At 39.6% G+C, this 249,661-nt stretch overlaps 9 protein-coding genes and 1 pseudogene across 22 annotated transcripts; 6 read left to right on the forward strand and 4 right to left on the reverse strand.

The window, feature by feature from the left end:
* The first annotated feature begins 3,102 nt into the window (after positions 1-3,102).
* ogdhb (oxoglutarate dehydrogenase b) lies at positions 3,103-44,969 on the forward strand. Of its 4 annotated transcripts, none has more exons than XM_088355578.1 (23): positions 3,103-3,167; positions 7,498-7,767; positions 14,626-14,772; positions 14,838-14,931; positions 18,855-18,970; positions 19,045-19,199; positions 28,208-28,354; positions 29,089-29,179; positions 29,258-29,437; positions 29,498-29,626; positions 31,362-31,541; positions 31,611-31,763; positions 31,831-31,933; positions 33,513-33,641; positions 34,204-34,354; positions 34,426-34,553; positions 35,120-35,298; positions 37,784-37,855; positions 37,930-38,055; positions 38,209-38,281; positions 39,362-39,525; positions 39,597-39,751; positions 41,975-44,969. In XM_088355578.1, exons 2-23 carry the CDS (start codon positions 7,567-7,569, stop codon positions 42,096-42,098), a joined length of 2,997 nt encoding a protein of 998 aa, XP_088211704.1. In that variant the 5' UTR covers positions 3,103-3,167; positions 7,498-7,566; the 3' UTR covers positions 42,099-44,969. The 4 variants fall into 4 exon arrangements, with proteins under 4 accessions (XP_088211704.1, XP_088211706.1, XP_088211703.1 ...); XM_088355580.1 differs by lacking the exon at positions 3,103-3,167 and adding an exon at positions 3,471-3,571; XM_088355577.1 differs by lacking the exon at positions 3,103-3,167 and adding an exon at positions 3,492-3,614.
* A 6,232-nt stretch (positions 44,970-51,201) lies between these two features.
* zmiz2 (zinc finger, MIZ-type containing 2) lies at positions 51,202-84,260 on the forward strand. 3 transcript variants are annotated; one of them, XM_088355829.1, is made up of 19 exons: positions 51,202-51,546; positions 58,434-58,518; positions 61,869-61,986; positions 65,085-65,299; positions 65,459-65,615; positions 66,356-66,586; positions 66,775-66,981; positions 67,154-67,237; positions 68,421-68,598; positions 69,268-69,409; positions 73,891-74,101; positions 74,182-74,287; positions 74,395-74,552; positions 74,623-74,690; positions 75,567-75,635; positions 77,041-77,297; positions 79,421-79,536; positions 80,509-80,679; positions 82,709-84,260. In XM_088355829.1, the coding sequence occupies exons 2-19, from the start codon at positions 58,469-58,471 to the stop codon at positions 82,814-82,816; spliced, it is 2,646 nt and encodes an 881-aa protein (XP_088211955.1). In that variant the 5' UTR covers positions 51,202-51,546; positions 58,434-58,468; the 3' UTR covers positions 82,817-84,260. The 3 variants fall into 3 exon arrangements, with proteins under 3 accessions (XP_088211955.1, XP_088211957.1, XP_088211956.1); XM_088355831.1 differs by having other exon boundaries at positions 80,545-80,679; XM_088355830.1 differs by lacking the exon at positions 51,202-51,546 and adding an exon at positions 51,599-51,878.
* Positions 84,261-89,257: 4,997 nt separating this feature from the next.
* ppiab (peptidylprolyl isomerase Ab (cyclophilin A)) lies at positions 89,258-98,238 on the forward strand. Its single transcript, XM_088355646.1, has 5 exons — positions 89,258-89,433; positions 89,743-89,773; positions 90,702-90,790; positions 93,758-93,930; positions 97,945-98,238. Exons 1-5 carry the CDS (start codon positions 89,365-89,367, stop codon positions 98,075-98,077), a joined length of 495 nt encoding a protein of 164 aa, XP_088211772.1. The 5' UTR covers positions 89,258-89,364; the 3' UTR covers positions 98,078-98,238.
* Positions 98,239-101,336: 3,098 nt separating this feature from the next.
* On the reverse strand, positions 101,337-110,225 carry dusp26 (dual specificity phosphatase 26). The gene is made up of 4 exons (XM_088355582.1): positions 110,002-110,225; positions 107,830-108,004; positions 105,249-105,460; positions 101,337-103,560 (listed from the first exon to the last, which is right to left on the reverse strand). Exons 1-4 carry the CDS (start codon positions 110,006-110,008, stop codon positions 103,346-103,348), a joined length of 609 nt encoding a protein of 202 aa, XP_088211708.1. The 5' UTR covers positions 110,009-110,225; the 3' UTR covers positions 101,337-103,345.
* Positions 110,226-110,950: 725 nt separating this feature from the next.
* On the forward strand, positions 110,951-120,397 carry acads (acyl-CoA dehydrogenase short chain). Its single transcript, XM_088355581.1, has 10 exons — positions 110,951-111,038; positions 114,250-114,410; positions 114,475-114,624; positions 114,699-114,810; positions 115,800-115,951; positions 116,020-116,190; positions 117,462-117,599; positions 118,870-118,965; positions 119,031-119,087; positions 119,811-120,397. Exons 1-10 carry the CDS (start codon positions 111,008-111,010, stop codon positions 119,961-119,963), a joined length of 1,221 nt encoding a protein of 406 aa, XP_088211707.1. The 5' UTR covers positions 110,951-111,007; the 3' UTR covers positions 119,964-120,397.
* Positions 120,398-125,214: 4,817 nt separating this feature from the next.
* Positions 125,215-138,048, forward strand: LOC148350870 (arrestin domain-containing protein 3-like). Its single transcript, XM_088356127.1, has 8 exons — positions 125,215-125,799; positions 130,287-130,368; positions 131,264-131,411; positions 134,090-134,192; positions 134,268-134,524; positions 135,465-135,618; positions 136,180-136,331; positions 137,256-138,048. The coding sequence occupies exons 1-8, from the start codon at positions 125,520-125,522 to the stop codon at positions 137,313-137,315; spliced, it is 1,236 nt and encodes a 411-aa protein (XP_088212253.1). The 5' UTR covers positions 125,215-125,519; the 3' UTR covers positions 137,316-138,048.
* A 1,448-nt stretch (positions 138,049-139,496) lies between these two features.
* Positions 139,497-188,382, reverse strand: LOC148350871 (myocyte-specific enhancer factor 2C-like). Of its 4 annotated transcripts, none has more exons than XM_088355656.1 (11): positions 188,274-188,382; positions 176,272-176,402; positions 172,896-173,099; positions 160,698-160,841; positions 157,474-157,642; positions 156,798-156,839; positions 156,550-156,713; positions 156,420-156,443; positions 154,622-154,751; positions 154,421-154,550; positions 139,497-143,994 (listed from the first exon to the last, which is right to left on the reverse strand). In XM_088355656.1, exons 2-11 carry the CDS (start codon positions 176,323-176,325, stop codon positions 143,709-143,711), a joined length of 1,347 nt encoding a protein of 448 aa, XP_088211782.1. In that variant the 5' UTR covers positions 176,326-176,402; positions 188,274-188,382; the 3' UTR covers positions 139,497-143,708. The 4 variants fall into 4 exon arrangements, with proteins under 4 accessions (XP_088211782.1, XP_088211781.1, XP_088211779.1 ...); XM_088355655.1 differs by lacking the exon at positions 188,274-188,382 and adding an exon at positions 183,837-184,163; XM_088355653.1 differs by lacking the exon at positions 188,274-188,382 and adding an exon at positions 176,473-176,614.
* Positions 188,383-200,775: 12,393 nt separating this feature from the next.
* On the reverse strand, positions 200,776-209,151 carry cetn3 (centrin 3). Of its 2 annotated transcripts, none has more exons than XM_088355557.1 (5): positions 208,983-209,151; positions 206,616-206,754; positions 206,417-206,531; positions 205,099-205,290; positions 200,776-201,016 (listed from the first exon to the last, which is right to left on the reverse strand). In XM_088355557.1, exons 1-5 carry the CDS (start codon positions 208,994-208,996, stop codon positions 200,973-200,975), a joined length of 504 nt encoding a protein of 167 aa, XP_088211683.1. In that variant the 5' UTR covers positions 208,997-209,151; the 3' UTR covers positions 200,776-200,972. The 2 variants fall into 2 exon arrangements, with proteins under 2 accessions (XP_088211683.1, XP_088211682.1); XM_088355556.1 differs by lacking the exon at positions 208,983-209,151 and adding an exon at positions 208,681-208,863.
* LOC148350873 (hyaluronan and proteoglycan link protein 1-like) lies at positions 209,073-247,781 on the forward strand. Of its 5 annotated transcripts, none has more exons than XM_088355551.1 (7): positions 209,073-209,141; positions 222,260-222,430; positions 236,940-237,078; positions 239,865-240,028; positions 241,458-241,656; positions 243,469-243,771; positions 245,182-247,781. In XM_088355551.1, exons 3-7 carry the CDS (start codon positions 236,973-236,975, stop codon positions 245,469-245,471), a joined length of 1,062 nt encoding a protein of 353 aa, XP_088211677.1. In that variant the 5' UTR covers positions 209,073-209,141; positions 222,260-222,430; positions 236,940-236,972; the 3' UTR covers positions 245,472-247,781. The 5 variants fall into 5 exon arrangements, with proteins under 5 accessions (XP_088211677.1, XP_088211676.1, XP_088211681.1 ...); XM_088355550.1 differs by having other exon boundaries at positions 209,086-209,207; XM_088355552.1 differs by having other exon boundaries at positions 209,087-209,207; positions 222,350-222,430.
* On the reverse strand, positions 212,191-212,350 carry LOC148350874 (U2 spliceosomal RNA; annotated as a pseudogene).
* Positions 247,782-249,661: the final 1,880 nt, after the last annotated feature.

The raw sequence follows: 249,661 nt of genomic DNA on the forward strand, positions 1-249,661 counted from the left end.
TCCCTTTTTTATACCCAGTAACAACTCTCACCTGTTGCTAATTCATCTGTTCACCTGCAAATAGTTGGTTGATTTCCATTCATCCACTTTCTGAGTAGTTATTGACACCTGTCCCAACTATTTTGGCACGTGTTGCTGTCATCAAATTACAGAGTTGATGATTTTCTCCCAAAACAATAAAGTTTATGAGTGAAGACAATAAATATGTTGTCTTTGCTGTGCATTCATTTAAATATGGGTTGAAAAGAATTTGCAATTTACTTGGATCAATTTTTATTTGCAATTAACACACTTTCCCAACTTCATTGGAATTGAGTTTTGTAAATCTTCCATTACCAATCTTACGATTAGACGATATTTCAAATAATACAACTTCAGAATATCATGATAATCTAACGCTAAGAACACAACTCTGCTTTAACAAGCAGAGCAATGAAATGCAACAATAAAACACTGGAATACAATTATTATCAATTACGGTATTGCTAATTTCATTCACACTAATTAAACAACTCAATACATTAAAACATTTATCACTACTTGCTTTATGGGTTACTGAACGCTCTGACATAATAAGCATTGGTTGGTTGGTTGGATCCCTTTTCCACTAGGGTCGTAGGGGCAGCATTTCATGTGGTGTGTCTTGGGTGAGTACAGCCTGGTGGCATCCATCCCTCTCCAAGCCAACATATGTTTCCACCTGGTCTTGAACAGGCGACCTTTTAGACATTAGGCAACCTGCAAACCACTGCACTATGGAAACACTATTGGCATGAAAGTTAACAGCATTAGCATAAGAGAAAACCATGTTATACCAATCTAGGAATTGCTAGAAAACAGGCAATTAATTTTAGTACATAATTAATTTATAATTAGTCTATTATTAGTATATTCATTTAGTACGTAATAGTCAGTGAAAGCTGTCAACCTCAGCCAATTGTTCCTCTTATTAACGATTGCAAATTCCCTTATTTAGCAATAACAAACATTATAAACACAATGCGGTTCCTATTTACTCGTGGCAAGACAGGCTATATAGGATAAAAAGAAAGATAATTTGTGTAAACACATTTACATTCATGCCAACCTTTTGAAATTAAAAATCAGATGGCCAGCGGACTGAATCAGGCCCGCCAACCAATTTTAATCCGCCCCTCCAGAGAATTCTGAGAGAAACTCTGGAGAAAAATGAGCTAGAACACATCAATGTTCTTAAATATTTAATATTTTGACTGGATGTCGCCAAAGCCAGGAGCTATTCCCAAAGAAAACCACCCACTGTAGCTGATTACTACTATTTATCAACCAGAGAACATTTGATGAAATACACATCCCAATGTTAATCTACTTTACACAGAAAACACAAACACGCTGTTCCAGGCTATACGATTGTACTAATATGTGGTTGTCCTTTTTAACCGCAACATTTGCTACTAAACTAAGCTTTTTATCCCCAGTGATTCCTAAATATCGGTTAAAACCTGGATTAAAAAATACAAAATAAATAAATCACCTAAGTGTTTTTGTAGATGGAAGCTTTAGCTACTTTACATGAAAGATATGAAATCTAAAGGCCCGGTCACACAGCCTTTTGCGTCTGTATCGCGGGTAAAATTTAGCGTTTTTTTTTTTGCCCCTGGTTGCCCGCGGTGGAAAATGTGCAAAATTGGCCGGCGACTGTTCCGCGTCCTTATCGCTGGTAACCGCGGCTGCATCGCTGTGCCGCCCGCGGTTACCCGTGGTCTAAAGTTTTGAGCAGCGCAAAACTTTTTCGCGCGGCCAACCGCGTGAGAATTTCTTACCGCGTGAGAATTTCTTACCGCGGGTAAGCACGGGGAAAACATGCAAACTCCGCACAGGAAGGTTGGTAACTGGATTTGAACCCATGACGTCAGAACTGGACCACAGCGCCGCCGTGCTTCTCATCATCATCATCATTTGCAATTAAATTTGTGTCTGTGCGCTAGTTTCCAGTGTGCATGAGTTTCCCCGATTTAAATAAACTGTAGTGGAAATTAATACAAATGTTTTACTTTTTTCTTTGCTGTTGATTTTGCCTGCAAAAAGGCAGTTGATAAACACTAAAAAAGATTAAATTTTAGTGAGGAATAATATTTTGAGGAAACACAGACCTCAATAATAATGTTATAATAAAGTGTTACAACCCTTCTTCACAATGGTAATTTAATTGAGACTCCAAAAGATTCCAGCCCTATAACTAAAGCACTTTTAATGCCATTAATGTACTAGCTTGTTACCTCCTGTCTCGATTACCGTACTTCACTACTCTCCGGTCTCCCGAAGTCCAAAATGAAGAGCCTTCAGCTGGTACAAAATGCTGCAGCGAGGCTTTTAACAAAGACAAGAAAGTTTGATCACATTACCGCAATTTTAGCTAACCTGCTGTTAGCTTAAGATGTGATTTTAAGGTTTTATTGGTAGTATACAAAATCATGCATGGACTGGCTCCCTCATATCTTTCAGATTTAATTTCCCCCTACGTTCCGGTCCGGAGCCTTCGCTCTGAAAATGCTGGTCTACTAGTGATCCCAAGAGCCAAGAAGAGATCCGCAGGTTCGAGAGCGTTCTCCATTCGGGCCACGGTGCTGTGGAATGCTCTTCCCCCTGAGATTCGATCTGCAACCTCAGTGCAAATGTTTAAATCTAAGCTTAAAACACACTTCTATTCTACAGCATATGAATAACCTATATTTTATATTGACAATAGCTGTGTATTATTTGCCCTCATGTAGGTTTTAGATCAGGGGATGGTGTCATAATAGTATGTAGTTTGCAATAATATGTGGTCTGTGCAGCCCTTTGAGACCCTTTGTGATTAAGGGCTCTACCAATAAACATGACTTGACTTGACTTGACTAGTTTCTCCCCGTGAGAGGGGTTTTCCTGTGTGTGGCCCCTGAGCTAAATGAATTCAGATGAGTCAACTTTTTACCTTTATTTTCAAAATTTTTACAATAGGGAATAGATAATAAATCTAAAAATGATCCAGCCTGACTCTTTGAAAGTTTCGACGTGACTTTCGTTTGTAGTGACATAAAACAAAACGACTCTTGTAGACGTCACAACCGGCATGCGTTTCCACGCCCCTCCTGAGAGCGCTCACATTTATAGACTGCTGGAATCACACACTAAACAAACACACCCAGGTAAGTACACAAAAGTTTTGTTCATCCGTCTAGTATTTACATTTTGAGCATTTAGCTTGTTGCTAATATGTTTTGGTGACGTATTTTTACGCGCGCGTCGTAGTTTTGTTTTTATAGTGAATCGCTGACGTGTGGGCGCTTTTTCTTTAAGGACGTCTTCATGTTGTCACTCGTCGTAGTGATCGTTGAATGAAAGCTTAATTCACATTGACTTTGGTGATTTAATATCAAAGTCATTCAGAGTTTATGATTCCGCGCGCGTGCTGTCAATCATTTATAGGCGCAGTCCTTTTTTGAATTTGAGTGGATGTCAAGTGACGTCACGGGGGCTAGATTGGAGGAGTGAGGGAGTAGTGGGTTTAATGTTAGTCAAAATTGAATCGGATGATTTTGTGACAAACCAGGCAAGACTGCAATGTCCAGGATTACATCACGAAAGAGCATCACGTATCTGATTTCGATGTATTTCTTTCGGGCATGAAAATCTCTCACCTTTTGGCAAAATTGGCCGTTTTGAAGTCAAAAAGGGTGACCCGTGTGAATTGTGTAGATCCGAGGAGAAAACATTTAGAGCAGGGGAGGGTGTCATCGTGAGATTTCCCCCCCAGAGTGAGTCGGGCGTTTGAAGAAATGCGCTTGAATTGAAATCATTGTAGTATGCGCGGGCAGGGGTACCGTTTTTATTTCTGTGTAACGTGCATTTTATCAACCTAAACTCAATTCGGGTGCATGTTTATACACGAGGTTTCACAGTATATTCCTATTTTTGTGTCATGATAATGGAACCGGGGTTGCGGCGGGGAAAGCGCCAAATTCTAAACACGAGACCTCCTCTTTGTGATTAAGGGCTATACAAAAAATAAATACAATGACTTGTTGTAGATGACAGGGAGAGGTATTAGATTTGATTGCATTATCACAGTATTTTTACTCATGGTACCAGAGACGAGTGTTAGAGAATGCAGAAAACAGTAAGTCGCCCTAAAAGATATAAATAAACCCAAAAAAGCACAACAAGGGAAACAACTGTTTAGTGTATCTGGCAATGAATTCGACTTTAATGGACATTAAATAAATAAATGTACATTTTATGTTGAAATTGTGATCGTAGTTCCCGATGTTGCTAAATGATTGAAATTATGGCGGAATTTGACTACGGTTGTCACTTAGATGATTAGTTTGAGCAGATAAGGAGTAAAACTGATTTTGAATGAAAAAAAAATAGGAGGCCGCGTTTTACACAGGTGCGCGTCGTACATGAAAAACTACAGTATTTTCGCCACATCTTTTTAACCCGTGACCCATTTTATGGCTGCTCCTTATTTTATTTTTCATGAAATATTGTCTTTTGAATGAAACAAGATAAAATTGGCGTGGAACTCATTCTGGCAAATACTTTAATGAAAATGCACATGACGGTACTTGTTAAAAAAGTTTTTTTTGAACCTATATGTCACCTTAAAAGATTTCCTAACAAGATTTTGTATGGGACACGACTAGTCCAAACATAACATTATCATTATTATAATTGTGTCAGTAAAATACAAGTTAAGAAGATAAATCCCCCTGTTTTTGTCCATCTCTTGAGCGGCCATTTTGAAAATTGGTGTCAAGGAAGGATTACCGTATTTTACGGACTATAAAGCACACCTAAAAACCCCAAATTGGCCAGAATTCTGAAAGTGTGAATTTTACTTATATAGACCAGAAAATGTGGATAAAATTGGAAGTAGATGTTTACAAATCAATTTATAATCATTTATAAATTAAGTAGTTCATTTTAGTGTTGAAACTAGATTACATTATGTTGTATTATGTTTTTAAAATTTAAATGTATTTTCTATGCAACCCTGGCCTTTACTATAGTTTTAATTAAATGAGCCTTATAGTCAAGTGTGCCTTATATGAGAAAAATGTTTAACAAAAGACCATTTTGTGTGGGTGCGCCTTATAATTCGGTGCGCCTTGTAATCTGGTGCGCTTATAGTGTTAAAAAGACGGCACTGTACATCGATGTTGCTCAGGTTTCAGTTAACAACAAATTACTTTTATCTTTATTAATTAATTTTACTTTTTTTTCTGTAAATTTATTTCATTTCAGATTAATATTTTTCCCTTTAAAAGGTCAGATATTTGGTAATTTTAATTTAAACAAAACCTCATGAAAAGTTCCATTGATAAACTGTATTACTATTCAGACAAAAAGCATTTTAAAGGGACTGTGTATTATTTGACCACTAGTTGTTGGGGTATAGTTTAGTGAAGGGGTGTCAAACTCTATTTCACAGAAGGCCACATTAGCATGATAGCCATATATAAAGAGCCTGATGAAACGTTTAAAGGTATGCAAACTAAATAAACTACTGCTTGATATAAAAACTCTTAATATATTACTTTTTCAAGTCACAAAAGTTACAGTTGCATTGAAAAAAATGTTTTTACACATGAATAGATTATAAACTAAACATAGAAAAATGATAATTAAAAAAATGGACGCTTATGGATTATTTCTCAATTCCTGTTGTTGCCATTGACATGGAAACACTGGCGTGTGGTGGCACTACTTTGTAGGTATCGTAGTCAGCAGGCATTGTGGGAAATGTAGTCTTTTGTCAAAACACTCTTGATACATTTGTTTTTAGACGCACAGACACTTTAAGCTATTCCGGGCCACATAAAATGGTATGGTGTGCCACACTTGGCCATGATGTTGACTTTGTGTAAAATAGCTCAAGGAAAAATACAAACAATACAAATATGCAAAGTGACCAAATCGCACTGGTATACTTCTTTTTTTTCCAGCCTTTTTAAGTTTCTTGGGGTACACGTAGCAGCAAGATGGTGGACAATTATGACAGCTCACTTTAGGAGGCTCATGCTATGTGGAATAAATGCTCATTTCTCGGCGTAGGTGGATTTTTAAAAAAATGCATGTTTATATGAGATTTCATATATTTTTTTTCTTATTATTTAAATAAATGTTGGTTTTTATTTAGTGAATACATTTTTTTACCTCAAGGAGGTGCCAAATAATATGCTCTGTCCCTTTAAGATACCAAAGTTACTGCTCCATCACGTTTGTCTTTGATTCAACTTCTTTGCACTTTTAAGTATGTTACATTAAGGATGCAAACAATTCCAAAGCAGGTTTTTTGGGGGCCAGCTCTCAAGGGGAAACAACTTCTGTCGTGATATTTTTCTACTGCTGGTGTGTCATATGATGGTTTCAGTTGCCCAAAACAAAATCGGTTCCTCGATAAGTACAATGCGCCAGCAAATTTTGATTGGGTGCCAGGTACAACAAATAAATACTACTTGCAGTAGAAAATACATACCACCGCTCTTCGAAACTAGACCCAGGTGACATAGCAACAAAATCAACTTTCAAATTTTATCAAACAATTTCGAAGTGTTACCGTTTTCATCTGGTTTAAAATAAATCTCATCCAACACACGTTTATTAAAAAAAAATTCATCTTTAAAAAAGGTATCCCGAAATTTGATTTCCAATAATTTCCATCATTTACCAAAGTTGGCATGGAAAACCCTTCCCGGCCAAACAACACACGGTGTCCCTTCGTCTATACCCAGCAGGCTTCGCGTTTATTGTGGTATCCATTGTAACTTTTCGTTGTTGGTTCCAGGTTAGCAGGTTATAGGCATTACCCACAAAAACAACCAAAACTTCTCTTGAAACACTAACCTCTTCGACTAATTAAAACATAATACAATGTGGCGGCACGGCGGCGCAGTGGTTAGTGCATGTGCGGCACAGTTCTGAGGTCATGGGAACCTCCTGCGTGGGTTCAAATCCAACTACCGGCCTTACTATACGGAGTTTGTATGTTCTCTCTTTCCTCCGGGCACTCCGGTTTCCTCCCACATTCCAAAGACATGCATTTCAGGTGAATTGGCCGGTCCAAATTGTCTCTAGGTGTGACTGAGCGAGTGAGTTGTCTGTCCCGGTGTGCCCTGCGATTGGTTGGCAACCAGTTCAGGGTGTCCCCTGCCCACTGCCCGGAGATGGCTGGGATGGGCTCTAGCCCCCCCGCGACCCTAATAAGGATAAGTGGTACAACTAATGAGATGAGATGAGACAATATGGCGGATGGCTTGCTAGTGTGCTGGTTTCCTCTGATGATATCACAGCTCAGGATGACAGAAAGACACACTGTCATCAAACTATATTATCTCTGAAAATAATAGTAATATAATGATGTAATACATGTCAATTTTATGCTAAAACCATGTATTATTTCCTCACATTTTGCATGTTTAAGAATTTCGGATTACCTTTTGAATCTGAGACAGTTGTGTCTGTGGCACGCAGCATTGCTGGGGTGATCCAAGCTACTGGTGGTTGACCCCGGATTCTTAGTGCCAGTGCGAAGGAGCCAGGATGCACCGCTTGATGGGCTCTGCAGCGGCCAGGCTGCGGCCCCTGACGACATCCCCGTTTACATCCCACCCGGGTACTGTTCGGAAAGGATGCAGAACAAAGACGGCAACAGATACAGATACGTTGACCAACACCACCACCGGAAACTACATGGAGGAAATGTACCTTTCGTGGCTAAAGGAGCCTGCCAGTGTGCACCAGGTAAACAAAGGTCTTCGGCTTTGAGAACCTGGTCCTAAAAAGAAATTTCATATATCAAGTGTTTCTTTAACATCTGATTTCATAGAAGCGCGTTACTGAAAAAAGTAATTACTTACTATTAAAAAATGATTCCATTACCCCTAGATAACTGATACCCAAAAGTAGGGCGTTACTCTAAAACAGGGGTCATGAACCTCTTGACTCAAAGAGCCATAAAGGCAAAATATTTTGATTTTTTTGGGGGGAAAGAGCCGCACCAAATATTTCAAGACCAAGTTCAACAAAACCACTATACCCTCTCCCCAAACAAAAGCTTATTCTTCAGCGCATTTTTTTACTCTGGCGTTTGAGAATTTGATATAATCTTTGAAATAATACAGTAACAATAATACCAAAGCCTGTGTCCCATATAAATACACAACTTAAAACTTGTCTCCCTGTTGCTCTTACTTAAGAGTGTTATGACACATTTTGACCGTCATTTTTGTCATAAATAATGATTTCAAAGTGCGTGCAAAGTTCTTTTGAAAAACGGTCACAAAATTCTGCATAGGCGGATCCCGACGTATGGCAGAGAGACAGAAGGGAGTGCTTGCGCTCTGTGCATAGCTTCACCCATCCCTAACACCCACTCAAATTGCTCTTGTCTGTTCCGTGGATTTTCATCATAAAGAGTCTTAACAGTGAACACGGAATATTTAATGAACTTCCATGTAAAGGATTATTTAGCGATGTACAGTCAAAATGATGTTTTTAGGTGTGACACCTTGACAGTAAAATGTGCTCTTTATATACTGGAAAATTCCATCAACATTCCCAAAGTTGTTTCGGTTTTGCATACACTACAATATGTTCGCTCGCGCAAATTTCTAAAGACATGGAGAAAATTGTCATGCTATCAATTTAGTCTCGAGAGCCATAGGTTCCTGACCCTTGCTCTGAAATATCAATCTAGTTAGAAATAACTATATTAACTAGCATTGAAGCAGACTTCATACAACTGCTTAAAAATAGCAAAGTAATAAAATAAATAGAATAAAATGTGTACACCCACTTGTGGATCCTGTGACCCCTTCATATTTTTGGCATGTGCAATCATAAGAGCTTGCAAACGAACACTTAGCTGAAACACTCCATATCCCTTTTGTCTCTGGGCTTCATACCACTCGAATATTCCTCCATTGCTGAATAGTGTCTTAAGATGTTTTTTTTTAATTTTTCCAAGCATGGTGTATTGCGAAAATAATTTTACAAAAAAAAAATAATTCTGCACTCTTTCACTGTAAATTCCGTGCTCACATTTTCCCCATTGATTTTGTTGTTCCCATAGAAACCACGCCCCCTTCACACGCGCTGCCTATCATTCGCTAATGAATATGCATATGTAAACTGACCCACTGATTTCAATATTGCTTAAATGCAATAATATACGGTAGGGAGAATATCATTAGTGCCAAATTCTCTAACTCAGGGCTTGAAACGGGGCCGCCGTTACTGTATTTAGTTTAATTTTGTAGGGCTCTCTAAACACGCCCACTGTTCTTTTACAACATGTTCAGTGTTGTACTTCTGGCGGATTGAAAATGAGATAAAGAAAAATAAGGTAAAAAGAATGTCAAGATAAATAAGCAAAATATTTACAAGGTGGTGCTTCTAGACTGACCTAAATTGTAAGTCCATCATTAATGAGAGGTTTGAATGCGGAAGTTGATGTTTAGCGTCACGTTTGATGGCTTTTGTGTCTTGTTGATTGTGCTGCCCGTCGACATGCCACACTTGTTGGGCAAGTGATAGGTGAAAGATTAGGAAACGTTTTCATGGATCAAAGACCAGAAACAATTGCCCTGAAAATGCATTATTTAAACAAACAGTGATGTGTGGACATGTACTGTCTAAAATTCGCTCATATAATGCAGCACGAAGGGAAGTTTTAGTTCAGTCAGTTAGCCTGCAGTTACCTATTTACTTTTAAAATGTAACTTAATTACTCTGCTGATGACCGACAATCCAGCCACTATTTGGCTTTGGTTACAAATGCTTCTAGTAAACCCGTATGTTTTTCACCCTGTTTTCAGCCACATCATTTTTTTTTCTTTAAAAAAAATCTTGAAGCACGCCGTCTGCCCACACCAGTTTATGTGTTATTTTCTAAGCTTAAATTGAAGTTTTTTATTAAACGTTGCTGTCCCCGTGGAAAAGGAGGTTATTCATTTTGGTTAATAATTTTGCTGCAATTTGGGATTTGATTACACTTGTATCCAGTTTTTCAAGTTTTACTGTATTTGTTTCTTGTTTTTGAAAATAGATAACCAATATTTAAAATAAGCAAAAATGATCTGAGGTGTTATTTTAGCAGAAACATGAATTAAGAATTCTTTCCAATTTTAAGAACAAAAATTGTGCTACGTTGTAACTTCTTTTTTATGTAATCAGAAAAAAAATACAACTATGCGCAGATTTTTACTCTGTTCCATTTATTTTATTATCCTTTGCCGAGGAATCTTAAACAGATTCATGGAAAAAAGGTTGTTAAATATAACTTACTATCTCATGAGCAAATAATTAGTTTATGAAAAGAAAAAAAGTAACGTGCTGCCACCTACTGACATGGATAAATATTATAGTTACTTGACTGATCACTGGAAAAAAGAAAGCATGTTTTATTTCCCGCGGCACACTAGACAAGGTCTCACGGTATACTCGCGTGCTGGCACACTGGTTGAAAAACACTTAACTAAGGGCCCGGTCACACAGCCTTTCACGGGCGTATCGAGGCTGAATCACGGCCAGAAATTTCTGCCTGTGAAGCAGACGCTGTTGGACGCTTTGAGATCGCCATACAGACGTGATACAGCAGTGCTTTACACGCGGTCTGAAATTCACACGCGGTTGGCCGTGTGAAAAAGTTTTGCGCTGCTCAAAACTTTAGACCACGTGTAACCGCGGGCGGCACACGTGGTACACACGAGGTAATGACGTGGTACAGACACGGAACGACGTGCTACGTCCGCGGCCAGGGCGTGGTTACACGCGGATAGGACGCGAAATTTTAGCGGGTAATCGTGGGTGGAGCACGGTCATAGCACGTTTGTTCTGCGCCTGTATCGCGGTGTTATCACGTGAATTAGCGTGTGTAACGCGTGTGACGGTCAAACGCCTTTCTCCGCGTATATGGCGGCGCCCTCTGTTGGCTGCGGCTGCATCGGCTCGCTACAACGGGTCAGGTGTATCGACATTTCGTTCTTACAAAGAATGACAATACAAAGGAAATTATTATTATTATTATTATATACAGCGCGATTTGCCGAGCACACGTCAGTTGTGCTCGAGACGTCAAGGGGTGAACATGGATCCCCGTCACCGTAGTGACCTCGTCTTAATACATTTTTATTTCTTGACATTTCTTTTCATTTCATAACAAGATAATAAAATAAAAATGAAAAACTATTACAATAATAACATATTGGCTTCTTCGGTGCCATAGCTTGAAATCTTGATCTTCACGGGACTGTGTTTTGAGCGGTTATGATTTCTACAGCCCGACTCGGCAGCTTTTATACCCGTGGTCCACACGCGGAAATGACGGGATGAGGAAGCGGAACAGTCGCCGGCGTCTGTTTTGCGGGCATACCACCGATGAACAGCGGGTTGGCCAATTTTGCGCATTTTCCATCGCGGGCAACCACGGGCAAAAAAAAAAACGCAAAATTTTACCCGCGATACAGACGCAAATGGCTGTGTGACCGGGCCCTAAGCTAGCCATCCAATCTAAGACTGATGTTGCATTACATATGAAACATGAAACAAAATTCTACCAAGTTGAAGTGTACATTGCTTAACATTAGCGACACTGCAACAACTAAACTATTGGTATACATTTTGCCCTTTGAGTATATTTTCACAGTGTTTTTTTTATATTTGTTTCTACATTTTTGACTTGTTTTCTAGTACTGTATTATACTTGTTCCCTAACTTTTATCCCTGCTAAAATAAGAAACAATACAAAATATTGAACATTATCTGATATGGCTAAAGGGAAATAATTTAGGTTGTTTTAAAGTATTATTATTATTATGAAATAAGAAACATAATCAATACATGTATGAATACTGAACATAGTTTTATGTACAATTACAATGAGCAAAATTATTTGGTACCAGAATGGTGTAGCAGTATAAATGCACAGTGTTTTGTTTGTATTGTAGAAATTGCACAAAAAAAAGTTTTTGTTCTGTCTGTAGATAATTCATTTTAGTTTAAGTATCATTTTTTTCCATTTGGTTTGAAGCTATTTTTAAATATTTTTTTGCAATTCTTTACCTGGACTCTACTCTGTGGCGCAAAACAATGAAGGAAAAAATATAGTAAATTATATAATAATGATAAAACCAAAAACATAGTTAGCAAATTGTTACAATTAAAATTAGCTTGTATATTTTTCCTATCTTGCAGTTTTTCCCAACGATAATGATATTCTATTATGACATATTTACCTCAGAAAGAACATTGAATTTGGAATTAATGAACAGCTGTGTTATTTTAGCAGAAACATGTTTGAAATATAATAAATATCTTATGAACCTAAAAATAATTTATATAAGTATTGTCAATTCTGGCACTGGTATTTATTTACAAAAGATCTAAAAAAAAAAAAAAAGAAGAAACTAGCCACTGTGTTTGTTGTTGGCCACATTTTTCATGTCATTCTCCGACACCATTGAATGCTAGAGATGCTTTCACTTTCCTTTCCAACCCGTTTTCTCAGAAAGCGGAATAATGCAACCAGATATTATGTAAATAAAAAACGTGTTTCGTCGCACAATAAGTAGTTCCCGTCATAAACAAAAGGATTTCAGTGTGTAGACGTGTGATTCAGACACATGAGTGAAGCTATATTTTGGTTGACTAATGGTTACATAAAGTGAATATGCCTTTTTATATTATAGCTAACTGTGGTGCACTGATACCCTGCTGATAGTAGAGGGGGGTCCTGATACAGCATCATACATAAATTATAAATCAACCAAAATATGTGACATTTATTCCTTTTCCTCATTTAAAGGATTTTTTTCTAAATGTCCTGGGAAAATCTCTACATCAGCAATGTCAACCTCAGTTTGGCTCTAGGGCCGGATCCAGCCTTTCTGCTCTGAGGCGGGCCAGAACAGTAAAAGGATGTAATTTTTCAGTATTAAGCTTTATCATTCAGTTTACCCTAAATATTACAATCATGGACGACAAGGGATCTTTTCCAAATACAACACATTCACTTAATAAACAATAGAGACATTTTTTTTCGTGTTTGGCATTGCATGTGTTAACTGGTTTATTTTTACAGTTGAGTGAATGCAGGTTTACGCTTAAACTAACTCCCCATGCTATACAAACGCAACAATTCCTTCTAGCGGCTGGAGAGTGGATTTTGTTTGCATTCATTTAAGAAAATATATAACTTTTGAAACGACCAAGAGACTTGCTTCTTTTTTCGACATACTCAGAAATTAATGGCAGGTCAGATTAAATCCTCCACTGGGCCAGATTCGGCTTTGGGGCCGTTGTTTGACAATTATGCTCTACAGAAAAGTACGTAAATACACAAATTTTAACTAATAATAAAATGACTTTTTTTTAAAATAATAATTATTGATTCCCATTGAAATGTAAAAAAAAAGAAATTTCAGGGGAAAATGTACTAAAATAAGAATTATAGTAATCTGCTTCTTAAAATGAACAAAATTATTAAAATTTATGGACACGACTCTCTAAAGCATATAAATTATAATATGAAATGTAATTAAATGATCTGCATTTATATAGCGCTTTTCAAGTCAATGACTTCCTAAAGCGCTTTACAGTGTGCTTCACATTTCCCAATAGCGGCCTTGTATTGCAGCCATGTAAGACGCTAACCTGCTTATTGGGGGTATTAGGGGTTCAGTGTCTTACCCAAGGACATGTAACACGGACAAGCCGGGATTCGAAATGGGATCCCTTGATCCCAAGACGAGCGCTCTACCTCCTGAGCTACTGCCGCCCCATAATACAGTGGACCCTTTATGTACGAGTTTAGTTCGTTACCGGATCAAGCTCATATCTGGAATCTTGCGTATCTCCAACGATTTTTCCTCATTAGAAATAATTTAAAAAATCATTACTCCTTTATCGACTTCCCAAAATCATCCAGGTTAACCCTATATATCAATGAAACACATCTTCCTGATCACTAAAATCAAATTCAAAAAGCAATTGAACAAAAAAACACAGTAATATGAGGTTATTAATGAAATAAAATGTCAGTTCACTATGAGCACTTACCTGAAAGGAAGTCGGCGTCCGCTTCCTTTAGGAGTCTTAAATGCATGTGGGCTTTCTGCATGATACACCGGCTGCGGCTTCACTTTGTAATCACCAATAGTTTTAGCACACAATGCTGAGGTTAGAAAATCTATCATGGGCTTGTGACCAAGTGCCTTTTTCTCCTCAGTGTTGATGAATGTCCTGCGTGGAATTCTTTCCAAAAAAGGTCCATCTCATCGCAGTTAACACCTGCTGCTGGATATAACCTTCAGAAATTAGTGAAGCAAAGCGCTGCGTAAACTATTCCGCGGCTAGGTTATCTGCACTCGCTGTTTACCCATGCTGTACCACACTGTGTATCCTTGCCCATTTTGAGCACTCGGCCCTTTAGTGGTAGCGTCTTAAAATTCTTGTTACCTGGAGCTTCTCTCGTACGTCGGGCAAAATTTTTTATCGACAGACATATCGTATCTCGAATTTTTTGTAACTATATTAGCTCATATGTAGACGGGCCACTGTAATATATTTCACAAAAATGCTTTTTGTTTTCTTTCATTGCAGTCGTGGGATGTGTTTTTTCGTAACATGCGCTGTAGCCCGAAAAGCCAATCAACTGTCCCGGCAACGCTTTCGCTTAGCCCTGATCCGGCAGTGGAGAAGTTAGTTGCAGATCATCTAGCAGTCCACACGCTCATACGCACCTACCAGGTACATTGTCATATTTTCAGAATTTCAGGGACAGCTTGAAGCATGTGACCTTGCTGTGGTTGCAGGTGCGAGGTCATCACATCGCTAAACTTGACCCCCTAGAAATAAGCTGTGTGGACCTTGACGATACTCCCTTTAGTATGGGCTCCCAAAAAGTAGGTGAGGAATCTTGAATTATGTGCATTGTTTTCTATTGCACTCATCTGGTTAGCAATTTAGCATGTTTTCTACTTTCTGCCGTGCAACATCGCATTACTGTTACCATGCACTATTCTTTCATGGCACTATAATTATAACTTAGGACAGTCTCTAAGCACTACTTTGTAAATATTTGTGCCTATTTATCCAGACAGTCTTTTATCTTACTTTTCTCTTTAAAGCCTTTAGTTGGTGCCATGTCTAGTCTTGTTGCATGCAATGTTTCACAACATTGATATCAATGACAATTCAGAAAATTCAATTCAACATATGTTTCAATCTTTATTAACAAAATATAAACATGCTGATAGCTTTCTGCTTTTCAGTAACTTCATCACTGAGTCATTGGCCTTTCTAGCAGCTAGCCTAACAATTAGTAGCATTATGTAACTAATCGGTGCCTGATTGCAGCCAATAATAACTAGACACGTGCAGGTTGAGTTATTCTATAAATGAAATACGGGTGACTTCCTCACTCTTTCCATTGTGTGCAAAACGTTATTTTGACCATTGACACGAAGCGATTTCCACCACTAAAGGTGGGCCCCTTTTTAGTACACACAATAATAACACAATAAGGCGATTAGCTAGGAATGTTTGCATGGTGTCTCTTGTGGCAACAATCGACTCTTTATGCCCATTTTAAAGACTGAAAGGGTTATTTTTCCATAAAAAAGAGACAATATTATCTGATTTGGCAGGCGTTTGATTATTTTAATAATTTTACAGTTTCCTGTTTAATGAAATGCGATTTTATAACTGTTATTAAACAGTTTTATAATTTGTTTATATTTTACCCCTCAAAAATCCCTAGATAAGCAGTACTGAGTTTGAAACTTTTTACCCCTCTGCTGCCATCTCCTGAATGAAAGTCATGATTGTAGCCAAATACAGCTCATTTATAATGCAAGTGCAAGTGCGTGCATTTCTTTGACACACTTCAATAAACTTTTTTTTGGGTTGGGAATGGACTCTACATGAAACAGGCCTCTTCTTACTTCACAAAAAGAAATTGAAAAAAAATGGGGGGATGAGCATGAAGTTACCCTCAACACTTCTCCCCTCATGTTCTGCGGCCCAAACAGCTCTGCTAAAAGATTAAAGCAGATAGGCGTAGTAATAAATAAAGCATAAAGGCGCTTTGAACTCGGTTGGGAATTGTTAACACATAATAGAGAAAATATTTTACTTTCCAGTTTTTGAGGAGACATCAAATGACGCACTCCACCTTAAAAAAATAGTACAACTGTTTGAATATTTTTTAAATAGTTTTAGTCTGTGAAAAGTAATTCTTAAAATAAATCGTAAAATTGGAAAAATAACATACATTTATGCCTCTGGGAGTAAATATAAATATTTATTCTATTTTCGTAAGTTTACCTTAGCTAGAAAAATAAGACAAACTGACCCTCGGAACGAGTAAATCTTAATTATTTATTTTAAAATATTTTTTTCTTGTTATGTTACTTTGTTTTTGTTATCATGGTTTCTTTCTTTCTTACTGTATTTTTTTTTTTAATGTTTGTCTTAATTTTTGTTTTTTTTGTAATGTGAAGTGGCAACCAGAAAGCAAGAAGTTGGCTGTGCCAGAAGTTCTTTCTTGGAAGTAAATATTTTTAATTTTTCGAAATTCATGACTTAATGACCGTAACTGTGTACTGTATGTATTTGGGAACTGGTGTAACCTATGTTGCCTCGTCAGCATCAGGTTCAAAGGTCGCTTATCTGCGTCTCCTTGGACGGAATGTAATCAAATTGTTTCTGTGATGTCGGGTTGGGATGAGTGAGGGTCAAAGTACTGCGTTTTCTTGAATAACACAACTTGACACTGCCCTATTGTACTCCCCCTCTCTGCTCTTCATCCTCCTCTCCAGCTAGCGGTGCAAATTTCTTATCTGAGGTGAACGCACAACTTTGTGATAAAACCAAGTGGGCGTTGTACAAGAAAGAGAACAGAACATTGCTTCTACTTATGGTTTTTAATAGTGAGGCTTGACTTTAGAGCACTTGCCGTCAAAATGTTAGAATCTCAGGTGGTGTAGATCAGTGGTCAGCAACCTTTTCTGCACCACAGACGGGTCCATTCTCTGACAATATTTTCGAGGCCTGATCCAATAATAACATTAGTAATGATAAAAATAACAATTGTTATAATAGCAATAAGTCTAAATCTGCTGTGTGATCACTATACCACTAGTGATGTAAATGACATAGGAAAAGGCTTTGGAGTTTATCTCCTCACACCTTTTTATCCACGGTACCAAAGACATATATTATAGAATAGATTGAGGACAACAGATAGTCATCCTGACAAATTTAAATAAATGTAAAAAAGCACAACTAGGGAAACAACTCTTTGGTGTATCTGATGATCAATTGGACTTTGAAGGACATTAACTAAGACATTGTAAATTTGATTTTGGTATCGAGATCGGGTGGGAACATATGTTGGCCTTGAGAGGACGGGCGCCACCAGGCTGTACTTGCCAAAGACACACCACAGGATATGATGCCCCTACAACCCTAGTGGTTAAGGGAGCCAACCAAAACAACCAACCAATGCTTTATTAAACAAAAGCACACACACTTCCATACAAAAATTGGATGGCGACATTTTGTAACATAACCAAGCGTACAATGAAACAAATACAGAGAAAAATAAATAAAGATTTCAGGGGAGAAAACGCAAGTTACATAAAAATACAAAACTGTTTACAAATATTACAGTAGTTTTAATGGCCTTTTGGTTGGGGGAAAGCTTGATGGACAAAATGTATTTTATTTCACATTGAAATGTGATCAAATATTTTTTTTCTGCACATGAATTTGCACTTATAAAAGTAAAATTTATCTAAAATGATAATAAGATTAAAAACAAAATTTGTTTTGGCTATGATTTAAATTTCTCAGGGTTTCATAGTTTGCGTTGTCAATACATTATTTTAATCATTGAGCCAAGTTTTCAACAACATGGTACCATTAGTAAAAATAGCGTGAGGGTAAGATCAAATCTAATGCCTTTTCCTACATCATTTACATCCCAAGTGGTCCAGCAGTAAGATTCAGCACTTTCACCGTTTTGATTGGAGTTCGATTCCTGTTGCATCCAATGTTGTATAAATGTGGTCAGCAATATTTTTCAGCTAATCAATCTTTGCTCAAATACGATAGTATACTACCGTAAAACCTTGTGTATAATGCGCACCCAATTGTTGAGTTCTTTTATGGGTAAAAGAAAAAAAATGCGCGAGATATGGAGTAAAATAAAGCAACTTTCATTTATTTCTGTGTGGCCCAGTACCGATTTGCGGTGGTTTCTGACCATCGAGAGAAAATCCAATTTGGAAGCCATGCAATAAGGAACAGTAGTGGAGTTGAGAAACCGATTTATGACTGCTTCATAAGTGAGAGAAGGAGAGCCCTGTTGGTCTACATCCTTAAATTCAACAATGATGCATAACCTTCATTCATAGAATGAATGTCGCAGCAGAGTATGGGCCAAATGACCTATTTACAGCCCATCTCAGTGCTAATCAGGCCCCACCCTGCCTAGCTTCCTGATATTGTGTGTTCTCAGGGAGGTATGGCTGTAAACATTATATGATACTCGCATCTTGAGAAGTCTTTTATATTTACATTGGATACCAAAACATCTAGTACGAGAAATTCCCTTCCCTTATAAAAACACTTATAAATTATAATTTTCTAAAATTACCTTTGAATGTCTGGACCTCGCTCAGAAAACAATGAGATAAGTAAAGGCACCTTCGTGGATAGCAATAATGACCACTTCAGAAGGGAAAGAGTGCATACTAGCTGTCCTTCAGAGCTTTTTGCCACCTGAAAATGGATGCCGTCTTTTTTACCCTTCCTTATTACCACAGATTCTTATGGCCTTAATCAGTCCGACTTGGACAAGATCTTTCGCCTTCCTAAGACTACTTTCATTGGTGGCAACCAGGATGCCTTGACCCTCAGGGAGATCATTCGACGCCTGGAGGTGATAGCACCAGTTGTGAGGCTCTCTCTGCAATGTAATGTCAGGGTTTACCTTCAAACCTTTTTTGTGTGCAGGAAGCGTACTGTCAGCACATTGGTGTGGAGTACATGTTCATAAACGACGTGCAGCAGCGCCAGTGGATCCGACAGATGTTCGAGACCCCAGGAATCCTGCAGTTCAGCACTGAAGAGAAGCGCACCATGCTAACCCGGATGATCCAATCCACCAGGTGCGTTAGCGGAAACTACATGTAAATGTTTCAACAGTATGATTGTACTATAAAGCCTATGTAATGCATGATGCATTATGCTGTATAAATAATATGTTCTACTGATAATCAGTCTGTCACATTTCTGCAGAGATTTAATTGAACAACACTGAAGAAACATCGCTTTGACATAATAAAAGGTAGTCTCTGTATAGCATTATCAATTTAGTTTTCCCCCTCCAAAAACTCACAATGTAGCCAGCAGAAGCTAAACCCCTGGTAACAAAAATAAATAACCTCCTAAGTAAAAGTTCCTGAAGTTCAATATTTTGTGTGGCCACAATGATTTTGAAGAACCATTTTAATCCTTCTGGCTATGGATTTCAAGAGAGCCTCACAAATTGCATCTGGAATGCTCCTCCACTGACAACTTGACTGAGATGGGGGATATTCAAGATTTTGTGCTTCTCCACTTTCCGCTTGAGGATGCCCCAAAGATGTTCTATTGGATTTAGATCCAGAGACATGCTTGGCCAGTCCATCCCCTTTACCTTTAGCCCCTTTAGAAAAGCCTTGGGAATCTTACAGATGTATTTGGGGTAATTGTCAGGCTGGAACATTGCCCTGCGACCCAATTTCTGGAGAGAGGGGATTATTCCTTGCTCTGGTATTTCACAGCACATGTTTGAGGTCATGTTTCCCTTAATGAAATACAACTCCCCAATTTCAGTTGCACTGATGCAGCCCCAAACCATGACATTCCCAGCAATATGCTTGACTTTAGGCAAGGCGCAAACATGTTTGTACTCATCACCTCGTTGCTGCCACACATGCTTCACACCATCTGAGCCAAAAAAATTAATCTTTGTTTCATCAAACCATAGGATATCTTTCCAGTAAGCCATGGCTTTTGTTCGCATACTTCTTTTGATTGTGTCAAAGCGAAATTTTTGCATAAATATATGTATAAATATCTATATCTATCTATATATATATATATATATATATATATATATATATATATATATATATATATATATATATATATATATATATATATATATATATATATATATATATATATTTCACACTAAGGGCAGACACTTTTGTCCATTTTAGTTATTAGTAAAACAACATAGTTTTCTAATAAAATGAGTAAAATATTACCAGATGGTAAATAAATATAAAACACATTTTTACATAACAAAAAGACCTGAAAGTTTGCATGTATGTTCACGAGCTTTTAGCATATTTCCGTAATAGTGCAATGATTAATCAGTTGAAAAATATCGCTGACATCAATAGCAAAAAAATTGGAGCAATAGGAATTAAACCCGGGTTGTGGCAGTGAGAGTCCCGATAGCCACTAGACCATATAAATGACTTATGATAAGGCAAGATTTTACCTCATTGTCACACTATTTTCACTTACGTTAGACGAATGTTAGAGAATGGATATGAATTAACGCAAATCCAAATTTTGTACTAATCAAAAACTCGAGGTTCACCTTAAACAGGATTGCGAGTTATACACAAATGAATACACATAAACACACACACACACACACACACACACATACATATATATATATATATATATATATGTATATATATGTATATATGTATGTATATATATATATATATATATATATATATATATATATATATATATATGTATATATATGTATATATGTATGTATATATGTATATATATATATATGTATATATATGTATATATGTATGTACATATATATATATATGTATATATATATATATACTGGACTGTCTCAGAAAATTAGAATATTGTGATAAAGTTCTTTATTTTCTGTAATGCAATTAAAAAAACAAAAATGTTATACATTCTGGATTCATTACACATCAACTGAACTATTTCAAGCCTTTTATTATTTGAATATTGCTGATTTTGGCTTACAGCTGAAAAAAACTCAAAAATCCTATCTCAAAATATTAGAATACTTCCTCAGACCAAGTAAAAAAATAATTTTATAACAGCAAAACTAAATCAAACATTTGAAAATGTCCATTGATGCACTCAGTACTTGGTTGGGAATCCTTTTGCACGGATTACTGCATCAATCCGGCGTGGCATGGAGGCAATCAGCCTGTGGCATTGCTGAGGTGTTATTGATGCCCAGGATGCTTCGATAGCGGCCTTCAGCTCATTTGCATTTGTAGGTCTGGTGTCTTTCATCTTCTTCTTAACTATACCCCACAAATTCTCGATGGGGTTCAGGTCAGGGGAATTAGCAGGCCAATCAAGGACAGTGATGCCATGGTCAGTGCACCAGTTACTGGTGGTTTTGGCACTGTGGGCAGGTGCCAGATCATGCTGGAAAATGAAATCCTCATCTCCATAGAGCTTTTCAGCAGATGGAAGCATGTAGTGCTCTAATATCTCTTGGTACACAGTTGCATTTACTCTGGACTTGATGAAACACAGTGGACCAACACCAGCAGCTGACATGGCTCCCCAAACCATTGCTGACTGTGGGAACTTCACACTGGATTTCAAGCAACTTGGATTTTGCTCCTCTCCAGCCTTTCTCCAGACTCTGGCGCCTTGACTTCCAAATGAAATGCAAAACTTGCTTTCGTCTGAAAAGAGGACTTTGGACCACTCTGCAACTGTCCAGTGCTTCTTCTCCATAGCCCAAGTCAGACGCTTCTTCCGTTGTCTTGAATTCAGAAGTGGCTTGACCATGGGAATACGGCTATTGTAGCCCATTTCCCGGACACGTCTGTGAACTGTGGCTTTTGTTACCTGGACTCCAGCTTCAGCCCACTGTCTTTGAAGCTCCCCCAAATTCTGGAAGCGGCTCTTCTTCACAATTTTGTTAAGGCTGCGGTCATCTCTCTTGGTTGTGCAGCGTTTCCGGCCACATTTTTCCCTTCCAACAGACTTTTTGTGGATATGCTTTGAAACTGCACTCTGTGAACAGCCTGCTCTTTGAGAAATTTCTTTTTGTGTCTTACCCTCCTGATGGAGGGTATCAATGATGGTCCTCTGGACAGCAGTCGGATCAGCAGTCTTCCCCATACTTGTGATTTAGTTTACTGAACCAAGCTGAGTGTTTTTAAGGCTCAGGAAACCCTCGCAAGGTGTTTAGAGTTAATCAGGTGATTCAGGTGATTAGTTGAATAGCCTACTTGTATACTTTTTCATGATATTCTAATATTTTGAGATAGGATTTTTGAGTTTTCTTAAGCTGTAAGCCAAATTCAGCAATATTAAAATAATAAAAGGCTTGAAATAGTTCAGTTGATGTGTAATGAATCCAGAATGTATGACATTTTTGTTTTTTTAATTGCATTACAGAAAATAAAGAACTTTATCACAATATTCTAATTTTCTGAGACAGTCCAGTATATATGTATATATGTATATATATAATATGTATATATGTATATATATATTATGTATATATGTATATATATAATATGTATATATGTATATAATATGTATATATGTATATATATATATATGATATGTATACAGGGAGTGCAGAATTATTAGGCAAATTAGTATTTTGACCACATCATCCTCTTTATGCATGTTGTCTTACTCCAAGCTGTATAGGCTCGAAAGCCTACTACCAATTAAGCATATCAGGTGATGTGCATCTCTGTAATGAGAAGGGGTGTGGTCTAATGACATCAACACCCTATATCAGGTGTGCATAATTATTAGGCAACTTCCTTTCCTATGGCAAAATGGGTCAGAAGAGGGACTTGACAGGCTCTGAAAAGTCAAAAATAGTGAGATATCTTGCAGAGGGATGCAGCACTCTTAAAATTGCCAAGCTTCTGAAGCGTGATCATCGAACAATCAAGCGTTACATTCAAAATAGTCAACAGGGTCGCAAGAAGCGTGTAGAAAAACCAAGGCGCAAAATAACTGCCCATGAACTGAGAAAAGTCAAGCGTACAGCTGCCAAGATGCCACTTGCCACCAGTTTTGCCATATTTCAGAGCTGCAACATCACTGGAGTGCCCAAAAGCACAAGGTGTGCAATACTCAGAGACATGGCCAAGGTAAGAAAGGCTGAAAAACGACCACCACTGAACAAGACACACAAGCTGAAACGTCAAGACTGGGCCAAGAAAAATCTCAAGACGGATTTTTCTAAGGTTTTATGGACTGATGAAATGAGAGTGAGTCTTGATGGGCCAGATGGATGGGCCCGTGGCTGGATCGGTAAAGGGCAGAGAGCTCCAGTCCGCCTCAGACGCCAGCAAGGTGGAGGTGGGGTACTGGTATGGGCTGGTATCATCAAAGATGAGCTTGTGGGGCCTTTTCGGGTTGAGGATGGACTCAAGCTCAACTCCCAGTCCTACTGCCAGTTTCTGGAAGACACCTTCTTCAAGCAGTGGTACAGGAAGAAGTCCGCATCCTTCAAGAAAAACATGATTTTTATGCAGGACAACGCTCCATCACACGCATCCAAGTACTCCACAGCGTGGCTGGCAAGAAAGGGTCTAAAAGAAGAAAAACTAATGACATGGCCTCCTTGTTCACCTGATCTGAACCCCATAGAGAACCTGTGGTCCCTCATCAAATGGGAGATTTACAAGGAGGGAAAACAGTACACCTCTCTGAACAGTGTCTGGGAGGCTGTGGTTGCTGCTGCACGCAGCCTTGGTACAGTGGTCCAGATGGTACCAGGTTGAGCTGCCCTCGACCTGGACTGCGGTCGGTGTTGCCCTCACGACGGTGTACGGTCCCTTACGCCTCGGTTGGTTCCACTCTCGTCGAAACTTTGATGTAGACGAGATCCCCTGGGACCACCTTCTTCCCCAATGGTTGTTCGACCTTGGACCCTCGTCTCTTAACCAGTCGGTAGATGACAGCCGTCAATTGTCTCATACAGTCTCTCAGTTCAGTTTGTAGTTGCTCAAGCGGTAGGGACCTCCCAGATGCGGCACTGGTCTGCCTGTTAACATTTCATGCGGTGTTAAATGCGTGATCCAATGAGTTTGCATGCGATAACTCATCAGCGCTAACTGTAGCGCATCCCTTCAGTTGAGCCTAGTACTCACACAGATCTTGTTTATCTTTGATTTTAATATTCCATTTACTCTTTCCACGACCTTTTGAACTAATGCTTATTACGACCATCTGAGCTTATTTCAGACGGTATACCAAATCGCGGAATAACTTCTCTGATCAAAAACTTTATTACTGTTTCCGCACCTAGATCTTTTGATGGAACTGCTCCTGATATTGTTCTCTGCACAGATTTCATATACTGGTTGAGCACTTCGTCTACCGTGGCCTGTAAATACGGAGACCTGTAACCTTATTTCTCCAGCTATTTTACAAAGGTATTCCCCTGTTACCTATTCTCCTTAATAATCCTCCTGATGCTCCTGCATCACCGTTTTCCTGGAAAGCAGATTCAAAATACAATTTTAGCAGTATTCCTGTGTTAAAAATAAAATAATTTACAATCCAAACGTATCAATATTCCTCAGATTTGTAAACACCACGTCAATCAACAAGATCCTAACGTGATTCAATGCAGACTCGTGTTGTTCGTTATCACCGCCTCGGCCTTGGACGTCTGGCTCAGTCCATTGTGACGTTCCAGCGCAATCTGCTGCAGGAATGTGTCCATGAGCCTTATCAGTGCAACACTGACCTTGGTCGTGCCCAGTTTTCCTCCTCTTTCTCCTCGAAACTGGCTGCAATCAGTTCAGATTGCCCCCTGCTCACTGTTTGAGGAAAGCCTGGATGTGCTCCAGTGTCCCCACGACCCTGCTGTAGACAAGCGGCGCAGACAACGGATGAGTGAACGTCTTTGTTTGTTCTTTGCTTGTTTTTCTGTCCATCTTCAGCCCTTTTCAACAGTCCGTTTGACTTCAGAATCCTGTTAAATCGGTCATGTTTACAAACTCGGATGTTTAGTCCAGGTTAAATGACCATGAAGACATCACCTTAGCAATTAAATTCTTAAATTTTTCATGGTCTTCCTCAAGATCGAGTAATCTGCTCCTTATTGTCTTTTGAAAATGCTTGACAAATCGTTTTCTTAATTTACCCAAACTATACATATCACGTTTAATGGAACAAGATCTCACAAATCAAAAGGCCACACGCAGACGAAGCGCTGGACGAATCATTCATCCCAATGTATTCCCCAGTAACGTAAGTATCTTACACTTATCTCACACACCAATCGCGCAATATTTTCTCATCCCGGTTTCACTGCTTCCCAAAACCCCTCATGCCGTTAAACCACTCTCTACTACCACTGTGTCCTCGCCCGCGAGAATAAGCAGTCACTCCATCTTTCATCCAGACGTCCTTAACTCCCCTCCCAACGCCAAACAAAACGAAAAACAAAACAGACAAAAAGAAACAATGGTTCTCCTCCGCACAGCGTCGTCCCAGCCCTTACACAGTTAAGAAATCATCCGCACACACTCACTCAGGCGGGCGGGGTCTGGCGGAGGAGAAACCGAACCGAACAGAACACACATCCACATACAGAGAGACACACGCACAATTATCGCCAGCTGGCACACACCCCCACACACAAAGTTCGATTACAACTGTCTCAAACACACTCCCATCCCTAACACGCATTCAGACGCGCGAAAGATACACACAAGACCGCAAAAGGCAAAGACGCACACCAAACAACTCACGCACACACCAACAGCCAACATTCCCGAGCGAGATAACGCTCAGAGCGAAATTACGTCACCAATTCTCATACACAGCTCCTCCAACGCTGTCTATCCGCGAAGTCATCTCAATAATACAACATCTAAACATCTGCTCATTAACCTCTGCTGGTATAACTCTTCACATAAAAAAACACATCTCCGTAGGACCATTAATAGATCGTCTACTTTCCGTCACTGAAAACATCAGCAACCGATGACGTGTTACCATCGCCTGCTAGACTGATCTCCCTTAACATCGCCACGGAGCGGCAGATTATCACAAGAAAATTCCCGAGCGAGATATCGCTCAGAACGAAAAAAAAACGTCAGTACACACACAGCTCCTCAGACGCTGTTTATACGCGAAGTCATCTCAACATCACAACATCTGAACATCTGCTCATTAACCTTTGCCGGTATAACTCTCCACATAAAAAACACATCCCCGTAGGACCATTAATAGATCGTCTACTTTCCGTCACCGAAAATATCAGCAACTGATGACGTGTTATCATTGCCTTCTAGACTGATCTTCTTTAACATCGCCACGGAGCGTTTAGAACGTCACAAGAAATCCCCGAGCGAGATATCGCTCATAACGAAAACACGTTAGTACACACACAGCTCCTCCGACGCTGTCTATAAGTCATCTCAATAATACAACATCTGAACATCTGCTCATTAACCTCTGCCGGTATAACTCTTCACATAAAAAAAAAACACACACCCCCGTATGACCATTAACAGATCGTCTACTCTCTGTCACCGAAAATATCAGCAACCGATGACTCCTCATCATCGCCTTCTAGACCGATCTCCTTCAACATCACCACGGAGAACCGAACCGTCACCAAATGCACAAACACCGACACTTAGTTCACTGTTACTTCATCTAGACTCCCCGGAGCCCGACCAAAAAACATCACAACAGTCCCTGAGCACAAGATTGTCTCCGGACATAAATCTCATATCAACTCATACAATCCGTCCAACTTGTTGCCGGACTACAGACGGATTACCCACGTGCACGCATTTTCATAACTTAGCCCTCACGTCACAGGCCCCAATGCACTTCACTTACCCCGACAAGCAAACCGAAATAAGGAAAGAGAAACCTTGTCCTTACCTCAACCGCTCGTCGGGGCAGCATTCACGACAAGAAGTCAATTTGAGCCAAAAACCACGTTGGGGCGCCATTTAATGTAGGAGAAAATGTAGGTTCGATAATCTTTTAAGTCTTCTTTCGTGATTGAATTAAGTACATCGGGAACCAGCCATGAGGGGGAGCCTTTTATTTCCTCATCCCAAAAGAACTCAGAGAACTCCAGACATAACAATGCTTTTATAGCTTCAGCCCAAAAGGCGGCCCTAGTCCTCAGTAATCAACACGGACATGTTGTTCGTACCCTTATTAGGACATGTTGCCTCAGTTTGCTCAGAGTCCTTGAAGAAAGGCCTTGCAGGTCTGATGCCCTTTTTGGAAAACTCGACTATCTTTTCAAGGATCTTCTCGAATGATGTCAACATTCCCTCACTACTGTAAGCAACGTAAGCAGGTTTTTCTACATTTCTAAATGTGTGCAACTCTATTCTACAAATGCGAGTCTATTTTCCACAACATGTTGAGCGTGAACAGATCAAAGCACTGACAGAATCCATGGATGGCAGGCTTTTGAGTGTCCTTGCAAAGAAAGGTGGCTATATTGGTCACTGATTTGTTTTTGTTTTGTTTTTGAATGTCAGAAATGTATATTTGTGAATGTTGAGCTGTTATATTGGTTTCCCTGATGAAAATAAATAATTGAAATGGGTATACATTTGTTTTTTGTTAAGTTGCCTAATAATTATGCACAGTAATAGTCACCTGCACACACAGATATCCTCCTAAAATAGCTAAAACTAAAAAAGCCCCACTCCAACTTCCAAAATATTCAGCTTTGATATTAATGAGACTTTTGGGTTCATTAAGAACATGGTTGTTGTTCAATAATAAAATTAATCCTCAAAAATACAACTTGCCTAATAATTCTGCACTCCCTGTATATGTATATTTCACACTAAGGGCAGACATTTTTGTCCATTTTAGTTATTAGTAAAACAACATAGTTTTCTAATAAAATGAGTAAAATATTACCAGATGGTAAATGATTATATATTTAATATCTTTCTAACTGATACTTTCATAAAGACCTGATCCTTAAAATGACATCCATCTACCATATTTTACCACAGAAATGAATACAACATGTTGCAATCATACCTATTTATCAGACAGGTAACAGTGACCTCGTTTTTATTTGTGATTGGTTTTGTAATTCACTTGCATCCATGCTCGGCAGGTTTGAGGAGTTTCTCCAAAGGAAGTGGTCCTCTGAGAAGCGTTTCGGTTTGGAAGGCTGCGAGTCGCTCATCCCAGCTCTCAAGACCATTATCGACGATTCCAGTGCTAGGGGCGTGGAAAGTGTCATCATGGGAATGCCACACAGGTCCTAAAAAAAGTTCTAAAATTTCGCCTTCCAGGATTGTGCTCGTTGCTCGAATTTCTCGTGTAATGATGAGATTTGTCCCGATGTGAAATAACTAAAAATTAATTTGTCTGCTCCTGATCTCCTAAAATCAGCCAATATAACTCTAAAAAGCTATAAAACACATCTTCCTAATCAGTGAAAACACATTCAAATAGTAATCAAACATGAATATACAGTATTAACAGAAATTAGATGACTTAAACGAAATTAAATGTAAGTTTAGTATGAGCAGTTACAATGTCACTGTAGCAGAGGTGTGCGTGTGGTGTGGGAGGACTGAGGGGGTTATGTGGGGGTGGAGTGATGGAGATGGAGAGACTGTTGATGATACACAATTACTAAGTTTGTATTTAAAATTAAAGTTAGTTTATCTTTCAATAAAGGTACACAGCATTGGTTTTTTTTCGTCTGAGTTTATTTTTATCTTTTTTTTTACCCTTTTAGCTGGACTCGCAACACTTACACTCTCTAAAGAGCTTTTGACGATAAACTTATACAAGGAGATTTGTCTCTGTCTCCCCTTCAAAATATTACAGTAAAGGGTAGTGCAAGTGTCATTAAAAGGTGTCCGATGGTGCAAAACATGTGCTTAACTGGACAAGGTGATACTGGCGGTGAGCTGTGTCGACTGGTGTCTAGTGGTAATCTCTATAAATCCTTGCAACTTGTTTGACGCTTCTCTATCTGTTCAGAGGGAGACTCAATGTTCTTGCCAATGTCATTCGCAAGGAGCTGGACCAGATTTTCTGCCAGTTTGATCCCAAACTAGAGTCAGCGGACGAGGTTTAGTACCCAAGCATTTTCTTCACACTGCAAAAGTGCTCTCTCCAAACTCATTGCAGTGTCTGACTTTGCTCCCAGGGTTCTGGCGACGTCAAGTACCACTTAGGGATGTTCCACAGGAGGGTAAACCGCCTCAGCGGCAAGTTGGTCACGCTGTCGCTTATGGCAAACCCATCCCACCTGGAGGCAGTAGATCCTGTGGTCCAGGGCAAGACCAAAGCCGAGCAGTTCTACGGCGGGGACACAGAGGGCAAGAAGGTAGGATGGGCATCACGCCATCTGCTTAGCCGTGTTTATATTCTCTCGACGGTTCCTTAGGCGATGTCCATCCTTATCCATGGTGATGCTGCGTTTGCCGGACAGGGTGTCGTCTATGAGACCTTCCACTTGTCAGACCTACCGTCCTACACCACGCATGGCACCGTGCACGTGGTGGTCAACAACCAGGTGTCCAGAGTCACACCTCGCCGCCCACATTTCACATTGACTCAGGGAGACTTTGTATAGCTCAGGGATGTCAGAACCATCTGTCTCGATTTTTTTTACAGAAAGGGTCTTCAGTTCATTTCACAGTAACTATTTGTAACGTTGTGATCATTAGGCTACCAATGATAAAAGCAAGAAAAGCTAGCCTGACTTTGGCGGGCCAGAAACTGAAACTAACACAAGATAAAACGGAATGTTTACTAAAGACTTAGTAGAATACGAAAAATAATAGTCAATCGAAGTAAACGAGTGTTGCTCTATCAGCAAATATTTTCCCCTTTTTTCTTGTTTTCAAATATTTTTATTAATATTTTCCCCCTAATGCTATTCTCTTGGGAATTAAGACAAAACCAAAAGAACAAAGACGTATTAGTTGGATATCCTACTTTTTGTTTGTTTTTGTTTTTGCAGTATGAATGCAGAATGAGTGTAAAGGATTTTGACCACCAACAAATTACTGGATTTGCTTAACACTGGAAGTACAAATGTACTTCTCAATTAAGATTGTTGTGAGAAACGAAAAAGACTATTGATAACCTGAAGCATGATGCTTAAATTGACTGTTTGATTTAATCCCTGCTAATGGTTAAAAGAAACTTAATTAGAAAATCAGTGTTGATTCAAATAATATGCCAAAACATAAACATGCATTTTACTCCTAGGACTATAAATTTGCATTTATTTTTCATAACATAAGCTCAGACTCATTTTGCAAACACTAGAACACTTTGGGTGTAGATGCAATAGGAAAGGGCATTGGATTTGATCTCATTCTCACACTATTTTTACTCACAGTACCACGCTGAACAACATAACTTTGAATTAACTCTTTCCCATGATGCCCCAATAGGTAATTGAACCGTAATTCTCGAGAGCTTGTGGCTAGAGCTGTGTTCTCTCACCACCAGTTCCAAACAAATTAATCCAGCAATATTTGTCGACTGAGGCAGCACGGTGATGTGGTGGTTAGCGCGTGTGCGGCACAGTTCTGAGGTCATGGGTTCAAATCTAGCTACCAACCTTCCTGTGCGGAGTTTGCATGTTCTCCTCGTGTTTGCGTAGGTTTCCTCCGGGCATTCCGGTTTCCTCCCACATTCCAAAAACATGCATGTCAGGTTAATTGGCCAGTCAAAATTGTCCCTTGGTGTGAATGAGCGAGCGTATTATCTGTCCCTGTGTGCCCTGCGACAGTCTGGCAACCGGTTCAGGGTGTCCCCTGCCCACTGCCCGAAGATGGCTGGGATGGGCTCCATCACCCCCGCGACCTTACTGAGGATAAGAGGTGCAGATAGTGGATGGATAAATATTTGTCGACTGATCAATCACTGCTTAATTATGATGCTGTGCGTGTAATGCAAACTCTGGTTTCATTTTTGGCTGTAAAAGAATAAGTGTATGCACGGATAAATTCGGTATAAGTGAAAACTAAGGCCTTTTTTCTGTGCGGCCTGTTACGAAAAGACAAATAGCCAGGTACCGGTCTGTGGCCCAGTGGTTACCAACCACTGCTTTATAACACTTTTTTGTGTACTCTACCATACAGCGACATCTAATGGTCAAATAATACGCAATGTCCCTTTAAACTGAGACTATATTTTAGGGACTTTTGAATTCCATTTAAAGAAGAAGTCACATAAAATTAGGGAATGTTCCATTTCTGGCTGTTTGTTAGTCTCCCGTTCTGTTGGCGGCACAGATCGGCTTCACCACAGATCCCAGGATGGCCCGTTCGTCGGCGTACCCCACAGACGTGGCCCGCGTGGTCAACGCACCCATCTTTCACGTCAACGCCGACAACCCTGAAGCCGTCGCGTATGTCTGCAAAGTGGCGTCCGAGTGGAGGAACACCTTCCACAAAGACGTAGTGGTGGACCTGGTAAGTTGAGCGAACACTCCTGGATCCAGATTTCAAAAGCTGCATTTCAAAAGCAAAGCGCACGCTCAGGTTTGCTACAGACGCAACGGTCACAACGAGATGGACGAGCCCATGTTCACGCAGCCGCTGATGTACAAGCGCATCCAAAATCAGAAGAGCATCCTGCACACGTTTGCGCAGAAGATCCTGGATGAGGGTGTGGTCACCGCTCAGGAGTACGAGGTGACCCTCTTTCTTGTTTTACTGTGATCTCTTCGGTTGCTCTTTATAATCATGTTTTGTGTCTTAGGAGGAAGTGGCCAAGTACGACAACATGTGCGAGAAAGCTTACACTCGCTCAAAAGATGAGAAGACCATGCACATCAAACAATGGTTAGACTCACCTTGGCCTGGTAAGACCAACATTTAAAAAAATAAATGAAATCAAGAATCGTAGTTATTATTATTGAGTGAAATGCCTGTTTAATTTAAAAAATAGGAGTAATAAATATGTTCTTAAGAATTACTAAAGTTAACATGATGCAGAGGGGTATAGTTATTGGATGAAAAAAACATTGCAATAAGACAATGAGTGAACCATTCTCAATATTTGCATTGGAACCAACTTTCTTATTTATTTGAAACTATCAAAATAATATAAAAAACTTACTGAAGCAGCTAAGCAAATAAAAGTTAACTTTTGTCAAGGCCTTCCATTTTATTTATATCTTTGTTGTATCTGCTCTGCTCTCTCCATACATATATATATATACAGTATATATATGTGTATATATATATATATATATATATATATATATATATATATATATATATATATATATATATATATATATATATATATATATATATATATATATGTATATATATGTATATATATGTATGTATGTATGTATGCATCCATCCATTATCTGCACCGCTTATCCTCGGTAGGGTCGCGGGGGTGCTGGAGCCCATCCCACCTATCTTCGGGCAGTGGGCAGGGGTCACCCTGAACTGGTTGCCAGCCAGTCGCAGGGCACACAGAGACAGAAAACTCACTCGCTCATTCACACCTAGGGACAATTTAGACCGTCCAATTAACCTGACATGCATGTGGGAGAAAACGGAGTGCCGGAGGAAACCCACGCAAGCACGGGGAGAACATGTAAACTCCACACAGGAAGGTTCGATTCTCATGACCTCAGAATTGTGCTGCATGGGGTAATCCACCTTCCAGGATAACCAGGCTGTAATGGATCTTGCGATACACAGACATCATCAACACAAAACATACTGTAGGTCATTCTTAAGTTATAGAATATAAGTGTTCTAATTTAGGCCTAGATTTAAGCAGTTCCACTGAGGTTACTGATCGAATCCTAGAGGTTAGAGCATTCCACTTACTTGTTTTTATATATTCAGAAATGTAAAACGGGCAGGGGAAGAAAAAAAAATAATTCAATGGGCCAGATACCGCCCACGGGCCATATGTTTTACACTACTAGCTTAGCGACTGGCCGAAGTTATAATGAGTGCAATGGAAAAATAATGCATTGTAGCATTAGTGCAATAACGATAACAATTAGCATAAACAAAAAATCCCAAATAAATGGCAGATGGCCCTGGGGGGAAACTGTCTTCGAGCCTTTTTGTCCTTGTTTTAAGGGACACGTAGCACCTCCCAGCAGGCAACAGGTCAAATAGGTGGCGGCAGAGGTGGGAAGAGTCATTTATAATGTTGATGGCTCTGCTGTGACATTGCAACCCAGCAATGTCTTCCAGACTGGGCAAAGAGCAGCCAATGATCTTCTGGACTGTGATGATTACTGTCTTTGTTTTTTCCGTCCGCTCTTTCGGAATAACCACAATCAAACTAATGCTGTTTTTCTTCATGTTGCCAAATGCCTGGAGAAAATTTAACCCAGGTTATTATTGATCTAGTTTTATTTCAATATTACATTTATTGGAAAGAGATTGTCCATGTCTCGACAGATTTCTTCGGTGAGGACGGCCGCCCCAAAACTATGAGCTGCCCGTCCACCGGCCTTTCTGAAGCGGAGCTTGATCACATTGGGAAGGTGGCCACCTCTGTGCCTGTGCAAGACTTCAGTATTCATCCAGGTGCTTTTTCTTTACCTTTGGCACCTTTTTTTTTCTGTCTACATCTCAAAGTGGATTCCGGTTGCATTTTCGGGACATTTTTGATGTTGAAGATTGTGTAATCTTTCTGGTTTGATTCTTACGAGTTTTTGTTTTTAGTCTTGTCGTTTTTCAGGGTCCGTCGTGCGTCTCAAAATTAAACTGTAGCGCTTGCGCTGAGGACTAATTTCAAGACATGGTGTTGATACTCAACTATATTTCGTCATTATTTTCGTTTTCAGTATTGCCGTTATTAGGTTTTGAAATGAAAGAAGAGTTTACCTATTTCAAATACTGTATTATACCATGTCTCACTGCAGCACACAAAATTGCTCATCTTAGTTATTATTGTTCTTGTTTCTGCTATATTTAGAGTGTATTTGTTTACTAAAAATAAGAACAATACATATTACCCTTTTTTTCCCAATATACGTTTGTGTCTTGAATCATTTCAGGTTTGAGTTGGGAAATGTTCCAGCTTTGTACATGTCAACTATGGTGTGGATCAGCTTGTACATCCGGTTTCACTGGGCTTGTGTTTCAGGTTTGAGTCGCGTCCTGAAGGGCCGGGCGGACATGGTAAAGCAGCGTGTGTGCGACTGGTCGCTGGGCGAGTACATGGCCTTCGGCTCTTTGCTCAAGCAAGGCGTGCACGTCCGTCTCAGTGGCCAGGACGTGGAGAGGGGCACCTTCAGGTCAAGCTGAGTACAAAATTCTCAAAATGTTTGGTGCTGTTGGCGTCTTACTCGTTGCGTTTACTACACAGCCATCGCCATCACGTCCTTCATGACCAAAATGTGGACAAAAAGATTTGCATCCCCATGAACCATATCTCCAGTGATCAGGCCACGTATACCGTCTGCAATAGCTCGTTGTCAGAGTACGGAGTCCTGGGTGAGGAAAACACATAGCTGAACACCTAAACCTTCCTAATTCCAATCTTTACACTGTAACTACTCCCGTATTTAATTTTGCATAATTCGCACCCCACATTTTCTTTTATAACAGTTTGTTTCACTTTTTTCTCAGCCCAAACTAAGCATTGTAATTGACAGTGTTGAATACGAGAGGCCATGATTAAAATAATTTATTGACAACGTAAACTATGATCCAACATAAAATATATAAAGTATTTATTTAATGTCCTTAATAGTCAGATTCATCCATAGATACAAGAAATAGTTTTTTCCTTTGTCGTCCTTTTTTGTGTAAATTTATATCTTGAAAGACCACTTTCAGTTTTCTCCATTCTTTAACATTTGTATCTGGTACCATAACTAAAAATAGTGTGATCATGACAAACTCGTATAACTGTATAACTTGACGTACATCATACATATCGCTGGTAGTTTATTGGTTAGCAATTGGCGCTCTCATTGCCTATCTGGGTTTATCAACTCAATTATTGTAACCTTAACCCCTGTGGTATCCTTGTTCCCTTTCTACATGTGTGAGGCCAGGTTTCGAATTAGGCTTTGCCATGGCAAACCCCTACGCGCTGGTTCTTTGGGAAGCACAGTTTGGAGACTTCCACAATACAGCTCAGTGCATCATCGACCAGTTCATCAGTTCAGGTCAGGCCAAGTGGTTCCGTCAAAATGGCATCGTGTTGCTGCTCCCCCATGGCATGGAGGGCATGGTACGTTACAACAGCTCATGGCTTGTGTTTATAACAAAATGCTCTATTCATACCTGTCAACCAGTCTTGGGAATAATGCCGTTATAATAAATGCCATTATGTAACGCCGTTATTTTTTAAAAAATTGATGTATATCTTTTCCAATCATTCATAAAAGCGACTGCCACATAGTTAGATAGTAATTGCAAATATAGCAGTTAATAATGTGCTGAAAGGAAAGGCAAATGAGAGCTGATTTGGCAAAAATTTGAGCACCCGGACTCATGTCGAAAGGTGTCTATGAGACGGCTCTTGGAATTGGGAGCCGGCTACCCAACGATTTGGGAACTGGTTCCATTCGAGACGCAATTTTCTTCTTGCGACTGCTCAAAATTCACCATTTTAAATTATTTTTTAAAAAGTGTGTAAAATACACGGAAAATGACAAGTTGACACGTATGTCTATTGCAGAATGTACTGTAGTTTGTATCGCCACTCATTTGAAAGATTGTTTACACCAAGCTTGCTCCTACAATACACAGATAAATACAAAGATTTTCAGACTTGTATTAGCGACCCTTCAATTCAGATTGGAACATTTCACTGTTGTTTGACACAGAAACCGCAGATGCACTGTAAGGCAGAAGTAGCAGTCACAAATAATGAAAATGGACAGTTCTTTAGAATAGTGGCAGTGCATTAATTCCACCTTTTTCAGGGGGTTGCGTTCCAATAAGGTTCCATCCATCCATTATCTGCACCGCTTATCCTCAGTAGGGTCGCGGGGGTGCTGGAGCCCATCCCACCTATCTTCGGGCAGTGGGCAGGTGACATCCTGAACTGGTTGGCAGGTGACATCCTGAACTGGTTGCCAGCCAGTCGCAGGGCACACAGGGACAGACAATTCGTTCGCTCATTCACACCTAGGGACAATTTGGACCGTCCGACTAACCTCACATGCATGTTTTTGGAATGTGGGAGGAAACCGGGGTGCCCGGAGGAAACCCGCAAGCACGGGGAGAACATGCAAACGCCACACAAGAAGGTTCGATCTCATGACCTCAGAACTGTGCCGCACACGCGCTAACCACTGCGCCGCCGTGCTGCCAATAAGGTTCCGTGATAGTCAAAACCCGCCAATAGAAACCTTTACTTATTTATTAAATACTTCATTCTACATTGAAAAGAAGGAAAAAAAACTTACTTCCCGGATCAAGCATTTGTTTAACAAATAAAAGTACTGTACTTTTTAATTTTTTTTTACAAATAATGTCTGTACCGTCAAATTATAATTTTAAAAATAATCCTGTCTGTCAAGATTACTCATTGCCCTCACCTGTGGCAACTTGTTTGGCGCCAGCTGCTGCTCGTTGCCTAATTGATTCCCCTCCTATTTATACCCAATATGCCAGTCACTCCTTGTCAGTCCGTCAGTGAACCTCTGCATACGCAATGCAAGCACTTTGACTCTGGCTCCCGTCGGTCCTGTCTTCATTCGTATCCTACTCGTCTGTTCCTGCTTTCCCGTTTGTCTCCGGCTATTGACCCGTTTTTGACCACCGACCACGCTCGGATCTTCCGTTCCGGCTATCGACCCGTTTTGCCTATTTTGACCACGCTCCCGCTCCGGCAAATCCACTTCCGCATTCCAATCATGCTCCGATCCCGTGAGCTGCTTGCTCCCCCTGTCCAGCGAGCACTGGATCGCTGGCGTTTGTTTCCTCGATATCCCAATAAACTTTGGAGTGGAATGTTACCCGTTTGGGTCTACGATTTGTTCTGGTTCTGACATTGTCTTCTCACTTGTGGTCACCTTGGCTCAACATATTTATTTAAATAATTTACTGTAAACTATTAAACTTTGCTAAAATGATTTTTATTTTCAGAAAGTTACATTCCCAAAACAGAGGAGAGAAAAAATAAATCAACCTTCAAAAAGGTTATTTTGAATGACATCCAAAATATAGGGTTGTTCAGGGCGGCATTAGCTCAGGAGGTAGAGCGCTCGTCTCGGGATTAAGAGATCAATTTTTTTTTTTTGTTGTATGTCGAAGTGTCCTTGGGCAAGATACTGAATCCCTAATGCCCCCAATAAGCAGCTTCGCACCTTGCATGCATGGCTGCACGGCCGCTATGTGTGTGAGTGTGTGTGTGAATGGGTAAGGCACATTGTAAAGCGCTTTGGGAAGTCTTCATTGACTTGAAAAGCAAATGCAGACCATTTACCATTTCAAAACAATATTTTTTCCAGACCCCAAAAATAGCAAAACAGTAAAACAAAAAATTGTGTGTCAAGTAGTAGATTGGTCATTTCTTTAGCCAAAATGTTTTTTCACAATAGCACTCATTGATTGGTTGAATCAATATTTACTGATTTTATTTAGATACTTGGCTGATAAACTATTTCACATTTAATTACTTAGAAAAAATGCTTTTCAAACGATAAAGTGTTCTGTAGTTGCAAATGGAGTTTGTCTGCTTACAATGTTATTTGATGGCGGCTCAGGGTCCCGAGCACTCGTCAGCCCGCCCCGAAAGATTTCTCCAGATGTGTAACGACGACCCAGATGTTTTCCCCGTGAGTTTTGAATCTCCTTTTTGTGCCCGTCTCCTCGACCAAACCTTAACCCGTCGTCTGTTTGGAACGTTCAGAAGCAGCACGGCGACTTTGACGTGAGGCAGCTATACGACTGCAACTGGATTGTTGTCAACTGCTCCACTCCTGCCAACTATTTTCACGTTCTGCGCCGACAGATTCTGCTCCCCTTCAGGAAGCCGGTAAATTGATCAATGCTAAACACGTAAACTGGAGTTCCATCTTTCTGTGCAAGAGCCTGGACATTATCCCATAAACCATAATCCTTAAACTAGCACCATTTTGAAAAATATGCATAATGCCTTTAGAACTAAACAGTCTTTCTCTCACGACAGCTGATCGTGTTCACACCGAAATCACTGCTGCGGCACCCGGATGCTCGGTCCAGTTTTGACCTAATGCACTCGGGTGAGAACAAGTGCAATGTTTTCAGAGAGACTACCTTGCCAATGTTTGCTGTTCTTTTGTTTTGTGCAGGAACATTTTTGACTGAAAGAGCAATGAAAGAAAAATATGTGTGTGCATATATACAGTTGTGATCAAAAGTTTACATACACTTGTGAGGAACATAATGTCATGGATCTCTTGAGTTTCCAGTTATTTCTTCAACTCTGATTTTTCTCTGATAGAGTGATTGGAACAGATAGTACTTTGTCACAAAAAATGTATGAGGTTTGGTTCTTTTATGACTTTATTATGGGTTAACAGAAAAAGTGATCAAATCTGCTGGGTCAAAAATATTCATACAGCTGAGCTAATATTTAGTCACATGTCCCTCGGCCAAATTTACTCCAATTAGGCGCTTTTGGTAGCCATCCAAAAGCTTCTGGCACGCTTCTGGTTGAATCTTTGACCACTCCTCTTAACAGAATTGGTGCTGTCCAGTTAAATTTGATGGCTTCCTGACATGAACCTGTTTCTTCAGCATTGTCCACAAGTTCTCAATGGGGTTTGGTCAGGGCTTTGGAAAGGTCAGTCTATAACCTTAATTCTAGCCTGATTTAGCCTTTTGAAGGTAATCCTTCTTCATTATCCCATTTACTCTCTGTAAAGCACCAGTTCCATTGGCAGCAAAACAGCCCCACAACCTAATACTACCACCACCGTGCTTGACAGTAGGCGTGGTGTACTTGGGGTTAAAGGACTCACCTTTTCTCCTCAATCTTTGTTTCCTCTGATCTTTGTATCGCCTTAAGGTGCCGCTTTTGAAGCAAGGGTTTTATATAAATATGTATATGTATATATATATATATATATATATATATATATATATGTCCACTGCTGTTGAACACTTTTTATTGGGTGACCTGGCACAATTCAAGTGCAGAGTCTGTTCATATAAAAAAATGTGGGGCACAGGTTCACTCATTCACAGCTATTGATGGCCAAACACAAGATTCAAGACTCCATTTTACTGTAATTGAGCTGATAGTGATTGAGTTAGAAGAAACACAGAGAGTAAGGGAAAACTAATGAGCCTTCCAACAGGAACACACTTTCAGCGTGTGATCCTTGACGATGGTCCGGCATCCACCCATCCCGCCGGTGTCAAGCGAATTGTATTCTGCAGTGGAAAGATTTACTATGACCTGCACCGCGAGCGCAACAAGCGAAACATGGACGCCACAGTGGCGTTGGTCCGTTTGGAGCAGGTACGATCGCACCCTACCTACCCACCAGATCATCTGGCTACAAGATTCTAACATGTGACAGTCTACCGTAGCTTTCACCATTTCCTTATGACCTCCTGCGAACCGAGACCGAGCGCTATAGCCTGGCGGACGTGGTCTGGTGCCAGGAAGAGCACAAGAATCAGGGATACTACGACTACGTCAAGCCCCGCCTCCAGACCACTGTCGGCTACGCCAGGCCTATTTGGTGAGCGGGGGATTCAAACCTAAACTTGATCAAAACTGACCTAAACCCAGGGGTGGGAAATCCTAATAGAGTCCCATGTATTTGAGACCAGTGTTTCTCAATGTATTTTCTTAATATACTGTATAGCTACCACTTGTAAAATGATTTTTCGGGCCTAAAATTATTTTGAAGTTTGTTGGTGGCGAGAAACATCTTAATCACATCACAACAATTAAAAACGCCCTAACACTAACCCCTAATCCTGAACCCTCTAACTCTAACCTTGACCCTCTAACCCTAAACTCTGACCCTATGGGTGGCCAACCTGGTCCTCGAGAGCCGCATGTCCTGCATGTGTTTGGAGTTTGCTCCAATACAAGTGATTCCAATCACCTGGATCATTATCAAGCTCTCACAAAGCTTGCTAACAAGCTGAAAATTGGCATCACCTGTGTTGGAGCAGAGAAACCTCCCAAACATGCAGGACATGAGGCTCCCAAGTACCTAGTTGGCCACCCCTGCTCTAACCCTATACAGGTTTTAGACCAGGGGATGGTGTAATAATAGTCTGTGATTTGCAATAATCTGTGGTCTGTGCAGCCCTCTGAGACTCCTTCTGAGTAAGGGCTATACAAAAAAAAAGTGACTCGACCTGACTATTCCATAGCCCTAGACCCAAACCCTACCATTAACCCTTACACTATAACCCTTACCTCTACCCTCTAACCCTAACCATCTAACCATAACCTTTACCCTCCTACTGTAATCCTTTACCATAACCCTAAACTCTGACCCTAAACCCTACCCTAAAACCTAATCCTGACCTTTACCCTCTCTACCTTATACTACAACCCAAACCCTTAACCCTCTAACCTTGTAGCCCTAACATTTAGCCTCGAACAATAACCTTTATCCTCTAACACACGGGTGTCAAACAGGCGGCCCGCGGGCTTGATTAGGCCCGCTAAGGGATTGAATCCGGCCCGCGAGACATCGCTCAGAGAAGCGCAAGAGAAAAACGAGCTGCAGGTTAAAATATGTCCACTTGATGTTGCCAAAGCCAGGTGCCTCTCACAAAGACGCTGTACTTGTATTTCTTTCTCTCTTGCTCCCTCCCCGTTTCTTTCACTATCTCTCCCTCTTTTTCTCTTTCTTTGTCTTTCGCTCTGTGTCTTTTTACCTTCTTTTACTCTCTCTTGCCTTTCCCATCTCTCTTTCTATTTCTCTTAGGATTTCTTTCTCTCTCTCCCTCTCTCACTATTTATATTTGTATGTCTTTCTCTTTGGATTTCTTTCTTTCTCTTTCCCCCTCTTTCACTATCTCTATTTTTATGTCTTTCTCTTTGGATTTATTTCTCTTTCCCGCTCTCTCACTATTTCTATTTTTTTCTCTTTCCCCCTCTCTCACCATTTTTATCTATTTTTATTTCTCTTTGGATTTCTATTGTTGTCTCTCTCTTTTTCTCTTATTTCTTTCTCTCTTTTTTTCTTTCTTTCTAATCTACTTGTCCAGCCCCTGAGAGAATGTTTGTTCTATCGTGTGGCCCCCGAGTTAAAACGAGTTTGACACCCCTGCTCCAACCCTAACCATAAACCAGGGAGCAGCAACCCACACTGCCCTAGTGGCTCCCCAGAAATCTTTCAGAATTGTTTGAAAATGAAAAAGATGGGGGGGAGGGAAATACATTATATATGTATTTTATGTGATGGTTTTCTTTAGAAGTATTTAATATCATGTATGATTCACCTTGTCTTTCAATTATAAAATATAATAATAATAATAATAATAATTTCCTTGTATTGTCATTCTGTGTAACAATGTACACAGAACGAAATGTCGATTGCACCTGACCCGTTGTAGCGAGCCGATGCAGCCGCAGCCAACAGAGGGCGCCGCCGACCACTTTTTAAGTCTTAGGAATGACTCGGCCGGGGCGCGAATCACCGACCTCCCAGTCTCAAAGCGGGCGCCTTACCATCTAGGCTACTATGATGGCAAACATATTTTGTTTTTTTTGTTTTTGTTTTGTTTTTCGTTCTGATCCAGTAAGGCTCTTTCGAAACCCTATGCCATTATTCTTAACCCTTTACCCTAACCCTCTAACACTAACCAGTGTGTTGTAAGGGACAGTGTACATGATTTAGCGCCTCCTTGTACCCTCATTCGTAATGCCCACCTAAAATCCCTAATCTAGCCCAAATGCAATCCTCAGCCTCACTGCTTGTTTATACATATTTCTCCAGGTACGCCGGCCGCGGGCCAGCAGCCGCTCCTGCGACAGGAAACAAACAAACACACCTCACAGAGCTGCAGCGGCTCCTTGACCAAACCTTCGACCTTGACTCCTTCTCAGTAATCCAGCGCTGACCACCTCAGAGGACCGTGAGGTTATCCTACTCTATCGCACACTGGAGACTTCATAAAAAAAAATTTAAGGAGAAATTTTTATCATAGTTATAATGTAATTTTATTTTTCTCCAAATTAAATAATGTTCACAATCATACCTCGCAATCAAAGCATATGGAAATAAATGCTCTAACATCCAGTAACTTTTACCAATTAGTGCTAGTATACATCATTATACGAAGTACAGTTCTTAAAGGGACAGAGTGTATTATTTAGGGCCTCATACTGTTCCCAAAAAAATAAGACAATTGTAAAAAAAGAAAAAAGAAAAAAAGATATTGATTAAATAATAAGCATTCATTCTTTTTTTCTACTTCTTTTAATTTGACAAATGTCTAAGAACCACTTTCTACTTAAAAATGGTGCTGCTAAAGGGACATTGTGTATTATTTATCGCCTCCTAGTTGTAAAAATATGAGCTTCACTTAGAGCAGTGATTCTCAGTTATTTTTTGTTGCTTCCCCCTCGGAAGAAGTAATCCTCTTGTGTCTTGGTTAACTTTGAGAGAATTAAAAAAGAAAGAAATATGGATGAACTTACAACAAAGAATAGCTTTATTAACTGTAAGAATTTTTTTTTAAAGTGCATCTGAAATTCATCCATCCATTTTCTGCACCGCCTATCCGCTCTAATGTCGCGGAGGTGCTAGAGCCCGTCCTAGCTATTTTCGGCCTGTGGGCAGGAAACACCCTGAACTGGTGGCCAGCCAGTCGCAGGGCACATGGAGACATACAACCCTTTACACGCTCATTCATATCTAGGGACAAATTGGATTCGACAATCAACCTACTAAGCATGTTTCGGGAATGTGGGGGTATCTGGAGTGGCCGGACAAATCCCACCCAGGCACCGGAAGAACATTCAAACTTCTGCATAGCTGGAATTGGACCTCTGCACTGTGCTGCCCCGCATCTGAAAAAAATAAACTACAAATCCTTAAAGTATAAACATTTTTGACTGACCATGTCAAATCATGCACTGAAAATTCAACCACTGGTCAGTGGTTCTCAAATAGTGGGGGCACAAGGCTCCATCTCGGGGGGCACGGGCGCGTTTGTCATAGGGGAACTTTTTTCTTTTAATTACTCAGAATTAAGCGCATTTGCACTTTCACTCGCAGTTTAAAGCTGTGTATTGCAAAACGTGCTGATTCAGCCATATCTGTCATGATTACTCATTGCCCTCACCTGTGCCCGCTCGTTTGGCGCCAGCTACTGCTTGTTACCTGAGTGATTCCCCTTCTATTTATACCCAGTACGCCAGTTACTCCTTGTCAGTCCATCAGCGAACCTCTGGATACGCAAGGCAAGCACTTTGACTCTGGCTCCCGTCGGTCCCGTTTTCATCCGTTTCCTACTCGTCTGTTCCTGATTTTCCCGTTTGTCTCTGGCTATCAACCCGTTTTGTCCATTTGACTATGCTCTGATCTCCCGCTCCGGCTATCGACCCATTTTTGCCCCTGACCACGCTCCGATCTTCCGTCCCGGCGAATCACTTCCGCATTCCGATCACGCTCCGATCCTGTGACCTGCTTGCTCCTCCTGTCCAGCGATCATCGGATCGCTGCCGTTTGTTTCCTCGAGATCCCAGTAAACTTTTGTGTGAAACATTATGCGATTGGGTCTACCATTTGTTCTGGTACTGACAATATCACCTTTGATTAAAAAAACAAAATAACAAAAATAGAGTAATTATTTTATGTAAGTTTGTTTTGCGATTTTTTTTTAATATTGTGCCCTTGGCTTAATAATTTTGGTGATCTTTTTGAACACATAAATATTCATTGAATTTGTTTTTTCATTTTTCAAAAATACGACTTGACATGGTCAATAAAAATTTTTTTATAGTTTAAGGATTTTTGAATTTCAGATACACTTTAAATCTTTTCTGTTTCTGACAGAAATTGAGTATTTTTCCCACATCTTGCTGCCACAGTTTCCCAAAAACCTTGCAAAATAATTGGCAAAAAAATGAGAAAAAAATTGTGCAGTTTGGTCACTTTAAGTCTCTTTATGCTATTAAGCACTCATTTTTCTTAGCAAGACACAATATGGCGGCATCTAGTGGTCAAATAATACACACTGTCTCTTAGATGTTTTTCTGAATATCAGGGGGTGCATTCCAGAGCCATTAGTGAATGTGAAAATATATCTCTTAACATACTGTCTAATAACACTTAAAGGGAATGAGAATTACTTCTAAATAGTAGGCAACACTTGAATAAAGTTGTTCATATTTGTTAATGATGTTTATCAAAGTCAATATACAAAGTCAATATACAAAGTATATTAGAAGTGTATTTATCACTTGAAAAGATATAAATGGTAGAAATTTGACAGGAAATCTTTGGTTGATAAAAGGCTACGAGCTTCATGCTGCTCTAGGTTTACAGAAATTAGCTTTGATAATGCTAAATTCATGCGTGATATGAAAGCCGGGAATACCTGTCAACCTCAGCCAATTTCTCTCTTATTAAAGGTTGCAATTCCCCTTATTAAGCGATAAAACCCTCACAAACACAACAGGGCACCTATTTACTCAGAGTAGCATACCACAACAATATTAGCAATCCACAATGACGTTTTTGCCTGCTACCAGTGAGACGATCCAGATTCGAGCTGAAACGGGCAAGACGAGGATGAAAATATTGCTTTATGCCGTCCTCGGGACATTTCTCAGGGATTCAAAGCTTTCTTAGTTATGTGAAGAATGAAGCAAAATGTTAGCTCAGGTGATGGACTTATTTGGATGGACTTTGATGGCAAACAATGTTATCTATTTATTTGGAATGTTTTTGACGCCACAAATTAAAGATGATTGATGCATATAGCTTATTAGTGTGAACGTTTTTATTGCTGCAATTGCTTTATTTGTATTCATGATTTCATGACCGGCAGCACGGCGGCGCAGTGGTAAGCGCATGTGCGGCACAGTTCATGGCTTGGGAACCTCCTGCATGGGTTCAAATCCAGCTCCAGACTTCCTGTGCGGAGTTTGTATGTTCTCCCCGTGCTTGCGTGGGTTTCCTCCAGGCACTCCGGTTTCCTCCCACATTCCAAAAACATGCATTTCAGGTGAATTGGCCGGTCCAAATTGTCCATAGGTGTGAATGAGCGTGTGAGTTGTCTGTCCCTGTGTGCCCTGCGATTGGCTGGCAACCAGTTTAGGGTGTCCCCTGCCCACTGCCCAATGATTGCTGGGATGGGCTCCAGCACCCCCGCGGTGTAGCTAATGATATGAGACGAGATTTCATGACCGTATTGTGCGAATGCGTGTTGGGTGCTAAAACGGATTGTACCTTCTACACTCCAGCAACTGTTTTGAGTTTAAGAATGATGTAATATATAGCCAAAGAACAGGCAGGAGGAAAGGAGCACCACAGAAAAGGTTTTGAATCAGCTCATCCAATGCACGAAGTTTCAACAACACCAGAGAAACCCCTATCATGTCTTTGTGGATCTTAAAAAGGCGTTTGACAGAGTATGGCAAGCCGCCTTGTGGGCCACTATGCGGATGTACAACATGGGGCAGAAACTAGTTCAGACCATTGCCAACAAGACTGGCCAAGATCATTCTCCAGGCCACAATCCAAGGGGGCAGGAGGAGAGGAAGACCAAAAAAGAACTGGGCCGTCAACATAAGGTGCCAACTTTGCTACGACCCAACAACAGGCCAGGGACTGTCAGTGAAAAAAAACTGTCCAGAGTTGCGTCCTAAATGGAGCCTTGAAGACCTATGCCACATATGTCAGACCTTTGGCCTGCAGGACAAATTTTGTCTGCCACAATATTTTATGTGGCCTGTGAGAGCTTAAAATGTCTTAAAAAAAAAAACTATATCACCCAAAATGCCTGTCGACTAAGATATGTCGCCGCTACACAGAAGTCTTTACACTTCAGTGCCAAATAATGGAATTGAGGAATTAAATTTCCCCAAATTGTCCAGTTTTTAATGTTTTTGCATAAATACAGCTATTTTCTATTGACTTATTATAAAAAAAAAAATCTTTATGATTTAATTTTTTGGGGTTTGTTTATCCCTTGACCTGTAGGGTCGTGGCAGCACCATTTCCTGCGGTGTGTCTAGGGCAAGTACAACCCATCCCTGGGAGAAATAGCAAAATAGCAGGGTGTTCAAATACCTATTTTCTTCACTGTACATTATATATATATATATAAATATATATATATATATATATATATATATATATATATATATATATATATATATATATATATATATGTGTGTGTGTGTGTATCCTTTTATTTTTTAGATTAATTAACTTTTGACTGACTTATTTTATTATTTTTTCAAAGTTGTATATATAGTGATTTAGGATCTAATACAGTATCATTATTGTCAGATGTCGCTGCCCGTCAGTGTTGAGGTCCGGCTCATCTCTTAATAGCTTACAAAGCTTTACTCCGAAAAACACTAGTGACCAGATGATGAAGGCGCTGTATCTGAGTAACCATGGAAACCAGTACTACATGCGGGGGAGTAAACCCTTACCTAAAAAAACGGCCTGGAGAGGGATGGGCCTCACCATGCTGTACTAGCCCAAGACACACTACAGAAAGCGGTGCACTGATGTCCATGGCGGTCAAGGGATCCGTGAATGAATGAATAATATATATTTACTGCACATTTTATTTATTTTACAAAATTCTTGTAAGATTTCGTTATATTTGTTTAACATATATGTGTAGCTACATCTTTTCAGTATAACTAAGGTTTGACTTGAATAAGTTATTATTCAGAGTTATTTTATATGAAGGAGTAGTTATTTATTTTTCACGACATTCAATGGCATTTATCGGTGAAACCATGCCATTTGACGGCAATTTAATATTACCCTGTGGTGGATTCAGTGAAAATGAGTTTTTGACAACTCTTACCTAGGCGGTGAAGGGATCCGTGAGTATATTGCTTGACCGCTAGAGGGCGGCACGTGTCCAGGGAAGGTTCATCCATTGGGTGAGTTAAAAACCAAGACACAAAGGCCACGGTCCTTTTTTTTAAAGCCGAGATTTGAATGCAGTGAGGCTACAAATGTGCCAAATCTGAAGCTCACACTCTTGGTTACGCGCCTTGAAGGCACAACCAAATGATGATGTACATTTTTTTTCTTTAATTAGAAATAATATTGTGATTTATCTAATCACTAATGTAAAAAATGGATTTAATATACAAGTATGAAAACACAGCTTGATGTCTGAGTAAACTCGAGTCCTCCAACGACTAAGAACCGATGATGTGATGTCACTGAAGGTCGTTGCTGTTTAGTTAACTCTCTTCATTTCTCCTTGGCGCTATCCCTTCCAAGTCTCCTGTCTTGATTCCTCGCACCCCTCTTTGGCCCCCTTGTAATCTCCTCCAATTCCCCGAGTCCCCTCCCCCATCCTTTTGCCCCCAAACCAAACCTTACACCCCCTCCCTCTCCTTTCCCAGTCAGTCGTGTTGTGTGTTATTCTAGGTCATGAGCAGCAGCCATTTCCCTGGAATGTTCCAGCGCTTGCCAAAACCTCCACAATGGAATGCACGCGCACGACGAAGACCAGGAAGCAGGCGTGTGCGCTGCTCACCATGGCAACCGCCTACTAAAGGCCTGCGCGCAGATGTTTTCGTGCGTGCGTCGATGTGACAAAATACTTCCAAAATCAAAACGCGATTGTTTCACCTTCTTCGTCCCCTCTCCCTAGTGGAGGTAATGGGAAGTTGGGAACCCAGCCCCGTGCCCCCCACTCCTTAACATCCCCCTTTTTCTGCGCTGCTCTATTGTAAGTGACATTGTGTAATGACTGCAGTAGGTCGCCACTATGCGGCAGGTCGTAAGGGGGAGGGGGTGATGAAGAGGAGGGGGTTGATATGATAGTGTGGAGAGGAAAATGAAGAAATGGGAAATCTCTGCACCTGTTTCCACGGCAACCCGGCTCTGAAGAAAAAAAAACACCAATGGGTTGCGACATTGCGCGCGCGTGAGCGTGCACTAAAAACGCGCGCGCACTTTCAGTACATGGACACGCCTCAAAAGCGAGACACACTTGTAAGGAATCAAAAGAGCTGCGCAAAAAACGAATTTGTAAGACCCTATGATGATGCAATTAAAGCAGATGTTCTCAAGCGGGCCGACTTCGGGACCCATCCAACCATCCCTACGAGCTGTGAACAAAAATATCATTTCCACATCTTGAGTTTATCCAACGATGGGAGTGTGCATTTTAAGCAGTGATAGTATAATATATTCACCTTTTTTTTAGAAAATAAAACAAAATGAACGGCAAAATCAAAAGAACTTCAAGTACTCGCATAAAAACCTACATAACATATAAGCAACCCTCTAAAAAATTATAGGCACATTCGAAAATAAATTCAAAATATTAATCAACCGTATACCTAGATATCAATTACTATTTAACTATGCTTTTCCAGAAAATTATAATGGTAAAAAGCTAAGAATATGACATTTTAAAACAATTTACTGTACCTTCTAGTAGCGCTTTTAATGGCAGACAAATGTACACCATATTTGTATTTCGCGTTTGTTTCTATGTTTGACTTGATTGTTGTTGGCATGGTTTTCTAGTTTTCCTTCCCCTTATGGCAAGCCCCCTTGGGACCCATTGATATGGGCAGAAAGGGGAAATAAAACCAACAATATCACAATAAAATGAGATGCGGTCCCTCTCAAACACGCCCATTGACTGAATAAGTAGGAGATATCCAGCGGGGAATTATTGCCACCTACTGTTAAAGGGTGTAATCAACCATCTGTGTTTTTTTTTGTTCTTAAAGGGACAATGTTTCATTCAGAAAAACATATTAAACATCGATTTGAATACTACCTTATCTCATCTCATCAGCTGCACCGCTCATCCTCCGTAGGGTTGCGGGGGTGCTGGAGCCCATCCCAGCAATCATCGGGCAGTGAGCAGGGGACACCCTGAACTGGTTGCCAGCCAATCGCAGGGCTGAATACTACCTAATACTAATAATACCGCCATATTTGTCTGCCGTCTTGTTGCATACTGTGACACTGGTTTTTGTTTGTGTTGGACACCAGGGTCATCTAATGGTTAAATATTACATACTGGTGGACTTTCAAGTATTAGTGTGGATTCTGGTGTATATTAACCGCAAAGAACAGATTACAGTATCCGAGTTTTGCTATGCTCGACATGGAGCCTTTTTGTGGTGTAAAATAGCAGGCGTCAACTCAGTTTTACCGGGCATTATCGCCATTTACTGTTAAGAAGTGTAATTGACTCTCAGATAGGCCCGCGACCCACCATTCGAGAAACACTGCGTTAGCTTACCGCTTTTCACCCCTTAAAAATGCCTACTGTAAGGTTTCAACATTTATTAAACTGAAATCAGGAAATAGTATATAACTTCACTACCTTAAAGGATGTATGTATAAACTGGCTTTTCAAATTTAAACAACAACAAAAATCTTGTCTTTGACTAGTATATTAGCCTGCAGCTGCCTTATTTTGAAGCGGGAAAGTCTTTGTGCATTAATAAACCCGCTCCAACTATTAGATTTCAGTTTTGGTAAATATGTGCCATTTTCGGTTTTAAACAAGCAAAAGTTATTGTATTATTTATATCTCGCATACGGATTGTTTTTTGTGTGTAAAAATGGAGTGCAATTAAATCTACGGCTTTTGAATGTCAAATAGTTGGCATGTACGCAATACACTGAAATACTTGTAAGGTAAAACATACTGAAACATACTGCTTACAAAGCACACACATTAAATGGGTAAATAAGGGGTACAAATGATTATTCGCTTGGATTTTAAACATTGTCCTCTAAAAAAACTGCGAGTACTTTCCCAAGATGGCGGCAAAAAAAGACGCACCGCGAGCTTACTAACGTTTCCTGTTGACGTCTTGCAAATGACGATCGGTGATAGGTCGTTCTTGAACGAAACGGCTTAATGACTCTTTGAAGTGAATCTCTCCCTCTCTAACTCTTCCTTTCTTTTTCTCTCTTATTTTGTCTCTGTTGCTTTTTGTTTATTTTCTTCTTTCTCTTGCTTTTCTTTTTCTCATTTTAACTTGTTTCTATCACTTTATCTTTCTTGTTTCCCCTCTCTCCTTTTCTCTTACCATTTCTCTCTCTCCTGGTCAGTCTCTCTCCCTTTTCTTTCTCCTTTTTTCTTGTTTGATTTTTCTCTTTCTCACTCTTTTCTCTTTTTCTCACCTTTTCTTTCTCATTTTCTCTCTTTTGCTTTCCTCTTTCTCATTTCCTCCCTTTATTTTTTTTTCTCTTAGGTTTCTTTTCTCTCTCTCAGCCTTCTCTCTTTTATCTTCCTTTTCTCCATCTTATTATCTTTACGTGTTCTCTCTTTTTGCTGTTTCTATCTTTTTCTCTGACTCACTTTTTTCAGTTAATCTTTCCCTCCTTTTTTCCTCTTTCTCCATTTCTCTCTTGCTCTCTCTCTCTTTAGCTCTCTCATTTTCTTGGTCTATTTTCCTTTGTTTTCTCTTCCTCTCTTTCTTGAATGCACTCATGACTAGTCAATGGGAGTGGTGTTATTCGCTTAATAAAAACAATATGAGAGTTTAGATTAGGTGTAAATTCACTGTATATTGACAACAAAGGCTAAGGTAGCACAATACAGTTCTAAAAGTCATTATCTAGTGCATAAAGTTTCATTATTACTGGTATCACTAAGGGGCAGTGCAGAAGTTCAGGGTTCAAATCCTCGTGTGGAGTTTGCGTGTTCTTTCCGTGCTTGAATAGGTTTCCTCCGGGCACTCGGGTTTCCTCCCATATTCCTAAAACATGCATGGGATGTGCTCCAGCACCATTGCTACCCTCCTGTGGATAAGCAGTGCAGATAATGGATGGATGTTATCACTAAAAAACATAAGAAATCTGAAGAAACGTTAGGGAGCCGAACGAGGCGACTCTTTGAAGTGAGCCGGGCCGAACAAGCCGGTCCTCGAAAAAGAGTCAAAATTCTCATCACTACTTCCTCTGCAAAAGGAGAGGGAGGGGCGAATGGCCGTCGGTGACGTCACGAATATATTACAGCTTGTCATTGTGCAATGTTCTGTTTTTACTAAGTGAGCTTCGTGTCCTCTTCAAGCTAGCTCTAATTGGCTCGTCGAGTTAGCGTAATTAAATGTGACGCCGACCGGAAGTGTTAGCTTGCCCCGATTTAAAACACTCGGACTGCGTCGCCTGGCTCCTCCTTGTGGACACCATGAGCCTCCAAAGAAAAGACTTTACGCTCAAATTTGACAGCTAGTCGAGCGTTAGCCGACTGCGACACCCCACGAGCTAGCTAGTTAGCTACCTAGCCTGCTATGCCGAGCTAAGGGAAGCTAAGCTAACTTGCTCTCCAGATCGCCGACGCGTCTGGATCCGGGACGTGGACGCGCGCGGATAGACAGGTAAGCTCCGCGTCACGAAGCGAGCACGGCGGTGTAATTTTCTCCTTGCGCCCCCGAGTCCGATTTCGTCCAGACGTCGCTATCACCTTTAGCTAGTGCCGCGAACACGCGCACGTTTGCGCACGCCGCTACGGCGATCGCGAGCACGCACTAAGGCACGCTCGCGCCAGGTAGGTAGGCGGTACCGATCGCGTTTTTTATATGCCGCGTGCACGCTGCTTTGTTTCGGTTTGCCACCAAATCACCTATCACCCGTGGCGGGAAAGCGAGGAACCGTGCGCGTGCACTGTGTGCACGTAGAAGGCGATCGCGACCCTCAGGCGCAAGAACAGGTAACAGGCTCGTGCGCGTGCTCATTGTCTGATGAATCCTTGTGTGACCGGCTCATGCGCGTGCAGGATAAGCATGTTTGTGCACACGCTTGATTAGCATTGTTTTTTGTTTACTGTAATCGTGTTCTTTGTTGTGTGCCCGACTGCACTGGCATGCGGCACCTGTAGCACTTTCCACGCGCGATGATGTGCGTGTAAAGAAGTGTTCACCACTAATATAGACTTGACTACTTGATAAAACCGGATTCCATAATGCTGATGTGAAATGTAATTTTTGAGTTATTACCGAACGCTCTGCATTAGAGGGTGCACACCCCAAAAATAGTATTTTGTGATATTTATTTTCATATATAAGGCGCACTGAAATTGAACAAAAGTAAGGGCTCGGGTTCTACAAAAAAATAAAAAGTACCTTACCTGTGCATTGATCGATCAATCAGAATACATCAATGATCACAATTGCATCACATTGAATGCAACGGAAATCAAACCTGGATTGCAGCTGACCTTATCCACTAGACCAGTGTTTCTCAACTGGTGGGTCAGGCCTAAAAGTGTGTCGCGGGCTTTTGCCCTGGCAAAGTAATGCTAAGAGGAGAAACACTGTGGGTCATTTAAACTCCTTAGATAATTCCTTACAAATGCGAGATGACACTCTCTATTTCACACCACAGAAAAAAACGGATAGAGTTTGCTTACACGTGGACCGCAGGGCTAAACACAGATACAGCGGATAATATGAGAAATGTATTTTATCATTTTGAAGACAAAGCCTCTAGACTGAAGCTCTTTCATTAAAAATTCTGCTGATTGAGCATTGTGACTTAAAGTCGTTTTCGATATGCTGGTCATTTTTTGTGCTAATATTGAGTTTCCGTAGTGCTGTGGTTAGCACATTCACCTAACATGTGAAAGGTCACAGGTTCGAGACAGGGTGGAAACATTCGTTGGCCCTGGAGAGGGACGGGTGCCACCAGGCTATACTTGCCCAAGACACATCACAGGAAAAGGTGCACCTACCACCTTAGTGGTTAAGGGAGACCTACTGTACTGTAAATCTGGTTGACCTCAATTTAATGACTATCTTTGTGCTTATAACTTATATGGAAATGTGAAATAAAGTCACTCGTTTTTTTTCTACTGCCGGTACCAATCTAGTCGTAACATTTAAAGTATTATGAAATCTAATTTAGTGGATTTTATTTCTGGGATTTTAACAACACAGAGGCGGGTTATTTTGACCCAGAGACAACAGTAGAGTTAGACTGCACAACCCTTAGATTCAAAACACTTGAAGTGGAATCTTTTTCTTGATTTTGGTCAGGGCGGCAGTAGCTCAGGAGGTAGAGCGATCGTTTTAGGATCAAGGGATCCCAGTTCAAATCCCGGCTTGTCCGTGTTACATGTCGAAGTGTCCTTGGGTAAGACATTGAACCCCTAATTACCCCCAATAAGCAGGTTAGCGCCTTACATGGCTGCACAGATCACGGCCGCTATTGGAAAATGTGAAGCACAATGTAAAGCGCTTTGGGAAGTCATTGACTTGAAAAGCGCTATATAAATGCAGATCATTTCATTTCATTTCATGGCTTGTGATTTGGGTGTGGTCATGGCTTGTGATTTGGGTGTGATGGTGGTTCCTAAAGTCAGACGAGTTGAGGACTACTGCAGCAAACCACTAGGAATTCAATAACTAATGAAAAGGCATGGCTTTATCTCATCATCACACTCTTTTTAATGAAGGTACAAATATGTTGATGTTAATATTGGGCCAGGCCATGAGACTATTGTCGGACAACTGGTCCGCGGGCCAGAAAAGGCCGGGGACCACTGAAGTACAAGTACAAGTATTATATCGCAGACTAGCAAAGTCTTTACGAAGCGCATGAAATTCCGATCAAAATGAAAAGAAAGGCATTGTGGAAGGTAATTCGGTCGTTCCGAACTGAATGTAGTGAAATGCATTATGGGAAAATATTTGGGCCGCCTGAAAGATATAAATAAACGCATGGCCACAGGTATATAAATCATTTGTCACTTACAATTCTTAATTTGAGGTAAAAAAAATTGAAACAACATCTTTATACCGATGTTTAAGTACTTTGTTTTCTCATTTCTCTGACATATCTGTTAGTGTGACGAAAACAGTGTGATATTGAGATATGACCTAATGCATTTTCATGTATCGTGTGTATCCCTAGTGGTCTAGTGTATAGGATCAGACATGCTCCCAAGTGCAATCTAGGTTCGATTCCCGTTGCATCCAATGCTATGCAATTGTGAACAACAATCTATGTCCCTAACAATCTGCAGGTTAGGATTTGTAGCTCTTACCATTGCTATCCAGTTTGCCACAATTGTTATGAAATTGTGGTCGGCGATATAATTTATCAACTGATAGTAAAAAGTTTCCAGTTTTCTCTTTAGATAAGGCGCACGAGATTATAAGGCGCACACTCAAATTTAAGTCCATTTGTTTGTTTGTTTGTTTTTTGGGTGCGCCTTATAGTCCGGAAAAATACAGTTATTGCACTATATTCTGTAGAAAGCAGATCGCCACCTGCTGGTTTGGATGGTTAGTATCTTGTGTAATAGTTAGCATTCTTGACTGTAATCATAACCTGCTTAGAACCCCAACCTTGTCTTAAGCAAAGTGGCCTAATTTGTGTATGTTCGAAAATTTCCTGCTGTGCTTATGGCTGGCAGCGATTTCTGATTGGGTAAGCGTTAAGTAGAATTTGACTGTAAAACTGAGTAATGGACTAAAAAGAGGTTCTTTATTTTTTGCAAAAGGCCTTTGTAGTCTGCAAAATTAATATTAACATATAATATTAGACCTGCTGGCAATATTCAGCATCAAATTCGTTTTAAACCGCTTTGCAGCAACATGAAAAGTACACAACTGCCACAAACATTTTTTTTCCTTATGTTTAGTATCTCTACTCCCTCTTTTCTTGCTCTGGATCTCGCTTGATAGCGTTCAGTCCTGCCTAGAAAATTGTGTTAGCACCCTGAAGAACTGCTGCTCTGAATTCTGGCTCGCCTGTGCATCATATAAGCCCAAATAAGATGGATTTCTTCAAAGTCTCCAGTCACAGCACTGAGAAAGATGTAGAAAAAAAAAAAAGGATCAGGGGTCTTCTCATTTGTTTTGTCATGACCTGAGGCCATGCTGACCCCTCCCCAAGGGATATAACAGTTTTTCAGCTCAAATACCAGTACTGGTACTTATCTTTGATAACTTGTAGTCCTTGAAGAGCTGCTAAAGAAAAAAGAGGTTTTGTGTATGTGATGGAAATATGTTTTCATTTTAATCAAAACACAATGATGATTGCTGGGATGGGCTCCAGCACCCCCGCGACCCTACTGAGGATAAGCGGTGCAGCTAATGAGATGAGATGAGACAATGAGTAGAGATATCTGAATCTGACATCAGATTTAATCAGATCTAAACTAAAATCTTCAAAATTGGCTCAAATCCTTGCACTTTTATACAAGCAGTCCATTCCAGTTTCCATGCCTGCTCTGTTTTCTCAGCAGCTTCTGGGTGTAGCATCCAGAGACTACTTGATCCAAACGACTGTTTATCTCCGGGATCGAGAACTTTTTTGACCCAAAGAGCCATTAAAGCAAAAAAAAAAAAATCTTTTTTTTTTAAGCCATACCATATATTTGAACACAAAATTAAACAAAAATGCCAAACCCTTTCTACAGACGAAAGCTAATTCTTCAGCACATTGTATTTCACTGTTTGATGATTTAATAAAATCTATAAATTAGAATTGGCTGTTGCGATTGGCTTGCAACCAGTTCACTGTGTCCCCTGCCCACTGCCCGAAGCCCCCGCAACCCTACTGAGGATAAGTGGTGCAGATAATGGATGGATAATGGATAGATAAAATAATAATAATGCCAGAGACAGTGTCCAATATGAATATAAATATGCTGCTTAAAATTCGTCTCCCTCCGGCAGTAACCTAAGAGTGTTGGAGCTTATTTTTACGGTCATTTTTGTCCTAAAAATGGTTTCAAAACAATGTGTGAGCAAAGTTCTTTTGTATAATGTCACGAAAAATGGAAACGAGGACACTGATGTATTTACCTTCGGTACAGACTGAGCGAGGAGGAGTATGCGCGTCCTGTCTTGTGTATGGTTCCGCCCATTCCTACCGCTCACCCAATTTAAAGCTCTAGGTGCTTTTGCAAGGGCCTCTTGGTGTTTAAACATGTATTTGTGGCCTTACATCATAAAGTGTCTCATCAATTAACATAAATTGTTTAATGAGCTTTGACATAGGGTTAGGGTCATTATTAGGATCATTTAAAGCGTTATTTAACGATTTCCAGCCGAAACGGGGTCTGTTGGTCTGACACCTTGACTGTAAAATGTGGTTAAAATAGTGTCCTATATAACTAGACTGAACCCTGAGACAGTCAGAGTTGTTCTGGCTTTGCACTTTGACAAACTTCTCTGAAAGTAACAATTTGTTAAGAATTTGTGCAGGTCCTATTTTATCTCTGAGCCATATGTACTCATGACAAGAGCCGTATATGGCTCGCAAGCCACAGGTTCCCGACACCTGGTTTATCTGATAGAATTTGATTTTAGCGTTCGTTATGAATAACCCGAATTCGAGTGGAACGGGAGTTATATTTCCATATTTATTCATGTGTAACCTGTAATTGTGTATCACGCGCACCCTCATATAATGCGCATCCCTATTTTTTTTTTAAAAATCGGTTTAAAATTTAGTTTAACTTTTTCTCTGCTCAAACTAAGAATTGTAAACGACAAACACAGTTGAATATGTGCGGCCATGATTGTCATAATTTATTGACAACATAAACTATGAATATAATACCTACATAACATTCAAAATGTAGTTATTAATGTCCTTAAAAGTCCAATTCATCATCAGATACACCAAAGAGGTTTTTCCCTCATCGTGCTTCTTGTGTTTATAAATTCAGGGTGACTTAGTCTTCTCCATTCTCTAACATCTGTCTCTGTAAATTTAAAATGGTGTGATAATGAGATGAAATTGAATGCATATTCATTTGTCATGTATATCACTAGTAGCGCTTTAACTGCCACGTCCTGGGTTTGATTCCAGTTGGATCCAACATTTTGCGATTGTGGTCCCCTGTATTTTTCGACTAATTGATCATTGCACAAATACTGTAAAACCTTATGTATAACGCGCATCCAAACTTTTAGTTCTTTTTTAGGTTAAAAAAAGTGTTTGTTATACACAAATGAATACAGTATATACAAGCAGTCCATTCCAGTTTCCACGTCTGCTCTTTTATCTAGCAGCTTCTGGTTGTAGCTCGCAGAGTCTACTTGGTCAAAACAGCTGTTCATCTGATAAAATTAGCTTTGAACATTGGTTATGAATAACTCTCTTTTGAGTGGAGCAGGACTAATATCAGTTTGTGTAATGCTTAATAGAATTGATTTCAGGAAGCGGAATGCTCCAAATTCAAACTACTTTGTGTCAAATTCAGATTTAAAAAACAATGAATTAAACTTAAATGAATAATTCCTGCTGATATCAAGTTGGGTAATGTCTGTATCGAACAAACCTCTGTCTCAATGATGGTATTGTATCAGAAGTGAAAATGTTTCATCGGGCACCCGTAACCATGACCATTTAACATCCACAACAGGTTTTTAAATGCCCTGCCAAATGTTAAATTTTTTTCACTGTTTGCGCTTCCTGTCACAAGCCGTAGTTTGACATTTTTACCATCTATGCTGAGGAATTGAAATGTCTTTTTAGCCATTTGAGATATATCCTATCTTAGTTTATGCACTGGGGGCACGATGAAAAAGGTGTGTTAAGATGAATGGCGATGCAGAATTGAGTGCCTCTTTGTGTTTCTGTTTTTGGCCAATAAATGAATGAATGGCCTTTATTGTCGTACAAGTTTAACCAAATTGGAGGGCTTCTCCTTTCAGTGCAAATAAAACAAATTAAAAAGGCAAGAGTGTGCAAAAAGAAAAAATATATAAAAAAAATATACAGTAAAGATGTGCATATTCCCAGGAGCAGTTGTACAGTACATTGTACTCATGGACGCTGTAGATGGAAGTTTAGGGTGGTTATAGCTCTTGGGAAGAATGGTTATTCTGCGGCAAGTGGTTCATGAAGTTATTGTATGGTTTTTGTTTTTTCTTTTCGTGTGAGTACAGTATTGGATACTGATTTTAGTTTTGATGTCGGTCCACCTCAACATTTTCCGAAATACATTTTTGCATGACATTATAAAGTATTGATATCACTCTTGTTTTTGTACGAGTACCTCCTCATCTGATCTCCCTTCATTTCCTTTTGAAAGCAACAAGCTAATTTTAGCTCTGAGCAGACCACCCCTCATTCCACCCGCACTCAATCCACCGCACCCCAAGCCCTTCGTGGAAGGTGGCAAGCTCTCGTCGTGCCGGCATATAATCATACATGAAAGGCGGCGCGAGGGAGTGAATACACCGTCGGTGGTTACCATGACGACAACAAAGTGGCTGACTGAGCTACTTGTGTTTATGTCTTTCAGGGGGGCTCCCCAGTCATCCCCCCCATGCTCCTCCAATGAAACCCCTCAACTCCATGAAACGAGCTCCGCATAACACACCTCAAAGGTACGCCCTCATTAATGCACACGTGCACAATAGCAGGAGCACTGCTACAGTCCTCTTTAATTCAGGAAACCATTGTGCGCCTATATTTAGACAAAGGGTTAGATCAGGCCTAAAGACTTCAGCCCGACCAGGCCAACTAACTTGATGTAAGACCGATCTCAATAAACAACAGCAGCACTACTTCCTCAAGAATCTAGCATGGCACTTGAAGAGAGAGGTTTTTTAACATTTATTTTTTAATAAATGTTTTTTGGGTTTTATGGGTTCAGCATAATTTTTTCTAAACATATATTTATTAAAAGAAGAGTCAAGAGAAGCCCGACCGGTCCGACCCAAGCGTAATGATTGACATTTTAGGCCCGACCCAGGCCGAAACTTGGGTGGGACTTCTGCTTGGGTTTAAGAACTTTTCGCTAATTTAGACAGGTTTCTTATTATTCATAGATTTTAGAATTAGAATTGTGTTGATTGTCAGTGAACATTGTTTACACCAAGATTAGACATAGCATTCCAGTATGAACGCATACAGTATTTATTCATGTATGATCTGCTTTTTTTTCTTTACCTAAATAAAATAGGCTCAACCTTTGGGTGCATGTGATACATGAGGTTTTACCATTAGATCATTTGATAACCATTGCAAACATAGAGATTTGCAACAGTAATCAAACCCGAGTCATGGTAGTGAGAATGCTCAATACTTACCATTGGACCGTGGGTGATATATAAGACGGACGAAAAGTCATTTGGTTTTACCTCATGATCACACTACTTTTGGTCACAGTACCAATGACAAATATTGGATTTGTTGTCCATTTCACATATTTCTATGACAATAAATTATTTTCTATTCTTCTATTCTGACAAATTCATTGTCATGGTGTCATGTGAAATGCATAACGAAATCAACATTCGTCTTTTGCATTATGACTAATAATAGTGCTATATTGAGAGAATATTTCCCGCTTTTTAATTTATACCTCTCGTAGGTAGTACAGTGGTTAGATTAGGCACTCTCACAGCTGCAACCTGGGTTAGATTCCTCTTTCATTCAACCACAATCTTTGCGCTTAGAAAAAGTAAAACTAAATTTTCTACTGATTTTTGATTAAAAATATTGTGGGGCGGTTTACATGAATGCCCAAAAAAACTTAATTCGGTATTAAATACCTAAAAAAGAATTTTCTCCAGTTACAGGTACCTGCCAATAAACAATCAAGCAGCAAGTTAAACTATGAGTTAATGGGGTATTTGATCAAGAATAATTTGAGTTTGATAGTTAACTGTGATTAAATGTGACTTGGTTTGACTATTGTCTTTATTAAATACTCCATCCACCTGGGGACAGTGATTCTGTAGAAAGGTGTTATTATAATCACCAGCAAGTTGTAGTGGATGACTGGCTTTTAGATGTCGCTTAGCATTTAACAACGAAAATGTAAAGAGATGCTAAAGCAATACAGCGATAGGTCGGTTATATCGGTTAATGGGAACCAGAACCACCTGTGAAACGTTCCAATCGACGAAGTACCTTAATGAAAGCCCCTAAAGGTTAAACGTACCTAGAGATGACGTCATTAGCTACTGAAAGTATACGACTGTAACAAGATGACAATTATAGATACAAATATTAACACGGCGCACATAATTGCAGTTGAGTGAATGGTGTTATTTTCATAAGTACAAAAAAAATTAAAGGGCTTCTTCTTTGTTCAGTGTTAGAAAGCAATGTAGAGATAGGCTGGCTAGCTGCAAGCTAGCACCGGGGATACCCAAGTTGAGCCTTGTCTCTGTGATGATTAAAATACAAACATCATAAATGTAGCGGTTTCCCATGAGTTGTAGCCACCAGTTTCATGGGCAATTGATCTGTTTAGCTACAGGCTCAACAGGGGCGACTTTAGAAAGTTGTTAGCCTAGCCGTACCAGTAAGTCGGAACTGCAGCCTCGGTATTGCCTTCTCCCGGACGCTGCCTCAGTCGCTTCTCGAGCCTGTTAATAAACCACAGATCCTCTGCTGGTGATCACCATTTCTTTGCACTCTTCTGACTTTCCTTAGAGTGTGATTTAATTGACGACTTTCCTTTCAAATTAACGAGCCGCTAAAAGCTATCTGGCGCCATGCTCTGCAGTTTGTTTTGGTAGCCCTTGTGCGTCCCGTCCTGCTATTTGACTGAAAAGCATACACTAGCCTATCGCAGTCCTGCACATACACGCCTGCCCACACAGAAAGCCCTGCCTAACCTGCCACCGTGATAGCATTTGCAGTGTGCTGTCTATCAGAACATAATACTATACTTTAGGGATGGGACGATATGCTTTGGCCACTATTCGATTGCGTCACGATACTATGGTGCCGATTCGATATTTGTCACGACTCTCGATAATTGCAATTCTACAAGTATAGCAATACAATATAATTGATGACTGCGATTTATTTTTTTTTCCTAAAAAGTCAAGTCATGTTTATTTGTATAGCCCTTAATCACAAGGATTCTCAATGGACAAAAACAAAACAAACAACTTAAATCATACACTTCTAGGACAATAAACCACAAATGATAAAAATCAGTCCGTGCCAGTCAGTCCGGAATTTGACATTTATTTCAACTGAGACAATGAGAACATGTCATGTACCCTGTGAAACAGGTTAACAGCCACAAAATGTAAAACTGAAGTCTCAACATAACACAATTGTGGTCCTTTAATTATCCTATTCACAGTCAACATTATTAGATGATAAAATGGAATAGAGCCTCTTAAAACAGCACTAAGTTTGCAGACACTTTTTGGTCATGTCTAGCTCCGTCTTCCAGGGAACTGTATGAAAACCGAAATGTGTCCAACCATACTTTGGATTTAAAACTTATGGGCACCAGCCTTAGTTCCAGTTGCTCGCTTTCTTCCTTCATTGTCCGTTCCTGTTTGCTCTCCCGCATTTTTACGTGCCGCATATGACATCACAAAAATTGATTCTGGGGAGAAATGTTGGTTTTAAAAATCATGATAGATGAATCGATTTTTTTTCCTGTCCCTGCTATACATTGATGTCACTGACAATAAAGACCATTCAGTTAAAAATCCATGAAGCAGTGAAACAGCGATAACTGAAGCGCGAAGTGGCGAGGGACTTCTGTACCACTAAAATCTTCTTAATTGTGACAGCCCAACATTGATTTACTAGTTTCCTGCCTTTGTTTTTTATCCCATAAAGTTCTTTAACTGCTTATTTATTATTTTTTATCAATGTCAAATGAGCACTGCAATTCGAGAGACTGAGGCAGTGAGGTGAACAACCGCTAATACCGGCCGCCGCCTTCGTGGCCTTTTTTTCCTTCCTCTCTTCACAGCGGTGACGGCGCTTTCCTCCATGATCCAGTCTCCTGGCAACCGGCAGCCAATCAGCACGCGGGATCTCTTTCTGTTGTAACCACAGTTTGGGGCGTGACCAATCCCACGCACAGCCAGGTAACATGTGACACTGCTTCTCAAATAGCAGAGGAAAAGATAAGTTGGCTTAAACATTTTCTACGATTAAATAATTTCACAGTTTGTCGCTGAGTGTTGGGAAAAATACAATTTGTAGGCCATATATTGGAAAAAAGACAAATTAAAAATGAAATTCTGATTTTAAAAGATAACAAATGTTAATGCTAATCTCAACTAGAGTTCAATGCTATGTTTAACTGACTTAATCAAGAACCATATCATAGTTGCATGTAATTAAAGTGTTAGACGCTACACTGTAGTTTTCATCTTTTAAACATGTACACCTGATTCATATGCTGGAATTACAAAAATAAAAGTAATTTATTAGTGTGTGAATGTACCGCTAGTAGATCATAACGGATGATTACGTGCTGATTGGCTGCCGAATCTTGTCACAACAAGAAAAAAAAACCTGCATGTTAAGTATTTGGTATCTGGTGAAGGCCACCGGTGCGGTACTTTTTGTTTACTTTACATAAATAACTAACACTCATTATTTATTCAGGATGTTGCTCACATCTGCAAATATGTTCCTTTAGTGACCTGAAGTGAACATTTTTGTTAGTGTGCCTAATGTGGACGCTAGATTCAGTTTTTAATATAACCTGTAGTTAACCCTTGTGTTGACCTCATCTAAAGGACCATTTTTGTTCTTTTTTTATACAGCTTACATGGAAATGTGAATTAAAAACAATGTTTCATTTTTTTCTACCTTAGGGACCAATCTAGAAAAAGCATAACATTTAATGTTGAATAAAATATAAATCAGGGGAAGTTATTATCGACACAGTGGTGGGTCATTTTTACCCTTGGGACAACAGGAGGGTTAAAAAAAAGCTGTAGAGAATTCAGAACTTTTTTTACTCGCTGTCGCCATCTCCTGTGTCATGTCATCATTGCAGCCTTTGTCAAGCTCTTTATGTTTCTTTGAATCCCTCAAAAAACTCCTTTTATCCTTCTTGGGGTTTAGGGTAGTGTTTGGAATGTACTTGAAACAGCTTTTTAATTGCTTTTTCCATTTTCGTGCTACAAGTCAAGTCATGTTTATATGTATAGCACTTAATCACAAGTCTCAAAGGGCTGTACGGACCACAGATTGTTATTACACTATCCCTTGATCTAAAACCTTTATGAGGGTAAGAAAAAACTCAAAACTTCAGCATGAGGAAAATGAAGAAACCTTAAGTTATCCCCCTTCCAGGATGACCAAGCTACAATGGATGTTGCAATACTAAGACATCGTCAACATAAAACCGGTTATTCATAAGCTACGGAATATAAGTGTGTTTTAAGGCCAGATTTAAACCGTTCCACTGAGGTTGCGGATCGAATCTTAGAGGGCAGAGCATTCCACAGCACCGGGGCTCGAATCGAGAACACTGTCAAAGCTGAAAAACAACCTACGTTGTTATTTTTTAAATGTATATCAAACTGGGTGCCCTTAGTGCTAATTAGTACTAAAAAGTAGCTCTCAGCTTGAAATTGGTTTATACCAGTATAATTCCTAAGATACCTTAATTAACGTCGGATTTTAGCGATAAACAAATCAAAGTTTGTATGCAATACCTCATAAAGAACATCGATACATTTTTAAAAATGCATGAGTAGAACTTAATTGTGCAGCTGAAACAGATGTTATATTGAAAAAGACGGTTGCTAGGGACAAATTGTCGGATGAAACACCGGTTTCGATATGTAGTATGTCGCATAAGTAATGACTAGAGGACTGTAGAGTTTTCAAACACCTTTGCTAAAAGTGAGGTAAAAGCAGATAAGCGAGGTGGGAAGAAAAGCATAAGGGCTATTTCAACTGAGTTGCGCATTGTTAACACATACTTAACCCAATATAGAGAAAATGCATACAACATTCTACTTTCCACTTTTTAGTGATACCTCAAATGCTGCACGCCACCTTTTAACAGATAAAACACATTGAGATCACACTCTCATTTTACCTGGTTTGAACATTACGGCTCCTACCATAAATACATATAAACATTTGATACAATTTTGGTGTCTTGCAGCAGTGCATGACTTTAAGTATGAATGAAAAATTATCAACACTGACATTTTTCCAGGACCAACGAACCACGTTTGAGTGTGCTAACTTATGACACATTTTTCTTAATCAGCACTTGTTAAAAATCACAGTTAACAAATTTCCATTGCTAGTTAATGTCATAAGCCAATATTTTTAATATAGCTTTACTGAGAGAGTAGTTACTGTACTTAGGATCCAAACTTGTAAGCTAACGGTAACATTTTATAGTGTTGGTGATGGTATCAGCTAATATATTGGTTCTCCTTCACTATGATAAAAGATGACATATTTTTAAACTTTGTTTAAACCTCAGCTAGCCCACCTTTATCTTTTTAAAAAGTCTTTATGCGCCAATTTATCTGACTAATTTTAGAAAGTACATCTGTAATGCACGTGTATAAAAAAGTGGCCTGTAGGTGTAACTGTGTCTGTCTTCTAGGGTTCGTACGGGTGCTAGAAATCTTTAAAAATGCTTGGATTTCAATGTAGTGTTTTCAAAGAGTGAAAAGTGCTTGAATTATGGGTGAACTACTTATAAATGCTTGAAATTGTTGCGATGTGTCTTAACAAGTCTACTTAAAAAATAATGCCGACCATGCTCTCTGGTGGCTTTACTTTGTCATTGCATTTGTTCTTCCCTCGTGATTAACGCAATTAGTTTACATGGCATTGTCCTATGGACAGGTGCATGCTACACCTAAACAGGACACTATGAGTATAGTGATAAGAGTTAGTGTTTCCCAGTGGCAAATCTGTAATATGTCATGTTTACCCAACACCTCTGTGGGAGAGATTTGTCTAAAAATCAAATATATTTGCAATTTACTTACGATCTAAAACTGCTATGTCTTGACAAATGCACACGGAAGATTAAAAGTCGCATTTGGAAATCGCAGATGTATTTATGGCTTTGCAAAATACACGTTTCCGGATTTCCTATTATAATGGTACTCGAGAAATTCAAAAATTGGCTTTGTAGAGCCTTAAAAAGGTTCTAAATTTGGCCATGAAAAATGTATCCAAACCCTGTTCTTAGGTGATCGGAGCGTCACCCATGGGTCCTGGTGACAACGCAAGTCACATGGTGCCCGGTGGAGGTGGGGGCGGCGGACCTGGCATGGCCGGTGGCATGGGACCGCAATTCATGAATCAGCAGGCATACGGCGACGCCATGTCCAAAAACTACGGCCAGCCTCTCATGTATGGGCGCCCCAATGTGGCATATAACCCTGGCGCAGCCTACGGCGGCAGGTACTGATCCTTTACAACTGCTAACTATATTTTCATTAAAATGAATCTTGAATTCGCCCCAGACGCAAACAAAAAAGTAAACTTTAGTGCTAATGTGAAAGTCTATTTAAATTGCTGCTCATGTTGTATCTTTGAACGGGATCACTCCTCTCTCTTCAGTTACCCCGGTAACAATGGTGGCATGGGTGTGCGCCCTCCATCGGACTTCACCACCGCTGCCGCCGCTGCTGTTGCTGCTGCTACAGCCACTGCAACCGCCACGGCAACTGTAGCCGCCATCCAGGAGAAGCAGAACCAGGACATCAGCTATGCTCAGGTACTCAAACGCTTGAAAACCTTTTTTTTTCAAACTGTGTTTTCAAAATCTTAAAGCCCTGAATCCTGGCATAAAAACATAATCTTTTACCTGATTTTTGTATTTTATTTTTCTAACCCTAATTTAAAAACACTAGTTGTTTAAAGAAGTTGCACGGTTTTTGTAACTTCTTTACTCATTGCCGCCACATCTGGGTTGTGTCATCATTGCAGCCTGTCAGGCTCATTCATGATGCAAGTATATGCATATTGACAGGCTCTAGACCAGGGCTCTCCATAGCTAGCCTCCTATAAACACCTAAGTACCCCGCAGGCAGGTTCTGAAAGTAGCTCACGAGTGATATGTCATTGTGATTTTCTAATAAGTTTATTTTATTAACCCTACTTTTAATGATTACAACTTAGGAACAACATTGTAATAACATAAGTTGTCATTTTTTAAATGCATCTCAAAAATGTAGCCCATTGTGCAATAAGTAGCTCTTAATTTGAAAAAGGTTGGTAACCCCTGCTCTAAAAAGATGGAAAATTAAAATAAAACTGTTATTTTTGTAGTTTGTTATTTTTTAATATACCTTATCTTTCTAGCATTTTTAGAACAAATTATTTTTTTAGTTACGTTTTTTACCACTAAGAGGCGCTATATTTCTTTTTAACAAAACGGGGATCCTAAAAGTAGTTAAACACAAGCGGGCATCATAGCCTTAGACAACTTGTCTTATTCACGTCCTGTTCCTGCAGATGGGTGGAGCCTCATCATACAGCCCTCAGTTTATGTCTCACGGGGGCCCTCGTGGACCCCCTACCATGAACCAGGGTGGTATGGTTTCAAGCAGGCCTGGACCGCCGCCGCCATCTGGCGGGGGATTGTACCCTCCCCACATGGGACACACACAGAAGATGCACGGTGGTGGAGGAAGTGGGGGATATCCTGGAGCAACACAGGGACTCAAACGCACCTTCCACTCTGAGGTAAAAGCCCTTCTTATAGCTTTAATCTATTATACAGACTCAAAACCGTTTGAAAGAATTAACCAAGGTTTGGAACTATAATTTGAAAGCACTTTTTATTTGAAACCCCAATCTAGTATTCACATTTTAACGAAACCTCTTTTAAAACTATAACCCTGCCTTATTTTGTTCCAACTCTTACGGCGCAGTTTGGCGGTGGCGGGATGTCGTCCATGTCGGCATATCCTCAGCAGCCTCTGCAGTACCCCCCTGGACCGCAGCAACGGTGCGCCCCCTCTCCCTCATACCCGACCGGCCGCATGCCCCCTATGGGTCAGTACGCCTCCGGATCGCATGGCAACCCGCCGCCATTCCCGTCTGGTGCAGGTCAACCCGGTCCTGCCCAGTACTACAAGGTACGTTGCATGAAATATTGCCATTTATGTTTCTTGTTAGAATCCTGCAAGAGGGAACACCAACTAATGAATGATCAATAATTATTTTTTTTGATCAAAAAGAAGGACCACCTTTAGAAATCAGCTCCTGATCGTTTTTAACATGTTTTCTGTTTTTTGGGGTGTTTTACAGTCAGAAGTGTTTAATGGGCAAACAAGCTTGCCCCCTGCAGGCCCGGGAGGATATAACGCCTTCACGCAAGCAGCGGCTAGCGGGGTGAGTTGCGCTTAATGCTGATTTATGAGAAGGGTGTTGATGGTGTACAGCAGTGATCGGCAACCACCGGGCCATGGTCGGGTATCGGGCCATGGGTAGTTTGGCACTGGGGCTGCACAGAAAGAAAAATAAGTTCTGTTATCTTTTTTAACATACTGTTGTTTTACTGACACTGCTGCGCTTCAGACTGAACCTGAACCAGGGCTTTGAGGTGGTACTTCTGATTTCAGTGTGGTTTGCACAGGCGGGCTCAGTTACCTGTCGGGCGGTGCAACTGTCGTGTTTGGGACAAGAATTTCTGCCTGCCCGAGTTACAGTGACTGATGAATCAAACCGAACTTTTGAGCTTATAGCCAATCAGCGTTGAGAATGGTCAACCACGCCATGCTAAAATAATTGTAAAAACACACTTGCACACATGGAAAAACCTTTGGTGAACGGAGTTGGAGAATGCACGAATCCCTAAGTCAAGACACAGAAACCACATAACATCAACAAGCTCTTCAAGGTGTTGGTTAATTTGTTGTTTGTATTTTTAATTACTTGGAACGCAGATGGACGTGATGTTTTGCGTTAAACATTAAGCTAGGGACCAGATTTTGTTGCTATTGGCACTTCAGAGCTCTTAGATTCAATTTAGCTACCGGCCTCCTTTTGTGAGTTTTGGAAGTTCTCCCTGGATCTGCGTTTTCCTTCCTCATTTTAAAAATGCGGCTGGGATGGGTCACGCGACCCTCATTAGAATAAGAGGGTTTGGAAAATGAATGAATTAATGTAATATTGGTGTGATGTCACATGGACATCTAATTTTTTCTTCATGACTACACAGTGGATTTAAGCTCATTATTATAATTAATGTTATCTTTATTACAAATGTTCTAGTTATTATCATCATTATTAGTTTAGAAAAAGTACAAACATGTTTAATGCTGCCCTTGGGCCGGTTTGTGAAAACATTGTCGGCTAATGAATCGGTCTGTGGTACAGGAAAGGTTGCTGAGCACTGGTGGGTACGGAGCCAGGACCATAAGGCCTTGAATAGGAGTTTGTTTGTTTTTTTAACACAAATATTAATTGTGCTTTTTTCCCCATTTGAGTTCCTCACTAGTGTAAACACCTTTTTTACTTTTTATTTATTCATGTATTTTTAATATTACCGCAATTATGTGTTTCTCCTTTTCAGCCGGGGCGAGGAGGTGGGATGCCCGTGTACCCCAGCTCCCCCATGGGTGGCAACCCCACCCCTCCCATGACTCCTGGCACCTCCATGCCACCATACCTTTCCCCTGGCCAGGACAGCAAACCCCCTTACCTGCCCCCTGACGTCAAGAGTAACATGGGTGGCCCACAGCCTGCCACAGGTAAGAGCTTTTATCTCTTCTTTCATTACTTTGTGATAGCTTTCTGGTTACTTGGTTTTAAACAAATATTTGAAAATCAATCAATATTCACTTTAGAGGTGAAAAAGCTTAGGCCCTACAGAATTCTGTATGAATAGAAGATAGAATATAACATAATTATCTTTATTGTCCATGATATCAACGTGGTGAAACAATGTATGCAACTAGGTTAGACCTGGCACTCCAGGGTAAACATGTAAAAAAGACTCTAAAGTGAGAAAACAAAGATAAAAAATGACTGTTGCGCCTTCCAGAGGGCAACAGGTCAAAGAGGTAGTGGCCGGTGTGAGAAGAGTCCGTCATAATGTTGACGTAACACTCGCTGGGAATGTCCTCCCGACTAGGCAGAGATCAGTCAATGAACTTCTGGGCTGTGTTGATTACTCTCTGTATGTTTTTTTCTGTCAGCTCATAACTATAAAAAAAATAATAATTCAAATGAAGTCTGGTGTTGCTTAGATTTTCTGCTGAAAACAAATTAAAACTTAAAGATATGTCTTTAGTACAGTTATGATTGCCAACTGCACCCATTCTTTTTCCTCCCTCTCTGTTTGCTGCCGGCCCTGCATTTAATATCTGTTTATGTCATCACATTGACAAGCGCTCCCATGCTTTTTCTGCCTCGCCAAGGTAACCCAAGCGACGACCTCCGTTTGACCTTCCCGGTGCGGGACGGCGTCGTGTTGGAGCCTTTTAGACTGGAGCACAACTTGGCTGTCAGCAACCACGCCTTCCAGCTTCGAGACTCCGTCTACAAAACGCTAATGATGAGGTGAGGGAACAACATTATGATCTAACAGCTTTGTCTTAAATTGCTGTCAAAGTGACGTGAATCGCTCCAGCTACAAGGTACAATGTGATTTATGCAAATAGAAACATAAAATGTTTTATATATTTAAATACAACTTTAATAGCCTAGATGGCTTTGAGACTGGGAGGTCGGTGGTTCGCGCCCCGGCCGAGTCATTCCTAAGACTTAAAAAGTGGTCGGCGGCGCCCTCTGTTGGCTGCGGCTGCATCGGCTCGCTACAACGGGTCAGGTGCAATCGACATTTCGTTCTGTGTACATTGTTACACAGAATGACAATACAAGGAAATTATTATTATTATTATTAATATCTCTCTGAATCCCTTTACAGTAAATAAATGAGGCTTTCAACACAACCCAATTGACCAATTTTTCACTTGAACTAAAACACTACAGGGAAAAAAATTTGGCTCGACAGCAACTCATATAATGGTGCATAAAAACCTAATTAACTCTGTTTTGTTTTAAACAAAAAATTAAAATGTCAATACAACTAACATGACATGAATTAGCGTTAAACAAAAAGTGCAAAAAGCAATGGAAAATTCAACGGGGCTGGAAAATTGAAAAGTGTGGGTACTCCTGTTTTATAGCCAGATTGACAAAATAATGTCACTCAGCCTTTAACTTTAGCCTGCTTTTTATGCTTTCATTTACAAACACTTGATTGACGAATCAATTTTAGCTAGTACATTAGTCTCTACCTGAACCTGCTTCCCTTTAACAAGTTACCTACACTTTTACAATATCTCTTTATCACACACATGGTTTTCTACCACGGACTGATTAAAATCTCAAAATTATCAGAGGTTTAAGTCACAGGCATATTGGAACTCAGGAGTAAGCATAGCTGCTGCCGTTTACTTTGCTGTAACGTTATTGTCCTGCTCAGTGTAAAGTTGGTAATTGTTATGAGATGTAGAGCCCCTGACTCGTCGTTATACTGAAATAGTAAAAAAACAGAATTATTAAAACAATATTAACCAATCTTAGATTATGTCATCCAATACCCTAAACCAAGTGCATTAAGAGTGTTATTTGACTATAATGGTATGCTAAAAAGCATTATGCATTAAAAGCGGGGTGCGTAGTTAGAGGTGTCCTTAAAAAGTTTTAAAAAAAATCATTTCTCTACCAGTGGATGCTAACGAGTACATGCTAATAAATACCAGCTAACGACTTTCTCCAGGTTTCTTCATTTACCTCATGTTGAGATTTTGAGTTTTTCCTTGCTCTCATGTAGATTTTAGATCAGGGGATGGTGTAATAATAGTATAATTTGGGGGTCTGTGCAGCCATTTGAGACTCCTTGTGATTAAGGGCTATACAAATAAACATGACTTGATTTGGAACGTTTAATTACATTTTACACATCTATACTCTCGCTCCGGTCTGCAGTCTGACTGCGGATTGCGGACCGAGAAAAGTGAGGACATTTTCTGCTCCAGTGGCTCCGCCCCCCCGGTCGCTTATCCAATCAGAAGGCACAGGGCGGGTAGCAAGCAGTGTGGGAGGAGGGGAGGAAAGGAGTAGCAGCCATGGAGAGGTTGGGCTCCTCTGAGCCTTAAAAATTGGCCCGTCGAATAAAAAACAAAAGCTGATACCGATATCGGTCATATTACAAAATATCGGTGTCAATAATCATCCCGCCAGATAACTGGTTAACCTCTAACTCTGAGATCATGCAACCGGGATTATGAGCGTTTTTTAAGATGAGCACTGCCTCCTGCGAAAAAATAAGGCAGAGGTCTGTCAGAGCTGATTTCATTTTGGGAAATTAAATAGTGTAATTTTCAATTGTTTAGTCAATATTAGGGCTGACACTAATGGCTATTAGTGGACTAGTCACTAACTATTGAAACGATTAGTTAAATAATCCTCAAGTGTGTATAAAACGTGCAATGCATGTCATCAGAACCGTATTAGTTTAAATGTCGATTGAAACTAACTAGGCGAGTCAGACTCTGTTTTGTTCAACTGTCCGACGTGATCTCAAAATTTCCGTGCGTTACAGAGGTACTGCCATGACACACAAGGTCTGCTTTGCAAACTAAGCAAGTAGTCTTTTTTTCGGCGTTTCCGGGTTAGAATATTTCTAAACCTTAGAAGTTTTGGTATGTGTCCTGGGTGTTGACTGCGCATGAGCAACTCTCATCAAAGATTCTGTTGGAAAAATGTGTCTAGCGGCAGTTGTCAAAAAAAAAAATTATTTTCTGCTATTTTATTTATCGATTTTTGTTGACAATGTCAACTAATTGTATAAACCCTAGTCACAATGCCATATTGTTAATCGATCTAATAACGATGCAATATGATTATTGCTTCAGGTTCATGATGCAAAGAAATTCCTCACAATAAAAACTAAAATATATTATCAAAAATAGCTTTATATTCATATTATACAGTATCATTACAGGAACAATTACCATAGGTGACCTCTAAATCCGATAAAATGTCAATCACTTTTTGTTGCAATTTTTAGGTTGAGTTTGAGACCCTAACAAAGAAAATTACTTTTAGTAAAGTCTTTTTAAAAAGTGTCTTTAAAATCCAAGGTTCAGAATCTTGGAGCACTGACGGACCAGGTACCAGTTTAAATCTCGTTATGAGGTACTTGAGGATGTTGCTGATGCCAACCCCAGTGCTGTCAAATACTACAAATCTTCGAATTACGAAGTACTGTACGCATTTTCTATAAAAACTACAAAAATCAAAAGAAAAACATTCTAGCAGTACTAATTTATTTATTGAGAATATTAATTGTTCCGGCAGCAAACACACAGTGGTTAGCGCGTGTGCGGCACAGTTCTGAGGTCGTGGGAACCTCCTGCGTGGGTTCAAATCCAGCTCCCGGCCTTACTGTGTGGAGTTTGTATGTTCTCCCCGTGCTTGCGTGGGTTTCCTCCGGGCACTCCGGTTTCCTCCCACATTCCAAAGACATGCATTTCAGGTGAATTGGCCAGTCCAAAGTGTCCCTAGGTGTGACTGAGCGAGTGAGTTGTCTGTCCCCGTGTGCCCTGCGATTGGCTGGCAACCAGTTCAGGGTGTCTCCTGCCCACTGCCCGATGATTGCTGGGATGGGCTCCAGCACCCCCGCGACCCTACTGAGGATAAGCGGTGCAGCTGATGAGATGAGATGAGATTAATTGTTCCTGTGGTTTTATTTATGCATCAGCGTCATCTGCTGAACACTTGCAGTAACAAGTTTGATGTGTGGTTCCTTCATTGTTTGATAAGCACTTTCGATTTTAAAAATGGGAAACTTAACTGCTAGTAGGGGAAAAAAATCTGAAAATCCTGGCCTGTTAGTGATCCCAAAAGCCAAGAACAGATCTGGAGGTTCGAGAGCAATCTGCTTTCGGGCCCTGGTGCTGTGGAATGCTCTGCCCTCTTGGTTTCGATCTGCAACCTCAGTGGAACTGTTTGAATCTAGGCTTAATACACATTTTCTATCGTTTATGAATCACCTTCGTTTCATCTTTGCAATTTGTGTCTTGCAACATCCATTGCAGCGTGGTTATCCTGGAAAAGATGATTACATCATTTGCTGCCCCTTCTTAAAATGTATTCATTTTTCTCATGCTGAGGCGCCAGCAGGAAGAACTATATATTTATATAATACATGATAGTAGCAAAATGGGCGGTTTGACTGTACCTTATTTAATATTGACTACTCAACTTTTTTACCCGCAAATCATTTTATACATTTGAATTAAACAGCAGTTGAAATTATCCTCTTCTGATCTCTTTTCGAATCATCTGAGTAATTTTTAGGTCTCCAGAAATGTCTTAAATCCTCGAGGGACGATGACAAGTGATCGCTATTTGGTCCTTTACCGCGGTATCCACTTCAGACAACAGCACTAAAACCATATCTGTGTAGCAATCTGGCACTATTCTTCACAGTATAGTTGCTGTCATCTAGATATATACGGTTAATATTGTACATGACGCAACCCTCATCTGCGTTTTCTTTCATATGTGCTCATCTTTTCAATTGCCAACTGGAATTGTCACATGATCCCAAAACATGTGACATAAACAACTTGTATAGTTGAAATCAGCTTCAGGTGTGTAAGGCAGGGGTGGCCAACCTGGTCCTTGAGAGCTGTATGTCCTACATCCTTTGAAGGTTTCCCTTCTCCAACTCAGGTGACGTAAACTTTCATCCTGTTAGCAAGCTGTGTGTAAGCTTGATAATGATTCAGGTGATCGGAATCACCTGCATTGGACTAGTGAATTTCCCAAAACATGCAGAACATGCAGCTCTCAAGAACCAGGTTGGCCACCCCTGGTGTAGGGGCATGTTAGCGTTCACTGCGCACTGTGTATTCCGAAAATTACGGTGGTTATTTTTTTTTGTTAGATTGCGCTGCATTTACCAAGAGTCTCCAAGCACTGGACATTTCCCTCTGAATACTGTTCTTTTGTTTTGCCCCCTGCAGGCCAGATCTGGAGCTGCAGTTCAAGTGCTACCACCACGAGGACCGTCAGATGAACACCAATTGGCCGGCATCAGTGCAGGTGAGCGTCAACGCCACGCCCTTGTCTATCGAGCGTGGCGACAACAAGACCTCCCACAAGGCCTTGTACCTCAAGCAAGTGTGCCAGCCCGGGCGGAACACCGTCCAGATTACCGTCACCGCCTGTTGCTGCGTAAGTTCTGCAGCTGGCAAACCGAAGCTGGAAAGTTGAAAGTATTGCAGTAACGAAACAAAACACTCTTCCCTCCCCAGTCACATTTGTTCGTGCTGCAGCTTGTTCATCGACCCTCTGTCAGGTCAGTGCTGCAAGGGCTCATGAAGAAGAGACTGCTGCCCGCAGAGCACTGCATCACCAAGAGTAAGACACGTATACACACACAGTTAAAACATTGACAGAGGTCAAACCTCCATTTTCCAGTTAAATAATAAACAAATTACATTTTGGTGTTTTGTTGCCTGTTTCAGTTAAAAGGAACTTCAGCAGCGGGACCATCCCTGGGACACCCGGGCTGAATGGAGAGGACGGCGTCGAGCAAACGGCCATCAAAGTGTCACTCAAGTGTCCAATTACTTTCCGTCGCATCCAGCTACCGGCCCGAGGACATGACTGCCGCCATATACAGGTGAGGAAAGTGCTTGCTGGGGCTCCGTGAACACACATAAAAAATATTTTATTTTAATTTCTATTTATAGTGTTTTGACCTGGAATCTTATCTGCAACTCAACTGTGAGAGAGGAACGTGGAGATGTCCTGTCTGCAAGTAAGTGCCATTTGATTACAGAATATTTAGAATCAAAGTTCTTCATTGACAGAAATATTCATACTAAGTATAATATTTCAAATTTTCAGACATGTAGACTTTTTTATGATAAAAAGAAAATTAAAATCATCTAAAACAGGGCTGTCTGAGTTAAACGGATGGAGGGGCCAGAAGAGAAATTAATGTACAAGCCGAAGTCCAGCCTATGCATCATTTTACAAATGTTTAACATTCGATCAAAGTCTAGTGAACCTAATTAAACCTAGCACAAAATATAACATTTCCCTGATATAAAAATCCCCATCACATGAACATTAAAAAAATAACAATGTTCTTTTTGCTAAACTCTTTCCCAATTTTTACTCACTGTGCCACGTTGTGATGGAGCATTCCTATGTAATCTGGATCCCAGGTAGCATGATGATTTCACAGTGCATATAGTTGTATTGTTATCTTTATTATTATTATTATCGTTCTCATTTATTGGGCCGGGCTGCGAGAATATTGTCTGACACAAAAGGTTAGTGGTCCAGAAAAGGTTGCTCGACATCACTTCGGCAATTCCAAGAACGGTGTAAAAATCTGTTATTTGCAGAAGTGATAAACTCTCATTTTCCTGATGCTTTGTCTCTATTTCACTAAGGTCATTGGAAAATTGTTACCATATTTTCGGAATATAAGGAGCACCAAAAAACAAAATATGCCAGAAATTCTTAAGTGCGCCTTATAGTAAAGAAAATACAATAATTTTAAAATAAGAAAATTAATATTTAAAATAGGCACAGTGTTCTGACAAGTGTGTAACAAATTATCTTTGGTGTTGCATTAGAAAACTTGATGATGATAAAATCACAGAATGCTCTACTGTCATTTCAGTAAGACTGCTCTGCTGGAAGGCTTGGAGGTGGACCAGTACATGTTGGGGATCCTGGTCTACATTCAGAAGTAAGTACAAACAGTATACCTGTTCCTGGGTTCACACTAGAAGTAAGCTTGGGCATTAAATAATCCAGCTCAAGCCCAACCAGTTGAAATGAAATGAAATGATCTGCATTTATATAGCGCTTTTCAAGTCAATGACTTCCCAAAGCGCTTTACATTGTGCTTCACATTTCCCAATAGCGGCCGTGATCTGTGCAGCCATGTAAGGCGCTAACCTGCTTATTGGGGGTATTGGGGGTTCAGTGTCTTACCCAAGGACACTTCGACATGTAACACGGACAAGCCGGGATTCGAACTGGGATCCCTTAATCCTAAAACGATCGCTCTACCTCCTGAGCTACTGCCGCCCCAGTTAACTTGATGTGCAGAACCCAGCCAAAGCAAACCCTAAATTTTCATATTTTATTTGTGAGGACTTGGGAGGAGGAAAAGTTATTTATAATAACAACTTAAAGTATGTCTTTTCAACTTAATTGAATCAATTTGTCTTTATTGTTCTTTTATATGGTTGGTTGTTGGTTGATTGGATCCCTTGACCAGTAGAGTCGTAGGGGCACCATTTCCCGTGGCGTGTCTTGGGCAAGTACAGCCTAGTGGCGACCATCCCTCTACAGGCCAACATATGTTCCCATGCGGTCTCGAACCTGGGATATTTTGCCTGTAAGGCGACTGTGCTAACCACCGCACTACAGAAATGTTGTAAAACATTGTATGCAATGAAATAAGATATGACACTCCAGGGTAAACATATAATAAAGACTTAAAAGAGAAAAGAGTGTCAGGATAAATGGGCAAACATATTTACAACACAGTGCTTAGAGACAAAGTTATAAAGATGTAGTGCAATGAAAAAAATAGTGCATTGTAACTATAGTACAATGAAAAATCCCCGAATATATATATTCAGTTTTGTTACAAATTATACTGTGTAAACATTTACATCCTTTATGTTTCTGTCTGAAGAGCTTACATTAACCAACATTTTTCATCAACTGATCCTTTTAAAAAGTGACGGGGAAAATCGTATGGTTGTCTGTCATTTTGACGTGTTGCAAATTGGGCCATAAACCACAGCAGCAGTACGTCCATAAGAATCTAGTCTGGCACTTTTAGGGAGAAAGAGACAGGGAGACAAAGCTGAACAACTGGTTGATAATAGACAGACGAGATAGAGTTCTTTGAATTGACATTGCAAGAGTTACGTACACTACGTGTTTTTTTTCAGTTAAGTGTACATTTATAAACCTATATTTATTTTTAAAAAGTCAGCGAAAAAGAAGCCCACCTCAAACGTAATGATTTACACTTTATGCCCGACCCGGGTCAAAATTTGCGTCAGGCTTTTGCTTTAGATCTTACATTTAATTCTCACTCAGTTGGTTGTTTAATTGGGATGTTTCTCCGCCAGCTCTGATTACGAGGAGATCACCATAGACCCATTGTGCGGCTGGCGCCCGGTGCCGGTCAAGCCTGACCTGCACGTGAAGGAAGAGCCGGATGGGCCGGCCCTCAAGCGATGTCGCACCGTCAGCCCGTGTCACATGTTGCTGCCCAACGTCATGGAGATGATTGCTGCGCTGGGACCCGCCTCCTCGCCATATCCCGGTGCCGCACCGCCGCCGCCTGCTGGGGGCACAAGAGCCAGCCCCGACTACAACAGGCCAGGTATGACCCAAAGGCACGATAAAAAACAAAAACAAAAAAAAATGTTTTTTTGTTTCCACAAGGAGTGGGTAATATGACTATATTACAGTCATAAATTTCCCATAGAATGTTGTGAGACCCTGGTGGGAGGACCTTCTAGAGGGGGTCCAGGGGAATGCTCCCCCGGAAGAAAATTTTGTACATTTTAAATTCAAAAGCATTGATCTAGTTCATTTTAGACCAAAATAGAATAGAATATTAGAATAGAATATGCCTTTATTGTCATTGTTACAACATGGGATATATTGAAAAACGAAATTGGACAACTCCAGTTCCACATTTTACAGTGAGGATAAGGAAACAAAGAGATAAAGGAACAAAGAACATGTTTTGACTGTCTTTGTTGTAAATAGGCTTTGCTTTCTCCGGAGGGGGGTGATGAGGGGGGTGAGGGACAAACAGAAATGGTGGATCCAACTGGATGTTTGATCTTACAGTACACACAGTCCAGTGTTTTTTTCCGAATTGCTCAGTCCACGTATTGAATGGATTTGGGAAGTACAGTCCATAAACATGCGCGATTAAAGTCGCCGGCGACGATAAAAGCTCCGTTCGGGTGTGCAAGCTGCTGTTTATTGATAGCAGCGGGCAGGAGATTTAGCGCTATGCTAACGTTAGCATCCGGTGAAACGTTAGCGGTGGAACGTAAACAAGCAAGCACAATGACCACAGTTAGCTCTCTCGGTAGATAGAAGTGTCTGCACGATACTGCTAGAAACTCCATATCGAGTGAGCAGTGTGTGTCAATGATTCGGCTGTTATTGTAGCGCGTAGTCTCCAACCCCTGTTTTTACCGGAGTCTCGGTCTTGTTCGTGCTGGTGAAGCGTGCGTCCTGCTAGTTGTAATGCGGCGTCGGGAAAGCCAAGACTCCGTGATGACAAAAATACTCCGATTCCGGACGTTGTTGGTGGCGATCCGCAGCTCAAATTCACTCATTGTGGACGATGGATCTGGCGTTGGTTGGGAGCGCAGGTCTGTGTGGTCGCCTTCTTAGCCCAGACCCGACTGGCAGCCTTTTTCTTTTGCTCCGTCGTTGTCGGCAGGCAGATCACCCAGGGAGATCCGGTGGTCTCTGTATATCCCTCGGGATGTTGTGGATGTTATTGTATATGCGAAGGGAGTTGAAGGGAAAATATGAGGGATAAGGGGACACTGAAAAACAAAGGACGAACTGGAGCCCGTGAAGCCGCTGCGTTTGCACGCGCCGCCATCTTGGATCTCAATCAAGAAGCTAGATCTATGATTAATGTGTTCCCTTTTAAACTATTAAATCAGAAATATACTAGTTAGGAAAGGCAATGACAAAGCAAGCCTTTATGTCCTATCTAAGATGATAGCATCATTGCTCCTGAGAAAATTGTATTAATTGTTTCCAATGGCAGCGCCGCATGTTTACTCTGTGTGGCAAGATACCGGGCGGGTTTTCTGCGCGGAACACTCAACGCTAAAAATGATCAAATTAGAAAAATGCAACACTCGTCAATGTTATATTTTACCAAATCAACTAATCGCTTTGCAGCCGGCGCAAGACAAATACTGCAACAACAGAATGTCATCAAAGGGGAGGGGATGACTGACCAAGATTCCTTCAAACTTTAAAAAGATTAGTAGCAAAAGTACAAACAATGGCATTTGCCATCATTTATATATTAAAAATATATTTAAAAATACAGTTCTATTTTTTGATAATACAAGTTTACGAGACTCTGGCCGGACAAATTAAAACACTGGCGGCCTGCCAGAATCTTTATACGCATAGAAAACTATCCGTGGGGTTGAAATTGTGTCATAAAAGTTCTAGCTTATGGTTTTATACAGTTTTAAAATTCAATTTTTCAAAAGTCACATAATACAGCTACAACAATTATTTCTTTTTTTTTAAAAAAATCTGTATTGTATTCACTTATTTCCTCACAAGTGTTAATGTACATCATTGTGTAGTACAGATATATAACTAAGGAGAGGGATTAAAAAAATGAAGCTTTCAAGTAAGTTTGTATTATGCCTCTATTGATGATACATGACCCGGAACGTTCTCCTTTTTCTTGTTGCTCTTGTTAATATTGTTGCCGTTTTCCCTCAGGGAGTCGAGGCTTCGCCAACCAATCGGCTTTCCCCGAGTTCCCCAACACACCCGGAACGCCGACCCTGGGGGAGTACCCGTCCTCTGGACCTCCTCTGTCCTACCAGCCTGAACAGGTACCAGCGCTCTTACGCAAGAACCCGCCTTGGGCATAGCTGGCGTCTTCATTCTTTAATGCTTGAAAGAGTGTGTGCCACTGTGTATTACGTAACTACATCTTGATTTAGTGCTGGTGTTGCTGTAGGGCAGGTTCTTGCTGACTGCAACCATAACTAATTTTATTGTTGTAAGGAAAAGGCATATTCTTTGCTAAAACATTGACAAATTTAAGCTGTTAGGCAAGTTAAGTTTTAGTAGATAGCAGTAGTTTGCTTAGTAGACACTCAAAGAAAGGAGAGAAGTCCTCAATGGATTTTGAACCTGCAAGGAGAACACGGGGAGACCCAACTCTCAGATAAGAAATTCCAACCTGTTCTAAAAGCTGTCTCCTTGTGCCCTTTTTTAATGGTGGCCGATCCTGGGAATTTTGGTTTTGAGGCGATTCAAATACATGGTAGTATCGATAAATACCGATACTAATACAAAAAAGGTTCTAATCGTAGCACCAAAAATTGTCCTGATCAAATATTTTGTTTAGATACTTTTTTAAATGTTTGAAGATAATTGCATAAACAGGATTCCCCCATTTTTTGCCATGGCTAAAAGATGTGCCAGCTAATGTGTACGAGGTACTATGTATATTGTGCCAGAAGTATTTGTGTTTTTTGTGTCTGTTTTTTTGTCTCCATTGTGTTTTTGTACACGGTCCTAAATTTGATTTCAAAAGACATTAAAAAAGTCTTTAAGTCTTGAATTTTACTTGCCTTAAGCTGTAGGACCCCTAATAAAGATATCAACTAACACAGAAAGTTGCACTCAATTGCGGTGCAGGGCAAAGACTGGATTTCAATATGAACAGCTGAGCATCCGTCTGTCCGTCCCTGCTGCCCGTTTAATGCTTCTGAGAGTCATTCAGCGAGCATTCATCCCGTTTTGTCGAGTGCAGCTGCCGGCCAACTGACACTACCTTTTTTTTTTCACGCGGCTAGGCGCCGCACCCGTCCCACAATGCCTTGCTTCCACAGCATGCCAACCAGAGCTTGGGCGAGGAGAGGAACGGGGCAGCTTCCCACAACCCGCGGCTGCACGCTGAGGGCTCTTTTGGCCTGGGGGGCCCTGCTGGGGGGCCTGCCGCCGAGGCTACCGACCACGCTCTGGATGTGAGCCCTTTTCTTCATTCTGAATTAGGGTTGCAACTAGCGACTATTTCAATAGTCGACTCGTCATCGACTATAAGTCAAATCATCGGATACCTACTTACCTGATTTTACGCACTATACGGATTCTATGGCGCACCTCCGAAAATAGTCTTTTGCGATATTATCATATATATGTATATATATATATATATATATATATATATATATACTGTATATACCGGAGCCATATCCCCTAGTGGGAGGTGGCTTGATTCACACACTTTAACATTTCTGACTCGTTCTGGGAGATTGATACAGAGGAGGGGATTCCCAGCCCCCTCGCTCAACCCAACTGATGTGTTAGGAGTCATTAGGTGACCAAATCCCCCAATTCCAATTTTGCGATATACTTTTGATATATAAGGCGCACTGAGCTGCCCTCAAAGTTCTCTGCATCTTTTGTTTCCTTTTAGCAGTGTCTGAAATAAAACCTGCCCGGACGCCCGGGGCGTGCATCTTTTACGTCGGGCGTACAACTTACAAAACGTCTCTGGGTGGCCGACAACTTTTTTAAGAAAGGAAAACAAAAAGAAAAGAAAATATTTTTTTTCAAATCAAACGTTTGCTTTATTCCGATTTCGAAATCTTTGTTCGGTTTTCAAATTTCGGAATTTCCGCTCGTTTGGCAATTCCCATACTCGGCAGCCAATCAGAAGCCTGCATCAAATAACTTTGTGCTTCCGGACTTTCCTGAGCGTTATCAGGTCGTGCATTTGCATATCATTTTCCAAAGTAGACGCACAGAGAACACAAGAAAGATGGATAAGAGGTTAGGAATCTAGCCAAAGTCTCAGCCCCAAAAGAAATATTCAAAAGAAGCAACATTCATAATGCTACAAAACGTAAACATTCATTATAGCATCGGGGAAAGAGTTGTCTGCCCTGGTGTCCGGTAACTTTTTGTCATGAGTTCCAGACACTGCTTATAGCAAGAAACAATTAACATGTTAAAAACACGAGGGCACTCAAAAACCCCTCTATATGTTTCTCAAGGGGTGAACAGTTACCCTATTCAGTATAATTTAATTGTAACTATACATTTGCAATTTTATCTGCTGGATTTTTCAGTATACAAGGCACGTGGGGTTATAAAGCAAACTTTCACATTTTTGGTCAAGTTACGTGCACCTTATAATCTGGAACATACGTTAATGTTTTTCTTAAATTTGGCGTGAAGTTGATTTAATTATGTGGCGAATTATGATAAACACGAGAAAAATTGGTACAATGAAAAATGCAACCTTTATTGAACATACTACAGATTTTTGCAAAAATTAAATAATAATGATATCCAAAACCAACAGTTTAGGTCAGGAGACTTTAATGCATGAATAAACATCTTTTCATTTTTTTAGGAACAGGCAAAGAAAGAATGACTTGCAACAAAATGAACTTTTTATCCCTGGAAACCAAGAACTGGCTAATTTAGCAGTAGTAGAACAGTAAATACAACAAGTATGTGCATTTTGTGAAGTACATAGCGGTCAACTGCCAAGTGTGTCACAAAAGAACTAAACTACTCTCAACATTTTGAAATCAAGCGGTTTTAACAACTGATGTTTGTTGTCATTGGTGATACATGGCTGAGAAAAGAGTTGTTCATATTCAAATTGTAAACATGGACAACAAAATCTGCATGTCATCAAAAACCGTATTGTTTTAAACGTTACACCAATCTAACAGAGGCGAGTCAGACTCTGTTTCGTTCAACTGTCCAATTGTTATCTTTGCATATTCGTGCATTACCAAGGTACAAGGTTCGCCTACTTTATGGTGACACTGTCATTTCTGTACGTTAACTTTTCAAACAGACGCTATTGCGCATGAGCGACTCTCAGCAGAGATTCTAATAATAAAGATAGCTCACTCTGTTGGGAAAACGTGTCTCCCGGCAATATTATCCTATTATCGACTTTCCCTTGCAGCCCTACTTGAAATGTGTGTTTATTTTGTGTTTGACCCTACATTTTGTTTCAAAATCTCTTCTTAGCTTCTGCCCGAGCTGACCAACCCAGACGAGTTGTTGTCCTACCTGGGTCCGCCCGACCTGCCCAGCAACAGCAGCGACGACCTCCTGTCGCTCTTTGAGAACAACTGAGCACCTTTCGCTGTCTTCGTCTTTGTCTCCTCTTCAATATGTTACTTGTCCTTTCACCCCACACAAAAAGACTGCTGCGCTCACCGCGTAAGGGTGAGGACGCTTTCGAACGCATTCAAATTGGTGTCATTTCTGCTCACTGCACTCTAAAAATATTTGGGTCAAAAATAACCCAATCAGAGTCAAGAGCGGACGGATCCAACTCTTGGGTTGCTTTAAGCCGTCCAACTTGGTTATTTTGCACAAACAATACACATAATTTGCTTTTTTGTTTGTTTGTTTCTTTAAAAAACAAACAAAAAAATTGTTGATTTTATCCAAAACAACCTTTACAATTATAAAAACTGTTTTGTTTTAATCACCCATACATTGGGTATTTTTTTAACACAAATGATTTTACTCTGCCCTTTAAAACAAGGTGATCGCAGCTTACAAAAGTAGTCTTTTTGTGCCCAACAACCCCCCAAAAACATTCTTTAACCTTACACCCAAAAAACACTTGTCATTTGTCTTAAACGGCTCTAAAATTCGCATCTTATCAGAACAACTAAAAAAAATTACCCAAAAGGATATTTGTTTTTATTGATCCCTGTTGTAATTAAAGACCCCCACTCCTTGGCCATCCTATAATCTAGGGGTCTCCAACATGTGAGTTATTTTATGTTGCTAATTAGCACAAAGGGGGGCCCAGTTTGTTATGCATTTCTAAAATAACAACTTTTCATGTTATTACTATGTTGTAACTGTTATTACTAGATCTATTATTGGAGGTAGGGTTGAGTAGACTCGGTCAAGCACTAAAAAATATTTTTACTAGAAAATCCAATGACCCCCACACTGGTGAGCTATTAACAGAACAGGTCTGCAGGCACCTCAGCGGTTCTTAAGGGGCATAACGTTGGAGACCCCTGCTAGAACCCTTTCCCCCCCAAATTTCACTGAATACAACTACCCAAACAACAACGTGAGGTTACTTTTACCACCCTAATATTGTCATTTTTATCAGAACAACCCCCTTAAAAATGCACAGAAAAATTGATGTCACTCGGTTTAAAACTTTTACAAAAATTGTTCATTTAGTTTCAATAACGTTTTTAATTAACAACCCCCCAAAATTTGACAATCCTTTAATCTGCCTTTAAAAAAACACCTTGTTTAAACTACTACAAAAATGGGTCATTTGGTTTTATTGCCCCAAAATTGTCATTTTATTAGGGAAAAAAACAGAAAAAAAGGATTCGAAAAGGAAACAACTGAAAAATTCCTCATTTAGTTTCAATGAGTCTTATTGTAAATGAACGATGCCGCTACACAAAAAAAAATCTTGACCATCCCTTAACTACCATTGAAAAGTGACTTTGTTTATAAAGCAACCCAAACAATTGGGTCAGTTTACTGCCCTAAATTTGTCATTTTATTAGAACAACCTCCCAAAAAAATGACACACACCCATTTTTTGTGTAATTACTAAAATTGGTCATTTAGTCTCAATGAAGGATGTTTTGAAACGCCCCAAAATCCTCTTATTACAATTTTTCCTAAAAAATGTAGTTTTTTTTTTTTTTTTTAACCCAAATGTTGGGTTTGGATCAGAACATTTTTGATTGTATTGTCAATCGATCTGTTCCGCTTTTTTACACAGTTTGGATTAATTTTACCCAATTTTTTTTTTTATTATTGTGCTGCAAAACAGGTCGGTGCACTCGTACAACAACGATACGAGTAACTGTTCCCCTTTCCTAGAGAAACATTTGGACTTTGATGCATCTGAAACTGTAACCCTAGTCGATTTTTTTGGGTGAATCACTCATGTAGAGATTAACATTTTGTTTGTGTCTAATTTACTCACATGGGTAGATCAGGTTAACCCAGTTTATTTTTTTATGGGAGCGCTTCAAAAATAACCCCACCTAAAGCAAAACTTTACCAACATAAATTGCTGACTCAAAACAACACGTAAAATTTACAAAGGAACTCTTAAAATAAGATGTCTTTTTAATGAAAACCTTTAGTCACAAGATTCCCTCTTAGCTTGCAAAAGTGCAACAATCTTTACGAGTGAGATCGAGTCACTTCTATTGTGTGACTGTTCAAGTTCGCCAGACTCCATTTTGTCTATTGAGCACTTGAAAAAAATCGACCAAAGTTTGTACAACATCATTAACACCTAAATGATATTTTAATGCTTGTAATATTCCTTTTGAGTCTCTCTGAACATCCAAGTAAAATGCAGAAGTTGAAGCGATCAAATCGGAGTACTTGCTTCAGCATCTTTGATTGACAACTGTGCACTCTGTGTACCTCAAGAGATTTTTTTGACACAATTTGTACTCGTAGGACACAGTTGTCAACTCGTGCCCAATTTTGCCTCACTAGTAACATGTTGTTGTTTTACTAGTGCATCACAGTTGTTCCTTAAAAGCCGTATCATTTGCTGTATTCCTCTACAACCATGCTTAAGTATACTTCCTTTCCTCACAAGTAGGACAACCTGAGCATACGAGCAGAGTAAACACATGCTATTACTTGGGAAAACTCAACGGTTTTGATAGATGCAGATAACTAAATCAACCAGTGAAAATAAATTGGATACAGCTATTTCTAGACTTAAGTAGAAATGACAATTTACTAAACTCTCACACTCCATGAGAAGGGCGCAGGTGTCAACGAGCGCAGAATTTCCTCCTCTAAAATAATGTTATTTTCCTTTTGAGTGTCGATGAGCATCTAAATAAAAATGTGGATTTTGAAGCGATTGAATCCGAGTACTTGCTCGAGCAGCTTTGGTTGACAACTGTGCACTCCACGTACTTCTTTAGATTTTTTTTTAAACATGTTGTACTCTTAGAATGCAGTTGTCAACTCGCGCCCAGTTTTGCCTCACTGGTAACATATTGTCTACCAGTGCATCACAGTTGTTTCTTGAAAGACGTATCTCCATTTACTTCTGAGTATACTCATCTTTCCTCACAAGTAGGACAATTTGAGCATACGAGCAGAGTAAATACATGCTACTACTTCGGCAAAATTGCACGGTTTAATAGCTGCGGATGACGAACACAACCAGTGTATAAAAAAGTAATTATACAACTATTCCTGCAACTTATATAGATAGTAGTGACAATTAAACTCATTAACTTGCACTTCACGAGAAAGGCGCAGATGTTTACGAGTCAGGATTTTAACCTAGAAAATATTTTAACACATTTGACAATTTTCTTTTGAGTCTTTCTGAACATCAAAACTGAGTATTTGCTCGAGCAACTGTTTACTCTGAACTTAATGAGAAATTTTGGTCACGAGTTGTACTCGTAGGACGCATTTGTCAACCGGTGCCCAGTTTTGCCTCACTCATAACAAGTTGTCCTACTAGTGTACCATAGTCTTGAAAGCTATATCAGCAACTACTTTACTCTTTGACCTTCACACTTTAGTATAATTCCTTTCCTCGCGAGTAGGACAACCTGAGCATACGAGCAGAGTAAATACATCCTACTACTTTGGCAAAACCCGCATGGTTCAACAGCTGCAGATGACAAGCACAACCAGTGAAAATAATATGAATACAACTATTCCGACAATTGAACTCATTAACATCTTGCACTTCATGAAAAAGGTGCAGATGTTTACGAGTGCAGAATTTCTCTCAAGTAACTCGGTTGTATTAGCTTAGTGGTCCTACAAGCGGAGGTTGATTTACTAAAGTTTAAGACTAAACGCTACTACCAATCTTATTTAAAGCGATGACACCGCCCACATTCCAACATTCCGGTTTAGCAACGCCGCCTTGATGTACTTGTGCAAAGTTCCATGTTTTCATTGCACTGCGTGTGTTTTTTCTTGTCTATTTTAATTTTTTTCTTTTGGTTTTTTGGGGTTTGTTGATCCCCCTTCCGACGAATGTTTTCTATCTGATGCATTAGGGTTCAGAAAGCAACAAGGAATGTTGGCTTTTACGGGGGTAAAAAAGTGACTATTGAACTGCAAATTTACTAGAAAACACGTTTTTAAGATGTAAACTATTGCACATATTTTGTAACACACACATTTTAATTGCCATTGTTTTCTATTTATTTTGTAATCATTGTTATCATTTGTCGTACCTTCGGTTGCTTTTGTTCATTTGCTGGAGCTTGAAGATGAGGATTAAAACCACTTTATTGTTTCGACAAGCGTATTATTTGCGTTTCCTTCATTTTGTACCAAATGATGAAACACTTTAAAGGGACAGCGTGTATATTGACCACTACATGTTGCTGTATGGTTTGACGCAACTGAAAATGAGTGCTAAAAGGCACAAAGAAGAATACAAACTATAGAAACTCCAAGTGACCATAATGAACCCCTTTACTCTTTTTTTTCTCTCCCTAGAGGTTTTTGGGTACATGTAGTTGCAAGATCGCGGACAATTATGTCAGCTCTCTTTAAGGAGGCTCATGTTATGTCAAATATATACCAATTACTCAGCGTACAAGTATTTTAAAAAATGCTTATTTGTAAAATATCACATGTATTTTTGCTTTTTTATATCAATACACATGGTCCCTTTAAGATAGCAAATAATTACTGATTTAAGATCTACAGTCTGTGACTGGCTGGCAACCAGTTCAGGGTGTCCCCTGCACAGTGGGCAAGAGATAGCTGGAATGGGCTCCAGCACCCCCACGACCCTCCTGAGGATAAGCGGTGCAGATGATGGATGGATGGAATGGTCGACAGTAGGGGTGGGTGATGCTGGGAATTTTGGTATTAAACCGGTCAAAATAAATGAGGGTAGTATCTATCAGTGGTATTGATACCAATCTGATACTGATACTTATTGCTTGGAAATGCCATTATTAGTGAATAATTGAATTCAACCCCTTTGAGTAAGTTAGTATTGACAATAAACATAGTACAAAGATTTTAGGCAGTAAATAAGTTTCATTTTTTAATTAAATAATTACATTACCACCCTTACAGTATGACAAATGTAAAATTTTTTTACAACGGTTTCAGAACCAAATATTAGAGAGTCAAACCAAAAAAGCAGAAACGTAATGAAAATACAAATATTGTATAACAATGTCAACAAGACAAGTAAAATACATGTCAAGTCATGTTTGTATAGCCCTTGATCCCAAAGAGTCTCAAAGGGCTGCACAGACCACAGATTATTGCCAACCACAGACTTTTATTACACCATCCCCTCATCTAAAATGTACATGATGGGAAGGAAAAACTCAAAAACCTCAACATGAGGAACATGAAGAAACATTGAGAAGGAACCGCACATAAGGAAACCCCCAGGATGACCAGGCTGCAATGGATGTTGCAATAATTGCACAATATTTAGAAAATAAAGACAGTAATGGAAATAAATAGTCCATTGTCTCTCATTGGCTCTGTTGTCATAGTGGCAACCGATTTATAGGTTTTTGTTCAGGAACAGTAAAATGTTTACATTTTTGGCTGTAGTTCCTTGCTCTCTACTGAGTTTTTTTTTTGGGTTTGAACAAATTTATTGACACTAATAACAGAAAACAATCATGACAATCTCAACAGCAATCAAGCACATTCACAATATTATATTCCAATATGACGTTTTTAACAGCAAACACAAAATGAGGTTTGAACAACCCTTCTCGAAAATCTTATTAGCAATCAAACATATTCACAATTTCATTATATGTTTGTGTAAATGTGTAATGTTGCCACAAAGGCAGACTCTTTTACCACACAAATTACACCAGGTATTGTCCTTTTCTGTGGTGGTTGGAAAACAAAACTGAAAAAAGACCGCACTGTGCTTCCTGTTAGCCTCTGTCATTTTTAGCTTCTGGTTGGAGTGTGTATGCATAGATTTGGCCCTTCCGCCTGGCAGGCATGATGCAGCAGCAGCCCAGGTAGGCAGGGTTACTAAAAGAGTTGCTGAGGGCGCTGGGCGAGAGACGTGCTACGCTGTTTCCATATGAAGCGGCACTTTGAGGAAGTTGGTGAAGGATTGAAGTACCAATCCAAGGACAATAGTATCAATCTGATCCAAGTATTTGCTTGGTATTGATAATATCGATATTTGTACACGCCTTCACACGCATTAAATCACTTTTAACACACTTCAGTTCAGAAGAAGGCAATTGATGAAACACAGATGAACTCAAATCAGAAATATTCTAACAATGTATTGAATTTCGATACCTGTCAAGTGAATGTAAGTAATTAATAACTGTGCACTTTGTTTGAATTTCAAAAAAAACTTTGAAATAAAATGAAGACTCAACACTGTTTGTTTAAACATCTTTTAAATATTTATGCCACCGCCCGCATAGATTGTACTTGCAATACAAATCGAGCGTCGCATTGCCACCATGAAAAATCCGCCTACCTTTGCTGCTATTGGTTAGTTGTCTCTAAGGATCTGCCTCTGATTGGTTTATGTTGAATATGACGTCATATCATGTTCCCATAAAGATAGTCCCATATTGATCCTGTTGCTAGATGTACGTTAGCGTGCAAATTAAATAAGGAGGTAAAATATATATACACATATTCCAATACTAATTCCAAGTATGCCGAACCCCAAAGTATTTTTTGACATCACCATCGATGGCGCCAGCGCAGGCAGGATCACAATGGAGGTAATTCATTTATTTGACGACATCATTTATAAAACAAAAAATAGAATCCAAAAGTTCCTCTTTATCGAAAGATGTGACGTCGTCAATCAGATTTAAAGGATTTGTTTCGAAATGTATGTAAAATATCGAATGAATTTACGGAAGCTTCCATAAAGCGGTTTTACTCCTCGTTTTCAAAGTGATGATGTGACGTCATTTGTCCGCAGTGGAATATAGCTACTAGCATAGGTCCTAATTCATAACAAACAAACAAGAAAATTTGATTTTTATCGTAAGAATAACGATGAAAATGTTTGTGTTGCTTTGCAGCTTTTTGCAGACGTCGTTCCAAAGACTGCTGGTAAGATATCACCATGTGGTATTCGTTCGTTTCAAATTCAAACAATGAACAATGACTGTGCTGCTATCTTGCTGCTGCCGATTATATTCTCACATTAACCTATAGAAACTTAAATTGGATTAATGCCGAATACAAACTAAATTCTGATTAAAAGCCACCCCTCCCCCCATATTAACACATTAAAGGGAGTGTCTCCAACTTCCTGAAACAGGACATCGTGTTTTCACTGTCAAAGAGAAGACAAGACAGACAAAATCGTCACGAGTAGAAAAATCTCTATCATCGCCTTGCAATGCAAACTAAGGCAATATACTTCGTCTATAAAGCTTTCCCATATAAACAAAGCCATTAAATATTACAATTTTTGAAGAAAATCGAATCCAGACTTTCTGTTCTCAGCGAGTCGAATCACAGTAAAATATAAACTTCACTTTTCTTTTCAGTATTGTACTTTATCATTCAGCTACTTTATCAGCATACCCTACATACTGTATTATAGTAATGGATGACAAGGGATCTTTTCTGAGCTTAACACATTTATAAACTTAAAATGGGGCTAGGGGTAAATTTCACGTTTGGCATTGAATGTGTTAACTGGTTTATTTTAAGTTAAGTGAATGCAGTTTTGTACCTCAACCAACTCACCACGGTTTACAAACTCAAGTGGGAGCTATAAAATGTATATTTTGTCTTTTTTTGTAATATTGATTTGAAATGGATATAAAAAGTTCTCGGCCTACTGAAGCTGAGAGTTTGTACTATACTACCCTCTAGTGGCTATAAGGAGCATGTAGTTTGCATTAATTTGAACGGACTTTATTTAATTAATTTAATTTATGATGGAAATTACTCGCTTATTTTTTACATACTGAGAAAAAAGGACAAGTAAAATGGCCGCCGTGTTAATTTTTGCTTTTTGAATTGGAAGAAAACTTCCGGGTCCTCTGCACTGGTGACAAGGGTTTCGGCTACAAGAATTCCAGCTTTCATCGCATCATTACAGGGTTCATGTGCCAGGTAAGCCTTCAGGCTGCTGCCAGTTGAAGCTTCAAATGCAACTCTTTTGCCATTGAACTGGAATACAGTAATCTCTCGCTGTATCACGGTTTACTTCCAGTGGTTTTGATACTTGGTGGATTTTTATTGTCTTCTGCAGCAAAAACGCTGCAAATGCTATCACCGAGTGAGGTCAGCGAGGCCATTATTATGTGCGTGTTGGATGGCCGTGACCGTCTGTCCACATGACGATGATAGGCTGGTATATGTTGTCAGTCAAACAGCCAGGGCTGGAGGGTGCGCAATCAATGTTTCCACTCATCCAAGACAAATTGTCAGACACGGCAACAGCTAGTTATGAGCAGCTCATTACATTGAAAACAAACTCATTAATTAAATCAGACTCTGAGGAAAGTCAGAAGAGCGCAAAGTAATGCTTATCACCACCGGGTGCTCTGTGGCTTGTTAACGGGTCCGGGAACAGACTGAGGTGGCGTTTGGAGCGTAAGCAATATGGGTGCTACAGATTCTACTGAGGCTAGGCTACGTAATAACTCTCACAGGCCACCCTCGCCCAGCATGTATCTCACCAATGCCAGATCCAATACCCATGAACCCGAAGAACTGGAGCTACAATTGTTTAACCGCTAAATTTGTGACTTATTTATTTTAATCGGCACAGAGACCTGATCAATCAAAGGATCACCAATGCTAGCATGCAGCTTACCAGCTGCTCTCCATATATAGCTTTCTTAGGCTGAAAGAAAACACCCTTCATTTATATTGTACTATTTCAGGGATCTCCAACCTTTGTCAAGCCGAGAGCTACTTTTCGTTACTAACTAGCGCAAAGGGTACCCTCTTTGATATGAATTTCTAAAATAGCTGGATGGCTTGCCAAATAGTCCAAAAGTAGGTCTGATAATTATCTAGTAAAGAAAACTGGTAAAACACTAAAAGGGAGCTAGCTAGCTAAGAGTAAAATGCCAAGTAAATAGCTAGAAAGCTTTAAAAAAAGCTAGACAGCTACCTGCAAAGGAGACCAAAATTTAGCTCGATGGCTAACAAAACATGTTAGTTAGATAGCATGCAAAAATTTAAACGTAAGCAAGCTGAATCGCTTGCTAAAAATGTAGGAAGATAGCTAGCTAAGGTAGAAGGGTTGTTCGCTTTATAAAATCCATACATTGGAATTTAGTTTGTTGTAGTTCCTGTAAAATAAATCTATAAACATATATTTAAAAATATATCGAAAAGAATGAATACATTTATTCAATACATTAACAGATGCTCATTCTATTCTCTTAATTATTGCCTAAATTAATTCTCAATACTTGAATTAATTTTTGTGGTCCATGAACCGACCAACTGGAATTTATTTTTTTGAATTTGTAAAATTGATCATGTTATTAGTGTGTTATTACTAGGTTATTAAGAAAACGGGGTGAAATTGACTCGGTAAAACAATAAAAAAAATAAAGACAATCACAATTATCTAGCCCTGGTGAGCTATTTTCAGAAGAGGTTCGTGGGCATTGTCCTGAGGGGGAGACCACTGTTACTATTGTATAATGATGATGAAGACCATTTGTTCAATTACAAATCTGTGTTCTGGGTTTTTATTTGTAGATCTGTCAATTTATTACAGTAGTGTTTATTATGTGTTACTGATATCTAATGAATGTTTCTACTTTGTGGTGGTGACTATCGCGGGACTTTTCTGGAAGAAACCCCTGTGAAAAGGGGATTACTGTATGGGACGTCTTGCAAAATCAGATGCGTCCTTTCCATCATGGCCTTTCTTTTTTCGCTCAGGATTCGCAATAAAATGAAATATGTGCGGTCAAAAAACTTGTATATGTGACCTCCTTTCAAACTGCCTTTGTTTTTTGAGTTTTTTTCCTCTTAGGAAAAAAAATGCTTGCCAGCCCTTAATTATTGCCTTTCTTTTCAGTCAATGTTGTCCTACAATATCTCTCATACGCTAAAATTTCCATGCGTCCATTCAGATGCAGTTCTCTTTTTATACTTAAAAAAATATCGTACCTTATTTTTCACCAGTGACTTGCAGTAAGGTTTGTGTCTGGTGAGGCAGTCAGATTTACAAATGAATAAACCTAAATCTTATTTGTCATTTGAACCAAAAATAAGTGCTAAAAAGCACAAGGAAGAATGGAAACTACACTGACTCAGTGACCAAAACGCTTCATTTTTTTGACCAGCCTTTTAAGGGGTCTTTAGGTACCCATGGCAGCAAGATGGCAGACATTATATCAGCTCCCTCTCTGAGGCTCAAGATATCAAACATAGATGCCCATTTCTCAACCTACAATAATTAAAAAAATGTATGTTTAAAAAGTCATATATTTTTGTTTGTTCAGATCAATTTTTTTTTACCACGAAAAGGCGCTGAATATCACCCCACTGTCCCTTTAAATAAAATATATGCGCTGTTCGTTTCAAATAAGAGCATGAATTGACTTTCTTCCATTAAAAGTCCATGCAATAAGGAAAAAAAATACTGGATGGTTTGACTTGCTGTTAGCCTGCTAAAACGATCACTAATTGTTTGGGGCTGAGACGTGTGCCAAATAAGAATCTCTGGTCTCAGTATCGCCCACTGCCATCAGGCAAGAGTATTGCATGCCTCACTCTGCAGACGCTCAGCACAGTATTCAGTTACATACTAATAATAATAATATTCCTTTCATAATGTGAAAATTCAGCAATACAATAATTTTAAAAATCAAATGAGGGGAAAAAAACGTAAGCACTGAAAAATACAAATATTTAATGTATTTTTACATTTCCATGATGAAAGGTGAGGCACCGATTCACCTGCATCCACTGACTGCATGTCTCTGCTTTTTGGTTCCTATTTTTCATTCGCAGCTTTTCATGCGACTATTATGTTTGAACACTTTCAAAATCCATGCGTCGTCGACTCGTTTGGGGATGCTAATGTTATCATTTTTTGGCACTGTGCAGGGCGGAGATTTTACCAGGCACAACGGGACAGGGGGTAAGTCCATCTACGGCGAAAAGTTTGCTGACGAGAACTTCAAGCTGAAGCATGCCGGCTTTGGAACGCTTTCAATGGCCAATGCCGGACCCAACACCAACGGTTCGCAGTTCTTTCTCTGCACGGCCGAAACCGACTGGTAAGCACCTGACATATTCCTCTTTCTTGAGGAGAGATGTAGTCAAATACCTGTTTACGGCCATACCACCCCGAGAACGCCCGATCTCTGGAGGCTAAGCGGAGCCTGGCTAGTACTCTGATGGGACACCGCCTGGTAATACCAGCTGCTGTAAATAGATCCTTTGGTGCACGCTTTGCTGCGACAGCATTGATTGTACCCGCAGTACGGTCAGTGAAAATGAATTTCCCCTAAGGCAGGGGTCGGCAATACAAAATGTTGAAAGAGCCATATTGGACCAAATAAACTAATTTGACTAGAACCGCAAAAAAGTTATATCTATATAAGCCACACAGTAAATACAACACATGCTTTGTGTATGTATATTGGCTATATTAGCCAACTTTCAAAATTACTAAGTTTAATGCAGCACATCCTGTGGAGAATTGCGCACCACGTTACTACCCTGGTGTAGTAACTTTTTTGGGTGTTTTGGCATTTGGGTAGGCCATGGTCCAAAAATGTGTGTTTTTTGCTATTTTTTTCCCTTTTTTAATTTTCTTTGTTATTGTATGTGTTTGTGTTGCTGTCGGCCACCCTTCTCAAGGGATATGACCAAGGTAGATAGATAGATTTTTATTGCAACTGGAAGGTGGGAGTACCTCAGGTGCGGTCCCTTCTCAAGATTTATTCATTTTCCTTATGATGAGGTTTTTTGAGTTTTCCTCGCCCTCAAGTAGGTATTAGATCAGGGGATGGCGTAATAATAGTCTGTAGGTGGCCCCGGTGCTGTGTAATTCTCTTCCCCCTGAGATCCGATCTGCAACCTCAGTGGAAATGTTTAAATCTAAGCTTAAAACACACTTCTATAGCATATGAATAACTTATATTTTATGTTGATAATATGTGTATTATTTGCCCACATGTATGTTTTAGATGAGGGATGTTGTCATAATGGTCTGTAGTTTGCAATAGTTTTTGACCTGTGCAGCCCTTTTGAGACTTTGTGATTAAGGGCGTCAGAAATAAACATGACGACTTGACATTTCAATGCTTAATGCTAATCCTTTGACCACTGCATTATTTTTTGGGGCCTCAGATTGGAATTCTTTGAACTTAATGAGTTTAAAATGTAACAAAACTGTTAATTTAGACTTAAAAAGGAGAAAACTCCTTCTAATGTAAACACTTAAATACTTCATTTGAATCATCGGATATTTAAAACGAATGTGGTAAACACATTTTTAGGAGCCTCTATTTTATTTATAAAAGAGATGGCTTGACTGGATTATTTTTTTTTTGTCGACAGATATTATTAAGAAAATGGATGATTATATGTCACATAGGCCGTAAACGTCATTAACACAAATAACAAAAATAGAAAGACGCAAGACGCAAAACAAAACTTTCGGAACGGAATCCAACTTTCTTCAAATGAAACCCAAGAAGCGTTTTATAAGGTTATTAGCAGAATTGTATACCTAATCTAGATTTCTCGACATTTGCTTTCTTCAAAACCCATTAATTGGGAGAAGGTATCATTTTCAGTACATAATACAATCGACCCAAAAGGATCTGGAGGTCACAAATGACCCCTAGATGGTTTTATGTTTCAAATCATAGTCCTTTTTGTGATTTAGGCATTTTTCTATTCGGTTCAGACTAGGGCTGCACGATTAACCGAAATGGAATCGATATCGCTATGTGCAGTAGTGGAAAGCAAACCACTGCGTTTTTTTTCAAGAAGTCTTAGTTCCACTTTGTTAATTGATTGACTGCGTATGTGGCCAACAAGAACTGTCACATATCGGGGTTCAACATTGCTGGCCAATCAGAAGCAGGTTGTGATGGCACCAATAAAGGCGAGGCAAAACTTGAAAGACGTGTGTGCACGATTTTGATAGGCTGACTGTCAGCCTACACCATCCTAACACAAATGGCTACCAAAACGAACGCCACCGTTTGTAGCTTAACCATCTCGTTACATTAAAAATAAATTCATTAATTAAATCCGATTCTGAGAAAAGTCAGAAAAGCGCAAAGGAAAGTGGGTTCTGCCTGAATCTGTATTACATCTCCGGGAATTGACTAAGGCGGCGAGGGATGGCTAGGCTACCAACTCTTAAGCCACCACTGCCGAACATGGCTAGTCATAAACGCCAAATCCATTACCAATCTTGCGGACAAATTGGAAAACCGCTGCATTTGCGACTCTTGTCATTTTAATCATCACAACGACCTGAAAGCAATAACCCTCCAATTTTGTTGTCCTTTTATATAACGTTAATAAAGACCATTTATTTAACTGCAGTTCTGTTTTTATTTGTACATCTATAGTTGATATTTTGTAACTTTCTGTCTCTTAGTATGTTACCTCTAGTTATTTTTGCATGTCACTATGTTTATGTTCTCACTGAGAAAAAATAGCAATGACAATGCACTTACTTAAAATGCAAAACTGAAAAATCGCAATTAGTTTTTTTCCTAAATTATGCAGCCCTAGTTCAGACTTCAAACTACAACAATGTATTGAAATTACAGCTTTAAACAAATTTGCTTAAAGTAAGATAAAAGCAGATGGGCGCAGTGGAAAATAAAGCATAAGGGCTCTTTGAACTCAGTTGGGCACGAGTAACACGTACTCGGAGAAATTTTTTTTTTTTTTTAACTTTTAACTTTCAACTTTTTAAAGCCCCAGTTGACCACTAGATGACATTGTTTTTGTCTGGTGTGAGTGAGGGGCCAGTGTCAGAGCACTGTGTTGGCTGAATCCTGGACAAACATGGCGGCGACCTAAGTGTGGATTCCACTATAGAAGAAATGCAAATTTCTCAACCTATTATATATTTTGCTATTAAAAATTAACATTTGTTCGATAGTTCACGTATTTTTGCCCAGTATTCAAATTTGTTTTTTTTTTGTTTTCTACTGAATGACAGATTTTTGCACTACTAGAAGGCACTTAATATTACACACTGTCCCTTTAAACACATCAAATTACACACTGTCCCTTTAAGTTTTAAGGGAGATAAGCACAGGCAAAGTCAAGTCATGTTTGTATGTGATGCCCTTAATCCCAAGGAGTCTCAAAGGGCTGCAGAGACCATTGCAAACCAGACTATTACACCATCCCCGGATCTAAAACCTACGTTACGGCAAGGGAAAACTCAAAACCTCAGCATTAGATAAATGAAAAAGTTTCTTATTTGTTACTGGGGGAGGGGGTTTCAGAATCTCTCCTTTTTTTAAATGGAAATGTTTTTTCAATCTTTATAAAAAAGCACAATCTGTATTTTAAATAAAAGTGCTCATTTTACATCCCAAGTTGCTGGTAGGTCTAGGCACCCGTAACTTATATCTGTGACCACGTAAACCATCAACACGACAGAACTCAAAAAATTGATCAAAAGGCACATCGATCATTCCATGCAGTACTTTGAACACAAAAATTAAATCAAATCGAATTCTGCGGAGCTCCAAAAAGTCCAATTTCAGTCTTTGTAGTCTTTCCGGATATGACAAGTTGTGCATCCCAGGTATCCGCTTCGTATACCGACGTCGAACTCCTTCCAGTAGGTTAATGTCCTTGAGTAAGTAAGGGTTCCACACAACGCTATTATATTCTAACCCGGGTCTAACATAAACGCAAAACATTCGAACTAAGAATGCTGGGTTTTTGTTGTAAAAGTGTCTGTAAATGTTTGATGCTGTGTTATTGGCTTTGTTGGTAATTTTGGCGATATGCGTGATAAACTTTAGGTTTGAAGTAAGAGTGACACCCAGATCCTTATGTTCAGTAACAACATGCAAATCATGATCATTAATGTTATACAGCGGAACAGAACCATGAAAAAACGACTGTGCTAAGCATTTACCTGAATTTTGCTAGAGATGATCACTTTATGCAAAAATTGTGTGTGGCAAGCGGAATGACAATCAAGAATTTACACGAAACTCGGACAAATGTGAAAATCGACAGGGAATTCAAGGAATTGTTATTATATGCATCTATTTTTGTGTCTGTTTATTTTGCAGGCTAAACGGGAAGCACGTCGTTTTCGGGAAGATGGTAGAGGGAGATGACGTGCTAAAGGCGATGGATAAAGTAGGCACAAGCAAGGGGACCCCCAAAGCCAAAGTGGTCATTGCCGACTGCGGCCAGCTCTAATAAAGCTTCTCTGCCTACCACCCCGGCCGCCGTTGTCGCGACCTCAACCCTTTTCCGTCCAAGTGGACCTTTTCGTCTACGCTTGCAAAGAAAATGCTCGTCAACATAAAGTAGCAAATGGCATGTGATGTTTTGCAGAATAAAACACATTTCCCCGTGAAGCCAGTTTCTAAATGTTTTAATATTTGTTTTTCTGGTTTCCCCTCGCAGAATAAGTCTGTTTTTTTTCTACCAGAGCGTGCCGTGACACCATGTCTAGTGTGCCGCAAGGAACTGACCAATTTTATCTTTGTGAAAAAAGCATGCCGCTGTTCATTATCTCTAATTTCGTCAGGTCATCAGCCGAGTAACTAATATACATCCATATCAGTACGTGGCAGTAGATTGCCATTTTTTAAATTCCTTTTACAGTGGAACCTCGGTTCTCGACCATAATCCGTTCCAGAACCCTGTTTGAAAACCGATTTTTTGGATCACCGAAATCATTTTTCCCATTAAAAATAATGTAAATCGTTTTAATCCGTTCCAACACCTTGAATGTTTAACGAAAACAAAGCTAACCCAGGCTAATCGTACGTTCGCGTTATCGTAATCTTCCGTACGAATGATTACGCTAACTAACGTGTAAAAATAAAAAAAAAAAGGATAAAGAAAAGAATTATGAATAGGATTTCTTTTGTGGTGGTCAGCAGAAGCCATGCTGTATTCCCTAGCAAGATCAGACACTCTCACACCTCCTTCATATTTCTCTATTTTTTTTCTTTCTTAAATGCAATAGTTGTACGCACTAATTTTCTTCTTTTTTACCTGTAGCGACTTTCTTTGGAGGCATAATTAGGGGCTTAAACAACGTACACCTATATTAAAAGCAAAACGAAGCATGTCCGCACGCGATAACAGTTGGTCACGAAAAGAGCTGACTTCTATAATTTTAAATGAAAATAGTTTAGAGTTTAGTAGACAATCAAAATAGGGAGAAGAGATCACTGGGTTTTGAACTTACAAAGAAAACAAGGCCTCTAATAATGAAGTCAACCTGCTCTAAAAGGCTACATAGCCCTTTCTTTCCATTAGTTTTAGTTTTGCACAGATCCGATCAATAACACATCAAATAATGTTGAACAATTTTTAAACGCTAATTTATTTTTTATTATCTAGTATTTTATGTTTTTAAAAAAATCAAAATGACAGCAAGATATACAACAATGTATAATAACATACCTCCTGGACCAGTATAACCACAGAAGATGAAAAAACTACTTTCATTTTAAGCTATATGATGAACTAAAATAACATGAAACTAGTTCTAGGATTCATTTTTTAAACTAGGTGCCTTGAGATTTTTTAAATGGAATAAAGTGTGCCTTGTCTCAAAGCTCGCGCCTCGGCCGAGTCATACCTAAGACTTATAACATTGGTAAAATGGCGGCGCCCTCTGTTGGCTGCGGCTGCATCGGCTCGCTACAACGGGTTAGGTGTATCGACATTTCGTTCTGTGTACATTGTTACAAAGAATGACAATACAAAGGAAATTATTATTATTATTAAATAGTTGAAAAACACTAGAAAAAGTCATAACCCCGACTATCATCTTTTCACGATTGTCCTTTTCCATTTTCTTGTCAATAATCTTTTCGGAAAGTTGATCATTTTGTAATTTAGTAAACAGAGGAGAGAAGACATCAATGGATTTTGAAGAGGACCCAAACCTTAGAGAATAAATTGCAACCTGTTCTAAAACCCCTCCCTTAGCACTTTCTTTGTATTAGATCTCAGTTATAAAAGTACATTCGCCCTTTAAAGTGGTGTGTATTGTTAGAGGTGTCCCTAAAGAAGTTGTAAGTTGATTATTTTTTCTATTGAGTAAGTATTAATTATGCTCAAAGTGAGTTTAAATAGCCTTTCTGTTATCATCCTACTTTTAGCAAAGCTGTTTGAGGCGGAACACATTAAGTAGGAGAAACGGTGGCAGTGGGGATTACTGGAGTGACGTCATGCTCAGTTTTTTGTTACAGTAGCATGAAAATGCTGTTTCTGTAGTGCAGTGTTGTGCACATTCACCTTACACGTGAAAGGTCCCTGATTCCGGACCAGGTGGGAACATATGGTGGCCTGGATAGGGATGGGCTTCACCAGGTTGTACTTGCCCAAGACACATCACAGGAAACGGTGTCCAATATGTCCTTAGTGGTTAAGGGATCCAAGCAGCATAAAAATGGTGAAAGTAAGAAGAAGCCTGCTTCAAATACAGTCCAACCCAAACCCCAAGAAGGATGAAAACCAAAGAGTTTAAGTGTCTTAGAAAATTACGTACTTGTGATTGCATTATGAACATGCTGACAGAGGCTACAATGAAGAAACGAGCCTGAAGAAGGCAGGCGTGAGTAAAAATTTCCGAATTTCGTCCAGCTCCTTTAAGGGTGTGAAAATCAGATAAGAGCAACATAATTGGCCAATAGTAACGATGGTTTAATCAGTGCATAAGAGTCAAAAACACCAACTGGCATCCCATACAAGCCCCTTTGCAGGTGTCGAATATTAAAAACAGAATAAACTGGTATAGTCAAATAGGTATTCAGGAAAATCAACTGAGAAAATCTAGAAAAAAGGTATGTAATCCAAAAATAACCTAGATTTCAGAATTGAAATGGACAGCAAGTGCCCCCTAGTGGGAAAAACACTATGATTTAAAAAGGCGTGCAATTTTCAGAATGCTCATAATTTGAGAAATTTGCATTTATTACACATAACCTGAGGCTCACCGAGATAGTCGGCATAATATCTGACATCTTGCTGCTACGGTCAGGTCCCTAAAAACTTAAAAAAGGCTAGGCAAAAAAATGAGAAGAATGGTGGAGTTGGGTCACTTTGAATCTCCGTCGTTTATTCTTCCTTGTGCTTTTTAGCACTCACAATAGAACGACATCTTGTGGTCAAATAATACACACTGTCCCTTTAAACCTAACTAATCACGTGATATTTTTCCCCTTGAATTAACTTTATCGACAAAATAAAGCTATTTTGTTCCAAACATATCGATAAATCTTTGTGTCCAAAATTTGCATTCTTAAAATACATGTACGGTAAAAAAAAAGCTATAGAAGATTGGTCAGATAATTTAAGATTGCTGCTTGTGTTGAACACTATTTCCATGTATTACAATCAATGCCAAATAAAGATTACCGTAATAGGTACAGAAAGAGATAGAAGAAAAAAAGGAAATAATGATCAAGCACTTTAAGAAGAAAAGTCGTGACCATTTTTGTTTTGTGACAAGAAAAATTTATTGAAAGCAGGCAGTTTGGAATTGAAAAATAATCACCATTAAAAACACGGAGAAAAGTGTAAAAATCATACAGTAAGGCATCACAAATGATTTCGAAAATTCATTATTTTTCTTGATAGAGAAAAAAGAATCAGCTTTCAAGTGACAACCAAAAATAGCACATAACCAAAAAACAATAACCACGCATCAAGATGAGCGCATTGGCTTTTTACGCAATAAAATGGTCACATTGTCATTTTACAAATACGATATTTGTATGTTAAAAAAGGACGTTGAGCTCACGTTGGTCCCCGAGTGGTCAGCTAACCCAAACATCAATATTTGCAATTTTAACCCACAATAAACGACCTTAAATACTTTAATAATAAAAAGCAAATGAGCTAACACGATAATTACTAAATGGCATTCGATTTCAGGTTGAAGTGTATTTGCAGAATAACCCATCTGACAAAACATTTGTGTCTAACAGTAGCTTATTTGCATTTTGTGACCTGTTCCCTCAGAAAATACTGAACGCGTTCGTTGGCGTTAGGAGGAAATGAGATTAAGCTAAAGTTCAGGAGCGACCTTTCTGATAAAGACAAAAAAAAATCTGCACTTGGCTTTTTCAGAAATGTCCACGCTAATTAGCTTTGTCGGAACAACTATTATTACTGTGAATAATACTAACGGTAACAAAGTCATGTGACATTTAGTTAATGCCGAGCTTTTGTTTCACTAATGTTAGCGCTATCGCTAACCTGCTGTTATTTCCCATTGGGTAGTTAGCGTGTTTTAATTAATCGTGTATGGATAAAGGCTAGCTTTGGCAACCATCTGCGTCACTATTCATCAAAATGCTTTGTTACTAAGCTAACACTTTCTTGTTAAAGGGACAGTGTGTATTATTAGTACCTCATAGTAGGAAAAAAACACTCATTAAACAACATTGTTTTAAAATATTGTCCCTCATCTTGCTGCTCCGGGTACCTAAAAACAAAAAAAATGAGAAGAAAAATGGTGCTGTTTGGTCACTTTGAATCTCCCTTTTTTGTATTCTTCCTTGTTCTTTTTAACACTCGTCTTCGGTTGAACAACAAAATACAGCGAAATCTAGAGGTCAAATAATACACACTGTCCCTTTAATGTCTATGCACAACTGTCCTAATGAAAAAAAAATCACCATTTGGCCTTTTCACAAATGACTAAGCCAATTAGCTTTGTTGTTACAACTCTGAAAAATTATTACGGTCGATAAGATAAAACTAGCGGTAACAAAATCATGTGACATTTAGTTTACGCTCAGTTTTTGTTTCACTAATATTAGCGCTATCGCTAACATGGTGTTAGTTTCTTTTGGGCAGTTAGTGGCTGATTTCATGAATCGTGTAAGGTTTGAGGTTAGCTTTGGCACCCATCATTTCTCATCAAAATGTTTTGTTGCTAACATATTTTTACAAAGTGACTAGCATGTGGAAAAAAGTAGTGACATGAACCAGCTAAGCTAGCTAGCTTTTGTGTTGTTCTGGAAAAGTGCGGGATGTCAATTTATTCGGTTTTTTTTTAAATGTTTTTATCACTTCAAATTGTGTACACCAGATAACAATTTTTGTTCGGGGGGAACAATTTTTTATATTTTTATGTTTGATGCATCTTATTTCGACGTCTGTTACTGGTAGAAGACGTCATCGTATATTGTTAAAATTGTCGCAGTATTCTACATGGTCTATTTGTGTACGCGTTGTGTTTGTACTGTTCATTAGTGCTTAAAAAGGCGAATTCTAAATCAATTCGGGCAGCAATAGGCTGAAGTTGACAGGTATCACAAAGGTTTTTTTTTAATTTGTAGTAATTCCACTATCAAGTCTTCATACGAGCTGAGTGAAGAGTGGAACATCATCTCTGACGTTTGTTTTTCCTTAGCAATTGGCCTGTCACCTTTCGGGCAGGTCTTAGCTGATTGTGTTATTCGGTCCCGTGACATTAGCGGTTAACCGTTAGCATTAGCTGCTCTGTGCGGCTGCGCGCCGACTTTCGCGCAGGATGCCGTCAAGGCCGTTGAGCTGGCGTAAGAATCCTCTGTTGGGTGTGACACCGCGGTGGTCCTTTACCGTCTTGATTGCCTCCACCAGGGTTAAGTTTTGCCGGATCATCAGGTAGGCTAGGACCACCGTGGCTGAGCGGCTGAGGCCCACCGCGCAGTGAACCAGAACTTTACCTGTAAACAGTGTTGGGGGGTAACGCGTTACGATGGAACGGGTTCCTGGAACGCAATCACTAAAAATTTGCTTAAAAATCGATTTTTAAAACAAACACAAAAACCCACATCATCAAAAACACTCTGATCAGTGGTTCTCAACTGGTTTGACTGGTTTGACTTCAGAACCGACCATTCCACTCTAAGCTGAAGCCCATAACAAGGACAAAAACAATTCTCAAATTTAACCAATGAAAGGTTGTGTAGTTTAAAGCAGAGATAGTAGTACACATCCAACGAAAAACAAAAAAAAACTGAAAAAACAAAAGGACTCGAGGTACCGTATATACTCACATATAAACCTGCAACACATCTATATCCATCCATTCATTATCTGCACCGCTTATCCTCAGTAGGGTCACGGGGGTGCTGGAGCCCATCCCAGCCATTTTCTGGCAGGGGGCAGGGGACACCCTGAACTGGTTGCCAGCCAGTCGCAGGGCACACAGAGACAAATATTTTTACAAGATTTTTGCAGGCTAAGATACAAGATTTTTAAACCACTTACTGTATCTTAAAACAGCGCTTCAATGTGCACCAAGCAATTGTTTCTTTCTTCGACTTAATTGTTATAATTACAATTTTCCACTCTTCCTTCCTTTCATCACTTACTTTCAGACAAAGGAAATAAAACCACTTAAATAACCATAAAATGAGGTGTGGTCCTTCTCAAACGCGCCGATACACTGAACAGGTAGAAGAGATCAAGCAGTGCATTATTACTGTCTTCTGTAAAAAATATACCGTATTCTCACGACCATGTGGCGCACATAAAAGTCTTCGATTTTCTTCAAGTGCGCCCTGTGTCTTACGTAAAGCGGCGGATGAAAGGTTGGGCGCCCGCCCCGAAATTGGGAGGTCACAGGTTTGATCTTTGGCTGAGTCATACCTAAGACTTTTTGGTTGCGACCCAATGTTTTTGTGAGATTGTTTATATTTCCAACTAAATGTATCTTGTATGTGATCTCCTTGACTTTTAAACTGCTCTTGTTTGCACGCCATAAACTTCCCTCTTGTGCAGAAGCGGCGACGTGACATCTCACGCAATGCATTGTTGCGGAAGTATTCATGGATGCTAACACTGTAACGTGTCTAGCAATTTGAAGGTTATTGTGCTACCAGAGGCTGAACAGAGTTGTACCCCCAAATATGAATTAAACCTCACTTTCCCACCATTGAATGCTTTTCTTGTTTAGTGTGTTGACTTCTACAGTACGCGGAAGCTCAAGGAAACCGAGCAACCGCGAGAAATGTGCCTAAATTCGGCTCCCGTGCAAAATCCGGCTCCCTTTGCAGGAATCCTATGCTTCCTGAAAAACATGTATTGTGATCCTAGTCTGCATTATGTGTTTAGGAAGGAATGTTGATTGAGGTGATTAAAACAAAAAAGCGATTGAAGTCTGTGAGTTTATAAAGACATATGCAAACGTCACCAACACTGCAGATCTGAAAGGCATAGTTGTCGAGAAAGGGAGTTAAATACAGAAATAGAACCCACTACGGAGACTCCTCCTTATAACACTGTGAGCCCTACAGTCGTGAAAATACCCTAATGAGCCCTCCATTTTTTTCTTCTTCCAAGCATTACTTTGCCACGGAAAAATCCCGCGACCCTCCGGTTGAGTGACATTGCATGACACCGCACTCACCTCCTCCGGTGAGCGCTTTGTGTATGAAGTCGGCGGCAGGGTAAAAGTTTTTGCTCATGTCGAAGCCGGGCGAGTCGTGGGCCTCGATACCCAAGTACGTCACGTTCATGCCCGTGTAGCAATCTGCGCCGCCGCGACATCGGTTCTGCGCACAATTCACCACGTGAGTGATGCCCAAGCGTGCCAGCTCGCGGCGGTCGGATGCAACATTTCTGCGGACAAAAGACACAATTCACTCAACCGATGGTGGGTCACTTCATCAACACAGTACAACTCCAATGATTAAAGTCCAATTTCTCTTTTCATTTTGTACAAAAAGCTATTTTTATCTCTTTTGTACTCGGTCACAAACGAAGGACCTTAAAGAGGACAATGTGTATCATTTACCGCCCCCTAGCGTACGATGTGAAGACCAACAAAACCGGCCGACTGTTAATTTCGGAATGAAATAACGATTTAGGATCTACGTAGTATCCGTATTGTCACACATGTGCCGCTACCCATGGATGCGAAGATCTGGCTTCACACCGAAAAGCAACAGCGACCAGATGATGAAGGTGCAATATCTGAGTCAGTTCAGGCAGGGTTCTCCTGCTACTGGTAACCATGGAAACCAGTACTATTTGTTTCATGCTGGGGAACAAACCCCAGGAGAGGGATGGGCAGCAACAGCAAGTGGTGCCCCTACGACCCAGTTGGTTTGGGGATATGTGAACCGTGAAATGGTAAAAAACCTCAACCCTAACCTCAACCCTAACCTTTGAAACTCACCTAGAGATCTGACATAAATGTCTGCCCTCTAGATGCTAAGGGTAATTACAAATATTGTAATCAACAATTTCTGTGCAATCAAATTCACATTTATAAAACTAAAGACACTATTTACGTTTTTTTTAAAAAAATGTATTTATCTACATTATTGGTTGTAGAAAAAAACATTCTGACTAATTAAATGTTGACCTTTTTCTGTCGTAAATTTTCAACAACTCTTTTGTCGGTGGTAAAAGATTTTAGAATTTTCAACTTTACTAAGACAACCATTTAAATTGGAAAACAACATGTTTGAAATAACCCATTGGTTAAAAACATAGTTACATATTTGTTTTCTGTGCATGTGCACATGTAAACTGACTGCTTCAACTGCCTTTCACCTCTGCTTGTTTCCTGACTACTTGAATCAGCTCAGAGTCGCTAAATACACGGAAATGGCCAAATTTCTATGAAGATTCATACTGGTCTTCCTGGAAGGGGGAATACCACCTGTAAGTCTTCTCAAGGTTTCTTATTTTCCCCGTGCTGAGGTTTTGAGTTTTTCCTTGCCCGTATGTTGGTTTAAGATCAGGGGATGGTGTAATTGTAACCTGTGCAGTCCTTTGAGACATCTTGTGATTAAGGGTGTCACAAATAAATGTGACCTGACCTGACTTGAATGGAAAGCACCTATACACGCACATGAGCACAGGCCTCATTTTAATGATATTGATTGTTTCGAAGCGGATACACGCACATGAGCACAGGCCTCATTTTAATGATATTGATTGTTTCGAAGCGGAGTCCATTTTATCTTTTAATTTGAGCGTCAGTTTATCTTTTGCTTTATACATTTCAAATTTTCTTTATTTTATATATTTTTTTACGTTTTTTTAAGAGGATCTGTGTCTAAATTGACGAAAATGGAATTGTAAATACTGTAGTCTGTTGTTTTGCATATTATCATTTCTTTATCGCACTGAATAGTTACTATTTTTAATTTTAATTTTATTGTTTTGCATTTCGGGGATTTTGTGTTGTCGATGTTCGATCATAAATCTATTCAGTGTTTAAAAAGGTAAAATTGTTTTGTATTGTACACTTATTTTCTGGATCTGTGAAAATTTGAATTTATATTTCATGTGTTTTCCATGCACCAATTAGGTGCATAAAGATTTATTATTATTGATAATATATCATTTTAAAAAATAAAAAATATAATGATCTGTTTGGGAGCCGAAAGAGTCAGCTCTTCTTAGTGAGCTGAGCCAAAATAGCCGGTTTTCTGAATAGAGTTGTTCTCTTGGGTGCGACCAGTAAGGGTACGCTTCAAATAACAATGCCATATGCCAGGCCACCAGAGCAGGCGTGTAAGCGTCATTTTTATACTTTTTTTTTTTTTTAATTTCTCGTCATTTATCTCGTGCTCTACAGAGTCAGACTGTCAAGAAACATTGCAATGGTAGCAATATCAAGCATTTTCAAGCAATTTACCCAAAATCCAAGCATTTTACCAACCAGTGGAAATGTTTAAATTCAAGCTTAAAACACACTTCTACCCTATAGCATATGAATAACCTATATTTTATGTTGATAATATGTGCATTCTTTGCCCTCATGTATGTTTTAGATGAGGGATGGTGTCATAATAGTCTGTAGTTTGGAATAGTCTTTGATCTGTGCAGCCCTTTGAGACTCTTTGTGATTGAGGGCTATACAATTAAACATGACTTGACTTGACTTAACATTAAAAATCAAGCATTTTCAAGGATTTCAAGCACCCCGACAAACCCTGACGCTAATCTCCTATTTAAAAAAAAGGTGAACTGACTGGTCTCCAATATAAAGTCCGGGCCAGACTTGGTCGGCGTGGTTGCAGGCCGTCTTGCCGCTGCTCAGAAGTCGCTCCAGCTCGGAAACGCTGACGGGTTGGCGAGGATCTCGGCCGGCCGGCGAGCGAGAACCGCTACGTGAGCGCGAGAAGCCGCACATAAACGACATCACGTCTGCACACAGGAACATTTGTCACGTATGCATAGAGATTTGGAAAATATGAACAATAATACATCAGAATTATACGCTGCCTTGTATTTTTTTTTTATTTTCATTCATTATTTGCAAGTTGCATGTTGACGTAATTGGCTATTATTATATCCATAAAAAATGCATATCAAGTTTTTGGGTGTATTATTGAAAAACATCCAGTTTATTTGTTGATGTTTTTTTTATTCATTATTATTATTTTTGTTTATTCTCGATTTATTCTAATTTAAAGAGATTATCACTGGTTTATCGAGCAAAAGGAGATAAAAACATACTTCAAATAAGCTAACTTTTCTTATTTGGTAGATGGTAGCTCTTTATTTTTTTCTTTAACTATTTTTCCTAATATTGAAGAAATTGAAAACAATCTAGTTAGACAAGATGCTTATTTTAAAGAGACAGTGTGTATCATTTAGTGCAGGGGTCTGCAACGTGAGGCACACGGGCACCAGGTAGCCCGTAGACAGGTATTGAAAATATTACAAAAGCAGTGTCTGAAACTCATGGCAAAAAGTTACTGGACACCAGGGCAGACAACGCTGAAAAGTTGCCTGCCCAGCCATGACGTTGCCTGCCCCATTTTTCACAACTTGAAACACAATAAAACGACTAATCGCAAAAAAAGAAAAAAAAACCTTGTTGCAAAGTATCAAGGATTGATAATCAGAATATATAACAGAACTACACGTTAAAATTAGGTCTATTAAAAATCTACTTATAACATTCATTGCATGTATATAACATCGCTGTCTTACATCTGCCATCAATATGTACCTGTATTTACTCATTTTCATTCATGCAATGTTTGTGTTGTGTCGTCTGCTACAAGCCAGGTGAACTGCTCTTTCCACGATGCTTTTAATGTACGTTTACGTTTTGTAGCGTCATACATTTTGTTAGCTTCTTTTGAACCTTTCCTCTGGGGCTGAGGTTTTGGCTTGATTCCAAACCACTTTTCTTGTGTTCTCTCCGCGTCTACTTTGGAAAATTATATGCAAATGCACGACCTTATAAGACTCGGGAAAGTTCGGAAGCACGAAGTTATTCGATGCAGGCTTCTGATTGGCTGCCAACTATGGAAATTGCCAAACGAACCAAAATTCCGAAATTTCCAAACCGAAAGAAGATTTCAAAATCAGAATGAAGCAAACATTTGACTTGAAAAATAACTCTTTTTTTTCTTTTTTTTTGTTTTTTCTTGAAAAAGTTGTCGGACACCTGGGCGGAGACGTTTTGTAAGTTGTGTGCCCGACGTAAAAGATGCACGCCCCGGGCGTCCGGGCAGACGAATTTTTAATAGCCATGATGTTTTAGTGGTTTAATGAGTTTATTTCAACTCTTGATTTTAAAAAACAAAATGTGGTTCTGAATGTGATCTTAATGTGAACTAACACAGATGACATCATGTCCACCACGTGATAGTATTATTTTTGCTTACATTTTTGCTAAAATTTTAGCATTTTTATAGGATTACCAGCAGCTACCTGACATTTTTCTTCAATTTCTATTCATGGTTACATTGTTCATTTATCTTAAAAAATATTTAGTCATTTTATGACACATAGGAAATGAACCCCCGACGACCCTGGCGGTAAAGGGATCCATGAACCGTGAATTATGTTAATTTTGTTTTTTATTTGCATATTTAGTATTGGGGTAATTCAAAAGTACAATTGGAAGTAATCAAGTTATATTACTGCAATATCGTGGTATTCTGATGACGTTCCTGATTACAGTTTTCAACAGGTAATTAGTAACTTTATCATATTGCATTTCTCAAGGTAACCATCCCAACATTGTTAATGTGTACTGCACGCTTACTATGTGAGCGTGTTTTATTAAATCAACGAGTGTTTGCACGTATTTGTGAAGTCTGCGGGTGTGCATACAAGACTTGCGCAAGCTGCATGCAAACATATCATGCGTCAACAATGCTTAGAACAATTCGCGCGTGTGTCACCTTGCATGTGTATCGTTGACGACGTCTACTACGAATTATTTCGTTCCGACCGGAAACCGAACGAGGAAGTGCTCATCACCGCCATCTTATAATCATCCTCATCATCGTAGTATTCATCGCGATCGTGATCCGCGGTCAACAAGTCTTTTACATCCCAACATGGCTTCCCATCTTCGATCGTCAGCAGCATCAGCAGCCCTGGGATCGCCATAAGTGACGTCATCGGCTGCCGCTGCTCTCTGCCGCTACCTGCCGTACAGTCAGCGGAATTGTCCCAAAGCTGTAAACGAGCTAATGAAACCTAAATAACGGACGAAATGAGCAAGAATAATACTACTTATCACAAATAGCATGCAGAAAGAAACAAAAAGAGGGCAAAATTCTGTTATCTCGTTCTGATTCACAAGTGCAAACTGGTTTAAAAGAACAAATTTGTCCCTACCACTCTGAATAAGTATAAGTATGGAGCACCCCTTCACCACTAAGGTCGTAGTGTATCGTTAGGTATTAATTGTACCTTTTAAGCATCAGCTTCGAAAGTAGGTTAATCATAAAAAGTCATAAAATAGCCCCTAAATGAGCACAACTTCAGTAAACATGTGGGAGTAAAAGAGATCAAAACTGCTCCTCTTTTCTGTCTTTTACTCAATCAATTTTTTCTGTCCTGCTTACACTTGCACAACAACCACAACAATATATCACGAATTGAACAGATTTTAATTCCAATAAAACTAGTTTGTTGACGGACCGCCTTGAACTATGGTGGTCGTAAAGGGTAAAACAATAACAGATTTTATAACACGCAATTCTCAAAAGAAAAAAAAATAATTGTGGTGGTTTCAAACAGTTTTGGGTAATGTAAACTTATATAAGAAACCAATTACAATCATACTGTATGTTCAGCTGTTTTTTAGACGCTATATTTCAATATGTTATGCGTTTACGGTAGTACTGCGTCTCATCCGTTCCCTACGCCACTTGAACGCAGCAGGGCAAAGAGGAAAACATGGCGGCGCTGCTCTGCAAAGCGACCAAAGGTGAGCATACTTTCCTTTAAATCTCCCCACTGGACGATCAAAATAAATTGTCGAATTATACATGTTTGCATCGTACTTTTTTGAACTCTTCCCCGCCAGTTTCCTCGCTCACAGCGTTCGGCGAGCCTCCATTTGGCAGTTTCAAGCGAAATGAAATCCAAAGAATGCTCGGCAATTTAAAGTCTAAATCTCGTGTTTCCATTGGTAGCCAAGTGTTGCTATGACATTTTTTTCCTGTTTAGTAAGTTTTTTTTCAGCTCGCTAAACTTAAATAAAATTCTACAAACTGACGGTTTTTAAGTTTTTCAATGGAGGGGTGACGTACGAGCATGGCGTAAGAGCAAATATCAATATTTGTGTTATGATTTTGTCCTCAGACTAAGGTGACCACGTTCGACCTTTGACACCGTTAGCACACAGCTAGTGGCGAGCTAATAGGTACAATATTATATAACATCTACATAGTGAGAGCTAAAACGTGTTTTTGATAGGGCTGCAACTAATGAGAATTTTAACAGTCAACTAAACACCGTCTAGCGAAACGATCAGTCGATTAATAAAATAATTTTATTTTTTTCTCTTTATTTTAACATGAAGTTGATTACATTATTTAATATAAAAAATATAAAACAATCAGACTCAGAGACAGTTTCTTCCCCAGAGCCATCACCACCCTTAACACACACTGCACAAAAAACTGAAACTCTTGCAAACACACTACCTCATACAGATGTGAAATGGTATTCATGCCTATGCTTACTTTGCACAACGTTGCCTATTTTTCACTACCGCCGCATATTGCACTAATACGATCCCAAAACTGTATGTAAACACCCAATGAAAATATATTCTGCCTCTACATGCCCACACTTTCTTGTGTAAATATTGTGTAAATTATCTTTATCTTTTTTTTAATCCTCTCAGTAAACCGTGACCCTGGAGTGCCACGTCCAATTTTGTTATCACAATATGTCAACCCATTTTGTAACAATGATTATAAAGGTATATTCTATTCTATTATGTGGTAAATAATAATAAACACAAGAACAACAGGTATTATAGAAAAATACAATTTTGATTGAACACACTGTAGATTTGGATGAAATGTCAATAAAAGATGCGCTTTCTCAAACCAACTAGGTACGGAGCTTGGTCAGTTAAGACAGAAATCCATGAAATAAACTTCTGTTCATTTTCCTGGGGAACGGGAAAATGAATAATGAATTAAAATCAAGTAAACATTCTTTATCCCTGTGTAAAGTGTAAACCAAGAGCAAGCTTGTTAAAAGCGTTAGTACAGTAAGTAAAATAGTTGCATTCAGTGATCAACTTCAAAGGCTGTAAGAAACTAACTTAATGATTCTCAAAAGGTCTCTTTAAACTGCATACTTTTATAATTTTGAATAAATTTGTCAAGCACAGTCACACATATTACTCAAGCTCTCTTTTGTATAGAAATGTATGTTTATGAAATGTATAAAGCATGACATCAAAACTGTATTGGCTTGAATGTTACTTGAATGTTACTTAAATCTTACTAATGCGAGTCAGACTCTTTTGTTCAACTTCTCTAACTGTTGATGCAACACTGAGTTACTGGCATGTTAAGCAAGGTCTGCTTTGCAAAACTTTCAAGTAATCTTTTTCTCCACCCAATCAAGGTTAAAAGGCTCCCAAACTACCCTATAACCCTATTTGATGTTGATACCGTCATTACTGTATCTCACCGCTCGAGACAGAGATACATTTGCGCATGGTCTGGTCTCAGCAAATATTATAATCATGTAAGATTCCTAACTTTGGAAAATGTGTCTTGTGACAATAGTTGAAAACTGAATTCTGCTACAGTATCGCAAGCCGGCAATGTCTTATACACCCCCCACTATTTTGCGTTAGAAAAACGCCGGAGCTATGTCAGAATGCTTATAGTGGACTTTAGCTCCGCGTTCAACACCATAGTCACGGAGATCCTGGTCGAGAAACTCTTCCAACTGGGGCTCTCCTCCTACATCTGCAGCTGGATTATAGCGATACTGTAGCAGAGCAATTATCATTGTAAAAGACGGGTGTCACCCAAGCCACCACCTTTTTGGACCGTTGCCCTCTGGTAAGCGCTACATGTCCCTCAAAACTAGAAAACTTGGCTCAGAGACAGGTTCTTCCCCAGGGCCATCACAACCCTAAACAAACGAACAAAACTGAAAACCCATTTTGTGACAATTTTGGGTTTATTTTTCTTTTTGCTGTTGCCAAATGAAACTGTGAAAATATATACACTATTGCACGAAACTGTGACAAAAATATGTGATATACATATTATATATATATATATATATATATATCAGAATACCACAATATTGCAGTAATATAACTTGATTACTTCCAATTGTACATTTGTGAATTATATTGGGTTTTTACAAATTGCTGCTGCTAAATGTTATATCACTTATTTTCATTGCACTATTGTTACATTGCACTATTCTTCATCTCAATATTATTATTTTTAAGTACTATGTTGAATGGCGGCCCGGCGGATGAGTGGTTAGCGCATCCGCGGCACAGTTCTGAGGTCATGGGATCAAATTTTCCTGTGCGGAGTTTGCATTTTCTCCCTGTGCTTGCGTGGGTTTTCTTTTGGGCACTCCGGTTTCCTCCCACATTCCAAAAACATGCATGTCAGGTTAATTGGCCGGTTCAAATTGTCCCTAGGTGTGACTGAGCGAGTGAGTTGTCGGTCTGTCTGCGCTGCGACTGACTGGCAACTAGTTCAGGGTGTCCCCTGCCCACTGCCCGAAGATAGCTGGGATGGGCTCCAGCACCCCCGCGACCCTACTGAGGATAAGCGGTGCAGATAATGGATGGATGGACTATGTTGTAACTATTATTTTTTGGGCCTATTCATCCTGATCTTTTATCGCTTTTCTCTCAAGTCTCTATATTACATGTCGAATCTCGCTGCATACAATGTTTCAAAGGTTGACATCAATGACATTTCCAATTCTATTTTTGTCGACAACATCGACCAATTGTTGCAGCCTTAGTTTTGATCCTGAAAAGGATAACTGTATGAATAGGCTGTTGAATAAATGGATGGGTGAAAAATAATTTTACAAATCAGTCTCCAAATTGAGTTGACTAAAACGTTTGATTTAATCCATTTAGTGTCTCGGATGGGCCGATATCTATTTGATTGGTGTTGCTTTCCTCATAGGCCTTGGCGTGTGCATGCGCAGGGGCCGCGCTATGTCGCAGCTGGCCCAGCTTCCAGAAACACATGATATGCTTCGGCGGACGTGTCGGGATTTTGCAGATCAGGAGCTGACTCCCATTGCCGCCCGGCTGGACAAAGAGCAGACGTACCCGGCACAGCAGGCATGTCTGCTGCGTGCTCACCTCGCCGCTCGTCTGGCAATTCATGAGTGTGTGCACTGTTCAGATCTTGGAGCTGGGTGCTATGGGGGTGATGGCCATGGAGGTTCCCGATGAGCTTGGTGGTGCTGGCATGGACTACCTGGCGTACAGCGTGGCCATGGAGGAAATCAGCCGCGGCTGCGCCAGCACCGGCGTAGTGGTCTCCGTCAACAACGTGAGGGTCATGAATATCGTCACATCTCATGTATCTATTTTCCATGACTCATGTATGTATCACCTATGTGTCAGTCTCTCTACTTGGGTCCAATCCTGAAGTTTGGTTCTGAGGAACAAAAGCAGAAGTGGATCACACCTTTTACAACTGGCCACCAAGTAGGCTGCTTTGCCCTCAGCGAACCAGGTAATACAAGCATGCCTACCCTAGGGTGGTCCTTATTTTCGAACCTCTGTTTTCTTTTGTCAGCAAAGGCCTGAATATTGTGTGAAACAATGACAAAAAACATCTTGTGAAGTTTCAGATGGTTTGGACATATTTCAGAGGTGCCATATAGGCAATAAGAGTTATTTTTTTTTTTTAAAGGTGCATTCGACTTTGGTTCAAATGACACACATAGAGTGTAAAACATAAAAAAACGTGTGTCACATTTGTGTGGTAAACTGTATTTTAGTATCATATTGTATGTATTGGTAATTTTGTTCCAAATCAGTTTTATACAGTATGTTATGTGGGCTGAGCCAAGTATTGGAGCAAAAAATATGGCGACTGCCAATGCAACAAAGAAAGTGACAAAGTTCTGGCTCATCAATCAGCTGAATTCCAATCCGATGATAGGAAAGCAGCTATCCTCGTCGGGATAAGTGCTCAGTTCTTTCACTTCAACAATCAAGAAAAGAGACGGTCATGGAGGCAGCGAGTTTACTGGTGTTCTTGTTTTGGAAGAGGGCCAAGGCCTTTGTCACTTTCCTTGTTGCATTGACAGTCACCATACTTTTCACTCCAATACTTGGCTCCGCCCAAATAGCATCTGAAACTGAGTTGGAACAAGATTAGCGATAGTTAGAATATGATACTAAAATGCAGTTTACCAGATAGTTTGGACATGCATGTTATTTTCGAAGTTTTACACTGTATGTGAGTCTTTTGAACCCAAATTTCAAATGCACTTTTCCCCCAAAACGTTTTTAAAAGCACAGCTTTGACTGCTCATATTACCGTGCCAAATTGGCCTCTGGGTCACATTTGAAATATATTTGATCCATCTGAAACTTCACAAGATGTATTTTCTCATGGTTTCACACCGTACTCAGGCTTTCACTAGTTGAAGTATTCATTTTGGGAATTCTATATAACGACCACCCTAGTCCACCTCTTATTGCTTTGACTTTCAGGCAATGGCAGTGATGCGGGCGCCGCGTCCACGGTAGCACATCAGGATGGCGACTGTTGGGTTCTAAATGGCACCAAAGCTTGGATCACCAACAGTTGGGATGCTTCCGCTGTTGTCGTTTTCGCCACAACCGACAAGAAGCTCAAACACAAGGCACGGCGAACCCTTTTGGCGTCTTTTAGCTCTGTGCTAACATTAGCATCTTCTATTGCTCTTCACAGGGCATCAGCGCCTTTCTTGTACCCATGCCCCATCCGGGCCTGTCGCTAGGCAAGAAGGAGGATAAGCTCGGCATCAAGGCATCATCCACCGCCAACATCATCCTCGAAGATTGCAGGATCCCATTGGACAACATGCTGGGACCACGCGGTGCAGGATTCAAGATCGCCATGGTAACCAGGTCACCACCCTAACACTGCTGCTTTTCATCAAAACACTAGCTTAAAAATGAAACATCTATCCATCCACTGTCTTTTTTTGTTTAGTAGTGTGAGGCTAAAGAGTCAAGTGTGAAAAAGCACAATGTTTCTCAATTTTCTTTTAAAAATATTTTTTCAGCCAAGAGCCCCCCCAACCGATGTCTCAGAGAGGAAAGGCGAAATATTTCCCACATTGACTGATTCTTTTGATTATTGTATTAGTTAAATAAATAATCTATATTTTGATTGTGTTTTTAAGTATTTCTATCATTTTGATTTATATATTTTTCAGAATAAAATAAAACACCGTGTTTTATTTTCTATTTTTATCTTTTTTTTTCTATTATTTTAGTATTTTCTTGTTTAACTATATTATTATCATTGTATTATCTATTATATATTTTTAGTTAAATAAGTAATTTTAGGCAGCGCGGCGTGCTTGCGTGGGTTTCCTCCGGGCACTCCGGTTTCCTCCCACCTACCAAAAACATGCATGTCAGGTTAATTGGCCGGTTCAAATTGTCCCTAGGTGTCACTGAGCGAGTGAGTTGTCTGTCTGTCTGCCCTGCGACTGACTGGCAACCAGTTCAGGGTGTCCCCTGCCCACTGCCCGAAGATAGCTGGGATGGGCTCCAGCACCCTCGCGACCCTACTGAGTATAAGCGGTGCAGATAATAGATGGATGGAAGTCATTTTAAGGAACCCTTGACCTCCGCACCGTGGGGCTGCGTGCTAACTTCCCATCCGCCATGCCGCCCTAAATTTTGAAATATTAGATATATATTTTTAAATGTATATCTTTGAAAATTAGAAAGGCATTGTGTATTATTTAGCGCCTCCTAGTGGTGAAAGAAACTTCGTTAATATAAGCAAAAATATGAATTTGAATAATAAGCAAAAATCGAGTATAATAAATATCATATAAACATGCATTTTTTGAAATACTCTGGATGAGAATTTTGTATTTATTTTCATAACATGAGGCTCGCTTCTAGCCCCAAAAACCCAAAACCTTTCCAAAGGCTGGGCATAAAAAAGAATAAAAATGGTTTGGTCTTTTTGAGTTTCCGTAGTTTGTATTCTGCCTTGAGCTTGTTACCGCTCATTTTTGGTTGCACTACACAATACAGCGACATCTAGTGGTCAAATATTACAGTGTCCCTTTTGAGTACCCTGAGGGCTATTTGTACCTCTGTGTGAGTGAGAAGCATTGACTTAGAAATTGACACATTTTGTGCCTCCAGCAAACCTTAGACAGCGGACGCATCGGTATCGCGGCTCAGGCATTGGGCATCGCTCAGGCGTCGTTGGACTGCGCAGCTGATTACGCGCAGAAGCGCGGAGCCTTCGGTGCACCCATTGGGAAGCTACAAGCTATTCAGGTACCAAGTCTTGTGTTGGTTTCAGATCAAATCGCTCAAACTGGTTAGCCCATTCGCCTAAGACGGGAAAGGTCCTCGGTTTGAGACCGGGTGGAAATATTTGTTGGCCTGGAGCAAAGATGGCTGATTGCAAAAAATTGTTCTTTTTTATGCTTATTAAAAGACATTTGGGCCTCCAGCAAACCTGCTTTCTCGCATGCGCTCAAATTGTGGAGGAAAAACGGCAGCTTAGGTATATAGCACAAAGATGAATATATTTTTACAATCGTATTTTACCATTCACCGTGTGTTGGAGCATGAGCATCGCTATTTTGTTGAGTGACGTCAGATTGAAGCAACTCGATGAAGTTGGGTTTTATATTTTTTCTACAACTTTGCAACTAGGACCGCCCACCTCGAGCGTCATTTTTCTGATTTTTTTCCTGGTCGGAGGTTGGAGAACTGCCAGTTACCACTTTTCTGGAATCCAACATTAGAAACTAGCATTAACAACTAGCATTTGTATCTAACATTGCTTACTTAAAACTAGCTTACTTAAAATTTAAAATTAATGCACTGCAAAGTATTATTCATCCTCGATTTCTGCTGTCGTTAGCCTGAACTCAGCTCATATTTAGCTTTAGCATCTAGTTATTAGTTTAAGTATTGTCCAGCACTGCATTAGGTGTCACAGGCTGTGACGAGCACAACATTAGCATCAAGCATTTGCAGCTTCTCTCATTTCCAACAATCAATCATTCCGACCCTTGGCTTGTAGTAATACTGTATTTTTGATTTGGCCCTCTCCATTTGATTTTGACACCTGTCGTTTTGCTAGTTATCAAGCTAAATTTGGTCCTCCTTTCTACCCAGCCTTTTAGCTTTCGGTCTGGCTATTTAGATATTTTTTTTCTGTTTTAGCTAGCTATCTAGCTCTATTTTGCTTTTTTTTAACATTGCAATTTTATCACTGATGTAATCATATTTGGCATTTTGATTCTATGTAAACCAAGTTACATATTTACTTTTTCTATATTTTGCTTAAAATATTCCCGTTCCCACAAAAATATTTTATATAGCTGATGTTATAGTTTACCAGTTATTTTGTTGTTTTTGTTTTGTTTACAACCCTTTGAGACTTTTTGTGATAAAGGGCTATACAAAAGATAGACTTGACTTATTTCTATAGCCTCCTAGTGGTCAAAAAGGGAACTTGGGGTAGAAAAATATATCCCTGATTGTTTGCTTATGACACAAACACTAATGGCCGTCAATTATTTGTTTGTGGCAGTTTAAGCTGGCCGACATGGCGCTGGCTATCGAGAGCGCTCGGTTGCTTACGTGGAAGTCAGCCCTCCTGCGCGATGCCAAGATGCCTTTCACGAAGGTAAGTCCATGCCCTCTCTACAACTTCAGTCTGTAGTCTTTTTCACAAAAAATGACTGTCTCCAGGAAGCTGCCATGGCTAAATTGGCTGCCTCTGAGGCTGCAACCTTCTGCTCACACCAGGTAAGGCAGGAGTCTCAAACTCGATTGACTCAGGGACTGCCGGAGTTGGGTTTTAGGCAAAGTATGGCCACATCGCATCCAACATTCCACTATTCTACACAAAATAAGATCTAAAGATTGAAAAATAACTACATTAGTAATGTGGAATAAAATAAAGAAACCAGTAATAAGTAAATAATCCAATAGTCTAAAATCTTTCTCTCTGTATGTCTGTCTTTGTCCTCCTTTGTTTGTCTGTCATTTTCTCTGTCTATTTATATATATATGTCTCTTGTCTCTTTCTCCCTGTCTTTCTGTCACTCCCTCTCTTTCTTTCTTTCTCCCTCACTCTCTTTCTCTGTGTATTCTCCTCTGTCTAGCAGCCTGCCAAGTACACTGACTTTCAAATATCGCGTTTAAAACACACTTCAGACAGAAATCGCGTTTTGCGAGCTAATGTTTTTATCCCGCGCCCACTGTTACTGGCTGCAATTACCAGCAATTTTTTTTCTCAATTTCTATTCCTTTTGAACGATTTAGCACAGATTCGCGTGGTCCGCATCAATGTTAAACATTTACATTAAGGCAGGGGCCTCAAACTGTTGTCATGCAGGCTGCAAATGCCCCTAGGTTACTAGTTTGAGACACTTGAGGTCATGCTTTTCTTTACAATAAAAGAACTAAGGTTTATGAAAGTTCTTCGGCAGCCAAATTTTGCTTGACATTTTATTTCCACCCCATCAGGCGATCCAAGTCCTGGGCGGGATGGGCTACGTAACGGATATGCCCGCGGAACGCCACTACCGCGACGCTCGCATCACTGAGATTTACGAGGGCACCAGTGAGATTCAAAGGCTGGTCATCGCCGGGCAGCTTCTGAAGGACTATGCGGCGTAAATGGATCCCACAATTACTCCATTTCACTGACTGCTGACTGTTTGTTTAAACAAAAAATGAGGACGTTCCTTTGATGAACTCCAAGCGAGCGCCGCCTTGTCTTTTTTTTTTTTATTTACACTAAAGCAAAGTGCAAGTGCAATGTCAGGTATGCTCCATAGAAATTATATGTTTAGTACAAAGTTAATTATGCGATACATCTCTGGTGGGAATTCAAGTTTTACACATTTTGTCAGAACATACATGTAAGCTGCCATTGTTTAAAGTGCATTCTTGGTATCAATTCTGACCGGTTAAAGACTTTCTGCCATCCCCGACATTGAGCTCTCGTCATACTAGCCAAATTAGGCATTTGAAGAATGGAAACAATGGCTGCTTGCATGCAAATATAGTTCCTACTGAAAATCAATTAAAAATTGCTTTTTAGCAGCATATATTTATCGTCATTACAGTCAATTTCTTTCATATAGCCATTTTCTTCCACATGTGTGCAAGAGCTTGTAGAAATGATGTGCGCATAAGCACAATTATTAATGTGAACATGTCAAATGAACTAGTAATAGATATACTCGCGTGTGTACAAGTTGTCTTCTTGGCAACAATATGGTACTACCAAATAATTTTCCAATTCTTTATTTATGATTAACGTAGTAAGGGGTCCCAACATTTTAACGAATGATGACGGATAAAATGTTAGTAAAATGAGTGAAAGTATATGCTCTGGAATGTAGTTCTGACAAATCATTTTGGGAATTAATTTTGTTCGACTACTTTTTAGCTCAATGCTTCCCCTCACAAAAATATTGTTCACTGACAAATAATGAAGCAAATTTAAAATATTTTTTCTTATTTCACACGATTAACAAATATTGAATAGTCAGTTCTTAGTTTTATATAAATATTTCAGATTATTATCTTGGGCTAGATAACTTGTCTTAACCTTTAAAAAAATAATACCTTGGCTAGACATTTGAGGAACACTCTGCTTAACAAACGAGGACTCAAAGGCTCAAATTTTCTTCAAACTATTTAGTTTTTGAGGTACAGTAAGCAGCAAGATGGGTGACAATTATGTCAGCTCCCTTGAGGTAGGGGGTCAGCAACCTGCTGCCCTAGTGGCTCTCCAGAATTTTGGTGGGAAAAAGATGGAGGAGGGAAAAATACACATTTTTTGTGTGATAGTTTTTCTTTTGAATAAGTATTAGATATTGAAAGACTAACTTATGTATGAATACATTTTGGCCAACAAAAAAAACTACATGAGGGCAAATAATAAACATATTATCAACATAAAATATAGGTTATTCATATGCTATAGAGTAGACATGTGTTTTAAGCTTAGATTTAAACATTTCCACTGAGGTTGCAGATAGAATCCCAGGGGGAAGAGCATTCCACATTACCAGGGTCCGGATGGAGACTCTCTCGAACCTGCGGATCTCTTCCTGGCTCTTGGGATCACTAGTAGACCAGCGTTTTCAGAGTGAAGGCTCCAGACCGGAAAATAGGGGGAAATTAAATCTGAAAAATATGAGCGAGCAAGTCCATGTATGATTTTATATTAAACCAAAATAACCTTAAAATCACATCTGAAGATAACAGGGAGCCAATGCAGGTTAGCTAAAATCAGTGTAATGTGATCAAACTTTCTTGTCTTAGTTAAAAGCCTCGTTGCAGTATTTTGTACCACCTGAAGGCTCTTGATTTTGGCCTTTGGGAGACCGGAGAGTAGTGCATTACAGTATTCGAGAAGGGAAGTAACAAACGCGTGAATTATAATCTCATCTGGCTGAGACAGCATAGGGCGAATTTTAGCAATGTTGCGAAGATGGAAGAATGCTGTTCTAGTAATATTCTTCACGCGTGTTTGAAAGGATTGATCGGGGTCAAATATGACACCTACATTTTTGACTGAGTCACTCTGCGTGATATTACATGTGTCAATTTTCAGAGCAGTTTTAGACAACAAGTCACCACATTTAGATGGACCAATAACTAACTAACATAAAGGCGCAAGAAGTTGAGTGACATCCATTCTTTTATCTCAGTGAGGTAGGTCTCCAAATTTCCACAGTTCATTGTGGTGAAAAACAAAACAAAACGAAAATCCACAATTGTTTAACCTCAAAGCAGAAATGAGCGGTATGAAAACTCTGTTCACTACAATCGCTGTCTGTCGTTTTAATGGGATTTGCCATTTGCCAAGTATTGTGTTCTTTCAATGACATCGCAAGTCTATTGAAAACAAGTCAAATCAGTTGACTTTGAACAACATTTCTCGAGGTGCTCAATTAGGTAACACTACATGTTCTGTGACTCACTGAAGAAAAGAAATGACAAGTCATGATTATTTGTATAGCCCTTAATCACAAGAAGTCTCGAATAGCTGCACAGACAACCATTACACTAAGCACTTAAAAGTTAAGCACACTTGGCTCGAAGACAAAAATTCGTTATAAGTACCTGATGAATCCAATTAACATTCAGTTCAACAGCGGTAAGGATCTCCCTCCACGACTAATCCAGGGTTGGTCTAATTGTGGAGGTTGGGTCCAATGCTACACCTAGTTGGGAAGGAAATCCAAAACGGAAGTGATGCCCCATTTTTAATATAAAAAAAATGATCCATTGAATTAAATAGGTGTATTCAATAGTTAGCAGAAATGCGTTTGTCATCAATGTCACAAAAGAAAACAGATGTGTAAGATAGTTACTGACAGGTTTCGTACAGGTGCTTGAAATCCATTCATGAAATTGTTGCCATGTTTCTCAACATGTCTGCCTAAAAATGACATCAACACTGCTCTCTGGTGGCTTCTCTTTGCCATTCCCTCATGATTAACGGAAGCTTACATTAGTTTGTTTAGCATTAAATGAAAACTTTATTTCGAACATTAAAATAAAAACAGGACAAAAACAATGAGTCAACAGCAAAATAATGTTACATAATATGTTCGAAAAGGGGTAGTCAGAAGCAGATGCTTATTTTCCCTACCTCTTTATCTTCCCTATTAAATACATTTTACAAATCTTCTCTTGTGTCTAATATAACAAAATCTCATGGATATACTTATCACATATGTCAGATATCAATAATTATAATAATTACTATAATCACATATTTTATACACGAATCTTCGTAATACCCATCCCTCAACGTCATAATGCCACTAATTACCAAATATCACTGTGGCACCAATGATAATAACAACAATAAACATAATATTTATAATAACAGTTATGATATAATAATGGCAACAATAACAACAAGTTAACCATAGTTTTAAGCGCAGTATTTCCAATCCCACTCATATCCCATTTTCTTCATCCCTGTATTTCGCCAGTAATGTTTTTTTTGTATTTAAATTTGAACACATGAATAGTTGGACATTGTTTGATCTTCTTTATTTGATCTTGTAAATTATTCCAAAGTTTGACTCAAGACACAGACACACACATACTTATCCTGGTCGTTCTCACCTTTGGGATTTTGAATTTACTACAGCCCCTGAAGTTATAATTTCCCTCTTTCCGAATGAACAGCATTGTCCTATTAGGTGTCATCCTGGTAAGGCGCCCGCTTTGAGACTGGGAGGTTCGGGTTCGCGCCCCGGCCGAGTCATTCCTAAGACTTAAAAAGTGGTCGGCGGCGCCCTCTCTTGGCTGCGGCTGCATCGGGTCAGGTGCAATCGACATTTCGTTCTGTGTATTGTTACACAGAATGACAATACAAGGAAATTATTATTATTATTATTATTATCTCCCCCTATGGGGTGAGCACAGTTGGACAGATGCATAATACACCTAAACAGGGCACTGTGAACTGTGTATTTTTGCAAGGATTACACATAAATTATGTACATTTATTATGGGCCATGCAACAAATTACTGTTGCATTTCCAGTGGTAAATTGTAATGGGGAAGAGCTCCCTGTAACTGAAAATTTAAGGTACATATTTATGCCCAACGCCTATAGGGGGAGAGATTTGTCTCAAAAATATTTGGGAATACCTTTATTTTTTATTCACAAACACTGCATGTTATTTCCTTCCCTTTTATTCCGTCAATAGTTGGAAGAAGACAATAGGAGTGTTGAGTTTGAACAATTTTTATTGACACTTTTAACAGTAAATAAACAATGTGAGGTTTGAACCATTTTTATCGACACTTTTAATAGCAATTAAACATATTCACAATTTCATTATTTCATTTTCTAAAAATATGAGGTTTGAACATTTTTTGTAGACACTTTTAACAGCAATAAAACACATTCACAATTTAAATATATCATATTTTAACAATATGAGGTTTGAACAATTTTATCGAAACTTTTAACAGCAATTAAAGACATTCAAAATTTATTTTTTTTTTTTATTTGGTTTGAACAATTTTATTGACACTATTAACAGCAAATAAACAATGTGAGGTTTGAACAATTTTTCTCGAGAATCTTAACAGCAATTAAGCATATTCACAATTTCGTTATATCTGACAATATGCCGTTTTAACAATTTTTTCGATATTTTTAACAGCAATTAAACACACAATTTCATTATATCATATCCCAACAATATGAGCTTTTGGTTTGAACAATTTTATTGACACTTTTAACAGCAATTAAACACATTCACAATTTCATTATATCATATTCTAACAATATGAGGTTTGAACAATTTTATCGAGACTTTTAACAGCAATTAAATACATTTTTTTCAAGGATTAATTATTGGTTTAATGCAAACAAACACAACTTCAATTTAACCAGAAATAAAAAATATATATATTTGATCTGGAAATGCACTTCCACAGGAAAAGTATTTAGATTGACAGTCAATGGACATAAAGCTCAAATAAAGATCCATTTATATCACCCAAAATATTTCTATATGTGGCGTTCACTCCAAAAATTCATAAAACACAAAGCTCTAAATGTAATTTACTGTTCTTTCATTTGTCAATTTTTGGTTTTTGGTTTAAACAAATTTATTGACACTAATTTTTGGGGGGTTTGAACAATTTTATTGACACTATTACCAGCAAATAAACAATGTGAGGTTTGAACAATTTTTCTCGACAATTTTAATGACACTCACAATTTCATTAGTGGTTCGTGCTAATAAAAGAAATGATCGCGAGAAACAAGTTGTGTGCACCTTACTTCATACCAAAAACTTGTCTTTGTCTCTTGACGTCACAGTCACTCCATGCTCTGATGACGAAGGCTTGGGCGACCCTCGCATCCATCCTCCTCCTCCTTTAGCCTGTGTGGAGTGCGTGCGCGTCCACCCGGGTGCGTGCACGCACTCTGCAGCCAGCTTATCTTCGTTGACTGAGCCCTTTAAGAGGAGCCCGCTCCGCACGCGCCACTACATTGCACGAAACGGAGCGAGGATCAGCTGCGAGCGCAGGGTGGCCCGACCTCGATGAGCCAGGAGCGACTCCGGGCGGGCCCCGCGCGGGCCACCGGGAGCTAGGCTGCGCTCTTCTCCGGCCACCGCGGTTCGCTCTGCCAAAGGGGCGTGGAGGAGGGTCAGGGGGGCGTCTTGATTAGCCGTTATGGTTCTGGGCAAAGTTCGTGCCCTGTCCGTGTGTTTTGACACGCTGAACGACAGCAATCTGCCCGTCTTCTCCGGCGGCGAACTGGTGTCCGGCCGCGTGGTGGTGGAGGTCACCGGGGATGTGCGCGTCCGTAGCCTGGAGATGACCGCGCGCGGGGTCGCCAAGGTCCGATGGACCGAGTCCCGCAACGCCGGAGCCAACACGGCCTACACGCAGAATTACACCGAGGAGGTGGAGTACCTGCACCACCGAGATACCCTCATCGGTGAAGAGCGAGGTGAGGCACCCAAAACAAGTCTCTCTACGACCGCAGACAAACCTTGACAACCTCATCACTTTATATGTTTGCTTAGTATATGGTGTCCCAGGTCGAACCCACAGTGTGTAACTTTTCCACCAAAATCGTTACAAAACTTTGCAAGTGATAACATAAAAAACAAGGCAGGCGGAGGCAACTCCCTGTTGATTGCTTGAAGCGGTTCAAACCTGATCACGCTGGGTTCAGCCGGCGGTGGGGAAGGGGGCACTGCAACAAAGTACTACTTCAAAAAAGAACAATTCAATTGGAGTGTGATGTTATGATGTATATCTCTTTACCTCCAAATATTTTGATAAATGTCACCATGTTGTTCTTGTTGCTTAACCACCAACACTACCGTTTTATGTGATAGACCACCGGATCTCAACTGGTCCTACTTCAGGACCCTAATCAAGAAATCATTTCCTCTTCTCAAATGTATACAATAAAAGGTTTGTGCTATTTAGAGCAGATATAGTAAAATATATGTAACCGTTTCTCAAAAAAAAAAATAGACCAGGGAAACCAAATGTCTTCAAGGACCTTGAGTACTCTCATATAAGCCGACACCAACTCCCTGAAACTGCTTTACAATTGCCACGTACTAAAATAAATTCAAAATATTAGTAAAGTGTGTACCAAAACATGGCAAATTATTAATTTATGTAGGTTATAAAGATAAAAACGCTCGTAGAAAGCTAAAAACAATTAAAAAAATAATAATAATTTACCTTAAAGCACCACTTCAATGGCAGACACTTGTGCGACATTTTCGTATTTCGCAATTATTTTCTTCTTCAACTCCAGCATTGTTGTGACAGTTTTCCACCATCCTTCCCCTCATCGCCAACAACGGAAAAATTAAACCAACAAAATCAAAAGAGATGTCTTGGCTCTCACACGCGCTGATAGACTGAACAGGTATAAAAGATTGAGCTGGGCATTATCGCCCTCTACTGTTAAGGAGTGTAATTGACCTTCTGTTTTTGTTCTTAGTCAAGTCATGTTTATTTGTATAGCCCTTTATCACAAGGAGTCTCAAAGGGCTTCATAGACCACAGATTATTGCAAACTACAGACTATTATTACACCATCCCCTGATCTAAAACCTACATGAAGGCAAGGAAAACTCAAAACCTCAACATGAGGGAAATGGAGAAACTTAGCATTCCACTTTTGAGTTTTGACCCACCAATTAAGAACACTGCATTAGACGATTTTTTTTACCCCTAAAAATGCATACCAATTGAAAAAAAAAGAAGGTTTTATTACAGAATTTATTCTGGACATAGATGAACCAACAGACAATGGCTGTAGCAATTCACTTGTGTGAAAACTGACATATCTTTCCATAATTCGTATACAAAAAAGGAGTCCATAAGATGATTGAAAATCTATTAAGTCATGAATAGTGCACCATTCAACTGATGGCCGCCTCGTCATCTTTGGGGAAATTCTATTCTAGTCGTTCAACTCTTGATGAAGAAATAATTTGTATTTTGTTAAAACGGGCAAAAGCTGGATTTTAGTGTGATCTTCCCGGGAATGTGGATGTTTAAACATTTCATGAACTGTAATTACGGTTTTATTTATTCTGTATTCTACTCAAAGAAGTAAGTTCACAGTTCATGGTCATTGGAGCGTCACTTCTTACGGTGTGTCATCGGCAAGCACAGCTTGATGGAGCCCGTCCCTTTCCAGGTGTTTTTTTAGGTAGGGGTTGCCTCCTCCACATGCAACATAAAGTACTGGTTTCCATGGTTACCAGTAGCAGGAGAAGCCTCCTGGTCTGTCTCTGATACAGCACCTTCATCGTCTGGTCGCTGTTGTTTTTCGGTGACAAGCGTCATCCCGCCCTTCAGAGATGAGCCAGACATCAGCATTGACAGGCAGCGGCGTGTGACAATACTCGATCCTAAAGGAAGTAGGATGATGAACTGAAGCTACATAATTATAACAAAATAAACCAAGTTATAAATGAAGAAAGTACATAATCATGACTAAACATGGGCGGTGACAATTTTAATATTACATCAACTAAAACAACAAAAAAATCTTGACTTGAGACTAGTCTGTGCGCAAAGCAACCGTTCTAATGACCACATTAGATTTATTTTCTTTTGTCTTTTTTTCTTAAATATATTTCTGAGACTGATTTTGTCTCACACATAGAAATCTAAAGCACAATAAAATCCACAGCTTTTTAATCTAAAAAATGTGGGTTGTATTTTGTTCTTGTCCACTTGAGCATCACGCACCTACAAATTCGTAAGTCAACCAGGTTGCTGGTGAGAACAGTTATCTGAGGCACGATATGCACCCTGTTGAGTTGTCAAAAGCGGCAGAGAACAACAAACCAGGTCGAAGCTCGACTGTTGGGACTGTTTTACTTGCAGGCTCAATGGCAACATGGAGGAGTTTTCATTTTGAGGACTTTTGTCAAATTTGAGCGCTCCAAGACTGTAAAAACGCAACCCGTTTCAGTCTCACGGGAGATCTATCAGTGTTTTATTATTGACATTCAACTATCTCCATATGGGCTAGTTTTTCCTTCGTGTGTGTTTCCTGCGTGTGTCCTTGCGTGACTCTTTGGATGTGCGCGTTTAGTTCACTCGAGGGTTTTTCCTCGTGCAACAAGGCGTCTGTGAGGTCGTCTATGCTAAGATTTTCCACCAATCGCGGGGGAGCTTCGCTTGAGGGGGCGGGACAACGGTCGGTCGGCGAGAGGCTGCTCCGGCTGGTTCAAACTGGTCCGCTGCAGACTGGGCCGCTCAAGCTCGCTTGAGGCGCGCACGGGACACGAGGACGGCGTGAGATGCGCGTGACACCAGGAACACTTGCTTTTAAGCTCATGACGTCATCTATATGGCCTTGAACAATGTGTTAGGAATTCAAATTATGTTGTTAAAACCCCATATTATGACTTATGCTTTCTATATTGAATTTTCGGAAGCTCTGCCTATTTTTGTTACGTTATCATGTAAAACTAGAGTTGGGTTTTGAACATCCATTCATTATTAGCACCGCTTATCCTCAGTAGGGTTGATTGGGTTCTGGAGCCCATCATATCTTTGGGCAGGGGACAGCCTGAACTGGTTGCCAGACAGTCGCAAGGCACACAGACAAATCACTCGCTCATTCTCACCAAGGAACAATTTGGACCGGCCAATGCATGTTTTTTTAATGTATGAGACCGGAGTGCCTGGAGGAAACACACACAGGGAGAACATGCAAACCCCGTACAGGAAAGCTGGTTTTGAACCCATAACCTCAGAACTGTACTGCAGACGTGCTAACCACTCATCTGCCGTGCCGTGGGTTTTTCACAACAATTTAAAGGGACAGTTTGTATTTTTTAGTGCCTCTAAGTGGTATATACATATACCGGAGCCATATCCCCCTGGTGGCAGGTGGCTCGAGTCAAGAACACATTCACATTTTTGACTCTTTCTGAGAAATTGATACAGAGGAGAGGATTCCCAACGCTCTTGCTCAACCCAACTGATGTGTTGCAACATCTCGTTGGGAGTCATTAGGTGACCAAACCCCCCTATTTCAACCCCTAATGCTAAGCGCCAAGCAGGGAGGCAAGGGGTATCAAAGTTCTTAGGTATGACCTGGCCGAGGCTCAGACCACCAACCTCCCAGTCTTGGGGCGGGCGCCCTAACCCCAATGGCATGGAGCCTCTATCCACATAGAGGGGTAGAGGCTCGGGGATGCTGGAGCCCATCCCAGCTGACTTCGGGCAGTACGCGGGGGATACTCTGGACTGGTTGCCAGCCAGTCGCAGGTCACACAGAGACAGACAACTCATCCGCTTATTCACACCATGGGACAATTTGAACCGGCCAATAAACCTGAAATGAATGTTTTTGGAAAGTGGTAGAAAAATGGAGTGCCCGGAGGAAATCCACACAAGCACGGGGAGAACATGCAAACTCCACACAGTAAGGCTGGTAGATGGATTCAAACCCATGTAGTCAGAACTGTGCCGTAAAGGCGTTAACCAATATAATTACCATGTGTTCTTTCAAAATACTCATTGGTTGAGAATTTTGCATTCATTTTATATTGCATGAGCCTCACCCAGAGGGAGCTGACATAATTTGGTGCTAGCTTTTTGCTACAGGTAAAAAATGAAACCTGGCCAAAGTTAAAAAAATGAGATGAAAAATGGTGCGGTTTGGTGTCCATCGTTGAATTTTTTTCTATTGCTTTGTAGCTCTCTTTGGTTGCAAGACACTACACAGCGACTAGTGGTTACAAAAACAACACACTGTCCTTTTATATTTTCAAGTCATGGATCGAATTTGGTGGTCTGTGCAGCCCTATGAGACTTTTTGTGATCAAGGGCTATACAAATAAATGTGACTTGACTTTAAAAGGGTTAAGGCTTGATATTGGTTAAGTTGTTGTTTTATATGTGGTTTGAGTTTATTCATTTATTTCAATTTATTTTTTCCAGATGATGACACTGTGGATGAAAGCATCTCCGTTCTGCACACCGGCTTGCATGAGTTTGCCTTCAGTTTCCACCTGCCACAGATGTGAGTCACAGTCAATTTGTGTCACCTCAGCAATGTGTTAACTGGCTTATTTTATTATAGTCGAGGGAATGTAGTTTTACACCTGAACCAACTCAACACGCTATACAAACTCAACACTTATCGAGACTTTTAACAGCAATTAAATACATACACATACACTACGCTCTATCTAGAGAGAGCATGTAGTTTGCATTTATTTAAATTAAACATAAAAGCCCGCTTGTACACAAAAGCAGATGTTTATTGATTTTATTGGTATTTATTGGGGGTGCCTTGACACAAAACCTAGCTAAATAGACTCCCAGAAGCCTGTGTACACTTTCCCGAAAATCAGTTCAGCCTTTTCAGAGCCTTTAAGCCCCATTTGAATATACACATACACGCTCGCCCATTGGGTTTTATATATAAGTTCAGGAAATAATAACTTTTGAACAAAAATTAGGTACGGGCTTCTTTTTTGACATATTCAGAATTGTACGGCAGGCTGGATTAAGTCATCCAACAGGCCGGATCTGGCCCACGGGACGTATGTTTGACATGTCTGACTCAAACCCACCATTAGCCATGTTGGCATACTAGTCGAAACTGCCGAACACCATCCCATCATGACACAACATCCTATCTTAACATTAGAGAAATTACAAGTTGGTGAATGCTCACTGTCAGGCATATAGACCCAAGAAAACATTTAAGAAATCAGCCACTATGTAACTGGGTTTTTTGGTCTCTGACAAACGCTGGCTGCTTTGAGAAAGACATAACTGGTCACTCTTGTTTGCCCGGAGCATTGAATGACCGCTCCAGTAGGAAATCTCAAATTTCTGAAAGCTGCACAATTGTTCATGGTTATTCAACAATACTGGCTTGAAAGCTGACACCCAGTGCGTGTGTGCAGGGCGCTGGCGACATCATTTGAGGGCAAACATGGCAGCGTGAGGTACTGGGTAAAGGCGGAGCTTCAGCGACCTTGGATGCTCCCAGTCAAGGTCAAGAAGGAGTTCATTGTCTTCGAGCACATCGATATCAACACTCCCCTGCTGCTGGTAGGCCCAACCCCCCCTCAGCCTTTCCGAAAACGCAATTGTAGAGTTCCAAGATATTCGGAAGGCCTTTAACCGCAGGTTCTCGGAAGAGCTCAATGTTTGAGACGGATTAGGCTTTGAAATAAATAACTGTTTATAAATCATTAGTTTAAGTTCTAGTTTGCAATAAGGGATTTGAATTTTAATTTTGCCTTTGTTTTGTTGGACCTTGAAATTTGGGTTTAAAACAGTTGCTATGGTTTTTTAGACTTTGAATGTGTTGGAGTGATTTATTGAATGGACAGTGTGTATCATTTGAGCACTAGATGTCGCTGAGTACGTCCGGCCCAGAGATTAAATAAGGACCATAATAATCATGTTGGTACCTTTCCAACTTGAGCGTGTGCGAAGTAAAAGCGACTCAGTTGGTCCGGTCCACAATTTACAGGGAAGAGTTTCAACAGTAGTTTACATTCACGGCTGTAGTCTCTGTAGTCAGCAAGACATTCTTTAACGTGTGTTCATCGTTGAGATACTTTATGATGAAAACCCAAAAAACAAACTGTAAATACCTGAAAACGCCAGCCAAGCACCCAGAGAAATTCAATTGGGTGAGCGGTAGGGGTGGGCAGATCTCTGCGCAGATAGCGCACTCCCCTAATCACATTTGTATCCTTCTCGCAATATTTTGTGACGTTTTTACAAATCAACTCTGCTTGCACCTTGTTTCGAAACCATTATTTACGACAAAAATGACGGTCAAAATGAGCCTCAATGATCATAAGTAACCGCAACAGGGAGACATATTTCAAGTGGGATATTTGTGGATATGGGAAAGCACAAGGATTAATACAAACTATGTTGACTCAGTGACCAAAACGCACAATTTCATTTTTTCCATATTTTTTACCAAGCCTTTTTGGGGTTTTTGGGTACCCGTAGCAGCAAGATTTTGGACAAATACATCAGCTCCCTTTACGTTCGGCTCATATTACGCAAAATAAATGTAATTTCTCAACTTATAACAATTAAAAAACACGTTTATTTGATAGTTTTCCTTATTATATGAATAAATGTTTTTTTTTTTCCAATTGATTTTTTTTTTTAATATATCTCAGGAGGCACGAAGTAATACACATTGTCCCTTTACAATCACTCTAGTCTTTTGTTTTTGGTGTTTCCTGTGTTAGGGTTTTGGAAAAAGAGCATTTAAATCAATAGTACGTATTCGAATTCAAACCTTAAAACTTGGTTTTCAAATTTGGTTTTCAACGTCTGTGTTTTTTCAGTTGGGTTTAGGGTTTGGATTTCAAAGTTTGCGTCTAGGTCAAGGTTATGACTTAAAATTATGATTTCAATCCATTTTTATTGTTTCTAAGCATGTTTTTAGGCCATTTATTGTTTCAATCTAATCTTATGGTTGGCAAGGGTTTGGTCTCCATATTGGTGGTGGACCAGTTTTGGGCTCATTCGTTATAGTTACTATTTACTCCATTTAAAAAGTAATTTCTTTACCCCCCCAGATTACTGACACAAAAAGTAGCGCGTCAGTATGAAAGTAATTATCCAGTTACAAATTACCGTATATACTCACATTGAAACCACCCCTTAAAACTGCCTGAAAATAGCCACATTTTAGAATAAATAGAAGAAAACGTGCACACCAACCTGTGGAACGGTGAACCTTTAATATTTCTTGGCCTGTGCAATTTTGAGAGCTGGCAAATTAAACAGCCAAGACATTCCATATCCATTTGGTCTTTTGTATTCAAACCACTCAACGTTTTCCTTCTCCATTTGAGGATAAAGCCAAAGTCCTTTTCTTTTTTTTCTCCTGTTATGGTGTTTTGCAAAAGTAATTTCACAAATCAGAAGTCTGAAAATGCAACACTCTTACCTTGAATTCTGTACTCTTGTTTGCACCAATGATTTTGTTGTCCCTGTATAAGCCACGCTCCGTCCCCACGCGCTGCCTACCATTCGCTCATGGTGACAAACAACCAAATTTGTGACTACAAACTGAGCTCCTGATTTCAGTATTTTATTTGATAGTTTTCAAGTACGGCTTGGATGCAAGTAGGTACACGGTAGGGAAAATATCGGTAGGTAGAAATTCAGCACCTCCTCGTACTCTGTGCTTGAGACGGCACTATCATAACTGCATTCAGTTGTATTTTCTAGAAACATATAAACATGTTCACCCTCATTAAGGGGTGTTTTTACCGCTGTGTTGCTGGTAGAATGAGGGTGGTTTGTCACTCAGTGAGTGAAGGAGACACTGTCAAAGAGCAGAATACACTGTAATTAATTATGTGCTTTTTATAAAATGGCAGAGTAAGGCTCCATGTTGTAACGACAGTTGAGTTACTAAATCATATTCCCACCCGTGTCGCTGTATACTTGAGTGTCCCATCATACGCTTTGAGTACCCACTTGTGGTAAGCCCCTCCCCCACCGCCCAGTACTTGTTACTGGGAAAAGTAACTCCCAGCACTGGCAGGTACATATTATATTGTGAGGACAAAACAATGATTTCTCTTAGTGAGCGATAGTCCCTTCTGTCCATGCCAAAACTATACCCTTGACACTGGTTCTTGTGTTGTGTGGTTCCAGTCTGTTTAAGGGGTTTAAATAAGGGTTGTGCTTTCAATATTGCAGTTTTCTAAGTTACATTTTTGAAGGGTTTGTTGTATTTTCAGGCCCCTCAGGCAGGCAGCAAGGAGAAGACTTTGTGCTGCTGGTTCTGCGCGTCAGGTCCCATCTCTCTCAGCGTCAAGGTGGCCCGCAAAGGTTACACGCCAGGTAGCACGGAGGCCGTCCCCGTCCCTTGCGTCCTCCACTTATTCCTGCGGACTCACGCCTCTTCATGTATCCCAGGGGACTCCATCCAAATTTTTGCCGAGGTGGAGAACTGCTCCACTCGTGTGGTGGTGCCCAAGGCAGCGCTGTACCAGACGCAGACCTTCTTTGCCAAAGGCAAAGGCAAAGAGATCCAGCAGATGGTGTCCAACCTACGGGGCGAGGCTCTGGCACAGGGCAAGAGTCAGAGCTGGGAGGGTCGCATGCTCAAGATCCCACCTGTGTCACCGTCTATACTTGACTGTCCCATCATACGCGTGGAGTACGCACTTGTGGTAAGCTCCTCCCCCACCACCCAAAAATAAAATTACTTTATTTTCCGCACTATAATGCGCACTCACCCCCAAAAATAGTCCTTTGTGATGTATTTTTCTTGTATAAGGCGCACTGGACTATAAGGTGCATGGAACTCAAACTATAGTAAGAGCTAGGGTCGCATAAATAAAAATAATTTATTTCATAGAACATAAAGTAACATTATGACATCTGATTTCACCAAGAAAATTACTGAATGAATTCATAAATGGTTACTGCGTGGTCCTCACTCCCAAGTATCCTTTTTCGCCAGCTAGACAGCTAGTGAACGTTGCCCGGATAACCAGACTTCTTTTCTTCAGGTGCTGTTTATTCTAAAAATAGCTTTAACTATTACCCTTATTCGGTCGCTGTCAAACTAAAAACAAAGTTAAAAGAAAGTCTCGTAAAATGTTAACTATTCAGATACATTGTAAGCTAAGCTAAGTCATGCTAACCATAATTTAAAGAGTATGTAAATTTGTACAAAACTTAACCATAAACGAAAATCTTCATTAAAATATTTAAAATATGATTCATTCACTTACAAACCATTATTATCGAAATCAACAACAAAAAGTATTTGCAATTAGCGTTCGAAAGATTGCGTTTGAGCTGTCGTTGAAGTTCTACGCTTTTCGTTTGTTTCCTTTTAGGACCAGCAATTAACATGTTAACCACAAGAGGGCACTTGAAGACCACTCTGTTTCTCAAAGGCAGAACAGTTACCATTTACAGTGTCATTTAATTGTATCTATGCATTTACAATTCTTTCCACTGTATTTTCCGGTATATAAGACACACTGGATTATACGGCACACTTTCAAATTTCTGGCCAATTGGGGATCTTTCGGGTCTTAAAGTGTGAAAAATACACTATTTGGAAATATCTGTTGAAATATATTTCTTTTTTTCCTCTAGGTGTATGTGGACATTCCGGGCGGTCTCAACTTGTCGCTGTCGTTGCCATTAGTTATCGGGACCATCCCTCTACAAAATGCTTCCTCTCGCACTTCCAGCATCAGCAGCCAGGGCAGCGCCTCCAGCTGGCTGGGCATGGCGGAGCACCCTGAAGGTGAGGAGCCGAAATATGTGGCAATTACATTTATTCACTCCACTTATTTAATCAACTTTATTCATTCAATTGCTCATTTACTTGGTTATTTATTTACTTAGAGGGTCATATTTTATCATTTAGTTACTGAATTTTAGTTTCTCCTAGAGGTAAAAAAAATGTACAAATATTTGAGAACATAAAGAATGATTGCATTTTCTCTGTTGTCTATTTAATTTAAATGGCATTTTTATTCCAAAACTTTTTAATCCAATTTTAAGATTATACAAAAGTAACCCAAAACTCGTTCTACTTAGTGTTGTCATCAAAATAATACCGGCAATCCGAAGGTGTCCATTTTTTTTCCTCTGAGGGCCCCAAACATAGAAACTGGAGGATACAAGTGGAAATATTGTTTATTTGATTTTATTTGTTTATTTATTTGGGGGTAAAGTGTAATGTACCGAGATTGACAAAGTCCAAAATCTTTGTTTCAGCTTTCTATAAAATTAAATTAAAAAAATATTCATTGGGGAAATAAAAAGTTTTATTTTTATATTTCGAACCGTTCTTGTTTTGTAGCTCCACCCAGTTACAGCGAGCTGGCCATCCCAGAGTCGCACCGCCGCCACTTCCTGCACGGCAACCAAGAGCGGGAGCAAGATCTCGCCAACACGACGCTGCTCACGTATATGACGGAGTTCCGATACCTGCCGCCTCCGCTCTATGCTGAGGTAAACACACGCATGACTTTCACGATTCTACTCAAGCTAGTTACAGTTGCTTAGCGAGGCAAATCGGCTCTCTCCTTTCGGCGACATTCATCATTTTAAAGTCAAAAACTGTGACTTACGTGAATTGTGTAGATCCGAGAAGGAAATGTTTTGGGGGGCGGGGAGTATTGTAAGATTTTGGGTGTTTGAGGCGGTGCAATTAATTTCAAATCAGTATAGTTTGCACGGTGGGGAGCAGTTGCCTATTGGGCCATGCAACTGTTACATTAAAAGCGAGAATCACAGCTCGTGGAAAATACAGCAATGAGATGAATCAAACCAGACTTCTGCGTTCCTAGCCAATGGTCAACTGCCGCCCATACGTCATGATACATAGATTAAAAGGAAACAAACTTGAAAGATGCTAATTGCTAAGATCAGTCATTGCAGAATAAAGAATCCCTACATTGAGAACAACGCCAACAAACGTTATTGGTTTATTTGGTGTGTATTTTGAATTTTTTTGGCACCCGGGTTGATGTGATGACGTTACAATAGCGATCAGAGCATGTTGGAGTGAGTTGGCACAGAGCTGCCCAAGAAGTATTGCACGAAAGTGGAATGAAGAAATCTGGCCGACTGATTAAGGGTCATTTGAACTAGTATCATACTGTAAGCTTATACCATTTCCCAGTATTTATATGCAGCAGTAATATACATATTCATCAAAGCTCTGATGGTCATTTGACAAGCATTTCGGGGGGGACTCTGTGTATCGGATATGAGACAAAAGCGTCATTGTGAGTCGACAAGGCTCAATGTTTTGTTCTGCAGTGTATTGGAACGTGTTTCCACCACAACTTCTCACGTTTTATTTCCATGCCTGATATCATGTCTGCTGAACACACTGGGGTTCTGAACATGTAACTTGCTCCCGCCCAACAGGTGGACCCATATCCCGAGCCCGTCGAACCAAACCGCCTCAACATTTGTCCGTCACGATGAAGAGAGAAACCGTCCCAAAGCAAGCCGACATCTCCAGCTGAGGGAGAATCACATGACCACTTCATTGAATGATGGGCGGAGATTCCTAAGACAGAACCAAAGTGCTCGAAGGACGCCCGTCGTTGACCACTGTCAGTCTTCCTTTCTCCTTCAAGATCTTTGCACATGCCTGTAAATCAACAGCCTCACACACGCCATATACATGCGCAAGTATCATTTTTATAGTAATCTAGAAGTTGATGGCAAAAAGACAAGACGCAATTTTCACCTGACACACTTAGACTGCAACATGTACACGCGTGCATTTGTCAACATGAATGTGTCTTTGCGTTGGGGTCAAAGTAGATGCACTTTGAGCGTGCTCACGGATCCAAAAGCACAAACGACCAACTTCAAAGAACCACAAGTCGCCTGTTCTTGACGTTTGCTCAGAGCGAAATATTGTTATTCATAATAATGCAACTTTTTTTATGAGCGCGTTCCGTGTCCAAAGAACGCCAAACTATCAGAGAAAGATGTTTACAGAAGATTCTCGTCAAACGTCCTTTCAAAGTTGAGGGTATCACTAAAGTGCAATATTTTTTTCATATTTTTATATTTGTCCTTATGAGCACAACTTTTTTCGTATCTGTTGCTCTTTTCCATCTCTGTGCTTTATTATTCTTATTCTATTGGGATGGTCTTATTGCTGTTACGAGCGACTTTTTGATAAAGAAAATGTTTATTTTATAAACTTTTGTGCTGCCTCTTTTCTTTGTGTAAGTTGGCCTATAATGTTTATGAAGAGAAACAATTCACAACTATAGGTTCGTGTGTTTATGTCAGGACCAGAATGGAAACAGGACCCAATTGTGTAACGTTTATCACAAGTTTAATTGAAGGAAAGAGGAAGGGCTGCGCCCACGATCCAGTGTTCGCTGGGCGCGGGAAGCAAGTCGTTGTGATCCGAACACGGAAGTGGATCTTCCATAGCGAGCGATGGCGGTGTCAGGGACGGAAAAACTAGTCGATAACTGGGACTGAAAAGCAAGGTGTGGTCGGGGTCGTAAGCCAGAACGGTCGAGTAGACGTAGTCGGGAACAAAAAAGGGGTCGTAAGCCGGGACGGGAGAGCAGACGTGGTCAGGATCAAAACAGGTCATAGCCGGAGACAAACTGGAGCAAAAACGGGACAGGCGAGAGTCAGGATTGAAAAAGGCTTGCCTAGAAACACTGAGGTTCGCACACGGACTGTCAACAGGGGATTGACAGGACTGGGATTAAGTTGGGACAGGGAGCCAATCACAGCCCGCAGCGGTTGGTGCCAAATGAGCGGGCACAGGTGAATCCCATCGGTAATCATGACAGTTTAGGCCTAGACCAAGTTCATCCAATTTATTTTAGCTCGTGCGCCACATGTTAGAGAAAACATTCTTACAAGGGCCGGACTAATTCATAAATTAATGGCATAAAAAGTCTGCCTTAGCTTGAGGGCTAGGAGTCTTTTCGAATGCACACAATTAAATTATGATTCGGGGATGTAAGATTTGAGTTTAAAACTATTATTGAGGGGTTTATCTTCATTTTTTTCCTTAATAAAATTTAATCTCTTGTAGTGTTTCTCATATGTGCACTTGTAAAAAGAAAAATAACAATTTACTTAATTTCCACTATATTATTTAACTCGGGGAAACTTGAAAGTGACAAGAATAGCAATAAACATTCATTTAAATGATTGATTAAACGATTTAAAAGTATCTCTGTTCCTTTATTTTTACCTGAATATGGGTACTTCGCTGTTAGATTTTAATGTCTATTATAGTAAAAAAAGGGTGCTATCTTCAATTTTTTACTTTTAATATTGCTTGGAACAGCACACCTGTTACTTTTAAAATGACATTGGTATAAGTTTCCTAAATGTTCTCTGGTTGATTAATGGTCTTTAGCAAATACAGTACAGCTACAATGGGTGCTTTGCGAGTGCCCCCTGGCTTTGGTGACACCCAGTAGACATGTTTAAAATTGCAAGTCATTGTTTAACGCAATGCAGCATATTTTTCTGTTGTGCTTCTCATTGTCTCGCGGGCACCATAAACACGAGACAGGCCAGGTGTTTGGCACATGTGGCCTAGACATTAAAATCACAAATTTCAATATGTAAAAATAGGTCCGGCAACGAGAGACAAACAAAATTAGGAACCTCTTTTGGAGCAGAGCTTAACATTTTATTATATATATATATCATATAAACAAACACACACAACCACTTGTATATTCATTTCCATCTTTGTGTTTAGTGCGTGTGTCGTGTGTGCTCCCGGGGGGTTCTGATCCAGAACAACACTTCTATACATCTTTTTTTTCTCGAAAACTAAAACAGACGGGCTCTGCCCTTAATCTCATAGACGTCAAGCGACGTATTGACCGATATGCGGTCAAGTTCTTCTAACTCTGGTTCTGGTGGCTTGAAACGAGGGTTGGGCCTCTAAATATACACTTTTTATTAGCAAAATATTCAAATGTCAACAACCCTCAGCTTCAATATAGCAAAGCAAAAACAAACAAAAATCAACCTTAAGTCAGCGTCGAACTTCTTGCCATGGAGACAGCTGGCCTGCAGGTACTTTCATGAATCATCATTTCGGACTACGTCCACTAAGGCAATGGTCCCCAACCTTTTCTGTACCACGGACGGTTTTATGTCTGACAATATTCAGATAATTACATTAATAATAATAACAATAATAAGCCTGAATCCATTGTGTATTCACTAGACTACTCTGGATGTATATGACACAAGAAAGGGCAGTAGATTGTATCTCATCATCACACTATTTTTACTCACGGTACTTGAGTCAAAGGAGAATGGAGGAAACGGAAAGTAGTCCTGGAAGATTTAAATAAGCGTAAGCACGGCAGAGGGAAACAACTCCTTGGTGAATCTGATAATGAATCCATTTTAAAGGATATTAAATAGATCAATATAAAGGTGGTGATGTTTTCGTTTGGGATCTAAGTATGTTTATATTTTTGTTTATGTGTTTGTCCATACATGAAAGGCCGAAGGAGTTCAGATATGACTACCATCTTTTACAGGCAGCCAGTGGGTTACCCTAGATGTGAAAAATGCCCAAAACGGACTCAGTTTTAGTTTGGTTAACTAAACATTTTCTTCCATAAAGACATTCCACTCTTCCAGGCCGAAACAACATTGAATATCAAAACCATCTTTTACGGCAGTCAGATAGGTTACCCCAGATGAAAATACCAACCCAAAAAAGCGCTCTGCATTTTTACTTTTGCAGATTCAGCAGCTTTCCCAGAAAGACATTGTGCTCTCAGGATCACAATTGTTTACAAACAATCAGGTAGGGGTGAATGACCCTGCTGAAAAAGGAAATGCCACACCTCAATGCGAGTGGGTTTGTGTTTACAGTTTATTGTCAAGGAATTATTTTAATTTTGGCCCCGTGTGTTCAACAACGTGGTACCGTAAAATAGTGTGATGAGATTAAATGCCTTTTCCTATGTCATCTAGATCCTTAGAAAATGCCGTTGTCACCATTGCTATGTTGGTTCGATTCCCGTTGCATAATGTTGTGCAAATGTGGTCCTCAATATTTTTTGACTGATAAAACATTGTTCAAATACGGAACTTGACTACCGTAAAGCATTGTGTACAACGCGCACAGAAACTTTGGGTTCTTTTTTTTTTTTTTTTCTAAAAAAAAAAGCACACTATACACGAATAATTACGGTACAGTATAAGGAAAAATAAGGCAACTTTTCTTTTTCCCGGCCCCGGTCCGCGGCCCGGAGGTTGGGGACCACTGCACTTCGGGCGTCACCATGACAACGGCAGGAGCTCTAACGCACACGCGCACACAAATATTTGAAGCCGTCACTGTCCCGCAGTCCTCTAATGCTAAAGGCTAACGCAAGACAAGCTAACAGCTAAACGCTGAAACGACAATCATCACGTAAACAGGCCTCGCTTGCACAGGCTCCGCCCTTGGCTTCACGATTGGCTCCTGCATCCAGCCTGGCCCCGCCCTTCTACTTTTCCACCTTTCCAATCATCTTGCCAACCACTTTCACTTCTTTCGACCTTCTTCATAACACATTTTCCTTCGCTCACATACCGTCTCGTCTTTGATTTCCTCATTTGTTGGCGCATGATAAACTTTTTATGAACGTTTATAAATTGGATTTGGTAAATTGGATCTTATTATCTTATTTTTTTTTAATTATAAAGTCAACACCACGGACGTTTGGAACACTAGGTAAGAGAATGAGTACCGTAATACTAATGGGGAAATGTGTACTTATTACTTTCCCACTATTAGTTTTTTTCGGTGAAATAGCTGAATTTATTTAGTATTGAGGAACGATTCTGCCATTTATAAATTTTCAGTAAATACCGATAAATATTTGCCATATAAATACATTAACACATAATTCAATTATGTAATACCTAAATATATGACATGGATGTAACGTATTTATGTATTCATTTTGTCATATATTTAGATTAAAATGTATTTTGTCACTACAAAATGTTATTTAAATGAGGCCGCCTACTTGCCTGAGCTTCTCACCTAATGGTTGATTAGTGATGAACGAATCAGCTTTAGGTGAAAAGACATTTAAATAGCATTTTGTAGTGACAAACACAAAAAATATATGTCAAAATAAATGACAAAATACATTAATATATGAATACATTGCATTTATATCATATAATTAAGTATTATGTGATGTATTTATTTGTTCATTTATGTATGTTATATATCTGCTGGTGTTTATTTAGTTACATTTATTTCAACATATGGTGGGATTGGTCCTCCATAATTTTGTCGCAATATCTATTCAACATAGCAATATCTGATAAATTCTAGAATCAAAATATTCTCCTCTTATACCATCATAAAATTGCAAAATACAAGAAATAAACACTTTTTAAAGAATTCAATGAGATTGTTTTCAAAATAATTCAGTTGAAAGCAATGACAGTAAAAAGCTGTCTTATGAAGCATTTACTCCTGAGTAGTTAATCTTTTTTCTCCTCTAGCAGTGTTGTCCTACATCATAGTTTTATGTAGTTAGTGTCCAAAAGATTTTTTGGGTGAATTAAACATCTTAAAAATAAACATAAACAAATATATTAATGTTTTAGTTACCCCTTAACATTGCCACATGGGACTAGTGAGGTTTCCCAGGGTTCCCTTGTAGATCTATTTCAAATGTTTATACAAGTGTATTCTAAATCCTTAGTATTAGATCCACTCAGTTTCGGACCTAAGAGTTTTTTTATTTTTGTGTTATCAGACATTGACTATTTTTGGTCATTTGTCTCTATGGAGGCCTTTCCTGTCCCTTACCAACACAAAGGGCCAGGATGAGGTTATGAATACGCTAATGCACTGTGGTGCCAACTATTACCTCATCTCTGTAATATATTTAGATTACATTCATAAAAAGTTCATTATAAAACGTTTTGTAGCGAATAGGGGGTTGGGAGTGAGCAAACAATTCCGAATGCAGCGACTGTGTTTGGAATCAAATCTGATGCACGTGTTGGTTTATACCAGGGGTCGGGAACGTATGGCTTGTAAGCCAAATATGACTCTGTTCATGAGTACATGTAGTTCTGAGATACTATAAGGGGCATGCTATTATCCTCTGTAATGTTCCAATTATTGTATACGTTACACTCTAGCTAGGTTCGGTCTAGTATATATAGGGCAGAGTTTACAATCACGGTGTTACACCTACAAACCTTGTTTTGGCTGTATGTCTCTTTGAAATCCTGGAAGCTCGTTAAGCAATGTATGTTAACTGCTGAGACACTTTATGATGAAAACCCACAGAACAAACTGTAAATAACCGAAAACGCCAAACTTGCATCCAGAGCAAAATTATTAGGTGAGCGGATTTTTGCACAAACCCCCCTCTCTCGCCCAGCGCTCTTTGCATCGAAGGTAATTACATCGGTATCCTTTTCGTCTGCATTATTTTGTAATCTTTTTAAAATAAATTTGCCTGCAGCTTGTTTTGAAACCATTATTTATGCCAAAAATCAAAATTAGCTTTAAAGACCTTAGGTAACTGCAGAAGGGAAACTAATTTTAAGAGGAATATTTGTTGATATGGGACACACCCTCTGGTATTATTATAATTTCAAAGATTTTATCAAATCATCAAACGTCACATAGTGAAATAAAATGCAGTTGCAATTAGCATTTGCTTTAATGGCTCTTTGAGTCAAAAGATTCCCGATCCCAGCTTTAGACCAATTTCGACATAACAGACTGAGATAGTGTTGCTAAAATCGGCATTTGTGACCCGTGATTGATCCCGAACACAGCCAATGACGTGATTCTTATGACAAACCCCGCCCCCTGCCTCTCCTCCTTCAAGTGGCCCACCCTTCCGTCAAACGCATGCGCTTGACGGACGGGCTGAATCGCTCTTCCTGATTGGACGGCGGCCGCAGGAGGAAGTCCCCGCCCCCGTCGTGATCTTCGGCGCCGTCGTACGAACTCGCGCAACTGGAAGCGCTGCCGGCTGGCGAGCGGCCCAGCCGGCCCGCTACCGATCCGGCGCACCCCCGATCACGGGGGGGCGAGGCTGGCTCGGACTTGATGTGGAGGTTGTGGTGCCCGGGTGGGTAGTTGGGGTTGGCATTCTGGCACAGGTTTCTGCAATACAAGATTTGGGGGAAAAAAAAACATCAGTGATACAGTATATTATTTAAAACTACCGTAAATTCTATACTATAGAGAATACTGATAGAGTTTTATAACTTTATTTATCCTACAGTTGACATGAATACGTTATATATATATATATATATATATATATATATATATATATTCTTAGTCATTTAGAAGAAGTTCTCAGCTTGTAAACTGCTTCCCAAGGTCATGGGTTGTGTTTTGATGTATTGACTGTGTTTCTGTTCTCACATACCATGTTGACCTGGAATGACCTTTTTTGCCATAACTCAAGATTATTTTCCACCAAAGATCGTGAGAACGAAGGACATGAACTCTTTCACAAGGGAGGCCCTACAACATATCAGCCGGAGAAGAGGCTGTCAAAAAGAAGACTGATTAACGCTACATAGCAAACGGAATATTACAAGGGACGTTTGGAGAAGATTTCTTCAGAGTCAGCTGAGGAAACGAGCCGAACGGGCGAGCATTAAGATGCCTAGCAGAAGAACCTCGGCGGCTCTCAATATGATGAATAATAAAGTAACTAATTATAAAGAACCGATTCTCTTTGTCCTATATTGTAGAGTGTTTTATTATAAATGTTAGAAAATTAAACCTAACATTTAATTGGTCCTTCGAAAGCCGGATTCCATAAGACTAGACGATTCCAGGACGCGAGAGGAAAATCCAGGAAAAGACTGTGGCCACAGCATAAAGACCCTTTTTCCGGGACTGGACCTTCCCTCGCGGGCTGGGATCTGACGGTTGACGGAAAGCCAAGGACTTAGAGAATCGTGAGTAAAATGTATTCATAACATTGTGTGCATGTAGATAACCGGTAAAAGAAATTGACTCGGAAAATCTTAACAGAGACAAAGTTAAAGAATCCTCCATTAAAAAGTGATAAATGGGGGGCAGATTCTTAACAGAAAAACCCTGACAATTCTAGACTCTATCAGGTAAATAGTTTTCAGACAGTTAAAATTCCGCGGGAGGTGTGGACTCCCCTAACCCAGCGCTTTAAAGTTAGTTAAATTTCACAAGGATGTGCGGAGTCCTCTGTCAACTGAAAAGACGTGGAAAAAGAACAAGATGTAAGAACGTGATCACGATAAAAACAAGACGTCTGTGTGATTGAGAAAGAGCGAATGAAATATAAAGTTGCCCCTGGGCAATTGTATTTTATATAAAAAAATAATAATAATAATAATAATAAATACTCGATGAACTCATAGATGAAGGGTTATTTATAAGGAAGACCCGACCGCAATCGAGCCTCTGTGTTACTGGATAAAAGTGAGAAATTTAGGAAAAATATAAATGAGCCATTTAGATGCGTTAAATCAAAATAATGCCGGAATAATACCGAATAAGATAAAATATTCCTGTTTTCAGTTCAAAAAATTGGTAAAAAAAAGGACTGGGAAGACTAGGAAAAATCTAATTGAGTGAATTGAATACACTAATTTGAGATAAGGGCATTTTTATACCAAAAATATTGAAAAAATTGTTTATAAATACTTTTTCCTCTTTCCATTAAAATGGAAAAAATGGATTGAGTGAAATTCAAATGAGTAAGATAACTCATAAATAAATAGAGGCCATTTTCACATTAAATAGGTGAAGCTAAAATAGTAGATTTAATTGGTTTAAAGAAAAAAAAAAAAAAAAAAAAAAAAAAAAAAAAAAAGAGAGAGAAACATAAAGGGGAAAGTTAATTAAATATTAAGAGAGATAATTTGGTGAAAATTAAGTGAGACTAACCTTAATACAATAGATTGGAAAAAAAAAAAAAAAAAAACCTTACTTTTTCAACATTGAACTGTTTTACATCTAGAGTAAGTAAATGGGTAGCACATAATAGAGTGCTGTTGAAGATCTTCATTGACTTGAAATGCGTTGTTTAGATGCAAACCATTTGCGATTTATGGCATTACCTTTGTAGAAATACCGTAATGTTTCCTAAAAGGGAGGATAACGAATATACGGGGCCATATAGTGAACCGCGTCTCTTTACTGAGGGAGGAAGTTAGCTCGTCAAAGGAAATTATTTCACCTATAGGTGAAGGGGGTAGGGTTTTACCGCCCAATTCTCAATGGCTAAAAGGCCAAGTGGACCTCCTTATTGACAGAGTAAAAAATAGATATAGATAACGATAAACTGATTGATCCTGAATAGGTTGGATCATAGGAATTTAAAAATAAAATAGCTGATTATTATCTTGAGACAGATCATGAGAATTTAAAAATATATCTGCATGGATAGAAAATAATGTGTACATGGCCATTTCACTTTAAAAATAAATAAATAAATAAATAAATAAATCAATAGATAAATTGTTCTGTGTAAAGAGTTGTTAGAACACGCACAGGTGGATTGGAGAATGACGGACGTATGGTCTGAGATAATTGGTCATTGTGCAAAATTGGAGGCGCAGTAAATTCACGGGATCAAGAGAGAGTAAATCAAGAAGGAAAAGGAAAGTACATTTGGCAGATGTTGAAGGAGGATCACAGGTCATAGCACGACCTTGGCAGTAAATAATTAAAAGAGATGACGTGATAGGAGTGAAGAAGAGAAAAGGGAGTATTTTTCTGGGTTGAATAATGGGTTTAAATCTAGAAGGGGCATTCACACGTGACACCGAGCAAGCTGTGAATGATTAAAAAAAAAAAAAAAAAAAAAAAGGTAAATATGAGGACGCAGGAATTAAGTGGACACTAAATTAAGGAAAGTTATAATTGATACAATATTTACACAAAAATATTTGCATGTAAGATGTTACATACAGTTGAGATTTGTGTAATATGCATTTGGTGAAAAACAGCCACCGTAGTAGTAAAAAAAAAAAAAAAAAGGGTTGTCAACATTGTGCAAAACATGTGACAGTAATTTTATAAATAAGCTATAAAAATAAAAGAACTATGTAAAGGATGAAAATCTATTTGAAGGCAAATGAACATAGACATGACATATTGTTTTGCTTTAGAACAAGAAATGAGAGAAATGCAAAGTATTACAATAATAAATTTGACTACAAAAATACTGTAGTGATACAAAAACTACACTATTTTGTTGCCATAATGAAAAATATTATAGACTAAAAAAAAAATATATATATATATATATATATATATATATATATATATATTAGTGAACTGTCGTGAATACACTACAAAAGAAATTTAGGAAAAGTTGGATTTTACAGCAAAAGTGTTGCTCTAACGATATTTTTGAGTTTCAGAATTTGGTTCTTGTCTCATTTGGGCTCAACAATCCGCTGAGGAGAAAATGGAAGAACGGTGAGGGAAAAAAGTAGCATTACTAACGATGATGAAGACATTTGAATGGGATGAACGATGGTGAGAGCCAGAAAAGTTTTGTGTTCATATTCGGCCGGTATGAACCATAACTATGATAAGAAGATCTCATCTTGTTGGAATCCATTACAGCGATCATCGAGCAGCGATTGGAGGACACCCTGAACTGGTTGCAAGCCAATTGCAGGGCACACAAAGCTAGACAATTCACTAGCTCATTCACACATAGGGACAATTTGGACCAAACAGTCCATCTGAAATGCATGTTTTTTGAAAGAGGTAAGTAAATCGTAACAATGAGAGCAGCCAGTGGACACACACACCTGTTCCCAGGTCCTTAGTAATGCCGCACACGTGCTGGCCACTGCGCCACCGTGCTGCACACACATATATAATATATATCTCATCTCATCTCAGCAGCTGCACCGCTTATCCTCAGAAGGGTCGCGGGGGTGCTGGAGCCCATCCCAGCAATCATCAGGCAGTGGGCAGGGGACACCCTGATATATATGATTTTTTTTTTAACTGAACTATCAATAATGATAATATGATAGGAATTTTGAATTCCGTGTACTAGCTTGCTAAAAGATTTAAAGATCTTGGCAGAACCCCTGAAATTTAGTGATACAAAGATCGAACTTATAAATCGGTGACAAATATAGTAGATATCTGCGTATTCATTCAGTTTTGATCATCGAATTATTAATTTATTTTCTGCATTTGTTGACGGTAATTGCGAATAACAGGCTTGTCTTTTTCCATTTTTCTACTTCTTTCTTTAACATCTTAGTACAACATAATTCGTGATGTCAATCATCAAAGCAAATGAGCCGTAAAAGCAAGCTCTCTTTGATGAATTGAACGAGGAAGAAAGCCGTTTGTCTAATAAAAAGACTGACCGTCACTCGACAAGAATTACCCACAACAATGACGTAATTTCGAAGAGACGAGATCTCATTAGCTAAGATCGGCGTGCAGGAAAAGAAAATAAAAACTCGTACAGTGAATTCGAAAATAATGACAAGACTTGTAATGCGTTAAATCTTTGTTAAAGAGTAAACTAAATGATAATGAAAATTTAAAGGGAAAAAAAAGTTGCGTACCCAGCATAAATGATGCCTTTAAGACAGGTAAGTGAAAAAATGAAAACACTGAGAGTACAATACAAGATAATTATACAAAATAGTATAAAAAGAAAGAATATTTGAGTGAACAACTAATCATTTTTCGTTGAAAATGCGAATAGCAAAGGGTAATAACTTTAAGACGTGTAGTTTTGCTCCTAATAAAGAAAGGACGATTAAAGCAATGAAGCTGACTAAAAAATGGTCCATAATTTTAGTGTCAATCTTCTTGTTCGTAAATGGACAAATTCAAAAGAGGTGTATTACGTAAAAAGATTATTTCCTTAGTTGTTCTCGTATTACAGAAAAGAAGAATCGAGACTAGAAATAATCAATAACGTAGATGAAGCTATTTCAGTCACTGAATGAATTTTTTTTTTCCTTTTAAACAGGAAAGAAACTAGTGTTAATAGTCAGACCAGATTTGTTTAGCTTTATATACAAGGGATTTCGGAAAGATGCTTAGAACAAAGACACTCACACACCTTGTAGCTTTTCTCTGTTTGCATGATTCACTTCAGGCATGTTGTGCATGCAAGCGGCCTAAAAACTCAGACAGGTCATAGGTAACCATGTGTGTCAACAAAATGAAACCAAGCAGCCTGCCTTTTCTTTTTTTTTCCTGGAGGGAAACCCATCGAGGTTTTGTTTGTTTGTTTGTTTGTACATGATTCAAATTGAATCTTTTCTTCCGGCGCCGTCACGAATGGCAGCCACTCCAGCAGCTCCCATGTTATTTTCGATTGTTCTCAGCTCAGGGATGCTGCTGGAAATGTGAATTTCCCTTCGGGGATGAACAAAGTATCTATCTATCTATCTATCTATCTATCTAGTGCGTAGAAACAAAAATTGTTGAGCAGAATAAAAGATAATGAATAAACAAAATAGATACACTCAACAAGATAATTCATAAGTGACAAGTATGTATTGTTCTTTAATGAATCAATAACAAAAGATTGATTATGATTACAGAGATAAGAAAATACATAAGAAAAGCTATGACATTAAGTTCGATTTGGCATTTTTTTGAGAAATTTTTGTTGATCTTTTGGGATTTTTGATGTTTAGTGTGAGGGTTTGGAATTTTGACAAATTTAGCCCAAAGGACAATTGGGAGGACAATTGATTACACACTGAATTTTTTTTAGAATGAGTGTTACGATTAACAAGTGTTAAGCAAATGTGTAACAAATACTGACTTATGGTTTGGTTAAGTTAAAAGGAAACGGTTTCTATGGAAGAGAATTTTTAGAAGACAATGAGAAATAGATTGAACAATCTTGAAGAGGTTCATAAAAAATGAAAATCACGGATTAATTGATTTTGAGACATATCATGCCAATTTAAAAATAATTGCATGAGAAATAAATGGGTAGAAATTGATTAAACTAAGATAATGTCTACTAGTACTTAAATTTAGAAAAAATTTTTAAGACATAGAGTAATCCGGCCAATTTACTAAAAAATCCCACTACGTAAGCACAATGGAATTAACGAGATTTTCAAGTGCCAGTGAATTGCACAAAAAGACATCAGTCATCCATTGTCTGCGCCGCTTATCAACAGCGAGGCCAAGGGAGTGATATGGAGCACACCCCAGCTACAAAGGGGGTGGGGGTAGCACACACGGCGAGTCAAAAGGTCACATGTCCTTGAATGTGAACAAGAAAGCTCTGTTGAGCAACACCAAACAGCGTGACTGGGTCAAGATAGTAATGATATAATAGGGACAGTAGAACAGTATCAAAACAATGAATAGTTAACTGGGGAAGAAGGAATTTTTAATCTCGAAAGAGTTCTCTTTGAAGAAACAATCAAACCCGAAGTAACATTATTAGTTCAAGGCACTCCTGTAAAATTTCTCTGTGATACCAGGGCGTGCAGAACCACCCTTAAAGAACAAATCCCAAATGTGACCCTCGGGCCAAACAAAGTAATGGTGCGCGCAGCTCAGGGGGTATTAAGAGGAGTACTGGTGGTACGTGTTTGGACACGGAGCGTTCCAAGCGTGGGAGTATTTGGTTATAACGGAAGCAGGGGAGTACTGGACCCCAGGGGACAGCTCTGAGGCCCAGTATTTCAAAAATCGGGTTAAATTGCAGCATCAAGGAAGCAATTTACAACTGACTATAACCGTAACAAACCAGACAATTCGACCTCCGGGGTCAGATTTTTTTTTTAACAGCACGTGCTGGGTTTTCATCTATCTGGTCCTGGTGTGGGCCTGGTCCTCGGGACTTGAACCGTTTTCCGGTCGTAGTGTGTGTAAATGACAGTATGAAATCGACTGATCAGCCAAAATTAAGTAACTACTCTCTAACGACAAATTTCACATCAGTAAGCATGTCAGTTAAAGACATTGATGTCGTTCAAAGTTACCACAGGAATTTCAAGGATAGATGACAACTGGTTGCTAATGGCTGAGCAGGCGGCACATGCTGTCATGATTAATTGTGTTGTGTGTATGGGTGCTCGCCTCAAAAGAGAGTTGTAAAATCCACTCTGAACTCAGAGTGCCTGATAAACGTAATGAATAATGCTGTACCAAACGGAAACTGCTCTTTCTGGGATCAAACCTACCCCGGAACGACAGTTGAAAAACATAAGCCTGTGTTTTCTAATGAGTAGTTCAAAATAATTTTACCTGTATAAATAGAATTGGACTTTGTGATAGTCTGAATGGTATACAATGTCACAAAATGTTGACAGTCAATATAACATTTAAACCACTCTCCCGGAGCGACATCTGGTGGTGGTGTGGAGGAGACAAGTTGTATGATAGACTACCGTACAATACCACAGGATTGTGTGCATCTGTGTCTTATTTTACCTGTGTCTATAACCGCCACCACAATCCCTGAATTGCTAACATCTGTTAAGAGCTTGTTATCACATGTATGGAAAAGTAAAGGTCTACCTATGCCTAGAGTGACAATGATCCTACATACATCGACAGCATTGGTGTTCCAAGAGGCGTACCAGATGAATACAAATTAGTAAATCAAGTAGCAGCGGGTTTTTTGAATCTTTGATTTGTTATTGGTGTACAATTGATAAAAATGTTGACAGAATAAACTATATCCATTTCAATGTGCAGAAGTTAGGAAACAAAACAGAACAAGGTTTCTCCGCCATAACGAGCAACTGCTACCTCCCTCATGGCTTTCCAGAACCGGATTGCTGTTGATATGCTACTGGCTAAAAAGGGAGGGGTCTATTCTGTCTTTGGTGACCAATGTTGCACGTTCATACCGAACGACACGGCAGCAGACGGAAGTCTGACAAAGGCCCTGGAAGGCCTCAGGTCACTTAACAACAAGATGAAAGACCACTAAAGAGTTGACACACAAATGTGGGATGGTTTTGGAGATACGTTTGGAAAATATAAAAAAAATGTATACTATACCCGTTTTTGCGGATATTCTCACATTGTGTGGATGTTGTTGTATTCCGTGCATAAGAACATTGCTAACGAGACTAATTACAAAAAGCTCTTGCCCCAATGCAGGCAAAGATGGTACCTTTGTATGCTCTGTTGCCCTCGGATACCAATGCTGACGATGACTCTGGCAATTACCATAAAAATGATGATGGTGAAAATTGTAATGACACAAATGTTGATGATGATTGCCTGTCTCTGCATTTTCATGATTTTTACTCAGATCCTGGTCATTATGACGACAACCTCTAAGTGTAACGACTGTTGTTGTGTTCTTGATTTCTCTGTTGAAAATCGTATTGCGAAGTGACAGTTGAATGAAGTATTATGTCTCCGGTAGGATAAAGAGGAGGGAATGATAGAGTTTTATAACTTTATTTATCCTACAGTTGACATGAATACGTTATATATATATATATATATATATATATATATATATTCTTAGTCATTTAGAAGAAGTTCTCAGCTTGTAAACTGCTTCCCAAGGTCATGGGTTGTGTTTTGATGTATTGACTGTGTTTCTGTTCTCACATACCATGTTGACCTGGAATGACCTTTTTTGCCATAACTCAAGATTATTTTCCACCAAAGATCGTGAGAACGAAGGACATGAACTCTTTCACAAGGGAGGCCCTACAACATATCAGCCGGAGAAGAGGCTGTCAAAAAGAAGACTGATTAACGCTACATAGCAAACGGAATATTACAAGGGACGTTTGGAGAAGATTTCTTCAGAGTCAGCTGAGGAAACGAGCCGAACGGGCGAGCATTAAGATGCCTAGCAGAAGAACCTCGGCGGCTCTCAATATGATGAATAATAAAGTAACTAATTATAAAGAACCGATTCTCTTTGTCCTATATTGTAGAGTGTTTTATTATAAATGTTAGAAAATTAAACCTAACAAATACCTGATTAAACTCAACATGTCTCAGATACTGGGACCATTCTAAATGGCAATTACAAAAAGTAGCACATATTTACAGTATTTCCCAAACTAAGGTGCACCATGAAATTAAGACTATCTTAGGAGCTACCGTGTTTATTTGTATATAAGCTTTGGGCTCTTCAAACAATGACAAAATGTAATCAATCGATAAGTCTAATGTAGATCGTGGCGGTAAGGGCGCCTGCACTTTACCACTAGACCACAAGTGGTACAAATGACATATGCAAAGGCATTAAAGCTTATCTCATTATCACACTATTTTTACTCACAGTGCAAGAAACACTGATTTACATAGTGCATTCTGATATGATCAACAGTCTCTACACTTCTTCACCCTGAGTCAATGACTTCTTGATTTAATATATGTATGAATGAAAAATAGCTTGTATAGGGTTTTGTTGAAAGGATATTTGTTTTCTTTGTCTTTCGCAACGTTATTGAAGACGTGGAGAGACCGTTTCCCCCATCAGAATTCATTATGCAAATCAGGATTTCTGGCACTGTGTGTAAAAATAGTGTGATGATGAGATAAGCACTAATGCCTTTTCGTATGCTATCTGTACCAATGGTTGTCGAGTGTTAAAGTGTTGGTGCCCTCACCGCCATGCCTCGAGTTTTAAATCTTGTTGCACACAATGATCTGTTGAAAATGTCGCTGACCACCATGAGAAAAATGACATACAAAAAGACATTACATCTCATCTCATTATCACATTATTTTTATTCATGGTACCAGAGGTTAATGGTAGAGAATCAAAAAAACTGAAAGTTGTCTTGAAATCTAAAAGGGCAAAAAAAGCACGACGAGGGAAACAACTCTCTGGGTTATCTGATGATGAACCAACTTTAAGTGATATTAAATGAATATATTGTAAATTGTATGTTGGTATTATGTTCGTAGTTTACGTAAATTATAATCATGGCTGCAAGTTTTCAATAACGTTTGTCACTTACAATGTAATGTGCTTAGTATGAGCTGAAAAATGAGTAAAACCCATTTTTATTTACCAACCTTTATCAAAAACTAGTGGTGTGCGTTTAACAGGGTTCCTTCAGCTTAAGTAAAGTTAAATTCAAGACTTTTTAAGACATTTTTAATGCCTTCTGATTTTAAATTTAAGACCAAATCGACAGAAAAAACAAAATCGAAACGCACAAAACGAAAAAAACCCAAATGTTTCTTGCACACTTCTCTTTAAATGTACACTTTACGGGCATGGTCCAAAGTAAACGTCTCTGTCCCAGGTTGCTATGTGTATTGTGGGTAGACCTAATATATGCGTCCAACTGAAAACACATCGTTTTGACAGTTTCATTATTGTGGTCACACCATGTTGCCCCAAAAGTAAATTGGCGAATTATTTAAAAAGACAATTGACAAATGTGACTAGATGTTTTTAATACAAATATAAATCTTTCTAAAATTGGATTGAAGAGATTTTTATGCCAACTAAGGCCATATTTTTCAAGTAATGAATTCAATGCCTTTCAAGACTTTTATTCAGGGATAAATATCGTGAATAAATACATAGATAGCTAAAAATGTAACTTAAAAATTGATTTGTATTTTTACTCACGCCATATGACCGAGCGGTACACTGTGCAGGCTGTGTAGGTCGTGCTGCTGCTGCCAGGTGCCGGCGCCCGGGCCCAGCCCGGCCGACCCGAAAGCCGTGAGTGAGGCCAGCTCGCCACCCAGCGAGAAATCTATATAGCAGAGAAAAATAGACTTAAGTATTTCCAGGTTTTGCCTCCCCGTCTGGGACCAGGGCACTCACCTGCACCGAAGGAGGTCAGGGAGGACGGGTAACCTCCCATGGCGGGGCCGGGAAGAGACGCCGAGGTGGTCACGCACGCCGCGGGACTGGAAAGAGTCTGCGCCGTCTGGGAGTGATTGATCCGAGCGTTCTTCACAATCACAAAACACAGATACATTTGGTTTTATTGCTTGGAAACCTATTTCTTGGGGCCACAAATGATTACATTTTGTAATACACCCTGGTGGAAAGACACAAAATGAATAAAGATAGTTAAATGGATGTAAATGGTCTTCTTTTATAAAGCGCTTTCAAGGCAATGAAGCGCTTTACGTACCCATTCACACACACTCACATACTGATAACCGCCATGCAAGGCAATTATTAGGGGCATTAGGGATTTAGGTTCTTGCCCAAGGACACTATAACATGGAGGAGCTGGGAATCGAACCTGCGATTTCTTGATCCCAACACAAGCGCTTTAGCCCCTGAGTGCGGTGGGGTGCATTATTTGAGTATGTGTTAACTATGCCTGACTAAGTTCAAACAGCCCTTGTGCTTTATTTTCCACTGCACATATCTGCTTTTATGTTACTTTTAGCAGAGCTGTTCGAGGCGAAACACATAAGGCTCGAGAAGAGTGACCACATGCTCATCCTCGCAAACCATGATGCTGCCACCACCATGTTTGACTGTGGGCATGCTGTGTTGAGGGTGATGAGCTGTGCTGCTTTTACGCCAAACATAACATCTTGCATTGTTGCCAAAAAGTTGGATTTTGGTATAATCTGCCCAGAGCACCTTCCACATGTTTGGTGTGTCTCCCAGGTGGCTTATGGCAAACTTTAAACAACACATTTTATGAATATCTTTAAAAAATGGCTTCCTTCTTGCCAGTCTTCCATAAAGGCCAGATTTGTGCAGTATACAACTGATTGTTGTCCTATGAACAGATTCTCCCGCCTCAGCTGTAGACCTCTGCAGTTCATCCAGAGTGATCATGGGCCTCTTGGCTGCATCTGTGATCAGTATGAGCTGAAAGTTTAGGGGGACGGCCCGATCTTGGTAGATTTGCAGTGGTCTGATACTCCTTCCATTTCAATATTATTGCTTGCAAAGTGCTCCTTGGGATGTTTGAGAAATCGTTTTGTATCCAAATCCAGCTTTAAACAACAGTATCTCGGACCTGCCTGGTGTGTTCTTTGTACTTCATGATGCTCTCTGCGCTTCAAACAGACCTCTGAGACTATCAGAGTGCAGGTGCATTCATACAGAGACTCAATTACACACAGGTGAATTCCATTCATCATTGTTAGTCATTTAGATCAACATTGAATCATTCAGAGGTCCTCACTGAACTTCTGGACAGAGTTTGCTGGACTGAAAGTAAAGGGACTGAATCATTTTGCACACCCACTTTTTTGTTTTTTATTTGTTAAAAAAGTTTAAAATATCCAATAAAGTGTGTTAAACTTCAAGATTGTGTCCCACTTATTGTTGATGCTTCACATGAAATTACAGTTTTATATCTTGATGTTTGAAGTCTGAAATGTGGCAAAAGGTCACAAAGTTCAAGGGGGCCAAATAGTTTCACAAGCCACTGTATATACCGTTAATTTTCTATTAAAAATCAGTAAAGGTTTTTGTTTTACTTTTTCTCAGGTCAAACTAAGCATTGTAAGTGACTAACTCGACATTAGAATAGAGATACACAGAATCGGGTATACATGTGTGAAACCGCATGAACAAGAACAAACAGACTGAAGCACCATTTCTTGATCTAGCACACAAAGAACACCACAACATCAACGTAACTTACCAAAATGAGGTCAAAGTCTTCACACTAGAGGGCAGCAGTGAGTGATGTGCGAACAGTGTTAGCGTGTTCTAAAGACTTATTTTTGTAATTTTCTAAAATGAAAACCTCGTAAAAAAACAAAAGAACTTACGATACTCGGCATGTTGCCGCACTTGCTGGTGAGCGGATGCGGAGGTCGTAGGTCGGCCTTGCGGCTCATGCTCATTGATGCGCTTTTGTCTTGGATGCTCTTGGAGATGCCGCCTGGTGACATCATGGCAGGGGAAGAACACTGGTTGCTGTAGACACCATTTCCTGTCGGAAAAAATCAAAAAGGGTTAAATTTACTCTAGCACTGTTTGGATGAGTAATATGAAGACGATTATGATGAGGACTCACCCACACTGACAACAGTGTTTGTCAGCTCGGAGCCCAACAGGCCTAAAAAAGACAATTTAAAACCATTACCTGATACATATGGAAAATCCTCTCTAACTAAGTTTTCCAATGATTTAGAAATACAGTAATCCCTTGTTGTATTGCGGGTTGCATATTACAGTTTCAATACTTTGCAGATTTTCACCGTGCATTGTGTTCTGAAATCTGATTGCCTGTGTCTGCCTGTGTATCATTGACATGATCAGAGTTGTACAAGTACGTATGACAGCTTGATGAACCTACATTATTTTCAATTTCAAGTTTCTCTCAAAAGCCATCAGGTACAGAAAACGCTCTGGACTGACAAAAGCAGCAAAAGGGAGAGGAAGATGCTTTCTATCGCCAACAAATCTAGATTTGCTATACTAGCTCTGGAGCCATATTTGGATCTTTGGTGCTCAATAGTGGCTCCGTGCCACTTTTAAAAAACGTTTGATAATTATTCGATAAAAAAGTTAAATCGATAAATTTATCCATTATTAAAATAATGGTTAGTTGCAGCCCTAGTATCCAACGAATTTTCCAGTACATAAGGCGCATTGGATTATGACACACATTTTCAAATTTCTCCACAAACTGTTTTTTTTTGGGTGTGTCTTATAGTCCGGAAAATACGGTAATTTAAAGACTTCTTTACCTGCATCTTCGCTGCTGGCAGGCCGCTGGGGAGACAATGCGTTTCTTTGCATGGAAGGGTGGTGGAGGGGGAGCAGGTTGTGGTGGGCGGCGGTGCCCCCTATGCCATGGTGTGGGTACAGCAGTGAGGAGGGGTTCAAGCCCATGTCATAGCTGGAGGCGGGCACACCCTGCAGGATGGGGAGGGGGGGTTATAGGTTAAAATGCTTTCAGTGTCTATCTTTGAGCAATGTTGATATCATATTCTTTTTATTATTATTATCATCATTACTATTATCATGTATTCATTGTATTCTGTTAGCAACACGGCGGATGGGGGGTTAGCGCACAGTCCTACGGTGCGGAAGTTCAGGGTTCAAGTCCCTTGGGGACAAATAAAGTGTTTTGATTGGTTGATTGATTGTCCAGGTATCGCAGCCTCCCCTTGTGGAGTTTGCATATTCTCCCATTGCATGCATGGGTTTCCACGGGGCACTCCGGTTTCCTCCCACATTCCCAAAAACATGCATGTCAAATCTAAATTGTCCCTAGGGTGAATGAGCGAGTGGTTGCATGTCCCTGTGTGCCTTGCGACTGGCTGGCAACCAGTTCAGGGTGTCCCCTGCCCAATGCATGAAGATAGTTGGGATGGGCTCCGGCGCACCTGTGACCCTACTGAGGATAAGCGGTACAGATAATGGATGGATGATGGATTCTATTAACAGGTCCTTTAAAACAAAGACTAACAGGCTCATAGACCACCCAAAATAATTGTGTAAGACTTCAAAAATGTATCACTATTTATCGGTTGAAATGAAAAAATGGGTATTTCATATCTTATTTATATGGACTTGTTTGAGAATTTTGTTCTTGCTAAATGTTATAACACTACTTTTCATTGCACAATTCTTACGGTGCACAATGCCATTCATTTTGCCTGTAATAAAAAGAAATGAAGATTTCTTGAAAGTTAAATTCTGAGGAATTCTCGAATGTCCAAACTAATTTTACTACCGGTATATGTCCAAATTTTTTCTAGGTGTGAATAAGCGAGTGGGATATCTGTCCCTGTGTGCCCTGCAACTGGCTGGCAACCAGTTAAGGGTGTCCCCTGCCCGCTGTCCCAGGATAGCTGGGATGGGCTCCGGCACCCCCGAGACCCTACTGAGGATAAGCGATGAATCCCTATAAAACAGCAGTAATGTATAAAAGTTCACTGTAATCAACATTTCCAGATCTGTTTGGAAATTCACTAAATTTCGCACATTTTTCGAAATTCCAACTTTCTGTGTTAGGTGGCATCCCTGAATCTCGATGAATTTCCTCAAAACTTAAAATTAGTTCATGTAAATTGGAACAAAATGCAAAGGCAGCCAAATTGATATTATGAAATTAAAATTTCCCATTCAAATTTGATCCACCCTAATGCACATCCAACTTAGGCTAGTCCCCAAGCACTACCATCTAAATATTTCGACCATTTATTATTTTTCATCTTATATTTCCTTTTTTTGAGTCTTCATTACATGTTTGCTCTGGAGTGGCATGTCTAACCTCTTTGTCAACACTTTTTTCTACGTTGTTATCAATAAAGGCAAATCTTTAAACAAAATTAAAATAAAGAATAACATCTTTTTCATGTTTTTTGGAAGGGAAACAAGATACATTGAATTTAGGACTAAATTTGTTTTGTTTATGTTGTTATTAAAAATTGGAATTAATTAAGAAAAAATGTAGAATTTCGCCATGAAAAACGTACATTTAGTGATAAAATGAATACATTTCAAAATAAATATTGTTTGAAGGAATTTGTGTGAAACTAATCAAATATAGAGTATTAATTAGGGGTTAAAAAGGTTTTTAATTGAATTGTTTGAAATATAAAAAATGACATGAAGAAATAGTTGTGATGGACTACATTAGCCAGACAAACATTCTCTCAAAAGTCATATTTAAGAAAAAATACATAAACTTAAATAGATGTTCAGATTGAATTGAATTACGGTAAGAAGAAATTTAGACTTTAGGGATTAAAGACATATATTTTGTAATTTTTTTAAAAAGAAATAGTGGTTGAAGGAATTTGTGTTAAAATGATTCAACTTAAATATTGAACTCGAGAAATTATTTATTTGGGTGTAATGTTTTTATTGAATTTTTTGATATGAAAAGTGACTTGAAGAAATATTTGTGTAGTTCAACTATGGCCGGACTAATGATATTCTTTCAAAAGGCATATTTTAAAAACATACATGAACTTAAAAATACTTTCAAGTGTAAATTTTGTCTTTCAAATCAAAAAATAAAATAGAACCAAGAAGTAATACAAAATATCAGCATTAGAGACGTATATTTTGTGTAATTTTTTAAAATAAATATTATTTAAAGGATAGGATTTTTTGAGAAAATAATTATTTTTTTTAAGACAAAATTGTATTTAATGGGGGATGAACATGTTTTGAATTGAACTGTGTGATAGATAAATAAACTGACATAAAGACATTATGGGGTTATACAGTACTGCAAAAGCCAAACCAATTGAATTCTTCCGAAAGGCAAATTAACAAAACATGGATATTACATAAACTTAAATATTTCAAACATAACAATAATTCATTTGGGGTAAAAAAAAAAGTTGACACGTTCCCTTATAGGAAAGTAAGTTGAAAAGCAATATCTATTCTTGCAATTTAAACTTTAATTTCATGACAAATTACCCTACTTTTTGGACTATAAGGCATATCTAAGAACCCCAAATTGGCCAGAAATATGAAAGTCCAATTTATAATCCGGCGTGCATTTCATACCTGAAGATGTGGTGGATAAAATTGGAAATACATAGTTACAATTAAATGATACTGCATACACTAACTGTCTGCTTTGAGAAACATAGACTGAGTCTTCGAGTTGTTGTGGTTAACATGTTATTTTTTTTGTTGGTAAATTTAATTGGATTAGTGAAACCAAAAGTCTTCCTGTTAATTTATATCCTTTAAAATAAATATTCTTATTTTTAGTTATTTTTTTACGCCACCCTATCATAGCTCTAACCTGTAGTTATAATTCCATGCCCCTTATAGTCCAGTGCGCCCTATGTATGAAAAATATATGACAAGACTACTTTTTGGGGGTGCGCCTTACATTGGGAAAAAAAGGTACATTTTTGCAGAAGAAAGAATGAGGTCCCCAATTTGGACTTTTATATACCCAATTTTCTTCGCAATTGTCACGGCAACGTCAACTCACGCAGATTCGCTGCCTGTTGAGCATCAGGTCGATCTCATCGCTGATTTTGGGGTACTTGTCGTCTGTTTCGGGGCTCTGACCGGCAGAGTCGTCCGCCTCTATGTCCGGACTCTCGCTCCCGCTTAGGCCTTTCTTGCGCAACGTCTAAAAACACACACAGTATATCAGTTAGCGTTACATTTAAAGCAGCCCAACGGGGCCCGCAGGAGCTTAAAATGTCTGATGAAGAAATAGTCAATATGCATCAATTAAAAAATACACACAATCTTCTTAAAATTAAAATGAAACTGTGTAATATTTGACCATTAGACGTTGCCGTAGCCGGCCCGAATTTCAGGTTAGGTATGGTCAAAAATGTCAATCATTATGTTCTGGTTCAGGGCGGGTTCCTTTCTCTCCCGCTAATTTTTTTTAAATTTTCCAACCTGCGGTGTGATTAAATGTAAGTATTAGAAAAGGTGGTGTTCATAACGTCAAAATATTCTACTTGCTGACAAAATCTTCTGGCTGAAGTCGTCATTAGGGCATCCTTCAAGCTACATGTTTTGTGCGTGCAAGTAGGTGACTTTTAAATCCGGTAAAATCTTTTTTTTTTTTTTTTTTTTTTTTTCATCTTTTTGGGTCTTGGGCCTCATTGGGTTTAGTGGACCGGACCTGGACACCTATCCTAGTTTTTTCGTTTGCATTTATGGATAAATATACATGCATATATTTATGTGATATTTACTTTTATAGTTGTTTTTAAATTGATTGGTTTCCTTAAATTTCTATTAAATCGCTCAGAATGAAAGTAAAATGTCCTAGTTTTAAGCACAAAGTTTGATATTTAGTTTTGTAGTATTTCTGTAGTATTTTTGTAGCATTTCTGTTGTTTTTCTGTGGTAGTATTTTTGTGGTAATTCTATAATAGTATTTTGGTAGTAGTTGTGTAGTGTAATTTTTTAGTATTTCTGGAGTACAATTGAAGTATGTGTGTAGTAGTATTTTGTTTTATTTCTGTAGTAGTATTTTTGCAGTATTTCAGTAATAAAAATATATGAAGCAGTATTCTGTATTATTTTATTATAGTAGTCGTAATGAAATGAAATGATCTGTATTTATGAAATGATCTGCATTTATATAGCGCTTTTCAAGTCAATGACTTCCCAAAGCGCTTTACATTGTGCTTCACATTTCCCAATAACGGCCGTGATCTGTGCAGCCATGTAAGGCGCTAACCTGCTTATTGGGGGTAATTGGGGGTTCAATGTCTTACCCAAGGACACTTCGACATGTAACACGGACAAGCCGGGATTCGAACTGGGATCCCTTAATCCTAAGACGATCGCTCTACCTCCTGAGCTACTGCCGCTCGTACTTTGGTTGTATTTCTCTATATATATTTTTCTTTTTTAGACTTAAATCAATTTTTTTATCAGGTCCCTGCTTCCAAGCACTAAGCTTGATATTTAGTTTTATGTAATTTTGTCGTATTTTTGTAGTACTGTTTGTAGTTGACACACAAGGGGACAATGTGGACATAGGTGGCACCAGAAAAAAACTAACATGTTTTTTTACAAGTAGAGTAGTAATTACTTAACTATATTATCAGCAAGACAGCGGACAATCATGTCAGCCCCCTCTAGGGAACCTCATGTCATGTAAAATGAATATGTTTATTGACCGATGAGTATTTAAAAAGAATACACTTTTACACAGTTGTTTGATTACTTTTGTATATTATTAATACTATTGTTTTTTGTGTGTGAATGGATTCGGTTGTTTTTACCACTAAGGGGCGCTAAATAACACAATGTCCCTTAATCTTCATCTGTGTATAGCACAAACGCTTAGCATGACCACTTGAGGGCGCCATAGTTTAAAAGATCTCTCCCACCAGCATGCGTTTGAGCGTTTCATTTCTTTTTGTTCGTTTTAAAGTTTTTAAAGAACTTTCGATTATGTCATCAGAATCAATTCAATTTGTCTCTTCAAAATTAACACCATCTAGGTTTGTTTAAATATGCTGGTTACACGTGCACGCAAACACCCGCGCATCAAGTCATATCTGTACCGTCGCGTGCATGTCTATGAGCAGATGGAGGGCGGGGCTTCACTGGTGCTCGCTAACAGGTGTTCTAGTCAAGACAACGCCGGCAAAAAAGTCTGCGAATGAGCGAATACATATTAAGGGTAAGGGTAAGGGTAAGGGTAGGAATTCGAAAAATAATTGGAGAAATAAATAGAAATAAGAACACCAAGACAAAGAGGAATAGGATTAAGAAGTCAAACAAAATACTCAATAGAAGACTTAGAAGACTAAGACGACAAAGAATACCAAGAAAAAGACTAAGAAGAAGACCAAAACAAAGAAGAATAAGAATAAGGTGACAAAAAAATAATACAGTAATAACAATAATAATAATAATAATGATAATAATGAGAAATAATTAAAATAATACTAATAATGAGATAGCGAAGAAAAAAGACTAAGACAAATAAAAATAAGAAGATGAATAATATTCAATAATCATAATAATCATTAAGATAAGAAGAAGACTAAAAAGACTAAGACAAATAAGTATAAGAACTACTACTACTAGTAATAATAATAATAATAACAATAATAACAAAAATAAATGAAAGACAATGAAGATGACTGATAAGACTGAGATGAATAAGAAGACAAAGTATAACTATAGTAATAATAATAATAATAATAAGACTAAGAAGAAGAAGGATAAGAAGACAAATACAAATAGTAAGACAAAAAAGAATAAGAAGACAGTGAATAAGAACGAGAAGGACGAAGACAAATAAGAAGAATACAAAGAATACAAAGAGTAAGACTAAGAAGAAGAACAGCTATTAATAATAATAATAATAATAATTTCCTTTGTATTGTCATTCTTTGTAACAATGTACACAGAACGAAATGTCGATACACCTGACCCGTTGTAGCGAGCCGATGCAGCCGCAGCCAACAGAGGGCGCCGCCATTTTACCAATGTTATAAGTCTTAGGTATGACTCGGCCGAGGCGCGAACCAGCGACCTCCCAGTCTCAAAGCGGGCGCTATTTAGAGGGGGTCTTCTTTCACTTTATTTTTGGAACCTAAAAGGACAATTTGTTTTAGTTCTTGGGTCATTTTTTACGAATGAAAAAAATGGAATAATTCCGAGTTGGATACTACTTTAAAGTATGGTTGGATACCAGATGTTTTGAGTTTTAAAGGGCTTTTCATTCATGCAATACTGAATGCAATTGCTGAATTTATCTGTCTACAGCCACATTTATCAAATTACAATAACTAACTCAGATTAATCAAACATTGCACTTAGACTTTAAAAACAGAAGGGGAAAGTCTTGTTCAAGTTATGTCGGCTACAATAGCGGATCTGGTCTGTCGGCAGCTGCCATTGTTTCTTCACGTAGGGTCATTTGGGGGGAAAACGCCTCAAATGACTGAAACTTGCCATACAGTTTGAATTGAGCAATAAAAAGGACCAGGTGTATTCATGGACGCGGAGTTATCAAAAAGGACCTCCAAACTTGTAGTGCAAAGTAAAAGGTGGGGTGTGTCGTCTAAGGTGTCTTTAACCATCAAGGTTAGAAACTATCTTCACTCGAGGCATTTCGACCATGGAAAGTCCACGCCTTTGATAGATAGATAGATAGATAGATAGATAGATAGATAGATAGATAGATAGATAGATAGATAGATAGATAGATACTTTGTTCATCACATTTCCAGCAGCATCCCTGAGCTGAGAACAATCGAGAACAATCGAAAATAACACGGGAGCTGCTGGAGTGGCTGCCATTCGTGACGGCGCCGGAAGAAAAGATTCAATTTGAATCATGTACAAACAAACAAACAATTGAATCATGTACAAACAAACAAACAAACAAAATATTCATGTTTCAATAAGTGGAGTGTTAATAAAATGGGGGGAAAATAATTTCTGATACTGATATAACCAGGTAAAACTAATTTTAAGTTACCTGTCCAAATGAATGTTGTGCCATGCGGTGTTATAACGTTATCATTTCCGATTTTTTTTTAACTTCCAATTTCCAACCACCTAAAAATGTTCAGGGGGAACTTAGCTACACGTACATATACCAGTATGCTTTTTTAATGCCCTCCAAGAGTGTTTTGTTTTAATGGTGTTTTTTTCTCGATGGTAACTCGTTAACACTATCAAAAACACAAAATGATATCTCCCAACTGGGTTAAAAAATGTGAAAGGTAAATATTTTCTCTATTAAGGATATGTTAACAATGCTCAACTTTACTTTGCGTTGCACCTATCTAGTTTTATCTTACATTTAGCTAGTGATCGCAAAATGAAGCCCCATAAAGCAGTGAAGCCCTGCAGGGAAATGCTTCACACACACATAGTGGTTTTAAGATGATTCATTTCCTCGATTCCGCCATCATGTGGACAGAAAAGTACATAACATACTTGGTGCATGCAATGACATGGTGTGGTGTAAACCCATTTGATGAGTAGTTTAACACGGTTTATTATGTGTTACTCTTTCTGTTTGTGCTTGTGCAACAAGTGAAAATGTAAAATAAGGAGGAAAGATAAAGTGTTTATTGATTACTTTCATTCAATGTCAGACGTTATTGGACACAGTTAACGTTCAGGGTAATCCATAGCGTTCCTTTGCCGTTTTTATTTCAAACTGTACTCAAACCAAGAGAATCATTTACTGAGGAAGTCACATGGTAGACCCGCTTTGCGGGGCTTCAAACTCACGGTTTATGAAATACTCATCTAAATTACTCGGCACATGCTTCAGGGATTCAACCTGGAAAGCACATCACCACTTTTAGCAAAGCTGTTCAGGTCGGAAAACATTAGGTAGAAGGAATGGCCGAAGTGTTCTAGAGTAACGTAATGCTCGTCCCAATTGTTTAAAAAAAGTTTCTATTTGTTAGTGTAGCATGAAATTTGTGAAAGTAATAAGAGGTCTTCTTCAAGTACAGTCCAAACACCAACCTAAACCCCAAGAAAGATGTAAAAGTTCATTTCAAAGCATCTTAAAAATGCAAGTACCAGCACACAGGTGATGAACCATGCCTAGAGAGGCTGCAATGATGACAAAGGCCAAGAGATGGCGGCAGAAAGTAAAACCGTCCCAAATTCTGTACAGTTCCTTTAACATTAGAAGTACCACAGACAAGCCATTTGTCTTTTCTACATAAAATGCCGAAAAGATAAGCCAAGTGACTGGATAACTTTCACCATTGATCTGCAAATGAGGCAAACTGGTGTGAGCAGCGATGACCATCCAAATGCCATCGTGAAGAAAATAATAGTTGGTGGGGGCGTAACCAGCCAGTATTTTTGTAGTATTACTCTAGTTGTATTTTTGTGGTATTTTAGTAGTACTTATGCAGTCTGATTTTTTTTTTAGTATTTCTGTCCTTTTTTTTAGTACTTTGTAGTATTTCTACAGTGTTTATTTGTAGTATTTCCATAGGATATTTTTGTAGTATTCTTATGATATTACTGTAGTTGTACTTTTTATAGTATTTCTGTCACAATATTTATGTAGCAGTATTTTCGGATTATAGTATTACTCTAGTGGTATCTTTGTACTATGTTTTAATATTATGCACTATTACTGCAGTTGAATTTTTCTAGTATTTCTCTTGTAATATTTTTGCTAAATTATTTTTGTACCATAGATGTAGAAGTATTTGTGTAGTATGTCTATAGTATTTTTTCTTATCAGAATGAAGACAAGATAATATATCAGGTATCTGTTTTGAAATACTAAATTTGATATTTAGTTATATACAAATTTTGCAGTAAATGTGTAGTATTTTTGCCAACTGACTGGATTAGTTTCACCATTGATCCTGTGCACTAGCTCTTTATGCATCTATCAACACCACACCCACCACATTCCATTTAAACAACCCCATCTTTCCGCATTTACAGAACGATGACGACCTGATGGGTCGTTGAGTTGTCAGTTTTAAATAACATAACCTTTTAGCTGTCCGCTGGTCATCCTAGAGGGGTAAGACAATTCCTGGGACTCCTAGTGTTAAGTGGTAGTTCTAAACATAACTTTTTGTCACAATTTGTAACGGTTCGGTGGCTATTATTACACAATTCGGCGCCGAAACCACCTGTCACACAAACGATAGCCACCAAAGTGTTTTTATTTTCTATTGTCAATACTTGATTGAACTATTTCAGTCACAAAAAAAAGCATTTTATGCAGTTGCGTGTTGTAGCAAGGTGAGAGTAGTGCTTTTTCTTGACACATCGACTCAATCAAGAGTAAAAACAACTGTGTAGTAAAACTTCTCAAAGAACGTTTCAAAACGTTACTTAAGTCTATGTAACTGAGTAAATGCATCTCCTAAATACACACGTGTAAGTATCGGATTACAACCTGGAAGTGGCAAGAATGGAAAATTCCAGGAATCGAGTTAACAAGGTCAGCGTTTGTGTTAAAATTTAATAAGAAACTTTTCGTTTGTCAGCAAAAAAAAAGGAATTTTATGATTTTCTTCTTCCCCTCATTCTTTCCGTTGACTCACACACACACACGCACTCACTTCCATTGACGCCACAACCGCCCTTGCTATTCTTAGCCATTGTGTTCTATTTTTAGCAGCGTTCTGCTTTCCAGCCATTTAGCGGCAGAGAGGGGAGCGCCGCCAACACAAACCAGTTACTCTCGACATGAGTGTGTGTGTGTGTGTTGGCTCATGTAATGGGAAACACACTACACGAGCTCACGAGGCAAAGCGGCTAACATGCGAAAAGTTCGATTGCTGTGGCTTTAAATTGTCTGTCAGAGATCGTTTTCGATGCACAGTATTTACCTCATTTTTTGCGGTGGTTAAGTGACAAAAAGGTCTGGCGATAATCAAAACCCGCGAAGTAGAATCCTTCATTTTTTTAATCAATACTCTATCTGTCATGTCCTGCACAGTTGTCATGGCGCTCTTGACACCGGATGGCCTGCATTTTCCTGATTACTCCTATGGGTACTTACACGTGCCTTCTGGAACTGCCCTTTGCCAGATCATTGGTTACCCTTGTTGAAAACCTGTTCATGCCTGTTTGATACCTGTTTATTCTTGTTGTGCTTGTTGGACTTTGTTGCACTTCGGTATAACATTCTGAGAGATTCCTGCAAGTTCTGTTTAATCCCGTTAAATGCATAGTCTGTAGTTTTGCCTGCATTTGAGCCTGCTTTGTTTTGTTTTTGGTCCGTTTGTTGGACAACTTTTCTTTCTCAATTAAAGTGACAGATCGTCTACGCAAATGAGTTCCAACTTCCTGCTTCCCGACCCGCTTCGTGACACTATCACACATTGAAACACATTGAAGAACAAACCCAATTTACAGGCTCAAGCATTTGGTTAACACTCATACCCAAAATGTTGAAAGAGCCAAAAAACACAACATAACAAGAAATGTTTGGAGCCGCAAAAAAATAAAAGCTACATATTTGCATAAAAAGGGAGGGAACACATACTGTATATGTACTGTACACTGTATATTAGGGCTGCATGATGAACTGGAATCTAATCAAGATGGTGATGTGACCTAGTGCGATTGTGTAATTGCAAGTCACTGCGTTTTTTTTTTCCCAAAGATTTATAGTTTAACTTTTGTCCTTTTCCCCCTTTGTTATTTGAGTGATGGAGCGTTTGGCCAACCAGAATTGTCACAATTCGTGTTTTGATGGTACTGGCCAATCAGAGGTAAGTTTCAACGGCACTAGCCAATAGAGGCAGGGCCAAACAAACCAAACCAAACAAAGCTCCCCAGAAGAGGGCGTTGTTTTCAAAAGTTGAAAGCATGTCACTATGTCTAAGTACTTACAAAAACAAAATTAGCACAGTAAATGCTGTTGTCATTTGAAATCGAAAACCGCATGGGAAGTGCTATGCTGGTATGAAAAATAGCAATTAAGTTTTTGTCCAAAATCTATCCATCCAGCCATCCATTATGTGCACCGCTTATCCTCAGTAGGGTCGCGGGGGTTCTGGAGCCCATCCCAGCTATCTTCGGGCAGTGGGCAGGGGACACCCTGAACTGGTTGCCAGCCAGTGGCAGGGCAAACAGGGACAGACAATTTGCTCGCTCATTCACACCTAGGGACAATTCGGACCGGCCAATTAACCTGACATGCATGTTTTTGGAGTGTGTGAGGAAACTGGAGAGCCCGGAGGAAATCCACGTAAGTACGGGGAGAACATGCAAACTTCACACAGGAAGGTTCGATGGCATGACCTCAGAACTGTGCCGCACACACGCTAACCACTGCACTGCCGTGCTGCCTCCAAAATCTATATTCATTGGAAAATGTTTCGAATGTTCGTGTCATGTTTGTTTCATGTTTGTCCACCATAAGGAACCATATCATTTTCCATTATCAAACATTTTTGAAAACGCTCCGGAGGCCCCTGTTGCCGACCTCTGGATTAACAAATAAAAGTACATAAACTTTACGAACACTGTCAAATTGTAATTGTAAATAAGATATTGCTGCTTTATCACACATTTGTATTGATTAAGGACAAGATCCAGATTATATTTTGTTGCAATCGTGTGGACGACAAAAATGTGGTGTGAAAAGAACATTCCAAACAACAAATAAAAGTATGTTACTTTATAAACACTTTTTTTTACGAAAAAATTATGTACTGTCACATTATAATTCAAAAAAATAATCTTGTTACTATCTTGCACTATTAATTGGTTAAATGAAATCTGATTTGTTGTCAGCTTTCCATAGGAACTCTCAATTTGGGCTCAAAAAGTTAATTAGTTTGATGATATAATAGCATTATACTTTGGCCACTTTTGTTTGACAGGCCATATTAAATACTAAAGTGGTATATTTCTTGGTATGGGACAGAGGCATTCTTCTTATTTAATAAATGTTATCAAATCATCTGATGTCACACAGTGAAATAAAATGTGCTGAAAATTTCGATTTTGTCTGGAGAGCAAGTTTGGCGATTTGGCTAAAATTTATCTTAAAATATTTGGTTTGTTTCTCGAAAAAAATATTTTGCTATTATGGCTCTTCGGGTCAAAATGTTTCCCAACATCTGCTTAAGCTTGTCAAGAAGTCCATCTTTGTTGGCGATAGCATGTTCATCTGCTTTTTTGGGCCATCCGCAGGTGCTTTTTTTTGGTCCTTAGAGGCTTTTACGAAAACTTGAAATTGTAGGTTCATTAAGCTGTTTTACGTGTGTGGAAGGTTTAAACCACCAATTTATGGACATGCAGAAAGAGATGGGCAGAACAGGGGCGGGGCAATTGTTTTAGCCAATCAGAATGCAGAACACAATGCATGCTAAAATCCATAAAGTAGGGAAACTGTAAAAAGTAAACCGCAATACAGCGAGGGATTACAGAAAGATAAAATACCAGGGCATTAAAAAACACAACACAAAGGTCAGAGTGCACAGTGGCGTTGCGCGTGGGAGGTGTGTCCCCATGGCAGCCCTGCCGGATTATGCTAACAAGATCCATGGGGATGGTGACAGATTAGGTGGGATTAGGCAAAATTATGGTAGATTACGTGCCCGCTAAAGACATCCGGGAGTGCCTGGCCATGAGGTAGGACGCGTGGGTGTGCACACATGCCGCCCAGACACGTTTGCAAACACGCATGTGTGCTTATTTGTACACACTGCGGCAGACATAACAAAGGTGGAGAAATCCGTGTCCTCAAATAAGGCTGATTTAGCGCGTGGTATTGTAAAATGGCTGTCACACATAGTTTGTTGTTGTACATCAAATAATATGAGAGAGTGAAAAGTCTTTCTAGGAAAATGCGAGGTCTTGTATTGAATGACTGGCCTACAATACACAGAACACAGCGGCATGCTGATGGCGCATTTGAAAAATTGGGAAGTTTGATTGATCCCACTTTGATTGTCTAAGACCCGACCTCAAACCACACGTAGCTAACGTAAACAAGAAAGTGAGGTGATTAATAATAATGCTATGTAAATTCCCGTCAAATAATTGAATCCTTTACCGTCAAAAAAACAAATACTGTAAATTTAGTTTTGATGTTTCAATTTGAGTTTTTAGGAATGTTAGATACATTTTTCTGTTGTTGAAGGTGCAGTGCGTCGTTGGAAATTTCCCTAAGGAGTTGACAGTAGAATATTTTCTCCATTAAGTATGTGTTAACAATGCCCAACTGAGTTTAAAGAGCCTTTATCATGTTCTTTCCACCTTACTTTTTGCATTGCTGTTCCAGGATTCCAAACACATTAGGTAGAAGTAGAGAGGGGAGTTTGGAGATTCATAATACATTCAAAACACTAACTCAAAAGAAGATGTAAAATGAAGAGTTTATTTGAGCCCGTCTAAGACATTAATGAATCATCTGAGTGAGGCTGCAATCAGGACTTTAAGCCAGAAGATGGCGGCAGAGAGTAACACATATTCAAATTCCGGACAACACCCTTAAAAGTTGACATTAAGATATTTTCTCTTTTTTTAATTATTTTGAGCTAAAAGTGCCCTTATATTTTTCCCCCACCACACCTATCTGCTTAGCTTGTAAAAGCTGTCCGGGACGGAACACATTAGCGTAAAATCATATAGAACACCATGAAAAGTGTTTAAAAGAGATTAAGAGAAAGTGTATTTTTTTTAGATTTTTCAATGATGAAACTGTAGACGTTTGAGGTGTACCTAAGATTTGAATTTTAAATATTTTCTCTTTTAAGTACTGTATTTAATAGTGTAAAGCACACATTTTTTCAACGTAAAAATGGGTGCGCATTATACGAGAGCTTTTACAGTATTATCGCAAAACATTGGTGTAACAGGTTTTGAAAGCGGGTTACAGGAGTGAAGCGCCGAACTCTTATCACAGGACCACCAGCGAGTGATGTGGATAACATAGGAAGAAACAGTGGGTTTTATCTCTTTATCACACTACTATTACTCATGGTACCAGACGAATTTGAATTTTGTTGTGTGTTTCACAAGCTACAATGATGAAAGAGTGAATGGAACGTGTGAAACGCACAACGAAATTAACGTTCGTCTCTGGTACCGTGACCAAAAAGTAGTGTAATAATGAGATCAAACTAACAGCTCTTTCATATGTCAACTGTACCATTGGTTACTATTCTCTGCTCTCCCCGAAGCGACCTGGGTTTAGATTCCAGTTGCATCCAGCCACATAGTTTGAGCTGAGGAATAAATATTTCTAATAAAAACTAGGGATGCGTGTTATACACGGATAAATACGGTAAGCGTTAAAATGTCCAACTGAGTTTAGAGAACTCTATGCTTTATTTTGTACTGCCTATTTGCTTTTATTTTAGAAAAGCTGCTCGAGGCGGAACATATGAGGAAGGTGGAAAGGGGGGACGCGGTGACATTATGCTCGTCACTGCAGTTTTCTTTTTTTTATTTGTTAGTTTAACATGAAAATAGTGAAAGTGACAAATGGCCTGGCAGCACGGCGGCACAGTTCTAAGGTCATGGGTTCAAAATCAGCAACCGGCCTTCCCGTGCGGAGCTTGCGTGTTCTTTCCATGCCTGCATGGGTTTCCTCCCACATTCCAAAATCATGCGTGGCAGGTAGGTTTGTGACTTCAGATCAACCCTAGGTATGAGTGAGCATATAAATGGTTATCTGTCTCTGTGTGCTGGCAGGGTATCCCCCTGCCCACTGCCTGATGATAGGGCTCCAGCACTACCAGATAACGGTGCAGATAATGGAAGAAGTGGCCATTTTCAAATACAGTCCAATCACCGACCCAAATCCCAAAAAAGACGAAAAAGGAAGAGATCAATTGAACACGACTAAGAAACACACGAACACATCACTACTTTTAGCAAAGCTGTTCAGGGCAGAACACATTAGGTAGGAGGAATGGGGGTTGGGGGTAGTGCTGTAGAGTGATGTAATGATCGTCCCTATTGTTTCTATTTGTTTGAAAGTAATCAGAGGTCTTCTTTGAGTACAGTCCAAACAAAAAGTTTATTTGAACGCATCGTGAACGAGCTGACTCCGGCTGCAATAATGACACAAGCCAGGCGATGGCGGCAGCAAGTTAAAACAGCTTCTAATCTCAAATTTTAACTAACAATGTCAAAATGGACTGTTGAATGCGCGTTGTGGGTAAAATAACAGTAATATTTTGTGTCAATAAAGTTTGGATTTGAAGAAAACAAAGGCGCCACTCACATCAACGATGTCGGCGTTGGTCCTGCTCTCGTGGGGCTCGTTGTACTCGGTGTACTTGAGCAGCACTTTGTCCATGTCAGTGCTGGCGTACTGGAAGAGTTTGTTGGTGCTGTTGAAGATGATGAGCGCGATCTCGCAGTCGCAAAGGACGCTCAACTCGTACGCTTTCTTCATTAGTCCGAATTTGCGCTTGGTGAAGGTCACCTGAAGGAGAGCAGTGGATGGCAATGCACCTGTTAGCGAACTTGCAGCTAACAGGAATGGGCAAACTTTTTCCTTTTCACAATGAAAGCAAAATAACACATTATGTCTCTGTTTTAAGCACTATATTTGGTAATTAGGTCAGTAGTAATTTAGTAGTTTTTTTGAAGTAGACACCCAAAGGGACAATGGTAACAAATCTAGCAATCTAGGCAAAATGTTGACCAGGATCTTCAAAGTAAAATCAAATGGCACATGTTAAAAAGACCCTATACGGTCAATCAATTGTAATAATTAGTCTATAGGTTTTGCACTTTCAGTAGAGTGTGAGCATCTTGAGGTGAGTTGTGGTCTACAGCAGCACCTCCTCGAGGACACTCCAGACTTGTGGCATTTCCACACACCAACAGAGTCTAAATAATATGGATCCCAGGCCACTTCAAACTAGCAGATGAACAGGCCAAACTCGTCTCCTCTCTTCCCCACAACCTACGGGTCTTGCTAGAACCTTAGACTCATCTAGCAGTCATTCCCAGGAGCCACCCCTGCCTCATCTCCCTAACTTCTTCTCGCCTCAACCCTGAAGAAGAGTCCCAGTTATTAAGGAAAGATGATCTCATCGGATTTCGATCCAGCCACCACCCCTCCCTTCGAAAATGATAAAATTTGACCGTCTCTGTGGTGATGAAGAAGAATCAGTTGAGGACCTGTGGCTTTGGGACACCGCACTCCAGAATGCCCGTTACCAACGTCGACTGGGGTTCTCCTTTGACGAACTAAGAAGCCTCCGACATGCGAGTCTAGCGCTACTGGCCTCAGGCACCTCGAATGATTCAGCAAACAGCAGTACCTTGGGAGCATTTTGTACCTGTTTGGCTCTCCTTGCCCATATGCCCCATTGATTGACATAAGACACGTGCAGAAGACAAAATGTGTCTTTGTGTGAGTTTGTTGTGTGTATGCGTGTGTCTATAGATTGCCCTGTCATCAGGAAGCACATGTTCCTGCATTTCCTGTCATAACAGGAAGAGACAAACCGTTCACACAGCTAGAATGACACACACATGTAAGCATCCACAAACAAATTAGCAATATAATTGTTTGCTGTTAGGAGAGGAAAGGCATCGGAAAGCTTTAACGAAATATGGGATATGAAATATGGGCCACATAGCTCACCTGATTAAAAACTAAAAAAATTGAAGGAAGAAACTCAAATTTGTTTTTGTACAAGCCACACCGAATTTTAAACCGCTGGCATTAGCAGCCATGAGAATAAAATAATTCACGTCCAATTTTTACATTTTTAAAAAGTCAACGGGGAAATGTCTAGTACAGAAAAGTAACACATTGTGTCGCGATTGAGACACTTGTTAGTCCGCAGCTGTCAATCTTAACTAAGCAGTCAATACTTATCAAATTGGCATTCACACATAATCTGGGGTCCGCAACAAGCGGCTGTAGAGTCGTATGCGGCTCTTTCGTGCTCCCTAGTAGCTCCCGTGCTCTTTTTCATACATGTTTGATCATGAAAAATGATATGGTTTCAGTAGGAAGACAAACATAACAAACATTCTTAACATTTTCCAATGAACATAGATATACAGTGTAGATACATATATACATTATGTGTTGCCTTCTTTATAATGCTTATAAATGTCATGATTACCGATGTGAATCACCTGCGCCCGCTCCTTTGGCGCCAACTGCCTCGGACTGTCATTGGCTCCCTGTCCCTATTTAAACCAACTCCTGTCTGTCGCCTTTTGTCAGTCCGTCTGCGAATCTCTGTTTTTACACGGCAAGCCCTTTCTCGACCCTGACTCACGCCTGTCCCGTTTTTTGCTCCTGTTTGACTCCCGTTACGACCTGTTTTGATCTCGACCACGTCTGCTCTCCCGTCCCGAATTACGATCCGTTTTTGATTCCGACCACGTCTGCTCTCCCGTCCCGGCTTATCACTCGTTTCCGACCACGTCTTGCTCTCCCAGTCCCGGCTACCGACCAGTTTTCCGCCCCTGACACCGCCATCGCTCGCTACCGAAGATCCACTTCCGTGTTCGGATCACAACCCGAGTACGAGAGCAAACACCGGATCGTGGGCGCACCCCTTCCTCGTTCCTTCAATAGAACTTGTGGTAAACGTCACGCGAGTGGGTCCTGTTTCCGTTCTGGTCCTGACAATAAAATACTTACATTTTTTTGCGCCTCTAAACTCACGTTTGGTTTTTTGGTTTAATATGACAAATTATCGCCCGAAAACTGCGATGTCATATTAGGCTCAGTTAGATAACTGTCAGCTCGATAATTATTATGTACCCCTCCTTAGTTAGTCACTACTGTCGGCATGTTCAATGATTTTTTTTACTGTAGTAGTAGCAATACTTCATCTCCTCTCTCTCTATCACTTTGTCATGTGCGTAAGGGATAGGAGAGCTTAAGATCAGTCGCATGGCTCTGCTTGTGTACAGGCTGTTGTGATTGTAGAACCTTCTGAATTGTAGTCAGTACAGCAGGGTTGTCCAAACTTTTCAGACAACGGGACGGATTTGGTCAGCTGAAAATGTGTGAGGGCCGACTATTCAGCCAGGCGTTTTTTGGACCAGTCTTAAATAAATTCATCCTTTGTGTTTGCACTGCCTGGCGATCAGCGTCGTGACCTCGTAGTTAGCCTTTGTAACATTTTTATTTGAGCAGCAGGGTTTCGCAAAAAAGCGCTGCTGTGCCGTAAAAACAGCTTCCTGTTGCTTCATCTTTTCACAGTGTTCGTTTCCAGTTAGCTAGTCTCTTGGCAAATTAGGAAGACGCAGTTCTTTCGGAATTTGGTGAATATAGACTCCAATTTCCGCTCGACCTAGAAGCGGCTGCAAACACAGTCAACTTTGCTTTTTTTTTTTACAGTCTCCGTGTCGGAAATAGGGTAAGCTAGAATTCCGACAAAATAGGGCAAGGTGGCCAAAGGGCTACTGCCATCGTTTGGTGAATGGCTGTTTTTTTTTTTTGTACAAATTTATTTTGTACTGTGGTCAACATTACTGGACGGCCAGGTTTTATTAATTTTATGACAGAGGCCGCAGGCCAGGACAAAATTTGATCACGGGCCGTAACAGGCCTAGGGGTCGGACTCTGGACCTGGCTGCAGAAATTACATTTGTTTCGAGAATGTTTTGGTGCTTACATGTCTGTTGCGTTCATCCACGATGCGGGCAATCTGAATCTTCTTCCTGCCCATTTTTGGAATTTCCTCTCCTCTTTTTGCCCTGTTTCGTTGTCCACTCGTCTTATTTTTCAGCCGGCGACCACACACGTCTGAAACGCAAGCAAGAAAGCCGACATGTTACACCCAAGACTCACAGGTGAGCGCGGATTTTGAACGGACTGTCGCACGCAAAGACAAGCCGCCACTCATCCAGGGAACACGCCCGTCTAATCCCCACGGGCATCTTCCCGGGTTGCATTAACACACTTTTGGATTTGCGCCTCAAATTTGTGGGCGTGGGGAAAAAAAACAACAAACTAGACTCAGGCAAACTATGGAGGACCAATCCTGCCATGTGTAGAAATAAATGGATAAGTAAATAAATACCTACTGATATATGCCATAAGCATAATGGCCTGATGTTGCCGGGTTAATAGAAGATTGGATTCACCTGCTTGGAGTGATTGGTGGTCAGTAGCTACATTACCCAATTTGGCCGCCAGAGGGTGGTAGAGATCCCACGACAGCAGACCACACGAAAGCATGTTTAATAATTTTGAAGGTATTGATTAGGGGTGTCTTGCCAGGAAACCTAGCTAAAGACACTCACGGAGGCCTAAAGTACAACTGTGTACATTTTCACAAAGCTCCATTTAGCCGTTTCAGAGCCTATAAGTCACATATAAACACACATATAAATCAGAATTTATAAAGTACTTTATGTTATTAGATTAGATATATTTAAATTGAATGTATTTATTCATATATGCATTTTATTTTGTCAATATTTTATTACAGTATTTGTTATTTATTTTGTAGTGTATTTTGTCACAACAGAATGTTATCCGAATGAGGAGGCAGCCAGCCCACTTGCCTGAGCTTTTCACCTTTTGTTTGATCAGTGAACAAAGGCATTGCACAACCAATAGGTGAAAAGCTCAGCCAGTTTGACCCGCCCCTTCATAACATTTTGTTGTGACAATATAAACCAAAAAAATTATGACAGAATGAATGAATTTATGCATGAATTGCATTTTGTCATATACTTAGGTATTATGTGATTTATTTATGCGTTCATTTATTTTATATATCTAAGATTTGTAAATATTTATACATTTATTCCTACATATGGCAGAACGAGTAATCTTTTATAAACCCATTCCAACACACATTTTTTCGTTTAATTTCTTTGTACTTTGTAACCTGTCTGACGCAATCTCCTGGCCATGATTGCAGCTCATTCATAATGCATGTGTGAGTATGTGAATTTTGTAGACGCGCTCGAATGAACTCTTCATACTTTCACCAATTAAATTCCACACTAACAAATAGAAAGAAGAAAAAAACACCGACGAAGTTAATTTCCACCCCACTCTTTACGCCCATTCCTCCTACCTAATGTGTTCCGCGGCCAGAACAGCTTTGCTTAAAGTTAGATAAAAGCAGATAGGTGCTGTGGAAAAAAAAATATAAGGGCTCTTTGAACTTAGTTGGGCATTGTTAACTCAAACATACTAAATAAGAGAAAATATTATTTTTTCAACTTTTTAAGGACACCTCAAACGACACCCCCACCGTTAACATGGATGAGACCAAAGTGTCCTACTATTGAAGAAGGCCGAAAAATGACATATTGACAATTGTCGGTACAACAAACGCACGAGCATCACTTGAGCGTCTGACAGCAAAGCGGCGTCCGTGTTTGTGCGCGTGTTCGAGTGCCATGTGAATGGCATACAAGCACGACTCTTAAGCGGCGGGTCGCCAGGTTAACAGGATGTACGCACACGAGCACAAACACAAACACGAGGGAGCAGCTTTAGTTGGCAGCCGCTGACGCCAAGCCCCGCCTCCAAGCCGTTACACAAAGAAACAAACAAAACCGAGTTTGTGACTTTGCAAATTGTATACGAATACGTAACAATGATATACATATATGATGGTTATTGACACCGATACCACTCTACAAAATAATTCCCCACAAAAATTGATGAATATATGAAAAAAATCTTTAAAAATCTCAAAACGATAATAATGATATAGTCTTCTCATTTTAATTGCTGATCGTAAAAAGACATCTGATAATAGTTATATGCAATTTAGAACCACTTTTCAGACAATACTAATATTTAACTCTTGTGTAGTCATTGATATAAATATTGAATACCAATGGTACCGGGACAACCCGCTAGCCCCCCACAAGATTGATGGCTAATTTAAAAGAAAACAAATAAATTTCAATCCCAAAATTAACTTGTAAATTGTAAAAACTGTAAAAATTAAAGGGACACAGTTTAGATCAGTGTTTTCTCAATCTTTTTTTAAGCCAGTGCACAAATTTTTCATAAAAAATACTTAAAAATGATAGTTTCATGTTCCTTTAGCTTAAATAATCATGTTGCCTAAATTGACAGAATCATTTTTTGTGATTGCCATGACTTAGGAAAAAATACAGATTATAAAATGTTACCAAAAGGAACCCTGTAATTTTTGACCAGTAGAGGTCGCTGTATTCTGTAGTACAACAGAAAACAAGTGCTACAAAGTACAAGGAAGAACTATGGAACTCAAAGTGATCAAACTGCACAATTTTTATTTTTTTTTTTTTTGTATAGCCTTTCACGAGGTTTTTAGTTTTTGGTGTACCTGAATTATGTCAGCTCCCTCTAGGTGAGCCTCATGTTACGTAAAATGAATGCACATTTTTTGACTTATAATAACTTTTAAAAACACATACAGTATATAATATTTCATGTATTTTTGCTTTTTTTTTCCAGATCAATGATGTTTTTATTTGAATTAGGTCATTTTTACCACAAGAAGACGCTAGACAATACACAATGTCTCATTAATGACTTTAGAATCCTCCAATTTCCAGTTCCTGATCATGATCACTAGAGGGCAGCTGATATGGGTATCAGCCACTTTTGCAAGTGTTGATACTATATAAAAAGGTTGGCATCATTATTATACAAAATTGATACTCAAGAGTTGAGTTGTGGATACTGATAGCACATTAAAATGTTTTTACCCCCGAGAAAAAAACTTTTTCAACCTTAACATGATATTGTCTTCAAAAAAGTCTCAGTAGTTTGTAGTACTTTTTAACACTCGTTTTCGATTTACCTACACAATAAAGCGGCAAATATTACACAGTGTCCCGTAGAGGTTGTGTGAAATGAATGGAAGTGTATCATTCCTCTGATTTCTAGTTGCTGACTGGAAACCAGCCAATTGAGGGCAGCCGACACTGGTATTGGTTATGTTACAAATACCGGTACATTAAAGTAGGGTTATATCGGTACTCAGGTATCACTTTGAGTCTCAGTAGTTTGTATTCTTCCTTGCTTTTGATTGCACTACACAATATTGCAACATCTAGTGTTCAAATATTATATTTCTAGTTGAAGACTGGAAAACAACCAGTAGAGGGCAGCCAATACTGATATTGGTTACCATCGCAAGTGGCAATCCCTTATAGGTGGGGTGCGTCGTTTGTGGTGTCCATGAAAAGTTTAATATTTTCTCTATTAAGTATGCGTTAACAATGTCCAACTGATATCAGTGACCATATGTTTTATTTTCCACCGCCACTATCTGCTTTTATCTTACTTTTAGCAGAGCTGTTCGGGGTGAAATATATTAGGTTCGAGGAGTGGGGCCTGAGGGGAGTGCTGGAGAGACATCATGAGTGTCTTCATTTTTTTTTCCATTTGTCAGTGTAGCATGAAAATGGTGAGAGTAAGAAAATGGCTTTCAAATGCAGTCTGAATGCCTACCTTAACCTTGCAAAAATATATATATTTTTTCGAGTGTGTCTCAGAAATGCGAGTACTTGCACCTGCCTCATAAATAAGCTGAGTGAGGCTGCGATCAAGACTTTGAGCCAGCAGATGGGACCAGAGAGTAACCAAATTTCAAAGAAAAGAAGGGTTTTATCAGTACTCAGGCATAACTTGTTGAACTACGTTATTTTAATCAATACATTTCAAAACTAGAGGTGACTTCATTCTCACACCACAATACATTCCGCCAGACACGTGTCCATGATAAAAACACCGGGAAAACGAGAAATCCCTTTCTTGTAAAACGACAAAAATGCCGTCAGGGAGCCCGCCAGAGCTGTTTGGGCACAGCTAGCTTAGCAAGTCTCTTATTGTTTATCGTTTATTGTTTATAGTTGATTGTTTCTTGCACATGAGTTCACTTCCTGTTTGGCTTGACGTGTCATTACCACTCGTGAAAAACTCACATGGTCACCAGGAAGGAAGACCGGCTTTTTTTGCGGGGTTTTGTGTTGTTTTGTCCTCGTGATTTGGGGTAAAAAGTTCACTTTTTATTTTAGGATGCGTATAAAAATAGCCCACAGCTGCTTTGCTGGGCTGTCATGGGGAGCGATCAAGCGCTGATCAAATAGTTTACGCAAGCAACTCCAGCTTCGCATATTCCTCAAACCTGCCGAGGACTCATAAGCCTGCCGACCAGTCACTCATTACAGCTCATTTGACTATTGCAAAGGAAAATAATCCGCCCTGAACTGGTCATAAGGTTATCAGGAAAGAAATATGACAACATAGGACCAGTTACAAGTCAGAACGCACATTATTTTGTCATGGGCTGCTTTAAAGGGTACCTTGAAACATCCATCCATCCATCCACTATCTAGACCGCTTATCCTCAGTAGGGTCACGGGGGTGCTCGAGCCTATCCCAGCTATCTTTGGGCAGTGGGCAGGGCACACCCTGAACTGGTTGCCAGCCACACAGAGACAGACTACTCACCCCTTCTCATACACTAGGAACTATTTGGACCGGCCAATTAACCTAGCATGCACGTTTTTGGAATGTGGGGGAATCCGGAGTGCCCCGAGGAAACCCAGGCAAGCACGGGGAGAACTTGCAAACTCCACAGAGGAGATTCGATCTCATGACCTCAGAACTGTGCCGCACACGCGCTAACCACAGCTCCGCCGTGCTGCCCACCTTGAAACATAATAATTCGAAAAATATACATACGTTTTAAAAAAAAACATACATGAACTAATACATACACTTGCATTTTAAATAGTCGTAGATCAAGAAGTTTGTATTTATTTGACATATCATGAGCCTCACACATAGGAAGGTGACATACCTATCTACCGTCTTGCTGCTACATGTACTCCCAAAAATAAAAACCCCACTAAAGGCTGGGCAAATGAAAAAAAAATGTTCATTTGAGCCGCCGGAGTTTGTATTCTACCCTGTGCTTTTTAGCACTCGTTTTCAGTTGCACTACACAATAAAGCGTCGTCCAGCGTTCAAATAATACACACTGTCCCTTTAAGAATATGAAAAGTATCATCGATGACATATCACATCACTTGCTTCCATTTTACTGGCAAAACACTTGCAAAAAGTCCCAAAAGCAGATAACCGTTTTATTTTTTGTTTTTTTCCCCCTTCGTCGAAGAAAAATATGAAGTTATATCCTAAGAAATACCGTAATTATTACATATTTTTCCCATTTTTCTTTTTTTTTTACAGGTGTTTTTGACTTTTTTTGCTAAAATAAATACTGTACACACATGTCAACATGGGAACATAACTAGTGTTCATTTAACACTCATCGATAAGGACCATATGTTCACTGAGGAAGTGTTAAAAGTTTAACACTGGTTATTTTAATTGTTACGTAGTAAAGGTGTTAAGTCAAACACTTGATAAACAATTTGATAATTATATTACAGTACTTTTAAGAATATACAGTAACTACCATTTTTTTCTATTAAAATAATAAACACTGAGGGAAATAAAATTAAATCAGGGATCTGCCTGTAGCAGTTTTTTAGGTAAAATGGAAGCCTAACACTGGTTATTATAAGTGTACTTAGAAAAGGTGTTAAATTAATACTCAAAAGATAAACTTAACATTACCTCAGGTGAACATATGGTCTTTAAATGAATAATCCATTAAGCGTTTTCGTTTATAAGAAAAATGTAAATAAAACATAGTAAAATAAATAATACTAACATTACTGGAAAGACAGTCACATTGTAAATCTACAGCTAACAAAATGATCTGCCAACAAGACAAGATGTTTTTCCTCACCAGTTTTCAATGTCAAAGATCCTCATAGATACTTTTTTTAACACTCAAAACAAAAAGTTGAGAAAGATTGATGTATAAAACAAAACCAAGGTGACTGACACTGAGGGTTCCCGAAGGCAACACAATGGAACATGTGGATTCCACATTCTTAACACACATAAAAATGAATTGAAACTTTACCCACATAATCGACACTTGCATGACTCGGCTAAATGTAGCACTAGGTTCAATTTTTTTATGAATTTGTACGTAAAATATTCGGTATTTCGCCCACCATAAGGTGTGACGGATTATAAAGCGCATGTCACAAAAAATAGTCTCCTGTCATACTTGTTTTCAAATATAAGGCTCATTTGACTACAGTGAATGATACCGTAATTATTGGTGTATAACCGTTGCATATTTGAAACAGGAACGGTGGGATTTATCATCTGACCTAAATCGCAAAACATTGTACGCATCGGGAATGAAGCCCAGGCGCGCCAGCGGGAGCGGCAAAACCTGATCATCAAACTTCTAGCAATACAGTTGACATTAGAAAAGGCTTTACACTCTATTTCCTTATCATAAAATTATTACTGACGGTGCCAGAAACTAATGTTACAAAATGGACAAAAGAAAAAGGCTCCCTGAAAGATATGAATACAGGCAAAAAAGCAACACGAGGGAAACAACTGTGTATTTGATGATGAATTGGACTTTGCGTTTATTTATACCATCCAGGATTACATTTGTTTTCTCCATTTGCTCACATTCGTTTCTGGCACTGGGATTTAAAAAAGTGTGATAATGGATAATGCCTTTTTGCATGTCATCTGTATCACTGGTGGTCCAGTGGTAAAGTATCGAGAGCACTACAATACGGGTTTGATTCCCGTTACATACGATGTTTTGTAACTTCGGTCTGCGATTGCTCTACCATTGGACAAATACGGTAGTATACCGTAAAACTGTTCGTAGTAACTTGTATAAATAAAGTATTTTGCGCAATATACGGTGCACCGAGTTATAAGGCACACATTCATATTTTTGGTCATTTGGGTTTCATTTTAGGTGCGTCCCTTTCTCTGGATTTATGGTACTTAATAAACCACTAAATCAAGAGCATATCTGTTATAATAAGCAGTGATGATTGATCAACGTAACATATGACCATGACCAAAATTACAACCCAAGTAATAATTAAAATAAAAAATAATATTACTTAATGGATTTAAATCAGGGATGCCGGGTCATTGTGGTTTTCTCGGCAAATGTTTTTAGTAGTTGACGGAGTCGATTTAACCTAACTTCCAATAATTAACCTGTTAATAACATTGTAACAACATAGTAATAACACAATACGTTCTTATCAAGGCACGTCAAACTGTGTGCTTTTTGCGCTAGTTGGTAACAAAAAGTAGCTCTCAGCTTAAAGACTCCTGATTTAAATTGTTCATTGATAACTGACTTACCGAGTCAAAGTTGCTCCTGGCGGCATGTGTCCAAAGTCTTGCCGGAACCAAGCGATCCGGTACCGGTTGCAAGTCCACGCACAACCCGGCTACAGCTCAGCAAGCAAACGGCAAAAACAAAAAGTCCCACAGACGCGCTAGCTGTCTCCAACACGACTCGCGATGCGTTCAAGGACCACCCAAACGTGAGGGAGTGGATTATCCCTCATGAGGCGTTCGCGCGTGTGCATGCGTGGGAGCGTGTGGTCACGTGCACGCGCACGAGGGGTTAGCTGCGTGTCTCACCTCTGACGCGTCTTTAATGCAGCATGACGTTCCCGCCACAAGTTGTTGTTGTTTTTTTGTGCTCGTCCCTGATAGTCCGTCCAGCGGTGATCCAACCCGGGTCACGCGCACGCAAGCACCTGGACAACGGACACGCGCACGCACGTCCAGGAAATGAGCACAATCGTGCAAAAAAAATAATCAGTGACGTCACTCAAGTTACGGGACAAAACTGTTTCAACAAGTAGGACGGGAGCACTTTTTGTTTGGACATTAGCGCCGCTTACTGGATATCTTATTTAGTGCAGGTTCACGAGGAATCATAGTGAGAGATTTAATGCCATAATCCAAAATTTGCCAAATACATACCTATCAATTTATTCTTTCGCCCCTGTAGTTATACATCCTATGATCGTTTGAAATGTTCTGTATGGGATTTCTTTTCTATATATATTGCTAATTATAATAAGCAACACCACATTTACTGTAACTGGGAAAAGAAATAAGAACTATGCTGAAAGGTTTGTGTTGTTTATTCGGTAAATAAAATAAACGCGTTCCCACAAATTATCTTTGTTTTTATTCTACATAATCAGTCTTGCTGTGAGTAAATAGGTGCTGTGTTGAGTTTGTAAGATTTAGAATAAAGGGAATTGCAATCATTAACAGAGTAGATGTTAACGTAAGATTTTTGTAGTATTTCTGCAGTATTCTTGTAGTAGTTCTGCAGTTGTATATTGTAGTAACCCTGTAGCAATTCTGCAGTAACATTTTAAAGTAGGATTTCTGTAGTATTTCTGTGTATTTTTCTAGCATTACGGTAGTTTTATTTTTGCACTATTTCCTTATTGGGATTATTGTAGTATTTATGTAGTATACTTGTATTATATGTACAGTAGTATATTAGTAGTATTTCTTCTGTAGTATTTTGTAGTATTACTGTAGTGGGATTTTTAAAGTACTTATGGTACTATATGAAATGAAATGAAATGATTTGCATTTATATAGCGCTTTTCAAGTCAATGACTTCCCAAAGCGCTTTACAATGTGCTCCACATTTCCCAATAGCAGCCTTGCAGCCATGTGAGGCGCTAACCTGCTTATTGGGGGTATTAGGGGTTCAGTGTCTTACCCAAGGACACTTCGACATGTAACACGCAACGAGCCGGGATTCGAACTGGGATCCCTTGATCCCAAGACGAGCGCTCTACCTCCTGAGCTACTGCCGCCCCTATATCTTTAGTATCCTTGTTGTTTTTGTAGTAGTACAAGTATTTTTGTAGTATTATGGTAGTTGTATTTTTGTACTATTTAATAAGTTGTATGTTTGTACTTTTTTCATAGTAGGATTGTTTAGTATTTCTGTAGTATACTTGTATTGTACTTACATTAGTATTTTTGTAGTATTTCTGCAGTAGTATTTTATAGTTGTTTTTCTGTTGTAATTTTGTAGTATTACAGTAGTTATATTTTTGTAGTATTTCTGTGTAGGATTCTTTAAGTATGTTTGGTACTATTTCTGTAGTATCCTTGTTGTTTTTCTGCAGTAGTTATTTTTGCAGTGTTACTGTAGATGTATTTTGTACTATATCATATCATATATTATACTTACAGTATTATTTTGTAGTATTTCTGCAGTAGTATTTTGTAGTTGTATTTCTGTTGTATTTTTGTAGTATTACAGCAGTTTTGTTTTTGAAGTAATTCTGTATTGTTTTTTTTTAAGTATTTCTGGTACTATTTCTGTGGTATCCTTGTTGTTTTCCTACAGGAGTATTTTTGTAGTATTACTGTAGTTGTATTTTTGTAGTGTTTCATAAGTAGTATTTTTGTACTATTTACCTTGGTAGGGTTATTGGAGTATTTATGCAGTATTCTTGTAATAGTACTGCAGTAGTATTCCCGGAGTAGGATGAGGAGCAACTGGCTGAAGTTAACAGATATTAATTTAGTTGGTAAAAAATTAGCATTTCATACTTAACCAAACTCCAAATTTAAACCAGGCACAATTTTTTTCCTCAACTAATCTCGAGGCACCCTGTCTGTGGAAAATATTTGAAAATTAGTTTCATGTTTTTTAATCATGTAGCCTAAATTGAGAGTATAAAGCTTTTGTGATCAGTGAGGCTGAGGAAGTAATTCAAGTAAGTCATTTTGTTAAATAATTTTGATGTTTTTTGGGATTTAACTACATTATGAGCCATTTTTTCCCCTCTTTACTTCATTTTAGAAAAGAAAACTTAGAAAAAAACCTTTAATAATACTTAAAGGTGAAGTTCTCAAAAATTTTCCGACTCTCTGCCGCCATATCCTGGCTTAAAGTTACCATCGCAGGCTGAGTCAGCTCATTCCTTAAGTACTAATAAACTCTTATTTTTTTCATCTTGGTGGGGGGTTAGGGTTGGTGTTTAGATTGTACTTTAAACAGGCCTTTTTTTACTTTTACCATTTTCAGGCTACACGAACAAAAAACCCGGGAATGAGCATGAAATCACTATCCACCCCTCCTCCCCCCTCTGCCCTTTCCTGTTTCTTAATGTGTTGCGAGTCCTGGAACAGCAGTGCTAAAGGCAAGATAAAAGCAGATAAGTGCAGTGGAATTTTTTTTAAAAAGGTTCTTTGAACTCAGTTGGGCGTTGTTAACACCTGATGTCGGCATATTGTGTCGTAGAACCGTAAACGAGTTCCTCAAAACACAAAGAATACAAAGTATGGAGAGTCAAAGTGACCAAACCACACCATTTTTCATTTTCTTCCAGCCTTCTACAAGCTTTTTTTTTGACGGGTTTGGGGGTATCGTAGCAGAAAAATGGCCGCCATTCTGTCAACTCCCTCTAGGTGAGGGTTATGTTATGTCAAATAAATGCAGATTTGTTGTCACACAAGAATTTTAAAAAGTGCACGTTTGTTTGACAGTTAATGTATGTTTGCAAATTATCAAACTAATACCGTTTTTAGAAGAGAAGAATTTACTTTTATTGTCATTCTTTGTAACAATGCACACAGAACGAAATGTCGATACACCTGACCCGTATACAGGTAGTTAAACTGTAGCGAGACGATGCAGCCGCAGCCATTTTAGTCATTAGGTGACCAAACCCCCCAATTCCAACCCTTAATGCTGAGCGCCAAGCAGGGAGGCAATGAGTACCAATGTTGTAAGCCTTAGGTATGACTCGGCCGAGGCTTGAACCAGCGACCTCCCAGTCTCAGAGCGGGCGCCCTACCATCGAGGCTACCGAGTTATTTTAATTAAATATTTACTTTTTTTTTACCAATAGAAGGCGCTAGATAATACACAATATCCCTTAAATGAAAATAAAGTGTAGGTCCGAAAATTGTCTTTTTAAAATTAGCGCCAAAAAGTTATTCAACACTGGGTGGAAAAAACGATGAAACGACTTTTTTTTTGTTTAGTAGTAGGTTCTAACTTTTTTGGTTTTTTTTGGTAAAATATTTTGTGCAATCCTACACAGGTCCATGAAATAAAATATAAATTGTAATATACTGTGCCAGCTCGTGAGCAGGTAATTAGTAGATAATGAGAAAAAAAAAATATCTGCTGCCACCTATTGATATGGATGTATGTTACAGTTACTCAGCTGATTTATGGAAAAAGCAAAGATACTGAACAATGGCATGTTTTTTTTGAAAGGATAAAGTTGTGAAATGTCCTGCCGCACACTAGACAAGATCTCTCAGCACACTGGTAGAAAAACACTGGTCTAGATGAGTGGGGCCCACCAAAATGTCCTTATAAGGACAAAGGGCCCCTAAAATGATAGTAAAAACTCCTAAAGGGCCAATATTCATCACCCTCGAAATATTGTTACAAGGACAAGCAGTCCACACAATATGGTAAACACCCCCTATACCCCTGAATTACTAGATTCCTGGCCCTAATTGACCCGGGTAGGCCCCTCCCAGTTTAGAAGGCACTCACGCCCCTCCCCACCAGCAGCACAACCAAATTGGGAATGCTGATTTCCCCACAAATTCAAAGCACCAAAATCAATCTGTAACATTGCGACCTGTTGTACACCGTCACACAAAATGGCCGAAACAAGAACACACTAAACCAGCAAACCGATAACAAGCTAGGCTGTCACTGTAAAAATCCACTCTTTTTAAGCCACTTCTTTCTAGATGAAAAGTGTGGGGATGTGGACTCACTGCAGCGTGATCTTCACCAGGAAGAAGCGCTTTCAGGTCCAGCCGTGAGTCCCCCGTTCGATTCCAGGTCTTAAAACCACTGGGCAAGCCAGGCCAGCTGGCTTTAGGAGGCACGACCTACAAGTGGCGAGGGTCCCGAGCAGGCTCAGAAGATGTAGTCCAGAACCAGAGGACTCTAATGCTACTGCCCCTCCCTGAACAACACACCCGGTGAACCAACCCCCCCCCTCAAACGACAACTCTTTCCCCTTCTTGATGAGAAGCTCACCTGTCACTGTCACTCCTGCTAAATTTAGCTGAGGTGTCGATGATGCTGTGCGTGTTTGTAAGCGAATGTGTGAGCGTGTATATACATTAGTGTCCGATTTGGAATGTGTGGGTTGTGCTGGAGCGATTGAGTTTGTGTTCCTGAAAAATAATAATAAATTACAGTTTCTCACTCATTTATAACGGTAATACAGTCACTCCCGAAGTTACCGACACCAAAAAGTAACGCGTTACTCGGAAAGTGACTATTTAGTTACAAATTACCGTATATACTCGCAAAGAAACCGACCCCCTACACCTGCTTTAAAATAAATAGAAGAGAAAATTTACACCAATCTGTGGAAGCAGTGATCTCTTCACATTTCTTGGCTTTGTGCAATTTTACAAACTCTTAGCGGAGACACACAATATCCATTTTGTCCCTCAAAGATCTCCATTTCTGGGTATTGTGCAAGACATTTTCATTTTTTTCTCTCCAGATTTGGCATATGGTAAAAATGATTCTAAAAAATAAAAAGTCCCCAAAAATATTTTAAAGTAACTCCTGGGCTTACATTGATTTTGTTGTTCCGTTGTAAGCCACATGTCCTCACTGCCCCAATTTTAGTTTACTGCTCGCTACTGCGGACACACGACCAAATATGTGCATATAAGCTGACCCCCTGATTTGAGTATTTAATTTTATAGTTGTATCTACTGTATGCTGGGGAGAAATTAAATGAGAAGAGAAATTCGGGGTCCTCATACTCTGTGCTTGAAACAGCACCACCATAACCGTATTTGGTTGTAATCAGTTAGCTACAAACATGCCCACTCGTTGTTTCTAGCAGATTAAGGGTTGTATTTGACAATATGATTGCAGAATAATTTAGCAGTGAGAGTACTTTACAATCCATTTACTGCATCTAATGAGTAACACTACACTAAGTAATGGTAGTTGAGATACAATTCATTTTCATTATTAATAACGCATTCCAGTACTCGTTACTGAAAAGGTATTTTCACTCCAGGAACATATTACTTTATAACACATTAATCCCAACACTGGTAAGCATATATATATATATATATATATATATATGTATGTATGTATGTATGTATGTATGTATGTATGTATGTATGTATGTATGTATGTATATGTATACAGTTTATCAGTGTGTAGTGTTGGGACTAACGCGTTACAAATAAATGCGATCCTGGAATGCTATCACTTTTCTCGGTAAGGAGTACTGTAACACGTTGCTAGTAAAATATTGTTTTTTCATCATGAAGATACTCTCCCAAACCTATACACTCACATCCAAGCCGTAATTACAACTATAAAACAAAATACTGAAATAGGTGGTCAATTTATATGGGCATATTTGGTTGTGTGTCTCCAATAATGTATGGTAAGCAGTTGTCAATAGGGGCCGTGGTTTACACAGAAGAATCTATTCGTCAACTATGAGAACAGGGTTTACGGTAAAAGTGTGAAAAATTTGGGTTTTTACATTTAAGATTATTTTTGCAATACACCATGTTTGGCAAAAAAGGGTAGGACCCAGAGAAGTAAATCTTTGAGTGGTCTAAAGCCATAATGGATATGGATATGGAGTGTCTCAGGCAAGGTGTTTTATGATGCTATTTTGAAGCCGTTTTAGATGGTCACTTTCTTTGGGAGTGTCTACGGTAATTTCTAACAAGTTACTTTCAGAGTAACATGGTACTTTTGGGTGTCAGTAATCTGGGGGGAGGGTTGCCGAATTCCTTTTAAAATGGAGTAACTAGTAACACTAACCAATGATGTTTTTCAGTATCGCGCCCAACAGGGTTAGTGTGATATTTTGAAATGTGTGTCCAGTGTTGTGCCTTTTTTTGATGTTGAAATACTTTTTCTCACAAATGTTATCACATAAAAGCTGGTATCCATTGTTATCAGATGCCAGGAAAACCGGATTTGTTTTGAAAAGCCAGGAAAAGGCCAGCAGTTGATAAAGATTAACCACAACTCCCACAGTTGATTCCATGAACTGTATTAAGGAAAAAGTAGCCTTTGTGGAAGCTAAAGAGCGACATTAAGCTCTCAATGTGTTAGCGGAGAACATCACCCCAGATTTTGACGGAAAGATGCAGCTTGCGGTTTCAAGTTGCGCTGACAGCCGTGTGTCCAGGGTAAACCGACCCGGACCGAAGGACGGCTGGAGAGGCGAAAACACGACGGCCTTCACTGCCTGGACGATATTCACTTTTGTTTTGACACTAAAGATGCAATTCTAATGTCGCACTTCTTAGTCATATTTAAGTCTTTTGTTTTGCTAACATCGTCCACTTTGACTTTTGATTCATTTTGATTATTTACCCTCTGTTCATCCAAATCCAAGATTACAACTATATCAAAATCAACTACTTTATGAAAAAAAAAACAGGGGAACAAAAATGAACAAATATGTTGGTTTCAAATAATTGATTCAAGTAGATGTTTGATCGATATCAGGGGTGTCAAACATGCGGCCTGTGGGCCGGTTTAGGCCAGCCAAGGGTTTGAATCTGGCTGTGAGACAACGCCAAGAGAAGCGCAAGAGAAAAATGAGCATTTTTAAATACGTCCTCCAGATGTCACCAGAAACAGGTACCACTCCCAAAGCAACCCTATATGCTTTTCTTTCTCTTTTTCACTCTGTCTTTCTTTCGCTTTCTTCTTTCTCTATTTTTCTCTCTCCATTCTACATTTCTCTCCTTTTTACCCCTCTTTCTCTTTTGTATCTCACTTCTCTCTATCTTTCTTTCTTTCGATCAGGTCTCTCCTTATCTCACACTTCTTTCATCTCTATTTTTCTTTTCATTTTCTCTCCATCTCTTTATTTTTCTCTCGGTCTCTTTCTATTTGTTTTCTCTATCTCTATGTCCCTTTTATTTTTTTCTCTTTCTCTATTTTTCACTCGTTTTGTCTCTCTTTCTCTCTGTCTCCATTTGATAGCCCTCTCCTTTCTCTCTCATTTTTCTCCCCTTCTCTCTTGTTTTTCTCCCTTTCTCTTTTTCATCTCTCTCACCTTTTATCCATCCTGCTTCTTTCATTCTTTCTTTGTCTTTAATTCACTAGTCTGGCCCCTGCGAGCCTGCCTTTTCTATGATGTGGCCCCCCAGCTAAAATGTGTTCGACATCTCTGATTTATATCATTTTAGTTACTACAACCACTTGAAAGACATCAATAGATTTTGAACTTGCAGGAACAGGTAGAGAAGCCTATAGATAAGGGATTCCAATGCATTCTAAGGCCCTTTATGTTAAAAAGCAGATGCGCCCTAAAGGGTGTGGATATCAAAGAGCATGCACATGATTGGCCAATAACAAGGATGATAGTCAAAAAAACAAACAACAGTTAAAATAACAAACTGGCTTCCAATTAAATCTCTTTTGTTGGTTTACAATATTAGAAACAAATCACTGTACTTAATACAGCGTTAAAACTAATCTCTATACTTGTTGTATAAATGTTATGATTAATTTGATGAACTTTAGTTTTGGACGTTGCTACATTAAGCAGGGAACAACAGTATTGCGATATTCTGATTTACAAAGTCGTTATTCATGAGAAATACACATTACAAATAAAAAAGGACAAATAATGCAAAAATAATCTTATTGTGTAGTAAAAATGAACAGTGTGTGTGGAACTAAAGACAGTGAATGCTTCTATGCGTTTCTGCTGTGTGTGGTACGTTCTAGGGTTCTGAAATAAAACAATATTGATTCACTTACATCTAAGTTACACTATACAGGAGATCAATGCGTGCGACCAGTCTCTGAAATAATTTTCATTACATTCAACACATCATTTTTGGGAGGACGCCATCCCCCAATCAAGTTTCACTTGGCCCACAAGTGCAACGACCCTAAGCCGCCCCCCACTCGTGGTCAAAGGGCAAGTATTGCAACTTGCCAAAGGCTTGGCATACTTGAAAATACTGAATGGCAGCTGTTCACCCAAACACACACTGTACTGTGTGCCTGCTCCACTATTAACCTGTATAGCAGGGGTCTCAAACTCAATTGAGTTGGGGGCTGCTGAAGCTAGGATCTGGGTGAGGTTGATCCAAAAACAGCGCTGATAAACACATTCCGCTGCTGTTAAAGGGACAGTGTATTATATTTGTCCACAAAAGCTCGCTGTAATGTGTAGTGCAACCAGAAATTAGTCGAAGGAAGACTGCAAACTACAGAGGCAGAAGAAGATCAAAAAGCACCCTTTTAGTTCCAATTTTTACCCAGCAGTTCTCGAAAAAAATAACGACAAAGAGGGAAAAATATATATATTTTAAATAGAAAAAAAAATGGGAAGAAGAAATAAGGGAAAACGGGAGAAAAAACGTAGGGGAAATAAAACCAAAAAAAGTAAAATTGAGAAAATGAAAGATAAGAATGAATTAAAGACAAAAACCGTCAAAAAAAAGCAAGTTTCCGATTTTTTTTTAATTTTCTCTTTATATTTTTCTCCTTTTTTCAGTTTTACCTTTTGTCTTATTTTGTTACATTTTTCTTCCTTTTTGTATTTCTCATCTTTACAAAAGTAATTACCGATAGATGCGTTTTGGTCACTTTTGAGTCTCCATAGTTTGTCTTCTGTTGTGCTTTTAGAACTTGTTTTCGGTGGCACGGCAGAATACAGCGACATCTAGTGGGAAAATCATACAGAATGTCGCTCAAATTTTAATAAAAAGGCAGGGTCCTCAAACTATTAGCCTGGGGCCGCAATTGTCCTTTCGAATGTGAGCTTGAGGCCCCTGCTCTATACTAAGAACTGCGTGCCATGTTGTGTCTGATGTGTGTATACAAGCACATGTAGGCTAAACATTGAGTTCATTTGTGAAGCATTTTGGTGAACAGTCTTTGTCTTATGAATATGAAGCAAACGACAGTGTGTTACTGTAATGGTGTGTCGATTTACACATACTCAACACCAAGTTTACCAATAGTATTGGAGCTTGTGATTGGATTTGTATAACTCAATAGCTATTTGAACTCCGCAGGTGTTTAACTACAAGAGTATCTGTGACGTGCAGACAGGGGGAGGCAGCTGAGGCTGTGCCTCATTTGTCACCATAGCATTGGCTGGCTATGAGGGCCTTCTCTGCTGGCCTAAAAATCAGAATCATGTGATGTTAATTTTATTTGGTCCATAAATACTTAAATAGTTGCAAATATTCTGTCAGCTTCATTTCACTGCTATCCCTGGTTGTCAGATGTGTACTTTCACATCTAATAATTTAACCAATGACAGTTAACCAATTGGTCTTTGCTATGCTCGGAAATCTCCATGGAGGCCGCAAAATTAGTCTTCGAGAAAGCTGTTGGTTTGGCGTCTGAACACCAGTTAGAGAGCCTTGAGAAATGTCCGTGGTTTCACAAAGTATGACTGGCTCCCTAGGGGCCTGTAATACACCAAAGTGATCATGCCAACAGCCATTAAACAAGGAAACACACTGTTGTGTTGAATTAAAAGAGAAAGGTCGGACAATTCCGCATCGAGCAAGACTTTCGCAATCGGGAAATGGTTTTGTCTGCCACTTTCAGCCTAGAGGTAAGATCTTAAGCTCAAGCCCGGCACAAACTTTGGGCCAGTCGGGTGTACAATGTCAATCATTACGTTCGGGTCAGGCCAAACCTCTCTCTCCCTGACATTTTCTTAATATCCATCTGGCATTGTTTTTTCTTGCTTGAATTTGATTTTGTTACAAAGGACAGGTTTTATCTAAGGGTTGTGCAAGTGACAAAAGACCAACAAGCTGGATACACCCAGAGCAGCTGAAAAAAGTGAATTGCTGAAGATGGAGCTGTTGTAAATGGCTAATCAAGCAGAAGAAGCTAGTAAAAAGGCCAGTTAAAAATCGTAAGAGCAAACCAGAATTTGTCAACCCTGGGGACCCCTATCACAGAACTCAGCGGTATTCATTTGCATGACCGCCTGTGAAGACACTACAGAATAAAGCAAGTTTAATTTAGACAGTGCAGCTAACAATAACAATAAAAATAATGTCGAGCCATAGCCTGTAGCTAAGCAATTAACATGAGTGGCTAGAGATGGAAATAGTGGAAAAAGGTCAAAGATGACAAAGGCCATATGCTTAAATCATGGAACTCAGCAACCACCGTTTTAGCTTATTATTTGAATAAATACTGTTTTATTTAAATTGAGTATGAAGTATTTTCACACCGTTAGCTAAGGCTTTAAATTAAGTGGCGTGCGCTTGGAGCCACATGGTAGAAAAAAAACACTCGTGAAGGCCAGACTAGTAGATTAAAAGAGAGAGAGAAAGGAGAGGGATAAAGTGGGAAGCAAAAGAGAAAGACAGAAAAAAGAGAAAGAGAAAAATAGAGAAAGAAATAAAAATGACAGAATAAGAGAGAGGGAAATCAAGAGCAAAAAGGGAAAAAAAGAGAACGTTAGACAACAAGGAAGAGAGAAAACTAGACAGAGAAAAGGGAGAAACAGAAATTCATTTATTTATTTCAGACAGTAACATTCCTTATGAGCACATGTAAATATAACTTAATAGTAGAATGCCTGAAAGGGAGTGGGACAAAGAAAACTTATAAATCCCACGCCTTACTTCATACAGACAAAATCCAAAGCAAATTTCCTGCAACCATAACGCCCCCCCTTCCTGTTAGATTGACATTCAAAGCAGGTGAGGAACACACACACACACAAAACAAGAGAAAAAAAAGGTCAAGGAAAAGACCAAGAGAGAATGAGGAAAAAGAGTAAAAGAGGAAAGAGGGAAAGACAGTGAAAAAGAGAGCGTGAGAGAGAACGAGAAAGGGAGAAATAGAAAAACTACAGCTACTGTTGCTTTGTGATTGGTGTCTGGTTTGGAGGCATCAAGTGGACATATCAAAAACTGCACCTCGTGTTTCTCCTGCGCTTCTCTCAGTGTCGTCTCTCGGGACTGGATTCAATCTCTTGGCAGGCCTGATCCGGCACGCGAGCCGCATTTTTGACACATCTGCTTTAAATCGGAAATTGACTACCGGTAAGTCACTAAAACTTTTCGTGTTAAATATGAAAACTGAAAATAACGGGGAAAAAACCCTTGAAATATTTAACATTTCTATTTGCAAAGCACGTGTGTGTGTGTGTGTGTGTGTGTGTACTAGGCCTTAGAACAGGGGTGTCAAACGGGCAGCCCGCGGGCCAGAACAGGCCCACTAAAGGATTAAATCCGGCCCGCGAGTCAACGCTCAGAGAAGTGCAAGAGAAAAACGAGCTGCAGGTTGAAATATATCCACCTGATGTTGCCAAAGCCAGGTGCCTCTCACAAACGCTGTACTTGTATTTCTCTCTCTCTGTGTCTTCTTTCCACTCTTTCTGTCTCTCTTTCACTCTCTCTCTTTTTCTCTTTCTTTGTTGTCTCTGTATTTTTACCTTATTTCCCTCTCTCTCTATTGCTTTCCCGTTTTCTTTCTCTCCTCTTTTCTTTCCTTGTCTCTTTCTCTCTTTCTGGATTTCATTCTCTTTCCCTCTCTCAATATTTCCCTTTTTATCTATTTTGTTTCTCACGCTCTCTCTCTTTTCTCTCTCCCTCCTTTGTCCTACCCTTTCTACTTTTCTCTCCCTCTTTCTCTTGTTTCCTTTTCTTTTTTTTCGTTCTCCCTAATCTACTAGTTCGGCCCCCGAGATAATGTTTGTTCTCTCGTGTGGCCCCGGGGTTAAAATGAGTTTGACACCCCTGCTTTAGCTGGTTCAAAATATTGTAGCGAGGCTTTTATCTAAGCTTTTAAAAAAGCTTGATCACATTACCCTGATTTCAACTAACCTGCATTGGCTCCCTGTTAGCTTGAGATGTGATTTTAAGGTTGTTGGTATTATACAGAATTATGCATGGACTTGACCCATCATATATTTCAAATCTAATTTCCCCCCCATGTTCTTACTCAGAGCCTTTGCTTGGAAAATGCTGGTCGTCAAGTGATACCAAGGGCCAAGAAGAAATACACAGGTTCGAGTGCGTTCCCCGTTCAGGCCCAGTGCTGTGTAAAGCTCTGCCTTCTGAGATTTGATCAGCAACCTCAGTGGAACAGTATAAATCTAGGCTTAAAACACACTTATATTCTATATCTTTTGAAGGACCTACATTTCATGTTGATGATGTCTGTGTGTTGTTTGTTGATACCCTTGCAACATCCATTGGAGTTTAGTCATCCTGGAAGGGGGATTATCTGATGTGCGGTCCCTTCTCAAGGTTTCTTAATTTCCTCATGCTGGGGTTTTTTACATTTTCCTTGGCCTCGTGTAGGTTTTAGATCAGGGGATGGTGTAATAATGGTCTGTACAGCCCTTTGAGACTTGTTGTGATTAAGGGACAGAAATAAACTTGACTCAACCATATAAAAATACAATAAACAGAGACATCAAATATTAGAAGATCTCAAATTTCAGTTCAATGGTAAAATTGGTTACCATGAGCAATGTGTTCTTAGTGCATGAAAGCAATCTTTTAAAACTACAAAGAGAAACGAAAAGAAACTCGCCAAAACTCGTTGACTTCCAAGTTTTTCGTCCATTGTTAATCACACTGTCGCCGGGTGGAATCAAAAGGAAGAATAAGAGAATTGCTTTTCCAAGCAATTTCTTGCTAACAATCTCTGACATTATCGGGGACCCCTCTCACCCCCATCATGGACTGTTCACTCTGCTAGCCTCTGGGAAGAGGTACTGCAGTGTGCGGTGCAGGACCACCAGGTTCCACAGTAGTCTAGTCCCCCTGGCCATTAGACTGTTAAATGGTCAATCTAACATATAGTTAACCTAAATCTAAACGGCTGCTAATTTGACTTTTTGCACTACTGGCAGTTCTTTATAGCTTGCCACTCCTTGCACATTTGCTCTCTGCACTATTGTACTTACAGCGTTATTGTTACAGTGTTAATGTTACTGTTTACCTGACTTGTTAACCTGACTGCCCATTTTGCACATCTGGTTAGCTACTCCTCTTGCACTATCGGCACTATGGTAAAATACTATACGTAGCCATAATACAATACAACTTTTACTTGTATCTGTACATTCAAGGAAACTGTGCGGGTCAGATGTATCGACATTTCGTTCTGTATACACGTGTACTAGAATGACAATAAAGTAGATCTGAATCTGATAATCCCAGGTTCTATCATCCAGGCTGGCATGCGTGTTCTGCCCGCAGCGAGGAATTACGTGCTGTCGGTCCTCGCTGTCCTTTTTTTTTTTTTTTTTTTTTTTTACAAGTCATGTTTATTTGTATAGCCCTTGCTAATAAAATAATTTCTGTGATAATTTAGATATATGATCAAAAATTTACGACAGTGTGTTTCCTATCAAAGTTTAATACCATATTTAAATGTCAAATTACCCTTTAACTTATTTATTTCTAATTCACTTTGTATCAGGGATTATACGAGCGTGTGGTCATTGCGTGGAAAGTTGCATTGGCGGGGGGAGGCTTTGAGGGGGTTCTTGGAGGTCGTAGCCAGGGAGGAACGGGAGGCCGGGTTTATTTATGGCCCGGCACAGGTCGCCTCCAACAGCTGAGCATGTGCGAGGGCAGGTCTCGAAATCTACAGCATGGCCGCCGACCTTCAGCACCAGAAGGCTGAGTTGCCATGGCGAGGTGCCACGCCAATGCTCCGCAGCGCTACAGAGGGGACTAGCGAGGGGAACTCCGGCTTTTTTGCAGACTCGGCTCACTGAAAAGAGACGGTTCTTTCAGCTCTTAAATCTTTTTGTTTCTAATGACATGTTTCCAATAATAATGACACATTTTGCACCAACTGAATTAATTTAGATAATCATCCTGCGGAGATTATAATTCACGCGTTTGTTACCTCCCGTCTCGATTACTGTAATGCACTACTCTCCGGTCTCCCGAAGTCCAGAATCAAGAGTCTTCAGCTGGTACAAAATGCTGCAGCGAGGCTTTTAACTAGGACAAGAATGTCCGATCACATTACGCCGATTTTGGCTGACCTGCATTGGCTCCCTGTTAGCCTAAGATGTGATTTCAAGGTTCTCTTGGTATTATACAAAATCATACATGGACTTGCTCCCTCATTTGATTTGATTTCCTCCTATGTTCCGGTCCGAAGCCTTCGTTCTTAAAGCGCTGGTCAACTGGTGATCCCAAGAGCCAAGAAGTGTTCCGCAGGTTCGAGAGCGTTCTCCATCCGGGAACCGGTGCTGTGGAATGCTCTCGCCCCTGAGATCTGATCTGCAACCTCAGTGGAAATGTTTAAATCTTAGCTTAAAACACACTTCTACTCTATATCATATGAATAACCTATATTTTTTGTTGACAATATCTCTGTACTATTTGTAATTGCAACATCCATTGCAGCCTGGTCATCCTGAAAGGAGGATTTCCACATGTGCGGTCCCATCTCAAGGCTTCTTCATTTTCCTCATGTTTGAGTTTTTCCTTGCCCTCATGTTGGTTTCAGATCAGGGGATGGTGTAATAGTCTGAAATAATACTCTGCAATAACCTGTGCAGCCCTTTGAGACTCTCTGTGATTAAGGGCTATACAAATAAAAATGACTTGACTATTACAAAAGCCTTAAATGTTTAAATATAAAGTGACCTATACCTAATGTTAAACTTTCAAATCGTTAATTCCAAACAAACAACACAGAGATGACGCCAGTTATATCGATCAGTCACGAGTGCCTTCGAAAGCGAGAAAGATGGACAGAAAAACTGAGACAAAGAGAAAAAAAACAGAAAAAAACAAAGACAGATAAAGAGAAGGAAAGACAGTGAGAGAGGGATCGAGCGTTTTGAAGGGAGGGTCATAGACCCGTTTCGAAGGGAGGGTCATAGACCTGTTTCGAAGGGAGGGTCATAGACCCAACATAGACCCATTTGCAAACGATCAGTCATGAGCAGTGACACAACCAAAGCCAATTAATTGTGCCATGGATACGAACATCAACTAGGGTCTATGGCTACAACGAAAATTTTAAAGAATCAGACACGCTCCGGGCCCTTCCCGTGTTCCTCGGCAGGTGCGGACCAGGGAGTCAGACTGTTCGTTTAAATAAAGCATCGCATCGATGAGTGACGCGCATCAATGGATGAACAAGATTCCCACTATCCCTGCGGAGCAAGATTGTGATCTTGGCAGAATAAGTGGGGAAATGCCCAGTACAGAAAAGTAACACATTGTGCTCCGATTCAGACACCTGTTGGCGGACTTCGTGCGCAGTTCTCAATCTATCAACTAGCGCAGTAGTAAATATTAAATAAGTTAGCATGAACATATTCGCACAAGTGTGACGAAAAAATTCACAAAAAGAAACTCAATATACCGGTACTGTACTGAACGGGGAGAGTTTAAGATCATGCGGCAATTCCAACTTTCTGGATTGGCCATCTTTGATCCTAGATTTGAATATTATTAAAAATCTGTGATGTGATTTAAAGCTAAATGCTCAGAAACAATCAGAACGGACTGAACAGGAGATTTTTTGTAAAAAAGAACGGTCAATACGAGCAACCATGAGAACCCAGACCCTCATTGGAAGCAATAGGAAGTGTTTTGAGGCCATTATTACTGCAAAAGAAGGGTCTACTGAATATTGACGTAATTTTTCTGCAGGGGTGCCCACATTTACTCACCTGCCTACATTTACTTTCTTATTGCAAGTCAAGTTTGTTTGAATAGCACTTAATCGCAAAAAAGTCTCAAAGGGCTGTACAGACTAAATACTATGATCATACCATCCCCTGATCTAAAAACTACTCGAGGGCAAAGAAAAACTCAAAACCCTCAGCATGAGGGAATTAAGAAATCTTGAGACGGGATCACACATGAGGTAATCTAAGGCTGCAATGGATGTTGCAAGGGCAACAAATGCACTTTCCGTAAATCCTATAAACATCATTTCACTTTTCAAATATCACTGTCTTCTATGATATACATTTAACTGAAATTTTCATTTCAAACAACAATGATTAGTGAAGGAAAATCTTGAAGACGACCAGGGGTGCCCAAACTATTTTAAACGAGTGTAAGTACGTGATTCACAAATTATAGCATTCAGTTATTTTTGTCCAAGACAACATCCCAACTTGGGTTTGTATAAGTATCATCAGTTTATTTTCAAATATTACTGTAAAGTTAAAAACAATTTTGTTGATACTCAAGCTGTACTAAAAACCAATGTATTTTAAATGATGTGGACAAGTATTCTAAAATATTAAGAACAAAAGGCACTACTTGGTTTTGAACTGTGGATGTCCTGTTTACTAAACAGATATTTATTTTGTGTTTTCAATAAATAAAACAGTAACTCACATGTACATAAAGAGACCTGCAGTCAAGTTTCCTGCCCCCTCACACAGGGAAGATGTCTACATCATTTTGTACAAAGTTCATCAATATGCGAGCATGTAGGAGAAGAGTGTGAAGATCACATCTTCATGATGCTCCGCTCATGATGGACAGGAACTCCTCCTGGCTGACTGTAAAACAAAGGCTTACTGTCACAACAACTTATTTTTTAAGATGGAATTCATAAAAATGGGGCTACACTGTACATCAGGGGTCTCACGCTGCAGGATGATCGTTTGTGCTTCCCGTTTAAAAAAAAAAAAAAAAAAATCAAAAAAAAAAATCAGACATGTTTTTTGGGAGGTATTTTCAGTGATTTTCTTTGGTGCCATTTTTCGGTCGATTCTTGTGTCTTTTTTGGTTCATTTTCATACTTTTGGGTAATATGTACTTTATTTTAGCACTTTTCATTATTTCCAACATAGTTTGAAGAACTTTTCAGTACCTTTAAGTAATATTTCTGTTTCAGCACTTTTTCACGCTTTTCACTTTTTTTTACATTCCTGTACTTCTTCAGTTATTGTTTTAGACTTTTCGATAGTTTCTAAATTTAAAAAAATATATACCGTAAATTCCGGACTATAAGCCGCTACTTTTTTCCCAAATGTTCAGCCCTGCGGCTTATTCAGTGAAGCGGCCATTTTATGTAATTTTTCTAACGGCCACCAGCGGCATTGGAGTATAAAAGGTAAGATTAAGACCAGTAGAATATGTGTGCCAAGAAAGACTGCAACCTCTAAGTTTATGCATACATTGTCTGTAAAGGAGAGGTATGTTCCGATAATGAGGAAGACGCCCTTGATGGCGATAGTTATAAGGAGGAAGTTGAGGACGATCTACCGTGAATTTCACAATTACGGGATGCTTTCTTTTGACAGACACGTTTGATGCATTGCGAGCGTGATCCTACTAACTAGCGTGTTGGTACCTTTCAAAGGAACGGTTTGGGATGAAAGTTATATTATCATTATTAAAGCTTTGAAAACTCTCTCGGTGTACAGTCTTTCTTCGTAAATATGTGTAACCATGTATAATATGTATTTGCAACTGTATATTTTTGTAACGTATTTATTTTAGAGATTTATTCTGTTATGTGTTCTACGAGCGAATCAAAAAGAAGGGACGGAGCAAACACGGGCTGATGGGAAGTGGGGTAAAGCTGAGTTACCGGTAGATCTGTCTGTTGTCGCAGCGGACAATAGTGGATATATATTTTCCCCCCCCTAACTTTGTTTCCTTTGATTACTTTCAACGGGACCCGGACTTTACAAGTCTGCATCATACGTTAATTACGGGTATCATTTTCCATTCATGATGCTGATTGGGGTTCTAAGATTGTCTATTATTTATAAAGTTGTAATTGTGGAACTTACAGCCTGGTCTGGGTTAAACTTGTGATTGTGTTACATGTTTTAATGTGTGCGCACGCGGCATGTACAAAGATGCGGCTTGTGTAAGTACAAAAGTGGCAAATCACTGGAAAAGTGGCTTATAATCGGGTGCGCTCTATAGTCCGGATTTCATGGTATATAATTTTTTTTTCATTTTCCAGTAGTTTCCGTCATTTATTTGATAGCATTTTTTGTCGATTTTCATTTTAACTTGTTTAATGCCAGACGTTTTTCTCAGATGGAAAGACCCAGTGCCAGACAATTTTTCTTGTGTGCCGATTTTTGCCATTATGACTCATTTTTGAAGGCCTACAAAAAATGCAGTTCTTTAGCTATACTGGACTGTCTCAGAAAATTAGAATATTGTGATAAAGTTCTTTATTTTCTGTAATGCAAATAAAAAACAAAAATGTCATACATTCTGGATTCATTACACATCAACTGAACTATTTCAAGCCTTTTATTATTTGAATATTGCTGATTTTGGCTTACAGCTGAAAAAAACTCAAAAATCCTATCTCAAAATATTAGAATACTTCCTCAGACCAAGTCAAAAAATAATTTTATAACAGCAAAACTAAATCAAACATTTGAAAATGTCCATTGATGCACTCAGTACTTGGTTGGGAATCCTTTTGCACGGATTACTGCATCAATCCGGCGTGGCATGGAGGCAATCAGCCTGTGGCATTGCTGAGGTGTTATTGATGCCCAGGATGCTTCGATAGCGGCCTTCAGCTCATTTGCATTTGTAGGTCTGGTGTCTTTCATCTTCTTAACTATACCCCACAAATTCTCGATGGGGTTCAGGTCAGGGGAATTAGCAGGCCAATCAAGGACAGTGATGCCATGGTCAGTGCACCAGTTACTGGTGGTTTTGGCACTGTGGGCAGGTGCCAGATCATGCTGGAAAATGAAATCCTCATCTCCATAGAGCTTTTCAGCAGATGGAAGCATGTAGTGCTCTAAAATCTCTTGGTACACAGTTGCATTTACTCTGGACTTGATGAAACACAGTGGACCAACACCAGCAGCTGACATGGCTCCCCAAACCATTGCTGACAGTGGGAACTTCACACTGGATTTCAAGCAACTTGGATTTTGCTCCTCTCCAGCCTTTCTCCAGACTCTGGCGCCTTGACTTCCAAATGAAATGCAAAACTTGCTTTCGTCTGAAAAGAGGACTTTGGACCACTCTGCAACTGTCCAGTGCTTCTTCTCCATAGCCCAAGTCAGACGCTTCTTCCGTTGTCTTGAGTTCAGAAGTGGCTTGACCATGGGAATATGGCTATTGTAGCCCATTTCCCGGACACGTCTGTGAACTGTGGCTTTTGATACCTGGACTCCAGCTTCAGCCCACTGTCTTTGAAGCTCCCCCAAATTCTGGAAGCGGCTCTTCTTCACAATTTTGTTAAGGCTGCGGTCATCTCTCTTGGTTGTGCAGCGTTTCCGGCCACATTTTTCCCTTCCAACAGACTTTTTGTGGATATGCTTTGAAACTGCACTCTGTGAACAGCCTGCTCTTTGAGAAATTTATTTTTGTGTCTTACCCTCCTGATGGAGGGTATCAATGATGGTCCTCTGGACAGCAGACAGATCAGCAGTCTTCCCCATACTTGTGATTTAGTTTACTGAACCAAGCTGAGTGTTTTTAAGGCTCAGGAAACCCTCGCAAGGTGTTTCGAGTTAATTAGATGATTCAGGTGATTAGTTGAATAGCCTACTTGTATACTTTTTCATGATATTCTAATATTTTGAGATAGGATTTTTGAGTTTTCTTAAGCTGTAAGCCAAATTCAGCAATATTCAAATAATAAAAGGCTTGAAATAGTTCAGTTGATGTGTAATGAATCCGGAATGTATGACATTTTTGTTTTTTTATTTGCATTACAGAAAATAAAGAACTTTATCACAATATTCTAATTTTCTGAGACAGTCCAGTATGTGCATAGGACAATAAAAGAAAGCTTCAACCCTCAGCTTTCATTAGAAAAAAAGTATGTTTCCAGCTTCTACGATTTTTAGCAAACAACAGTTTCTTGAAAATACCCGCTCCCAAGAAAACTTCTGAGAAAATGTCTTTTTGTGAAAGGATGCATTTCAAGCAGAACTTTCACTTCAGTGATTTATTTTTTTGCATTTGTAATACCTCTAATTTGTAAACAATGCTCTCCATAAACACAAGGGCACATTGCTTGCAAAATGAAAAACACAATGCAAGAACACTGAACTTTGCATTAATGATGCATGAACTTTGCAAGAACTTTTCAGCGTCCAATGTTTCGGATGACGTGATTACACCATTTCGTCACCACGGCGATGCACAAAACGTCGTCCCTCTCTGACCAGTTGATGTTGTTGGAACTTTGTCATCTTCTTTAAAAGGAAAAAGGCTCAATTTGTTAACCGTCTGTACTTATCCATACCTTCACTACTCTCACCACATTGCTTCACTACGCCTATACTCGCCATATGGGCCGCCCTCACACTCTCAATCGCTGAATACTGGAAGAAACTTGCAAGCTGGCGCCACCTCGCTGTGTGGTTTATCATACTGAAATCATTTTCATGGAGTTAATTTTTAACAATTTTATTTATTTATTGCATCTTACTTTGTGCTGAAAATGAAAAGATTTAAGGAAATTAGATTTTTCTTCATAATAGCTTTTCTCATGAAACACCTGATGCGGCTCAGCCTCACCTGGACTTTGTTTTCAAGCCCCCAGGTAAATTGAGTTTGAAACCCCTGCTGTACATTGATACAGGAAATGAAAGCTCAAACCAATCAAAGACAACGGAAATAGTGTCGTCACAGGCCTTACTCTCTCCGTCTCCATCACCATCAAAGGTGTCGATCATACTGCGCAGTACTTCATCACTGGTGTTCTCGCCGAGCTCCTTCGCCACTCGCTTCAGGTTTCTCAGACTGATAGTTCCCGACTCGTCGTCGTCAAAGAGTCGAAAAGCCTTCAGGATTTCCTCCTTAGGGTCGCGGTCAAGGATCAGATCGCTCACTGCACAAATGTCATGCTCATCTAATCAGCATGGATCCTGCCTATGCATTTCAGAAGAGGGAGGGGTGAAATACCATATTGTCCGCACTATAAGACGCACCGGATTATAAGGTGCGCTCCCAAAAAAAACGTCTTAATATTTGTTTTTCACAAATACAGAGGCACCGGACTATACGGCGCATCGAAAAAAAACTACAGTAAGTCATAACGATGCAAAGATAATAAAAAGCACCATATTTGTGCATTGATTGATCAGCCGGAATACATCACTAATCACAATTGCATAACATTGGATGTAACGGGATTCAAACAAGGGGTGACTTGAGGAGCATGCCGGATCCTATCCACTAGACCACGAGGGTTACAGCACATTAAAAAGCAAATGTTTAATGTCATCATCACACTATATTTAGTCACAGTACCAAATTGTTGATGTTATTACTGGGAAGGGTCACATGAGTATTGTCAGACATTTAACCAGTCTGTGACACAGAAACGGTTGTATTGCCGACTCCCCAAATCTTTTCGAGGTACACAAGATTCTGAACTGAATGAAGAGAAAAGAATTGTGGAAATTAATTCGGTTGTCCTGAAAGGTATAAATGTATGGCCGCATGTATTTCAAACGTTTGTTACACAATGATTAGTTTAAGCAGAGAAAAAGTAAAAAAAAAAAAAAAAAAATTTTAATCACTATGTTTATTATTGATTTCTTTAACATATTTGGTACCGTGAGTAAAAAAGTAGTGTTAGAATGAGATTAAACTTAATATATTTAAATGTTTTGTCTGTATCCCTAGTGGTATCCCTGCCGCGATCCAGGTTTGCTTCCCGTTGCATCCAATGTTATGCAACTGTGAATAACCATTCATGTCCCTAGCAGTCTGGTGGTTAGGATTCTGTGCTATAACCATTGCTATCTGGTTTGATCCTCGTTGCCACTATTGTTATACAATTGTGTTCAGTAATAAATCTGACGACTGATCAATAATTGCACGTACATGGTAACACGTTTCTCATTTTGTTCAAACATAAGGCAACATAAGAACATAAGACTATACGATCAAATTTCTGGAAGATTTGGGGTTTTGTTTGTGCCTTAAAGTCCGTAAAATACTGTACTCACCGACTTCATTGAAGTGCTCAAAGGCTATTTTTCCTGTTCCTTGCGTGTCGTAGTCCTTTAAGATCTGCATAACATCGACTTTCTTCAACTCGAAACCCAGCGCTCGCATTGCCACCTGACAGAAAAACAACTTTTGAGAACTCACCAGGATGGCATTGGATGGAGACCCTTTAATTTTTGTGTTACTGTATTTAGTGACCTTCAACTCATGGTAGTCAATTTCATTGTCCTTGTCTGTGTCAAACATTTCGAAGGCTTCCCGTACTTCAAGTTTCTGCTCGTCACTCAACTCCTTCTTCTTCTTGCAAACACTTTTGTCCAGAAACGCTTCACCGTTACTTGAAAACACAAAAAGCAGCAAACATGTCTTAGCATTTATGGTTGAATTGGCATATTTAAAAAAAAAATCCCTTGATATTACTGTGTACAGTAGAATAGTGTTTCTCAGCCTTTTTGAGCCAAAGTTAACTTGAATAATTGAAGAGGTTTCCTTTTTTATAAGTAGTATGGATACATAATTTGGTAATTAATTTTGTTAGCAGAGGACGTTTGCACTTATAATTATCTTGTTTCATTGGCAGATCATTTTGCAACAAGCTGAATACAGGTCTCTAAATGGCTTGTGTATCAGCACTGGGAGTCGACCCGGGATTGGAAAGTAAAAATGGTCTTCTCTTGTTGGATCAACGGTTGTTCGAATCGCGCTGGAGGGTCGGCAAAGTGCGAATTTTCCCAATTACCAGTCATAAGCCTTTGCCTGGACAACGGAGGAAGTTATGGCTAGCAAGGATAAACAGGAAAGAAATTCCTTTAAAATACGCAAGGACTTGCTCAGAGCACTTCTTGTCAGGTAAGTATCTTAAGATTTGATGACACACGTTATATATTTAGTGATGTGTGTCATGGATCTGCCCTCATATGTGGTGGTAAATAATGTGCTTTCCAGTTGCCAAGTGTAATTTACAAATGCTTTTGTACTCCCTTTACACTGTACAAGTAGCGTTAGTAAACAAGTAAAAGCACACAAAAATAATCTGTACAGATGCCCTAAAGCTGTTGATAATAATAACTGGTAATGCCCATCTTTGTTAAACATAATCATGTCTGTACTCAAATAATGATGTAAACTATAACATGATGTTACATAACCTGAAAGGTATAAAAGGCAAATTGGGTAACCTAAAAAGCAAAAAACTAATCAATTAACTATTAATATGACACCACAAGAACTGCAACCTCAGTGGAAATATCTAAATCCAGGCTTAAAACACACTTCTATTCTATAGCATACGATTAACCTACATTTTATGTTGACAATATATGTGTATTATTTGTTATTGCAACATCCATTGCAGCCTGGTCATCATGGAAGGGGGATTACATCATGTGCGGTCCCTTCTCAAGGTTTCTTCATTTTCCTCATGTTGAGGTTTTTGAGTTTTTTTCTTGCCCTCATGTAGGTTTTAGATCGTTTTTTTTTAAGTATTTTTATAATATGGGTCACCTTGTCTTCTCACGATGGCTTTAAAAGTATTAGACACTGGATGAAATTGGCCGGTAAGGTAGTGTAAACATAGAAGACGGCCGCCATGGAGGGTCACGTGGTCTGTGGAAACTATTGGAGTTTTTTTTAATCAAATGGAGCAGCGCATATACTTCATTTATTGGTTACGATTAGAGCGCCTAGGGTAGAGACCACACGAATTTAGGAGCAAAGGAAATTTTGAACGCTCAAAATGAGTCAATGCTTTATAAAAGGGTTCGAGAGGAACAGTGAAGCAATCTGTTTAAAATATGTGTATCCTTCTCCAACTTGATGATGCAGTATTTTGTAAACACATGCTTTTCAACTAATACATTTTCCTTATACATCCAACGAATTGGCAATTGGTAATGAGTACCAATGTTTTAAGTATGACCCGGTCGAGGCTTGAACCAGCAACCTCCCAGTCTCGGGGGGGGGGGGGGGGGGGGGGGGGTCGCCATACCCCCAAGGCCACCGTCTTGCTCTGAGTAAATAAGTACTGTGTTGTATTTGTAATGTTTGTTATCGCTTAATAAGAGCAATCGTAATCATTAAGGGGAGCAATTGGCTGCGGTTGACAGGTATGTAAATACAACACGCAACAGCGGCCCCTGCCATTTTCCGGCGGTATTTCACTCGGATCCTTAATCCATAAATCCGACCCAAATGGACCCATGTGGGCACCATTTACATTTTGTGCAAATGTAAACTGAAGCATGTAAAAGCGTCGCATCCTCACGTTTGCAAGTCGCCAGCGTCTTCCGTGTCTTCATTCATCGTTCTGCAACAAGCCAACTTTTTCGTGGCCGTGCAAATAGACTACAAACTCGCCCAGACCACCGCTCCACAAACATGACGACATTTAAAGGTGACATTAACATATTTGTTATTTGTTCACGTGGAGCGACGTCTGTGGGATGTCAGCCAAAGTTAGCTAGCAGGCTAAGCTAACGTTGTGTCCCGTCAGCCGCGTCAGATAGAGAAGCTGAGCTTATTTCATTTCCACGTCAGCGCACAGTAAATGGCGTCATATTGACCTACCTGCAGTCGCTCATTTTGGTGGCTTTGGTGACGCTTGTGAGGCCAAGTAACGTTTAAACATGAAACATTAACACGAACAAAAAGCAACATCGCCACTTGAACGTTTAGCCAGTTGTCCGCGCTGGATGGGAGGTTTCCTATTGGTCAACAGGTCACTAGGTAACAACACGAAGGGGCTTGATTGGTCTGCGTAATCCATATTGTTTTGACTGCAATTTACGACAGGTAGATATATCATTATTATTTATTATTATTTTATTTATTGATTCAAAATTAAAATAATAAGTTTTTAAAAGATTGAACGACACTAGGGAGTGGCAGAGAAAACGTCAGTTGAAGAAAGTGACGTCACAAACAGCTATTGGCATGGACTTTAGTATACTGTGTAAAAATCAAGGACCGGGGGCCGAATCATGGCCCTAGAGCAGGTTTTACTTCGGCCCCTGGGATGATATCGAGACATATTATGCAGTGCCACGAATAGTGAATTTTTTTCACTGGATGATACTTCTCCTTGAAAAAAAAGTGGTGTTTATGCTTGAGACATATCTTCACTTTATTGTATTTCAATACAATTATATTGCACAAAAATTAAATTAAGTAAATAATACAAAATTTATATTGTTTTTTTCTTGAAAGTAAATTTAAATGTAAAATCTATCTATCTATCTATCTATCTATCTATCTATCTATCTACCTTGGTCATCCCTCAAGAGGGGTGACCGAGAGCAAGACAAACACATACAATAACAAAGAAAATAAACTAGGGGAAAAAAATAGCAACAAAAAAAACCCACACAAAATTTTTTGGACCATGGCCAACCCAAATGCCTAAACACCCAAACAAGTTATGTCACAAGCCAGGAACGGAGACAGGACCCAGTAGCGTTCCTTTACTCAGTTTTATTGATAAAAGGGAGAGAAGGGCTTGCTTCCGCGACCCGAGGATCGACGGACACGGGTAGCAGGTGGCGGGAAACGCGGAAGTGGCACTTCCGTGTCGAGCGAGGATGATCGTAGACTTGCAGGAATACTAGTCGTTAGCCGGGACGGGAGAGCAGGGGCGGAATCGAGTTCGGAAACGTGGTCAGCAACAGGTGTCACGCAGGTAGCGGGGCAAAACAGGTCGGATGTCGGGATGGCAGAACAGGGCAGAATCGAGTCCAGAAACAGGTCGGCAACGGGTATCAGGTAGAAGAAAACGGCAGGAAAAATGTCGGACTGAATGAGCTTGCCTAGCTGGGAACATAGGGTCGCAATGATCAGACGGCGTCCTCTTGAAAGCCGGGGGTTTAAAAATAGTCTCTTAGCCAATCAGCTCTCAGGGCTGTTGGCGCCAATTGGGCAGTCACAGGTGCCTTGAATTGGCAATCATGACAAGTTAGGCACCTCGGCACCTAAGTTGGTCATGCTTTCGTCCCTCCAGATGGTACGGGACACAAGAAAGCGTCAGGGTGACACAACACACTCTTCTGTACAACAGTTGGGCCCGACAGCTTTCACTGGTTTACCCCTGCCGCATCATACAGGTGCCCTTCCCATCCCATAGAACTCGTCCAAACATCCCACTATCCTTTTTACAACACTTCCCCAGTCATTCCTATATTTAACAAATGTAAAATCTAAATGTACTTTATGTATACAGCCCTCTACAACAACCCTTTCGGTGCACCACAATCCTTTTGGTGTACCAAAGTGCTTTACAGTCATAATAGAGAAGCAATAAGTAGACAAACAAAAATAAAAATAAATAAAAACAATAAAAATAAATCCAACAGTATCAAATAAAATGAAATAATATTGTTCTCATACTACACCGTATTTAGCCAACTTTTGCTTAAATAGAAACTTTCGGCCACTGGTGATACCTGAATAATACATGCTAGGGTCTCTGAAGCAGCATGTGCTATCAATATTTTTCCAATTTGTTAAATGTTCCCAAAAAAGCTCATATTTAGCGGCTAGCTGTTAGCTTTAGTATTGTCTAGCACTGCTTGAGGGGTCATTAACTAGCACATCAGCAACTAGCATTAGTGGGCTTCTTTCATTAGAACATTGGAAAAAAATTGGAAGAGAAAAAAAATAATTCAGATTATACACTACAAAATTAATTATTCTAGGTAGAGTGAACATATGTAGCTTCAGTGGTCAGCTGCTTGCTTTGGTATTTATATTTTCATTTGAGAGAAACTACACTGCCACAAATGTATTTCCCCCTAACCATTTCCAACCACTGACTCTGCTAACACAACGAAAGACTCAGGATTCGTAACATGACCTTTCTTTTTTCATAAAGTGCACACTAGGGCCCTTAATCTACATCCAGTGTAATAAAGTTTTGAACCTACAGAATGTTCATTTATAATCAAAATATTAATAATCCAGGCCAGATATTTATTTCATAGTGTGTCTGAATGAAATTTCACCCATTATCAACAATTATTATTTACAACCAATTGGAGTACTTTATTATGAAAAGGATCAATTGGAACTCCAACCAGTCAAAGGACACGCCTACTGTAACTGACATCAGCAGCATTTAAAACACAAGAGTTGCAATATAAAAGAAAATAGTGTCGAATTAATAAGCTGTTATGTGACAAGAAGCTAAAAACAAGTGAGGTGTCACTCAATCAGTGAACTTTAACGAATAAAGTATCTATTTACAAATGCGCCGAAAGAAAAGGTGAATGAGGTCTGCACCCGACTCGTATCTTACAAGAACGAAATTTCTTAATGAGCCGGCTCTTGGAAGTGAACGAAGGGAGCTGGTTTTTCCACCAATCAACAGTGGGTTCCCTCCAAGTTGCCTTTTTTCTCCTGTGATAGGTCAAAATGCATTTTTTTCAGATTCTATGTTGATGACTTTAAATTTGTTGAGCATAAAAAGGTTAACATCAATTTGTATTTTATCTTTTCTTTTGTAGATTTACCGTAAAATCCGGACTATAGAGTGCACCTGATTATAAGCCGCATGCGCCCACATTAAAACATGAAGCAAAGTCAAAAGCTTATTCCAAATTTGACTGGGTGCCGCCATAGTGGGGTTTTGGGGTTTTTAAGGGTTATTGATCTATCTTTGTTATTCATTATCCATTATCCGTTATCGGTCAGTTCATAATACGCTACAAAGCCTAGGAGCCGGGACACTTACTCTCAGCCAAAAGGCCAAGCTAAGGTCCTAACCCTAAAGCCTTGCTGCGATCATTGCGAATGCACCGTTCCCGGAGGTACTGCAATACCGGGCCGATGCGTGGAGTGGACAGAGCAAGCTCATATTCCATCTCCGAAATGCAAAAATCAAAGAGGCCAAGCTAAGGACCTAGCATCAAAAGGCCAAGCAAGGCCAAGAAGGCCAAGCTAAGGACCTAGCATCAAGGCCAAGCTAAGGACTTGGCATCAAAGCCTTGCTGAAGAGGGCTGTAGAGAGTAGTTTTACATTCTACAGAGCTCCTTTACTATAAATATAGTATACAATCCAAACACCACAATTGGCAACATGAACGGAAAATTATACCTGTAATTAGAATTTAATGCAGACCTTTAAAGTCCGGGTCCCGTTGAAAGTAATCCAATGAAAAAAATGTATATTTCCAAAGTTAAGGGTGGGAAAAATATATACCGGTATCCACTATTGTCCGCTGCAACAACAAACAGATTAAACTCAGCTTCACCCCACTTCCCGTCAGCCCGAGTTTGCTCCGCCCCTTCTTTTTGATTCACTCGTAGAAAACATATCACAATAAGTCTCTAAAATAAATACATTAAAAAAATATACAGTTGCAAATACATCTTATACATGGTTACACATATTTACAAAGAAAGACGGTACAGCGAGAGAGTTTTCAAAGTTTTAATAATAATAATATAATTTTCATCCCTAACAGTGCCTGTGAAAGGTACCAACACGCTACTAATAACACGCTCGCAACGCATCATCCGTATGGTAAAAAAAGCCATACAGCAATTGCGAAATTCACGGTTAACCGTCCTCATCCTTCCCCTTATAACTGCCCCCATCAAGGGCGACTTCCTCATTATCGGGAAGAACAATTGTCAGACTGACAATTCGTACGCAAACTAAGAGGATGCCGTTTACCTCAGCGCACTTATTCCACCGGTCTAAATCTTACCTTTTGTACTCGAGTGCTGCTGGTGGCAGTTAGAAAAATTACATAAATTGGCCGCTTCACTGAATAAGCCGCAGGGCTGAACACTTGGGAAAAAAGTAGCGGCTTATAGTCCGGAATTTACGGTATATGTATTTTTTTACATTCCCTGGCTTTTTCCAATGTAAAAGTTTTTAGATAAAATGTAAAATGTGCTGTATCCTTTTTCTTCTTCTTTTATCTCCCTTTTTTCATTTTGTTATTGTATTGTTCCTTTTGCCTTTTTTTCCCTGCACTTTTTTTCTTTATTTCCCCCCTTTTTAAATCATTCTGTGCACAATGTTACATAGTAAGTGGTAACGTAGGGAATAAAGCAACAAAAAGTAACGGAAACAGTTACTTTCCCTGGTAACTAGTTAACTTTACTACAGAGTAATTCAGTCACTAACTCAACTACATTTTGGAATAAGTAGTAAGTAACTATAACTAGTTACTTTTTCAAAGTAAAGTGCCCAACTTGTTGTTGAGTGGAGAGGTGTTGTGAAAGGATAGTAGGATGTTTGGACGCGTTCTAAGGGATGGGCAGGGCACCTGTATGATGCGGCAGGGGTAAACCCGTGAAAGCTATCGGGCCCTGCTGTTGAACAGAAAAATGTGTTGTGTCACCCTGACCCGATTGACATGGCCGCTTTCTGGTGTCCTGTTTCATCTGGAGGGACAAAAGCATGAGCGACTTTGGTGCCGAGGTGCTTAACTTGTTTGGGTGTTTGGGCATCTGGGTTGGCCATGGTCCAAAAAAAATTGTGTGTGATTTTCTTTTTTGCTACTTTTTATTTTCTTAGTTTTTTGTATGTATTTGTCTTGCTGTCGGTCACCCCTCTCGATGGATATGACCAGGGTATATAGATAGATGGATAGAAAGTGCCCAACACTGCAAATGTATTCCTGCCTTCACAACACAATATGTACAAGACAAGACAATACACACACACATTTATCTCAATCATCGTTGCAGCCAGTTTCGTTCCCAAGGACCTTTATCACCTTCGTTCTACATCGCTTTCGTAAGGAAGGAAAGCTTCATCCCAGAAGCAACACACCCAAGTGTAGCGGCTTGTCGCTCACTTCCTGTTTGTACGGTGGAAACTGGTTTATCTTTGCAGTGATAAAAGTTCAAACATAAGGCGAGAGGCATTTTTTTCCCAAATGTTGCAAGTCGAACAGGCTCACAAAGCGCAATGTGGCACACTTCTTGCATACTCATCTGTTTTCGTGTTGCTCAACATTTAATTATACCGAAAAAGGCTCATTCTGTTTCTTTTTGATTTTTTTTTTAACTGCAATAATGAAAAAGTAAATTGATGGCAGCTGAATAACAAAGGCAATTGTTGCAAATCCACCATTGACCATTTCTCATTTGGTTTTTGTATTTGCTTATTTACTAATGCATTTATTTGGGGAGTTTTGCAAAGCATCACCCGTCTTTGCTCAGTTTAGTTGTTTAGAATAAAGAAATACATTTAAGTTTAAAGGCTTCCTTAAAGGCTAATTGTCATGATTACCCATTGCCCTCACCGTGCCCGCTCGCTTGGCGCCAGCTGCTGCTTGTTGCCTGAATGCCTCCCCTGCTTTTTAAACTCAGTGCTCTCACTCCTTGTCAGTCCGTCAACGAACCTCTTCACTTGCAAGGCAAGCATTTTGAGTCTGTCCCATCCTCACCTGTATCCTGTATCCGGTATCGACCCCGTCTGTCCTGTCTTGTTCGGTATCCTGCTTGTGTATCCTGTATCTGGTATTGATCCTGTCTGTCCCGTCCTGTCCGGTATCCTGCTCGTCTGCCCCTGGCTTCCTGTTTTCTCGTGCCGGACTTCTCTGCCCCACTTCTGCCCAGCAATCCCCAAATCGCTGGCATTTGTGTTCCCTTGTATGACTGCCCCGCTTCTTTAAATAAAGCTTGGTGTGAAAACGTTACGCGTTTGGGTCTACCGTCTGTTTTGGTTCTGACACTATTGCCAAAGCTAACAGTTGAAGTATAGTTTTATATTTAACATTGGTCTTTTTCTTCTTTACCATTGAAGAAAAAATGGAGAAACTATACCAGAGAGATACATTTTAATAAGAACATAAAACAGACTTTGCTGCACATTTCTTAATTTGGGCCAACAAGTGAGAGCTTTGACGCTGGAGGTATCTGGCTCAAGCTCCCGTACCTTGTCTTTTTATTGCAAAGATCATGACACTCAAGAAAGGTGGTCTTGCTTCCCCCTAAGGTAGCAGGTTCAAAGATACTCATATGGCAGAAAACACGCACCACATAGCAGTCAGTTGTGACCATGAGTACCAGTGAGAATTATTGTTATTTTGATAGATACTCTCATACTCGGTGAGAATAGATGGAGACAGCAATGATAATAATAATGACGGTGAAATTGGTGGTGGTGATGATGATGATGACGGAGTGACTGTGCATCCACAAAACTTATGTAGGTATGTATATTCTTGAGCTATTTTTTAAATCTAAATACACAGGACGTTTAGCTATAAGATACAATTATTAAGGAAGTGGGGTAGGATCAAATAAGTGTATGTGTAAGGGTTGCCCATTGCCCTCACTTGGGCCTGCCCGATTGGCGCCAGCTGCTGCTCCTTGCCTGATTGGCCTCCCTCTTATTTAAACTCAGTGCTCTCATTCACTCCTTGTCAGTCCGTTAACGAACCTCTGCACTTGCAAGACTTGTATTTTGAGTCTGTCCGGTATCCTGCTTGTGTATCCAATATCCGCTATCGATCCCGTCTGTCTCATCCAGTCCGGTATTTTGCTCCAGTATCCGGTGTCGATCCCTCCTGTCTCGTCCTGTCCGGCATCTTACTCAAGTATCCGGTATCAATCTCGTCTGTCTCGTCCTGTCCCGTATCTTGCTCCAGTATCCGATATCGATCCTGCCTGTCCTGTCCGGTATCTTGCTCCAGATTCCGATATCGATTTTGCATGTCCTGTCCCGTATCTCGCTCCAGTATCCGATATCGATCCTGCCTGTCCTGTCCGGTATCTTGCTCCAGATTCCGATATCGATTTTGCATGTCCTGTCTGGTATCTTGCTCCAGTATCAATCCTGTCTGTCTCGTCCTGTCTGGTATCTTTCTCCAGTCTCCGGTATTGATCCCGTCGGTCCCGTCCAGTCCGATATCTTGCTCCAGTATCCAGTATCCGTATCGATTCTGTCTGTCAATCCACACCCCTTTCCTATGTAAATGGTGGACAGACATTTATTTAAGGCTTGTTTGAGGGAGGACTTTACAAGTCCAGAATATTCTGTTTATTTTGTTTATTTATAATAAAACTCATCAAAAGAATTTCTCTTCAGCTCTTGTTTCTTTGTCCAAATACTCAGTCAGAATCCCGTAAATAGAATTGAACACGCAGCGGACCGAAATGTCTACTCTTACAACACTAATGCTAAGCGAACATTACGGATTCAACCTTTCACGTAACAGCGTGTAGCACAGAGTTCTGTTATCGACAGAGTTGGCATTGCAACTTCAGCAAAACATTAAAATGAACAGTGCCTTAGCAACTCTCTTTTCCCCCCTCTTAGAACAAAAGTAGCACTAAATGTGCCCAGTGCGAGTAGCAATTAAATGATCATCTGGTCCAGATTTTAGCTACCACGCAAATGTGACGCTCGCGGACATCACTTATTGACTCAGCTCCTAGTAAAGTGTGGTATTCATCAACATTTTGAAATATGTTAAAGTGATTGAAAATATTCACAAATGGAATCTATATTTCTCTTATTGGCTGAATGTCATTACTTTTTGAACTCCACCCTGAGTGTGCACAAAGACCCCCTGTCTGCCCTCACACACACAAGCGTATTCACGTATGCCACAAAAACAAATCAAGTGTGTTGAAAGGTGACAACGTGGTCTTTGTGCTTCAACAAACTTCTGCTGTGCTTCATCAGTGGCCATTTTGGCTATGCTGGAAGCTATGACTGCTTCTATTCTGTTTTACGTAAGGGTAGTATTTGTGTTCTTTACCTTCGCTTCAGTTTGATTTTAATTTGAGCTGTTTTACTACATTCTGCTTCACACTACCATACTCTGCTCCTTTCCTCGTTATTCTGTTCTGTTCCCTTTGAAGATATGGTTGCTGCTTTTCCCTACAAAACATTTTATTCTATATTCTAGAACAATGCAGCCTTACCATAACCTGTCCCGTTCAATTTTAGTTGCTATTGTCCTCTTTTCCCTTTGGGACGTTTTCTTTACTCATAATTACAAAACCACACCATATTTCTTCAAATTTTTAACCTAGCTTTTTCTTTTTTGTTTGTTTTACCGGTACCCATAGCAGCAACATGGCGGACAATCATGCCAGCTCCCTCTAAGTGAGCTTCATGTTATGTAAAATAAATACACATTTCTCAACTATGGAAATGGGATCTATGTGTCATGACCAGAACGGAATCAGGACCCAATTGCGTAACGTTTACCACAAGTTTTATTGAAAGAAAGAGGAAGGGCTGCGCCACGATCTAGTGTTAGCTGGACGTGGGAAGCAAGTCACGCTCGCACTCGGATTGTGATCCGAATACGGAAGTGGATCTTCCGTAGCGAGCGATGGCGGTGTCAGGGAGGGGAAAACAGGTCGGTAGCCTGGACGGGGAGAGCAAAAACGTGGTCAGAAACGAGTCGTAAGCCAGGACGGAAGAGTACACCTAGTCGGGATCAAAAATGGCTTGTAAGCCGGGACGGGGGAGCAGACGTGGTCGGGATCAAAACAGGTCGTAGCTGGAGACAAACGGGAGCAAAAACGGGACAGGTGGGAGTCAGGGTCAAAAAAGGCTTGTCTTGTATCAACAGAGGTACGCAGACGGACTGACAACAGGGGAGTTACAGGACTGGGTTTAAATAGGGGCAGGGAGCCAATCAGAGCCCGCAGCGGTTGGCGCCAAATGAGCGGTAAGTGATTCACATCGGTAATTATGACAGTATGTTAATTCATATACTGTTGTCTATTATTTAAATCACTGATATACATTTTTTGATTTTTTTTTTTTAACCACAAAGTGGGGCTAAATAAAACACAAATATCTCTTTGTTTTTTCTTCTATTTGTACAATTTTGACAATACTGGAAAAAGTGCCCGTATAAAAAAAGAAATAAGTTATTTAAATATGTTTTTTTTTGACACGTCAATCATAGCATGAATACGGTAATATACTAATGCTATAATAATGTATTTATTTGTGTATAAAACCCTTTTTTTCTACCTGAAAGAACGCAAAGTTTGGTTGCGCCACACGAGGTTTTAACCACGATCACAAAAAATACAAATTAATGGGAATCGAGCCCGGGTTGCGGTGGTGAGATTGCCAAATCTTTACCACCAGATCATCAATGATGTAGATAACATACCAAAATGTGTTTTATTTTATCTCATCATCAAACTATTCTTAACCAGTGTACCAGAGAGGAAGATTACAGAATCGAGTAAACTGAAAGTTGTCACGAAAGATACAGAGAAAACCCAAAAAGAACGATGAAGGAAAGAACTCTTATATGTATCTGATGATGAATCGGACATTGAAGGTCATTAAATAAATACATTGTAATTATTACATTAGCGTTGTGTTCATAGTTTACGTAACTAATCATGGATTTTAATCATGGCCGCATGTACAATATTTAACTACGTTTGTCACTTACAATGCTTAATTTGAGCTTAAAAAATACAGTTTAATATGAAGTTATAGTTACTAAACCCTACCAATAGTGCGAAAAATTAACCGTCAATAGAACAACAACTTTAATTTGCCAGCGATTATTTTTTTCTTATCTCTTTGTTTTCATTTAGCCTTGTCCTATTCTATTTGAACCTATTCCCTTCTTCACCCTGTTTGAGTTGGTTGCTTGGCAACACACAGCCCATCTGTGTTTACCGGTCATAGGACGTTATCAGCATTAAATCCAAGATGGCCTCCCAATGGCCGACCTTTTTGAAAATGACTGCCTTGACCTTCTGCTGTAAAGGTCACTGATTGAGTGACACCTCGCTTGTTTTTAGCTTCTTGACACATAACAGCTTGTTAATTTGATACTCTTTTCTTTTATATTGCAGCTCTTGTGTTTTGAGTCTTACGCAAACTGTTTTCGTCTATTTTTTTTTAAATAACTAGACGACATAAATATCACCATATTTAGAATAGATTGCAGCTATAGCCATTACTTTGTGTCAGTGTAAAGGAAATTAATATCGCGTGTTTTTAATTGTAAATATATCTAAGATGTGTGGCCAGACCTAAAGTCTCATTAATGTGGCTAAAGCATGTCAGCATAGACCAGGGTTGTCCAAACATCTCAGGACGTGGGCCAGATCTGGTAAGCTGAACATGTGTGAGGGCTTACTATTCATCCTACCATTCTTTGAACAGTCTTTAATAAATTCACCCTCTGTGGAAAGTCTTTAACATTTTCATTTGACGCTCAGGGTCTTATGAAAAAGCACTACTGTGTCGCTTCTGGTTGCTTCACCTTTTTCACAGCGTTTGTTTCCACTTTCGTCAGCCGCAGTCTCTTGGCAAATTTGCCAGACACAGTTCTTTCAGATTTCAGTGAAGAAACACGTGTCCTGGAAATAGCGGCCCTCACAGTCAACTTTCCTTTTTTATTTATATCCTCCATGTCATGCTGTGGGCTCAATGTTTGGTTTCAGGTAGGGAAGAACAAAGTGAAACAAATGTTTGGTGAATGCGAGTGTGTTCTTGACTCCAGCCATCCCCCAATAGGAGGATATGGCTTCGGTATATAGCTAGGTAGGTACGTGTCGGAAATAGGTTAGGCTAAAATTCTCACATTACTGGCGGGCCACATATTTTTCATTTGATGACAGAGGCCACAGGCCAATAACAATTTGATCCTGCAAATGGCCCCTGATCTGGACTTTGGAGATACCTGGCATAGTGTCATGGCCAGGACATTGCAGGGAACCCAAATGCGTAACGTTTCACACAATGCTTTATTAGGGGATCGGGGAAGTCAGAGCGAGAAGAAAAAGACAGCGATCTGGTGCTCGCTGGCCAGTAGGAGCGGGAAGCCATCGTGAACGAATCGTGATCGGAGATCGGAACAAGTCGGGCAGCCGGTATAGGAGAACGGAGCGTAGTCGGAGATTGGAACAAGTCGGGAAGCCAGGACGAGCGGGAAGTCATGGATAAATACAGGAAACAGAATCGGGCAGCCGGGACAGGAGAACAGAGCTTGGATCGGGAATCGATATAGGAAACAGAAACAGGATACGGGTGGCCGGGACAGGAGAACGGAGCTTGGATCGGGGATCGATACAGGAAACAGAATCAGGACACAAGTACCCTGGACTGGAGAACGGAGCTTAGATCGGGATTGAGACAGGAAACAGAATCAGGATACTAGTAGCCGGGACAGGGGAATGGAGCTTGGATCGGGGGTCGATACAGGAAACAGAATCAAGATACGAGTATAGCCGGGACAGGAGAACGGAGCTTGGATCGGGGATTGATACAGGAAACAGAATCAAGATACGGGTGACCGGGACAGGAGAACAGAGCTTGAATCGGGGATTGATACAGGAAACAGGTCGGGATCAAAACGGGATGGAGTCAAAAGTGCTTGCCTTGCATGCGCTAAGGTTTGCAGACGGACTGACCAGGCGTGAATGAGAAATCATGACACATAGACAATTGCCATACAGTTGCACCATCTAAAATTAAGTGATTTTAATAAAGTGATCCATTCAACATTTTTTGATTAACCAAGAACAAGAAATTATCAGGCATGGTAATAGAAAAGTTGAACAAAAAATGGTCAAGAAGAGATACACAAAATCTGCCAAGAATTCTTTAGTAATGAATAAGTCCGGCAGTTTGCCTATAAATCCAGCTCTCTAGCCTGTGTGACTGACTGTATTCTGTTTTTAATATTGGACAACTGTGAGGGAGATTGTAAAGGATGCCTGTTGGTGATTTTGACTACTGTTTATTGTTGTTTTGACTGTTATGAACTGTTAACATCATTGTCATTATCGGCTAATAATGTTACTGTTCTTTGACACCCACACTCTTTAGGGCGGATTTGTTTTTATTTGTTGAAAAGAAAGGGCTCAGGAGAGGTTTAGAAAAAGTCTCATGAAGCCATGCACCAAAACAGTGACATGCTGTGTGGGGAGGCAGGGAGACTGTACCTCACCTGTCATTATGGAAATATAACAATAAAAATATATTAAATTGTGATATTTATTAAAGTTAAAGGTTTTTCTCATTTAACTTCATAATTTGGGGATTTTCTTATTTCTTACTGAATATATTTTATACAAATAGTCTGTAAAATATTAATGGACTGTGTCACAGACCAGAAACGGAGACAGGACCCAGCAGCGTTCGTTTACTCAGTTTTATTGATAAAGAGGGAGAGCAGGGCTTGCTTCCACGATCCAAGAATCGACGGACACGGGTAGCAGGTGTCTGGAAATGCGGAAGTGGCACTTCCGTGTCGAGCGAAGATGATCGTAGATTTGCAGGAATACTAGTCGTTAGCCGGGACGGGAGAGCAAGGGCGGTATCGAGTTCGGAAACGGGGTCGGCAACAGGTGTCAGGCAGGTAGCGGGGCAAAGAAAAAGGAAAAATGTCGGACGGAATGAGCTTGCCTAGCTGGGAGCATAGGGTCGCAACAATCTGATGGCGTTCTCTTGAAAGCCGGGGGTTTGAAAAGAGTTTCTTAGCCAATCAGCTCTCAGGGCTGTTGGCGCCAATTGGCAGTCACAGGTGCCTTCAATCGGCAATCATGACAGGCCATCATGTCAAACCATCCAGTATTTTCTTCGCATGGAAATGTTTTCATAAAGGAAGATCGCCCATCTATTGATGCTTTCCATAAGGAGAAGCACATTTTTCTAGGTCACAGTTTACATAATGCATTCTTGCTCTGCCAATCAAATGATGAATAAAATTTAGGTTAATTTATTTGTAAATCTGACTTAGCCTCACCAGACACCAACTTCACTGCACATCCATGGTACAAAAATACAGTAAAAGAGGCTAATTATCAAACCTCAAAAGTTAAATTTTTAGGCACATTGTGACCAAATGTGTGTACTATGTAACATACTAAAACTTTGTCATCATGTGAAGGTGTCATTCAGACACCTTCACAGTGTGCAGCTTTACCCCATCCCCCTTCTTTCCTTCTGCTTCTTCCTCCCCCTCCCATTTGCCCCTCAGTGGCTTGCTACCTTGGCGTTTGTCTTCAGTCTCGTCTTGGCTGCAAGAGAAGAAGCTGTGGGTTCTACAGGCACACGCAAGGTAAAACGCTGATTTTAAGGTCACTTGGGGTGGAGGCTTCATTTTACATTGACCGTCACTAATATTTGACTGTGCATGAGTGCTGAGTGAGCATACAGCTGGGATGTATAAATCAGAATTACTGCATGAAGATATTGCTTTTCAAGTGAACTGATACGATAATAAAGATTCAAATAAGTTATTTTAATAGACGCACAAAAGTTTTGTTTCAGTGCTGTCAGTCCCGTTTTATAAAAGGTAGAATTATTCACCTGAATTGCCTGCACGGGGCCGTATTATAAAGATGGTCTTCTAGCTATTAGAATGTTTTAGGTCAAATAACTCAAAGAGAATTCTCAGTCAGAATCATTTTACAAAATAACCATTTAACATCAGAATTCAATCGATGAACTCCCACACATTAGTAAAGTTTCATCACTTGGCAGGCTACATATGTAAGGGGAGCTCAGTCGAAATTGCGGGCAATAAAAGTCAGTGTCAGAATTAAGAGACAGCGTCAACATTTTCACATGGCTGAGTTTGAAGCAGTGTTTTTTAACCAGCATGCCGTGAGACTTAGTCTAGTATGCCGAAAGAAATTTCCTAAATGTATCTTTGCAGAAAAACATGCCATTTAGCAGTATCATTGCTGTCTTCCATAGATCAACTTCAACATTCATCCATATTAGAAGGTGGCAATAGACTATTTTTCTTTTGTTTTATATACTTATTATCTGTTTACATGGTAATGCGGGAAAATATATTAAATCAATTAATTTTGTTTGATAATGCTGTTCAAGATTGCGCTATATGAAATAATTTAAAAAATGAAATAAAGTTCAAATTTTGCAAGTAATTTTGCAAATTTTCCTCATCTTCCTAATTTACTCAAAAAAGTTAAAACACAGTAAAACATTTTTGTTTCATTTTTTGTACTCATTTAAAGAATTATTTTTGGTTATTTTACCAGAAAAAAAACGAGATGAAAATAGAGGCAAACTTGTAAGTTACTAGTGATCCCAAGAGCCAAGAAGAGATCCGCAGGTTCGAGAGCCCCGGTGCTGTGGAATGCTCTTCCCCCTGAGATTTGATCTGCAACCTCAGTGGGAATGTTTAAATCTAAGCTTAAAACACACTTCTATTCTACAGCATATGAATAACCTATATTTTATGTTGATAATATTTGCCCTCATGTAGGTTTTAGATCAGGGGATGGTGTCATAATATTCTGTAGTTTGCAATAATCTGTGGTCTATGCAACCCTTTGAGACGCTTTGTGATTGAGGGCTATACAGTGGGACCACGCTACTTCGCTAAAAAATTATAATAATGAAATAAAATAATAATAAAATTTTTTTTTAACATTTTTGAAGGGGCGTCACTACATCGCGGATTTTCACTTTTCGCGGGTGGTTTTGGTCCCCATTAACCGCGATAACCGAGGGATTACTGTACAAATAACTTGACTTGGCGAACATGACTTGTTTTTATGCAACTCGTCTCCCCAAAGTGTCCCCCGTCCAGAAAAATATAAATTTTCACAAAGCATGAATGTGTACTGCACCAAGAGTCAAATATTGCATTTTTTCTGCATTTGCATGGTTTTCTTGTATATTAAATGTATTAATCAAAATATTATCAAATGTCATGCAAAAAATATTGCATTTTGAGTCTTAAATAGATTTTGTCTAATTTTGTGCTTATGTGTAATATTTCACTGCAAGGTATAGTGTGTGCAGCCCTTTGAGATTCTTTGTGATTAAGGGCTATACAAATAAACATGTATCTTAATTTATTTTTCATATGCTAGCTTTCATGAACACATTTTCAAGTTTCGGAAAAACAATAGCTGGCTTTAAACAAGCTTAAAGGCTCAAAAGGTGTTCGTTTTGTACAAAATGACTAAGCAAAAACTGAGATTGGGTGAAATATATCCCCCTGAATTGTCATGTTTGACTCAGCTGTGCCCGCTCATCTAGCGCTGACTGCCGCGGGCTCTGATTGGCTCCCTGTCAGTATTTGAACCCAGTCCTGTCTGTCCCCCTTTGTCAGACCGTCTGCAAACCTCAGTGAACACTAGGCATGCCTTTTTTGACCCTGACTCCCACCTGTCCCGTTTTTTTGCTCCCGTTTGTCCCCGGCTTCAACCCGTTTTTGATCCTGACCATGTCTGCTCTCCCGTCCCGGCTTTCGACCTCTTTTGTCCCCGATTATGTCTTCTCTCATATTCTGGCTTACGACTCGCTTACGTCCCCGACCACACCTTGCTCTCCCAGTCCCGGCTACCGACCCATTTTTTTCGTCCCTGACACCGCCATCGCTCGCCACGGAACATCCACTTCCTCGTTCGGAGCACAATCCGAGTACCAGAGCAACTTGCCTCCCGCGTCCAGCGAACACCGGATCGTGGGCGCAGCCCTTTCTCTTTCCTACAATAAAAATTGTGAGAAACGCAACGCAAGTGGGTCCTGTTTACGTTCTGGTCCTGACACGGATAAGTATTAGTAAGTCTTTTTTGAGTAAAATGTGAAAATTCGGAGAGATTACAATTCAGAATTGCTGTGAGTCAGAAGCAACAACACAGTGAAGGGCACATACATTTCAAATTGAAGAATTAGAAATGACATCAAAGTAAAAACAATAAACAATATGCAATTTATATCCCACGATGACAGGTTTTCATGGAGGTCAACCTCAGCCAATCGCTCCCCTTATTTATTGATTGCAATTCCTCCTTTAAGCGATTTCAAACTTTACAAACACAAAACTATTTACTCACAGAACGACGGACTATAGAATGAAAACAAAGATAATTTGTGTCAACAAGTTCATTTTCTTTACCAGATAAACCACACAAATAATTATCTCTGTGCCTTTTTTGTCAAGAACCAGAACCGGATCAGGACCCAAACGCGTGACCTTTCTCACACAAGCCTTTTATTTTACGGGAAATGGGGAGTCATGCACGTTGGACAGCAGTCTGGCGTTAAATGATAGGAAGCCGGAGACCGACGAGATCGATACCAATTGTCCGAGTAGACATCGGACAGATGGGGTTGTTACCGGACAGGACGGGACAGACAGGATTGATAATGAAACAGGATATTGAAAATAAACAGGACCTACTAGACGGGAAGAAAAGATGGAAATAATAATAAACAAGACAAAAATAGATGGGAATGAAACTGGAAACCGATATTAAACAGGAACAATACCGGACAGGAAATACCAACAGGAAACAGAACCGAGTCAAAACCCACGTCTTGCGGGGCAGAGGTTCGTTGACGGACTGACAGAGGAAGAATTAGAGCACTGAGCTTAAATGGACGGAAAGCCAATCTATCAATGAGCCGCACCTGGCGCCACACAGGCGGGGCCAATTTGGCGCCATGGCAACCGTGACATTTTTAAGTTGTTTTCCATTTGGAGTATATTTAGCGTTGCTCATTTTACTTAGCAGAAATCGGCAGAAATGGGAAAAACGACGTACAAAATGTTGTATACAAGTTACACAATTTAAAATGCTCCAAAATCAGGTAAAATGTATAAGTTGACTGATATGGAATTTGAAATTTCTGACAAAACCAAAGTTCTCAATGTTAACAGGCAACAAAAAGGTTCTGTATGCTACCATAGACTTAATAGCCCCACCCTAACCTCCACCCATTTCCCCTCCAAACACTCACACATATCCAATTGATATTCTCGAATGGCAGCTCGCAGAAAACAACATGTGAAAGGTGCTTTCTTTGTCTTATGCGTAACCTTTCTAAGATTTTATATATATCACAAACGATTGTTTAAATAGTGTGTCTGTGTCTGTAGTGGACCCACTTCCAGTTTGATCTATAATAATTTGTATGCAGCATCCCCTGATCTGAAACCCCCATGCGGGAAAGGAAAAACCCAATAACCTTTGGCATAAGGAAAATAAGAAACCCTGAGAAAGGGCCTCAAAAGTGGTAACCCCCCTTTCAGGATGACCAGGCTACAATAGACGTTGCTTGGGGAACAACACACGTAGTCAACATCAACAATAAACATAGGTAATAACAAAAATGGTTCAAGATGTCTAAGATAACGACGGTGCAGCTTCCCATCTCAACTAGCTGGTCAATTCAGATGATGACATATCTCAGGTCCAGGTTCTGGTCCGCTAACTCTTCCCGGTTCATCCTTGTCCCTCACTCCGCCACCAGCCAGCGAAGACAGGACAAGAAAAGAATGAGTTCAGCATCAAACATGAGCTATAGAATAAAAGTGTTTCTTAAGTCTAGATTTAAACACTTCCACTGAGATTGCAGATTTTATGTCAGGGGGCAGAGCATTCCACAGCACTGGGGCCTGAATGAACAACACTTTCGAGCCTGAAAATTTCTTCTTGGCTCTTGGGGTCATAAGTAGACCAGCATTTTTCGAGCTGAGGCTGCGAGCAGGAACACAGGGCACAATATTATCAAAAAGACAAAAGGGGGAACGTCCTTGCAAAATTTTGTATGCTAGTAACAGAACCTTTAATGTCAGATTTTAAACGAACATGTAGCAGCTAAATTCAGGGTGATATCATTAAACTTTCTTGCCTGGACTGTATTCTGTTCATTATAGAACAGTGTTTCCAAACCAAAGTGACTCATTTCATGAAAAAAAATCAAGGCACACTGTCCATCAAAAATGTGTAAAACTTAACTCCCAGCAGCAGTTTCATATTTTAGTCTAAAAAGCTTAAATTATCTTGTTTCCTTAATTGACAGTTTTTGTGATCACCATATATTTCTATAGTTTCCGGTATCCGGTATCGATTCCGCCTGTCTCATGCTGTCCGATATCCTGCGCCAGTCTCCAGTATCCGGTATCGATCCTGTCTGTCCCGTCCTGTCTGATATCTGACTCCAGTCTCCAGTATCTGGTATCGATCCTGTCTGTCCCATCCTGTCCAGTATCGATCCCGTCTGTCTGGTATCTGCACGTGTATCTGCTATCGATCCTGGCTGTCCCTCCTGTACGGTGTCGACTCCGTCTGCTGGTATCTGCTTGTGTATCTGGTATCGATCTCATCGGCCTACAGCTTCCTGTTTTTCCACGCCGGACTTCTGTCTTACTTTTTCCGCCTAGCGATCGCCGAATCACTGGCGTTTGTGTTCACGCTCATGGCTGCCCCATTCCTGTAAGTAAAATAAAGCTTGTGTAAAAACTTTACGCATCTGGGTCCTCCTGTTCTGGTTCTGACAACTTCTAAAATGTGCAAAAAATATCTGCCAGTGGAACACAAACTTATTTTATCAGGTTCTAACTTTTTCAGTTTTACTTTATTAGTTAAATAAATAAATAAATAAAATTAGCTAAATTAATTACAATGTGTTTTTATTTGATTTGATTTATTTTTTTGTTATTTCTACAGTGCAATCTTAAACGGTTTCATCAAAGAAAATAAGTTATTTAACATATTTCATTGTACTACCTCTTGAGCAGATAATGAGTATATGACAGAAAAAAATATTTTCGTATTATGGTCAATAATTATGTTGTAATTTTTAGTTTTACAATACTTTATTTTAAACCTGTTTTTCAAGTTTGACAGAACTTTTTTTACTACATTGCAAATATTAATGTCTAAAAATACTTTTACAAAATATATTTTTAAAATAATTTTGGGGATTTTTTTTGGGTGCAATAAAACTTAAAACTAGCAAAAACAATCACCCAGTGGAATTTTTTTTTACTAGGTTTTAACTTTTTTCTCCTTTTTGGAAAAACTCTCATGTTTCCCGATGTGATTCACCTGTGCCCGCTCCTTTGGCGCGAACTGCCTCGGACTTAGATTGGGTCCCTGTCCCTATTTAAACCCATTCCTTTCTGTCCCCTTTTGTCAGTCTGTCTGAGAACTTTAGTTAACACTAGGAAAGCCTTTTTCAACCCTGATTCCCAACCTGTTTTTTGCTCCTTTCTGTACCCTGTCTTTGACCCGTTTTTTATACTAACCCCGTCTACTCTCCTGTCCCGGCTTTCAACCTTTTTTTTCCCTGACCACGTCTACTCACCTTTCCTGGCTTACGACTCGCTTACGACCCGACCACGTTTTTGCTCTCCTGCCCCGGCTACTGACCCATTTTTCCGTTCCCGACACCGCCATCGCTCGACACGGAAGATCCACTTCCGCGTTTAGAGCGACCTGCTTCCCGCGTCCAGCAATCACTGGATCGTGGGTGCAACCCTTTCTCTTTCTTCCAATAAAACTTGTGAGAAACGCAAAGCAAGTGGGTCCTGTCTCCGTTCTGGTCCTGACGAAAATAAGAAAATAATAATAAAGTTAGGAGCAAGATTTTTACATTTTTAAACTAGTTTCATCATTTTTAGTATGGTCTTAAACGGCTTTATCATACAAAATACGTTTTTAAATATACTGTACTACCTCATGAAAATAAATTATGATATGAATGTTACAGTTACTGATACCTGGAAGGAATCAAACACACTAAATAATGGCGTGCTTTTTTGCAAAGATGAAACACGGACATTTCCTGCGGTACACGAGACAAGATCTCTCAGCACACTTATGTGCTTTGGCATACTGGTTGAAAAATACTCATTTAGAACACTTGATTTCACGCCCACCCAGTTCACTCCCATCAAGTTTAGTCGCACAGTACCTCACGCGTTTACATCTGCAACAAAGAATGTTAACTTAATAAAGAACGCTCATGTAAACCTGAGCAAGCAAAGAAGGAGAGGAACCAAATAAGGACAGAAGCATTAGATTTTTTTCATGTGTGGAGTGTTTTACTGGCATTGTGTTGTACTGGGAGCAAGGCTACAGACACTAAAACATGAGAAAGTCATCAACACAGCCCAGAAAATCATTGATTGCTCTCTGCCCAGTTTGGGAGACATGGCCTGCTGGTTACAAAGCAGCCGAGAAAATAACATTTAAAATGAATTGGCAACCCCCTCTTTGACCTGTTGCCCCCAGCAGACGCTTAAGACCCCTTAAAGCATATCAAAATCAAGGCTTGCGGCCCACACCTGACCCATGAGAACGATTTTTACAATTTTGAGATTATCCTAGGTCATTTTTCGAACCATCCCGCTAACTGCAGCAAGGCGGCAGCCTGCAGGTCTTTTACATGCACAAATACTATTTTTTAACCATAATGCAACTGTAATGCAGAGATAGACGGGTAGAAAGAACGTTCATCAATATGATTGGCCAGCTACTTCCTACAGTGCGTACATGAAATAGACTATAATTTTCAAAAACATTTTCTCAGATTTTGAGTTGCGTAGAAGTTTGTTGTCAAAGGAGGTTGCAAATTTATATCAAGTCAGTTTCTGTTATAAGAAACATTGCCGCATTTATGTGATCATATTGGAATATATTTGTTTAGTTTTCAGAAAGTTCAATTAGTTTTACTCGGCTGTGTGCGTCATTTTAGAAATTTTTAATGAATAATCGATCTGTTTGGCCCTTGTAGCAATTTTTTTTATTTGTCCCTCCACTCGTTTAAATTTGGCGCTCCTACATTAGAAGAATAGTGTGTACTATTTAGTGCCTCCTAGCGGTAAAAATGTCATTCTTTAAAGAAAAAAATTAAATGAAATGATAAGTCATTACATACGAACACACAGTATTAAAAATACTCATAGGTCTAGAAATTTGCAATTATTTTACATAATATGGCGTCACCTAGAGGCAGCTGACATAATTGCCCATCATCTTGCTAATATGGGTACCCAAAAAAAACAGAAAAAGGCTGGGCAAAAAAATAAGAAATTGTGCGTTTAATGGTTCAGTTCTAGTCTCCGTAGTTTGTATTCTTCCTTGTGGTCTTAAGTTCTCGTTTTCGGTTGCACTACACAATACAGTGACATCTGGTGGTACAAAATATAAATATAACAAGAACAATAGGTTCAGAGACATTTTCTTTCTTAGGGCCATCATAATGTCCAAACAAGTCAAGTCAGGTCATGTTTATTTGTATAGCCCTTAATCAGAAGAGGTAACAAAAAGGTTCTACTATTACACTCTCACGCACTTAAACCTGCGGAGTTCTTCTTGGCTCTTGGGATCACCAACAAGGCCACAAAACTGTGAGAAAACAAAAAAAAAACGATTTTGCCTATGTATAGAAAATTTTATTTTCTCTGTTTTTGTATGTGTTTGTCTTGCTGTCGGTCACCCCTCTCGAGGGATATGACCAGGGTAGATAAATCGATAGATAGATAGATAGATAGATAGATGGATTGAAAATTGTATACAATATTCATTTTTTATTTCTGCTCTAATTTTGGAGATATGTTGCTGCCAATGTCATTGCACTATTTTTCATTCCACTATGGTCTGATGCACTTGCAACTTAGGTAAGCACTACCTTGTAAATATTTGCCTTTTTATCTTATTTGTCTCTTTTAACAATTTTTATTAAAACTTTACCTTGGAGTGCCATGTCTAAAATGCCTGTAACAATGTTCACTACACTGTTATTAGGGCTGCAACTAATAACTACTTAATTAGTTGACTAGTCACTGACAATTGAAACGATTAGCCGAATAATGTGATTATTATTATTATTTTTCCTTACATTTAGCATGACATGGATTTAATTATGTGGAAAATTATAATTAACACGAGAAAAATGGGTTTGATAAGAATATATATTTAATTGAACCTACTGCGGTTGTGTACAAAGATTAAATAAAAATGCTAAAACCAATAAGGCACAGAGCTCAGTAGCTCAGTAGAGATATAAAATTGTAAACAAACATTTTTTTAATCTTGTGAATGAACAGGCTCATAAACAGCAGTGGAACATAAAAAAAAAACAAATATCATGTGCATTTTGTGACGTATATACAATGGTCGTGTGGTCGACTGTAAAGTCCAAAACAAAATAATTTAATGATTCTCAACAGTTTGAAATCAGACAGTTTTAACAACTGACATTTGTTGTTGTTAAGACAGCATGCATTCAATTGCAAATACGTAGTCGGGCAGAATTTGGCATAACGCTCTCGTCTCTTTTATAGTGGATAGTACTTGTATAAAATGTACAATGCGTGTCATCAAAACCGTATTGGCTTGAACGTTACGTGAATCTTACTGAGGCGAGTCAGTTCAACTATCTGATGTGCTCTTTAAATGTTCATGCATCACTTAGCTACTGCCACGATATATAAGGTCTGCTTTGCAAATTTGGCAAGTGGTCTTTTTATTCAACGAATCAAGGCTATAATGATTCCATATTTAATAGTAGAGGTTTTGGCAGATGTGAACGCCAGTGGCATCACCAGACATTAGTATCAAGGGGTGTCAGGATTTGTCCATTGCCCTCACCTGTGGCCGCTCGTTTGGCTCCAGCTGCTGCTTGTTTCCTGATTGGTTCCCCTCCTATTTAAACTCAGCACTCTCATTCACTCCTGGTCAGTCCGTCTGCAAAACCTCAGCACATGCAAGGCAAGTACTTTTGACTCTGGCTCCCGTTTTTGATCCGACCTGTTTGATCCCCAATCCAAGCTCCGATCTCCCGTCCCGGCTGCCCGACTGGTTTCCATCCTCCGACCACGCTACGTTCTCAAGGGCTTCCTGCTTTTCTTGCACAGCGATCACTGAATCACTGGCATTTGTTTTCCCGCGCCTGACTTCGCTGCTTCCGCAATAAAGCTTGGTGTGAAACGTTACGCGTTTGGGTCTACCTTCTGGTTCTGGTTCTGACAAGAAGGGCATATTAAATGAAGAGGGGACACCATTATTTTTACATTATTGAGTATTTTTCGTTCTGTGTACATTGTTACAAAGAATGACAATACAAAGGAAATTATTATTATTATTATTATTATTACTTTGAAATCAATATTTTATATTGACATTTTGTCGTGTCATGCTGGGATACCAGTTGCTTAGTATAAAAAAGGTTCAAAGTTTAGATTAAAAAGTTCGCTGCATAGTGGAAAATATATAATTTAGTGGAGTAATAGATTTTAAAAATACATTAATCCATTATGCATGATATTACATTATTATTGGTAATATACTGTCATTTTCTCCTTTGTTCTTGTTTTTATTTATTTTTTCTTTTATTTTTCCTTTTTTTGTTTTTTGTTTTCCTGGCTGTCTACTTATTTTTCTCCCTTTTTTCTTAAACGACTCTCAGCAGAGACTATAATCATTTAAGATGCCTCACTTGTCATGATTACTGATGTGACTCACCTGTGCCCGCTCATTTGGTGCCAACCGCCGTGGATTCTGATTGGCTTCCTGTCACTATTTGAACCCTGTCCTGTCTGTCCCCTGTTGTCAGTCCGTCTGCGAACCTCACTGTATACTAGGCAAGCCTTTTTCGACCCTGACTCCCACCTGTCCCATTTTTGCTCCCGTCTGTCTCCGGCTACGACCTGTTTTGATCCCGACCACATCTGCTCTCCCGTCCTGGCTTACGACCTCTTTTTGTCCCCGACTATGTCTACTCTCCCGTTCTGGCTGACGACTTATTTCCTACCTCGACTATGCCTTGCTCTTGCAGCCCCGACTACCGACTTGTTTTCCCGTCCCTGACACCCCCATTGCTTGCTACAGAAGATCCACTTCCGTGTTCGGATCACAATCCGAGTACGAGAGTGATTTGCCTCCCGCGTTCAGCGAACACCCGATTGTGGGCGCAGCCCTTTCTCTTTCCTTCAATAAAACTTGTGAGAAACGTAACGCAATTGGGTCCTGTTTCCGTTCTGATCCTGACATCACTCTGTTGGGAAAACATGTCCGGGGACAATCGTCAACATTGAAACATTGTCGACCATTTTTAATTATCCATTTTTGTCGACTACATTGACTAATCGTTGTAGTCCTTAATGTCATTGCACAATTTTTTGTTGCACCGTTTGATGCATTTACAACTTAGGCCAGTCAACTTTGTAAATATTTGCCTTTTTTATCTTATCCACATCTTTTAAGACTTTTTATTACGTGTTTATCCTGAAATGACAATTTCGTGGCAAACAATTTTCACTATGATGTTATCGATGACACGGTGGAGGAGTTGTTCTGAGGTCATGGGATCAAATCCATCTACCAGCCTTCCTGTGTGGAGTTTGCATGTTCTCCCCGTGCTTGTGTGGGTTTCCTCTGGGAACTCCGCTTTCTTCCCACATTCCAAAAACATGCATGTCAGGTTGATGGGTACAAATTGTCCCTAAGTGTAAGTGAGCGAGTGAGTTGTGTGTCCCTGTCTGTCCAGCACCCCCGCGACCCTACTGAGGATAAGCGGTGCAGATAATGGATGGATGCTATCAATGACAATAAAGACAACTAAAATTCTAATTGTATGGTTGTTGTCGCAAAAGCTTTCGTTTCACACAACCTTCAACACCTAATGTTGACATCATTGTTGCAAACACTTCCCCCATCCCTTCCTGCTCTAATCTACACACACCCTTTTCCATAGATTGTGACCTCTTCAAAGGACATCCTCACTTCACAAAGAAAATGACTAAGTAGCGTATGTGTGTGTGCAAGTCCGCAGTGCAGAATGTTTGTGCTGATGTCAGTGTGCGCAGTTGCAGCAGCAGGAGTACATCAGCACAAAAAAAAAAACTCTTTTACCATAACATTACTCAAACATTAGTTACAAGAACAAATACTTTCAACTATCCCCCCGGTAAAAATCTACACAACAACTCAAGTAAAGTATTCTTGCTTGTGTTTTTTTTTTTAGTTTGCGGGTTAGCATGATTGTGTCTTTGCCAATGTTTCCATTTGCATTATTGTTTCTATATGAGGGCGTTTGAGAAGTAAATCATACTTGCTCTCACATATACTTTCGTACTATCTCAAGCGCAGAACTATACTCTCATAACAGACACAGTCACAACCATGCTCAAAAACAACTGTCATGATTACCGATGTGAATCACCTGTGCACGCTCATTTGGCGCCAACCGCTGCGGGCTCTGATTGGCATCCTGGCCCCTATTTAAACCCAGTCCTGTCATTCTCCTGTTGTCAGTCTGCAAACCTCTGTTGATACAAGGCAAGCCTTTTTGACCCTGACTCCCGCCTTTCCCGTTTTTGCTCCCGTTTGTCTCCGGCTACGACCTGTTTTGATCCCGACCACGTCTGCTCTCCCATCCCGGCTTACGACCCATTTTTGATCCCGACTACGTCTACTCTCCCGTTGTGGCTTGCGACTTGTTTCTGACCCCGGCCACATTTTGCTCTCCCTGTCCAGGCTACCGACCTGTTTTTCCGCCTCTGACACCGCCATCGCTCGCTACGGAAGATCCACGTCCGTATTCAGATCACAATCCGAGTCCGAAAACGACTTGCTTCCCGCGTCCAGCGAACACCGGATCGTGGGCGCAGCCCTTTTTCTTTCTTTCAATAAAACTTGTGGTAAACGTTACGCAATTGCGTCCTGATTCTGTTCTGGTCGTGACAACAACTCTCTCACACATACTACTATACTCTCATACATACTACGGTACCGGGAGCAACTCCAGCTTGACGTCGAACTGTAAAACATACAGTACACACGCAGATCAGCGAGGTAATCAATAAACTAGGTGTGAAAAACTCTTTAGTAATAGCAATTTCATTGGTGTGTAAGAAGGAATAGTCGGGTGTGTGAGAGGGTATAATAGTGTGTGTGAGAGTCAATATGGGTATATGTGTGAGTATAGTAATGTGTTTGAAAGAGTAAAAAAGTGTGTGTGTGACAGTCTCTAGTGGTGTGTGCGTGGGAGTATAGTTGTATGTATGAGAGTATACTAGTAAATGTGTGAAAGCATAGTAACGTGTGTATAAGAGTGTAGTAGTATGTGTATGACAGAATAGTAGTATGTGTGAGAGAGTAAAGTACAGTAGTGTGTATTATGGAATATCGTAGTGTTTGTTCATGGGTATGACTGTGTCTGTATGAGAGTATAGTTGTGCATGTGTGCACAAGTATGATTTACTTCTCAAACAGCCTCTATAGTTTTGTGTTAGCATGGCAGTGTATTCAAGTGTGTTTTTATGTATGTTTTTGTTAGTAGGTTGGATTATTTATGTGTTTTAGCAAGCAGGGTATTGTGCTTGTGCACATGTTTGTGTGTTAAAGTGTGTATTTTTCTTTCTAGATTAGCATGGATGTTTTGGTGTTTAAGTAGTTATGTATTTCATTGTGGGTTAGCATTGGCTGATTATGTTGATTTTTGTGAATGTTTTAGCAAGGTTGAGTGTTTGTGTTTCCGTGTATTTTAGCATAGTAGTACATTTATGTGTGTGTTTATTTTCCACATTTTTCATTGTGGTTTAGCATATTATGGTATTGTGATTTTTGTGAATGTGTTAGCATAGTTGTGTTACGGATGTGCATTTTTTATGTTTTATCAGAACAGTTTTGTATTTAGGTGTCCTTTTTGTTTGCTGTTTTTTGTTAGTGGGTTGGAACGCTTATGTGTTTGTATGTCGTTATAATGTTTTGTGTACAGGGTTTGCGAGTTAGCATGGTTGTTTGCTTTGTGCGCCTGCATTTTTCTTTGTAGGTTAGCACGGTATTGTGTTTTTGTGTTTTTGCATAGTCGTTTGTTTTTTTGCCGAAATGGTTGTGTGTATATGTTTTCCATTGAAGTTTAAGATTATTGTGTATGTTATCACTATTAGTTAATTGTTTTTGTTTTGTTTGTTCATGAGTCATTTTGTCTGTGCTTGTCTTTTAGCCAGTTAGCGGCTTCCAAATAGTATCCAACTGCAGCTTAGCTAGTTCGCTAAACCATCATGAACCCCACAGGACAAGCAAAAAACACTTTGAGAAAAAGTGTTGGCAGGTCACAAGTAAGATTTTATTCGTACAGAGACACCTCTCTACTTTGCGCTTTGGTTATCGCTGGTTCACTGCTTTGGGAGTCAAAAAATATACAATTAAAACTAAATATCATTAAAATAAAAACATTTAAAAATCCAACGAGGAACCTTTCAGAAAGCCAAGATTCAAGCCGATTGGTCAGCACCACTTGAGATCTCAAATGCCGATTGGCCAATTCGTATCGACCAAGCAATTTTCATGGCACCGCTCTGCGTTCCTTTCTGCGTCTCTGCAGCCTGTGTGTAGATCGTGGTGAAATGTGCTTGTGAAGCTTTTGGTAATGCCGCCTAAAAACTCTGTCCTTTGGTGCATCTACCGACCTGAACAAAACATAAAATGCTAACAATTGAAGAAAAATGGAATCCATTAGACATGTTGAAAATTCACAATCGTAGCTCAAAAATCTAGATTTAATGAAACTACCAGGGTGGCACAGCGGCTGAATGGTTACCGCGTCCACGCCACAGTCCGATCCGAATGTGTGAGCGGCTCGCTTCCAGTGTCCAGCGAGCACCGGATCGCTGCCTTTCCTCTTTCTATCAATAAACTTGTGCTTAACGCTACGCATTTGGGTCCTGATTCCGTTCTGGTCGTGATATTTTCACGTTTGGCGGGGGTTCTGCCCCCCATTAACTGCAATAACCAAGGTAACACTGCGCATTTCAAGTTGACAAAAGCTTTGTTTTATTTATTTTGCAGTTATCAGAATCAGCAGGGCCCCAAGTGCCAACAATGATTGCTGCGATTACCGCCCTGACGTTGATGTCACTTAGCGCGGCCAACAGTTTCCAAGCTTTCGATCCTGAGCTGCAAGATTTCCGACACGTCCATGAAACGGGTGAGCTGTTTTGGAGTCTGCTTTGTCCCTGCCTGATGGTTTTGTCCGTGGACGTTATCAACCCGTGTGCTGATAAACGCTCTAAGTGGGGAGCTGGCATATTTATCTTATCACACAATGAAGCTCTGGTAAAACATTTCAGCATTTAAAACACTCCTGGAATTGACTTCAGCTTCATTAAATTAGAAATGTACATTATGTCAAACCTGATAACAGATGTTAACCAAATTGTGTGGCAATTTTAATCATGAATACTGTGAAATCTATTATCACCCGTGCACTTTATTCTCTTCTCTCATGATTTGGATATTCCCCCCACCCAGCAAATTGAGTAATATTCAGGATATTTTGCAGTTCTTAAAGGACACTGTGTAACATTTGACCCATACATTTTTCTGTATTGTGTTGTGCAACTGAAAACGATTGCCACAAGGCGCAAGGAGGAATACAATCTATGGAGATTTAAAATGACATAACCCAAATTTCATGGTTACCGATTGGAATCACCTGTGCCCGCTCATTTGGGTTCTGATTGGCTCCCTGTCACTATTTGAACCCAGTCCTGTTAATCCCAAGTTGTCAGTCCGTCTGCGAATTCTCCGTGTATAAAAGGACAGGCTTTTTCGACCCTGACCCCCGCCTGTCCCGTTTTTGCTCCCGTTTGTCTCCGGCTGCAACCCGTTTTTAAACCCGATCACGTCTGCTCTTCCGTCCCGGCTTACGACCCCTTTTTGTTCCCGCCTACGTCTACTCTCCCGTTCTGGCTTACGACTCGTTTCCGACCCCGACCACGTCTTGCTCTCCCAGTCCCGGCTACCGACCAGTTTTCCGCCTCTCACTCGCTACGGAAGATCCATTTCTGTGTTCGGATCACAAGCCGAGTACGAGAGCGAACACCGGATCGTGGGTGCACCCTTTCCTCGTTCCTTCAATAAAATTTGTGGTAAACGTTACACATGTGGGTCCTGTTTCCGTTCTGGTTCTGACACCAGGATAGTTTTGGGGAAGGTTTTAGCCTTGGTAGAAAGATGGCGCTACAGTATTAAAAAAAAATAGCAAATTTACATGATAGTTCAATTCTTCTCGCCTATTATTCAAATAGATATTGTTTTTTGTCTGATGAATAAGGTTTTTTCACCCTTAAGAGGAACTAAATAATACACAATGTCCCTTTAAAACATTGCAAGTCAAACAGAGTCCAATTTTGTCTATATGTTGGTGGGTAGAAATAAAATGCCATGAAAATACAATGATATGCTCAGATTCTGCATCGGTTTCTGAAAGTATTATGTCATTTCATTTCAATAGTAGTAGTACACAGAAAGAAGTGGTAGCGGCGGGGCTTTTCGAGTTAGATTTTATTGGTTGCCAGCACATGTAGGGGTCCAAGGAAATTAAGGCAGACCAATTGGCATAAGGTACTGAGAGTTTATAGGCTTGTATGCAAGTAAGCAATTGTAGAGCAGAAACTAAACGTGTATTTAAGGAAATAATTCATCAAAAATGCCAGGGACGGAGAGAACAGAAGGTGAAACTTGTATAAAATGCAACAAAATTTTAGGACAGCAAGGGTTGATGGTGATAACTAAATAGTAAGAGCGGAGACTGTAATGATGAGACAATGGATTTGACACGGTGCCCTGAACAAAACATTAACACTGGTGGGGAAACTACACGGGATTGTGTCAAGACTGTCAGGTTGGAGAATCTGTGGAGCATATATTAATAAAATACAAGAGTTACAGCATGCAGAGAGGAGATGAAGCATACTGGTAGAAGAAGAAATAAAGGAGATGCCACTGAAAGTATTTTTGGACTTGAATAATAGCATACCTGTCAACCTCCACAGCTCCATGCCCGTACAAACTGTCGTATTTTCCCTTACAACATACAAAATAATCTTACACCACATTTTTTTTTTTTTTTTCGGAATGATGCATGATGGGAAATCCCCAGGCAGCAGACGCATGCGCACAGTAGCATCAAACCGCTCGCTTCGTTTGCAACGAAAAAAACGATACCGAGATAGAGGCTACCGCGGCGAACTTGTTACACTTGATTGATTTGCCATTTCGTGATATTTGGTGTTTACCGGATGGTACCCACAATTGACAAATTTGCGTTTTTCCGTACAGGTTTTTTTGTAGGTCGTACACGTCTTAAAATGAATAAAAAATGTACTTTGTACGGCAAAAACGTACAGGTTGACAGGTATGTAATAGGCCTAAACAAAGGATTATTTTACAATTTTCGGGAAGTACAGGACTTTTGAATAGAATTTGAGGAGTAGAATAGAAACAAGAAACTGTCATGATAGGGGGCTGTAATGCACCAAATTGATGGATGCCAGCCTCCATTACACTTGAAGAAGAAGAAAAAGAAGAACATGTGTGGCATGCGGCCCTCGAGGACCATGTTGCTCACCACTGGTGTAGATTAACAGTGTTATTGATTTAATTTTGATCATAGGACAATTTACATCTGAGCTGTTAAATAGGGGACCTTTATTTTCGGTGTGCGGCACGGCGGCTGGGTGGTTAGCCAGTTCAAATTGTCCCTAGGTGTGAATGAGTGAGTGGGATATCTGTCTCTGTGTGCCCTACGTCTGGTTTGCAACCAATTCAGGGTGTCCCCTGCCCACTGCCCAAAGATGGCTAGGATGGGCTCCGGCACCTCTGCGACTGAGGAGAGGTGGTGGAGATAAAGATGGATGGATATTTTCACTCTGTACTAATGGTGGCATGTTTGTGTGTTTTGAGTAAAATTTGCGTATTTCTGCACGGTAGAAAAAACACCCAAGCTGTCAGTGATATCGAACCCTTCCCGGGTGCTGTCGCGGCGTGGCGGCAACGCCACCTTACCCTGCAGCATCCATAGGGACCAATCGCTGCCGCCCAATCGAAAGATGAGGATCAAGTGGACTAAGCTGACGTCAGACTTGCTGACGGAGGTAGGCCACCCATCCAGTCTCTTTAGTAGGGGTGGGCCATACTGGAAATTTTGGTATCGATCCACCCCAAGTAAATACAGGGTAGTATCGATTGATACCGATCCAATTCCGATCCTATACCCATACGTTTTGCTTGTACATTATAGTCATTGAATAACTGAACCCATCCCCAATAGTTTGTTTATGCTTACGATAAACACAGCACAGATATCTCAGGCACCAAAAATGTTGTTTTACAATAAATAACTACAATGCAAACTTAACAGCATGAGATACAATTACAAATATTTTGATATTGAACTTTTTCAAACAAAAGTCAAGAGAGTAAACCGAAAAAAAAGTAGCGATGAAACGGATATTTGAACACTGTATGTCTATAAGACCACTTAAACACCTTTCATTGGGTAATATTTTGATAATAAAGTGCAAATAGTGTACATAATACAATGAAAAAACATTTAACAGTATAGAAAATAAAATACCTCTATTAGAATAACTATTACAGAACAAAAGTCAAGAGTGTTAACCCAAAAATGCAGCAATGCAACGATAATACGAATACTTTATTAATTATCACAGCAAGACAACTAAAACACCTTCCACTGCACAATATTTGGAAAATAAGGTCACGCAAGTAAAGTAAAAACAATTGGATGTATAACGACTCACAATTGGATGTATAATCTTACGACCCACTAACAACATTATTGTCATGATAGCATAAATGCCGACCATTTTATGTTAAAAATTGGTTGATTTTATCGATTTACACATGAAAAAACAATCCTCTCCAAAATGTTTAAAAAAAAAACAATATATGCTTGTTCAAAACCGGAAGTGCCAGACATTTACTAAAACGGAAATATAACTTAGTGTTTCAAAATAAAGCATCCGTAGACCAAAATAGTCACAATAGTCAAGATTATTTTTTTTTTGCTTAACTAAAAATTGTAGAATTTTCCCTTTTTTTTTTTAAAGCGGTAGGTGTATTTAAGGGGCCAAAAGCAGTAGTCTATTGAGAAAAGCGGTAGTGTTGGCAGGTATGTGATCATTACAAAATGATGACTGTTTCGCTACTAAGACAATAGTTATTGTTACTATTCTTATATCATATTGTTATTATTAATATCATTACAAATGTTGTTATATCATTGGTGTATTTGGTGGGAAAGATGAAGGGTAGGGAATATAAGCATTTGCTTCTTGCTGCCCCTTTTCGAACATATTATTTAGCGTTGTTTTGTTGTTGAGTTATTGTTTTTGTTCTGTTTTTATTTTGATGTTCGAATAAAGTTTTCATTTATTCATACTATCCATTTGCTCGAAATACTCGCTCAGTATCAATAATATTGATATTTTGATCGATTCGTCCACCCTTACTCTTAACCTCTCTTTGCGGAAATGTGATCGTCGGTTGCTTTGTTTTCAGGTGGATGTCTTTGCAGCAATGGATTTCCACAAGAGAAGCTACGGAAGATTCCACGGCCGCGTGCACCTGCGTGGTTTCTCCCACACGGACGCCTCATTGGTCATCGAAGATGTCGATCTGGACGATTACGGGAGATACAAATGTGAGGTCATCGATGGCCTGGAAGACGCCACAGTGGTTGTTTCGCTGGACTTGGAAGGTGAGTTGTTCGGATCAAATCTTGTGGACCTAAAGGGCAGATTTTGTGGGACTTACCTATGGCAAGCCGATCTTACCATATGTAAATAAATACATTAATAAGTAGATATCATCAAATATTTACCATACTGGCGGCACGGCAGCTGGGTGGTTAGCGCGTCCGCAGCATAGTTTTGAGGTCATGGGATCAAATCCAGCTACCAGCCTTCCTGTGTGGAGTTTGCATGTTCTTGCGTGGGTTTCCTCCAGAAACTCTGGTTTCCTCCCACGATTTTTGCATTTCCATATTTATTTTGTCGTGTATCTGTTGTGTATTTTTTTTTTGCCATGTATTTTGCGTGTATTTGTTGTGTATTTTGTCTTCAGAAAATAATATTCAAATCATGAGGGGGCGGGTCAAACCGGCTGTGGTTTTCACCTATTGATTAATCAGTGATGCACAAATCAACACACTATAGCGACACCTTGCAGTGAAATATTACACATAAGCACTAAATTTGATCGAATCCATTAAAAATATTTTTTTTGCATGACATTTGATCTATATTTCAATGTATAAATCTAATATGCAAGAAAATCATGCAAATTAAGAAAGTTTATATTTTTCTGGACGGGGGACACATCGTGGAGAAGAGTTGCATAACAACAAAACAAAAAAAATGTGCTAATACTTTTTTAAACTACTACTTTTTTAACCGATGGGCTGCATGCATACCTGTCAACCCCAGCCAATTGATCCCTTTTATAATGAGTGCAATTCCCTTTATTTAGCAACTATAAACCTTACATACACAATGCAGCACCTATTTACTCACAGCAAGAGAAACTATGAAGAATAAAAAAAGATAATTTGTGTAAATAATTAATTTACTCACACAACAACACAAAAAAAGTTTTCAGCATCTTTCTTAGTTTTCTTCTCCATTAGTGGTAATTTTAGTGTTGCTTATGTACATATGGCTGTGCAGGATTTCACACACTTAATCTGAATAATAGAAGGTTTTATTCCGTTACAGAAATTGTCACAATTGAGTTAAATTGCATATAGTTAAATATGTCAGAGTATCAGGCGGCACAGCAGGTGGGTGGTTGGTGCGGAGGTTTAGGGTTCAATTCCAGCTACCACAGCCTCCCCGTGTGGAGTTTGCATGTTCTCCCCGTGCCTGGTGGGTTTCCTCCGGGCACTCCGGTTTCCTCCCACTTTCCAAAAACATGCATGTCAGGTTAATTGACAATTCCAAATTGTCAGGGTGTCCGCTGCCCACCGCCCGAAGATGGCTGGGCTCCAGCACCCCCGCGACCCTACTGAGAATAAGCGGTGCGGATAATGGATGGATTTCAGAGTATCACTTCCCATTGTCTTCCTGTATTCTGTATGTGCTTTCCTCACATGGAAGAAAACTCTCACTGCATTAGAGTGAGGACGGCAGAGCAATAGGCTACACGCTACACGGGAAAAGTTAATGCTTGATCGAGGATAACATTTGCGAATGTATTGCAACAATTTTAGCAATTTACAATGACTTTTTGGACTGCTACCACTGAGCGAGACAATCCTGATAAGAGCCAAAATGGGCAAGACTAGATCAGTCAAACAAAAAAACTGGTTTTATTGTTTAAGAAATTGTTATACGTCGTAGACAATTGGAATTCATCAAAAATGTATAAAACGTATACGTTAACAAGGTATGCGCATTTGGCTTGCGGGCGTAGTTTACCACCCCTGACCTAGTGTCTATCTACGCCTGCCACTGTTGCTTGGCAAATTTCACAACCGTTATTCCAATTTCTGCCATTTCCAACCACGTTTCAGGGGTTGTGTTCCCGTACTTCCCTCGCCTGGGACGGTACAACCTCAACTTCCAGGACGCCAAACAAGCATGCAGGGAACAGGACAGCGTTCTTGCGTCCCCAGAGCAGTTGCGGGAGGCCTGGCAAGGAGGCCTGGATTGGTGCAACGCCGGCTGGCTGAGTGACGGCTCCGTGCAATACCCCATAACTTCTCCAAGGGGGCCCTGCGGAGGCGCTACCACACCAGCTGGCCTGCGCAGCTACGGCAAGAGGGACCAAGAGAAAAACCAATTCGATGCCTTCTGCTTCACGTCTCACTACATAGGTGAGTAGAAAATGTTTAATGCGCTCATGAGAAAAATCAATATCAAGCATGGAGTAGGCCTGCCTCCCCCGCCTACCTTGACCTCTCAAGGTGGACTCATTTCAGACGTCAATATTCGATTATTTATCTAATATTTACAACAGACAAGGATTAACTCCACCCATGTTTACCAAAGAATCAAGTCTCTGGGTCTATTACATTTGCATTTTAAATGAATGCCAAACAAATGTTCCCTCTGAGCTTTAGTAGGCCTAGCCTAGTTGTTTGCTCTAATGTACTTTAATCGTACTGCCTATGCACTGCTATAACATTTTGTTTTATTATTTTTTTTCATTTCAAACCAGTTCGACAATTAAGGTAAAATCATGTTTTTTCATAGCTTCCACAGGAGTTTGTATAACGTGGTGAGTTGGTTAAGGTGTAAAACTGCATTCACTCAGCTGTTAAAATAAACCAATTAACACAATGCGCAGGCCGCAGTTGGCCCGCGGGTCCGTTTTTATTGGCCCGCAGCAAATTCTGAGAACATAGTTGAATATGGCCCACACATGGCGCTTGAGCTCAACTCTGTTGCACTTCTCAGTTTTAACACTGGATGAAGCCAGTAACGAAAAAGGTGCTTCTCCACCAAGGCATTTTTGGATCGTCTGAACTGGAAAACATTGGAATTGTGTTTTCTTTGCTTATTTAATGAACCTTCTTGTCATTCATTTGAACTGTCATTGAAATTCAAAGTGTATTACTGTGTAACTTATTCTGACCCTATCAGTGCATATAAACGTAAATTTTGCTACTAAAAGTAGGTTAACAACGAAATTAGAGTAGATGACCGGCTATCAAACTGAAAAACAAATAAAACATCCATCCATCCATCCATTATCTGTACCGCTTATCTCTAGTAAGGTCGCGGGGGTGCTGGAGCCCATCCCAGCTGTCTTCAGGCAGTGGGCAGGGGACACCCTGAACTGGTTGCCAGCCAGTCGCAGGGCACACAGACAGACCAGTCACTCCCTCATTCACACCTAGGGACAATTTTGACCGGCCAATCAACCTGACATGCATGTTTTTGGAATGTGGGAGGAAGCCGAAGTGCCCGGAGGAAACCCACGCAACCCAAGGGGAGAACATGCAAACTCCACACAGAAAGGTTCGATCTCATGACCTCAGAACTGTGCCGCACCCGCGCTAACCACTGCTCCGCCATGCTATATACAAAAAATGTAATCAACATTTTTTCTCCTCCTGGCCCTTTCAAAAAATGTTTAAGCCAATGCGGCCCGCGACTCAAAAAGTTTGACCACCCCTGGTTTATAGGATAGAAAAAGTGGCAAAATTACTGAAGTCAAGTGGTAGTGAGTTCCAGAATGTCTATATTCACCGTGTTTTCTGCTGCCATTCATTTCCACCCAGGTCAATTCTACTACTTGGCGACTGTGGCCAAGCTGACTTACGGCGAAGCGGCAGCTGAGTGCCGTAAGGACGGCGCCCGCTTGGCCACGGTGGGACAAATGTTCGCCGCATGGAAGTTGGCCGGCTACGACCGCTGCGACCCAGGTTGGCTAGCAGACGGTAGCGTCCGCTACCCGGTAGCCAGGCCTCGCCCTCGTTGCAGCCCTACCCGCCCGGGCGTCGGGTTCCGGGGATTTCCTGACAAGAAGCACAAGTTATACGGCGTTTACTGCTTCCGGGCCGGACACTGAGAGTAAAAAGAAAACAAAAATCAATCAAACGGGCCCCTTTCTGTGTTTGTGTGACATAGCCTAGCTGCGTGCGCACTGTTGAGATAGAATGGCGGAACACATGTCAGTTTCTAGCAGCCGATTGACAGAAAAAAATCGTGGATCATAAATAGTACATCTCAAATAAGCCCAAAGGATGTGCAGGCAGCAAGATAACAATTTTAAAAGTCAACAACAACAAAAATATTTTTGCCTTATATACATCTCCAGTCCATATCAGGTTTATGACAGCACGTTAAACGGTTGAAAAGAGTGGCTCAGATGACCAGTTCATATTTACAGTAGCTTATTTCACACATAAGTTTAACTTTAGAAGAATTTACTTTCTTGGCGGGTGACCACCATAAATACATCGTGAGTGTTGGTGGGATCAATTATAAAAATAATTATTCAATACTTAACATTATAATAATACATTATTATTAAATATATAATATGTAAGATACACATTGATAATTATGTTAATATTATTGTTATAATCATTATTGTAAAAGATCTACGAGCTAGCACCAGTAGTAGCAAACTTACAGACTATAGTCGGCATCAGTAGCAAACACAATTGCCATACATTTACTTACTAAAGCATTCAGCATTTAACTAAATGTAAACCAGATTGCCACAATAACTTACCAGGTTTGAAATAGGCGCTACAATTGCTGAGATTCCTAATGATGTCCTCGGTCCAGTCAGTTGTTTTTATGGCTAGCAGCCACAGGCTCCTACAGTGCTTTCGAAAAGGCCTGTTTCCTTTTGGAATTGAAAATATAAACAAATCTGTCCTTAAAATTGCAATTTGTGCACCCATAGACCGAACAATTAAGTATGTTGTTTTTATAAATTGGGAATCTAAAACACAGCTCAAAGTACAAATCTTCTCTAGTTCCATTCAAACTTATCCTGCTTCATACTTAGCTGTTTTGGGTCAACAATGCGCACACACCTGTGCTGATCCTGGGATGACGCAGGCCGAAAAAGGGGTCTACACTAAAAAAAAATATATAAATAAAAAATACAAACACTTATAAATGACAAAAACCAAACACACTCATCAAACGTGCACTCCTAAAACACCACAGATCCCTCAAACACACAGTACAGAAAAACATACCCATGCTCAATGTTAATACAAAACAAGTAAAATACACTCACTAAACACAAACTACTCCAACATTTTCACAATGACGTGCAGAGAGGTGGAAGTCTCGAGAGGCACAAACAGATTTGCAAATAAATAAACCTACATCTCATTCATTTCTTGAATGGCAGAGCAAGAAATAAATAAACTGTAGCATATAAAAAATTTTATTGTCTTACCTCAACTCATAAATGAAGTCTATGTGCTGCTCCTTTACAATAAAAGCATCAATTAATAAGGTGTCCTTCGTAATAAAAAATAAAAAACATGAAACGAGAAAATAATAACCAGATGGCTTTCTGTTAGCTTGCTAATGCTATCACAATTCCTATTGTTTGAGGCTGAGGTGTGCGCTTAATCAGATTCCTTGGTCTCACTATTGCCCTCTGCTATGAAGCAAGAGAATTGCTTGCCTCACTCTGCAGAGTTCAGCACACTCATAAATTACATACTAATCTGTATCAATGATATTACTGATGTAATGTAGAAATTCTGCGATTTGGAAAGAGAAAATCCCAAAAGTTCGATGAGAAAAAGCTATAACACAGAAAAAAATGTAACAATTTAATATATTTTGAATTTCACATTTCTATGATGACAAGCGAGGCACAGTCTCACCTGCCTCCCCCTGACTGCACACCACTGATAAAATGCCTTTCTATACAACACAAAAACGCCCTCAAACACTACAAATAAATTGTTTTTCACACCAACCAAAAAGAATACTGTAACACAAACTCATGTGTGCACACACTCACTAGCCCCTCCCCCTGACTTCCATCTTCCTTCCCAGACCAAACCCTCCCAAAAAACCTTTTTTAATAATTATTTTTATGTGCACTTATTGTCATGTTTCTTGTTTTTAACTCAATCTGTTTTCTTCTGTATTTAATTGTGTTTTTACATATGTTACAAGGTAAAATATTGGCATTGCTTTATGGAATCATAGGAGAATGAAACTTCATGAAGAGACATAAATGGGTAAAATATCCTCTACATCTGGAAAATGGAATTATCACATTGAAGCATCCCAAAATCCGGAAAAGCTTAATGAATCTTTATTGGTCTGTCACTATTTCACTGTATTGCTGGGTTTCCTATTATGCCAAAATATAAAACAATTTCTTTGTCACGATTTCCGATGGGAATCACCTGTGCCAGCTCATTTGGCGGCATTCGCTGCGGGCTCTGATTGGCTCCCTGTCCCTATTTAAAACCAGTCCTGTCAATCCCTTCTTGTCAGATCGTCTGCGAACCTCTGTTTATACAAGGCAAGCCTTTTTCGAACCTGACTCCCGCCTGTCCTGTTTTTGCTCCCGTATGTCTCCGGCTATGACCTGCTTTTATCCTGACCACGTCTGCTCTCCCGTCCCGGCTTACGACCCTTTTTTGATCCCGACTATGTCTACTCTCCCTTCCTGGCTTACGACTCGTTTCCGACCCCGACCACGCTTTGCTCTCCCATTCCTGGCTACCGATCAGTTTTTCCATCCCTGACACCGCCATCGCTCGCTACGGAAGATCCACGTCCGTGTTTGGATCACAATCCGAGTGTGAGAGCGACTTGCTTCCCGCGTCCAGCGAACACCAGATTGTGGGCCGGCCCTTCCTCTTTCTTTCAATAAAACCCGTGGTAAACATTACGCAATTGGGTCCTGTTTACGTTCTGGTCCTGACATTCTTAAACAAAGCTCTACCTGACTGACTGACTGTTGATTGTTAATAGCGTGCCTTAAAGCGTTGATCAGAATTCATCATCAAAAGGAAAGTGCGTATCATTTGACCACTAGATGTTGCTGTATTGTGGAGTGCAACCGAAAGAGAGTGCTAAAAAGCACAAAAAATACCGTGACTCAAAGTGACGAAACCACATCCATTTTCTCCATTTTTTTTTTAACCAGCCTGATCCAAAATTGCTTGAGGGCACAAACTGATGGCTGGACGTTCTCCTTCTTCTGGTAAACACCAGAATTCATTTTTAGTCAACCAAGCAAGTTGTCCTGGTTCTGAGACATCAAAGCAGCCCCAGACTATCACATTGCCACCACGCTTCAATGTTGGCATCATGTTCTTTTTGTCAAATGATGTGCCGTTTTAACGCTAGATGTAATGAGCTGTACACCTTTAAAAAACAAATATTTGACTCATCAGTCCACAGAATGTTTTTCCATAAGTCTTGAGGATAATCAAGATGCCTTTTGGCAAATGTGACAGTGGCGATGTGTCTTTTGTGAGAGTAATGGTTTTCACCAGTTTTGTCAACCCATTTACATTTGATTTTTTTTAGTATTTTCTCTATAACTCGTGTATGATTTGCTCAAGAACCCACCTGCAGCATTTCTCTTATATAGTAATCCCAAGATGTAATAAAGTAAGACCTGGCTTTTCAAACCGGGTTCTGTGGATACCAAATCGTTTGCGGTGTAGTTGCAAAAACCACGTGAAAATAAAATATCTCCTTGAAAAAACACTTTGGACTCTTTATTTTGATGAAGCCACTGAGGACATTGATGTTCCACTGAGGGCAGGGGTGTCAAACTCATTTTAAACTAAACATTCTTATGGGAACTGGCCTGGAAAATTAACGGCATAAAAACTGTCCCTTAACTGGATGGATGGGGGCCTTTTTGGAGGCTTACACATAAATTGTGATTCAGAGATGTAAGATTATATTTTAAAACAATAATTGAGGTTTTCCCCCCTCAGTATTTGCTTTCCTTCACTAAGATTTAATCTCTTGTAGTGTTCATCAACTGTGCATTTGTATGTAAAAAAAGGAAAACAACAATTTAATTTGTTTCCACTTCAGTTCATTAAACTGCAGAAACTCATGCAGACTGAAATTGACCAAAGAGCATAGAAACACTCATTTAAGTCATTATTGACTTGACAAGTGTTTATGAAAATGTTTACCTATGGTCACTTTGCTGTTAGATTTCATATCATAGAAAGGAGCTCAAACTTCTTTAAACTCCTGCAAAGACGCCATGGTAATCTTTTTAAAATGTTGTATTAT

Source organism: Urocampus carinirostris, chromosome 16 (genome assembly GCF_059441175.1).
Source record: "Urocampus carinirostris isolate Australia breed hairy pipefish chromosome 16, RoL_Ucar_1.0, whole genome shotgun sequence".
Lineage (NCBI taxonomy): Eukaryota > Metazoa > Chordata > Actinopteri > Syngnathiformes > Syngnathidae > Urocampus > Urocampus carinirostris.

Coding starts and splice junctions, on each gene's coding strand:
- LOC148350873 (XM_088355551.1), top strand. CDS start 236,973: ATGATTGCTGCGATTACCGCCCTGACGTTGATGTCACTTAGCGCGGCC. Junction 237,079..239,864: donor CCGACACGTCCATGAAACGG/GTGAGCTGTTTT, acceptor TCTGCACGGTAG/AAAAAACACCCAAGCTGTCA. Junction 240,029..241,457: donor CGTCAGACTTGCTGACGGAG/GTAGGCCACCCA, acceptor CTTTGTTTTCAG/GTGGATGTCTTTGCAGCAAT.
- acads (XM_088355581.1), top strand. CDS start 111,008: ATGGCGGCGCTGCTCTGCAAAGCGACCAAAG. Junction 114,811..115,799: donor CTTTGCCCTCAGCGAACCAG/GTAATACAAGCA, acceptor TTTGACTTTCAG/GCAATGGCAGTGATGCGGGC. Junction 118,966..119,030: donor CCAAGATGCCTTTCACGAAG/GTAAGTCCATGC, acceptor GACTGTCTCCAG/GAAGCTGCCATGGCTAAATT.
- ppiab (XM_088355646.1), top strand. CDS start 89,365: ATGCCGAACCCCAAAGTATTTTTTGACATCACCATCGATGGCGCCAGC. Junction 89,434..89,742: donor CAGGCAGGATCACAATGGAG/GTAATTCATTTA, acceptor GTTGCTTTGCAG/CTTTTTGCAGACGTCGTTCC. Junction 89,774..90,701: donor CGTCGTTCCAAAGACTGCTG/GTAAGATATCAC, acceptor TTGAATTGGAAG/AAAACTTCCGGGTCCTCTGC.
- cetn3 (XM_088355556.1), bottom strand. CDS start 208,718: ATGAATGAAGACACGGAAGACGCTGGCGACTTGCAAAC. Junction 206,532..206,615: donor TTGACTACCATGAGTTGAAG/GTCACTAAATAC, acceptor TTTTTCTGTCAG/GTGGCAATGCGAGCGCTGGG. Junction 201,017..205,098: donor TGGTGATGGAGACGGAGAGA/GTAAGGCCTGTG, acceptor TTTGTTTTACAG/TCAGCCAGGAGGAGTTCCTG.
- zmiz2 (XM_088355829.1), top strand. CDS start 58,469: ATGAAACCCCTCAACTCCATGAAACGAGCTCCGCATAACACACCTCAA. Junction 67,238..68,420: donor CGCAAGCAGCGGCTAGCGGG/GTGAGTTGCGCT, acceptor TCTCCTTTTCAG/CCGGGGCGAGGAGGTGGGAT. Junction 74,288..74,394: donor AGAGCACTGCATCACCAAGA/GTAAGACACGTA, acceptor TGCCTGTTTCAG/TTAAAAGGAACTTCAGCAGC.
- dusp26 (XM_088355582.1), bottom strand. Junction 105,461..107,829: donor GGACTTTATATTGGAGACCA/GTCAGTTCACCT, acceptor TTTTGTCCGCAG/AAATGTTGCATCCGACCGCC. Junction 103,561..105,248: donor CAAAGCGCTCACCGGAGGAG/GTGAGTGCGGTG, acceptor CACTGTTTACAG/GTAAAGTTCTGGTTCACTGC.
- LOC148350870 (XM_088356127.1), top strand. CDS start 125,520: ATGGTTCTGGGCAAAGTTCGTGCCCTGTCCGTGTGTTTTGACACGCTG. Junction 130,369..131,263: donor AGTTTCCACCTGCCACAGAT/GTGAGTCACAGT, acceptor GCGTGTGTGCAG/GGCGCTGGCGACATCATTTG. Junction 136,332..137,255: donor CGCCTCCGCTCTATGCTGAG/GTAAACACACGC, acceptor CCCGCCCAACAG/GTGGACCCATATCCCGAGCC.
- ogdhb (XM_088355578.1), top strand. CDS start 7,567: ATGCACCGCTTGATGGGCTCTGCAGCGGCCAGGCTGCGGCCCCTGACG. Junction 28,355..29,088: donor ATCATGGGAATGCCACACAG/GTCCTAAAAAAA, acceptor CTATCTGTTCAG/AGGGAGACTCAATGTTCTTG. Junction 35,299..37,783: donor CCCATGGCATGGAGGGCATG/GTACGTTACAAC, acceptor ATGGCGGCTCAG/GGTCCCGAGCACTCGTCAGC.
- LOC148350871 (XM_088355653.1), bottom strand. CDS start 176,551: ATGCAACCCGGGAAGATGCCCGTGGGGATTAGACGGGCGTGTTCCCTG. Junction 156,714..156,797: donor AAACACTGTTGTCAGTGTGG/GTGAGTCCTCAT, acceptor TTTTTCCGACAG/GAAATGGTGTCTACAGCAAC. Junction 143,995..154,420: donor GTACCGCTCGGTCATATGGC/GTGAGTAAAAAT, acceptor CTTGTATTGCAG/AAACCTGTGCCAGAATGCCA.